The sequence below is a fragment of the Cotesia typhae genome, unplaced genomic scaffold (assembly GCF_013202065.1).
Source record: "Cotesia typhae breed Kobodo isofemale line unplaced genomic scaffold, CoteBio_Ctyphae contig_4, whole genome shotgun sequence".
NCBI lineage: Eukaryota > Metazoa > Arthropoda > Insecta > Hymenoptera > Braconidae > Cotesia > Cotesia typhae.
The window spans coordinates 4,546,862-4,829,325 of NW_027423748.1; the positions used below are offsets into that span (position 1 = coordinate 4,546,862).

Consider the following 282,464-nt stretch of genomic DNA (forward strand, 5'->3'; position numbering starts at 1 on the left):
TAAAAAAAAAATGATTATTTACAAATCTTTAAATGGCCATATGTTCAAATGCAAATCATTTTACTCAAAATCAGTTTAAATTTTTCGACCCAGATATTCTGACCATTACCACAGAAATATCAACATGTGTAATACATCCATAAACTTTTGAGACAATGCTATTTTTAGGCATAACTTGACAAAATAAAAGATATATATTAAAACAAAATTACCCTTAAATTTTGACATGAAACTGACTGCAATAGCTAGATTGATAAATAAATCTACCAAAAAGGTGAAGCGTCAAATTTGGTTTGCTGGCCAATTGAATACCCCTAATCGAACAGTTTTCAACACTTCGAAAAATTGTGGAGACAAAATGTTTCTTTCAAATTTCCTCGAAAAATTAAAAATGCAAAATCTCCGTTATAATAAAAAGAATTAGGAAAACAGTTGACCGTAAAGACCATCCCTGCAACTTCCCGATAATTATATACCTAATCGCTTAACATGTCACTTATTTTCTTTTTGAGCTCTTCGAGCTCAAAATCTGATAGAAGTTTCAGAGAACACTATTTTTTGAATTTGTAAATTGAAATAACTTTTGAATGGATGAACCGATTTTCTCGCGGTTTACAGTTTTCGAAGCAGTTTTTTGATTCATTTGAAGAATCTTACAGCACAAACTGGTCAGACTAAAAATTTCATAGAAATTTGGAAAAAAAAACATTTTTTTCAATTTTTTTCGACTATGATATCTCACGAACGAATTAACCGATTTTGACCTCACCGGCGGCGATCGACTTGGTTTTTTTTATGTTAAGAGCTGATTAGTTTTTCCTAGCGAAAGTTAAAAATTCTTTATGAATTCTTCTTAAAAAATACTCTAGAAACATTTTAGAAAACAAAAAATTTTTTTCAATTTTTTCAAAGAAAAAAAAATTTTTTTTTTCTCTCAATTCGCGGACAATGACATTAAACTATATTGTATAATATTCACGAAATTTTTTTGTTTTAGTTCCCGCTTTACCTCGCTATCGAATTTTTTGTTCCATAATAATTGATCCCCGAAATTTGATACCATGATAATTGATCCCCGTAATTTTATCCCACTGTCAACTGACACCAGCGTCAAATGATCCCACCGATAACTTACCCCAACCATGTTGTGCCCTTTTATCATGGATTTTGTGTATGTTTATTCGATATTAGACCATATTTTTGCAGGGATTAGTTGACGGTGGGATAAAATTACAGGGATCAATTATCGTGTCACCGAATTTTGCCCTCATCCCCTTCTTTTCTAACGTTAACTTTGCATTTTTCCAATGTAAAATTTATAAATTTTTTAATGCTAATTTTATATTTTTTTTTAATTTAACAATCTTTCCACTTGTTAGCTTATATTATCTATAATATAAAACTTACATTTTTAAAAAGGTAAATTTGGCATTTATGATTTGAGAGGATTGAAACTGTAAAACTGTACATTTAAAAATTTTAACAGTATATTTTTTCGTATATATAATATACACAATCAAACATTTCAGTAACTGAAAAAATTACTCATGCAACTTAAACTGTGCGTTAAACCTTAAATGAATTATATTTATTACGTAATTTTACGTATTCAATCTTCTTTTTTATTTTGTTTTAAAATATAGAAAACGATATCTCTCAAATAAATCAACCGATTTTGATCCAATTGGCAGTATTTGACACAGTTGCTCGTATTCAAACGCAAAAAACAGATTTCAAAAATCAGTTACTTTAAAAGAGCAAGATTTTAAAAATTTTTGAGTAATGGTATCTTTTAAACATACAGAACATAAAAATATATTGTCAGAATCGGGCTGCATGAAAAATTATTATTTTCTTAGCGGAAAGTCAGCCATTAATTATTCAACTGTCTTATAATATGAATTGCTTTAATTAATCTCTCAATAATAATAAATGATAACATAAACTGAAGAACTAATAGCTAGTAGATGGTGAGAAATTTTCACTCGGAATAAAAAAGAATAGACAAGTTGTATAATTAACAAGTACATGAAAGAGTAAACAAACCGGTGTGTATAGCCATGAAAACAGTGAACGTGACTGTTAACGGGTATTTCGCAGTAACCCTGATGAGGCCAAGGAATGACCTATTTTCCTAGGGGTGCATTTTATGACGTATAACTCCATTCACGACCCTGTCGCATGACCTAAATTCGTCGAGCAATGAATAAGAACCAAGAAATACCATAGTTCATTGATGTATATATATTATTAGCTATAAAAGAAAGGATTGATTTTTCTTTATATCCTTCCACCATTACATTTAATCTGTTTTATATTGCTAATCTTCAGTATTTTAATTTTCAAATAAAAAACTCCAATTCTTCAACCCTTTCATGAAAAAGTCAAGAATGTGGACACAACATGAGACCGATTACAAATAATTTATCCACGATTATATGAATCCTCCTTCTTCTTCTTCTTCTCCGTCTTCTTCAGAAAAAGTGGCTTAAAATTTTAATAAAAGCTACAAATTACTATGAATTTTTTTAAAGACATTTACGATCAACTTAGTGATTAAAATAATCTTCAAACGTTATAAATCGTAAATAAAATATGGTAAACCAAAACTACAAAATCTTCTAAAATACAATTGAACTTTGAATTCAAAAAGAGCTAGTTCTTCGAAAAAAGGATAGAAAGATAATAATAATCAATAAATTATTAACCAACATTTTTTTTTTAATTTTATCTTTAAAATTTTTTTTTAATTTCTATATCAAGAAAAAAATTTTTACCTGTTTTAAAAATTGATTAAGACATTATTGTTTACTTCCATGCATAAAAATTTCTTCTAAAGGTAAAAATTTATAATTTCAGAAATTTTTCATTCAATACTTTTTAATACATCAAATCAATCAATCAGTTTTTACAAATTATTAGAGAATTTGGATTGAATAATTTTCTAGAAGACCAAAATTTTTTATGTAACATTTGTGTAAATTTAAGACATTTTTAATACTGCTAAAAAAATTTTTTTCTTACTGGGAGAAGTATTGAGTATTCAAAATTTTTAATTTTTTTATTCTCTTCCAATTAATTTACGTATGGACCAAAAGAAAAAAAATTCCAAGCAATTGTTTTCAAGCGCTTAGTTTTAACTTCTCATAGGTGCAGTGTCACACTCCAGCACACTTCAAATATGACAAAATTTTTTATTACTCAATGATCGGTTGTAAAATTAAAAAAAAATTAAACTTTTCGTAACAATTGTATACCATCGATACAAATTATATGAATAAATGAGCTATTGTAAATAATTGAAAAAAAAAAAGATGCATGTAGCATTTTTCGATGTTTAAATGAATGAAAAATATCAAAAAAATTTATAAGTTGCTTGATACAAATTTTTGAACAAATTTTATTTCAATCAAGTTGATTTAATAAAAAATTAAAAAAATCTTAGCCCCTCTACGATGGCCCAGTTCTTCCGATTTCTCGTGCACGCGTATGACGTCACTTTCGTCATTGATGTAGCCAACGAGTAACCTGCCCCAGTTCTCGAGACTCTACTATTATACATATATACACACAACGGGCTGAGCTACTGCAACCCCTTTAAAATCCCTTGAAGCTTTGTCCTTCAATCTAAAAACTATACACGAATACAGTTTATCAGTATCGTCATGTACTATTTATGTATTTAATTGTTATAAATAATTAGATTTCATAAATCAAGTGTTTCATATGCAGACAATACTTTTTTTATTTTCCAATTCATAAAAAGTCACAATATGTTTTTAGTCAGAAAATAAAAAAATTATTAAATTGTGAGTTTTCCTCTTAAAACTGATTTGTACTTTTCAGATAGTCATTGTAAAATTTATAAAATATAAAAATTCGAATTAAAAATACAAGTAGGATAAGGAGAGATTGCGTTGCATCGCCTCATTCACCCTTGCAACCAAGTTCGTTGCACTGACACGATGACGCGTCGATTACGTCATGACTCTGTGGATACTCTGTACTACGCACGCTCGGATCTCCTGTGATATGTGGGTTTGCGACCTCAAACTAGGACAATCCCTACTATACTTGCATACTTACCTAGCTCAGGGACAACATCTGGCGATAAGGGTGGCTAAAACGATGCGCCAAAAGCCGAAAGTGCATTCACCTTGTCTGTGACCTAATCAATTTCAGCATTCTATTTTTATGCTCTCCTGCAATATTTTTGTCCTATTTTATTTTTAATTTTCTATTCATTTATTTGTTCAGTTATCAACTTACTATTTCTATTATTTTTTTTGGAATAATGTAAATCTTATTGAAAATTATATTTTCACTAAAAAAAATTAAAATTTTTAAAATTAGCTGTGTATAAATATTTATTTTTTAAATAAAAAATCTGTCCTAAAAAAATTTTAATTGGAATGGTTGATCAAAAAAATTTTTTTTTTAAAAACGAGTATTCAATTTGTGTAGATAATTTATTACAGTTTCTAAAATCATCATTTAATTTATTGTGCGATAATTACATTGAGAGCAAAAATTTCTTTTGAAAAACATGGACATTCTTGTGACAAAAAATTAATCTGTCAGAAATTTTTAATTTTATTTCTTAGCTGAAGAAATTACTATTTTTCTTACAATAACTTTTTTCTTGGAAAAAAGTTTTCTAGATTTGAAAAAAAAACAATTTAGATAGACAACTTGAGAATTTACATTCAAAATAGATTTTTCCTAAATCTAGAAAACTTTTTTTTAACAAGAAAGATACTACGAGAACAATTTTGATGTTTATTTGAGTCAAAAAATAAAATTGTTAAAAAAATCCAACAATTTAATTTCTTTTCACAAAAATGTTCATTTTTTCATAAAAAATTTTTTCTCTCAGTCTAGTTACTGAAATATTAATCTTTGAGTATTTTATGGTGCAACTAATATTTTTTCACAGGAAATCTTTAAAATTTTTCCACCCCGAGATTTATTTCGTCTTTAATTGATAAATTCGATTTCAAGTAAATTAAGTAAATTATACAGTGAATTGATGTTAGTAATTTTAAATTTTTAACAAATTTTTTTTTTTTTTTTTTTTTTTATTCAAAAATTTAGACCCTGAAGCCGAATTTCGTTTTAATTTATGTAAAGCACAGCTGTAATGTAATTTAAATTACTTTTAAATTTTTCGATCGACATTTGACAATTGATAATTAATCTATTAATCTTAATTGATCGTTAAATTCTCTTTTAGTCGTGCTATTTTTACGTTAATACTGCACTGTTATAATCTTTATAGGTTGAGTATAGTGTATTGCGGCGATTTCTTGGATTACGTGACCGTTAAAAGGTCAGAACAATCGTCATAGAAAAAAAGTTTATCTACTTTTTCACCTTTACTTATTCTTTTAAATTCAAGTTTGACTGAAATTAGACTTAGCAAGTTATTTAAGTTTTTAAATAAAAAATTTTATAACTGATCTTCAGAATTGATTGATATTAATTATTGAATAAAGAATAACCTAGTATTTTCATAATAACTTGTAAGCCACTTGACCGATTGATCTTAAAATTTAATCAGCTCTAGATCTCGATGAGCTTTTTTAAATGCAGCAAAATTGTATAAATCGGTCAATATATTTGGGGGGCGATCAAAAATGTAGTTGATCCTAGTTATATTAAGGTAATTAGAAAATTATCAAATATACGACTAAACATGTTCGTTTTGACTGGCTAAAATATTATTTTAGTCCCGAAAATTGTTTGTTTGTATTTATAAATAATTTAATCAAATAATGTTGAAAATTCTTTAATAGTAGTTTTTACTTATTTATGATTTTACAGTTATTCAAAAATATTCTTTTAGAATAGAAGACGAAATATCCCATAAATTTTTGATCAATCAAAAATTGAAAATAGACTTAATTGATCAATTTTGATCAATCAAAATTTTTAATTTTCAAGCTATAACTCCTACAGACTCCAAATTTTATAGGAATTTTCTGTAAATGATGAAAAAATAATTTATGAACGAATTTTACGATATTCTACCCTAAAGAGGATTGCGGGGGCGTTAATAATGAAAAATTCCCGTTTTTAAACTATAGCTTCTATCGACTCCAAATTTGGTAGGAACCCTCTGTAAGAGACGTAGAAAAAGTCTATGGGCAAATTTTATGATTGCTTATCTCACAGGGGTTTGCGAAGGTGAATGTTAATATTAAAAATTTTTAATTTCCAAGCTATAACTCCTATAGACTCCAAATTCTCATTTCAAATTTTTTTCTTCGTGTCAAATATTAGCTGGAATAATTACATGGATAAAAGGTATATGCTAATTCGATCAAAAAATCTTGGTAAAATAATTAATATTTAAACTAACTATTGAGAAAAGTGCATAGCTACCAGTACAAAAAACCCAACGCAATTAACCAGTAAATTCTTATACTCTTCATTTAAATTATTAATTAGCACTGATGGAAAATTCCTACTGATAGAAACTTATCTGCAATGGAAGTGGCCAAAAACCGCAATCATGTTGCTATGTCAAAATAGTTGAATATATTATCCATCTAACTATAATTATCACAAACGACAGAAAATTATTGCAAGCCTCATGAGCGAAACGTTGAGGTAGTGATCTACCCTCGACATGTCAAAAAAATCAGTGTCCTCGAAACTGAACTTGATTTTTTTTTACCTATATCGCACTTATAGGATAATATGAGTGCACTTATATCAAGTCTAATAATCTGTCAGGCACATAAAATATATTTCAATAACAATTATTTGGTTTAACATAGTAAATAATAACATTAAAAATAATCTTTTCTGGACGTCCGTGTGTCTGTGGTTATGGATCCGTATGCGTGGCAGGGAAATTAGTCGGAAAAATTATCGTACCGGAATAAATTTTTTTTATCATCTAAAGTAACACACCGCGGACTTTCTCAATTAATATGAGCGTTCAATTCACTGTCGTTTAATTATTATTTATAAAAAATTAAATTACGACTCTTGCAATGTCAAATGATATGAAGATTGTTTATAAATAAAAATCATCTTGATAAATTGTTTGCATCAATTATGTTACATTATAATAACGTTTATTGTAAAATATCAAATTCTATCACAACTCATAATTATCTTTTATATTTTTTAATATTAAAAACGTTAATTGATTTAGTGAATAGAATTATTATCATGTATTTCAGCTATAGGGTTATAAAAAGTGTCAAAAGAAAATTGCTATTTTTGCTTTTTATTTTAAATAAATATTTGTTAACAGTTAACAAACATTCATTAATATTTAATAAATAATTTATTAACTGTTAATAAATATTTATTAAATCCTATGAAGTTAAAAAATCATTTATTAACAGTTAATAAAGCTTATTAAATGTAAACAAATCCTTCTATCAGTGTGGCGCCATTAAACCATAGCAGCGTTTTCTGTTTTTTATTATTTTGTGTTTTGTATTTTATTTTAATTAATTTTATTGTGGAAAATGAGATTATGAGGCGTGCACTTTTAGATTTTCCAAACTTTTTTTCGTCTTTTCAATCAATTGTTCAGAATTTTTCAATTCAAAATATAGAAACAAATGAATAATGATTCGCATTTTCTTTCATAAATAATTTTAGCTCTGATTATAGTATATTACACATCTAGGGCAGTAAAATAAGAAATGTCTCAGATCACATGTGATCTGAGGCTTTCTTATATTTACTGCCCGTTGTGTGTATAATATTTTTCTCCTCGACAGAGGCGGAAAGCGTCATTTTCTTTTAGCCAAGCAGGAGGAAAATTGACGATTTCAAACCGGAGATGAGAAAAACTATTTTCAAATTTATGTTACAATAATTTTAACTCCATAAGCTTTTAATAAATTTATTTGAATTGACTTATGTCTCAAAATAAATTATTTGACGTCAGATTTATTATTGACTTAGTCAGTTTTAATACTCGTTTTCAAGACAGTAAATTCAATACTCCTACAAACACGTGCTTTGGTACAAAGTTTTGCTGTGCGGTAACAGTCGTGGCACGTGAAACGGTCTTATTGCTTCTTCCTCAAACGATTCGAACAAAGCTTCCGGTACGCAACTTAGTATTTGGGCGTGAACCAAGATGCAATGAATAAAATTAATCGATTAACAGAACGTGAAATAATTTCGAGTAAATCAACTTGACATATTTTATAATCAAATAAGTTTTCAAAATACACAGAGAAAAAATTATTGTTAAAATGATTATCCAACGTATTCTTAAATGTCGTTTCCTTAAAATAACAACCCAAATTTCTGATTTAAGAATTCAGTTGTTTCACGAAAGAATAAAGAGAAAATTGAAAATATATGTAGTTTCGTTAATTTAAAACACGCAACTGTTTCGTTAACGTAAGGATCTGTATAGTTGAGTCAACTAAATATTATGCCTAAAATAATAATTCTGATAATACTTTTTTCTCCGTGTACCCTACAAAGCCTAAATTATTTTAGAAACAGTTTACAAAAGTTAAGAAAGAATTTTTAAAAAAACTTTTTTATTTTGGAATCAATTAATTTTTTTTTTTTAATTTGGGTATTTTTAATTGTATTAATTTAAGTAGTATATTATATAATTATATAAAATATGTTCCGTTAAAACTATTAAACTATACATCCGATGGAATTGAAATTTCGCATCTATATAGTGAATAGATTGTCACGACTATTGATTGCAATGAATTTCGAGTTAAATGCTATAAGTTTTTTCTAGATAAAGATGATTAATCATTGCAAATACTACATATTTAAATTCTCATTATTTCTATTTTTGGTTATATTAGCTAAAGTCATTAAATGATAACTTAAATTATAAATGATATAACTTAGATAGACTTTGCTTGGAGACAACGTTACGTTACTTTTGTTATTTTTCTTAATTTTCTTAATTTTCTTTTTATACTGTTTTATTATCATTTCCATTACTGTTGGATTACTATTAATATTATTACTATGTATTCATTTATAAGTAAGGCCCTTAGGGAGCTAAGGCTTCAGGGTCTAAAAATTTGATAAATAAATAAATAAAATAAATTGATTTAATGGATAAGCTAACTTTTTTTATCAGTGTTAAATCTCTGAAGTGTCTCGCGGGGGCGTTTATGTTTAGAAAAAATCATAAAGAACTAAATTTTGAATTTTAACTCTTCTAGGCATGAAAATTAGAGAAAAATTTTTTGGGCTTTGTTGAGAGCAAACAAGAGTGTATTAAATGGAGTTTAAATCCCAAAATTGTTTACGGGGGGCGCTAATGAAAAAAAAAAAAAAAATGAAAATTTTAAACAAAAACTCCCATAAACTTAAAATTTAACAACAATTTCATAATTTTAAACAAAAACTACCTGATAGTTTGAAATAAAATTTTCAAAGCTCATTGAAATTATAAAAAGCTACTCCTTAATCGAAGGATTTTTTTTTTTTTAACAATAAACTATTGCTTTCTTTCCACAAAATTCATAAGTAAAATATTAGATGCATTTTCTTAATTCTAAAATACAAAAAAGCTTCAATCAAAAACTATATTAATTATAGTATATTAAACTGATGATTTCTTCTTTTTTGACTGATTTTGAACTTGCTACTTATCGTTGAATAAATAACACTGCTCAAATGATGATCTAGTTGGGCCTGTATATGTAGTAGGATAATTATAAATTAAAGCTGAACTTTCTTCTTCCTTTGATTCAAAGGTATGAAAATTTTTGCGAGCTATGAATTAAAAATTAAAAAATTTAATAATTAAAAAATAAGAAAAAATCAATTATCTATTTTTATACCTTCGTCGACGAAGAAATTGGCAAAGTATTGACCAACTCTGATGGCATTTTTACTGTGAGGTATTCCCTTTAATCGAGTTGCCCACTCAAAGCTATTTTTCTCTGGATGAAATTGCGTAGCGTAAAATGGCATATTAAAATGCTCCATTGTCGAAATATACCTCAATCCACTATCGTCATAGTTCACGGTCAATACGTGGTAAGTATTTGACAGGTTGACCTCTTTGAGTTTCTAGTATAAAACATAAACAATCTCAATTAATTTCCATTTTAATTATGATTAAGAACGATAATTGATATTTATTTGTGTGTGTATTTAATTGAACTCACTTTCTTTGTCACACAAAGTTTATGAAAATTTGCCGTTACTGGTTCATTTTTTAAAATATTAATAATACCTTTAGGTGCATGCTTGAATAATTTACTTTCATTAAAATCTAAAAATTAAATAATTTATAGAAGTTTATTATTTAAGAAAATATATGTGGTAAATGACAATTCAATGACATTACTGTTTGTGAAGTTTAAGGGTAAAGCTACATTATTTCCTCCTGTACATTCAACACGAACATCAACGTCACCTGCGGCAACATACGTCATTGCTTCAAAGCCTAAACAAGTTCCCCAGAGTGGAATATAATCACCTTGTTCATTCATACGAGTTGCAATTCTGCTTAGTTTATAAATAATTATATCATATCCAATTAGTTATTATCAGATCTAATCGACATTTTTCAAATTCCAAATATTTATTACCTATAAATTTTCCCTACAGTGTCGAAAAAGCCATTTCTCGTAGTAAAATTTGTCGATCCTCCAGGAAAAATAACTCTAACAAATTTTTATAAATTATAACAAATTGCATTGACGCATAAAATTATTAATGAAAATGATTAATAAAATTCTTACCCATTTATTTTGTTCATAATATCTTCATAGTATGACCGACTTCTTCCAAGTCTGCAAAAAATTAAATGATAAAATTATTTAAGAAACAAACTAATTATCAGCTCAAAGAAACATCTTTTTGTTATTAGGGATTTACTTTGTGCTTCGCGTTACTCGAATCCAAAGAAATCATAATTTAAAATCTTTTTTTTTCGGTTTATTTAATAACACAATATTTGGAAAATTATTATTTAAAGAAAAAATTACTGAACTATTGAAAAAATATATAGTATTAAAAAAAGTTCTATAATTTTATAGAAAGTTAGAACATAATACAATAAGTTGAATGTAATATTATCATTTTTGAAATTGTTTAGAATCGCGGCTCCACTTATTGAACATTAAAAACCCATCATTAAATTTGTTTTGAACTATAACATATTTTTCCTCTTAAAATTTATCAAAAATAGAACAATTTGGAAAAAAATTTTTTTAAATTGAGAAATTGATATTTTCAAATTTTTTTTTTTTTTGATTGTAACAAATAATTCATAAATGACGAAATAAAAGAATCAATTTTCTCAATCAAACTCATTTCATTATTTCCGAACTTTTTACCATTCAATTAATTTATAATAATAATAATAATAATAATAATAATTATTATTATTATTATTATTATTATTATTATTATCATTATTATTATTATGTACGATATTATTTAGAAAAAAGTTATTGATTATTTATCAACTAAAAAAATAGTAATGATCATCAATATATTTCTCACACCAGTAATATCATTTTCAATTATTAATATCATTTTTAAGTAATTAAAAACGTAATTTATCTAGAATTTTTTTATTGCCATTAATTAACTGAAATCATAGTCATAAATTAAATTATTAGTAATAAACAGTCATCCCCGCTTTACCCATTAATAACTTCACGGAAAAAAGAAAACTCGAAAAATTACATTATAAATAGTAATAAGTGTCGCGTCGTATTAAAAACTAGAAAAATTACAGTTCGAAATAACATTTTTCTAAATTCAAACTTTGAATGTTAATTTTCTTCAGAGCTTTCAATGTAAATATTAGATTCTACAATGTAATTCTTAAAAAATCTGTAATAATTACAATCTGATGAAACTGTAATTTTTCTCGTTTTCTTCACGGAACGCCACGTTACATTATATACTGTAATTTTTCTTTTTTCCGTGTTCATATTAAATATTATTAACTGGTTAACACTCTCAACAAGCTTCATGTCATCCATACTTGTATCACTTCGTGAAGACAAGTACTTAAGATTTTTTTTTTTGTTTAGTATTCACAAATTATATTTTATATTATATCGAAATGTAATAATTTATAAGAATTACACAACAAAAAAGAAGAAGGAAAAAATTACATTATAAATAGTAAAAAGTGTCGCTTAAAATTTTAAACTAGAAAAATTGCAATTCAAAATAACATTTTTTAAATTCAAACTTTAAATGTTAATTTTTACAGTTTCAAATTTAATATTAACATATTACAATGTAATTCTTACTGAGTTTGTAAAAATTACAATCTGAAACTGTAATTTTTCCAGTTTTTTGTGTGAAGAAATATTTTTTTTTTTTTTTGTCGTGTGAGTATTATGTAATTAGCTATTACCTAATATTTATAAATCACCATCTTGTTAAATTTCTGTATTAAAACAAGTGACCTTGTTACTGGCTTTAACAGCTGTTGGATTTATTCAAATAAAATAAATAAATAATTATATTTACCTTATTGGCACAACACGAGCTCCAGCACTCTCAACATACTTAACATAGGATGCTGCGATGTAACTACTGTACGCATTGTTATAAGTAGTTCGTAAATGATGACTTGCTTCTTGTGTCACTATGCCTATAATTATTAATTTTTATTATTAATCATTACAGACTCGAACGAAAAAAAATTACTACTAATTAATTTAATTTACCTATTATTGGACGGTCGTTGTACCCAAGAGGTGATCGAGCTGTAATGAGATATTGAATTTGGGTGAAATAAATAACTATGATTTGGATCACTGATGTTCGCAACATTATTTACGAATAAAATATTGTAACTCAAATCAATAATTGTGGAGTAAATGAAAATTGTATTTTCACGAAGTTAAAGTCAAAAGCGGATGTTTCTACTTAGAGATTTATCAAGTACTTATAGTCCCCCTCTATTACAATCAATCGTAAATAAGTACAGTCATCATTTCAGAAGTCACTAGATAATGATAAGGCCATAAAAAGTTTTTCACTCGTAACAGAATATTGCGACATGAAATAGGCAATGCTATAGATGAAATAATTTACTGCTTCTTAACTAAATTATCGATATATGTCATTTATGAAAAACAAAAAAATTCAATTTCTTGAAACTGACTATTTAGGATCATCTAGGTATCTTGTCGTTGGGGAGTAATGAGGTTTAATTTAATTAAAGGGGTCTTCTAGTCTAGAGGCCCGAATTTTGAGCGTCTTTTGGCAGTCGATAAAAAAACAGTATTTGATATTTTTACAATCCATTTTTTTATCATTTGTTTATTTATATTCAGAGAGTACACAAAATTAATTTTAAAAAAAATTTTTTTTTTTCGAGCTATGCGTCCTTGAAGTAGAGAGAGAAAAAAAAGCCGGGTCCTCGTCGCCATGATTTCTGCCCTTGTGGTCATTTGAAAAATAAAACCATGATAGATTCTTGATGAGTAAAAATGTCGCTATTTCATGAACTAAAAAAACTGAGAAAAAATTTTTTTTTCTTAAAATGACAGCAACTAAAAAAAAAAAATTAATTTTTTCACTAACTTTTTAACTTTGTCGAATTTTTTAAAACTATTAAAAATTTCAAATTTTAATTTTTTGTTGATTCATGAAATAGCGACATTTGTACTAATCAAGAATCCATCATTGTTTTATTTTTCAGATGACCAGAAGAGCCGAAATCATGGCGACGAGAACACGATCTTTCCCCCCCCCCCTACTTCAAGGACGCATAACTCGATAAAGAAAAATTTTTTTTTAATTAATTAATTTTGTGTACTCTCTGAATATAAATAAACAAAGGATGAAAAAATGGATAATAAAAATATCAAATGCTGTTTTTTTATTGACTGCCAAAAAATGCTCGAAATTCGGGCCCCTTAAACCAAACAAAAGCGTCTACTATAAATATTACATCCTTTGATAAAACTTGAAGACAATATTCACTTTCATCAACCAATAGAAATATATGTCAAATAAACGCTCTATATCAAACATTTTTTGGAGTTGAAAATTCGATCAAATTTTATGCATATTGTGCATAAAGTGTGCACATTAAAATTTTTAAATGCGAACACGAAGAAAAAATGATTTATACTGGTCAATTATCGATTGCTAGAAAGGAATTAATGTAAATAATAATGATGAAGTAAAAATAATTAATACATAGTGTTTATTATTTAATTACTCAAATTTGAAGTTCTTAAAGAAACGAAAAAATTCATAAGAATTTTAAAAAATTACCAATTAATTTAGAAATAAGTAATGATTATTGCGTGAACATATTTCTGAAAATTTTTTTTGTATTATCGAAAATTTTGAAAAAACTTTTTGCGATATTTTCAAATAAATTTTTTTTTACACTTTAGTCGCCGAACTATTTTTTAACATCGTTATTACCTGTATTATGTAGCTTGTGATTTCGACGTGTAGATAAAAGTTTTATGACCACGAGTAAAATACACTTACTAAGGCAATAGATGTTATTTAATATTTACAATTCAAAGTTATAATTATAATTTTAAAGATTAGTAAAAATTATTCGAATATTTCAACTATGAATGTGAAATAAATTTGTATTTTTTAATAAAATAAAAATGCTTTTGTATTTTTGACAATAAAAAGTATTGATTATCTTTTTAAATTCATAATTGTAAAAAAAATACTGTGAAAAATAATTTGCATTTGTAATGAATTTGTGATAATAAAAAATTATTGAATCCGGTAAGCATCGCAAAATTTAAATGGATATATTTATAAATAAATAATTTTTTCGAAATTATAAAAAAATGTATAATAATTTATTTTCAAAATATATTCTAGTATTGATTCACTTTGTAGTTTAAAAAGAAAACAAATTATTCTCATCATAATTTTTGAAAAAATTTTAGAAAACTTTTTTTCAATATCATAATTAAAAAATTGAACAAACTTACTTCAATACTTTATTTTTTATAATGAATATAATTTATCAATTAAATAAATAATTAACATAAATTTTCATGAAATATAAGTTAGCCGACATCTAAAAATTTTTAGAATTTTTTTTATTGAAAAATTGTTTAAAAAAAAATAAAAGAAAAAATTTCACATGTAGAAAAGTTTAAAAATTACTCGTGCAATTTTTTAAAAATATTTTTCTGTTGTAATTTAATTATTAAAAAAAAATCAAAAAATTAAAAACGTCGGCTAACTTTAGTATTTTTAAATATAACATTGAAGTTGACAGATATTACAAATTTTTTTTTTAATTTTATAGCAATTAAATTATTTAAAAAAAAAATTTAATTAAAAAGTTTGACATGTGAAAATTAACAAAAATTACGAGTGAAAATTTGTAGAAGCATTTTTTTATTGTAATTCATTTGTTAAAAAAAATTTTTAAAATTGACAGCTGGCCGCTAACTTCAGTCTTAATTTAAAATTTTCTATTTCAATTGTCATTTAATATTACCAGTTGTTGGAGACAAGTTTTCTTCTGATATATCTTGATTTGTAAATGACATGTTGAGAATAAAACTCAACGTTAAGTGCATAAATTGAAATCGTTAGACGTCATAACATGAAACAATTGCTTATTTAAAAAATATTCCATCAAGTGGAAGGGATAGTTCAATCGATAGATCGACTTCAGAGTCGATCATGGCGACCGCCATCTTGGCTTTTTCAGCGCGCGCATACAATGTGTGCCGGCAGCCCGGCAAGACTATAGATATATATACTACGCTCGATAGTACCGGCGCAAGTGATTTAATTATTCTTGGAAAAGAGCTCTACTCGCATCAACGTTTTTGTGATAAATCATTTTCCTTCTCAACTTCTCAGTGAAGCGCAAAACGCCGAGAGGTTGCAATTTAAATTGTAAAGACCACTGGATTTAAAAGAAATTAAAATGGTACGTATTTAATATTTTGTAATTATTTAAAACTTAAAATTTTTTAATTTTTTAAAAATGTGACTAAAGTGAGGTTAGAGTTGTAGCACGTGGCGCGAACTCTCATATTAAAAATAAATAATACCCGTTATTGTTGCAAATATAAAATGAATGTTAATTTATTTTGCGTATTGTTTTAATTATTAATAAAATTTTTTAATTTTTTTAATTAGGCAAACGAAGTTAACCCAAAAGCATACCCACTGGCTGAGGCCACATTGACTGCAAAAATTTTGAATCTGGTTCAACAAGCAATGAATTACAAACAGTTGAGAAAAGGAGCTAACGAAGCAACCAAAACGCTTAATCGAGGATTGTCTGAATTTATCGTGATGGCAGCAGATGCTGAACCACTAGAAATTTTACTCCATTTACCGTTGCTTTGCGAAGACAAAAATGTTCCTTATGTTTTTGTAAGGAGTAAGGAATCATTGGGCCGAGCTTGTGGTGTATCTCGTCCTGTTGTTGCGTGTTCAGTAACTGTTAATGAAGGATCTCAACTTAAACCACAAATCCAAGCCATTCAGCAAGAAATTGAACGTCTTTTGGTTTAAATTATGGTACCTGATATTATTTATCTATTTTTTCATTCACATAAAAAACTTTCTTTTTTGTAAAATTATCCATATTAATAAAATTTATAATTAAAGTAAAAATAAAAAACTTATTTTAGGTAAAAAAACAAAAAAAAATTAAACGTGTGTCATTAACCATTATCTATTAATTATGTAGTATAAATAAATATTGTGTTAGCAAACAGAACATAAATAATCAAAAAAAAAAAAAATTACAACACAAAATTGAGGTTCTATACAAACGCTATCTTTTTTAATTTATAAATATTACTACTCAGTATATATTTTAATTTTTACATAAATTAAATTATTTTATTCTAAGCCTTTTTTATAACTCGTTAAATAAAAAATTTTTTCCACATAACAATGTACTAAAACAATTTTTATGCAAACTTGCAAATTATTGAATTTAATTTTATCATTATAGTTTTTGATGAAAATTTTATGAAATGTAGAAAATTTAAATGTTAAAATTTTTAATAAAATACTTAGCTTATCTTGATTTACAAATAATAATGTCGTTTATAAACATTATTTAACTTTAAGGGGGTATTCTCGTTTAAAAATTCAAAAAAATCGATTTTTTTGCATATTTTCATAGTATAACCTTGTAAGAATAGGTCTAAACGAGACTGTCCCTTAACAGAGATGAATCCAATCAGTAAACTCTAAAAATGTAATAATCAACTTTAATATATTTTGAACAAAATGCACAATTAACTGGATATTAATAGAAAGCTTGCAGTTAAATTTTTTACTCCAATCTGAATTAAAACTTATACCAAAATTGCATTTTTTAACATTTAAAATTTGGCGAGTAGTTTTCTTTCCAAATGGACAAGAAACTAAATAAGTTTTTAACAATACTCCTTTATAATATGAATTACAATGATAAAAAATTTTTTACAATAAGATATTAAAGAGTAGTATTATTCATAAATATTAAAAAAAAGAGATTTTTATAGTACCGGTCCTGCAAAATTTAGCAGTATTAAAACACTGAATCAGTTAATCAAAGCAAGGTAACGCTACATCTCTCCAATTACCAGCCCATCGAAGATTTTGAAAATTTTCCAATTCCTGACGAAACTTTTTATTTTTGTCTATTTGCTGCTGATTATTTGGAAAATTGAAGAACCATGTTTTTAATTGACTTGACAATTCTTGATCATTTGAAAATACTAAACTGTTCTTTTCATGCCTTACCAACTCATCAAGACTGTAACAATCAAAATCAATATTTACGATTAATTAAATTTATCAAAATGATTATTATTATCTTTAAACTTACCAATTAAAATTTAACGCGCAAACGGGTAACCCACATCCAAACATATCGACAACTTTCATTGGTAAATCTAATCCACTCGTTGATGTGTGGAGACATATTCCTAAATCTGCACTTGCTAAAAAATTTTTTTAATATTTAAATTATTAATTTTATGAATGTCAATATAATAATAATAATAATAATAATAATAATAATAATAATAATAATTCACGAATGAAATGACAATAACTATAAAAAAATTGTTTTCAACCACAAAACCTGATAATAGTACTCGAAATATAACTTTAAAATTTATTTCTAAAAACATACCTAATAATTTAGGATAATCTTCGTTTGATAACCAAGGTGTGATAATTTTAACATGTTTCCATTGTTTAAACTTTATAATAGCTGTCCAGAAATCCTTCAAAGGACCTTTACCAGTGATTGCACAAATTAAGTTTGGTAGCATAGAATTTTCATTGCAGCAGGCCAATTCATACTCTAATAATAAATGTAAGTAAAAAATATGAAAAAAATAAATTTTTGTAAGATTATATTTCAATAAAATTGAAATAAAGAATTAAATAATACCTTTTAAAGCAGTAAATAACACAGAAAAATCTTCATCTTCAGTCCAACTTGTACTAGATACAATTAATGCTGGTCGCTGTTTTCTCAGTTGAATTTCTCCATTAGCTAAACATTCTGTTAATACAGACGAGCCTTCTTCACCATTTCTAAACTCTTCATAAGTTTTACTTAATCTAGTTAACAAGTAATGTTTTTCAGACAAATCGATTGGTTTAAATGCCAACGGTGGCCTGTCATACAGTACTGTAGCTCTGAAACAATTTTAGTCATATGATTCAAATTTAGTTATCTTGGACATAAAGTAAAGGCATTGATATTACATCGTATATAAATAAAAAATAACAGTAACTAATAATGCCTTTACTTTAAAGGAAAAAAAAAAATCACAAAATAATACTCTATACTCCATCTGGAATTTAAATCATTTTTCATAGCATTGGTAACACAAAAACTTTTATCAGCTCGTTTACCAAAAAACGATTCAATAAACATTGTTATTTTTACAAGTGGATGCTCTCTTCCAATTGTTAAAGCCATTATCGAGTAAGCATAATTATGCCAATCTATTATAAACTGTACTTGAAAAATACGGCAATAACACCAGCAGATTGGAATTGTTGGAATAGCAGGAGGATTTTGTGCCATTAAATAACTTGATTGAATTTTGATAAATAATATCCTCGCCAAATGAACTGATTGCCATAATGTTTTTATAATATATGATAATAATCTCGGAATTTCTGAAATAAAAATTCAAATCAATATTATTTAGATACAATGAATTAATTGATTATTTCAACATTGAAAAAACAAGTATCGAAGATTTTCAAAATAATAATAAACAAAATGACACTGAAGTTAGCAGACGTCTAAAAATTTTTGATTTTTTTTATGAATTAAATTACAACTCAAAAGATATTTATAAAAAATTACACTTATAGTTTTTCAAATTTTTTACAGGTGAATTTTTTTTTTTTAATTATTTAATTGAAATTTTTTCAATAAAAAATTTCTAAAAATTTTGAAATGTCGGCTAACTTCATTTTTATTAAACAAATTATATAAAAAAGACAAAAATTTTTAAAATATGTTTAGAAGCGTTTTGATCAATTTTATTGCATATTCAATTATTCATTAATTTATATGACATTCAAGTTAGCTGTCACTTGACAATTTTTTAATTTTATCTAACAAAAAGATTTATTCCAAAAAATTCATTAAAAAAAATTGCATTGTTTATTTTTTTTAATTTCTAGATGTCAATTTTTTTTTGTCATAATTTATTTGTTATGAAATTTTTAAAATTATTAAATATGTGCTACATTAATTTTCATTAATTATTACTAAGAAAGTAAATTTATGAAAAATCAACGTACGATTATTCCATTCTGGTACATCTGTTAAATAATGAATATTAACTTTGGGACTATTTTTTAATTCTTCTAAAGGTTCAGAACCAGAATATCCTACAATATCAACAAAATACCCTTCATTCATAAATGATAATGCATGGTATTGCATTCGTGGACTACGTCCAATATCACCCAATACAACAATACACATTCGTTTTTTATCACAAGTCTTTATTCGACTCCATATTGTCCATAATAACCAAGAAATAAATATTATCAATATGCTACTATATATTAACAAAATCATATTTTATATAATTTACCGGTGAATATTTTTTTATATTAATATGCATAAGTCAATCACTAAAATAACACTTGTTTACAATATCCGACTATTATTTTCAATGTACGATTTGTAATCTAACATAAAAAAAATGTATATGTGTAACCTTTTCTATACGTGTTAAAAATTAATTTACGCGGGAAAATAAATAATTCAAATAAATCTGTCGTATTATATTTTATCAGATGAATAAAATCAATTACCATTTCGGAAATAAATATTGAAGTAAATTGTTTTATACTTACAGGAAATTATTTTAAAAAACAATTTATTTTAATTATTTATTGTCAAATGAAAAAATAAACTAAACATATGTTGATTGAAATGGTGGCACTTAAATCGCTCTACTCGGTTTACTTCGGCTATAATCGAAAATGATCGGCTGTGTGTATGTGTTCTCTTCCGTCATTTAATTTCGCGCCAAAATTATGTCCGTTAGGTTAGATTCAGTCAGGTTATATTATTACATACGTGACCATTAGTTTACTCTTTACTAAATTTATTTTTATAAACTTTTACATCACAAAATAAATAAAAGTTATGTGAATAAATACTTTAAGAGTTGTGTAATAGATTAAAAAAGAAAATGATGAAAGATTTAACTCATTATTTTACAGATAATGTAAAATCTATTGAGGACTCAGTTATTGCAAAATCTGATGAGGTTATTAGTGTTGAAAAAATAGCAAACGGTAATGAGCACATTGTTAAAATGAACATCAATGGTAAAAAACGTGAACGAGTTAAAATAAAAATATCGCAATCTAACAATCGAGGTAAAATTTGTAATATTGTTAATATTAATAAAAACAATAAAAACGATCTTATTGATAAAACTCCGAGCCCACACACAAAAATTTTTGATAAAAAAATGATTTCGTGTGATGATACTCCTAAGCGTTCAAACTCTAGCTACAATATTAATAATAATTGTGAGACTAATGATAAAAAAGTTGATTTAGATACTACAGATGAGTGTATATTTGATGTCGATGTTGAAAAAAAGTTCAACAATAAAATAAATAAAATAGAAAACCGTCAGCATAATTCAACAACAGATGAACAAGTTAATGGAAAGGAAGGACCAAATGCATTTCATCTTTTAATGACTCGCAATAAACCTGGGAAAATTGTATGTACGAAAAAATCAACGGACGAAGCAGAAGAGGACCAGATTGAAATTAAAAATAGTCAGGAATTGAAAAATAAATTGAAGCAAAACAAAGAAAAACTAATAACTCTAGCAGATAAAAAAGGATATACCAAAAGAAAATTATGTGAAAAAGAAGAGGAGGAAATAATTGAAAAACAAGTAGAAAATCGTGTTAAAATGTTCAAGGGAAATAGTAGTAACAGTCTTGATGGTAGTAATATCATTACTCCGAAACCAACTCCTCGTGGTTTGTATAATTATTTTAGTACTATAACACCTGAACAACGAGAACGAGCCAAGTCTAAAATGGTTGTTGAGGCTGAAGTACACGGTGGTCAAATATCATCTTCAAGTAAGCAATCTTCAAAGTCTAAATCTAATACTAATAATAAAAAAAATAAGTCAAGAGTTAGAAAAATTTTAGCAACAATTGATGATATTCAAGTTCTTAATTCAGACTCTTCTTCACCAAGTGTTAGTCCTACGACTGAAGAATCAAAATCATCAAATGAATCATCTCCATCACATCCAAAAAAACGTAAATGGTCAATGCGAATTAATCTTCAATCACCGGAAATCCAAAATGAAACAGGTAAATTATCTAATTTATAATTATCATTATTTCATAATTAATTCTCTGTAAGGATATCTTAAATCTGTACAAAATTGTCCGGCCAAATTATTTTTGATTTTATTAGAAAAAAAATTAACAAGGGCTACAAAACTATCAGCTTAATGATAATAAATACACAGCCGATTAAATTTTTGTTTTTTCAATATTTGTGTATCTTTTGCCATATAATATGACAGGGGACTGTTTGCCAGGGGACTATTTTTTTTTATCAAATTAAGAAAAATCAAGCAAACTATTTCAATGCATTCAACTTTTCAAGTTCTCAATGAATATTTACATTAATTAAAATAATATTAAGACTTATGGATCCAATTTTATAAATAAATTATAAATAAAAATAGTTACCAGGGGACTGAGTTTCTTGTGGCCCAGACACATGTTTCCAGCACAAACAGTGTTTTTACACTAAATAAAATGGCGATAAAGCGCTAACAGCCCTATGGTTATTAACTTAAGGCTAGTTAGATCCTTATAAACTTTACAAAAGGTAAAATAACACGCTGGATTTTTTTTGGCTTTGAACTTCTGGCAGGGGACTGTTCTTAAAACGCCTGGGACAAACTTTGGTTTAATGAATTTAATAAAACTAATTAATTTTCGGTACTTTTTATTGAAGAATATTGTTAGTTAACTAATTAAGATTATAAACATTATGGACCAAATGATATATTATAGACGAATAATTAAAAATTGAATTTTAAAATTTCAATTTCGGGAATAAGACAGCCCAGGGGACTGTTATTTCGGTGGTTTACGAATTTATTCCAACAAAAAAACCAGCAAAAAAACCAAAATTTATTTCATTTTAGTTTTCAATGCTCCGTATAGAAATGTTTTTTTACTTTCGTAATAAATTTTTTTTAGTGACAAAATAATTTTTCTAATAAAAACATGCCTGGGACAGCAAAAAACATCCTTACAGAGAATCACTTATATGTTGAATTTTATGATGATTTTTAAAAGCGAGAGTCTCCTAAATTTTTTATAAAATTTGGTCGATGGCGATGAATAATCACACTTTGATCTCTGAATTTTTCAAAATTTTCATACTTGTAATTATTTTCTTTTATTTGTAATTATAATTCTGAAATTATATTTTTTTTGTCTTAGGAGAAGATTCTGGAAGTGAAATTAAAAACCAATCCCGAGATAGACATATCAAGCAAAAAAAAAATAAATTTAAAGATAAAAAGAAAAATAAATCAGATAAAGGAGAATCAACAGAAGACTCTCATGAAGAAGATGAAATTAAAAACGTTGAAGATAAAAATACCTGCACAAATAATCAAATTTTAATAGATAATGATACATTACCAGATGAAAAATCGGGCCTTGATGATTCTGAGATAGAAATCATTGAGACAAAAATACTAAAAAGACCCTCTAATGAAAAACTAGCTCCATTGTTTGTCAAACGATCAAAGCTTGACCCTGATGTTATTGCAGCTCGTCGTTCATTTCTACATTCAAGATCACCAGAAAATGAAAAAAAAAAATCTGAACGAAAAGTCATTGTATCAGGAATACCAATGTTACCATTTCCATCCGCCTCTCATATAACTCAACTTAATATCGAAGATGGAATACATGATGCACTTTGTTCTTTGAAATATCAAGTAAAAGAAGCTACAAATTATACTCCAACATTTGATCTCAGTAATTTCTCATCGATCATCAATCTAAGTGACTCAGTTCAAGATCAAAAATTCATTAAAGATGAAACAAAGTCAGATGCTGAAGAAATTTTGAAAGAAATTGAAGAAAGGTGCTCTGATGCCCGGGAAATGTGGACTAAAATTAACTTAGTATCAAATAAACAAAAAAATGAAGCAATTCCAAAAAAGCGAGGACGTAAATCTAAATCTGCGGATAAAGAATCACCCGCAAAGAAAAAAGAAGATAATGTTGAAGTTTATACATGGACCGAAAAATACAAGCCTATATGTGCTAAAGAAATTGTTGGCAATGAAGAAGCTGCTGTTAAATTACGAGATTGGTTAAGTTCGTGGCAATCACCAACTGAAAAAGATGATTATAGTAGCAGCGAAGAATTTTATTCGTCAGATAATAGTCATTCTGGTGGTTTAAATTGTAGTCAAGTTGCTGTTCTTTTAGGCCCTCACGGCAGTGGTAAAACTGCCAGTGTTTACGCAATCGCCAAGGAGTTGGGTTACAATGTTTTAGAAGTTAATGCTTCTAGTAAACGTCCAGGACGAAAAATTTTAAAAGATTTAGAAGAAGCAACTAAATCACATCATGTTAAAAAGTCTGATGGAAAAATATTATTCCAAGCTTCTGCAAATAATGATAAGAAAACTATGCAAAATTCTCTTATTTTATTTGAAGATGTTGATATTATATTCGATGAAGATGATGGTTTTATATCAGCTACTTATCAACTTGCCGCCAATACTAAAAGACCAATTGTTATGACATGTAGAGATCCATGTTCGCATTTAAGTCGAATGGCTCCGGAACAGCTACGAATTTGTTATCAAACAACTTATGGTTCACGAGTTTCAGCATTATTAGAATTAATAACGTTAGCTGAGTCTGGAACTCGTTTGCCTCAATCCTGTTTAAATGTAAGTATAATTTATCTAATCTAATAATGTTATTTATAATATTTAAGTAACTTAATCTTGGGAATTTGAGGAGTGTTTATGCTGTTTTACTCTATTACATCTATTAACTTGGTAAAAACTCCTCAGGATGCTAACCATAAGAGTAACTATTGTTATTTTCATTTATTTTTGTTTTATCTGTCAAATATTTGTATTACTAAATAATATTAACTAAAAATTATTTTTTTGATTTTTAGTTTTAGTCTAGACACTGTATAAAAATAATAATAATAAAAAAATTATCAAAGTTATAGAATTTATTGAGTAACTGCATGCGCCGCCGAGTCAAGCGAGTTACTCAATAAATACAATAATTACAACGGGACATTATTGTTTTAATAAAAACTTTGAATATTCTTCTTTACGATCATGTAAATAAAACCTAGTATTACGTAATTTATTTATATTTAATTAATCATCAAAGCTTGTGAAAATCAATTTTTAATTTTCAAAAATTCCTAACTTAGAAACTATCAACTTTAAGAAAATTTTATAAGAGTAACTTTCGTCTTCTAATTGCCCAAAATATAAAAAAAAAAAAAAGTAACCAACCCCCAAAAAATTATTTCTTAAACAAATGGTTATAAACAATTGATGGCCCGAGATTTCGAAAAAATAACTGCGATATTCGGTTTCAGCGTGTCAAAAAGCATGAAAATAATTTCATTTTGTACACCGACCTCAAAAGTTTACGAAATAAAAAGGTAATACAGCGTCTAGATTATTTGTCTGATGAAGCTGAAATAAATCAGCGATTCTTATAATTTAACATCTTTATTTATTGTCCAAATTCCCAAGATTAAGTTATTTAAATATTTTAAATATGAACGAGAACTGAAATATTAATTATTTATAATAAATAATTACACCAGTAATACTTATTTTTATTTTTTTTTTTAATTTTTCAGAAACTTATCGCGATTGGTGATTTACGGAAAGCATTACTACAGTTGCAATATATATTAGCATCAGGAATACCACAATCGTCGCTGCTACCAAGTGATTTCCATAAAACTTTATGGCAGGATATGCGTAATTGCTTGTACAAACCAGTAGCTAAATTGGATAAAAAACAAACAAAGAAAAAAAATTTACAAAATGTCAAAGGATTAAATTTAGATATTATGGATAATTTAGCTGATGACTTAGATGCAATATCTTTAGTATCATCTCTAGTTGATATTGATGATCACATTTTAAATATAACTGAGTTTAAATATGAACCTAGTTTATCTCTTGAAGAAACAATGGATTCGTATTCAAGCAATGATGTTCGTAGTATGGAAATCAGCAAATGGTTAAGACATCGAGTTATGAATAAGTATACTACAGACACGAGTGAAATTGATACTAAACTAGTACGGCAGCTATCATTAAAAAAAGAATTAAATACAGGGATTAATACAGCATTATCTCAAATTTCAATTAATAACTTGGATTCGCGGAGTGTTTCAATTGATTATTTACCAGCTATCCGTACTATATGTCGATCAGAAGAAATTAAGTCATCAAATAACACAAAAGGAGATTTTTCATTATTTACAAAATTTTCGATTACCATATGGTCCAATTAAACCTAATATTTTACAAGCGGCTTGTAAAGTAATGCAAGAAAAAAATGAAAAGCCACTACAAAGGTAGTGTATAATTTTACTTGATTTTTGTAATAATTTAATTCTTTTTTATGTTTAATAAATGTGTATATTCTTACGTATTATGATAATATAATTTTAATATGTTTGATAAAAGTGAACAAACATGTATTTAAATTAAATAACTTCGATTTACTATATTTATTTAAATTGTGTTTTTATTTTTTTCAATTGCTTGTATAATTACAGAAATATTATTGTAAGTATAGAAAAATTTAAAAAAAAAATTAATTGTTAAAAACAATTATATATTAAACGATGTTGAATTAAAAATGATTTAATATTGTATAATTGGATTATTAGATTTTAATGTGATGTAATTTCCTGTTTAATTCTTCAAACTTCAAGATTTTACGGATAAAGAAATCTCCATAGCGATGAGCAACTTTAGTATCCGCAATGTGTATCATATCATGATCAATGTAGAAGTCGAGCTAAAAAAAAAATAATAAGTATTAAAAATAATTTACGTAATATAATAAATCATAATAATTAATATTATTATTATTATTATAAATATTTCTCACCTCCGAGCCAGATTGGAATTTGCCATCTAATCCTGATGCACCTTTAGTCCAAACAATATTCTTCATTTTATGCTTGAAGCACAACAAATGAATAGTTAAAGCAGCAACTTCTTTGTCCAGATCCCAGTTTTCGTCAGTGCTTGAGCTATTTGATCTGTACATAAATGTTGCTAATTTACTCAACGGCAAAGTTGTGTATAACTTCAAGTATGATCGGATAGTGGGTAACATTTTTTGTTGAATAACTTCATCCATAAAAACTTGAGTTTGATGTTTAATAGCATCCTTGGTATAATCTTCTCTTGTGCTGTCAGGACTTGGTGGGATTGAAGAAAAGAATTTAGGACAAGCAAACAGGAAGCAAGATTCAAATTCAACAATGTCTCCATACTGCATTTTGTACATCTTTTCATGGTAATTACGTTCACGAAGTGCTTGTTGTAATCCCTCATCAATACATTGAGGATGAAGAACCAAACATATGGCTAATAGATGATACATTTGCTCTGTTTGCTTATTAATTTGGTCATTTTGATAACTTCTTGCTGTAAATAATTGCTTGGTGCGTTGAATGTAGAGCAAAATTCCAGAAAAAGTTCTTATAGCATCAGCATATCTTCTCATCATCATGTAAGCAAAGCCGACGTAGTAGGCTGTTGTAATCTGGCATCCAGGAACATGAGAATAAGCGCTCTTCTTGTAAATCTCAACATTCTCCAGGACTTTAATGGCTTGGTAGTAATCTCCTAGCAAAGAATGAACTCTCAATAAACCAATGAGAGCAAAATATCCAAGCATTTTGTACAACGAATGCTTTCCAAATGGTCCGGCAACGGAATCAGGATCTCCACCGCTTGCGTAAATTTCCAGTTGGCTTTTGATCTTTGATTTATCAACCAAGTAATGCAAGACATTCAAAACACAGAAAATATCCCATACCTTGTTATGGTTATTTAAGTTTTCAATTTCCTCGGGTGTTTTATTAGTCAAGTTAGCTCGGTAATGCGAAAATGATTGGAACTGATAAACGAATTCATCAATAAGTTCCCAAAGCCACTGGTCAGGTAACTCCAATTGGACCGGCTCATCTGGATTAAAAATGTAATTAAATAAATCGCAGTAGTTACAAAATGAACCGAACCGTTGCTCCAAAGTCGGTCCTTGCATCCGTGCATAAATGTGACGGTAATAAAGCTCTTTGTATAAAATCAAAAATACCGTATCATTTTCGACAATATGAGCAATTTCGGACTCATCTGGCCACGATTGTTTTTCAAATAATTGTTCGCTTATTTTTGGAAATGTATTCTCGTAGAGATTTTGAATCTCAAATATCATTCCTTCGTTGATACAATTCCGGAAATAAATCAGAAATTTTCTAACGACTTCGGGAACTTGACGAAATCTTTCATAAGAATCCGTGTGGACGTCTGGTGGCCCATAATCATCATACGTATCATACTATAAATTTATTAAATATTATTTTCAACAAAAAAATAACCAAATTTTCATGCAATTAATATTTGTATAGTCATTTATATTTACCTGGTCACTGTATTCGTCATGCATTGTTAATTTTTTCTATAATATTATTTTTTATTAAATGATTGATGTCCGGTATTACGACCACACGACTTTAGGCATTGACGAATAAAGTAAGGTTACTTTCGACTAAATGGCGTCAGAATTTCTTTAGAATAACTAGTTGGCGCCAGTGTAGAATTTATAAATTTTTTTGGGTTGCGGTCAACCAGTCAGATCGATGACACTGAAGTTGGCAGACATTAAAAATTATTTAAAAATTTTATAATAATGCAATTATTATAAAAAAATTAAATTAAAAAATTCCACATGTGAAAATTAATAAAAATTACAAGTGAAAATTTTTAGAAGCATTTTTTTATTGTAATTAATTTGTTAAAAAAATTTTTTAAATTGACAGCTGACCGCTAATTTCAGTATTATTCATTTTGGCGTAAAAATTTTCGTTGTTATGTTTTTTTAATTTATTGAGACTTTGTGACTTTGAAAGAATCTATTAATACAGCTTTAGTTTTTCCTCTACTCAACATTAAATTTTTCGGAATTTAAAAATTTGTAAAATTAATTATTTTAAATTACATTTAATATTAACTTTCCAAGTTCTAGTAATTTATTTATTTGAAATGTTGTCAGTCTAACTATTTTTTTACTCCAACCAAGATTCTATTCAGCAAAACAAGTCACTTCGGGTATTATCGGGTATTTTTAATAGAACAACCGAAGTGACACTTCTCGTCTTACTCTTACTTTAGCCCGAGCTCAGATAAATGTGGATATATCAGACGAGCATAAAAATAATTTCGAGACATCGATTGTATACGTCAATCATATGATCCTTTAGGGCGTAACAGTAAAGATAGCAAAAGTATTTTTTTAACAAAAATAATTATTTTTTACAATTTAATTATCAACTTAATTTAACAATCGCGATAAAATGAAAGTCTGTGGTCCAAAATACGCCCTGTGTGGTCTTATAATATCAACTTGGGGAATTATACAACTGGTAAAATTTTTATAGCTAACCTAAACAAAAATTTTATTTATTTTACTAAATTGAAATAAAATTGAATTTAATAATAATATTTTTAGCTGCTGATGGGAGTATTTTTCTATGTGAGAAGTGTAGCTCTGATTGAAGATTTACCTCTTGCATCTGAACATTACTCAAATCCTAAAGATTTCTATGAAGATGTGAACAGAGGATTCATTCACAATGCTTACAATTGTTGGATTGCTGCTTGTCTTTATTTGTTAACATTGTTTTTCTCTGCCCATCAATTTTACATGAATTCAAGAACATCATTAAGTGTTTAAATGTAAAACCTAAGTTAGATTAATTATAGCCGCTGCTCTGTGTAACTTGAATTATAATTGGTTGGAAATAGCTGAGGTAAAATATGTTTTACGATTTTGTTAATTGTGTACCGTTGAGAAAATTTATAGCAGTAACAAAAATTTTATTATAATATCATTTTAATATATATAAATAATAATTTCTTCTCAAATTAGTCTTCAAATCAAATCTGCTCATCCAATATTGTATTTTTGTGTGAAATAAGTTAATAATATTTATTCATATTACATACTAATTATTTGCAATTAATATATTTCGTTATTTGTTTGAAAACTACTTTTATTGTTGTAAAACGTAAATTGTTCATTATTTTCGAAGCATTCCATGTATATTATATATATATATATATATATATATATATATATATATATATATATATATATATATATATATATCTGTAATTTAGAACATTATCTGGTATCAATTCAAAATTATCCATTAACAATAACATTGTATTATTACTATTATTAAAATATATAATATCGTTCTTTATGGAAATGTATAAATAAAATATAACAAACAAAAGTTAGGAAAATGTAAGTAGAAAACTAAAATAAACAAAATATAAATTATGTGTATTAACATTATTAAAGATAATAATCGAAATGTTATAATAAATAAAACATCAAAAATTTGAACATAAATAATACTTTTCATGCCCGAAAAAATTAAGTGCTAATAATTTTTATTGAATTTACTTGCAAATGTCTCATATAGTAAACTAATGAAAAATAATTACAGTAATTTTTTCATTTGTCTTGGACTTACTTTAAAATTCCCGCAGTAAATCATGTGATGAGTTAGTAGTGGCGCTGGGTTGCAGTCAACTATTCAGACTGACAACATTCCAAATTAATAAATTACTAAAACTTGAAAACTTAATATAAAATGTAATTTAACATAATTAATTAAATTAATTTTACAAATTTTAAAATCCCGAAAAAGCTAGTATAATCTCGATTATTCGGAGTGATATCTGGATTATACTCATTGTAATCTGGATTATACTAGCTACTATCTGAAATTTTTTTTCACTCAGTACAATCTGATGACACTAAAGTTAGCTGTCACTTGACAATTTTTTAATTTTTTTTTAACAAATGAATTTGTTCCAAAAAATTATTTTTAAAAATTGCATTTGCAGTTTTTAAAAATTTCTCGATGTCAATTTTTTTTATAAATTTTTTTTTTTGCCATAATTTATTTGTTACAAAAATTCTTAAAATTATCTGCTAAATTAATTTGCATTATAATCTGGGATGATATCCAGTGTCATCTTATTCTTTCCGTGTACGTCGGAACGAAACTTTTTCGAAATTGAATTAATTTTAACTTTTGATTAATATAAGATTTATGAATGACATTTAATTTAGCTGTCACTTGACAATTTTTTAATTTTCTTTCTTTCTTTAAGAAAAAAATTAGTTCTAAAAAATTATTTTTAAAAAATTGTATTTTTTAATTTATCAAAATTCCTACAAGTCCATTGTTTTAATAATTTTTATATTAAAGAAAATTTAAAAAATTGTCAAGTGACAGCTAAATTTAATATCATAATTTATGATTATCTATATTCAAACACTCTGTGTTTTATAATTTACAAAATTGTTTTTCAGCTGATATTCTATTTAAGCTAATTTATTTTATAAACTTTGAATGTAACGGAATTTTTAATTTTCTAGAGTTTTGACAATTCGAAATGTTGTCGATCTGACTGGTAGCGCTAAAACGCTAACGAGGATCGCAATGCTCTCTACAATTTATGTCGGAACTTATCCTTATTTCAAAATTACTTTTATTTGGTATTTTATTTGAAAAAGATAACTAAAATATTATTTCCTCATAAAATATTTTTTACAAAAGCGAAATTAATAAAAGAATTTTTTTTTAAGCCAATAAGAGAGTGAAAATCCAGCACAGCTTTTACATAGAAGCTTAAAATGATTAGAGAATTATAAAAAAATATTGTTTTCCTTTTTTAAGTTTGGTCCATGTATGTACATATTTCCAGTAAAACCCCGTCCTTATAAAGAATAAAAATCAAAACGTGGTCAAATAAAAAATTGTAGTCTACATATAATAATAGGAGCGGTTTTTATTCGAGGTATTGTATTTTGATAAAAATTTTAATGCTGATTACTTTTGAAGTTCGTATTATATTTATTATTTATGAAGATTCTTTATGCTTTTGTCTACATTTCTAAAGATAATTTATGCACATTGTAACATTGATATTTTTTATTCAATAAAATATGTTTTGAAAATAGATTAGAAATAATGTATTTATACACAGGTTTCAAAGTTTTAAAATTTTTTATTGAATTTTTATTCTAAATATTCTTAAAAGTAGATTTTACAAAGTAAATATTTTTATGTAATTTAATTATGGTTTTTTGTTTTTTCTTTAATTATAGCCGGTACAAAGGATGATGTAATATCAACCAACATGACAAGTGAACTAACAGAAAATATTTTGCTCCATGTGGAGAAAAATGGAGAAACGAATTCATTGGATTTAATGAATGTTTTTAATGAAGATCATCAAAAAATTATTGGAGCTATCAAAAGTCTCCAAACTCTTGATAATGTAAGTTGAATTATTATTATTATTATTATTATTATTATTATTTTTTATCGACCGGCACAATATATTTAATTAATGATTAATCAAATTATCTCTTATAATTTGTATTTTGATTGAATTAGATAATTGAAGTTGAGCAGATTAGTCACAAAAAATGGGAACCAACTGCCGAAGGTGAACATGTTATTCAACATGGCAGTCACGAAGCCGCTGTATTTTTGCCGTGCCTGAAAATGGAATATTACAGGCAGAAATTATGAATTCTGTACCATATGCTAAAGTCGGATTATCAAAAGCTCTTGTGGCTGGTTGGATAAAGCTTGATAAAAGCTCTGGAAAACCAATGGTTATTCGGAATGTATCTACTATTGAAGATACAACGCAGAAAAATCTAAAAAATTTTGATAATCTTACAGATAATATCAAAGCCGATTATAAAAAACGAAAGCTACTTCAAGAAATGTTAGTATTCATAATTATTAAAAAAAAATAAAATCATTGAATAAAAATTTCATAATTATTTATTACAGCATTGTTAAAAGCGTGATCGTTAAAAAAGGACCAAATTTTGCGACAAAAATTGAAAAATTAGAAACAGAATTAACGAGTGATTTATTGATAAATGGAGCGTGGAAGGAGCAAAAATTTAAAAAGTATAATTTTGATGCACTAGGATCTTCAACTGACACTGGTCATTTACATCCTTTACTTAAAGTCCGGGCAGAATTTAGAAATATATTTTTAGAAATGGGGTAAGATATAAAACTCCTTAATTGTAATGACCAAATTATTAATTTCATAACAAATAATTTATAAGTCCTTTAATCATAAGTATAATTAATTCATAAAATCATAACATAAATTTATCATTTATGGGATTATAAATTAGATTCGAGGAAATGCCGACGAATAATTTCGTTGAAAGTTCATTTTGGAATTTTGATGCATTATTCCAACCTCAACAACATCCAGCTCGTGACGCTCATGATACATTCTTCATTTCAGGTATTTTTTACTATTGCAAATTGTCCTTCATTTTTAATTATTTAATAAAATCTTTATTATAGATCCAAAGTATTCAACGAAATTTCCGCAAGATTATTTGGCAAAGGTCAAGCAAGTACACAGTAAAGGAGGATATGGTTCTGAAGGTTATCGTTACGATTGGAAGATAGAAGAAGCACAAAAAAATCTTTTACGAACTCACACAACTGCTGTGAGCGCTCGAATGTTATATCAATTAATGCAAAAGGTATAATTTTAAAGACAAATTTATTTAATAATTTTTTTATCAAAAAAAAAGAAGTTTTACTCATTGCTCTATATTCTAGGGTGAATTTAAACCAGTCAAATATTTCAGTATTGATCGCGTATTTCGTAATGAAACATTAGATGCAACTCATCTTGCAGAGTTTCATCAAATAGAAGGTGTAGTTGCTGACTACAATTTAACTTTGGGTGACCTAATAGGTACTCTGTATGAATTCTTCAAAAAACTTGGAATCGACAAACTTGAATTTAAACCTGCGTACAATCCATACACTGAACCAAGTATGGAAATTTTTTGCTTTCACGAAGGATTAGGAAAATGGATTGAAATTGGAAACAGTGGTGTATTTAGACCTGAAATGATTTTACCAATGGGATTACCAGAGAAAGTTAATGCTCTTGCGTGGGGTTTATCATTAGAACGGTAAGTATAATATATTCTCGTAAACGAGTATTTTATTAATAAATTATATTAATTAATATCACTGATTTACTTTTACTATTAGACCTACAATGATTAAATATGGGCTCAACAATATACGAGACTTGGTAGGACCAAAAGTGGATTTACAAATGGTTTACAACAATCCCATTTGTCGTTTAGAAAAGTAAATATTCATTAATTATTTTGAGGTATTTATGATTTGCATTTATGATTTTTTTTTCATTATTCAAAATCTCGAATTATGTATACGTTTTTTTTTTTTTTTTAATCATTATTCATTATGTTACTTTTTACAGTTAATGTATTCATTATAAAATAATTTGTTTTAACAGAGTAAACAACAAAAAATCTTCAAATGTAAATGGATCACTTAAAAATTCTATTGAGACAAGTTCATCTGGAAATTATCAACACCTTCAAGGCCAGAGTTATATCATATATTGTGATCCAAAGTATCCAATTTACTGGCTTGAGTCACTTTTAAGTCTAGCGGAAAATTGTTTTACGTCGTCGGTGTCAACTCACCTTCATTCGTCAGTTTTGAATCCATCTGAAGATCTTAAAAATTTCTGTAATAAATTCCGGAAGACTGATAAGACTGACATATCAATTATTTTTGTATGGAAATCTGTAGGAGTTGATCCATTGTTAGAGGCATCAGAAATGCGTAAAATTTTTGGTGAAATTAATATTGCTCGTTTTTTAAATCGCTTAATCGAATCTGTTGATAAATCACTACTGAAATATGAAAACAATGGTACTAAATATGCTAATCAAATTGATGTTGTTCTTGAAAAAATGCACCTATCAATGCATAAAAACAACAAATATATATTGAATGATTTACGCAGTAAATCTAAAACTCGTTATATCCTAGGAGATTTATCAATTATTGACATAATACTGGAAGCTCAACGGTAAAATCAATAAACTAATAATTTTTTATAAGTAAATATAAATAAGCTTCCAGCATTATGTAATAATTTATAAAAAATAAAAGAACATTTTCAAAATTATAAAAAATTTTGGCTTTATTTTTAGAAAAAGCAGATAATTTAAATTATTTTGATTGATGCATTGTTTTTGTAAGTACTCTCAAATAGTTCTGTCAACAATTACCAAAAAAATAAAAAGTTTTCAGTAATTAACTTAATGATATTAAATTTAGCTGTCACTTCACAATTGTTTTAATTTTTCTTAACAAATAAATAATAGCAAAAAAAATTATTAAAAAAATAGACTTGTAGGAATTTTGATAAATAAAAATGCAATTTTTTAAAAATAATTTTTAGAACAAATTTTTTTATTAAAGAAAATTAAAAATTGTCAAGTGACAGCTAATTTTAATGTCATATTAATTTAACATCTATTTTTCGACAAGAAATTTGTTAAAATTCTTATTTATAAAATTAAAGTTTCTTTGTATGGAATGTTTGAAACTATAAATAAAATAAAAATTTCAACAATATTAATGTATATATATACATAAACATGTTTTGTGCATTTTTATGCTCTACTTGTGCAATGTCACAATTTTTAAGGCAACAGTACAAATATATATTGAAGATATAGTTTTTGTTCATCATGCAATTATGTGTGTAAGTATGAAGATAAAACAATTAAAGCTCAGTAAGTACACAGTGTAAGTGTATAATATAGGTTTCTTTGTAAAAATTAAATATCGAGTATAATATCTGAACGTGATTGCATACACATGTATGTAAAATGTAAAGTTGAGCTCGTTATTCATGTGTGTGTGTGTACATCCTACATGCTTGAATAAAAATATATACACATATATTGACAAGAGAGAGAAAGAACGAAAACGAGAACAGTGCACTCTGGTCGCTTTCGTCACAAATAATTTATATATAGTGTGAGTGTAGCTTTTGGTTGTTAGAATTAATTGAACAATAGTATGCATAAATAAATAACTTAAAAATTAAGTTTAAAATAATCGTTGAACATTTAGTAAATGTTGAATAGATAAATTTTATTCGATAATGATTATTTGGTGAAATCATAAATAAAAACAATAAAAAAAAAAGAATATCGTTGCAGTGATGTGTGGCACTACTAAAATGGCGACGGTCGGCGGTCATACTGGCGATGAATGGTAAAAAGGAAGTGCTGGACTAAGATAGTGTTTTGATTCGTGAAATAGGTAGTCAACGCACAACGAACGTCGTGCAAGTACAGTAATAGTCACGCATCCGTTTGATAAATATAAATTTTTTATTTACTCTCTTATTAAAAAATATATAAATAATAACCGTTCCAGGTGGGCTTTTTAGTAAAGAAAAGTCGAGAAGGACAAGTTAAAACGTGAATAAGATAACGGCTGTAGAGCAGCACCGCCCGGTGGTGGTGAAAATTCCATCTTTCGTGCTGTGGCGGCCGCGATGCCCGTATTGTGCAGCGACTATAATATTTTTGTTGATAAATTCATTGGGACCATTGCTAAAAGAAAATATTATTTCGATACAAACATAATTAGCCGTAACATTTACGTCGAGGTCGACGTCACGAATAACGCTCGTGACCCTCGACTGGGGAGTTATTAGGTAAGCAATAAATATCACAGGACGTTTTTTTAATAATTGTATTCTTTTTGCGCATCAGCAACCTTTTTTTCATACATATCTAATTTTTAAATATTTATCATTTTTATTCGTGTTGATTTTCTCATATTCAAGATTTCCTTCTAAAAGGATTGATATAGATATATATACATATATATATATATATATATATATATATATATATATATATATATATATATATATATATATATATATATATAAAGGCATTAATATATATTTAAACATATATATACTTACATATACATATATATATATAGCGTACATACCTATTCTTTACTTTTTTTTTTATCTCGTGTTCCTTGTTCACTAGTTTACCGTTAATTATTACTATAACGTTTACAAAATCTCTGAAAAATAATAATACTATTGTATTTACGATATTGGTATTACCAGTAGTTGAAAAAAGTAAATGCGATGCTCACACAAACCTTTTATCATCATAAATTATATTTTTTATGATACTCCAAATAAGAGGTTATAGTTGGTTTCTTTGGCCCAATGACTGTGCAATTTAATCCCGTCCGAATATATTTCGAGTTCATGCCTTTGGATTAAAAAAAATATTAATTAGATAAGATTAATTATTAATGCGTATGATGCAATATTTATTAAAATTGATAATTATTGATAAGCAAATATTCCAGTAAGGTACAACTGTTCTTTTTCTCAATTAATGAAATGATACAATTTTTAATTTTAATTAATTCCTAATTTTTTTTATCAATATGAGTATTAATTAGATCACAATAAAAAATATTAATTAAAAACTTTATGATTAATTTTTTTTTTCATTTTTAGATTACTTCTGAAGTATAATTAAATCTTCAAAATGAAAATCGACAGAACCAGATTGAAAAAGTGCACTTCTGAAGTGGTAAGTTAAATTATACAGCAACTACTACAATAAATTTTTCGTTAATTGTATATATAATTAATTACCATTTAAATTATTTATTTTATTTACAGCCTGCTGAGTGCCAAGCACTAATCAGTAAGCTAAGATCATGTTCTCACAGTGAATTACTGGAAGAATTAAAACAAATAGATGCTTGGACTTTTGGAAAATGTGAATTATTTCACTGGATTGATGTACTCGATCTCAGTGACAGTATACTAGAAGCAGCTGTTGCAAGAAGTCCTGATAACCCATGGGAATTAGCATGTGATCTTCCACAGAATAGAGAAGTAAATTTAATTTAATTTTATTTTATATGAGTACATTATTGTATTAACTATAACTATGATAAATAAAATCAATTATATTAACATAACATTGTAAATATTTGTGTTTTCAGGCAAAAGAACTGCTTCTCTGGGTTCTTCATTTCACCACTCTATTGATAGAGCATTCATTTTCTCGACATCTTTACAACAGTATGGAACATCTTGTGACTTTGTTATCGAGTCGTGACATGCAAGTCGTGCTTGGTGTTCTGAGTCTTTTGTATATGTTCAGTAAACGAAGTAACTTTATCACTCGCTTGAATAGTGACAAACGACAGGCTTTACTCAGTCGTTTAAATCATTTAGCTGAGAGTTGGGGTGGCAAAGAAAACGGCTTCGGTCTTGCAGATTGTTGTAAAGAACATCCAGATAAACCTTTTCCACAAAGTGCTACGACTTTACACTTTGAATATTACGCAGAAAATCCAACAACTAATGAAGCAACTAGTAATTCAACTGCAAGTTCAAATACTAAAAAAGTTGGACAAACTAATTTAGTAACATATATACATATTGAAAATGTGGATAAACTTGGCAAGACACCAGCACAAATTATGAACGACTTGTTAAAATTTTACAACGTACCACAAGAGAGACAAATGGCTCTTTTGACACATATTAGATTGGCTCATAGCTTTTCTGATTATCGTAGACGTTTACAATGTGTTCAAGCTCGACTGCAAGCTCTTTCTGTACTTGTTTACAGTAATGCCTTGCAAGAAAATGCACATAGTCTACTTCATGCTGGATTATTAGAGGAATTGGTTGAACTATTGGAACTTCCGCATCCTCATCTTGTTGATATTCGTGCAGCTGCATTACGCACACTCACAAGTATCATTCATCTTGACCGAAATCCTCACTTTCCTAAAAAACCAGGCTCTCGTCTTAATATGATAATAGATGTTACTGGTGCCAGTTCTTACCATGGATTTTTACCGGTGTTGGTTCGCACATGTATAACAACACTTACATCGCCGCAACCAGATGGTCAGCCTTTTCCTTTAGCATTGGCTACTGCATTGTTCAGTTTCTTGTATCATCTTGCTAGTTATGAAGCCGGTGGAGAGGCTCTTGTTAGCTGTGGAATGATGGAAAGTCTTCTCAAAGTGATAAACTGGCCTGGAAGTGAATTAGAGCATATTACGGTAAATATTTATTAATGTTATTATTACTATTATTATCATCATTATTATTTTATTTATATTTTAATCACGTTAAATTCAAATAAAACTTTTTTATAATATTAATATTAAAATTAATTTTTTATTTTTAGTTTGTAACAAGAGCTGTACGAGTGATTGATCTCATCACAAATATTGATATGCAAGGATTTCAAGCACATGGCGGTTTATCTAGTTTTATAAATAGATTAGATATGGAAGTTAATATTTGTAGAAAGGTACAGCCTTTCGAAATCGATCCAAGTATGTACAATCAAGACGTATCAGTACCTACTCGTGAAAAATCAAACGACAATTCAGATGAAGCTGGTCCATCACGCACTTCAAATGAGGTATTCGATGAACGCGAAGAAACGTGTAACCCTATGGAATTTTCCGAAGATGAAAACACTAATTCTAAAACCGAAACTAAAATAGAACAAAATTCAAGCAGCAACAGCTCGCCGGTACGGTCTGGCAAAACATGTTTACCTCAACGAGCTGCACTATTAAAATCAATGTTTAACTTTTTGAAAAAAGCTATTCAAGATCCGGCGTTTTCAGACAGCATTAGGCATGTAATGGAAGGCGAATTACCGTCTTCGTTGAAACATATTATAAGTAATTCAGAATATTATGGACCATCATTGTTTTTACTAGCAATTGATGTAGTTACAGTTTATGTTTTTCAAGAACCATCATTATTATCTTCATTACAAGATAACGGTTTAACGGATGTAGTACTTCACGCTTTGCTCATTAAAGATGTTCCGGCCACTAGAGAAGTTTTAGGTTCTTTACCGAATGTGTTCAGCGCTCTGTGTCTAAACCAACGTGGACTTGAATCATTTATAAAACGTCGACCTTTCGAAAGAATTTTTAAAGTATTAATATCACCGAATTACTTATCGGCTATGCGACGACGTCGTAGTGCTGATCCTCTAGGAGATACCGCATCTAATCTCGGTAATGCTATGGATGAGCTTATGCGTCATCAGCCAAGCTTGAAAACAGATGCTACTGCAGCGATAATAAAATTACTTGAAGAATTATGCGTACTCGGTTGCGATCCACGGTACATATGCTGGCGAGCAGCTAGTAAAGCTGATAATTCACCATCGAGTTCTAGTTCTAATACTCGACAATCATCTGGTCAATCAGTTGGTGTTGGTGTCGGTGATAATGGAGCTGGAAGTGGTGGAGCCGGAGGAAGTAGTAGTGATGAAGAAGAGGAAGACGAAGAAGAGGCAAGCACAAGTTCACATCCACAACGTGAAGAACAACCATCACCATCACCAGTACAGCCTGGACCTCCACCACAACAACCTCGAGAAAAAACACCAATTGCCCTTGTTGATTACATTCACAATGTAATGAAATTTGTCGACGCAATATTAAGTAATAATTCAACCGATGATCATTGTCGTGAATTTGTTTCACAAAAAGGCTTAGTTCCATTGCTGTCTATTCTTGGATTACCCAATTTGCCAGTTGATTATCCTGTAGCACAACCCGCACAGTCTGTCGCGTCAGTCTGTAAGAGTATTCTTAATCTCGCTCATGAACCACTTGTATTAAAAACTGGTCTATTACAATTGAATGAAGTACTAAGTCTTTTAAAACCACTTCACAGTCATATGGAATCACCTGGAGGCTCAGTTCTTCTTCATGAACTTGCATCTGCACCTAATTTAGAAACAGCATTCACAAGTGATACTGCAACACCACTACTTCATGCTATGAATGCTGCTCATAGTTATGTTGTAATGTTCGTTCATGTTTGTCGAACTAGTCAAAGTGAAATAAGAAATCTCTCTATGAATCATTGGGGCTCAGAACTAGGTTTAGCAGTTCTTCAGGGCTTATCAGAATTATACATGTCACTTGTTTGGGAAAGTACGCTTTTACTTGCACTTTGTAGTGATGATAGCATTCCAGCTGGATGTGATTTTGGTAAAGAAGACATGGATAAACTCATTCCAGCTGAATTAAAAACAGATGGAGATACATCTATTTGGCCCAGTGCTTCTGCTGCATCAGACATGGGTAGTAATGGTATGACAACTGCTATGGAAGCTTTGAGCACTGATCCTCCACCAGTGTCAATGGAAATCGATGATAGTAAACCAAGTACCAGTACTGGAAGAGCATCACCCAGTCCACATCAACTTAAATACATTAAACCACTTTTAGGTGCATCCTCAAGACTTGGTCGTGCTCTGGCAGAATTATTTGGTTTATTAGTTAAACTTTGTATGGGTTCACCCATTCGACAACGTCGTGGACAACAATTACCGATGATGCCAACTATACCTAATTCTGCAGCACGCGGTGTTGCCTGTGCTCTTAATATTCTTCTAACTCGTGGATTGTCTTGGGACAAACTTCCACCGTCACCGCTTCCTAAATTTAAATTGACTTTCCTTATCTGCTCTTTAGGATTCACCTCACCTATGTTATTTGATGAAAAACGACATCCTTATCATTTGATGTTACAGAAATTTGTTCAATTAGGTGGACAAAATGCATTTTTCTCAACATTTCGTTGGGCTTTGTCAGGTGGTGAGCAGTTCTCTTTATCTGAGGGCTTAGAACACCCTGACTTACCTGATGGAACTGGTGAATTTCTTGATGCTTGGTTGATGCTTCTAGAAAAAATGGTCAACCCTAAAGCTATATTAGATTCACCTCACGTTGGATTAGCTAAGTGTACTGGTTTCAATAATACTTATCGATCTCAAGATCCAATAATTAAATATTTACAAGATATACACAAAAAGGCATTTGAAGCAGTAATGCTCATGTGGGGTAAGAAACCTCTAAAGAATTACGGCGCACGGATGACTGAATCCATATTATCTATTCTGCGACATATTCTTCGTGGAGAAAAATTAATTAAAGAACGTACTGAGGAAGAAACAACAAGTGAAGACACATCAAGTACTAGTGGAACAGCTGCAGCAGTACCTAGAGCAGGAAGTAATAATGCTACTACAGAACGTCGAGATGATCCTGAAGCAGATGTTAATGCTGAACATCTTCGACAATTAATGGACATGGGTTTCAGTCGTGCTCATTGTGTGGAAGCTTTGCTTCATACACTGTCTGTTGAACAAGCAACTGATTATCTTTTGAGTAATCCAGCAACTCAACGTCGACCTGATGTTTCTATTGGCGATGTTAGTGGTCAAGGACCTATTATGGATTTAGATTTTACAGACGATCAAGTTATGTATGCTATTGCAATGTCCTTAGGTAATTCAGATCCTCGAAAATCTACTGAAGAACCACGAGATTTACCTATCACACAAACTATTGATGAATTTACTGGTACAGCTTTGGAACAATGTCTCAATTTGCTCGATTTAATGCCCGATACTGTGTACAGAATTTGTGATCTTTTGGTAACAATCACCAAAAGAAACGGTGAAGAATGGCGTGATACTATGTTACGTCATTTGATACGTGATATAGGTGAACTTGTTGATTATCTTATTGATGTTGCAGAATCAGCGGAAGAGAATGCTGGTGTACGGTTAGTTGAATGTGAACAAGCGACTAAAGTTGCTGGACGGATATATTTATACACACTGTTCTTCGAAGGAACTTTCCAAGAGATGAGAGTTCCTTGTGCACAGATAGTCGAAGAAAGCGGAATTCTCAATAAACTTGTTGATCTTTTAGTAACAAGTGAAGGACCATTAACATTGCATAAAGTTAAACTTACAAAAGAATCCAAAGATGGTCAAATGCCTGTTATTAAAACACCTAAATGGCTTGCACCTCTTCTTTTACTTATTGATAGACTGGAAAAAGTCGCTGTATTAACTCAGCGTAAACAGCTTATGCACAAAGTAACAAATAAAGTGTGGAAGTGGTTTGATTTGAGCAGTGGAAAATGGACAGCTTATTCGCCATTAAATAATCGTTTAATTAATGATGCTTATTGGGCTGGTGAACCAAGTGTACGGATAAATTGTTCACGCCGTAGATATTTAATAACATTTTCATGTATGACACAAGTTAATGAAGACAGTGACAATAGACGACCTATCACAATGGACTTCAAATTTCAAAATACTAGCAGTGATGACGCTAGCTCAGGATCTGATTCCAATATGGATACTGAAGAAACACCATCTGAAGAAAAACGTAATAATACAGTTGTTCAAGGTTTAAATCCAAGCGCTGCGCCAACTATTGTTAGTACCTGTGTTAAACTATTGGCAATTCCGGTTGATCGTGACACTTTACATGCTTTAATGAAAGTATGTTTACGATTAACACGAGATTATAACAATGCTCAAGTATTTGCTAAAGAAGGTGGAGTAAAATTACTTTTGGAAATGACTCAGGCAAGTAGCTTTATTGGTTGTATTAGTTTGAGCACTCTTTTGATTCGGCACACCCTAGAAGAACCACAAACACTTCGTCTCGCAATGGAAAAAGTTGTTCGTAGTCGAACTCAAACAAATATTCCACCGGCTTATAAAGAAATTCTATTTATGACACGACAAATAAGTAGTGCCGTTTGTAGAAATCCTGAGGTTTATCGTGAGGTGTGTGATGATATTTTAAGAGTGGACATAAGTGTTTTGAAAAAAGATGATACTGATAATCGTCTTGTTGTAAAAGCTTTACCTTCAAATCATTCATCAGCGACGCCAATGGTCGAAGAAATTTCTATCAGCGTTGTTCATGATCTACTTAATGCTTTGATAAAACCAGTTCCTGTATTTCCGGATGACAACACCGCTACACCAACTGGAACTCCGGAAAAAAAATCAACAAATCTCACAACAATAGGAGCAACAGCACACGGTGTATCAACCACAAGTTCACGACGAACTGATGGTACAAGAAACAATGTATCTACTGTAAATGGACCATTAGATGATGATGATCTAATAGTACCTCTAAAAATGTATACCGATTATATGAGTAATGGAAAAGTTGAACCTGAAGAAGCCAAAAAACCTTTACTTTCAAAATCTGCTATTTTAAAGATGTTGGCAGAATCGATACGTTCTTATGGTGCTGTTGCTAATTTAATAGCTGAACATACGTATAGAGCAAACCAAAGTGAAATGGTTCCGGAGGAAACAACAGCACTAGGTTTTCTTTTGGATAAACTTTTACCAATATTGCCAGAAAATTCAGGCGATCGTCAGTGCAGTAGCATGGCACGTATGCTTATTGCTGCTATTGCTTCTTGTAATCATTCACCTGATGCCCAAACGACTTTAGTTACTGAAGTTAAAGCAGCTCTACTACGAACTTTAACGTTACCAGAAAGCTCGGAAAAACATGCTCAATTACAGTTAATCATTGGATTAATTTCAACAATGATTGATAGTTGTCCTCCTACGTCACATACTCCATTACGAATCCCGTCAAAAGTTCATCAGTATAATAATGTCAATTATATTGTTAGAATAATGTTGAAAAAAGGAATAATTACAGACTTAGCTAAAATTCCTCACAGTCTTGATTTGTCAAGTCCAAATATGGCTGGTACTATTAACGCCGCATTAAAACCTCTTGAAACATTATCAAGAATTATAAATCAACCAATGCCTGGAACAGTTAACAACAAATTTCCGAAACCGAAAAATCGTACTGTTCAAGATGAACCAATTGGTGATCAAACTGGTACAACGACATCAGAAGCAACTCACGCTGTTGGTGAGGAAATTAATGAAGATGCTGAAAATACCGAGCATGATATTTCTTTAAATGCTGAAAGTCTTGAACCTACTTCTGAAAGTCAAGTTCATGAAGAGGGTGACGAAGCTGCGTTGGAAGATATTATGGATCAACTTTTAGAGAGGTATGATGCAATAAATATTATTAATTATTTAATAAAATATAATATTATTAAAACAAGAACTTCAGTGTTTATAATCCAATAGTGTTTTATTTTCCAGAGACGGCTCCGCCGTTACTGAAGAACCAACATCACGTTCTCACCGACCAATGGATATTGATGATGAAAGTCTTGCAATGCGTGACACTGATGGTGACTTTGATCCTACTCGTGACACAACCGTAAGAGTAACGTCTCGTTCAGTCTATATGACCGTTTACAACGTATTTCAAAAACCAAAAGAGGATATTAAAAAATATAGTTTACTTTTTTTATTTTTCAAAAAATAAATTTCAAACTTATTAAGCATTGTATAATAAACTGTATGTCTTTATAGAATAATTTTATTTTTATTTTTAAGTTTGAAAATTTACATGATCTTTTGGCTTTAGCAATGCGAAATATTTATTTTATTAATTTTTATGAATACACTATTTTTAATTATTTGACTTATTTTGTTTTTGTTTTATAGGAAGACTTAATGAGTTCCGATTCAGACTCAGACAGTAATCAATCAGATGATAATGAAGATGATGTCCAGGATGATGACGATGATGAAGAGGAGGAGGAAGAGGATGATGGTGAAGAAAATGAAGAAGAAGATGAAGAAGAGGAGGAATCGTCGAATTATGGAGAAGAAGATCATATGGGCTACATCGAAGGAATTAGTGACGCTGTTCGTATGATGGCATCTGCAGAAAGAGACGTGAGCAATGTCGTAATGATTCCCCACAATTATGATAACCATGATAATAACGCAGCCTTACAAACATCAACAAGAACTAATCATTCTTGGAGTGCAAACTTTCCTTTACCCATTTCACTATTTGAAGATTTACCTTCTGTATCTGAAAGTAACGGCATTGGATCGCATCCATTATTATTGGGAAGTGGTGGAAGTTTAGACATAGCCAATTCAAGAGCTCAAAGAGCTTTACGTCAACGTAGATACCAATATCTTCAAATAGGCAATCCACGAAATTCAAATTCTCCAGTTATTTTACAACGATTACTGGTTCCAGCAGCTCAAACACTTCCTATGTCAGCCAGTCAAGTATTAGCATCAGGATTTCGTGATACACGTGTCGTTGTAATGGATAATACTCTTGGTATTTTCTCTAATCAAGAAGAAGAACAAATAGACTTTGTAGATCAATCGGGTTACTTGTTTGGACCTAGTTTAGCAGCAACATTAAATAACATTCCTACGGCTCTTCATTGGTGGATTGAAGAGAGCAAACTTTTGGATGGTGATTCACAACCAGATTGTTGTGTTGGGGTTGTTCATAAATTAATTCCAAAATTAGAAAAGCAACGTAATGCAGAATTAGCTGAGAGAAAAGACAAACGAAAAAAACAACAAAATACTGAAAAAGATACGGAAAAAGATAGTAAAGACGCTAAAGATTCTTCGAAAACACGCGAGGCTGGATCATCAGTAATTGTAACCTCTCAAGCTGAACAACAGCAACCATCCGGATCTGTTTTAATTAGGGCAAATTCGAGAAGGCTTGCTGATACTGTTGAAGCTGCAGTTGAAGCAGTGGGTGAAAACACTAACCGTGAAGACAATGTGATTGAAATCACTGGTGAAATGGAAGTAACTGTACAAGATGATGAAGAGCGAACTCCACCTCCACCACCCCCACCTCCAGAAGAACAAATACCTGATACAAGAAATCCTTTAACTATTCTCAATGCGCCACTCGAACTTGCAGAAAGTTTAATTGATTCTGTTTTTCAACCTAGCACAGAAGAAGCTACAAGATTACGAAGGTTGAACTCAAATCGTGATCAGGATGAAATTAATCTCAATCGTTCATACAATCTATTACCAGAATCAAGAGATCCCGATGCTTGGGTACAGAGATTATTGGGTATTGATCAGTCTCGACGTGAAAATAATGCCAATATTTCAATTCAAGATCCTTCATCGTCATCGTCTACCTCAGATAACATTATAACATTTACCGAACAATGTGAACCACAACCAACATTGGAACAACAACAACAACCAACTTTGGAACAACAACAACAACAACAACAATCTTCACAGTCACAGATAGCAACACAACAGACGCCTGTAAACCAAACAACATCCCCAGAAGCGCTACCACAATCAAGTGAATCACAAGAAACGCCTACTGAACAACAACCGACACAACAACCAGGACAATCTCAAGCTCAAGCACAGCAACAGTCGTCACAAGAACTTCAATTACCAGATGGAGTGGATCCTTCATTCCTTGCTGCATTGCCCGATGAAATGCGTGATGAAGTTATCGCTGAACAATTAAGACTCCAACGAATAAGACAACGCACGCAAGCAACCGTTGTTGAAGAAGTTACTGGTCCAATAGAAGTTAATCCAGAATTTTTAGCCGCATTACCACCAGCTATTCAAGAGGAAGTTCTTGCACAGCAACGATTAGAGCAACAGCGTCACGCTGCAGCTTCCGCAAATCCAGCAGATCCAGTAGACGCTGCCGCTTTCTTCCAAAATCTCCAACCATCATTACGGCAAGCTATTCTTACAGATATGGAAGAATCACAAATGTCTGTATTGCCTCCTGATCTTGCTGAAGAAGCCCAAAATCTACGTAGACAATGGGAAGCACGTAATCGACATTTAATGCAAGAACGTTTTCTTAATCATGTTAGTCAAGGTAGTACAGCACTGTCAAGTATTTTAAGAAATTCTGGGCGAGGTAGAGGTGGAGGAACGCGGTATGCTATCCACTCAGTAACTCAAAGAGCTCAATGGAACTCATGGAATCCACGTGGTGAAACTAGTATTGCTCATCAAAGTGCAGGTCTACGTTTACGTGGACGACAACTTCTTGATCATGAGTCAATGGCATGTTTACTTGTACTTTTATTTGTTGATGAACCAAAAATTAACACACTAAGACTTCATAGAGTTATTAGAAATCTTTGCTACCATACAAACACGCGAGAATGGGTAGTGAAAGCTCTTTTAAATATCATGGAACGTAGCAATGATGAAAATAAAGAAATAATGAGTGATTTTACTGGTAAATTTAAAAGAAAAACAACACATTCATCCATTGATTACTGTTCACCTAAATCAGACTCAAGAAATAATTTGCAATCATGGTTAAATATAAGTATCGATGCTGCTCTTGGTTGTCGTGCTAATGTATTTCATATTTTACGGCATACTGGAAAAAAATCGGAAAGAATAGGAAGTACGATAGCAATTCATCCTCAAGCAGCACCAACTGTTTGTAGGCATACCTTAGAACTTCTTATATCATTAGCTAAAAGTTTTCCTGGTTATTTTGTGCCAACAAAATTTAAAGAATCTGAAGATAAGAGTAAAGAAAAAGAATGTAGTGGTAAAGAAGAGACTGGAGCTAAACCAAAGTCCGCATCAAAATCCATAAAAAGTGATATTCCAGATTTTTGGGATATGCTCTTAAAACTAGATTGTTCTGTTTCGAAAAAAGGTAAATCTGTTGCCCGAGGACACTTGACATCTGGATTTGGTAGTGAGTCTGAACAAAGTTTAACATCATTTGAATCATCAGCTTTCGGACAATTGATATCAATGCTTCATTGGTCAGTTGTTAGACGCAGTAGTCAATTAACTGATAAATTACTTCGACTTCTTTCTTTAATATCAATTGGCCTCACTGAAGTTAATTCTTATCGACGTCAAGATGCTGCTAAAAATAAAAAAGTTGAACCAAGTAAAGAACAGAGTGTAGCTGCACCTGAAGGTCATCTTCGACTTGCGGTTCAAGTTTTAACAAGCAAAAGTTGTTCTGAAGAAGGTTTAGAAGACGCTACTGCTTTACTTCTTAATTTATCTCATTGTCCTGATCCTACACGACAATTGATATTAAAACTTTTACTAGAAGGAGCTATGGAATTAGCTAATATGGTATGTGATCATATTAGTGAATTAATGAAAGAACTTAAGGTATTGAATCTAGAAATACGTCGTAGAAATTCATTAGAAGATCAACCATCAACAAGTGCCAGTGTATCAGGTCGTGGTAATTTAACAGACCGATTTACTCAAGACAGTGTTGTTATTACTGCACCATCTAAAGTTAAAGCTGGTACTGATCTTCAATTACCATCAATGAGTGCTCTGGTCAGCAAGACTTCTAGTCAAGCATTCTTCTTACGAATACTTAAAGTTATTGTACAAATTAGAGAAGCCGTTTATTTGGCAAATAAAAAGAAAAATGAGACTGCACAACACACAGAGACTGCTATGGAAACTACAGTACCATCAACACAACAAGCACAAGAAACAACTGTTGAGGATAGTACATCTGAAAGTACTGCAATGGATATTGCACAGGCCGCTAACACAATAACAACTTTAGTAACAATGACACCAGCACCACCAGCAACAGCAGCAGCAGCAGCAGCAGCAGCAGCAGTAGCAGCAGTAGCAGCAGTAGCAGCAGTAGCAGCAGTAGCAGCAGTAGCAGCAGCATCAACAACAGCAACAGCTACAACAACGATGACGACAACTACTGCTACTACTACTGCCGCAGTAGCAGCAACAGTAGAAGTGGCACAGCCAGACAACCTTAAAGCGCCATCATCTTCACGAACAGATGAGGATAAATCAGCACTTCCATTATTGAGCGAAAGTCTGGTACTAGATAACTTATGGGAAACTTTGAGTGCCTGTCTACTTGAGTTGGAACACACTCCAGATCATCATGCCGTCCTTGTTCTTCAACCCGCGGTTGAAGCCTTCTTTTTAGTACATTCGTCATCAAGTACGTCTACACGAGATCGTAATAATGAGACAAATGCTGAACCTAGAGAAGCCATTGCGGATATAGCGCCTGTTTCACCAAGTTACAATGAAAACGAAGGTCAATCACAAAATGAGACTGCTAACACAATTGCTGCATGGGACATGACTCCTGCACCACCAAAATCATTACCGTCCGATCAACTTAAATTCCTTAAATTTGCTGAAACACACCGAACAGTTTTGAACCAAATTTTACGGCAAACAACAACTCACTTAGCGGATGGTCCGTTCTCTGTACTTGTTGATCACACGAGAGTTTTAGACTTTGATGTTAAACGAAGATATTTCCGAACGGAATTAGAACGCATGGATGAAGGTATCAGAAGAGAAGAACTTGCTGTCCATGTTCGAAGAAGTCATGTCTTTGAGGATTCATTTAGAGAGCTTCATCGTAGAAATGCTGATGAATGGAAAAATCGTTTTTACATTGTTTTTGAAGGTGAAGAAGGTCAAGACGCTGGTGGGTTACTCAGAGAATGGTATGTCATCATTTCAAGAGAAATATTCAATCCTATGTATGCACTATTTACGGTCAGTCCTGGTGATCGGGTTACATACATGATTAATTCATCGTCTCACTGTAATCCTAATCATTTGTGTTATTACAAATTCGTTGGCAGAGTTATTGGTAAGTTTAACATCCGTGACTAAAATATTACTCCCCTTTTCCTTTTCAAGAATATTCATTAATTTTTCTTTCTTTCTTTATAATAGCCAAAGCAATTTACGACAACAAATTGTTAGAGTGCTATTTCACTCGTAGCTTTTATAAGCATATTCTTGGTATCCTTGTAAAACATACTGATATGGAGAGCGAAGACTATAGTTTCTATAAGGGCCTGGTATATCTAACTGAAAACAATATTTCTGATCTTGGATACGAACTGACATTCTCTGCAGAGGTAATTATAGAAATGATGGTAATTATTTTTACAAGTGGGGTCAAGCCTATTTTTGGCCATATCTGGATGAAAAATTGACATTTTAAAATTTTTTTTATTCTGCTCGTTTTTACGGCGGATTTATGATAACAAATGTCGTAAAAGGAAAAAATGAAGATTTCGATAGCTTTTCTACTTTTAAAAGTTGGAAAAAAATTTCTATTTTATCTTTATTGATATATATATATTTTTAAAGCTCATAAAAAAATTAACAATTAAAAAAAAAAGTTAAATGTTACAATTTTCATAAAAAAATTTACAAATTTTTTTGAAAATTTGTTAAAGTTGTGATAATCAACTTTTTTTTTTTTAATATATTTTTCAAAAAAAAATATATCAATAAAATCAAATAGAAATTTTATTCAAAAAAAATCAAAATTAAAATGGTTAACCCCACTGTTAAATGTTTACCAAAATAATTTATCTTATTTCTATTTTTAAATAACAATTAATTATTAATCGATGAATTGATAACAATAGGTCAACGAATTCGGGGTCAATGATGTTAGAGATTTAGTACCTAATGGACGCAACATTGTTGTCACAGAAGATACAAAACTTGACTATATAAGATTAGTTTGTCAAATGAAAATGACTGGAGCTATTCGTAAACAGTATGTGTATTTTTTTTTTTTTCATATTAACTATTAAAATTTTATTGACAAAATGAAAAAAAAAAAAAAAAAAAAAAAAAAAAAAAAAACAATAATTAAACAATTTTTCTTTGCAGATTAAATTCATTCTTAGAAGGTTTCTATGACATCATTCCAAAGCGATTAATATCTATATTTAATGAACAAGAATTGGAGCTATTGATAAGCGGTCTACCGAACGTCGACATCGAAGATCTTCGAGCAAACACAGAGTATCATAAATACAGTGTTACTTCGCTTCAGGTAATTTATTAATTAAAATTAATAAAGAAAAATTTATGTATAGTAATATTGATTAACCAAGAAAATTTTTTTATTTTATAGATTCAATGGTTCTGGCGAGCTTTGCGTGGATTTGATCAGGCTGACCGAGCGAAATTCTTGCAGTTCGTTACAGGCACATCGAAAGTACCGCTTCAAGGTTTTGGTGCTCTTGAAGGTATGAACGGCGTACAGAAATTCCAAATTCATCGTGACGATCGTTCAACAGATAGATTACCTTCTGCGCATACGTGGTATGTTTTATTTAAAATAATTTTTATTTCTTTCATTGACTACAAGTGAGCAATTACAAATTAACATTATTCTGTTGATTATTACAGCTTCAATCAATTAGACTTACCTGTGTATGAGACCTACGATAAACTACGAAGCAACTTACTTAAAGCGATTCATGAATGTAGCGAAGGATTCGGATTTGCATAAACACATAAAATTGAGAAAAAAAAAATCTTTATAATTAATTTGCAAGTTCGATACATGTTTCCGGAAATATACGTAATAACAGTTCACTCGCTACGATTCCGATTAAACATAAATATTACAAGGAAATATATATACATAACAAAAAAAAAAAAAAAAATAACAAATATTCAAATATAAAATGATATGGTAAATACTTTAAATGATTGCTGCCGAAACTTGCATTAAATCGAACCATAGCATATATTAAACAAGCGTATGTATATACATGTGAATCGAAGGTGTAATTATTAAAATTCACCCTGCAACGCTTTCCAAAAGAAAAATATCAGAGTTTATTTTGTTGAATGAAAAAAATTGCACAGTTGCAGAGCTTAATATTAATACTTGAAAATAAGAATAAACAATAAAATATAATAAGTTTTTATTTGTAAACCTAAATAGTAGATGTCTTTTTATTATTATATAAATGATATGTTACGAATAATATCTAGAAGCAAAAAAATTGTAAGATATACTTGAATGAAGATGAAAGAAAATTCAAAAGATTAATTATCAGTGATATATATTGATATATTATAATTGATTTGATAGCTTTGGTAGTTTTTCTTTTGAATGATGACAAAAGATAGATTGCGAATTTTTAAAAATACAATAAAAACAAAGTAAACAAAAAAACAAATGAATGATTGAAAAAGAAAATATTAAAATGTCAGTTTAGTGAAAATGTAAGAATGTATGATTGTATGTGAATGTTAATAAAATCGTAAAGAGCCTAATGAAAAATAAATAACAAAATAAAACACAAAAAAATAAAAATAATTCGTTTACTAAAGATGAGTCCTCAATGTCCGACAAATGTATGGTTGTAAACTAATTAGTATTAATAACTCTAACTAATTTTTAAATAAATAGTAATACTTTTTAATTAATAATAATAATATCATTTTAATATTAATCATTTGAAATGTGATGTTATAAAAAAGAAATTGTAATTTTTTTTTTTTTTTTTTCAATTCTAACGAAATAAAGTTTACCGTTGAACTCGAATAATTAGTTAACATTAAAAGTTATAATATCGAGTAAATTTTTCAAAATTTAACAGTTACACATTAATCATTAAACTTAAATATTGAATATAAATAATAAAGAAAAAAAAATACCAAATTTGTAACAGAAAAATATACATATATATATTTCATATTTACACGTACATACACATCGTAATGAGAATATAGTTTTTTACAGCCGAATTCGTTGTAATAATCAACGATGTGGAAATGAGAGTGATCAACGATAGTTGACTACAGTAATCTTGATGAAAAATCCAAGTATATTGATAATCTATTGTTATTGATTGTAAAGACCCATCCATAAATGAAAGCAACAAGCATTAACGAAGCCTTCAATTAAATTATGGATCTCGCTAACACTAAACGGTGTACTTGTTATTTCAACAGACTTTCGGTAAACAGCAAATAATTCCTGAAATATTTAAAAACAAATATTTTTTTTATTTTAATAAAATATTTTTTTATTATTAATCATTTAATATAACGCGGCTCAAATTCCAAAAGGGCGTATATCAATTTATATATTTATATATCAATATATACATCCTTTTGGCTTTGCAGTGCCAAAAGGGCGTATAAATTTTTTTTTCCTACTAACCGCTTTATATTCTAAAAATAAAAAAATAAATTACCAAAGCCAAGAGGGCATATGTTTTAACTTATACGCCCTTTTAATTTTAGGACATTAAAAATTTAGTGACCTAAAGCCAAAAGGGTGCATAATTTTTTTTGCCAATTGCTTTGAATTGTGATTTATATGTTACTAATTTTGCTGCAGAATTGAAAATATATATTGATTATTAAATTACAAATAGGTATTTTTAAATGTTATCAAGGTAAAAGACCCAGTTATTGACACTTGCAATTTTATTTTAATTAAAAAAAAAAAAAAAATCACCTCTAATAAATTAATAACTATAATTTTTGAATTATAAATTTTAAGAAAATTCGTTTTTTGAGAACTTTTGATTTTTTTAATTAGAAAAAAATTGCAAGTGTCAAACAACTGGGCCAGTGTCAATGACTGGGTTTTTTACCTTATTACAATTTTAATACGAATTCTGTTTATAATTTTAATTGACAAAGAAAAAAAAAATAGTTGCGATATCGGGTTGCAGTCAACTTGTCAGATTGAGAACATTCCTAATTAATAAATTACTAGAACTTGGAAAGTTAATATAAAATATAATTTAAAATAATTAATTTTGCAAATTTTAAAATTTCGAAAAATATAATGTTGAATAGAAGAAAAAACTAAAGCTATATTAATAGAATCTTTCAAATTCACAAAGTCTCAATAAATTAAAAAACATAACGAAAATTTTTACGCTAAAATAAATGAACAGACGAACACTTATTTATTTACAAGATCTCGGTATTTTATAATTTACAAAATTGTTTTTCGGCTGATATTCTATTTAAGTTAATGTATTTTATAACTTTGAATGTAGCAGAATTTTTAATTTTCTAGAGTTTTGATAATTCGAAATGTTGTCGATCTGACTGGTTGACCGTAACCCACGATATCTAACATGGTTGCTGAGTCAGAGGAGCAAAATTCAGCAATATTAAATGATCTGAATTTATTTTTTAGAGTTAAATTTTATATTTCAGAGCAAAATTGAAAGTTTTTTTATACGCTCTTTTGGCTTTAAGCTAAACTTTTTTTAAAGCCAAAAGGGCGTATGTTTTGAGATATGCCCTTTTGGCATTAATAAATTTTGTTGAAAAATTTTTGTTGACAAATCTTTACGTTTTGAGCAGTTCTAAGTTGAATGGTGAAAAAAAATTTTTTATACGCCCTTTTGTCATAAAACCCTATCTTACTGCTGTTAATACGCTCTTTTGGCATGACACTGAAGTTGGCAGACATTAAAAATTATTTAAAAATTTTATAATAATTCAATTATTAAAAAAAAAATTAATTAAAAAGTTTCACATGTGAAAATTAATAAAAATTACCAGTGAAAATTTTTAAGGCATTTTTTTATTGTAATTGATTTGTTATTAAAATTTTTTAAATTAACAGCTGACGGCTAACTTCAGCATTATTCTTTTGACATTTGGGTAGCGATAAATATATTTTAACTTACGCCTCGAGATGTATGAAGATCAATAGTCAACATCATAAATACTTGAAGATAACTAGGATGTAATATAAGATGATGGCTAACATTTCCATCTGGAGTGCTGAATTGTTTATGATGTTCTTGATATTTATTTTGTAACACTTTAGCAAGCGCTTGATACCAACTGATAGGTTGATTAACAAGTGGACTCAATCGTGAATCAAGATGTGACAGTGGTTCAACTTTAGCGAGTGATCGAAGTTCAGTAAATTCAGCATAAGACATTGTAGATTTATTTTCTAGCAATTTATTCCACAGTAAATGAGTTCTACAATGCAGCATACCTTTATCAATCATATTTGTTATATGTTGACGAACTGCCTGTGCTTGAGAAATAATAAGTTGTTGCATTAACTGTTCATGAGATGAATAATATCCCAAATAATTAATTGACTCTCGTCGAATTTGTAGCAAATGAGGAGAACTCATTGACGACCTTGTTATTGTTTCTACACTTGTTAATGGAGAACTTGGTACTGGCGGTGGAGTAGGTGCGAACATTTGATTAATAATAGTATTATCACTTGTTTCTTTGTAATTATCATTATCTAGATTATCATCGTTAATTTTAACATTATTATTATTATTATTATTATTATTATTATTATTATTTTGTTTTATAAATTCAGTCGTACTTAAATTATTGTCCGTAAATTCATAGTCAACGTTTGATTCATCCCGAGAACTTCTGTTGGATGATGGAGTTGGAGTTGTTGAGGTTGATTCAACAGAACTTTCAACGTGTGAACCACTTGGTGTTTTAACAATACTATAAACCGTACGAAATTTACCTAATTTATTGTTTTCAACTTCTTTTTTTGGATACAATTCACGTTTACTTATTAATATTAGATAATATTTAAGTATTATTTCACTTTTTTCTAATTGAACTGGCAAATCTTGTTTTGATACTATTAGTATTACTGTAAAATCATCAGTATACTTAATATCCTGAACATCACAATAATTAACAGAAGGCGTATTTTGTATACGAACTAATACATATTCACTTTGTTGATTATCAAGTGAATCACTTGTCATTCCAAATACTTGCATACCATAAGTCTTTTCGTGTGATAATAAATATGAATAGAGTGTCGAAGCTGGTGTTGTTAAATTATTAACTGTTATTACATCACTGTACACAAGATTTCTTGCAAAATTGGGAGCTTTGCTGTAATACTTAATAAAATCATCTAAAAAATGAGTAAGATGATAACCCTGTATCAATGACCACTGTCCAATACCTGATATATACGAATGAATGCATCTTAAATGAAAATCATAGGTAAATGAATGTAAATGCATATTAATTTTAACTTTTTCACAGTTATCAACAAAACTCAATATAAATTGATTTACTAAACTAGCACCGGATTTATTTTGTAAGCGATTACATTCAATTACATGTAATTTCGCAGTAAAAAATGGCTCTTCTAAGCAAAGTTCAAACAGTAAAATTCCACCCAGCATAGATTTTTTTAAATAACATTTTTTTTTCAACTGATTAGACTCTTCAATTGAATTTTTATGGCTACTAGAAGAGTCTATTTCTACAAGATTAAAGCCCAGATCTTGTAAATATTGATTATACTCAAACATCATTGATCTACAAAGTTCTTGATGCCAAGCTGTTGCTTCATTATTACTCGATCCCATTTTTTGGTAACTATCTGACGATTGCCATTGAGAATTTATTGGCGACATTGATGACGGTGGAGTTAATGAATGATCTCTAGTTGCCGCAGATTGAAATCTCCATTGAGGTAAAAATAAAATAGGCGTATAACAATAATGTATTAGCCGTGATAAGCGCTTAAATGTATTTATATTAGTTGATGACATTGGTATATTTGGTGCAGCGCTTCTACTTTGCCACATTGTGTGTAATCGTGTAAGATCTTCTTTATTTTTACGCTCACGTTGATGTAAATCTTGAAGATCGTGAACTGCTATCACAACAGGGTCTACAGTATTTGGAGGATAATGGACATTTGGTCGCGCATCACGCATTACTTGACTCACTAAAGGATAATGAACATTTCTTCCCGTTGACAATCTATGACTTGATTTTGACCAGTCGGTATTTTCTGCATTGTAGATCGCTGAAAATTTAGTCATTGCTTCAATATCTGATATTTGACATTCATCACGCAAATGAAAAGATTCCATTGGTTGATGATGAAAAATTCCCAATTTCTGCATTACGACATTTGAAAGTAAAATTGATCGTGATGATAACCATGCACCCAAATTAGTTGCTTGCTTAATTAATTTTTCTGATCGTTCTTTCGACCAATTGTACATGTATAAAATAAATTCATTACCTTGTACTTTTGCTAATAGTAAACGTTGTCGAGGAATAAAATTTGTTTCTTGTATTAGTGGATTGAATTTTTGAAGCAATTTTGATCCTTTGGCATCAACAGATCAGGTTCAGGAATGTTATTGATTGAAGCTTTCCATTGATTAAAATTTCTAGCGACAATAACAGCTTTTGAATGTGATTTATTATCATCAACATTAAATTCATATGGTACATAAATTATTTCATCATCATCATCATCATCATCATCATCATCGTCATCATCAATACAAAATGAATAATTGTCAGAATGATCTTTAGATTCATCATCATTTTGTACATGTAATTTTTTGAATGATAAAAAAGTATCCGGCGATACTGTATCATTTATTAAAAACGGCTGACTTTGATCCAATACAAACGCTCGTGTAGATGTGTCAGGAGCATTGACACGGATTAAATTTTGTAATTCTTTTATTGTCGTAGATATAGGATGTCTATGTTGAATAGGTACAACGTGTTTTCGTACAGATGGTACACCTATGTCTAATGCAAATTGATACCAACACGGTATAGTTTTATGATAAATTTCATTAAGCATTCCTATTTCACCTAACTCATAAAATTACAATTTAATTTACCTTGATCTAAACTTTTTAAATTACTTGATAGTTGATAGTATTCATTCCAATCGTCTTTTGACTCTAGTGGATTCATTTTAACAGGTACAGTTAGTGGTACAGAAAAAATATATAATTCATTAATTAAATCCCAAATGGCATGTTTGATGGCAGCTCCAAGTTTTTCTTTCAATGTTTCAACATTTACTCGTCCCTGTTTCCAAATACGAAATTCAATAGGTACATCTGGAGTCGATGCAGAACGAGTTTTACCTTCGTAAACAGTTATAGAAATAGCATCTGAAAAATCAGATATTCTCATAGTGTCTGGAAAAATTTGATCACTTGTTAACACTATTTCTTTATCAATAGCCATTGCAATACAAGCAATACCGCGATTTCCGCTTGATTGACTTTGATTATTTAAAAAAATATCTATTTCAGGAACACGTTTTTTTGAGCCTTCAGGCTGAGAATAATCTTGCAAATGATAATGTGCACGTGGATCTGTATACTTGGGAATGTACAAAAATTGTAAAATATTTTGTCGTAAATAATACGCTAATGCGTCAATGTGTTTAATGTAATAAGGCTGTACAGAAAATTGTACATAGCTTTCTGGTGATCGATATGGTTTTTGAATAAAATGTACATCGGCTGGTGTTAATTTACACATTGGGTTTCTAGCTAACATTACAGACAATACTTCTAATACAGCATCGTCTAACCTGTTGTGCAAAACTTGAATTAAATCACGACGTATTTCTAATCCTGGATCTGAAATTCCATGGACCATAAGCACTATCGAGTCATCACATTTGTTCATATAGTCAGAATCTTTCTCTCCAAATGATCTGACACGTGGCCTTGTGTCATCATTTTTACCCGAATCCATTTGATGGGATCCACTCATTCGTGACTGAGATAAAGAAGCTATACTATTACTTCTTGACACCATTAATCTTTCATCACTTTCAGATAATTTATTTTGAAGAGATTTACCGTCACTCGTTTGCTCGTGAAGTCTTAAATAAAAAACATTTTTTTGTGAATTATTTTCACGATAAACAAACATATTTGTGCGATTATTTACAGAAAGACGATTCAATACAACTTGAAGGGCCTTAATACCACGTGATAATCCTGATCGTCCTGGTCCAGTTTTTAATCGTGGATGTAAACAAAAAGTTTCTTCCCACATTACTGAACATCTGAACATACCAGGTGTATTTACAAGTGAATCATGTTTTACTACTGATCCTGAATCGTTAAATAAATCCCCTCGTAACGAATGATCGTCATGTGAATCTGATTCTAATAAAATATCACAATTACGTGTGTCATGGAGGTTTTCCAATAATAAATATTGATTAACTTGACGACATATGGTTGCTATTTGTGAAACTACCTGTTTTTGTACTTGTCTATAACGATCGATTTCTAATGATGCCATTTCTAAAAAACGACAATGAAAATAAACATCAACATGATTACGACGTACTTGTAAAATTAACCAAAAATTTGGCAGTGATTCTCGGCGTTTGTCTAAATCAACAAGCCAATAACAATCATCCTCAGAATCACTACTGTCACCATCGTATCCATCATCTGTTCCGGGGCGTCCTTCTCCGATGCTAGATACTTCTGATTGACAACCAAGTAATTCACCAGAATCTTGTCTGCTTGTATAATAATTATTATCTTGCAGGCAATCTGAAGAATCTATATCTGGTTTAATTGTCGATGAATTTTCTTCATCATCTTTATTATTTGTATCAGAGTTATCGTTTATTTCAATGTTATTACTAATTAAATTATCGTCTTTAACAAAATATAAATATTCCTTCAATTGTTTAATTGTATACCGAGTAATTTTCATTTTAATAAGTTCTTCATAAAATTTTGGTGCATTATTTGCTGATGAAAATACAAAATGCAACGCCACTTTATCAAAATGACAACTGGGTCGTCCATTTGAGTCAGCGACATGCCGAACAACAAAATTTAATGTTTCTTCTGTTGGTGGATTTACATCAAGAAGTGCTGTAACTATTTCATCTTTTAATAACCACTCAATTTCATTGGTAAGAGTTGAAATTGCGTGATGTTGACAAGGTGGAAGATGAGATATTCTTTCTTTAACAGGCTCATTATCTAGTATGTTATCATTTTCTGGATAACTTTCACTGTCGGTACTAATACTACCAGTTGAAGATGAACTGCAGTAAGATGTTGATTTATCTTTAATATCATTTTCAAGACTAACTTCCAAAATATCTTTAGGTAAATATAAACAAATAATATCTAATGTTATTTTAATATTTTCAAAGTCAATATCACCAAAATCACTCAATAATTGTTCTAAGTCAGAAAAGAAGCAGGTTGGTAATGATTTAACAGGAATACTTAAAAAGTTTGACCCAGAGTGTATAGAAGGGTGTATAGTACAACTTAATTGTAAAAATAATGGCTGTTCTTTAATATTATTTTCATCTTCATGTAAATCACTGATAAGTGACTCAGTCGAATCATAAACTTGTAATTTTTTATTTTTAGTACTTGGCCAAGTAGCATTTAATGATATATTATTTTTACCAATATTATTATCTATTTGACAGTCTACAGTTTCTGAGTGAAATATAAAATTTAAATCATCATCACTGTCAGAACGATGAAATTCCATTGAGTCTATTCTTTCTGAGTGATGTGATGGTGAAAAATAATAAAATTCTGGATGAGCTGGAACTGGCTTGAAAGCACACGTTATTATTTTTTTAAATTTATCTCTTATTAAATTATGTAATTGCCCAAATTCCGCACACGTAGTACTATGACATTTTTCAATAGATTTCGCATCGTCAAATTTTGATGATAAATTATTGAGATGCTTACAAACAATCTTCAGATAATTTGTTATATTTATTTCAATAAGTGACTCTTCACACTGCTCAACTGCAGCTTCCATATCTTCATAAGAAAGTTTAAGTTGAAGAGCTAGAGATTTATATACTGCTACCACATAACAGTGACAGTGGGCTAAAGTTAATAGTTTACAATGTTCTAATAAACTACGCTGATCTATAAAAAATAAATTATAAAATAATATTAATTTTATAAAATTATGTTCAATAGAATTTTAATAACGAAAACATTACCATTTGATAAATTTTCTGAATCCTCACTCTTTGGCTCTGGAGAAGCTGAATCATTTGGTGGTTTGAGATTTATGAAATCCTCGTGTAATTGTTGACCGATAGTAAATGTATTATTTTGATAAATATCTTTTGACTTGGGTGTTTTTAATTTCCCTATTAGTACTTCAATCAACAAAGCTAAAGAACAATCATAAACATATATAGGAAATATTAACCCGGCTTTTACTCCGGTTGACGATATGCGTCTTCGTCTTTCGATTTTTGGTGTACTTTCAGCGGTGGTTGTACGACTAGATAAATTTGATTCAAAGTCAATCATGTGTAAATTCGAATAAATTTCTAATTTTTTAGGACTGCCAATTAAAGAAGACGTTATTTGATCATTACTCATTGATGAAGCTGGTTGTGATAATACATCTAACTTTTCTACCGATTTGTCACGCGAATGATTTCGTGATGTCGCGGTAGGAGATCCGAGATTTCTTACATCTTTTTCCGTTGCCGGTAAAATTGATATGATTATATGTGCTACATTTACACCTTTAATGAAACAACGCCATCGAATATTTTTAAACTGCTTATCATCTGAAAAATGTATTATTAATATTAATATAATAATTTGATACACAGTATGGAACTATTTTTATCATTTACTTGTAATTTTATATAAAAAATATTAATACCTGAACTAACAGAAAATGGAAGTGGTCGACCGTCTTCACGTGACCTACTAATAAGCATTTCTGTGAATTTTTGTGATTCCAAGGTACTTAATATAAGTTCTTTGTTATCAAGTTTTTTCATTTGATCCATTAAGCACTCAATTAAAATATTGTTGGTATCTTCATTAGTTCTATCAGGATTTTCATCAGCAAACATTGAAAATAATAATTCAGCTTGTTGGCATTTTGATAAAACATTAATCATATCAAAATTAAAAATTTTTGAATGAATTTTTTCATCAGGCTGATCGTCGGATAGAATTTTAGAATGTGTACAATTTGATACTGATATTTGTCGTGTAATTTTATGTGAATTAGCCAGGGCATACTGCGATAATTGATGTTGATATCCATTGGCTATTAAATTTTTGGTATCACGAGGTTCTACTTGTGTTAGCATAATCAAATGTTCTAATGTTAGTAATGCATTAAAACACTCTTCATCAACTTGAGCAATCTAAAATAGAAAGGGAATTTTTTTTTTTTTTTTTTTTTTTTTTTAACTTTTTTTTTTTATTTTATTAACAATAAAAGTAATCATTTTACAATAATTATGTTACGTTTGGTCATATAATCGGAATTAAATTAAAGCACATTTTATAAAATAAAAATAATAAAAAATTTAATAATAAAGAATGGTGTTTTTGAGGCGACCGGAATAAGTTGGAGGAGTTGAATCTCGCTTTTAAACCAAGCGTAGAGACCACTTCTCCACTTGAACCATGACGCCTCGATCAAAGATATAATTTTTTTAATTATTTATCAACGAAAAAATTTTAAAAACTTGGAAGAGAGAAGAACCATGAAGAAAAAATAATCGATGACAGGTTCCGAACGATTTTGAGTTGGAAGAAATAGATCTGGCAAGATCCCAAAATTCCTCACTGCCTAGATCCTCACTTCCAACTCGAGACCATACGGTAGTTGTACTCTCAAACTGCAGAAACGATTTTTATTCACGTCAATCAACCAATTCAATAAGTTCATTATTAAATAATGGTAGTAAAAAAATTTTTGGTCATTAATTGAAATCAATAAATAAACACTAAATAAAATATAGTTTTTTACACTTTATGGTAGTACACAGCACTAAACTAACAATTACTATTATTGAAAACACTATCAATTTTATAATAATAATTATTATGATTTATTTAAGAGATGTTTTTTGCATGTCTACTTCTTTAAAACTAAAATATTGTATAGCGGTAGAGAATAGAGAATACGTGATTACTCGTTAAAAAAAAGATAATCCAGGTACTAACAGGCCCAGAGTATACTGTGGGCCTCATATATACCCAGAGACAACTGATACGAAACCCCGTCCTAAGTTCTTCATCGATATCTGAGCCCCGCCCTGATAACGATAACGATATCAATTGATAGAAACCACCAATACACCCCTAATACGATTAAAAATTCTCCGTTTTTTTTAATTAAAGTCTAATAATTATTATTATTAAATTTATATAATGTTTCTTTGAAATATTATTTAAAAAATCTTTGAAAAACCCGAGATCTTTTTTAGTTTACGAATTTGTTCTACTTAGTAAGACTTGTCTCAAACAATCTGACTCATCGTCATCACCTCCACCTTAGGTATAACAAAAATGTCAAATAGAGGGAATGATAAGACAATAGAAATAGAAGTTTTATTTGAAGATATAAAAAAATTTTTATAAAGTTTACAACATAATAAAATTATTTTATTATATATTAGTTGTTTTATATGAAAATAGATTAAAAAAATTTGCTAGCAAAATTTTAAAGGAAATAAATGTTATAATAAAATTTATTATTAAATTAAATTTTGAAAATTATAAAAATTTTTTTATCCGTAAAAATAAAATACAAACTTTTTTTTATATCATTATCAATAGCTTTGTAAAGTGTCATTAATAAAGTAATGGATCATTAAATGTCGATTAGATAAAAATAAAACATTAAAACTATGTCCTGAGAAAATTAATGAACTACAACGATTTAAAATAATTAATTTTATTTCAATATTTAAAATAAAACGGTTTTATGGTTGATGTAAAATTTATTGACAATTAAAATCAACGTAGAAGAAGAAAAAGACTACGCAATCTTTCCATGATATCTTTGACCAATGTTTGCTGTGTGATAAAACTCTATGACAAAATAAACCACTTCAGAAAGTGCTGCCCAGGATAAATTTTTTATGTTACTGATACGAAATATTATCAAGAATTCTTAAAGATATCATAGTACCAAAGTGTTAATTTGTAAAGAAAAAAATTATTAAAAAATAATATATTAGTATACTAAGATACTTAAATTGACGCTAGATAATTATCACGTGCGTTCGATTTAATATCAACCATAAAGTCAGGAAGATCTAACCAAGAGAGTTGTTAAAACTACTGTAAAATCATCAACTCAATCTGATTTCAATTCAACCGCTAATTTATATGTTATCTATTGATGTCTGTGCAAGTATTGATCCTAGATATCTTATCAGATACAAGACGTTTTTGAGAATATGAGAATGTCTTATCAATTTCCGACTAGCAACATGACCAAACGTGACATAGCAACAAGTGTATATGTATTTTTTTCTTATATTTATCTTTATCTTTTAATTATATTGTTAACTTTCATTATGTACTAAAGACAATTTACGTTAAATAAAAACGCTTACCGCATTTGATAATTCATGATACAATAAAGAACTCATATATGAAGCAGTCGGATGACCAGGTAATTTCACTTGTCCGCATTGAGGCTCTATCCATATTTCAGTAACAATTTGATAATCTCCTGTACTTTCATTTTCTTCCGTAAATCCTTCTCCATCTCCTGTTCCTATTAAATAATACATTGATTATTAACGATAAAAATATTATACACATTTTTTATCATATTTGTTTTTTAACTCTTTGACTAATTTAATCAGATTTACTTTTTTAGCTAGATTATAAGTTTTATTTTTTTATCTTAAATGATAAATTTTATAAGAAAATGTAAAGCCTTGACGATTTATAATTCTCTTGTCATCATTATTTAAAAATTCTACTTAATGTACTCATACAATAATTTTTTTTTTTATTCTATAAGCAAATGAAATTTTTTTAATTTTTACTTTTTAGTCAAAGAAATTTTACTTATTAAGTTATAGACAATAAGAATAAAAATTTTTTTAAATAAAATAAAATTTAGTTAATTTTTTTTTAATTTTTATAAACTATACTATTTCAAATATAAAATAAATTATGTTGTAAAATTGATAAATCGACAATTTATCAATTATCAAACCAGACAGGCCTTAGATACTTATTTAATACCTATTGACTATTCACCTGTTACATGTTAGACAATCATTATTTATTTTCTTTCTAATATCTCGTAGTATGTATATGGATAAATTGACATGTTCAGAAAAAAAAAGTTTACAAACAACTATTTTTAAAAATAATTGCATGTAATAAATAATTAGAAATATAGATTTTTATTGTGACATAGTTAAAAAAAAAAACTTTAGTAAATTTAATGTAAATACCTGGATCTGTGTCTTCTTCTGATTCACTATTTCGTTCTAATGTTGGATTAGTGATTGTGTGAGGAGGAAAAATAATGTATTGGATTATACAAGGATAGAAATCATCTTTTAAACCTTGCATTTGTACTTCTAAAACCATATTGATGATTCCAGCGGTAGAATATGAAAAATTAAATCCCTCAGTTAATCTCATCCTAAAATAATGAACAAAGAATAAAAATTTTTCAAATTTTTTTGAGAAAAAAAACTTGATATAAAATAAAAATTAATTGAGCATGATAAAATAAATAAGCTAAATAACTTACTTAGTTATTGTCGAAAGTATCCTAGCTATCGCAGTAATATTTAATCTTGGCATATTTATTCCAGGGATAGTTTGTATAATTGGTTTTTTAACATTCCACAGCCATCGATTATGATGCAAATATCTAGATAATGTCGTAGTTAGAATTCCACCTGGAATTTGGGTAGCTTTAAGAGACATTGATTGTGCTCCATCAAAATTCACAGCAATAGTACTTAAATCTATTGGTAAACGTTCATATCTAATTAAAATTTTTTCTAAAGCTTTATGTATAATTGTACAACACGGAGAAGTTTCTCGTTGCTCCATTGGACGATTCGGTAATGTTAACTTGGACAATTTATCAACTAAATCTGTTACAACATTGTGACGTATTGCACCCTCTGTACCACCAGCAAAAGCAACATTCAATACAACACATAGAGCTTTACAATTAATTCTGATTACAGAAAACGAAACAGGTGGCTTTTCAATTTCTTTTTGTATAAATTTAACATACGTATGATTTTCTACTAGTACAAAGGTTGCCCAGTTTTTTAGCATTGCATAAAGTACTACAGCAGCTTGCCTGTATTGAACACATTGAAAGCGTCCACTTTGGTTCGCTTGATGAAGATATTTAGGCAAAGGTCGATCGTGAGCTAAAATAAGTGTAACACGTTGTGAATGCATCCAACGGGCCCATTGATTTGAATCTAAAGATGCAACAGGTTGCCAGATTTTTCCAAATTGATGATAAGCCGAGTCACTAAGTTGAATTGTTGTAGCTTGAGGATAAGCTGATAAATTGAATACCGGCATACCACTTTTTATTGTATCAGGTACATTATACCAAGTCCAACCTGGTTCAAGAAACCAACTAAAATGTTCAAGCATATTATTACTCTCTGTTAATGCTGATAAAGTTGCCCAAAATCTTGACACAACACTCTGACGATACGGTGATTTTAATGGTTTCTTCGATGTACACGTGATATCATGAAGAAATTCATACGTCGCTTCTACTGTTATTGTGTACTGTATTTTATTGTATGTAACTAATGATTGAGGTGGCCATGGACAACATACACAGTATTCCAGAAAAACATTTATTTTCCACGGAAGTATAAAATAAACTTCAAGACAACCATCTCTCATTAAAAATTTTTTTATTAGATATCCGTCTCGTAATCGACAGCACAAAAGGCTACTCAATGTGCATGTAACTTTATCCTCAATTAATTTTTTTCGCAACAATTGTATTTGTTGATTTCCATAAAATAGCCCATTTTTCGTAAACCAATAATTAGACCGATAAATATTGCTAGTTGATTCAGATCGATACAATTTCCAACATAAAAAGTTTTCATGATAAACATTAATTTGTGAATCAGAAATTGATGGTTCTGGCATAAATGTCATATGGCAACCCAAAGTCGCTGTTGCGATGAAACATAAGAGATCTGGGTATGCAACTAATCCATTAGCACAGTGTGGATGATATGCACTACCCAAGTGTATAAAACTACAAGCAACTGTTGACACTCGAAATTGCTGTACTATTGAATCTAATACGTGGATATCAGTAGTTGCAAGTATACCATCAGTTATAATAATTAGATCTAAAAAAAAAAAGTTAAATGTGTTTTCATTTATATTTTTTTAAAGATTGAAATATAAGTTATGTAATAACTAATAATTATCTCACGTGCACAACTATTCTCTGGCAATAGAGCTACGGCAAGTAATCCATAACGTAACATATTTATAAAAGTTGTTTCAGGAGAAAGTATTGATAAATTTCCTATAGAGTTACTAATATTAGAACAAACTCCAGAAGTCCGCTCTTCAAAAAGTGCGTTGACCATTCCATTATTGTCAGGACGGAAAATTTCTTGTTGTTGATAAATCATACCAGTAACATGAGCAATTCGTTCTTCTAATGAAATCAATTGTTTTTCTATAACTTTCATGAGATCCGCAATATTTGTTGTATTTACAAGCCATCCTTGGATTATTATTTTTTGAGCCGAATTTGTTAAAAATGGAGTATGAGCTATTACAGTTACATAAACTTCTGGTTGAAGAATTATTTTACTTCCTGGAATAGGAAACTGTTTTGCGCATTTATTAAACAACATTTTTTTAAAGAATAATTATTTTCAGATAAAAGTATAAGAATTATACAACTTACAGGTTTCGAAATGTTTTCTAAAAATTCTTTTGTTGCTGTACAAACTTCGTCTAATACTATTGCACCACGTTGAATATCCTATTGACAATAAGCAATTATATTTTCTTTAATAGTAAAATAAGATGAGGCTGAAGTTAGCAGACATTTGAAAATTTTTTGATTTTTCTTCAAAAATCAACTAGGCATAGAAAATATTTATAAAAATGTCATTTATAATTTTTCAGAAGTTCTTAAGATGATATTTTTAAATAACATTTTCTTGTTATAATTTGTTTGTTAAAAAAATTCTAAAAATTATCAAATGTCTTTCAACTTCAGTGTCATAAAATAAGTTAGTTATTTTTTTAATAAAAATATTTATATGTAAATCACTTACAATAGTACCAAGTGATGGACTAAGATCTAAACAAACAACCATTCGGTATTTATGAGCAAGAAATATGACAGAAGTTGATGAAATAACTCGATATTGGTACAAATGACTGTTATCATCATCCCACGATGTGGGACAATTCGAAGGAACAATAGATATTACTTCTAATTCTTGTATATCATCATTATCACAATCTGGTAATTTTATATTTATTATTTTATCCAAATGATCTAAAATCCATTGGGCCCGAACGTTTCGTGATATAGGAAAACCATTTTTCATTAACAAAAATACTTTATCAGCTTCGAGGACAATTTTTTCCTCAAAAAAAATTTTTATTCTAATAATCACAACATAATTATGATTAAAAATATTTACAATAAAAATATTTTGATAAATTTTATTATACCTCACTTTCAAAACTATCCATTGTAGATAATTATCATATTATAATCAATAGTTAATGATAAAAATTAATTAAAACAACATTTATATTTTATCAAAAATGTTATAAATATATTATATCTTTTTTTTTTTATTTAACACTGATAAAAACAGAAAATTCAAACAGGTACTGTACATTAATTTTGTAAAATAAATAACAAAACGACATTTGTTTATGCACAAGTGCGGTTAAAGGTTATTATTATTAATAACATATTTTTATCCACATGTACAAATTGTATTTACGTTTCAATATAAATAATAATAATAGAAAATAAAAACACACATGGTTGGTTATAATCACCATTTCTCGCAATAAAAAATAACATAAGCGCCTCTTGTGACCGTCTTTGACATTTTCAATCTAACCTGGATAACTCTTCAATGTTTATGTTTATATTTTTTTTTTCTTTCTTGAGAGTGTATTAAAATTACAAAAAAATATTCTTAACTATTTTTCTCGAATAAGATTTTAAAAAAGTGAGATGTTAATATAAAAAATTAAAAAAGTATTTTATTTTGAATTATAGATTTATTTATATTATTATTTAAACATCTTTGCATCCACATGGGTAACTAACTTTATATAAGCGTAAGTATTTTCATGTATATATGCATAAGTTTTTACGTGAGAAGGTAGGTAACAATGGCGATGATTTACAATGTATAGGTGTACGCACATATGTGAATTTATTTGTTTATATAGTGTCTTCAATTCGTGGATGTTTTGGTACACAATTACAGATGTGAGTTCATAACTGTGTATGTGTTATGTATTTAGCAACGGAAGGGCAGCACTTGTCGGGAAAAATCGATTAAATGCAAAAGTACTGGTGGATAAAACGTCGCCTAGTTCCAGTGCAGCCAGATCGTGCGATTTTTTTACCCCCTCTTTAGCGTCGCGCGCGCCAGGCACACAAGTAAGTGATGCCTGTCTGTGAGTCGGAAAACCGAGCGGCGCCGAGGGAGTCCGAGAAAGGTGAACGAATCGAGGGGAATAAGCCTCCTGCCACACGAAACAGAGGAATAACTCACACAACAGTAGCTCCCTGTTCGTGTGAAATTCTCAGAATCCGATTTCAGCCGAACATACAGCGGGAAAAAGAATACTTTAATTTTTATTAAAATAAATAAATAATGCTTTTTGTTAAAAATATGTAGGTTTAATTTTTTTCTATATAAAAAATAAATTTTTTTATCAATAAAAATTAAAATACAGAATTTTTTTCATAAAAAATCATTGTTACTTTTTACGCTGTTATTAATAATAATTTATTATTAAGTAATAATAATAATAATAATAATAATAATAATAATAATAACTGTTATTATTTTTATAAATAATAATAACAATGGTTATTTATAATAATTATTACTAATAATTTTGGTTATTGGGAATTCCCAAACGCAGTTTTATCTTAGTTTTCACATTTTACCGGCAAGACCTGCGGTGGCTGCGCGGCGTAAGTGTAAGCTTACGTCGGCAGAACTTTGAGATCGAGTCCTCGCCCAAACAAATTTTTTTTTTAATATTTTTTTATGTTGCTACAAACAATAATAATAATAATAAGAATAACTGTTATTATTTTTATGAATAATAATAACAATGGTTATTTACAATAATTATTACTAATAATTTTGGTTACTGGGAATTCCCAAACGCAGTTTTTATTTTAGTTTTCACTTTTCATCGGCAAGACCTGCGATGGCTGCACGGCGTAAGTGTAAGCTTACGTCAACAGAACTTTGAGATCGAGTCCTCGCCCAACCAAATTTTTTTTTTTAATATTTTTTTATGTTCGTAGAAACAATAATAATAATAATAATAATAATAATAATAATAATAATAATGATAATAACAATGGTTATTTATAATAATTATTGCTAATAATTTTGGTTACTGGGAATTCCCAAACGCAGTTTTTATCTTAGTTCTTACTTTTCATTGACAAGACGTGCGATGGCTGCGCGGCATAAGTGTTAGCTTACGTCGGCAGAACTTTTGAGATCGAGTCCTCGCCCAACCAAATTTTTTTTTTTTAATATTTTTTTTTATGTTGCTACAAACAATAATAATAATAATAATAATAACTGTTATTATTTTTATGAATAATAATAACAATGGTTTGTAGCAACATAAAAAAAATATTAAAAAAAAAAATTTGTTTGGGCGAGGACTCGATATCAAAAAGTTCTGCCGACGTAAGCTAACACTTATGCCGCGCAGCCATCGCATCTTGTCAATGAAAAGTAAGAACTAAGATAAAACTGCGTTTGGGAATTCCCAGTAACAAAATTATTAGCAATAATTATTATAAATAACCATTGTTATTATCATTATTATTATTATTATTATTATTATTATTATTATTATTATTGTTTCTACGAACATAAAAAAATATTAAAAAAAAAAATTTGGTTGGGCGAGGACTCGATCTCAAAAGTTCTGTTGACGAAAACTTACACTTACGCCGTGCAGCCATCGCAGGTCTTGCCGATGAAAAGTGAAAACTAAAATAAAAACTGCGTTTGGGAATTCCCAGTAACCAAAATTATTAGTAATAATTATTGTAAATAACCATTGTTATTATTATTCATAAAAATAATAACAGTTATTCTTATTATTATTATTATTGTTTGTAGCAACATAAAAAAATATTAAAAAAAAATTTGTTTGGGCGAGGACTCGATCTCAAAGTTCTGCCGACGTAAGCTTACACTTACGCCGCGCAGCCACCGCAGGTCTTGCCGGTAAAATGTGAAAACTAAGATAAAAACTGCGTTTGGAAATTCCCAATAACAAAATTATTAGTAATAATTATTATAAATAACCATTGTTATTATTATTTATAAAAATAATAACAGTTATTATTATTATTATTATTATTATTATTATTATTACTTAATAATAAATTATTATTAATAACAGCGTAAAAAAGTAACAATGATTTTTTATGAAAAAAATTCTGTATTTTAATTTTTATTGATAAAAAAATTTATTTTTATATAGAAAAAAATTAAACCTACATATTTTTAACAAAAAAGCATTATTTATTTATTTTAATAAAAATTAAAGTATTCTTTTTCCCGCTGTATGTTCGGCTGAAATCGGATTCTGAGAATTTCACACGAACAGGGAGCTACTGTTGTGTGAGTTATTCCTCTGTTTCGTGTGGCAGGAGGCTTATTCCCCTCGATTCGTTCACCTTTCTCGGACTCCCTCGGCGCCGCTCGGTTTTCCGACTCACAGACAGGCATCACTTACTTGTGTGCCTGGCGCGCGCGACGCTAAAGAGGGGGTATAAAAATCGCACGATCTGGCTGCACTGCCTAGTTCACGTTGTTTCATGATCACTAGAAGATCACGAGCAGAGCAGCATTAGGAGGCCAGCGGATGGCGACTTCTGTCGTCCGATTTTTCATTAATTTTTGTGAAAAATTTTTTTTTTCATAATTCAGTGTATATTTTATAATAAATATTAAAAATCGTTACAAGTTTTCAACACGAAAAGTTATTATTTTACGAATAAAAATGTAATGTTACTATAAAACTTATTATTTTATTGATAAATACTTGAAATTAAATGAATATTGTGAAATTTAACGAATTTTTTTTTTTTTTTTTTTTTCAGTGTACAATATTTATCAGTGTGGTGATTTAGATTGAACCTCAATCTTTTATGAGTCTGTGGATTTAACATCAATTTCTATGACATCCGGCAAGGAAACGATGGGGTAGCTTTAATTTTTTCTTTTATTGTCCATGATTTCATGTAGAATTTAAATCAAGTTATAAATAGTTTTAATTGTACAAAAATAAAAGTAAAACTATTTATTAACTATGATAGAGTAGTTTATTATTTTTTTTTTCCATTGATTATTTTCATTTGATAACACAATAATTTATTCAAGTGAAAAATTACTCTGCTGTACAATTTTCACACGTTCATTATGAGTCCAACCCTTTTTTTTACGCACACATTAGATACATATATATATATATATATATATACACGTCGATTAAATGAAAGTAACGTATATACAGTTTGTAATGATTGTACTATGTATTTATAGTAAAGAGATTGATTAATAATCGAGTAACAAGTTTAATTTTTTTTTCTATTAGAGTTATTATTCAAACATTTTTATACAATTAATACTATTTAAATTGATTTAATAATTAAAAAAAAATCATCCGTTATTTTTTTAACGGATTATAATGTATATTAATTTTTTTTTTTTTTTTTTTTTTTTTTTTTAGTGAACAACCAATTTTTACATGCAAAGCGCATGTATTCCACATAGACCCAAAAACCAAGAGGTCGTGGGTTTCAGCATCTACAGCTGCTGTGTCTGTATCCTTCTTTTATGATTCAACCAGAAGTTTATACAGAATTATTTCTGTCGAAGGGACAAAGGTAAAAATAAACCATTTGTATAAGTTATTGAATTTTTATGGCTCCAGATAACTTTTTTGATCTGATTTTTTCTTTATTGACAAAAATTTTGTAATTTATTTCAGGCGGTTATAAATAGCACAATTACTCCAAACATGACATTTACTAAAACTTCACAAAAATTTGGCCAATGGTCGGATGTGAGAGCCAATACTGTTTATGGTTTAGGTTTTTCATCAGAAGCTGAATTAGGAAAGGTTTGTAAATTAAGAATGCTATTAAATATTTAAAAGTCAATGCTCTTATTTTAGAAGCGTAATAACAACTTAAATTTGATTCGTAAAATAACAACAATAAAATCATAACTCATAATGCTGATCATTTGAAGCAAATTTAGAATGTTTATTTAATTTATAGTCGTTACTTTAAAATTTCTTTGAATTTCAGTTATTAATTTTATCGACGCTTAAAATAAAAATTAAAAGATATTATACGTATTTAAATATATATTTTTAAACGGCAGTATGTGAGAAAAGCATAAAATATTAAAAATAAGAATAACTAATAGGTCTTTTCTTTTTAATTCGGAACTTTAAATTTTACGAACGGTTGGATTTTTAATTTAATTTTATTTTTTCAATAATATGCAATTTAGTCTTTATGATTTTTTATTATTTCTTTAATTAATTTCACTTTAACATTTTTTATGTGTGATCATTTATATTAAAATATTTACTTACATTAATTCAGTAAATTATTTCCTATTTTTTTTGTTTAGTTCATTGAGAAATTTCATGAAGTCAAAGAAGCTACAAAAGTAGCTGGGGCCAAATTGCAATCAAATAGCTCTTCAGTAACCCCATCAACTAGTGCAAATGTCAGTCCAATCACTCAACGTTCTTGTATGCCTTCATCAGAACAAGATTTAATAGACCCTCCTAATTCCTCGATGATCAATTCAAATACATCGGCTTCAAACAATCCAAACCCAAACACAAGTATGATTTCTGCGCAAAATAGTGCATCTTCAGTCAGCAGTAGTCCTTTACCGGGAACTTGTCAATCTAAAGTTGATGAAGAGTTGAAAAATGCAGTTCATGCAAGGTCTCAACAAATAGCTTTGGCTCAACAACAGAGTATTGAAAGTCCACAGCATCAAGGAAAATCAGGGCAACTTAGTTCTAATCAAGTCAATCAGTCGTCTGAATTGCAATTAAAATATGAAAATGATAGACTTAAACTTGCTCTTGCTCAGAGTTCTGCTAATGCCAAGAAATGGGAGGTAATATATCTGTCTTTAATACAATGTCGTTTTATTTTTATAAATAACATATATTAATTTCTTATACTCAATTGTAGGTTGAATTAGCAATGCTCAAAACAAATAATACTAGGCTAACGAGTGCATTGCAAGAGTCCACAGCTAACGTTGACGAATGGAAGCGACAGTTACAAATGTATAAAGAGGAAAATGCTCGGATTAAAGCAAGGTACACCGATTTAGAAAATGGAAAAATATCTGAGGGTAACAGTGAAGCTCTGAAATTACGAGTTGAAGCATTGGAAAATGAATTAAGAACCCGAAATGATGAGCTAAAAGCTATTACTATGGCTGCAAAAAATAAAGATTTTATTGTAAGTAATAACAAAAATTTTATATGTCAAGCGAATAATATTCCATTAACATTTTTAAATACTTAACATTTCAGAGCTTGCAAAAAGAAAACAATGAACTTCGTCATACATTAAGCGTGGTTCACGAACAATTGGAGCTTGCGTTAAGTTCAAATAAAGTTCAAAAACAAAACTTGGAAACGTTGAACTCTCGTTTGGTTGGTTATATTCAAGACTTAGCTACTGTGCATCGAGAAATTACGAACACACTGCAAACTTAAGTACAATAATTTTTATTATCTACTTTTTGTAACGCAGGACGTAACGACCCGATGATTAACAAACTAACTCGGGTAATCTAATTTTTAAATTCAAAAAAAATTATTTAACAAAAAAAACAATCAATGAAAAGAAGGGCCATGTTCCAAAAAAAAATACATATCTTGTAGTATACTCCCTCCAACAATTTCAATTGTGCCACATTAAAATTTTTTTATTTAATGAATCTTATACTCATTAGATTTTTTATGATTATTTTAATCTTTAACTAGAAAAAAAAAAAGTCAACTGAGTAACTGTATTTTATTTTTATTTTTACTTTTTATTGATAAAAGTATAGATTCTTTTACAAGAACTCATTATTATCGTTGCCAAGCACAAATGCCATAATTGTATAAATGTATTTAGTGTAAAAGTATAATTGATCGTGTTTAATCGACAATATAGATATTATTTTTTAATAAGACTGAATTTTTTTTAGACTATTAGCTTATATTATTTAAACTCATTCGCTTCCAAAACTGAAAATGAAAGAGCTTAAAAAAAACTAAGTGTGGAGGAGTTATTATACATATCAATAAAATAATTGATATGTACTCGTTAAAAATGTGTCCGTTTTTTTGGAGCCCGTCCCTTTAATGATTAACAAAAAAATAATAAATTGATGGTGATGTACATCATACGCACCTCAATTGAATGCACAATTGCAATTAGTAAAAATTAGGTAAATAGCATTAAAAAAAAAAAAATAAAAAATAAATAAATTTTCAATTTGATGAAATTATTTATTTCAATATAATGATGACCTAGACATTTAGAATTGTTCTTTTATTTATTCTGATGAATCATTGATATATTATACATGATATATATTATACATGATATTATACTTGAATATATAAAAATTAATTTAGTTCATCTGAAAAAAAAAAAAAAAAAAAAAAAAAAAAAAAAAATGGCCGATCATTATTATTGAAATAAATATATTGATTGAAAATTAAAAATGTTGTTTAAATTATCAAAACATCGATAATATTTTACTTTAACGATGATTCATTTGTATTTTGTTGAATTTTATACTAATAACGGTATTAAGTAGCATTATTTTTAACAAAAAATGTGCATTTATCTATGTAGAAGATTTCACATAAATTTATGTAAACAAATTATTTATTGGGTGGCTAACAAAATAAATGTAAATTATCTTTGTTGAGGTTGAGTTTAAATCGGTCAATAAACTAATATGATCGCACAACTTTGGCCAATTTGCACACATTCAAATACTCGCAATAACAATCATTCTTTGAATCTGTTAAAAACGACGAGCTAATTTTTTGTCGAAGATATTTTTTATTTACGTGGAAATACAATAGACAAATTAGTTAAACTAATTTTTCAATCTGAAATATTTAAAAATTATTACCTCAATCAGTGCGTTACAATTAAGGTATATATCTCAATTAATGAATTAATCGCAATTTCTATTGTTCATATAAAATATTTCAAGTTCATATAGAATATTTCAAGTAAATGATTTTGTTAATATGTTAAGGATTTATAATATTTGAATTATGATTAATTTCAAAGACTAATTACTAGGATAACTAATTATTACTTTTTAAATAAATGAAAGTGTAAAATTTCTAAGCTTCTTATTAAATTAAACTTTTAATTTACGTTAACTTTAAAAGTTAACAAAATTTCACATACAAACTGGCAGAGTTAGTTATAATTAAAATTAATTATTTTTTAAAACTTGAATTAACGTGTTTAACGACAGTTAATGATCAAAGACTATTTAAATATTATTATTTTTTTTTTTTGGTATTGAATTTTATCAATTTAATTAAAAGTAGCTATATCAACAGTCTTATTTGATAGATCACTTTTCTATAAATGTATGATACAAAATAAGTTTAAATACTTATAACAGTGCCCTAATGTGTTGATTTATTATTAATTATTAAAGTTTAAACTTTTTATAAAAAATTATAAACTATAAATAAATAGAGTAGGATATTAAACTTTTCTAAGAATGTTAATTGAGATATTTATCTTGAGTAAATTTTGCACATAGGCTTGAATAATGATTTCTGTATTGCTATATTAGTTTACTGTTACTGTTAATATTTTATTGCGATCAACAATATATTAAATGTATGATCTCAAAAAATAGCAGAGATAAAGAACAAACTCGATAGATTAATTGTAATGATTTGGTTCTTTTTATAAAAACTTATGACGTAGTAGAATTTAAAAGCGAACTTTTTGTTTGTGTATATGTTTTATTGACTTAAAAATATATTGAAGTCGACAGAAGAATGTTAATATCAAATTAATAATTTTTACTTATATATATATATATATATATATATATATATATATATATATATATATATATATATATATATATATATATATATATATATATGTATTAAGGTAATCTTAAAGCTGAGAGTAGTTAAAAAATTTTATACTTTATTATTTACTTATAATAAAATTTTTTAAAATTGTATGTATATCAATAGCAATCCAGTTATTATAGAAGTCAAGTTTAAAAATATATATAACAAAAAAATAATATAAGCAACAGGATTACCTTAATCATATTTATATTATTAATAATTTCTTTCATTATTAATGATATTTTAATAATTCTCGTTTTATTAAGGAAAATACTTATTTAATGTAAAAGATTATTTAAAAAATTATTTCGTATGTGCAATCCATTGCATTTAATCATGAGTTAAATGAGATACGGGAAATCGACTCAATTTTTTTTTACTAATACTAATAAATAAGGTAAAAAATTTTACAGCTAAAATTACATAATTTATATTGTATTTTACATAATTATGATTTATAACAGTTGTTTTATAAATTAATATTAAGGTCGTTACATGACGTTTTTACATTAACAAAAACAACAATAAAATAAAAAAAAAATAATCATTATCGAGATACCAAATATCTTCCTTGGAAAGAAATAATAAGTCATGTATTTAAAATTTTATATAAATATTTTATGCGTTTTTAATCTTTAAACTAATAGATCATTTTTTAATAATAAAATACTTTGTATAATGCAACAATTAATCAATGTTATTATATACGACGGTAATTTGCTTTCAGATGAAATTGTGTTTTGTTGAATTATAATAATTTTAATTATAGCTAATATTATTATGTTTGTGTATTAGAAAAAAATATTGTTTTTATGCGTCTGCAGTGAAATAATTGTTTGTTTGTTTGAAATATATGATCGGTACCAACTGAACAAGCTTTAATAATAGAGCTTGTAAGGAATGACCGTTTTCTTATATTGAAATTGGAATATGAGTGATTCAATAATTATATTAATATATTAATTAATAATAAATCCATTCACGAAAATTGTGTGTTTCTAAAACGAAAAAATTGAATTAAATAAAAACAGCGCAGGACTCGTAGTGAACGAACAGAAGTTAATACGAAAAATAAAAATAAAAACAAAAGTTAAAGTGAAAACCGTAATTTTTAGAGTATAATTATATTGTACTCGATACGGTAAAAAAAATTAAATAAAGTTGGCAATACACTTGAAAATATGTTTTTTAAAAATTTTTATTTAAACTAAACTATTATTTAAGTTTAAAATTATTTCAAGAATATATTAAAAGTTAACAAACATTTTCTCGTTTTAAATTTATTATTAGTGTAAAAGTATTTTTCACAAATGAGTTACTTTGTAACACACTACATTTTAAGCTTTGAGATCATTAAAAAAAAAAAAAAAAAAAAAAAAAAAAAAATTTATAGAAAAGTTTTTGATAATAGCGAATATAAATTTCTGTTTTCTATATTTCACAGCCTTTTTAAACATTCTCTTAACATCAACAATTGTTATTGAAATACAAGAAGTTTAAAATTGGACAAAAATTTGTGAAAATTTGTTAGCAGTAAAGCCCTGTACCTTGATTTTCAACTAAAAATTTTTTAACATAATCATACTGTTTTTTGTTGAGTTGCTTACAAACAGGATCTTGCTCAAATTGATCAAGAGTGCCAGCTCCAGCTACATAGCCATTCAATCTCGTAGCTAATGGTGTATGAAGATCAGCAGCTGTTGCGATGCCAAGGGATTGAACGAGATAAGTGTGTAATTGCAAACGATGTTTTTGATGATAGCTACAAAAATATAATAATTATAGAATAATTTCAGTTTACATTATCGAAAAAAAAAAAAAAAATTGAAGTAAAAAAAAAATTTTACTCTTCAGCCGGATAAAATCTGTCGAAATTTCTTATCTGTGTTGTAAAATTTTTTCCCTGTTTGTTTTGTTCTTCAGAAAGGGACTTCTCTGCCTCTATTTTCTGTTCATCATCGTGGTAGAGAATTAACGATGCGTACTGAGCTTTTATTTTTTTGGTCAGTCCATATTCATGATTATTCCAAAATAAACTCAATAGTTGAGAAAAAGATGCTGTTTTCGGGTCATATTCAATCTCAACAACTTCCGTATGATCACCACTAGAAAATATTGAATTTTGTTTTCATAAATCAAGTCAACATCACAATGGAAAATTATGCAGTACAAGTGAAAATAGATATATATCATACATGTTTTTGTATGTCGGAGATGGCTTGGTGCCACCGGCATATCCAACACGTGTTCTTGTTACACCGGGAACCACTCCAAAAAGAGCGTCACATGCCCAAAAACAACCCATTCCAAACGTTGCCTTCTTTAGTGCTTCGGACTGACCCGGCATTTTATTCTTTTTACCCAATTTTAATCTAGAAAAATTGAAACATAAAAAACAAAGAATTATAACAAAAATATAACTTTAACTCTAAAATATTGGAAATAATTTTTTTGTTATAAAAAAATTGTCATACCTAGAATTGTTGAAAGTCCAGAATTTCAATTATTAGTGGAAGGTCAATGTCAAAATTAGAAAAGCTAATAGAAGTAGCTCAAATCGGTGATGTTGCTGATAGGTAAGATTAGCCGATTCAATACTTGGCTTGAACTGATGATGCAACACACTCACTTGGATATCTGCTAAATTGTCAGCTTTTATATTATGTCTGGTTGAAAGACTTGATGATATCCCCTCTACTCTCTACAATTCGCCGGATCACTCTATTCCGCTGTTCGGCTGTGTAGTAAGTTGAGGCTGGAAACATATATAATATGGTAGCATACCAAGGTCAAGAGAAAATTCCTAATACTTGATTGTCGATGAATTGAAATTCTCGTTGAAGATTTATAATACAGTAATTTATTACATAAATTATTATTAATTTTAATGTTTAGGCAAGTAAAAGAATATTGATGATATGAATAATTTTTTTTTTAATATATATTTCAGTACATTACAAGATTACATCATACTGTGAAAATCATCTGTCATAATTAATTATACTAACAATAAAACTAGTTTATAAATTACATCTATATGCTTGATATTTTTCTATTAGTTCAACTTTAAGACTAAACTACAATTTTAATTTAAGAAAAAAATTTTTTTAGGTGATAATTATTATAAACTTAGATTTTCGTACATTTAAAAAAAATTTTTCATCCGAAAAATACTGAAATTAAAAAAGTTTTTTTACTTTAAAGCTTTTGAAATTTTTGCAGTCAATTTATTTTTAAAGACTTTTGCGTTAAATAAGGAATTGAAAAAAAAAATAAAATACTTTAAATTTAATAAAATTTATCAAATATCTTTTATAAATTAAAAAAAAAAAAACTCAATTCAGCATAATGTAATTAAAAAATTAAAAACTTGAAATTTTTTTATGATTTATAGTTTTTATTGCAACGTTGTTTTTAGACATTCTTATCATCTATTTTTCGAGCAGACGTGAAAAAATATTTATTTTAGTGTATATAATTTTTGAATACAATAAATGTTCTAACGATAAGTTATGACATTGTAATCGATAAATTAAATTTTAAACTTCAAAGTATAAGGAGTTGATTGAATTTAAAATCTAATAGTGTTCTATATAGTTGACGCATAATAATGAATCGGCTTAATCGGATTTAGGTCAGTGTTACATTCGTTTACCAACAAATAATGAACCATTATGCAATTATTCATTACTTGAAATTAACAGTAATTATAAAATCATAATGTGTTCATGTACAATTAGAAAATTACTCACGTTATTTTTCTTTATTTTTGATTAATAAAAAAACTACGTTATGTTATTATCTTGAGATCAATGAATTTTGGAGTTTCAAAAAGTAGAATAAATCTTAGACTGCACGAAAGAAAAATAGTTTTTACGTTATTTTATTACCATCTATTAACAATAATATTTTACGCTGCAGTCGACAGATATTTGCATATTCTTAAATTATTATTTTAAGAGTGAGTAATGTAAGTATAAATTTATCAATCCAAAAAATACATTGAAGCGCATGCGTTTCAAGTGAAGATAAAACTGCAAGACGAATGTATATACCCACATATGATTTATACTATCTATCTAATTATTATTAAATTCATCATCATTAATATAAATCTCATAAAAAATGTTTATTCAGAGTATATATATATATATATATAAATAAATCAATAATGTTCTTGTAACTATTTCAATAAATTTAGATAACTTTAATACGGGTTGTTCATAATTTATTTTTTTTTGTACGATGAGGTAGATTTGATATGACATTGAAGTTAGCAGTCACTTGATTATTTTTTAATTTTATTTAACAAAATAATTTGTTCAAAAAAATTATTTTTTAAAAATTGCATTTGTAATTTCTTAAAATTTCTACATGTCAATTTTTTTCTAATTTTTTTGTCACAATTTATTTGTTACAAAAATTCTTAAAATTATCAAATACCTGCTAAATTAATTTTCATCGATTTGATAGAAAAATCTAAGCATTTAGAAATGTTCCTGTCGTTTTATAAGTATCTTTGATTATAATTATTTATAATAATTAATAATTATTAAACATTTTACTTATTATCTGTAGGATTACTTATGGATTATTATATAAATATAAATATACGAATTAAATATTTTAATAACAGTACAACTAATTATGCTAAAAGTGCAAACAATTTTATAATGCTGAAGTTAGCCGTTAGCTGTCAATTTTAAAAATTTTAATAACAAATCAATTACAATAAAAAAATGCTTCTAAAAATTATCACTTGTAATTTTTATTAATTTTCACATGTGGAATTTTTTAATTTAATTTTATATAGAAAAAGAAATTTTATAATGTCTAATGATTTTATTAAGAAATGGTTTTTTTTTAACCGAAAATTTTTTTATGATTTTTGAAGATTCACATTAAAATTTTTTCAATCTTTATGAAAATTTAAATTCTCTTTTTTTTTAATTAAATGTAAATTCGAAAACTTATAATTTTTTTTATGACACTGACGTTTACAGATCTGTTGACATTAGAAATTTTTCTATAAATTTATATTCAGAAAAAAAAATGTAAGTAAAAAAATTTCACCTGTGAAAATTCATAAAAATTATGAGTGAAAATTTTTAAAAGTATTTTTTTATTGTAATTAATTTGTTAATAAAATTTTAAAAATTTTTTTAAGTTTTTAATTTAACCAATTTAACTATTTTCTGGTTGAAAATTAATTTATGACATTAAAGTTAGCTGTCACTTCATAATTTTTTTAATTTTCTTTAACAAAAATAAACTATAGCAAAAAAAAGTTATTAAAAAAAATGGACTTGTAAAAAATTTTACTAAACTAAAAATGCAACTTTTTAAAAAATAATTTTTTAGAACAAATTTTTTTGTTAAAGAAAATTAAAAAATTATTAAGTGACTACTAACTTTAATGTCATATTTTCTGGAATTTAAATATATGAGTAGTTTGCTTTACAAATAAATATTTTTTATAAATATAATAAAAACATTATTTTTTATAAATAAAAATTTTAAATTCATACCATTAAAATTAATTTGTTTTTAAATAAACTAGACTTAACACGCTCGCTTCGCTCGCCTTCATTCTTTTAAAAATCCCGCCACTATCTCAGTCGACAAATCAACAACCGAATAAAATAGTCACAGAAGTGACGTAAAACGATACGACATCCGGCCATCAACTTTTTAGAAGAGGACTAGAATTCAAATTTGCGCGCGCAAGCGCGCGCCTGACTGTAGAGTTTGCATATCTTTTCATGCATATGATATATTCGACCAATCACGTTACGAATAGTTTGCTTACATGATATATTTTCATATTTTTCATCTAAATTATAAGAGTTGATTAATAGATAGATATTTCAACTGTATTTTTATCCACAAACTATAGAAATTTTTGGGGTGTCAACTACTATACAAATATATATTCAAAGTATACTACAATTAATTTAATTATAATTTATTTTCATGTCGTATTAATTTTTGCAGTACGTGTTGTTTACATCTACAAACATGAGTTTTTCAGTAATTAATTCAAATATAATTTTGTGCAGTGGTGATAACGTTATATCATACAACTACAAGACTAAGATTGAATTATCAATAGAACTTCCAAAATTAATAATCAGCGAGAATGTTAAACTTCACAACAATCTTGACATCGAAGCATGTCACGGTATAACCTCAATAACATTTTCACCTGATGGAGAATATTACTATGTTTGCACTAATCGTAAGCAACTGTGTCTTTTTAAACGTGCTGAAAATCTTCTTGTGTTTAACAAAACATTAATTAGAGCGGCTAGTAAAGTTCAATTTACTCCAAGCAATGATATAATAGTTGCTGATAAATCTGGTGATGCTTACCTGTACCGCAATTCAACTGTTGATGGTTCTAAAGATGGGACATTAATTCTTGGACATTTATCTATGCTACTAGATGTTTTAGTAACTAAAAATAATAAATTTATTGTTACGGCTGATCGAGATGAGAAAATTCGAGTATCTAAATTTCCCAATGCTTATAATATTCAATCATATTGCTTAGGACATACTAAATTTGTGAATAATATTGTCGAACTACCGCATGATCTTAATGTTTTAGTTTCTGCTGGCGGAGATGGAACTTTTAAATTTTGGGATTTCAAAAATGGAATTGAGATAAAATCTATCAGTTACAAAGATAAAATTAATGAAAATGATATTAATAAACTTAATGAAAATTTGCGTAACTTAGAATTGACTGAAGTTGTTGATGATTTACCAGTGAAATATTTAAAACTTACAAAAATTAATGATAATTCTTCAATTTTGATGTTAAGTTTTTATGGTAATGGTAATATTATTATTTACCATGTTAGTGGCACTCTCACTAGTGGATTAACTGTTGACTTTAAACAAAAACTTGACGAAAAAATGAACCACTGGAGTGCGTATTTCACCAAGAACAATTGTGGCTATTATTTGACGATGGATTTAAAGTATTTGATTTTAAAAATGAAATTTTTGTTGTAAATACTGAAATTACTGACAATCTTAGTAAGGTAAATGAGTCGTGGAGATTATTGAGAAATAACGTTAATAAATTAAATTTCTACCCTATTCTTTATAAGAGGAAATTTGATACGATTCAAGAATATCAAGAAAGAAAAAAAAGTCGAATGACAAGTGTAATTGAGTAAATAACTTTGTATGTTTGTTATTCTGTATATAATTGTTTAAATACAAGTAAATTGTGAAAAAACCACTATTTTTATTGAAATTATTATTATAATTAAACACATAGATATAAGAAAACTTAATAAACAAATTATACTGGTTTGTAGTCCAATTTAGACTCCAACTTCTTATTGTCAGAAACTTTTCTGACGGCTTTCATAAAGTCTTCTTGAATAACATATTCTCGTTCTAAACGAATTGCAAATAACCCTGCTTCTGTGCAGACATTACGCAGATCAGCTCCGTTGAATCCATCCGATAGTTTAACAACTGCTTCGTAATCTTTAATAAATCAATATTTAATAATATAATTGCACGATTCATGATGCGAAGCTTTAAAATGTGCTTTACGATCGAAAAATTTTTTTTAATTTTTTTTTACTATCTTATACTGGTCCACAATTTTTTAAAGTCTTAATAACGTAAAAGACCCAGTTATTGATACTTACAATTTTATTTTAATTATTTAAAAAAAAAAAACATTTACTCTAACAAATTAATAAATATAATTTTTGAATTATATATTTTGAAATAATTGCTTTTTTCAGAACATTTCATTTTTTTAAATAGAATAAAATTGCAAGTGTCAATAACTGGGTCTTTTACCTTACATGAGTTAAGAGAATTTACAAAATGAAAAATTCAATCTTATTACCTACGTGGAAAAATATATGTTCAAAAAAAATATCTAAACACATATGTTGGCATATATGCTTGGATCCATATGAGAATTTATGTTACATATATGCGCATAATTTATTAAAATATAAGAGACATATTTGTTTTTCGCAAACATATATTGTACATGCCACATAGATGATACGCATATATATCTTTCGATTCAGGTATTGGATAATAACAAAATATTTATAGATTCTCTGACTTGAATGACTTTTTTAAAATTTTCAGATTTCCAATTATTTTTCACAGCATTAAATTTAGTGAACATTACAAAAATAATTTTTTTTCATTGAAATTAGACTTGAATAGATAAGCCCTTTTATACTACATAATTTTCTAAATTTATTGAAATATTAATTATTAATTTGACTCGACAAATTATTATTTTTGATTACTTGTTTCATTGGTAATTTCTTCGTAACTTGTCAAAATTTAAACCATTCAGTATATTTAAAAGCTATTGAGAATCAATCATCTTGATATTATAATAACACCGGTAATTTTTAATCATATTAATGATAATTAAAATTCCTTACCGATTTCTCCATGCTTAGCGATTGGAAGTGAGTGAATTTTGAGAATTTCCAAACGTGCATGTTCATTAGGCAACGGAATTTCAATTTTCCTATCCAATCTTCCTGGTCGTAACAAAGCTGGATCAAGAGTATCTGGTCTGTTAGTCGCCATGATCATTTTAACTTGACCCAAAGAATCAAAACCGTCCATTTGATTCAATAATTCCATAAGGGTTCTTTGAATTTCACGATCCGCACTAGTACCCTCAGAAAATCGTCGACCACCTAAAAACAAATGATCGTATCAATACTATATAAATCCTAAGTTAATGATACTTGTAAAAAAATATAAATATTGAAAATAATTCACCAATAGCATCGATTTCATCCATAAATATAATACAAGGCTGATGATCGCGAGCATAATTAAACATTTCTCGAATCAGTCGAGCAGATTCTCCGATGTACTTATCAACTATAGCACTGGAGACAACTTTGAGGAAATTAGCATCAAGTTGACTAGCAACAGCTCGAGCCAACAATGTTTTTCCAGTTCCAGGGGGTCCATACAAAAGACATCCTTTCGGTGGAGTGATTCCTACTCGTTGGAAGAGTTCTGGATTCAATAGAGGCAGCTCTATAACCTCTCGCAACTCTCGAATCTGTTCACTTAATCCTCCGATAGCTGAATATGTAACATCGCCAGGATCTTCGTGAGACATATTGTAGACCAAAGGATCAACTTCGCGAGGCAAATACCGCATAATAGTCAAAGTAGTCATGTCAAGAGCTACTCTGGTTCCTGATTTTAATTTATTTTTATCCAGTTGACGTCTGCATCCAACTACATAACGCGGACCATTGGTCGCTTTTACAATAACTGAAATAAATACAAAACATAATAAAATTGATCAAATGATAATATACTGTTTTGTAATTTGATTCTTTTTAAATCTTACATTTTCTTCAGTCAGCTGCTTCAATACTTCTCCAACAATCTAAAAAAAAAAAAATGTTACTTTTTGTTATTTATTTTCATGAGGTTGAAATTAGCAGACACTTGACAATTTTGATTTATCTTGAAAAATAAATTAGGCATAGAAAATTATTTATAAAAATCTCATTTATAATTTTCTAAATTTCAGAGCTTCTAAAGATAGAATTTATTTATTTAATTAAACGCCACTCGGAAATTGTACAGAATCGTTACATATAATAGTGTAAAGTGATATAAAGAACCAATATTTACAGAAAAAAAAAAAAATAAAGTACTCGGAATCCACATAAACAAATTGAAAAAGAAAAAGGAAGAATTAAAAAAAAAATTTTCTTGCTATAATTTGTTTGTTAAAAAAATTCTAAAAATTATCAGATATCTCTCAATTTCAGTATCAATTATTTACAGGTAAAAAAAATTGAATTACTACTGACCTGGCCTACACTTTGGAGTGCTTTAAGATCATTTTCCGATTTGTCATATTGTTTGGTAAGGTCTTTGAGATGTTCTCGCACTGAAAAATAATAAATTATCAAATTTTGAATGCATTCAAGTACATTTACAGAAATTGTATTTGTATCAAACAATTGTTTATATGAAGTTACTTAAAAATTGACAGAATCATGATCCAAGTTGTGAGGTTAATGACCAAAAAATCACAAATTGAAGATAAAATATACACGGTAAATGAATCAATTTATACATAAAATATTATACATACTTTCTTTTAGCCGTGATTCAATTTCTTTGTGTTCCATAAGCTTTTTTCTGTAATCTTGCAGAGCTTTTTCCCGGACGGGATCCATTGCTGCTGCCATTTTCTGTTCTATTTTGCTGTATAATGATGATCCGTATAATCAAACCAGAGGGATCAGCTATAAAGATGGGCAACAACGAGATATATACTGACTTACTGACGGGTGACAAACTGACGGTGAGTGTCCAAATCTAGACTATAATAAATATTTTTTAAATTATGAATTAAATATTATTAGAAGTGGTTCTTTTGTATCTATATTAACAAAAAAAATTTGTTCAAATATTAAACCGAAAATTAAGCATTTACTAATTTTAGGTTTAATGAATATTTATTAAACAATTTATTGAATTATTTTATTTCATAGCGAAGATTGAGAGATGGCGTAAGAGTCTCAGATCTAAAAATGTTCTTCACTAGTGTAACAGGCAAATTCTTAATTGTTATTTAAATGAATTAGAAAATATCAAATCAAAAAATATATTCTTTATATCAAGTAAATGATAATAATAATAATTATTATTATTATATACAAATTTCATTTTGAAGTTAATCAAATAATTTTGGGTGAATTTTTAATTTTTGCTTTCTCCTTTCGCTTTTCAACTAACAATAAATTAATACGTTATATTTTATGATACTGAAGTTAGCGGTCAGCTGTCAATTTAAAAATTTTTTAACAAATCAATTACAATAAAAAAAAAAAACTTCTAAAAATTTTCACTAGTTATTTTTATTAATTTTCACACGTGGAACTTTTTAATTAATTTTTTAATAATAATTTAACTGCTATAAAATTCTAAAAAAATTTTTAATGTCTGTCAACTTCAGTGTTATTTAATACGTTATATTTTATAATATTGAAGTTAGTCGCCAGTTGTCAATTTTAAAAATTTTTATAACAAATCAATTACAATAAAAAAAATGCTTTTAAAAATGTTTACATGTAGTTTTTATTAATTAACATATGTAAAATTTTTTAATCACATTTTTTTATAATAATTTAATTGTCATAAATTCTAAGAATAATTTTTATGTCTGTCAACTTCAGTGTCATTGTATTTTACTCACAAAAAATCAATAATAATACCGTACGTATGTATTTTTTCTGTAATTTTGAAATCGTCTGATTTTATTTTGTGTACTGAAAATTAAAAAATGTTATAGCTATAAAAATATGAAACCAAAGATTATGATACTGAAAAAAACAATTTTTTTATGGTACCTCATTGAACAGACATCTAACAATTTTTTAAATTTTTACAACAATCACATTATAATGAAAAAAAATTAGTAAAAAAATTCAATTTGTAGAAGTTGTAAAAAATTATTAATGTGAATTATAAAATTTTTTTTTTTTTCTTATAATTGATTTATTAATGCAATTTAAAAATTTCTTAGATGTCTACTAATTTTAGTATCATAATTCTTTGATTATAATTCGGTTTATAAATTAAAGAAATAAAAAATTGTGTATACATGTGACTTTTTTAATAAAAAAGAAATAACATGAAAAGTATCCAATATTGAACGTTCTATGTATATTTTTGAAAGAAAATTAATTATTTTATCTCAACATAAAATATAAAAATGTCTTAATTTTTTTATTAATTATAAAAAATTTGTTAGCAACTCCTAAAATTTTAGTTCATAATAAAATTTTGTTAAAATAAATGTGAATCAGTAATATTATTATTTTTGTATTTTAATCATCATATTGTTAAGCTTAAAAATTAATAGTTATTTACTATATTTATTTTTTTTATTTTTATTTTCATTAAAAAAATATTTTTTTGTTCTCGTAACAAAAATTTTATATCATTAAAGTTACCCGACGTTCTAAATTTTTTTATTCTTTTTTAATAATTATATCAAAACAAAAAAATATTTTTAAAAAATTACAATTTTTAAAGTTTTTTTACACGTGCGATTTTTTTTTTTAATTTTTTGTAATAATTTTTTCAATAAAAAAAATTTTAAATATTTTTAAATATCGGCTAACTTTATTTTCATAAATTTTATTTGCACCGTTACTCAAGGTGCAATGTAAAAAAAATATATTGCCTCAACTCAGTTATTTATTTTTTTTCTCAGATTACTTAACTTTACCTAACTATGGGCACATAAAAACTTATAATTTTCAATCAACTTTCCTTTATAATTATAATTTTCTTTCCCACTGCTATTTATCGAAATAAAATCTTGATAATACTTCAGATGGCGTTTATCGTCGACATGGTTTGACTTGACAACCCAATATTTTTTTATATATTTTATCACAAAGAGAGCCTCAGTGAGCCTTGGTTGTTATATATGTGCCTACATATAAAGCTATATATTTATCAATTATATATCGATATTCTATATTTCATAAATATATTTCAATTTTCTCCAAAATAATGGTATATTGGATTTTAAAAAAACGTACATTTAAAAGGTATATTTTATTTTCATTCTGCACTTAAAGTACTGGCTAAACAACAATTTACAACAATAAATTGCTAAAAGTTCTTATTGAAATTTTTTTTTCATAATATAACTATTCAGTTGTATTGAATAATAAAGTTACGTATAATCATTAATAAGATGTTTTATTAAAAATTGTACTGATTATATCAAATCAAATCAAAATATTCATAAAATCTGTTTTTATAAACAAATTTAATGATCTATGATTTTTTGAACTTTTGTCTGTGATAGTAAATAAAAAAAAAAAAAACATTTTTTACAAGTTTTTAATGATATTAACAATAATTAATGGTATTAAGTTTTGAAATATTCAGTGCTTGGATTTATCTAGTCTTACAAGAATGAAATCATACAGGTACTTTAATTATAATGACACTGAAGTTGACAGATATAAAAATTTTTTTAGATATTTACAGCAATTAAATTATTAAAACAAAAATTAAATTAAAAAGTTTCACATGTAAAAATTAATAAAAATTACAAGTGAAAATTTTTATTGTAATTGATTTATTTCAAAAATTTTTTAAATTAACAGCTGACTGCTAACTTCAGTATTATTAATTATTAACATTTTAACAACAATAGAAAATAATTATTTTTTAATTCTAATATTAATAACAAAAAGAGCTTTGTACTATACTTTGAAACATAAATGTATATATTCTTAATATGTATTTAAATGCAAACAATAACTACTTATAAGAAGTACACTGTTTATGTTGTCATTATGACGTTTAATGTAGTGATTCACCGTAAATCATTAATGCTTATACATATACTAGTTTTATTCATACTTTTTTAATGCCACATGGAACTGCTTGCTTTACTTAATTGATTTTTTCATAGGTTGCACGTTGACAATAGCTCCTGTTGATGTTTTAATCCGCGGTTAGTACTTGGTTCTTCAAATATTTACGGATTAATCTATACAACGCTATTAAAAAAATAATACATAGTCATTTGTATTAACAAAAAAAAAAAAAAAAAAAAATAAATAAAAAAAGAAAAAAAAAATTAATATAAGGATTCTCTGCTGCTTTAATAAAACACATTTTTTTGGGTTGTAAATTATTACTAACAAAATGCAATGGATATACCTCTTAGCTGGTTTCGTGCCATTCGTCATCTTTGATATTTGGTATATGGGAATGTAAGTTGACTTATACTTGATTTTAAATTGCAAAATCATGTTATTCATCGTTTGTCATGATTATATTAAAAGCATTTTAAATATATATTTTTTTTTTCATCCTTATTGCGTCATCTACAAGCATACAGAAATATTAAAAAAATTTTTTTGTTGCATAATTAATTATGGCATTTAGCGTATTTTTATACTATCAAATTTTCTACTCTTTTTATTTGATAAATTTATTTTAGGCAGTATGTTTTTGATTAAAATTTTATAAATGTATTTATTTATTCATTCATTGGATTTTTGTATAATCACAATTTTGTAATCTCATATAAATAATTACAAAACAAAAAAAAATTTAATAGTATAATAATTTACTTTACATGTATAATAATAACTGATAAGTTACTTTGTATTTTCACAGAGCCGCACTATGGACTATAAAAATAATTATTGTTACTTACATAATTATATTTGGTATTTGTCCGTTTATATTTCATTACTCATACAGTTTCCAACGTAAAATACTTTTTTTAAATTTCGGTAAGTTATTATATTACATATTACATTATTTATAAACTGATAGTTTAATATTTATTATTTTTTAGTACACTGGCCACCTAGTCTAGACTTTGAAAGACCCGAGTCAATAGGATTGGAAGGTGTAAGAAATTTTTATTTACACACTGATGAGAATGTTAAAATCGGAGCATGGTAAAAATATAAAATTTTAATTGTTTTTATAATTTTAATAATATTAAAAAATTATAATTATTACTTATAATAGGCAAATGCTACCTAGATCTTTACTCAATGACTCTACAATACTCAATGACGAGTACTTTGAAGCAACTTTAGCAAATGCAAGTAAACCAGTATTTTTATATATGCATGGCAACAGCGGAAACAGAGGAAGTAGTCATAGAATCGAATTATACAAAGTATTCCAAGACCTAGATTATCATTTAATTGCCTTTGATTATCGAAGTAAGTGTTATTATTGACGATGAATATAAAATTTACATAATATGATCGTATAAATTTATTTTCCATTTTAGGCTACGGTGATAGTGACCCTGCTGAATTATCAGAAATTGGAGTTGTTACTGACAGTAAATACGTAGTACGTTGGGTAATGAATAAAGTTAACAACAGTGCGCCTGTTTTTGTGTGGGGTCATTCACTTGGAACTGGGTATAACATTAATAATTAAAATAATAATGAAATTAACCGCTAAATAATAACAAATATTTATTCTCGTTGTAGAGTGTCCTGTCATGCTTTAGATTTATTAGCTACCGAAAATATACATCCTGCAGGATTATTTTTAGAATCTCCTTTTAATAATATTGCTGATGAATTACGATGTCACCCTTTTGCTCAAATATTTAGACATTTACCATGGTTTGATTGGATCATTGTGCAGCCGTTTTATAGAAATAATCTAAGGTTTGAGTCTGATAAGCATAGTGCTAATATAAAATGTCCCATAATGATATTACATGCAGAAGACGATAGTGTTGTACCATTTAATCTAGGTGAAAAGGTAAAATAATTTATTTCAAAACTTTATTTATTAAAGGGGATAGCCATCGTGAGGATCAAAAAAATAGCTGATTTTTGGGAATTTTTTTGACTGGGATAATAAAAGAATTTTGGGATCGGGTTTTTTTTTTGTTTTATAAAGTATACATTGAAGATCATTCTCTTAAATTTCGATTAAAAAATATCATATTGTAACAAAGTTATCAGCATTTTTTGTGGAGCGCCAAAAAAATTTTCCCCACCACGGTGGGATCTCTAACTCAAAAACGGATTATTTAAAACAAAAAAACCAAACTACGTTGTAATCTGCATGCATATGGTTATCGTTCCACGTAGAGGATTTTGAAAATTTTCATTAAAAAAAAAAAAAAAAAATAGCGATATATTAAAAATTTTCGTTTTTTTTTCTCATTTTTTTTTATTCAAACAGCCCTAATGTTACGTTCTGAATTTCCATTTAGTTTATTTAAAGTTTACCAGGCGCTCTTTTAATACTCTATTATAAATTTTTAAAATAATTATTAGGGAATTAACCACTAAAATAAAATACTCAATTTGATATATTAAAAAGTTTTTATTTAAATTAATTTAAATAATCTCTAAAATCTGGAGCTCAACTTTAAAATTTGCTAGAACGTTACACTAAAAAATCTTAAAAATCAAAATTTTCAAAATTTCCCGCGTATAACTATAGCTAGTGAATAGACGAATACGGAAAAAAGAAAAAGTTGCGAATTGGTTCATATTTATACAAATTACAGATCCCACCAGTTCAAAAAAAGTAGTTACGAGAAAAACGCGTTTTCGTGGGAGTTCAATGGTCATTTGACACGCTGTTACAAAAATGACTATAACTCGAAAAATATTCAGAATTTTTAAATAAAAATCTAGATACATATCTTCGAAGGTACAAAATTGGATTTAATAAAAAAAATAAATTTTTTTTTTCGAAATTTTACAGTGGCTATCCCCTTTAATATAGATAAAGTTTTCGATAAAAATATTTAAATTCAAACGAAAATGGATTAACTTAATCACAATTTATTATTTAAGTTATATGAAGAAATTTTCAAGTCACATGGGAATGATACGGAACAAGTTCAAATGGTTAGAATAAATGCGTCATTAGAGCTTGGTCATAAATATATATGCCGATACAAACCATTACCGTCAATTATACAGTATGAATTAATAAAATTATGGTATTAATGCTCATAAAATTAAAAAACAATATTAATTAATAATTATTTATTTCAGGAACTTTGTATTACAATCTGAAAAAAATCAAGTTCAATGAAATGTTTTAATAAGTCTAGCATCGTATATGTGTGTCCATCAAATCCAAAGAATATGATGGTTTCGTCCATTTTATATTTTGAGTGATTTAAAGAGAATATAATTATTTTTCTCAGTAGAATTACTTAGGAAAAAATACAACTGAGATTAGAAAATTATATTTTTTTTAAGATAAATTAGAAATTGTTATTTATTTTTTACCTTAAATGGTTGATTAAAGTTTGGTCGGCAAAACAATTTAACTATTGCCTCTCTTGGTGTTAATTGATGACTTACTCCAATTGAGATCTACAATATGAAAAATAGATAAATTTAATCTATTTGAAAAATATTTTTCGAGCGGAGTCTTCTAGAAAGTATTCTAGAAATCTTATAGTATCCATTGTGTCAACATAGAATTATAACCCTTGTGAAATTATTTACATTTGTGTATAAATTAATTTATTATATTTAAAATTGTATTTATAATAAAGTGTGTCTTGAAGTTCTTAAAAATATGAAATGAATAAATTTTTTTTACAAATCCGCAGGATAATTTTCAATCAGCACCTTTACTGAATCTTTACTGAATCCTTCGATAAAAGATGTATATATCTTCTTTTAGTTGTTATGATTCAATGCAATACTGCAATAGTGCAGAAGCTTGATTTGTCTGAAAAACGATAATTCTATTTCTATAGTATTTTCGTAGAGTAAATCGTAACAAATGTTTGTGAGAACAGATTCAGTTTACATTTTTTAATTTATTTATTGCAATAATAATCATGCTAAATAGTAGCTTTATTCTCATTATTATATTTATATTCAATATAAATATTTTGATGTCATGAAAACGGCAAAATTTTATTTTTCTTATTACCTTTCAAATAAATTTTTAAATCAAATAAAATTAAGTTTTCAAAAAAGAACATGCGATTAAATATTGCGGAAATTTTATAATAGTTTACAAAAAAATATTTTCTAAATGTAATTAGTTAAATGAAATTCCTAAAAATGTATTTACTACGGCCCACCCTTAGTTTGTCCGTTGAAATACGGTAAAACGTTCAACACACGGAAATTTAAAAAAATTAAAAAAAAAAAAAAAAAAAAACAAAACTTTTAATTAAATATAAATGAAACTCGTATATAAATAATTTATAGTTAAGATTGATTTTTAACAACCTGTTACTTTATTTAGGCGTAATAAATTTGTCGATAAAAATTATATTTCTTGTAAGGCAAAATGTTTCTTGAATTCGTATTTATCAAGAGCGACTGTTATTTTCTAAATCCTAAAAAAGAATTCACTTTACAAAAATAAAAAAATTCAATTTTAAATCTTTTGTTATTAAAGTCCAATGTATTTTTCTCCACCAAGATGTTCTTCTTTAATCTAAAATCTTCTATTTCTGTTTTAGGTAATTTTAACACTTTTAATTATTTGTTATCCTGATTCAAGAGAAAATATCTTAGATCAAGAAGAGACCAATCAAGCAGACAAATTCTTGAGTTATAAAACTGTTCTTAGTTTAAGTAGATTATTTGATTCAAGAATTTTTCGGTAATTAAATAATTTCTCTGTTCTAGAGTTTTTTTTTAAATCATAATAATTTCATCGGTTAAGTTAATTCATCATCAATACGCTAATGAAGAATTTTTGGTGTTAAGAAACCAATATTATTCTTACATTACATGTTGACATTTTTTTCGTTTACGTATGATTAAATATTGATGATACAATCCGTGAAATTAATTAATTACATGTTTATTGTTTTTATTAAAAAAAAAAAAAAGAGTCTGGTAAATCCACGCCGTGTAAATACAAGGGTCTACTTGTAGAAGTGAACAAATCGGATTAGATTTTATTTATTTACTTAAATAACTAAAACAAATTTACTAAAATCAATTCAACATTGTATAAATGATTAGATCATCCATCAAGAATTTTCCCCACTTGTATTACATTACCTACACCATAATAATTTCTAACATTAGTTCATTGATTCTTGTTTTTCTTGTCTTCAGTCTTCAGTTTTCAGTCACCTGCGAACCATTGAGTAACAAACAACGTCTGATTGCCCTATTAATCAAAAAACCTATTTTTATGCTGCGTTGTTTTACAAAATAAACTTATAATAGTAAAATAAAAATAAATAAACAATCAACATGATTCCTACAAATAATAATTCCGAGCTCGAGGAAGTAAAATCTCTTATCAAAGCTTTGATCATCTCAAATAAGGGCGGGGTACCAATTAACAAAATCGATGGTAACTATTAATTTTCTGGTATATTGTCTTTAGCTAATAAATTTTTTTTTTGTCACAGATGAGTATCACTATCAAACGGGTGATTTTATCCCGTATCTTCGCTTAGGTTACTACTCTCTTCACGACATGTTTCGTAATTTTGACGGCATAAGAACAGAAAGAAACGAAGTTGGAGACGTCGTTTACCGGGTCGTCGATCTAGGACGCATGGCGCACATCGATGACCTTGTCAGGAAGCAAAAAGATTCAGTGATTCGACCTGATCGAAAACGAAAGGATCGTTTCACCCGAATTAATGACAACCAACCACCACCACCCAAACAAGCTAAAAAAATTCAATCAACGTTTTGTAATTTTATCTCTGGTAATTATTATTTATTATTTATTTTTTAATATTTTGGTTAATAAATTTATATTATTAATAGAATTCATGATTAAATTTTTCAAGTTTAAATATTTAAAGTTTTTATGATTAAATTTGGTATCATTAAAAAGGTCTTGTTGGTCTTGAGTTTTGCATTTTCATTTCACACCGCGTTCCAGATGCCATAAAGGCGTATACTGGCAAAAGGTCCCGGTGAAAAGCCATTAGAGCGTATAAAAAATTTTTTTTCGGGAATCGACGGAGTTTAGTCCGAAATGTGGAGAAATGCTAAAAAAAATTTTTATACACCCTTATAGCTTCCGGAACCTGCCTCGGATGCCATAAGAGTGTATAATAAAAATTCTGTTTTTTTTTTTTAAGTTTAAAAAAATTTTTAGTTTTAAGAAAATTTTTTCTTTACATTTCTGCACCTTTCATATAAAAATACGTCGGTTCCCAAAAAAAAATTTTTTTCCGGAAATTATAACATATTTTTGTATGAAACGTGTAGAAAAGCAAAAAAAAATTTTCTTCAAACTAAAAATTTTTTTGGACTTGGAAAAAAAACAGAATTTTTATTATACGCCCTTGTGGTTCCTGGGTGCCATAAGGGCGTATAATTTTTATACGCCCTTATGGTATCTGTAATGTGATATCATTCTCATCAAGCTTCAGCTCATGATGATAAGTATTTAGGCTGCATTCGAAAATGCTCTATCTCTAGATACATAATTAAGAAATGACCTTGTATCTTGTCAACTATTGACATTTTTAAAGATATAAACTCATCCCGATGTTACACTCATCAAGACCTTTCATTTGAGTACCCACATCAATTTTTTATATATTTATACCTATTATATATATGTATATATGAAAAATATATCAAAATGCGTGTGGGTACTCAAATGAAAGCTCTTGATGCGTGTAACATCGGGATGAGTTTATATCTTTAAAAACGTCAATAGTTAAAAAAGTACGGTGCAATTTAACAAAAGTCATTATTTAATAAAGCAAAATTTAAATTATTTATAGTTCACAAGTCACGGCCGTCACATGGTGACTGCAAGGTTGCTAATAATAATTATTTATTTATTTTTACTTTTAATTTATCAGAGGGAGAGGATTCTGCGTATGAATCAACGGCGTACGACGATGATAACCAGACTCCCATAAGAATTCAAGATCCTCCTCAAGATTTAGTAAGTTTTTTTCATTTATTATCAATGATAATCAATTTTTCATTTATTATTTATTATTATAAACTTTCTGATTTTATAGTTACATGTTCACGAACCCTTGATGAACGGTCAACAGTTGATCGGGGATGACTTTTTTTTACAACTCGCAATTCGCAATTTGAGACGTCCAATCTGGAGAAAAGCTCGTAAGAATTACTCTTTTTTGATTTTATGTTTAGATTTTTGATAGTAAGAATAATTTTTGATTTGGTATGAAAATTTATTTAGCATGCACAGCTCTTCATTGTGGATTGTGTATTTCTGGATTGACGATTCGTGCGCTCACCAAAAAGATTCGCCATATCAAATCGATGTCTAATAAAATTATTATATTAATTGGAGCTGAAGACGTCTACAGGGTAATTATTTTTTTACTTAAGTTGTAACATATAAAGAAATTTATGATACATTTTAATGAATTACATAGATTGATAGAAATTTAAAATATCTTTAAAACTAGCAATCTTTATATTCTTCTTAATGAAAAATTTAATAAATTTTATTCAAATTAAAAAAATCGATTCAATATTTTCATAATACTTAGAAAATTGACATAAACATAATTAACTATTGACTTTAAAATAACTATTGTAATTAGTAGAAAAATTCTTGATGAAGTTAGCTGACATCTAAAAATTTTTAGAATTTTTTTTATTGAAAAAATTATAAAAAAATTAAAAAAAAAATTTCATTTGTAAAAAACTTGAAAAAAGTAATTTTAAAAAATATTTTTTGTTCGAATTTAATAAATGAAAAAAAATTAAAAAATTTGAAACGTCGGCTAAGTTTAGTATTATAAATTCTTGATATTACTTCAATAGTTCAATTAATTTAATAATTAATTTCAATAGAATCACAATAATTTTTTCTATGGAAAATATTGGTGAAATTATTAAACTGATGTCATTAAGTAGTTATTTTTGTTTTTCAATAACAGATAACATAATAATATATTGGCATTGAAATTCCTACTCGATTCTAACTAATGTGTACATAACTTTTTTTTTACGCATTTATTGTTTCTTAATACTCTTCCGGATTTAGGATTTGTCTTAATATGTATAAAAATCGTATAAAAATTTTTATTTAACAAAATATTTATAATTATTGTTTCTTCTTTTTAATTAGGGTCATTCATTTGATGAAATGAAGTGGGACTTTGACGATCTGATAAATTTGTTGCATTCGCGGTACGCTTTTTCACGTGATGCAATAAAGTTATGTACCATTCCACCACTGGCCAACCTGGGAGTCTATTCCAACGGCAATAAGTTAGAAGCGCTTCGTTGCTTCAATAACTACTTGAGATACTTCGCGTCTAGTAATAACTATGGTTTAGTGGATTTCTCCACCCACATGACCAACCCAAATTTGGACACAGAGTGGGACTTGTTCCAGCTGGATGCCAGAATGGTTTCTGGAAGCAATCATCCCTACGTTCTCTGGAACAAACGAGGTAGATGTCTCGCTGTGAATCTGCTGGCTCGCCCAGCTGAACCTAGTAGTAACGATAATGATAATTACAATAATTGTGATGAATACAATGATTGTGATAATTACAATAATTGGAATAATTTCAATAATTGTGATAATTACAATAATTATGATAATTACAATAATTCGAATTATTGTTATTAATTAAACAGATTTATTTTTTTATATTTATTAATTAGCATAACTTATTTTTTTATTTTCACTTCATTAAACTCGTTTCATATTTGTCGTCATAGTTTATTTATATATATATATATTTTTTACTCTAAATTTTTAGCTAGTCATAAAATTACGCTAACTAATAAATATTTATAATAAGTTTAATTGATACAAATTGCATAAAATTGTTTGTGCAAAAGGTATGGGTAATATTCTTACAAGTCAAATGTGATAAGTTATGATCGTTTATAATTTAAATGTTAATAATTATGTAAATCTATAAAATTGTAGTAATTGATTCAAATTAATTTCTCTTAATCACTTGTTTATAAAATGAGTAATCAATTTTTGGGTAATTTTTTACATTTTATTATCAAATAAAAATATAATAAAAATAATCGAGAGTAAGAATAATATTTATCAAAGTCCAAAAAATAATTATTTTTTGACTTTATAAATAATTCTTACGGATTTTTATTATTCATTTTTATTTGATAATTAAACATGTAAATAATTGTCAAAATAATTTTTTCATGACAAAATAACTACAATTTTATGGATCGCACTTATTTAATAATTGCCAATATCTCTCATTTTTTATAATTTTAGTTTAATTATTAGTTATTTATTTATAAGTTAATCGATCGATCGGTTAGGTATAAGTTTAATTATTTATTTATTTTTAAGAATAATTATGTATAAATACAATTATGTGTAATTAGAATAGAATCGCCGCGAGTACTCGCCAAAAAATAATGCAATGGCTTGTCTGTGAATAAATTTATAAATTGTTATTGGTGCGCAACAATACAATTTTATATTTATTTTAATACTAGACTAGTCTTTATATTGTTAAATGATGAAGAAATGTAAAAGTGTGTTATAAATTTATGTTAAAGAGCGAATGAGTATGAGAGATAAATAAAATAATTATAACAATCACAATTAATGAGCATTAGTAAGTGATTTAATTCATTTAGAATCACGGATAATATTTATATATTTCTTCGAAAAATCTGTTTATAATATTTTTTTTTAGCATAATTTCATACACTAGAAATTCAGCTGTGCTTGTTAATTCAGAAATCTTTATAAAATTTGATGAAAATGTAGAATTTACAATATCTTTGAAATTTCTTATTGAAAATAATAATTTAATATCTACTTCCAGATATCTAGAGTATTAAATTTAGTCTAAATTAAATTTAGCTGTCACTTCACAATTGTTTTAATTTTTTTAACAAATAAATTATAGCAAAAAAAAAAAAATTATTAAAAAAATGGACTTGTAAAAATTTTAATAAATTAAAAATAATTTTTTAGAACAAGTTTTTTTGTTAAAGAAAATTAATAAATTTTCAAGTGACAGCTAACTTTAATGTCATAGCAAAATTTTATTTATTTATAGTTCACAAATCACGGCAGTCATATAGTGAGTGCAAGGTTGCTAATTAATGTTTAATAATCATAAAGATAAAATTAAAAAACATTTAAAATATTTTAATAATTTTATTAATCAAAAAAATTTATTGAAAAATAAAAAAAAAATAAAATTTACAAAATTAATTTCTAAACTAAAAAATTGAATAATAATTTAATTGCATTTTTAAATTAACTGCATTTTTTTTACTATCCCAAGCGATACAAAAATTTTCTTTATAATATTTTGTTGAATTTAAGATGACAATTATTCATTTTTGATTTTTTGGTCAATAAAATCTTCCAAAAATTCAAATTTTTTTTTGTGATATTAGAATTTTTAATTATTGCAAAGAATTAATTATTTATATTTTTAATTTTCGTGGTGCATAAATTATTTTGTAGTGCTTACCTTTCAGAGGGAGTTTCGTGTGAGATCTTTGTAATTTATCTAATATACGGTAGAGTGAGCTTCCAGTTCAGGCCTTTTTTATGTTTTCAACAATAAAAAGAAAATCTCCATTGTATACATGTATGTACATGACAATAATAAAAGGAAAATATAGCGTATACATACCGGCTGTTTATAAACAGTATAATACATAATATAACATTTCAATTTATTTAAAAATACATATAAATACACATCACAAAGGTAAATTGTCTCAATTTGTTTTTTTTTAATCAACTTATTCAATTTGCAATTCTAACCTACAATACCGGGTCAATATAAAATATCTTTTGACAGGTTGAAATTAATTTTCATATTTTTACTAATTACTAAAAGTTTATATTGTTACTAATGAATATCATTTATAATTAGATGAGCAGAAAAGAAGCATTACAACAATTCATCCATCAAATTCATGGAAGGCCGGTCGTTGTTAAATTAAACAGCGGAGTAGATTACAGAGGTAATTAAAAATTTTTTTTTTACATTAAGAATGTATAATTCAAATTTTCAAGTGTTAATTGATTGCAGGAGTATTGGCTTGTCTTGACGGATACATGAATATTGCTCTCGAACAAACTGAAGAGTACGTTAATGGACAATTGAAAGATAAATATGGAGATGCATTCATCAGAGGAAATAATGTCCTTTATATCAGTACACAAAAACGTCGAACCTAATAATGTTGTCATAAAATACATTCTATTATAAAAGCAAATAATTAATCGGTTTTTCATAATAAAAGAAAAAAAAACTCAATTTTCTATAATCAATTCTTTTTAATCAAAGTTTAGTTATAAAATACATATACAAAAAATGAATAAAAAAAAGATATTACTTTCATCACTGTCAATAATGAAATTTTCAAGTTGAATGTGTTTGTTTTTTTTGCTGAGCAAACTGGTTAACTGCTTCATTAATTTCTCGTTCAAGTTCTTCGTCAGTTAATAACGACCTAGGAGCATTTGTATTATTTAAATTATTCTCGACTGTACTTGAAAACTGTTGATTTACATTAAACATTTCAGTATTCTGAATATCGGTATAATCCGACGGTTGAGTGTCAGAATTGAAAATAGAATTGATTTCTTCATCAGTAAGTGTTGGAGATTGTTCTTTATCGTTTGTAGCTGGTGTTTGTATCTTAGAATCACTTTCATTTGTTTGTGATAAATTTTTAGAAGGACGTGATACTTTTTCAGCAATTTCTGTTTCAGGAGATGCAATGGAAGCTTCTGAAGTTTTAGCTCTTTTAATTTGTTCATCTTGTAATTTAGCTCGTCTACGTTTGATGGCTTGCTGTCTGTTTCTCTCAATTCTCTTTTTAATTTCTTCTTCAGACTCTGTTGCATTATTAGATTTACTGATGTTAACTTGCTGACTGCTACTTGATATTTTTTGACTCTGCGAATTCAAAAGTGAATCAAAAATATCATTATTACGTTGAGTAGATTCAACAGTTGACGCTGCTTGTTTGGTCTTTTCAATTTGTTCAGCAATAAGTAAATCAAATTCATCCACTGGCTCTGGCGATTTCTCTCGTTCATCAACAGCATCATCTTCATCCCGTATAATAACTTCATCAAGCATCATGTCTCTGCGATACCTTGTAAGGAATGTTTGAAGTTCTTTTTTAGTTCCTAAAGCTTCAAGTTTCTCAATAAAATCATCAAATTGGTATTTTGGAAATAATCTATGACCCCAGTGCTCCAAACGTTTCATAACACGATTTAAATCATGTTTTTCATGCCCTTTACCGTGAAATTTAAATCCTTTAAAATACTCTTCAATAGTATGCACACCTTTAGGTCCTTTCAATCTTGCTGGATTTAACTTTGGCATAGGATTGCGAACAATACGTTTTTTCGAAGTCTTTGGATCAATTCTTCTACCAGCTTCATCGTTGTTTTCATTATCGTCTTGTTGATCATTGTTAATCGGTTCATTTTCATTGTTATCTGAATTTCGACCTTCATCTTCCGAAAGTGATCTTTGATCAACTCCATCATTTAAATCATCAATCATTTTTTTATATGTATAATTTGAATAACAATCGAATCAGTTAAGAGTTTTTAAATTGTATTTTATAAATGTTATCAATAATCGATTTTTATTTACCTAAAATTGAAAAATTTATCACTAGAGATCTACCAAATGTTTACGTGGACTGTAGAGCAAGTCTTCGCCAAATCTAAAAGATAAAAATTAAATAAGATGGGTATTAAAATATCACAACTGTAACTTTAAATATAGTTTATACTAAATTTATCAATGAGAATATCTTCAATCAAATTAATAATTTAAATACATTTGTATTGTATGAAAATTAAGTTAGCCGACATTTAAAAATTTTTAGAATTTATTTTATTGAAAAATTATTTTAAAAAAAATTAAAATAACAAGTTTCACATGTAGAAAATTTATGACATTAAAGTTAGCTGTCCCTTGACAATTTTTTAATTTTTTTCAACAAATGTATTTGCTCCAAAAAATTATTTTTAAAAAATTGCATTTGTAGTTTTTTAAAATTTCTAAAGGTAAATTCTTTTTTTGCCATAATTTATTTGTCACAAAAATTCTTAAAATTATCAACTATCTGCTAAGTTAATTTTCATAGAAAATTTTAAAAATTACATCTGTAATTTTTTAAAAATGTTTTTTTGTTATAATTAAATAAATGAAAAAATAATCAAAAAATTAAAAACGTCGGATAACTTTAGTATTGTATATATTGTATTCACATAATACAAGTTTTTTCTTTTTGCCATTTGGCCAGTGAAGGCTTTGGCATAAATAAATAAATATGAAAATTAAGTTAGCCGACATTTCAAAATTTTTAGAAATTTTTTATTGAAAAAATTTCAAGTAAACAATTTAAAAAAAAAAATGTCACATGTAAAAAACTTAAAAAACTACAAGTGCAATTTTTCAGAAACATCTTTTTAATTGTAATTTAATTAATAAAAAAAAAAAATCAAAAATTTTTAGACGTCTGCTATCTTCAGTGTCATAAATAAATTCATTCATATTTGAGTATTAACAAAAAAATTTATATAAATATTTGTAATTGATTATTACCGTAAGATAACCTCACTTAACCACTTGTATATATTTTCTTTATTAATTCAAATATTAAAATTCAGCTTCATCTGCATCCTCTTTATCAACAGATTCTTCAGAATCTAGAAATTTATTAAACTCATCGGTTTTACTCATACGTTCCAATACAGATTCTAACAATCGTTTATTCAATTTATCCGTCTGTGTTAATTCACGCCCTTGTTGTTGAAAACTGTCTCGTTGCTCTGGTTGATTTTGTCTATTTTGCAATCCATCATTCACTTTCTCAACACCATTATCATTACTTTTGTTAATTGGAGTTCCCGGCATATTTAAAATATTTTACAATATTTTTACTGTGATTTATTATAATATAATCAATTTAAACTTTAATTCTTCGATAAAAATATTTATATATATGTATATTTATTTTTTGTAACTGAAGACTGTTGCGCTTGCGCAGTATTAAAAAAAAATTGACAACATTAATTTTATTTAATATAATATTTAACCAGTTTAATTATTAAGAGTTCTTTAATAATTCATTCACTAAAAAATATTGAATTAATTAACTGCAAATATTAATAAATTTATCTTCATCTTTTCCATCTTATTAAAAATGTTTTATTAAGTTTTAAATTTATTGCCGGAAGTAAAGCAATCATGAGTTTAATTCAAATTTATTGTGAAACTAACGAATTTTTAATGACGCTGAAATAAGCAAACATCTGATAATTTATATAACTTTTTTTAAAAGACAAATTTTTGTAAAAAAAATTTAAGATAAATTTTCTGTTCAGAAATTAATAGAAATTATGAGTTGACATTTATTTGTTAAATAAAATAATAATGAAGTTAGCAGTCAGCTGTCAATTTAAAAAATTTTTTTAATAAATTAATTACAATAAAAAAATGCTTCTAAAAATTTTTACTTGTAATTTTTATTAATTTTCACATGTGAAACTTTTTTATTAAATTTTTTTTTAACAATTTAATTACTATAAAATTTAATATTTGTCAACTTCAGTGTTATTAAATAAAATTTAAAAAATTTTCAGAAGTTTGCTAATTTAACATCATAATTTTCCCTTCAGTTTTCAGTTTTTAAAATTCGTTCATCTTTATTTAACAGTAATTAATGAAATATTTTGACCTACATATTTATTTAATCATAATTGTCTCAATCCTTCAATAAAATTATATCAACTTTTTATGTGTTGCATTTTTATTGATGTTTCATGAAACATCTGAATATTTTTATAATTTATTTGATCAAAAATTTTTATTGAAAAAGATTAAAAGGAAAAATTTCACGTGTAGAAAATTTAAAAAATTATCGGTGCAATTTTTTAAAATCTTCTTAAAATAAAGATAAAAATATTTATGAAAATTAAAAAAAAAAACATTAAAAATATTTACGAAATTTTTCTTGAAGAATCCCGCAAATATGTTATATGTTTGTTTTGGTATATTCTTGTCTTATCTTTTTGCTATTATCTCTTTATCTATTAATGTATATTTTTAACATTTAGTGACATCTCTGCTTCGCTAAATCAAGAGCCAATTGATGAATTCTGAAAATTATTGTTATATTATGAAATATTTTATCTAAAAAAAATTATTACTAAAAATAAATCACCAAGAAAAAAAATTCACATGTAATGAATTTTTTTTTTAGTACTGATTTATTTGTTAAAAAAATGACTGAATATTTATAGAAATCAATATTTATTGATATTAGTTAATTACTGCAAGAATCATCGTTATAAAAATTTATCAATTTTCTGAAAATAAATCAATTCAGAAAACTTGTCAAGGCGCTTTTGTGCAATTTTAACAATTTTTTTGTTATACTTTTTTAAATTACTTAAAAATTTTCAAACATTAGTTGCTTGCCAATAAAGAAGATATGTATAGTGTGATGAATCAATTTTTTGAGTCGAATAGGATTTCAAATTTAAATAATAAAAATAATTTTTTTCTTCTATGAAATCATTTTTTAAAATAAAGATACAATGAATTATTCTGATTCACTAATTTAATACGTCAAAAATAATTTAATGAACTTTGTAACCGTATTATATTTCGGTCTTATTAAAATAAAGATAAAAGTATTTATAAAAATTAAATTAGCAAATATCTGAATATTTTTATATAGTTTATTTGATTAAAAATCTTTATTGAAAAAGAATTAAAATAATAAATTTCACATGTAGAAAATTTTTTAAATTATCCGTGAAATTTTTGAAATATTTTTTGAGTTCTAATTTAATTAATAAAAAAATTTTTACGAATATAGCATGGTGTCTAAAAACGTAATTTACAAACTTATGTACTACTATGTAGGTGTTAAACCAGAACAGAACTGCTAAATAATTTAAACAAAAATTACATGTGTGAGATATAAAAACCAAGCCAAATTTATTTTATTAGACTTAAAAAAAAAAAAAAAAAAAAAAAAAAAAAAAAAAATGAGGCTTCACGCCAATAAATGCTTATCAAAATTTGTGAGATGTATTTTATGTACAGTGTCAAAATACTTGTATGATAAATATTAAGAAAAAAGTGACATTTGTTCTATATAATAATTAAAACTCATATTATTAAAAATTAATAGATGAAAGATAGATTAAATTGCGAACTTTATTAATCATACAAACGTTATCAGAAAATGACGAGGGATTTCTTTAGTGGGCAAGAGGAAAATAAAAAAAAAACAAAGTACACAAATATAATAGAAGAGGATAGAAGAAGGATCACGCGATAAAAGTAGAGGGGGTACAACGAATCCAGCGACGTGTTTCTGTTTGGGGTAATGCACCGTGTGATAATTTAATGCACAAGTGAGCAAGCGCATAGAAAATTTTGTTAAGAGAGGGTAGTATGAAGACTTTCCTCATTTTTTTTTAACGAACATTAGTTTACATGTGGTACAACGTATAATGATGATACGCAATGCTGCGATGCAGCGCGTTGGGTAGTGACATGATCCCGGTATTTTATTAAAATAAAAATAAAGTTTAAAATAATTTAATGGGACGAAACTAGTCTTGTAACGAAAAACGTGGTGTATTTATACCGGCAATAGTATTTGTGTATATTTTTATATATATATATATATATACATTGCCATAACGTGAGTAGCGGTAGTATCGTAAATACCGTTAAATACTGTTGCTTTTTTATAAATGGTTGCAATTGAAATAGCGGCTAAAAATATTTATCATAAAATTCAAAATTATCTTTGGTAAGTGTCTAAAGTATTATCTACAAAAAAAAATGTTTATTGTGAATTATTTATTGTCACATATTTATATTTATGTAATACAGCTCAAGTGTGGACATTAGAACCATAAAAGAGTCGTTACAAATATAGTTGTGTGCTGGTACACAACTATACTTCCAAGTATATCATTTTAATTTTATGTGTTACTTATTACAGAATTGCTTATTACCATAAAAATTTATTGCTTATTTCAGATAAATTTTATGAGCAAAAAGGAGTTATATTGCTGTTAAAAAGTTTACCGCTAAAAAATGTAAGTGTGACGTTTATCAATTGATTAATTAAGTAGAAAACTTTTGATGGATAAATGTGTACCTTATATTTATTAATTTTTCTTTTAATGAAAACTAATAATGATTTTACGTCTTGTATATGTTGTGAACAAATGACCACGTGCGCACTTGATATGACATGCTTTATGACGCGGAATCATTGATAATTTTTCATCCAATACGATCGAAACGCGTGACCTTATTACTGATAAATGCCTACTATTTACGTAATTATGCATTTTTGCGGTTCAGCATTATTGTTATTTTTTTATTATCATTTATTCATTTTTATAATAGTTTAAAAATTACACGAGTTATTCAAAAATTTATGATGCTAAAATAATTGAACTTTTGAGAATTTACAGCGTTTTGTAAATAAATTAATAATATTAAAAGTAAAAAACATCTGGCAATTTTTAGGATTTTTTTTTTTTAACGAATAAATTAAAAAAATTTTTTTTGTCTTGAATTTTAAGTGTAGAAATTTTATAAAATTATGAATCTAATTTTTAGTACTAAAAAATTAATTGTATAAATTATAGAAGATGGTAATGACTTTTATAAATTTTACCAGAATTTATTTATCAAATAAACATATAATGACGCATCAATGACCGCATTAATAAGCTTGATTTTCAACTCAATTTTAATCATTCCAAGTGTCAAATACCGCGTCGCATAAGTAATTAAATGCATGAGAGTTTGAAAAGCTATTGTTATCAACGTAGTCATTATCAACAGGTTATACTTGTAGTTTTTAAATTTGTTTCTTATCTTTATGATAATTATCATGAAATCAGGTGGAATTTTTTATTATGTGATGAAAGATTTAATTGTTTAAATATTAGTTAAAATTTTTTTTATCAAATATTATTTACAAAGTTTACTAAAAAATGTCGATATAATTTAATTTATTCTATTTAAAATTATTATTATTTATTGATTATGATATCGATCGTAAAAATTTTTAATCCTACACTAAAGTTTTTAGTAAAGAATTAAAATGATTTTGTAAGACGAAATTATACGAAGAACTTTGCTCTTACTTATGACATTGAATTTTCTGATTTTTTATTAAAATAAGATTGATGTTACAAAAATTAATTACACGAGTACGGATGTTAACAAAAACGAGATATCCGAAAGTATTAATTAATTACTTATACTTTACGCATTAATTAAATTTTAAAAATATGAATGTGAGGTAATACCCGTGCAAACATATATTTTATAGTCAATGAGAACTTTTTCAAGGTATAGATTTATTTCAATGACACTAAAAAAATTTAAACCTGTTCACAGGGTCAGATATTGAAAATTAAAAATTATGTTTTTTAATTTAATCTCATGTTAATAATTCTTGTATTCAACATCTTTAACAATAAACCACTGGAGTCCATAAATCAAACATGAAAATTTAATTTTTTTAATTTGCAAAGCTAACAAAAGATTAAAAATGATTGAATCTTTGGTCACTTTGAGTATTGGTTACTATCGAGAAATAGGCAACCAAGGACAAACAAATGATGTTACCTATAATTTTATGATGCATGTAATATCATACATACTTTACTTTTAATGTTTTATTTTTAATATCATGCTGTTATTAAAAATCTATGCCGGTAATTTCGGTTAATGATACTTTATAAAATGTTATATAATGAATAGGAGTGGGGTGATTAGATATTTATTATATTGGACTGCAAAGTAATAATAAACTCTATTTAGATTCATTTTCAAGCAAACAGTTAACGAAAAAGGAGGTATGAAAACTTATCTTTTTTTGTTATTTTTTTGTACTATCTTAATAATATTTTCTCAATATCTATATTCATTAGAAATAGTTCTATCATAATTTAAGCGAAAATAAACATAAAAATAGATAATTAACTACTAACATAGAAACGCGCAAATAAAAAAAAATTATTTTATAATCTTGAATGTAAATTAATAATTTGATTGAATATAAACTGCAAATTATGTAATGTAAGAGTCGTGTTAAGCACAACTTGAATTTACCGCCCAAAAGTGAGGTGATATGCTCAGCTCTATTGATTTCTACCACTTGACTGCGTTACTTGAGGGAGTAAAATACGCGAAAGAATTATTTAAAACGGTGCAATGGTGATTTTAGTATATAAAGGTATTATAAATAAATTATTTATTGATTATTTTACTAAGTTAACAATAAATAATCTATTGACTGTAAAACTTTTGTAAGAAAAACAGTAAAGTTTGTTTGTGACATGACTTGGTGCACTCACGACTATACAGCAGTGTCTAGGAAGTCATAAAACTGTCTCTAATTTTTCGAATATTAAAAAAATTAACCATTAATCTTCCGTTTATGTTTAAGTACATATTGAAATAAAATCAATAAAAATAAATTGTATTTTACCGACCGAAATATTCTACAAAATAGATTATTTTTAGTATAAAAAGGGTATCTAAGGTCGTAAAATATTGGGCGTAGTTCATTTATTAGATTGTTGCCTTTTTTTACTTGGATGCAGTAATGAATAAAAAAATTTTTTTCTTACTTATTTAAAATATACAAAAATTTATTCATCATACTAGATTAAGAATTATTGATTATCTTTTTTTTTTTTTTTTTTGCTAATATTAATTTTTTCGTAGTACTTTTGCATTGAAAAATACCTATTTAGATATAAAAGTTACAAGATTATTCTATAAATTTAAAGTAATCTTGAAAATTAATATTAAAAATATTAACTCCAAAATTCAAAAATTTAAGTTAAGATAATGATATACAATACAATAAAAATTTAAATTTTATAATTTTTTTAGAAAATTAAAAACGAGATTTAAATATATATCATTTAAAGATCAAATATCAGTTAAGTTGCTAAAAAAAAGGAAACAATTTTTTTATTTTTAAATTGTTTTTAAGCCTCTGCTGAGAATATTCAAAATTTCAGTTTTTGTTTCCGGTTGGATTTTTAAAATGGTTACTTTTATATAAAACTAAATTTGGATTCTTTATAAATTTAACTTAAATCAATCAAGCATATTTTGATACCGGAATAATAATATAATATCTTTTCTAAATTTATAAAAAAGAGAAAATTAATTAACTAAAACAATTGACAAATTTTTTACTAAAAAATCTTAAAAGAAATATCAATTGATAAATATTAATGATTTATTTTAAATAAGTAATTTTTTTTATGAGTATCCTAAAAAAAAAAATATCAAAGCTAAAACACTTTTGACCTTTTATATATGATAAACAAGCTTTATTATTAATCATTCTAACTAAATTTTGCGCATAAATTATTTATAAAAAAAATCTTTATATTTCTATGTTTTGTTAAAAACAAAAAAAAAATTTTTCATGAGTTAAAGCTATAAATTTTATGAAAAATTAAAAATAAAAACAATTTATTGTAACTATAATAGTACAGCTGATAATGCGTCATTTATGATTAGATAAATATATGTTATATTGGTGCAATTGATAGTTGAAAGCAATTACTCAATAAAATGCATTATTTTCACGATGCTTTTTGATTAGTATCGCCTGACGTGATTTAGCTGTCCATATAAAACTACATATTTTTCTACTTAATTAATTAATTAAATTAATCTTTGAATGAATCGTGATTTTTGTAATTCTATCATCTGGCCACAACACTTTTATATATTGTTAAAAATTATTTTTATCCGATTACAAAATTGAACAATGTGGACTTTGTCTTTTCAATGATTATCATTCGAGAAAAAGCAAATAAAATATTATCATTATCAGTTAATTAATATTTATTTTGCGTGAATTTAATTTTTAATCTCCGGATATCATTGTATAATTTGATCATTTTTAGGCAATAACGTTTTTAAAAATTCGTTTAGTAATATTTATAATAATAATAATAACAATAAATATTATTTTATTTCAGATAATATGTCTGCAGTGCAGCCTCAGTTACCCAACGGATTCTTAAATGGATTCTCAAAGGATGATAAAGTTAGTATTGAAAATAAATAAATTTATTTTTATTTTATTCTGTTTAATTAATTATTAAAACTTTACATTACAGGCATCAGATGTTGATGGAGAATATATCGCTCCTTCCGACACCGGTCGCGATGGTAAGAAATGGATAATTAGTTTTTATTCTTACGTATACAATAATTGTTAAGTAATGTAGTATAGTCATATTTCATATTTATGTTTTTATATAATTGCTAAATATATTACAGATAATTCATCTATAAGTATAAATATAATCGCTAAAGCCTAAATTTATTTTTGTACTTGAATTATTTATTTAAATCAAAAATGATTGTCGACAATTTTCAATGAACAACGCATTTTAAAATTATAACTGTTCTATCTAAGCGTAAATTATTAACTTGTCAAGATTCTTCTGAACTTTGAAACTATAATTTTAACGGAAATTTCCACTTTGAGATGGTTCAAAGTCCGTTTTATATAAATTAAATCGATTATAGAATTATTTAATTATCTGTAAAAACAATAAATTTGGCATTTAGTAAAAATTTAAAGATTTAAAATAACTAAATAAATATTTGATTTATTTAGGACCAGATCAAATACTTGCTTCAGACGTGGATACAACATGGGAACCAAACGGACGAGTTAGAATAAAATATGACAGAGAAAATTTCAATTCACGAGAATTTATTTCAGTGCCTGGTTTGCTTATGAGAACAGCCAAAAAATATCCTGATCATGTCGCATTGGTATCAAGAGTTGGAGTTGATGGTAAAAGACGTACTTATACTTACAGGTATGATAACAAAAAAAGTTTACTATATTCTTTAATCATTGGCTTGAAGATAATAATTAGTAATGAGCGGCTCTTTTTTTTTTCTATAGAGAATACGAGGCGGAAGTGAGAATTGTTGCTAAAGCATTCATTAAGTTAGGCCTTCAACGGTATCACAGCGTTTGTATACTTGGGTTCAATAGTCCACAATGGTTTATTGCTGATATTGCAGCTATTTATTCCGGGTATTTAATTATTTATTTTTCTATAGGAACTATTGATGAAACATTATCGCAATTAATCCATCCTAAATGTACAATTTATATAATTTCAGAGGTTTCGCTGCAGGAATTTATACAACTAATTCTCCGGATGCTTGTCAATTTTGTGCTGAAAACAGTAGAGCTAATATAATAGTTGTAGAAGATAATAAACAATTGGAAAAGATACTGGAAATAAGGAAAGATTTGCCAAATTTGAAGGCTATTATACAGTATGAAGGAGTAGCAAAAGAAAAAGATGTATTGAGTGTAAGTAATGCTTGTATTATTCTGTTACAGAGATATGTGATTAAATATTGGATTCACTAAATTTTATTTTTTATCTTTAGTGGTACGATTTATTAGAAATTGGTCGAGCTGAATCAGATGATAAACTAGATTCTGTTCTTCGAACGATTGGTGCTAATGAGTGTTGTACTTTAGTTTACACGGTAAAAATTTTATTGACTATAATTATTCATGTAAATCATAAACGAGGATATTTATGATTTTTTTTTCCATAGTCTGGTACAGTAGGCTGTCCCAAAGCAGTGATGTTGAGTCATGACAATTTAACACACGATGCACGAGTAATTACAGAGCGTGTAAATTTTAAAGACACGACTGAAATTATTGTTAGTTTTTTACCACTGTCACATGTTGCAGCTCAGGTAAATAAATTATTACATCAATTCAAATTTATTATTAATCATGTATTAATAATAATCAATATAATAGAAAAATTTTTGATAGTTCTTTTACGTTTCAGAAACAACTTTCTGATAAAAAAACTGTTCAAAAATATCGTTAGTAAAATAAAAATTAAAAAATGATTTACAATTTTTTTTTTTTTTTTTTTTTTTTTTTTTTTAAAGGTGGTTGAAATATTTACTAGTATGACCGTAGCTGCAACTGTTTATTTTGCGGATAAAATGCTCTTAAAGGTAGTCTTGTTGAGACTTTAACTTATGCAAGACCTACAGCTTTTCTGGGTGTTCCACGTGTGTGGGAAAAAAATATATGAAAAAATGATGTTAGTAGCCCGTAACAACGGTCCAATAAAAACATGGATTGCTACTTGGGCTAAAACACAAGGATTATATTACAACATGAATAAAATGAATGGTGTTGATTATAAAACATGGGGTTACCTTTTGCTAAATGGTTTGTTTTTAATAAAATAAAAGCAACACTTGGATTAGATAGATGCAAAATATTTGTTACTGCTGCTGCTCCATTGAGTGATGATATAAAAATATTTTATGAGTCTAGATATGCCGATAATGGAAGCTTATGGTATGTCAGAGTGTGCTGGTGCTCATACTCTAAGTACCGAAAACAAGTATAGGTATGTCTTAAATTAATTATTAGTTTTCTATGTATTATAATATCAATTGTAAAAATTAAATTATTTATATTGTATTGATTTTATTACAGATTAGGAAGTGTGGGAGCAGTTTTAAAAGGTCTTAAAACAAAATTAGATCATCCAGACGATTGCGGTGAAGGTGAAATATGTATGGGTGGTCGACACGTTTTTATGGGCTATTTGAATGCACCGGAAAAGACTAAAGAAGCTAAAGATGACAATGGTTGGTTACACAGTGGAGACCTTGGAAGAATAGATGCTAAAGGGTTCTTGTATGTAACAGGTAATTATTATTAATTATAATTTTTATATATGGGTGATTCTCTGTAAGAATTTTTTCTACTGTCCTAGGCATGTTTTTATCAGAAAAATTGTTATTTTATAACTAAAAAAAATTTATTACGAAAGTAAAAAAACATTTCTATTTGGAGTATTGAAAACTAAAATCAAATAAATTTTGGTTTTTTTTGCTATAAATTCGTAAACCACCGAATTGAAACTTTAAAATTAAATTTTAAATTATTCGTCTATAATATATAATTTGATCCACAATGTTTATGAACTTAATTAGTTAATTAACCATCTTCTTCAATGAAAAGTACCGAAAATTAATTTGTTTCATTAAATTCATCAAACCAAAGTTTGTCCCAGGCGTTTTAAGAACAGTTCCCTGCCAGAAGTTCAAAGCCAAAAAAATCCAGCATGTTATTTTACCTTTTGTAAAGTTTATAAGGATCTAACTAGCCTTAAGTTAATAACCATAGGGCTGTTAGCGCTTTATCGCCATTTTATTTAGTGTTAAAAATACTGTTTGTGCTGGAAACATGTGTCTGGGCCACAAGAAATTCAGTTCCCTGGCAACTATTTTTATTTATAATTTATTTATAAAATTGGATCCATGTCTTAATATTATTCTAATTAATGTAAATATTCATTGAGAACTTGAAAAGTTGAATGCATTGAAATAGTTTGCTTGATTTTTCTCAATTTGATAAAAAAATAGTCCCCTGGCAAACAGTTCCCTGTCATGTTATATAGCAAAAGATACACAAATATCGAAAAAATAAAAATTTAATCGGCTGTGTATTTATTATCATTAAGCTGATAGTTTTGTAGTCCTTGATAATTTTTTTCTAATAAAATCAAAAATAATTTGGTCGGACAATTTTGTACAGATTTAAGTCGTCCTTACAGAGAATCACATATATTTTAGCTATAATTACATGTAATTTTTTTTTCTACAGGACGAATAAAAGAGCTTGTAATAACGGCTGGTGGTGAAAATATTCCACCAGTTCAGATAGAACAAGTGTTATTAAAAGAATTACCAGCGCTTAGTAATGCTATGCTCGTAGGTGATATGAAAAATATTTGACAATTTTAGTTACATTAAAGGTACATATCGTTTATGTTGTTTGTAGAGTACATATTTTGTTAGTAACCATCTATATTTAAATGATTAATGTTTAATATTAGACCGAGATGGACCCTGATACAGGCGAGCCTTTAGATGCTCTTTTACCTACTACGATCTCGTGGGCAAAGTCAATTGGAAGCAAAGCAAAAACATTATCTGAAGTTTTAAATACACGGGATCCACTTGTACGTAAATGTTATTTTTTTAATTTTATACTTTATTATAATAGTTTATAATTTGAAAAATTTATTTTACAGATTTACAAGGAAATTGATGATGCAATCAAAAGGACAAATGAACAAGCAACAAGTAATGCTCAAAAGTACAAAAATTCACTCTCCTGCTTCACGATTTTTCAATTCCGACAGGAGAATTAGGTCCTACTCTTAAATTGAGGCGAAATATTGTATCAAAAAAGTATGCCGATGTTATTGAAGAAATGTACAAGTAACAAAATTTCTGTTAGATCATCTTTAAGTGTCAAAAACAATTTTTAGTTAGGAAATTTTTTTATTTCCTCTTCAAACTATCTTTATCAACAAGTTTAAATATTTACAAACATCTTATACATTCAGATTATTACAAAAACTTGCAATTTTTTTTTTTTTGTTTGAAATATAAATTTTCTTGGAGTTCTGACAAAAATGTGTATTGCTCTAAGAACCAAATTTTATATAAAGTGATGCAATTGATACTTTGTTTTTGTTTTATTTAAAATTATAATTTATTAAAATTTAGAGATTAATAAGATTAATATTAAAGGCATAAAAGTTTCTTACTCTCTCTGTAATATACATAGTTAGAAATTTGTTATGTATATAATTATGCGTGGAAATGCTCTTGTACAATCTTAATAGTGTATAAAAGTTTAAAAAAAAAAAAAAGTATCGGTTGTATAATTTGTCGTATTACTAAAACAATTTTATGTAAATTTTGAAGATTTTTGAATTGATAAGTACTTAAATTAATTGTAAGAAAGTGCCTTCTGATATCTGGACAAACATTACGTTGTCTTTCGATAATACTGATGTCTAGGTTTGATTTTTTTTTCAACAAGTTACACAATTAAAAGAACTTTTTTCTTTCAGTTGAATTAAACGTTAACTTTTTTTTATCTTTAGTCTTCAATATTTTTAATTGATGAAAATATTGTGAATTAAATATTTATGTGAAAAAACAATATCAATCAGACTAAATTAAGAATATTTCAACATCACTATGAGGAATTTAAACGCTTAGAGAAATAAAACTGAATTGATTATAATTAAAATGCAAAATTTATCAATGTCGTATAGCAAAAATAATTATATTATATATTTATTCGGGATGCATCACAGTACACATTTTTAATTTGTTCGTACTTGAGTGTTACTAGCAAAAGTTCTTCTGAAAAACTTGAATTGGTTGTAGTTGGTATTCGAGTGTGACAATAACACGGTTTGGTTTTCATCTTTAGTATTGTTTTTAAGTGAAAGCTACGACTTTTATATTTACCGTCATCAGGAGGTTTAAAAATGTATATAATGTAATATTTATAATAAAAACAAATTTATTGAAAATAATTCATATTTTATATTTTACTTATTTATAAACACGTTCTGCATACGTAGCTTTTAATTACGTATTTGATATATATTGTTCAAGAAAATCACAGTGAGCTTTTATTTGTTCTTGATTTAATTCAAAAATAGTTACGGATTAATTTTTATGGTGGCCATTGCATAATTACAATTAAAAGATTTTAATTCGTTTGGCTATTATTTGGATTTTATAGTTACTTAAAAAAATTTTACAACTCAATGATGCAGCAATTTGATAAATACTGAAAACCAAAAAAAAAAAAAAATGAGTTACTCTTTATGGTAGTAATCGATGGTATTGAAATTACCAGATACTTGACAATTTGTTTTCTTCGAAAAATAAACTGGGCCGAAAAATTATTTAAAAAAATTGCATTTATAATTTTTAGAGCTTTTAACGATGGAGTTTTTTAAATAAATATTTCAGGATGTTATAGACCAAAATAATTTCATATTTTTTATTATATTTATTTTAACATGCGACGTTAAAATTTCGTCAGTTTTATTCTGACATTATTAGGCACCTATGTGTTTACAAACAGATAAAATGAAATTAACAATTTTTCTTGTTAAATTAAAATACTCAATACATATATCAAAAGTTAACAAATACCTTGAAATCTTAAAGTATAAAATGTTAAAATTAATGTAATAAAAAACATAACATTATTTTGGTCTACAACATCCTGATTTAAATTAATTATATAAGAATCTAGACCTGATTAGAATAATAATAAATATTTCTTAATATAATTTATTTGTTAAAAAATTATCAGATGTCTCTCAATTTCAGTATCATAAATATATTAGGTAGCGCAAAAACCGACTAATTGTTTTTTTGAGTCTCGAGTAAAAAAATGTTAGTTTTTGATGTTTTAACAGTCCTCTGCAAAAGACAGCTCAAAAAAATTTTTCAAGAGGTCACTCCGAATTTTTTTAAGTTTCAAAATCGAATTTTTTTTTCTTGTTACGGTATAATTTTATAGACGAATAAAAAAATAAGTTTCTGAAAGTTTCAATTCAAAGTTTAAATTTTGAAAGGTCGCTCATGATTTTTTTTTTTTTTTCTTTAATTAATTATTATTTAGAGTCTAAGACCAGCTTGGGATTCGAACCGACGCCTAGCCAGTGAGTAATTGAAATATTGTTAAAATATTGTAGTTGATTAAATAAAATTATTAAATTAAAAATAAATTATGTTTTCTATATTGTGCTTGATTTTTAGTTCATCTCGAGGTGGACTTTTATCGATTATGGTATTATTAAATAAAAAAAAAAAAAATGTATGGAATTTTAATTTGAATATTAAAAGGTCGCTCGAAAAAATCTAAAGTAATGCACTAGTAAATAAAAAAATTATGAACGACCATTCAAAATTTAAATTTTAAATTGAAACTTATTTTTTTATCTATAAAATTATACCGTAACGAGAAAAAATAAAAAAAAATTCGATTTTTGAAATTTAAAAAAATTCGGAGCGATCTCTTAAAAATTTTTGTTGAGCTGTTCTTTGGAGAGGGCTCTTAAAACATCAAAAACTAACATTTTTTCACTCGAGACTCCAAAAAAAAAAAAAAAAAAAAAAAGTAGTCGGTTTTGTTGCGCCACCCTAATATATATAATTTACTTATGAAGAAAAAAATGTGATATTCGGCACAATACATTTTGTACTGTTGTAAGAATTGAAAAATCAGAATGTATAATTTTGTGATAAATTTTTATTAACTGATCTTTTTCATTAATTAAATTAACATATTAACAAATTTTTCGAAAGTATGTTTACAAATGAAACGATAAGTAAATCAGTGATAATTTTAAATTATTATAAATATGATAGCAAACTATTTTTAGTTAATAAATAATAATGATAAAATAAATAAGAAATGCGTTAATTTATTGAATATATTACGTTTACATTAGTGATTACAACACGTGAAAATACAATATTCAAAGTACTTTTATTAATCTCAGATCTTTAACACAAATCTGGATTCTTATGAAATAGTCTTACTGAGCACATCACAGCAGCTCAAAAAAATGCAAATCTACCGAGATGTTTAATTTATTTTTGCGTTTATAGTATACTTGTATATAATTAATTATTCAAGTATTGTGTATTTGTAACAAGTATGTTTAAATTATTTATTATTTATACAACTATACGAGGGTTTATTTGAAAAAATAAATTTTCTTTTAACTTCCAATTCTAATATCTATTTCAGCATTTTACTGATGCTAAAAAATATTCATATACTATTACTTTGAATAACTTTTTAAAAGTCTATAGTACATTTCAACCAACTATTAACGCAAAAAAAAAAAAAAAAAAAAATGGTAAATATAATTTGAGTTAAGATTTAATTTATACAATAAAATGTTTAACAAAGTATGAAATCATTTTGACTATAATTTTACTATTTGATAAGTGTAAAACCAATACTTTATATTTAATAATAAAATTTACATGAAATTGTTTTGAATTACCAATTATTTTTTATAATCAGGCATTTTTAAATATTATTTAATTTAAATGGCTGTTAATCAATGATTTTATAACCAGTATAGTCATAGCTAAAAAAAAAAAATTCTTACGAACTACTTGATGTGTTAAACTTCTGTTGTATAATCGATGTTTTACGTTGGGGTACGGTTTCTGGAGTTGGAATAGCATCACCAGTAGGCAAAACTCCAATTGGTTTAGGTTTTGCAGTTGACTTTTGTTTTGCCATTTGATAATCACCCGAATCAAAAAATTTTTGCTAAAATTATAAAAAAATAAACGATAAAAATAAAATAAATTAGAAAAGTAAATATGTATGAATAATGCAAATAAATATACGAACTCCTTTTGCTAATCTTTTTTGCAAAAAAGCTGAATGTCCACTGATCGGATGGCCAGCAGTAACAGGAAACTTAGCCTTCAATTTAACCTCTTCCAATTTTTCAATGTCATTTGATGAAAGCTATCGAAAAAAATATATAAATTAAAATAAATTCCACAACGTCACACACTAATGCTAATTGATAGCGTGTTAAGTAAACAATTGAAGCGTAGTGTTAATTAATTTAATATTAAATAATTATAACTGAATAATCGGATAGAATAAATAATATTATTGTAGAATGTTTATTAAAAAATACATATATTACCTCCATTGCTTGTGGAACTTCAATAGCTGTTTGTTCGTCATTCATTTTAGCACGTTTTGGAATACTATTGTTTTCAATAAGACTACGTTTTGGACAAGTTACCCTCGGCAGTCACCTCTCGAAACCTCCAAAATTGTCGCACATCGAAACTTCTATTTATTTGATGCGATACTAGCGTACTGTACAATTACTTGAAACACTTATTTGGATGAAACCAACTAAAATAATACCAAGTTAAGTTATTTTTTAATAATATTTTAATTACCGAAACTATTTAAATTTGTAAATTAAATTATAAATAATAATTTTCATGAAAATTAAAATATTAAAATAGTGTCAAATGTAGATAAACTCTACTGATAGAACGACAGCCATTCAAGCGTCATATGTTGCAATTGCTGCCAACTTCTCGCAAGTAAATTTAGCTATAACAGACTATTGAAATTACTTTTTGTGGTATAATTTATTTATTGTTCATATTTTACTGCTTTATAAGAAAGTTAAGTCATCATATTTATTTTAAATATTACAATATGATTAAATTATTTTTATTGAAGTAATAAAGATTTTTTTATACTCTTTGTAATTTTTAAAATAACAAGTGTTTGTTATTTTAATAACAACCAATTTAGACGACATTAAAGTTAGCAGTCATTATAGAATTTTGTAATTTTATTAAAAAAAAAAAAAAATTAATTCCAAAAATGTATTTTTAAAAATTGCATTTTTAATTTTTTAAAATTTCTAAAAGTCAATTTTTTTCCTAATTTTTTTGCCATAATTTAATTGTTAGAAAAATTCTAAAATTATCAAATATCTGCTAAATTTATTTTTATTAAACTTAGCTGTCACTTGACAATTTTAAAAATTTTTTAACAAAAAAATTTGTTTTAAAAAATTTCTTTTTTTAATTTATTAAAATTTTTACAAGTTCATTTTTTTAATAATTTTTTTGCCATAATTTATTTGTTAAAAAAATTCTAAAATTATTAAATACCTGCTAAATTTATTTTCATCTAAATTTAATGATAATACTGAAGTTAGCCGTCATTGTCAATTTTAAAAATTTTTAAAAATACTTCTAAAAATTTTCACTTTTAATTTTTATTAATTTTCACATATGAAATTTTTTAATTAAATATTTTTATAAAAATTGCATTATTATAAAATTTTAAAATAATCTCTAACATCTGCCAACTTCAGTATCATTTATTTTATTGGTAGCATTGATTTACTTTGAAATTTTTGTAGACATCTGTCACCTGAAAAGTCGTTATTATTTTTTTCGTCACCTTGTGAATTACTAATTGATTTTTTTTCATTTAAAACAATGGATTTCAGTAAAAAGGTAAGTGTTTTGTAAACTTGTCAATAATCAATCACATAAATAAATGTTTTTATTATTTATTTAGTCTATGATGAATTCAACGCCGATTTCCATCAGTGGCGATAATACAATTGGAGCCATGAGATATTTGTCAGCAACACAAATAAGTTCCAGACCAGAATTTCTCCAAGAGGATACAACCGACGATATTATTAATAAACTTAAACTTTTATTAAATGCTATCCATGAAGTATCAGCGGAAAATAAAGTCCTTGAGAGGGACACTAATAAGATTTTAAGTGCAATAGATTTGGAGCCACAATCATTGTCCCGAGAAGTAAATACAGGGTTGAATAAAATAACAGCGATTTTAAGGAAAGAAAATTTAACTGAAATTGACGAAAATAAATTATTAATAAACATGGAACGTAGAAAGTTAGATGAATTAAAAAAATCACGGGAGGATAGAGATTTGAAAAAAAAATATGAGGACTTGTGTAATAAATATGCCAATATTCAGGATAAATTTCATTATGTACAAGAAAATGTTAATTCTTTAAATGAATTTATTGTTGCAAAAAGTAAAGACAACGAAAATGATTATGCAAATATAGTTCATAAATCAACTAAATTGAATGATTACAACAAAGCATTAAGTGCCAAGGAACAGGAACTAGCACTAATGGACATACCTCATGATTATCAGAATAAAATATTAGAAAAACATAAAGAGTACATGCAGTCAGCTGGTGAATTAGCTACGATTAATAAATCATTAAGTCAGTACGGTGATTTACCGCCTGACATTTTACAAGCACGAGCTGTTGTCGAACAGTTAGAGAAAAAACGCCAAGAAACTAAACGACTACTTGAAGAGAAAATGCACCAATAATTGTTTTATAATTTACAATAGTTATTACTCCAAGACTAAAATATTTATTTTTCCAACTTGTTTATTATTATCATTAAAATTATTGAACATTTCAATTAAAAGAAACAATCTTGAATACGAAAGATGACTTATTTATTTATTTACTTATTTACAATATTAACATTAATTTTTTGACAATAAAATTTGTTACACTGAGTTATATGCTTTGTTAGAATTTACGCCTCTAGATTTTATAAATTAAATGTAAATGTATGGTAATTTTGCAACAAAATAATTAAAATATTTATCTTCTTATATGCAATGAAGATTAATGTTAAAAATTTACCGCATAATTGTAAATTTTTTTTGCCATAATTTATTCGTTACAAAGATTCTTAAAATTGTTAACTATCTGCTAAGTTAATTTTCATTAAATTTCTAATTTAATAAATTAAGAATTAATATTAAATTATAAGATTTAGAGGTATAAACAACAACAAAGTGTAATTTAATATAAAGTAAATTTTTTCAAGTGTTTTAAAATCCATATTTAGATTTGGCTTGCCTCCTCGCAAGTTTATTAGCAGCCCATTGGTTTTTTAGTTCAAGCTCCATAGCTTTAGCTTGATGAGCAAGGTATGTAATTTGATGTTTCTTTTTAGATTGACCACTGGGTCCAGAACCAAGTGATACTGGTCTTTGTACTGGCTCTTCAGTTAATGCTTTTATTAACCAATCCCGTTTGTCTGGTTTTATGTCTTCACCATTAATATCAATTATCTCGGTTTCATTAACGATTTGATGTTTCCGTTTAATTCCACGTTTCCCACAAAGATATTCAATAGCTTTATCATCAAACGCAACATTTCCTTCGCTGTCTAAACGGAATTCTTGCTCGGGTACTGGCAGTTTTGGACCAACTGCAGCTTTATTTTTCATTAATATCTCATCTCTCGGTAAATTCATTACTGTACTTGTTAATGTCCTTTGATCTTGATCGTTGATTTCAAGTTCCTCATCATCATTTGTAGTTTCAGCAGTACAATTTGAAACTTCCATTTTTTCTGGCATCGGTAATAGATGCGACGCTAAAGCTTGTTCCGAAATTGGTAAGTTTACAGGTTCAGATAATGAAAAAAAGTCAATACCGCTTTTGCTGCTGACTTTTGGATCCTCTTCATCTTCAGAGTCTGAAGCATATGTGATGGCATCGAGGGCCTTTGAAGTTTTAGTTTCTTCAACCTGTTTATTGATTTGGGTATGATTTTGAGCGCTCTTTTTCATTTGAGTTGGTTTTAACGCTAATGGTGTAACTGAACTTGGTTTTTTAGTCAAAACATGAGGAACCATATTTTTGGTACTAATTAATTCATTTTTCGGCGCAGGGAGTTTGGCTAATACTCCTGGCAATCCCTGTGGATCAAACAAATAATTAGTTATTTAATGAACTTCATATCAATATTAGGAATATTGAAATAAGACATTGAAAAGTTAAAGAAAAATATAAAAAAAAGAGAAAAAAATAAAACCGATTTTGTGTTAAGGGGGTCCTGGGTCTAGAAGCATGAATTCCAGGTAATTTTTGAAAGTGCCGTAAAAAAAAAAAAAAAAAAAAAAAAAAAGGAAATCAATATTTTTACCATCTATTTTTTTTTTATAAGTTATTTATTAATATTATACGAATACAGAAAAAAAAATAAAAAAAGTTGAAAATTCAAAAAATTAGCAGCTGATGAAGTAGGGGGATCTCAAAAAATTGGCTCCTGACTATACCCACGATTCCAATCCTCCTAACAATTGGAACCATGATTATCCCCAAATTTCAATTTTTACTACTTTTAAAAAATTCGAAGAAATCAAGAAAAGTGATTTTTTTTTAATTTTTAAGTCACTCGCCATTTTTTGAAAAAAATTTTTTTTTAACTTTCCCGTAGTTCCAACCATAGCGACATTACTGTAGATTAATAATCTTTTTTATTTTTTTGATTCAGATTGGTAGGAGGATTAAAAAAAACATGAATGCAAAGTGAGCACATAACTGACACCATAGCAACAATTTTTTAATTGTAATTTATAAATTAATCAGTTGAAATTAAAGATAAATTCATAATTAATTAATCAAAATATTGCGATTATCGAATGTCTGTTATTTTTACGTCATGATAGTGAAATCCAGAGACTTTTGACCATTTTTTGAAATTTTATGTAAAAAACAAACTTTCGCACGTAAAATTTTGTTTTTAAAACTTTTAAAAATTATCAAAAGCTTCATAATTTCAGTATTCTGGAAATTATTATTATTATTTAAGAAACACATTATTATACCTTTGATAGTTGAGGTTTTCGAACAACTTTGGTCGGTTTTTCAACATCGTCAAACTGAAAAAGAAAAAAAAAAATCAAAATTAGATAATCGATTTAAAACTGTATAATTTAATTGATTAATGACATTAAATTTAGCTTTCACTTCACAATTGTTTTAATTTTCTTTAACAAATAAATTACAGCAAAAAAAATTATTAAAAAAATAGACTTGTAGAAATTTTAATAAATTAAAAATGCAATTTTTTAAAAATCATTTTTTTGTTAAAGAAAATTAAAAAATTGCCAAGTGACAGCTAACTTCAATGTCATAATTAATTAAAGAAAATCTTGAAAAAAAATAACTTACATCAGATAAAGATGGAATTGATATTTTTACTGGCTCTCTGATTTTTTTAATCGGTTTTTCGATATTTATGTTTTTCATAGACAGAATAGGAATATCATCAAGTTCTTCTTCAATTTCTTCGCTAATAATCTCATTCTTAGGTTTTGGGAGTATGTTAAAAAATAAACTATCTGACGAGTTATCTACATCATTGCTCGAGTCTAACCTACAATTTTCTTGAATTTTTTGTCTTGGCTCGGGTGATTTTAATTCTATATTATTTTGGATTAATTTACTATTTTTTAAACTATCAGAACTAATTGTGCTTTCAACATTTTTTGTTGTGTTTTCCTTTGGACAATCGTCATTGTCACTTTCATCACTACTGTCATATGCCACCAAACCTGCTAAGCTCATAATGAAAATTTTATTTGAAAACAATTTGAAATCTATTTTTTATCACAATAATAACATAAATTATTTGTTAAAAAAAATTTCCAAACGAATTTACACGAATTTTAGAAACTTTATTGTTGAAGGTTAAACTTTATTTACGTTTGTACTCTTGTGTGGTCGTTACTCAAATAACCCCACAAAATAATGATGACACTGAAGTTGGCAGACATTAAAAATTATTTTAAATTTTATAATAATGCAATTTAAAAAAAAAAAAATTAATTAAAAAGTTTCACGAGCAAAAATTAATAAAAATTACAAGTGAAAATTTTTAGAAGCATTTTTTTATTGCAATTGATTTGTTATTAAAATCTTTAAAATTAACAGCTGACGGCTAACTTCAGCATTATAAATAATAAAATGATTTTTATCAAAATAAAGAGGGCGACAAGAGCTTGGTTTACTCCGTCGTTATTACAAATTCGAGGGTATTAACTTACAAGTAGTGACACCTGTTAGAAATTATTTTAATAAAACGAAAGTAATTATAAAAAAAAAAAAAAATTGAAATAGCTTACAGAAATTTCACTATGTAACAGCTGATAAAGAGAGTAATTAAATAGTACATGATATAACGTCGACAATTGAAAAGTACGTCAATAATTTATTTTTAACAATTGTTTAACAAATTTAAATTAATTAAATTTATTTTTTGAATTTTTATAAGTCAATTACAATAAAAAAATGCTTCTAAAAATTTCCACATAATTTTTTTTCTCATTTTCACATGTGGAATTTTTATGACATTAAAGTTAGCTGTCACTAGACAATTTTTTAATTTTTTTTAACAAAAAAATTCGTTTTAAAAAATTATTTTTAAAAAATTGCATTTTTGATTTATTAAAATTTCTACAAGTCCATTTTTTTGATAATTTTTTTTTGCTGCAACTTATTTGTTAAAAAAAATTAAAGCAATTGTGAAGTGACAGCTAAATTTAATGTCATGGAATACTTTTGTTAAATTTTTTTTTATAATAACTCAGGTTGACGAGATTAGAGATTTGGGAATTTATATGAATCATAACTAGCTATTACCCGCCCGCTTCGCTGCGATTTTTATAGAATTGTATTTTTAGATCTACAAATTTTATCGAATTAGCATATTTCTTGTATCCATGTAATTATTTCAGCTAATACTCATTGTAATTTATAATGTGCAATCATTATAATGTTTGCGTGGCTTTTTTTCAAAAATAAATAATAATTGACACGACGAAAAAAATTTGAAATGAGAATTCGGAGTCTATAGGAGCTATAGCTTGGAAATTAAAAATGTTTAATGTTAACATTTACCTTCGCAAACCCCTGTGAGATGAGCTATCGTAAAATTTGCCCATAGACTTTTTCTACATCTCTTACAGAAGATTCCTACCAAATTTGGAGTCGATAGGAGCTATAGTTTAAAAACGGGAATTTTTCATTATTAACGTCCCCGCAATCCTCTTTAGGGTAGAATATCGTAAAGTTCGTTCATAAATTATTTTTTCATCACTTACAGAAAATTCCAGCAAATTTGGAGTCTGTAGGAGTTATAGTTTGAAAATTAAAAATTTTGATTGTTAATACCCACCCCCGCAACCCTCTGTGAGGTGAGATATCGTAAAATTCGTTTATAGATTATTTCTACATCTCTTACAGAAGATTTTTACCAAATTTGGAGTCGATAAGAGCTATAGTTTAAAAATGGGAATTTTTCATTGTTAATACCCTCGCAACTCCCCTTGTGGGTGGAATTTTGTAAAATCCGTTATTAGCTGACCGTTACTCAGCAAAAGGAATATTCCTGCCAAATTTCAAGTCTCTAGGTGTTATAGTTCCAAAGATATCGTGATGAGTGACAATATCTATAGAAAGTCTCCTATAAGATGAAACTGAAGTTAACAGGCACTTGAAAATTTTTAGATTTTTAGAAAATTATTTATAAAAATGTCATTTATAATTTTTCAGAGCTTCTAAAGATGAAATTTTTAAATCAAATTTTCTTACTATAATTTGTTTGTTAAAAAAACGTTAAAAATGATCAGATGTCTCTCAATTTCAGTATCATACAATAAGCTCACATTTGAGATGCATTTGAATAATATATAGTGACCAGAGTTAACCTCATACTTAGTAACATACTGAGGTCAAGTAAAGACTTCGAGGATGATGAAACAGTAGTTTTATAATTTAACACCCCAGTGAGACCGATTCTAGAGGATGAGTGCGTGATATGGGACCCGATTTACAATTATCAGATTAAGAAGCTTGAATTTGTACAAAGAAAATTTATAAACCACATTAAATATCAAAATGGTAAAAAAAATGTCTTCATAGATTGTCGTCAAGCGTATGAATATATCGGAAATTCTTTTCTTGCTGATAGAAGAAAATATCTAACGCTCTGATAATACTGAAGTTAGCGGTCAGCTGTCAATTTTAAAATTTTTTTTAACAAATTAATTACAAAAAAAAAATGCTTCTAAAAATTTTCACTTGTAATTTTTATTAATTTTTACGTGTGAAACTTTTTAATTAAATTTTTTTTTAATAATTTAATTGCTATCAAATTTCAAAATAATTTTTAATATCTGTCAACTTCAGTGTTATGACGTTTTGTTGTGGAGCTAATATTCTTAACGGACATTTGGATCAAACAAAAAGTTTTGAACATCCTAGCAAGACATCGTGCAACCATAAATTTATAAATGAGCAAGGTTTCAAAAACACTAATTTTTTACAGTAGCTCTTATAACTTCCTACAGATTACCGAAATCGAATGAATCTTCATTTAGTCAAATACTGTGATCAAAGTCCAAGACAACTTATTCAGTTTGATAATTCAAAACTATTTTTTAATGAGTAAATTTGATCCAAAACTGTGAATTGTATGTATTTTCGACGATGCCTCTTTCGAATTTCTTGATCGGGTTCTACATGTAACTGTATATAATTTTCGTTCAGTAGCAATCATGTCATTACGATAATTTATATATAGACATACAATTTTTGAAGAATTAAAGTGTAATTTTTTTCACATGAAATTCGTAAAATGAACAAAAATGCCCAGTAGTTTATTCAGGATGTATAATTGTTTAATTTCTTTCATTATTAAATGAACGGTTTCAAACGTCGAGATCTGATGAAAACTCGATTTTTGCAAAACGGGGTAAAACCAATAACTTCCCGATTTTTGAAAATTTTCAATTTCCTTCGCGGGAAGTTTAAAAACGAATCCAAATATGTTAATTTATTTTCTCGATCTAATGATAAAAAAATAATCCTAATTAGTGAAAATTGACTGTAAGGGTTATCGAATAAAGTTTTTTTTTTTTTTTATTAACAGTACAGAAATAATTATTATCCAGAACATTATTAGAACAGTCAAAAAGCGTAAGTTTGATATCCGTTCTGATTACCGTCCGTCTGCAAAATCTCGCTCTTTTATGCAATTTAAGCGTTTATTAAAGTTTGCTCGCAAATGAAACGAAGTCCATATAACCTACCTAATTTAGCGAGTAGCATTTTCAAGTGGGGGCCACTCCACCAGAGGAGGTAGTAGGGTTCTATTGACAGCGGTTATTGCCTAACTGCGTACCTCTACCTAATATGCGCGCTCGGGGATCTGCATACAGGGCTAGGCCGCCCAAACGAAAACTGCGAACACGGTCGCTCGAATCTTTAATTCGCGGCGGTGAACGAGTAGATAGAGCTTCATGCTATGCCCCAGGCTCGACACAGTACTTTCATAATACCACGTTTAACGTTCGTTCTTTCATCGCAGCTATTCTCCATCCGATTTATATCTCTCTATCCATAAAACTTCTATTTTTTTTTCTTTTCACATCAAAATCTGTCTCTTATTAATTATTTCTCCATGCTGTGGCTTTGTGTTTACCAATGACCATAAAAAAATTTAACATTTCGTTTATGATAAAGTCAATGAAAATTATATTAAAAAATTTTAAATATATTTGGGTCATTCCATGTCAAATCGACAAATAGTTGGAATCGATCCCTTTCGATTTGGACAAATTTTGGTCAGAAGTTTTCTTTTATCATATAACGAAGTTCTGCCAAAGGAAAAAAAACAAAAAAATTTTTTTTCCAAAGATATGCAAATTCAAAATTTCGCAATTTTTTCAGATTTTCAATCTTTTTTTTTGTAATATCTTGAATGCTATTATAGATACAGGAATGGCCCTTTATTTGTTTGAAAGGGAACACTTAGGGCTATTGAGAAAAAAATGTTTTGGAAAAAAATTTTTAAAAATGCCAAATTTGTAAAATTTTGAATTTTTGAAAACCGTTAAAAATGACGTTTGCAATTAAAATTTTGGCTCAAGTTTTTTTGTTGAATGCCTTGTACTGATCTTAATAGATTCTGAAATTTTGAGAAGGGTATTTTTTTTTTTTTTTCAAAAATATGAATTTTTGAATTTCAAAAAAAAATTTTTTTTCGTTTTTTGCAATATTTAATTAATATAAAGTTATGCAGATACATAGTATTGTAATTTTGAGCATTATAAAAATTAAATACATGACGTGGAAATATTAAATAATAAATTATTTTTTAATTTTTTTTTTTTTTATTTTTTGGACATAATCTTAAAGTCAGTTTCTATATTTCAATTACAGTTGAGGAGTTGAATTTCAAAAGGGTATCTTTTCATTTTTGATTAATCGAGACAAAAAACTGTTTATCTTCAATTATAAATATTTTCATTGAACTTTTTTAATTTAGCTACAAAGTGCTGCTATCGGTTATGAAGCTACAATTCGATTTTTATTCCGAAATCTTCATAATTCTTGAAGTAATTAATATTAAAAAGCTCAAAAAACTGCTCTTTTATAATATGAAAAGATACCTTTTTGAAAATCAGCTCCCCAGTTTTTAACTATTTGTCGATTTGACATGGAATGGCCCATTAGTATTTTGCTATTAAACTTTTTCAATTAATAAATAAATTTCCTAAATTTTTCTTTGGTATGTTTAAAGTTTTATCATTTTAACATTATATCAACTTAAATTAATTAATGAGGAGACGTTTTTTAAAAAAAAAAAATTATTTTTAAAACACTAATACATTCTATAGAAAAATTAACTTAATTCAAAAGAAATAATCTTGAACTAAGATCATAGTTTAAAAAAGTTAGACCATTTTGAATCAAGTAAAAAAGTTCTTGAACTAAAAAATTGTAAATTTCATTTCCAAGCTTCAGTTAAAATTGGAGTTAATTATATGTATAGATATATTGTCTATATTTTATTAGATAACAAAATGATGAGTTTTTACTCAAAACGAATTTTTCCAAATTTCACACAAAAATAAATAAATATCAAAATTTACTCAGATTCTGGTTAGTTTTTACAGTTACAAATAGTATATCGAACTCCGGAGTGGGATAACATTAAATATTACGATATATAATGTGAACAAATATAAAAGCCAATATTTGAAGGCGTGAAAGGCGCAAAACAGAGTAGGGCGTGTAAAAGCTTTTACAATACTTGAAAATAGATTTTAATGCCGTTCTGGACTCTAAATTTCTCAAAAAAATATTGCTTAAAAAAAATTAAAATTTTTTTTTCCTGCACATGTTCTTTACATGATTAGAAATAAATTTGAACAAACCCAAAAATATCATTTTGAAAATTTTGAGATCAATTGACGGAGCTGGTTTTAATTGTATTAATACACTGAAAAAAAAAATTATCTTAAATCGAGAGAAAAATTCTTGAACCAAGAAAGAAATTTTGAAGAGGGTAATTGTCTTGAATCAAGACCAAAAATTCTTTAATCAAGTAAAATTTATTAGTCTAAGAATTTTTCTACTCAAATCAAGAAGATTAAATTCTTCAAAATTGTACACTTGATTCAAGAACATTTTTTTTCTGTGTATAATTGAATTTTATAAATAAAAAATTATAAATATTTATGACAGTTTTTCAAGATTATAATTGGTGTTAAGTTAAAAATTTTTTTTCCAAAAAACATAAATTTCATCTCAAGTCCAATAAAAGCTAGTTTTAAACAATGTATTGTTACTATAAAGAAAAAAAAAACTAAATAAATTAGCTAAATTTTTTTATTTAAATAAATGCTTATAGAGAGTAGCTATTGTGTAATATAATAACGGGTGCTTTTGAAACTTCATTTAATTGACGGAATATTAACTCGTCGAGCGAGATTAACTCCGAAGCATATACTTGATGGTGAAAACGATGACATCACTATTAAACTCCTGTCAACCCGCGGAAATTGATTAAACCATCAAATTAGCTAAACCAATATTAACACATCAAGGTTCAAGCTACCTGACTTGCAATCCTTTCTGCCCTATACTGTATGCTATTATATACTATATACTACACATATGTTTTCTCTCTCTCCTTCTCCCTCTCCCTTGCTACCTCATACACAGTTCTATTGGGCATTCAATGGTCTGATTATTCTCTAAATTGTCTGCACCAAGTTTGCTCGAAGAGCATGTAATTTTATCGTTTAACACCACGTCAATGTTCTATGAGCTTTGACCAAAATCAATTACGACTCAGCAATTGCTAATTTAATAATGATTAATTAATAAATACATTTAATTTTTTACTGATATTTTTCATTCAGCTTGGTTAATACATTTTAGTCAACTCTGGACTTTTTTTATGCTCATCATACCCGAAATAATTGAACAAAGTTAAACTCGGCGCGACAAGTAATCGTCGATGATTTACTTTGGCGTAGGAATCCCGGAGTGCCGGACATATAGACTAATGTCAAGGGAAGTGTGAACAATTTCGCGCATTGTACACGCAAGTTTAATATATATATAGGAGCGTTTGAGGGGAGAGGGGATAGGACCCCCATATGGATGACTACCGAGATAATTATTGGGAGGCCGTTTGAAACTAACTGTTTCCTTCATTAGTAGTCTCAGTTCGCTCGTTTCTCCCTTGAATTTTGCCCAGAATTGCCTGCTATTATCATAATTGCGCTATTACCGATAATATCTGCAACTCTCGGTCTACGATGCGCTTATAATCCATTTTGTATTTATAGTCCTAGTGCTTTTGGAGTGCGAAAAGCCGCTCAACAGCTTCCACACTCTCTTTCTCTCCTTTACTTTAATATAACACACTCAAATTTATTATGTATAGATATATACACATTTATTTAAATGTATATCTATATTAACTTTCATATATTAGTCAAGCTCAATCATTGTTGTTGTAACTTCTTCAGACACTATAACGATTACAATAATAGTTATTGCTCATATATTTAATGATAAATATTATATGTTGATAAAATAATAATAATTGTAAGTAAATTGATCAAGTATAATGTTAGCGGTGCGTTGTTTTCTTGTGTGGCATGGAATGGCCCATCAGTATTTTGCTATTAAACTTTTTCAATTAATAAATAAATTCTCTAAATTTTTCTTTGGTATATTTAAAATTTTATCATTATATCAACTTAAATTAATTAATGAAAAGACGTTTTTTAGAAAAAAAAATTATTTTTAAAACACTAATACATTCTATAGAAAAATTAACTTAATTCAAAAGAAATAATCTTGAATTAAGATCATAGTTTAAAAAAGTTAGACCATTTTGAATCAAGTAAAAAAGTTCTTAAACTAAAAAATTGTAAATTTCATTTGATTCAAGAACTTTTCTACTTGACTTAGTACAGAAACTTTCTTCAAAATGATTTTCTCGGTTGAAATTTTTTTATTATTTTTTATATTAACTTCCATATATTAGTCAAGCTCAATCACTATTGTTGTAACTTCTTCAGCCACTAACAATTACAATAATAGTTATTGCTCACATATTTAATGATAAATATTATATGTTGATAAAATAATGATAATAAATTTATCAAGCATAATGTTAGCGGTGTGTTGTTTTCTTGTGTGGTAATTAGACTTCCCAGTTGGAGACGATGATCTGGGTCTGACAGTTTTTAGAAGGGCACATAATATAATAGCGGTTTGCCAACCTCGAACCCACAAATCAATTTCTAACTCATTATTATTATCATCATACAAAGTATCTTATGCCTTGAGGTGTTTTTCGATAAATACTATACATATAGATCAAGTGACATTAATTGTATATAAAAATAATAATAATAATGCTAATGATAAATGATAATAAAACAAAAAGTAATTATTTAAGTACTTAAGTATTTGAAGTTTAAGAAAGTTCACACTTCTGTAACTAATTTTGTAAATATCAGAGACTGTAATTAACAATATTAATTTCGTTTCTAGTGAGAACTGTCGAGGGGAGTGTCATGAATGCAGATGTCAACCTATTATCATACCCGTCCCAACTGAATCAGTACAATAGCACGAGCGTTTCATCTCTCCCACTTGACTTTCACGCGCGTTTCTCCTCAGTATCCAATGACGACTAGACGATTCATTGCAAAATTAACAAAATGTTATTTGCTTCTAAATCCATCGTAAAGTATCATTATCAATGCATCTTCTTTCAATTCTTTATTGCATTTAGATTATTTAAAAAAACTTTTTTTTTTCTTGCCCAGAAAATCGAGGAAAATATACAAAGTTTTTATAATGAACAACGAACGTAAATTGTGTTATATACTTGATTCAAGAAAAAAAATTTTCTTGAATCAAGTATATAATTTTGAAGAACTTCATCTTCTTGATTTGAGTAGAAAAATCCTTTAAATAATAAATTTTTCACGATTTAAGGAAATTTTACCTTATTCAGGAATTTTTGGTCTTGATTCAAAACAATTATCCTCTTCAAAATTGTTTTTTTTTGGTTCAAGAATTTTTCTCTCGAATCAAGTTAATTTTTTTTTAATGTGTAACAGGGAAAACTGAACTTCCCATGGTCGTTATCGACCACTTTATTGACGCCACGATAAATGAGGGTTTTCCCTTACCGTTCGATTTTTGACAAGTAGTTCAGACTTGTCACCGGGCATGCAAATCGAAAGTCCCCACTGCTGTCCCCAAAAACGAAGCGGGGTTGACAATAGGAAAGTTCGAGAACTCGGAGTTGAGGGTTATAAAAGAGCCGACAAAAGAAACGTCGAGGCTTTTTTGAGCCAGCCCTTGGAACAAGTAACACCTTTTGAGCCAGGCTTTTGAGCCAGTGACGCTTTGAGACAGTAAGGCTTTTGGCAAAACAGTGAGTCAGTGTAGTGCTGTGTAGTAAATTCTGTCATTAAGATTTAGGACCATCAAGAAGGAAGTCAATGTACGATCCGGAATTGGGAACCCTTTACTTGGAGTCAGATAGTTCATTGAAGACGAGAGAGAGACCAACCAGCCGCTGATTTCGCCAGTTTCCACCAGGACATCACTCAACGTTTGGAGAGTTGTAAAAGTTAAGTCAGGTATTATTATTACAATTATTTCAGGCCAAGCTTGAATTTGAAAATTGAGAGGCCGAATTAACTGTAATAAAATTTTGTCAATTAATGATCGCTATTGTCTCCGATGTCACTTTTAATTTAGTAGATTCTTTTATAAGTCAATTATTCATCAACGTCATTTATTAGTTATTACAAGTCCTTTAGTTATGGGAAATTATTTAAGTAAAATTATCTTGGTAAAAATTGAAATAGTAGAAGCATTTGTGTAATTTAGATAATCAAGGTCATTTTGGAATATATGTAGTTTCAATATTTAATGAGGCTTGTTAAATTTGTAGAATTTGAAATTTGTAATTTTGTAAAATTAATTCTAGGCCGTTGGACTAAATTCAATTAATTTAGTAAATTTAGTGAATTAATTTATTGAGAAAACTGTTAATGAATTTAGTTGAGAAATTTTGGTAATGAAGTAAATTAGTGAATTTGGTATTTTGTATTAAAGAAATGTTAAGCGTAAAATTTCAGGAATTTAGAGAATTAGAAATTCGGATAAAGTGGGTATTAAGTTAGCGTCCGGTGGACGATTTTTGTATGGAATTTAGTGAGTATTTAGAAACGTTGTATAGACGCCCGAGTCGGGGGTACAACGGATTAAGTTAGGAAACCACTGCGTAGACGCCTGAGTCGGGGGCGCAGTCGGGAATAGGTTTTAATTGGTATTCCGTCAGGTTGACGAGGTAATAAATTGGTATTTTATGGTATTCCGTCAGGTTGACGAGGAAATTGAGATAGTAAGGTATTCCGTTGGAGTGACGAGGTTAAGAAAATTAGTTATTTAGTGATAAGAATAATTGGCAAGGGCCAGCGTAGGTAAGAGGTTCTCACAATTAAGTTAGTTTATAAGAAAATTGTTAAGTTTGTAAGTTGATTGAATAAACCATTTTAATTGTTATAAATAATGTTTCTCAGTTTTATTTACAGCCTTTCTCAGACTTCTCACGACCCTGTCTTTCCCCTCTCATGTTCCCCGGTTTCTAGGACACCGTGTCTAAAATCCCAATGGCGCCCTTTCTAAAGAGGAAAGGGGTAGCTAACTGGACCTGGGCTAAACCCCCTGGTTACAAATGCGCTCATTGATGGGATCAAAATAACTCTTTATTTAGCAAATAAAAAAAACTAAGATGAGCTTGTTTTATTTTTCGGGAACAGTAAACTATTAAAATTTCATTGCGATTTTTTTTAGACTAACTGTTAATTGGAATATTTATTCAGGACCAAAAATTATTACATTCAATTTAATATGGACTTTTTTCACTTATTCGCCTTGGACTTTGAACAAAAAGCTGAGTTACAAATTTTAATCACCTCTAACTTGAAAAATTCTTTGGATTTTCCAGATGGAGCGAAAAAAAATTTGTTTAATTTTAAATTTAAACTTAACTAACTTTATTTCATGTTTGTCTGGTCAGAAGGCATTTTATAATTAATTTTACACTAATTTTCTGATGACTAGAGATTTAAAATTTTGAATGTAGCTCAAAATTGCATGACACAGCAGGAAAATGTAGAAAAATAAAAATTCAAGTAAAAAGAAGAAGATATTGCAATATAAGCTTTGTAAGCGAATATTTTTTTTATATCATTATTTTATTTTTCAGATAATAATTATATAAACAGTTTGACATATTATTAGCAGGTAAATGTAATATTTTTCAATCATAATCAGATAAAAAGAAACTGAGATAAATCTGGAATGTGTTAATTCGCATGTGACGTAGGGCGCATGCAACAGATAATTGATGCATTAATAGTTCATTTTATTGCACCGCAATTGATGAACAATATTGATGTGAAACGACTGTCAATTTTGACTTCGGTCAAATGACGACCAATTGACGTCATATTTTTTTGAGCATTTTTTTTTTTTTTTAGTTTGATTAAAATATAAGTGAAACTTCGAAGAAACAAATTATATAATAATAATACTTTTTATGAATTTAAATTTATTAATAAATAATCATATATAAGTATTTCTAACCATGATGAGTATTTAAAACATTTCCAGGGAAATTTCTTTAAAAATCAAAAATTTTTAGAAAAAAAAAACCTGGCTTGTGCAACAAATTAGTTGTGAAATTGTCGTCAAAAATTTTTCGGTCATTTTTTGATTAATTTATTAATAATTTGTTGCGCCATAACCACCATTAAATTCAAATAATGACCAATGGTCATTTTTCAAGTTGGTAAATTGACTTTAAATGACGAGCAGTTGAAGAGCACGTTCTTTGCCTGGCAAAGAACTAGTCGGAATTTTCAAAAATTGAAAATGATCAACTTCTAAGACAACCTGTGTGATGATTTTATTGTTCATGCGGCTTATAGAAATGATTTTAAACTTCTATTTTAAAAACGTGCAGTTAAATGCAGTTAAATGAATTCAATTTTTTAAAGTTTCATTATTGCCTGCTGTTTTTTTTTTAAATGTTAAAAAAATAATGGACTTTCATTGGAGATTTATTAAATAAATGCTCATCACAGATTCATAAATTTGCTTTAATATATTGGTTAATCTTGATGAAGAAGAGAATAAAAAGAGAGAATGAGCAAGACGATATAAAATGAATTAGATATAACGGATGAAAAATGAAATGGTGGAAAGAGAAATTTAATAAAAGTACGAATATCGCCAATAACTCTTCGTTCATTCGCGAATAATTTCCACTTTATCGGAAAATAATTAAACTTTACGGCAGGGCCTCTTGACGGTTCTCAAATCGCTCAATTATCCTTTTCCCCTGGCTACAGTCGTCATTGTCTTGCTGATCTATCCAAGCACGTCATTGCTCTTTATCTTTTGTACCCTTCGTGTGCGTTTCACGTTCTATCTTTATTGTTTCCGTCTTTTCATCTTTTCAACCACTTTCTCCAAATCTCTCTCACACTCTCTTTTCATTTACCCTTGTCGTTATATCTTGCCAACGACGGATTTTCTATCCGTTTGTCCTATAATTGTTTCTCTATTCTTATTAGATTTTCCTACTCATTTTATAGTTATCTTAATTTTATATTATTTGTTCAATTTTAATATCTCACTGTCATTCAAATAAACTTCAATCTCATTTTAATTTAATCTTACTTTTTTCTGTATTTTTTATGAAACTTTATTAATTAAATTTTTAATTAATTTATGAAAATATACAAGATAATGACAATATTATCAAAAGTCATTCTAGCTTATTTTAGCAGGTGTGCATGTAAAAAAATTTTTTCGTACTATATTGCTAGAATAAGTCTATATAGATAACTAGCTGTTGCCTGCCCGCTCCGCTGGGCACTTTATAGAATTTTAGTTTTAGATCTAGACTTTAAATTCAATTGGAGTATTATTTTGACTTGCACAGGTTCTACATTCCATCGAATCGGAAGTAGAATTTACTGAAATCCATATTGAGATGATCGCTACATGACAAATAAAAGATCCTTACCAAATTTGCAGCTTTTTCAAGCTATATTTAAAAAATTAAGATTTTTTATTGTTAACACCCACCCCGCGATTTTATTGGAGGTGATTCGGTGTAAAATCCGTTCTTAGATCATTTTTGTATCATATGTAGACGACTTTTCTTAAATTTGGAGTCTATAGGAGCTATAGCTTGGAAATTAAAAATTTTCATTGTTAATACCTACACCCGCAACCCTCTGTGGGGCGAGATATCGTAAAATTCATTGATAGATTATTTCTACATCTCTTACAGAAGATTCCTACCAAATTTGAAGTCGATAGGAGCTATACTCTCTAAACATGAATTAGTGAAAATTCACTGAAATAAGTGAATATTCATTTTTTCTAAGTGCTAATCGAACCACTTGGAATTGGCAGTGGTTCGATTGGCACTTACAATTAGTGAATATTCACTTATTCCAGTGAATTTTCACAAATTCATGTTTAGAGAGTAGTTTGAAAACGGGAATTTTTCATTGTTGACGCCCCTGCAACCCCCCTTGTGGGTGGAATTTCGTAAAATCCGTTCTTAGCTGACCTCTACTCGGCGAAAGGAATATTCCTGCCAAATTTCAAGTCTCTGGGTCTTATAGTTCCAGTGATATCGTGATGAGTGACTATATCTATAGAAAGTCTCCTATATATATACATATAGATATATACCAATTGAAATGTGCAACATGGCATTTGAAAAGGCTTATTGAGACTCTGATCTGATTACATTTTGGAGTTATTTGATAGAACCATTTAAAAGATATTTAAATGCAAAAACGAAAAAAATTTTTTTTTAATTTGTTTAACATAATTATTAAATTCATTGATCAGTCAACTTAAAATCTCACAATAGACTTTTTGACTTTTTCAAAAGGTATTGCAGTTTAAAAAATTAGAAAAAATGTTGTTTTCAAACAGTTTTTAAATTTTTGAGCTCGGAAATAGTGGGAAGTTTTAGGGATGGCCTGCAGGTCAACCGCTTTTCAGATTTTTTTGATATTTTACCAGTGTTTGTTCGGTATCTTCCAACTAACTATAATAAAAAAACACAATCAATAATTAGATTATAATTATATTAACATTAGAACTTTGATCCTTATTATGAAGAATTTTTTACAATAGTATTTACTGTAACTACTCGGTAAATATAATAATTTATAAAAAATTTTACAGATAAAATAAATATTACTTCCTTTTTGGAAATCATCACTAAAAATGTATAAACAATGTCCGATGACTAATAACAAGAATCTTGCTGAATAATAATCTAAATTATCAAATTATTGTGCCAGTTATTTATAATTAAAAGTTGTGAAAGAATATTTACTGACACTCCATAATTTTTTTAAACAGTTTCTTTATTTTTGTTATTCTATGAAATTTATTAAAATTGTCAAAATTTCATATCATTAAAAAAATCAAAAGATCTCTCTATTAGAAGTTACTTAAATAAATTTCGATTATCTGAAGAGTAATTTGTCGAGCTAATATGCTTAGAAATGAATGTTATTTTTCGAGTAATTGAATTTGATTGTGGCTATTACTCAGGCTGAATTATATAGAAAAAAGATAAAAGTTAGATGTGAATGAGAGTGCGGAAGTACGTGACTAATGGAAGGAGGAAAAGAGAGAAAATAAGAAAAGGACGATCATGGGGTCATCATAGATATATATTGGTACTCTTTCTGTAAGGGAGCCCTGCATTGAACGGGGGAGTTAACGTAGGCGAATAAGGCAAGTGGATGTGAGCTGGAGGGGACTAAATTTAAGGGAGGAATCTCTACTAGCATGCGTGAATGCGCTTTCATAAAGAGTGCGGAAGGTGAATTGATATAAGTGAGCGGTTATTTCGCGATCATTTGGATTTCGACTGTGAATGGCACTCAAGTATATCTATATACAATATAATATTATATTATATACACTATTCAGATATTCAGACACGCATTATTGATTTGTCGCGTATGAAAGGTGCTTCTAGAGTTAGAATTAAAAATAAATATTTTATCTGAACAAATTTTACTGTATCATTGTACCGAAAAAGAACTACTTAACTCAAAAAAATATTCTTCTAAATTTGACTTTTACTTATTGTACGAGTATTGAATTAGATCTTCATTCAAAAAAATTCTCATTTGAATCAAGAAAATAAAAGTCTTGGATAAAGAGTAAAAAAGCTTTTCATTCAAGAATTTTATGAACTTAACGAAGCACTTCATTATTTTCGAATAAAGTAACCAATATTTCACCCAAGAATTTTTTTCTTTTTTAATTATGATGCGCACTATGATAAAAATTGACATTATTTAAGAAAAAAATCTGGAAAATGGTTTACCCTAAAGGCCATCCGTTAAACTTTCCATTAATTTCGTATCTAAGCGCTTAAAATTGCACTTTTATGACGTTCTTGAGCTCAAAAATATAATTTATGTGTTATTTTGAGCTCTTAGAGCTCAAAAGTTTGATAAAACACTACTTTTTGAATTTTCAAACTGCAATAACTTTTGAATGAATAACCCGATTTTCAAGCAGTTGGCGACATTCAATGCAGTTTTTTAAGTTTCACGAAGAATTTTTGAGTTTGGATTGATCGAACTAAAAATTTCGGAGTACTTTTGAAAAAACACTTTTTTCGGTTTTCTTTCGTTCACGATATCTCTCGAGCGAATTAACTGATTTTGACCGGATTAGCGGCAATCGATGTGGGTTTTCAAGTTTAAGAGCTGATTAGTTTTTTGAGATGATCGATAAAACCGTTTAAAAGTTATTCTAAAAAAAACCACTTAGAAAAAAAAAAATTTGTCACATTTTTTCACGGTTTTTTTGAGATTTCTCGAAATCTATTGGTCCGAATCATTCCAAATTGTATTCAAAATCTAAGTTTGGTCGAGCCCTTTAGATGAAATCGGTTAAACAGTTCGAAAGTTATAGGAGGTTTACACACAGACAAACATAGTGACACCCTCGTGGGAATAGTCAGGAAAGCTTCTTGTGACCTTCAAACGTCGAGATTTGATGAAAACTCGATTTTTGCAAAACGGTGTAAAACCAATAACTTCCCGATTTTTGAAAATTTTCAATTTTCTTAGCGGGAAGTTAAAAAACTGTTGAACGACAAAAACCATTTTGAAGAGTTTCATCGTTTTGAATTAATACGAAACATTCGTGAATCAAGTAAAATATATCTAAACCAAAAAAAATTTTACCGTTCAATAATTTGTCTACTTGAATAAAGATCATGAAGCTCTTGAATATAATTTTCTTGGTCCAAGAATTTTTTTCTTTAATCAAGTAAATTTTTTTTTTAGTGTATACTACACGGAAAAAAAATAAATGCTGCAACAGGATTTTCATAGTGCATCAATAGGACTGATCTGTTTTATCGTTACTTAATATCAAGTGTGATCAAAAATTCAATTATATAAAATTGAATAGATATTATTTTCAAGAGAATTGTCTTTTTTGATGAAGAATTTAATTGTATTGACAAAAAATTCTTCAATTAAAATAACGACGGTTCTTCTCAAAATAATTTTATTGAATCACGAACATTTGTTTTGAATCAAGTATTTTTTATGTGCGTATTCATATTTTATTTATTAATAAAAAATGATTATTTATAACTAGTTAAGGTGGTAGAAAAAAGAAAAAAAAAGCGTCGAGTAGTTCGAAGATAAGAATAAATAAACCGACCACAAACACAGTAATTACAATCTCTTTATTTGTTGTGTTTACTGTGTCTTTTTGTCGTTATCTCTGTCTAGTTTATAGCATTTTATAGCAGTTGGTAGTCAGGATACACTGTGGTCCTAGGCTGGTAGCGGCGCGTCGTTGTACAGAAGTTAATAAAATCCGAGCAGCCACATTGTTGTGCTGAGGGGGATAGTTTATTTAACTATACGTATAGCCGCCTCGTGCCATTTCTCTCTTTCTCATTTGATTCTTCCACTAAAGTAATCTATGTTACTCACTCATACACTCATTCATTGGTTACGTGTACTGGCTATCTTTAGTTCATTTATCCTATAAAAGTAACCGTCTCTTTGGAGTTTCCTGTTTTTATCTATCCGCGAACGTAGACACAACAATACAATGTCAATGCCTCAGGGGCCAATAAAACGAGATCTCGTCGACGCGATGCTACGCGTGGCTGGACCTGACTTTGTCAAAGAAATAAAAAAGAATCAAATTAAAGCTTGTTTTCCTTTTTCTTATTACAATATATATCATTTAATTCAAAAATGTTTTAGTAGCAATGATATCATTCATTTGTACACTGATTGAAAATTTATGTTGACTCAAGAGATATTTTCTTGATCTAAGAATTTATTTTGGAAGACAAATGATTATTTTGCTTAAAGAATTTCTTGTCTTGATTTAGATTTTCTTGGCTTAAGAGCTATATTATCTTCAATCGATACATTTAGTTTTTCAACCAAAATAACATTATCGTTTAAAAAACTTAAAATAATTCATCAATAGTACATTACAATCCAAGGCCAGAAAGTTGGGTTTCCTAGCGAATGGGATTACCAGGCTAGAAAATATGCGTAGCGCGCATGCGCTAGAGCAAGCTACAAAAGTTACTCTTTCTGGAGTAAAATGCGGCCCGAAACAGCGTACTTTCGGTTAGGAGAGCAAGAAAATGACCAGTACACTAAAAAAAAAAAATAACTTGATTCGAGAGAAGAATTCTTGAAACAAATAAAATTTTCTTAAGTCAAGAAAAATTTATTAGTTCAAGAATTTCCCTACTCAAATCAAGAAGATTAAGTTCTTCAAAATTGTATACTTTATTCAAGAACATTTTTTTTTCTTTGTATAAAAATTTTGATAATTTTACAAGTGTTTCAAAATTGCAAACATGTATGTAAACATATCAGTAAATATATAAATTAAAGGATAAAAAATTTTTTGTTATACTCGCTCCAAAAGTTCAACTTTTGAGCGCTGGGTGGTGTCCGTAGAGGGACTCTTTTCTAGAGACTATACCATATCGTCTTTTTTTTTTACGACCTAGGCCTCCTTTTTTTACGAACTTTTCGAGTTCACTCAGACGAAATTGCGAGAGATTGTAAAAAAAAAAGTCACATTCTAGTATCCCGACCAATGATTTTAGTAAATTTTGAACAGTTACTATTTAGTGGCGCTAATTATTTCTCTGCTGGCAGTTTATTACGAAGCGGACCTAATGTTAATAAAATAAATACCACGCCATAAATATTAATTAATTAAAAGATAAATAATATAGAATAAAGTTTGTTGCCCTTGTGAAACTTAAAATTAAATTTAAATATGTCATTATTTGCCTCGTATTCCTCATAAATTAAACTTATGCAGCGACAATAATAAAAAATATTGTATGTCATTCGGCCGTTTAGCGGCGATTTCGACAACGATTTTTTTTCGATGTTCGCTTTAATGTTTGTGAAGCGAAAGGTCGAAAACGAGCGTATATATCTATTATATGCCACAAACATAAAAAACTATTCATATACGTTTTAGGCGACAAAAATACATCAATTAGATAAATGTGAATTACAAATTTTTTGTATCTTCGCTTTTATGGTTTCATATAAGTTTGCGTAAATATGTTTTCATACATACATGATTTTTCTGTGGCACACGGCGAAAAAAACATAGAGATTTTTCCTATTTTTCCAATGTTAACATTGGAATTTTTCCAATGGTAATATGGGAATTTTTTCTTTATTACTATGATAGAAATATCCATGTGACATAAGAAAAATTCATTTATCACTAAATTTTATGTAACTTGATTTAATAATTACAAATTTACATAAAACTTTTTTCATTCAAGCAATGTCAGATAATTTAAAAGTAAAACAGTGATATACAGGCGGTTTGTGATGAAAAAATTCGAGGAAATTGTTTTCAAATTTTGCTTTACATTTCAAAAAAATTAAAAATCCAGCAGATTATGGACGGTGTGGCTTGATGTATATGGGGCATTCCACGCCAAATCGACCACTTTTGACCCTAACCCCTTTTGCTTTGGCTCAAAGTCTTTCCTCCTTTTCTACTCTATCAAAAACGTCTCTCATAATTTTTTCTAATTTTTTTATCCAATCAAAAAAAAGTTATGAATTATTCAACAAAACCGCTTTTTCATTTTTAAATTGCCATCAATTTTTTTAAAATTGATTTATCAGGAGGTTTTTTTTTTCAAAATTTTTTTTATTAAATGTTCATTTTGAGAAAAAATAGATAAAAATTATTCTTCATCGTTATTTTTTTAGATTTTCCGTCTATGATCTGCTGGATTTTTAATTTTTTTGAAATGGAAAGCAAAATTTGAAATAAATTTCCTTCAATTTTTTTTATCACAAACCGACTGTATATCACTGTTTTATTTTCAAACTATCTGACATTGCTTGAATGAGAAAAGTGTTATGTAAATTTGTAATTATTAAATTAAGTTACATAAAATTTAGTGATAAATGAATTCTTCCTATGTCACATGGATATTTCTATCATGTTAATAAAGAAAAAATTCCCATGTTACCATTGGAAAAATTGGAAAAATCCCAAAATGTTTTTTTTTGCCGTGCAGGCATGTCGATTTAGTTCTTGATCTGTATTCTCATGTGCTTAAATAAATTACTATGATGAGATAAAAAAAAATCGATAATATAATTACTTAATGTGTAAGATAAGGCTTAACAAAAGGATAAGATATTATTTGTCATCACTAAAATAAAGGGAATTTTCCGTTGCACCATCTTATAGACTGGCCAGTCCATTTGAGTTTTAGATAATTCCATAAAAACTTTAATGAATATTCTTGGTATCTACTTACATATATGAAAAGATTAGAGTATAGATGTTGAGTCATGTTATTTAGTTATGGAAGATAAGAAAACTATACACTGCCAGTCTAATATACTCTATGCAAATATAACGTAAACTTATTGCAGTCTGATGCCTTATTTCTATATATTCGGAATGTTATTAATTTTAACTTCGTGTTGCAATTTGAAGTAATACGCTTTCTCTCTCTCTCTCTCTCTCTCTCTCTCTCTCTCTCTCTCTCTCTCACTCTATTCCACCCTTATGTTATTAGTTATTATAATATGTCAGGAGTTTATGGAGTAGATCGACGCCGGTAGAAGATATCTTGATTAATTTGCAAACATATGCAGCAAGTTGCAATTTGTACAACATAAATTATCTATCGATTTGATTGACATTAGCTTTTCCTTCAGTTGCTTCGATTATATTCAATTTTCTTGTCTACAATATTTAATGCATGAACCATTATGTATTGAATAGTATATTACATACCTAGGCCAGTAAAATAAGAAAAGTCTCAGATCACATGTAATTGTTGGCCGAGGCGAAGCCGAGGTTGACAAACATGTGGTCTGAGGCTTTACTTTTTACTGGCCAAGGTGTGTATACTATTTTTCTGCTCAACGTAGCCGGAATGTGGCAACTTCGTTTAGCGCAGCGGCCAGAAAGTTGCCACTTTCCGGCCGGAGGGCAGAAAAAATTTTTCTGGTGAGTCCATTGTCTAATCTTTTAAGAAGGCGCTTGAGGATTAGACAATTATCTAATGAATACCCAGTGCTAGGTAATGTCAGGTAACATAATTTGAAAATTCTTTCAAAATTAAAAGTAATCCGTTTAAATCCATCTGTAAAGCATTATCTTTTTTAAAATGCTAAAGATTATCATTAGATCGTCTTCACTTCACTGAACAAATTTTACCTCTGTGTTTACACTTTAAATTTGGGAAAAAGAAACACATATGGCGCCATTGTCTATTGTTTCAATCCTATAAATTGTTTAGCGCACATGACAGAGTGGACTCGTTTGAAGCGTGATGACGTTTATGTTTTTCGGGGTATTACCTCTGTGATGAGGGTCGAGTTGAACGAACATGTAGGGCGGTTTATTTGCATCATAAAGCCCGTTATACAGTCAGATCATCTCGCTCCTCCCTATACCTATTCTCATGGGTGTGGTCGACATTCGCGCAAGAATTAATTATTTTCAATTTTATTTTTATTATTGATAATCACTGTTGGGTATGATTTTTTAAAGACAAGTCTGAACTTATGATAGGTGAATGAAAAATACAATAAAATTGAATTGGGGACCAAAATCAGAGTCATGATTGTCGAATAGAGAAGAATGAAATATAAAATAGAATTTAGAATCTTTTTTTTTATAAAACAATAAAAATTTAGTCTTATGTCTGGTGTAAATTAACTATATATATTAGTATAGGTCAGCTCGAATAATACGCTTCGTTTGTTCGGTAAGTAACACAGACTGTCGGACTCGTCTTAGGATTAGACTACTGGATTTAAGACTCTTAATGGGTATAAAGGCGTTATCTTAGAATAAGTACAGAATAATAGGTATAAACGAATTTAGTTTCTGGGTTTTTTTTTTTTGATTTTGTCGTCGAAAATAATGTCTGTGATCCTATTTCTCGCAATATCTCAGCAAGAGATAAAATTTAAATACCTTCGGTTTGAAATATACCTGTCGACTGAATAGAACAGAACTCTCCGTTCTAAACGAATACGACATTCCAACTGCATGTAAGCTCTATTGTTAAAGTATTATAGTTCAATTAGGTGGCGCTAACTTTTTAATGCTATGCTAATGACACGACTTGAACGATGATTTTTCTATTTTAAAAATATCCTGTCAATTTGCCTAAGTAGAAGAATAACTAAATTATGAAAAATGGGAAAAAAATATTTCTGATAGAATTTTTTTTTATAACATCTATAAAGTTGATGAAATAATTAAAATCAAAATTAATTGACTGTCAAGTTTTCAACAAAACTTTGGCTCAAATTCTAAGTATTAATGACATAAAAGCTGTTTTGATTATTATTAAAGAAATTTCATAAAATATTTTTGCCATTGAGTGTTTTTTACGATTTTTGAACGGGGTGTGGTACTCAAAAATTTCTATAAAAACGAAAGCATATACTAAGCAAATAAGCACAAATAATTTGACATATGCAAAAAATTAAATGATATTTTTTTAGTAATACTATATTCATAAAATTAATACCATATTTAGTTTTTTTTTCAAATAAAAGCTTGAAAGCCTTAAGAATATCAATTTTTTTTCGTTCTTTTAAGGACTTGTTTACTTACAAATTTCTGCACATTAATGTTGCTCAATCTCATATTTTCAATCATTTCCATGTTAATAAGACGATAAGTGGCGATAAGCCTGACTTCAAGATTAATAGAAAAAAAAGTTGAAATTAATTTATTATCTAATATTTCCACGTCGTGCATTTAACTTTTTAATGCTCAAAATTACAATACTATGTATCTGCATAACTTTACATTATTTAGAAGTTGCGAAAAACAAAAGAAATTTTTTTCAAAAATTCATATTTAAAAAAAAATCACAGTTCTAAAAATTTCAGGATCTTTCAAGATCAGTACGTCTCCTTTCGAACAAACGAAAGGCCATTCCTGTATCTATAATAGCGCTCGAGATGTAAAAAAAAAAATTGAAAAACTCGAAAAATTGCGAAATTTTGAATTTGCATATCTTTTGAAAAAATTTTTTTCATTTTTTCCCTTCGGCAGAAGTTCGTTGTATGATAAAAGAAAATTTCTGACTAAAATTTATCCAAATCGAAAGGGGTCGATTCCAACTATTGGTCGATTTGACATGGATTGACATGATTTTTTCACTAAAAAAAAAAAATTCTTGACTGGAGTGTAATTTTTGTTGGCTCAAGAAAATATCAAGGAAGATTGAAAATTTATTGAATGAAGTCAAAGTCTCTTGAGACAAGATAAATTTCTTGAGCCAAGAAAATTTCTTCTTGCTCCAAAATAACTTTTGTTTTCCTTAAAATTTTCTTGGCGCAAGAAATTTATTTTTTGTTTGCTCCTGTTGCAGCAACAATAAATTATTTTCCGTGTGTGATGATAAAATATATTTGTATTTACATTATTAAACAGTCAAATCTTTTACTCATGACCTTGAATTTTACAATCTTGTTATTCATGAATTAAGGACTGAAAACTTATTTTTCACTGAAATTCAATAAAAAAAAAAAATCTTCAATTAAAAAGATCATTTTTAAAAATTTAAATATCTTGAATCAAACAAAAAAGTTTTTTATCTAAAGATTATTCTCAATTTAAATTAAATTTCCTAAGTTAAAATAAATTTTACTTAGTTTAATTTTTTTAAATTAAGTTAATTTTTCTATCAAAAATTTAAAATATTTATTCAAGAGATACATTGCAATTTTCATAGCAAATTGTTAACAAAGTCAGGATGATTATTGAATTTAATTTTATGAAAGTGCTTCAAAGATTGTTATGGAACTTTAAAAGAAACTTCTTAAAATATCGATTCAATGATTGTGCTCTTAAAAATTATTGTATTTTTAATTTTTATCAGTAGTTATTTATTTTGTACTTTAAATTACTCAGCTTCAATTCAATTTTCCATCGTATAATTGTATATATTTCGTTTCTTTATGGACATAACTTAACTCAAAGAAAAATTATATTAAAGGATTAGTTTTATTTAAAATTTTACTAAATTAAGATACTTGGGATAATTTAAAGGTGGTGAATGCAAAAAGTCGAGTGAATATACCAGCGTAGTATAAGCGGATTTATTCTGGTGATTTTTATGGAATATAAAGAAATTACATGTAAAAAAAGGAAAGAAAAATAAAAATAAAAAAATATAATAAGAAGAGATAACTGACAGTGATAAAATAATACACGAATGAGTATAAGCAACTATAATGCCCGGAAAGAAGCGAATAAGAGGGGTTGATATAGGGAGAAAAAGACAGATTTACGTAGAAGAGTAAAATATTCCCCGCCCTGAGCATCATTCAACTCTCGACAAGTGAGAGAGCTTGCGTGCAAACGTCGTACAGCTATTGGGTTAGAAGCTAATATGGCGGTGTCAGCGTGAGTGAGGTGGGGCGAAAATACCTACTATTAAGGGCTGCACTTTCGTTTACCAAGGGTAGTCCGTGTTGCGCCGTTAAATCACGCATTCCTCCGACAGTTACCACTCCGAAACGTCGTGCTGTACGCGAGGATTGTTTTGTTCTATTTAATTGTTTACTATTACAATTAAAATTTTAAACACATTTAAAGTTCAACTGCAATATTGTATCGTTTAAATATATATTTTTTTATTAACGTGATAATTTACGGTGATATTTGTTGAAATAGTTATTGTTATTATTTATTGATCACGTGGTTTTTATAATTTATAACTTTGGTTATTATTTTGAGTGATCAATGATTGTTTGTTTGTTTGTTTTACCAATCGTTATAAATTGGGCAATATTTGCTTAATAAAAATTTATAAATAATGGCGCAAACTTGTAATCAAAAGAGGAATGTTTACAGCATTGATCAGATTTTGGGCCACGCTAAAGATGAAGGTATTTTATTATATTTATATTGTCATTTTTTTGGTTTAATTTGCAAAATTTTTTCAATTTAACTCAACAATTTTTTTGAAATAAATTTTATAATTTTTGATGATTGGTTTATTAGAAAAAAATTAACATTTAATTAGAAAATTCAAACTTTGTTGTTGTTAATATTAATATAGCTTCGCATTGCAATTATTGTCTCTAGAATATGTATTCACAAAAGTAGTGGAAAAAGAAAAAGAAAAAAATAGTTGAGATAAAAGATTCAAATTAGCGTTTAATTAATTTTATTTCTCTGAATGAAAAACAATGCAAATTAGTATTTATATTATTTTGTTTATTTTTTTTTCCATTAAATCGAATATGATCTCTCAAAAGCAGAGTGTAGCATTGGTACAACATTTTATAAAAATCAATGAAGTGAGTTTGGACATGAAGTGGGTACCCCATTGTGCTACGTCATAAAAACATTAAAATCTCTCTATTCATAGTGGATTAGCTTCTACATGCCCGCGTGTCTGTTGGCGCGCTTGCTCGTATGAGTGCGATTACCTGATGCTGAATACGCTCGGATGTGTACATTAGAAGAGGAATATGTAGTAATATATGTCTATATAAGCACATGGGTACTTTCCAAGCTCGTGTACGAGATAGTATGAGTACCTTCTTCGCAGACTCAGCGTTATGTTCTGCTCGTGATACCTCAATATTATATCAAAAGTATCCTGTATGGAATTAATGTGTTAAGATCTGTTTAATTGGGATTCCAGCAATTGATGATCAATTAAATTATTAACTTCATTCATTATCATACTCAAAATGTGAAAAACAATTTTTTTGGTGTAGCATAAAATTTTTCACTTTGTCAAAGATAATTTTTGGAAATTTTTTTTACTGAAAAAAAAAAAAAAAAAAAAAAAAATTAACTTGAATCAAAAGAAAAATTCTTGGATCAAGTAGAATTATTTACTTAAATCAATAAAAATTTCTTAGTTTAAAAATTTTTCTACTCAAATTGAGAAGATGAAGTTTTTCAAAATCATTTACTTTATTCACGCAAATTTTTTTTCTGTGTTTCAAATCTTAAATTGATTTGTAAATAGAAATTAGCACATCTGTAGAAATTTCGATTCTACACTGAAAAAAAAGTTTTCTGCTCGGCATTATCTACTGTATAGTAAAGAGTGAATCGTTACCGGTACAATCTGTACAACTACGATTAGCAGACTGGATAGTGACCGTCAGGATCCATTCGGGTGCCATTCACGATACTATTGCTCCGTTAGTATACAGTTTTCTTAACATCACTCTCCTTTAAATAGTAACGTGTAGATCGTGACAGTAGCAATATCGTATCGTGAGGAGTAGAAAACTTTTTTTTCAGTGTACTTTAGAATTTTAATAAAGACTTAATAATATTTTATAGATAAAATTTATCCTAAATATTTTAAAGTCTTTATTAATATTCTAAAGCAGGATCGAAATTTCTACAGGCGTGGTAATTTATATTTACAAATAAATTTCAAATTTGAATTGATCTAAAAACTAATTCATATTTGTGTCAAAATATAAATTTCAATCTTAAATTAATTTTGAATCAGAATTTTTTTTACACGGGATGCTAAAAAGAGTAACTGCAACTGTTTGCTTAGCTCTAAAGTTTAGAATTAAAACATCGTAAAACAATAATCACTAATCGACCAAATGATTGCATTTATACTGAAGCGAGATCGGGAAATGTTGGTACATGTGTACTAATATTGAGCTCGAGAGGTCTACAGCATCGGGTGAGAGATGATATGCATACATATCACATATCACAGATCACATGTGGGTGGGTGTGTGTACCTATATATACATATATCTCCAAGTGAGGTAGGGGAAAAAAATCAGTTGAGGGTTGTCAGTATTCAAGGGGACTATAAAAATAAAATATTTGAGGATTAAAAATTGGCAAATCCGTCGGTCAGACATCATCGATATATGGATCATATTGACGATCCATAAATCGGCAAGCTGGGTAACGATTGGGTATCAAGAAGCTTAAAAAAATGAAATAAAAAATAATGTATCGTTGAATTTATAGTTTTTCAATTCACGTATATCCTATATTCGTTTCAAACTATGTTATTAATATTTATTTTTAATTTTTTTTTTCATTTATATCCATATTTTTTTAATTTATCTTTCACATATGTTTAAAGTGACGCTTTGATTATTATTTTTGTTTCAGTAGTATGAAAATATGTTATCAAGCAAAATATTTAAATTAATATAATGTTAAGATATCTACTTGAGAATTAAATAATATAATGATGGCCATTTCAGATCATGCAAATCTACTGGAGTCTGTACGCAACGTGAGAGGATCTGAAGACTCGGATATTCCGGATTTCAAAGAATTACCAACTTTATCTGATTTGCCAGAAATGAATGATATGGATCGACCTAAAAAAATACGGAGATCGCGAACTACCTTCACCACTCATCAGCTTCATCAGTTGGAGAAGGCATTCGAGAAAACTCAGTACCCTGATGTTAATTATAGAGAAGCGCTTGCATCTAACTTGGAACTTTCAGAAGCACGGGTTCAGGTTAGTTTTTAATTAATTCCATAAAAAACTTCAAGTCCAAGAGTAGATACGGATGCTTGTTTATTTCATTGTTTGCTAAAGAAAAAAAAAATCAAGATTTTATTATATAAGAAGGTTTTCCTGTAAAGGAATATGTAGTAGAGAAAAGGGTGAAACAGAGAGAGAGAGAGAAAGTATAAAGATTTTAAAGCGCACACTTGGGTATCCCTCTTGCTACTCAAGCTCGTTGTCGTCCACTCAACTAATTACCAAGCTATTGTTCAAGTCTTGTCTAGTAATTTTCTTTTATGTTTCATATAACAATGACCAATTATCATGGTCGATTATAATGATGAAAATTAACTTGTAACTATTTAAAAGTGTTTAACTAATTGAATAATTTTCGTGAAAAAAAAAATAATAATTAGTTCAATTTAATGTTGTTCTGCTTTTTTTTTTTTTTTTTTTTTTTTTTTTTTTTTTTATACTAATAACAGTTACTCTCGAGACATTATTTTCTTCGTTATATTTTGTATCAACTTATTTTTGATATCAAATTAAACTGAATGTTTAAAAATTTCCAATTAAAGTAATTTAATGAGAATAAATTAAGAGATACGATTATCATAAATGTTCAATTCATATAAAAAATTTAGTCTTGTAGAATTACTTTAGTGTTAATTGATAACATTAAGGATTAATATTTCTTGTGAAAATTTTTTCCTAACTTCGATAGTAATATTAAATTCTTTTTTCACATTTTTTTAAGCTTGTGTGACATAATTTATGTGCCTTAAAAAAAAAAATAGTAATTAAATATTTTTGATACGTTATGCTCAAAGGTGACGTCACTTCAAGCCGTCAAAATCCCTACCCTTGCGCATATGTATCGAAAATAATTATTTTAGTGTACCACGCTAAATCAAATGGTTTTTTTAAATTTTTCCATGACATCTAAGCATATTATTTATAAGCAATACACTAACACAACCTGTAAACCAAACATTTGTTTAAGTCTAAGGATAGGAACAACTATTAAAATAAAAAAACTCATGTAATACCACCATGTAATTTAAATACATAAATAAAAGATATTTTTAAACTAAAAAAAAAAAAAAAATTTAGTGTACCATTAAGACAAAAAAAACTGTCAAATATATGTTACTTTTAATGTTATGAAAAAAAATTAGTGAAACGGTTGACCGTTCAGGATTTTCTTGCAATTTCCTTCTAATTTTAAATGAAATCCAAGAAAATTTCTCCTCGCTCTAAAATAACATCGGTCTTCCTTACAATTTTCTTGGTTCAAGAAATTTTTTTTTTCTGTGTAGTTTTAACATAAATTTTTCTATTTTATCAATTGATCAGTACACATCAATTAAATTTTGAATTCATAATCTTACTATCTTGAAATGATATTCTTAAATAATATTTTATTGTCATTTTCAAAAGTTACAATATTTCTTCCTGTTACATTAAATTGATTAACTAGAGATTCCATATAAGTTAAAAACATAAAATATACTATTCTGTACGATTATATAGTTTTCGTGGATTATCGTGGATAAAATTGGTTACTCAATTAACGTAAATATCTGACACCGAAATAACGCGCAAGTGAAATGATGAGAAGAGACTTGGATGATGCGAATAGTGAGCGAATAAGCTCGAGGGAACAGAAAGCGCAGAACATAGAAGAGAACGTCCGAGGGGTGAATGAGAGAGCGGAGGCTGTTGCGGGTCGCGACAACGGAATGCAGTGTGCGGAGGCGAGCGGAGGTTTCACGGGGGATGAAAAGAGATAGAGTATTCCGATTGGCCCATTGTGGTACAGCGAAGCGACAATGCCGGCAATTGGCCGTCGCTCGACAAAACCGCTAAATGATCCGCCAGGCGCAGTGGTGCCACGGCCACTTTATTTCAATCTATCTCCCCTGAAATATCCTGGTTACACTCGATTTTGAATCCGTAATAGCTAGCAAGCTGCTCTCACTATTTTTTTTCACATTAATGGACACGTTTCCCAGCCCTCCGCTCTTGTGTCGTTCAATTCAACCTCAGGCTTACACGATGATACGATAATGGGTGATCATCGTTCGATGACATTTTTCCACCAATCATTCCGTTCATCACAACATCACTATTTTCTTTATATATCATGATTAAACCTTTTTTTTTTATCTAATTTGCTTGTACCATTGAAAAGCCGACTTCAAGTAGTTTATTATCAAATTATTTTCATGAACGTTTCATGTTATTAATTTAATTAATATTCAATATGTCAATAAATATAATTTGATAATTTATATCAAGGACATTATAATTATCTACTCTTAAGTGATTAATAATTTAACTATGTGTGGCTATTTTTTCCCCTCGTGTCTTTTTCAAAAATAGAAATATAATAATTTGGTCGAAGAAAAAAAGCTTGAACCAGAAAGGTTATTTTTGAAAAATATTTATTTCATGAATTAAGCAAAAGTCTTAGTTTTAGTTTCAAGCATTTTTTTGAGGACAAAGATTTTTGTGCCCTCCGGCCGGAAAGTGGCAACTATCTGGTCGCTGCTCTAAACGAAGTTATCACTACATTCCGGCTATGTCGAGCAGAAAAATAGTATACAAACCTTGGCCAGTAAAAAGTAAAGTAATCAAATTCTTTAAAATGATTTTAGTTCAAGATTTTTTTCTCTTCAATCAAGCTTTTTTTCATTACTATCAGTTTTGTCGTTAATGACCTAATTGTCAAGAAGTGACTTTAAGTCAATAAAAATAAAATATTGATACAAAATCAAGCTTTCTTATAAAAAGCTGAAAAACGATTGCTTGAATTATTGTATCATCTTTAAAATACTTGAGTAAAACAGTTATTTTCGAAAAAAACGGATAATAAACAATGGTAAAACTATTGTGCGAAAACTGCTTGCTATATTCTATTTTCTTATTATTGCTACATTCTATACTACTAAAAAAATCAGTCGTGCTGTAACTGTTCGCGCTTTTAGATATTCAGTTAGTTAAACGTATCAGTAGTGCTAGAGCTGTGCAGCAATGACAGCGGAATTATTAAAAATATGCCACAGATACAGTGCGGTGGTGTTGAGGTCACCGAAAATTTATACATCATCATTGTAGTGGTAAATTTTTTTTTAGTTAAATAAAAAAATTTTTTTCGTTTGAATTGTGGAGAGATGATTTTATTTTCTTACTTTTTTTGAATTTCTGAAAAAATTTTTGCACTTTTTTCCACGAACATACACTGCAAAAAAAATTAACTTGAATTAAGAGTAAAATTCTTGAACCAAAAAAATAATTTTGAAGCTCATTGTCTTGAATCAAGTAAAATTTCTTAGCTTAAGAATTTTTCAACTCAAACCAAGATAATGAAATTCTTCAAAATTATTTACTTGATTCAAGTGAATTTTATATTATACCACAGCAAAGAAATTTTCTTAGTATACATCGCATTTAAATTGCTAAAAGGATTCTTCTTGAATTAATTAGCCCATTATATCTCTGTTGTAAAGATTTTTATTGATTGAATTTATGATCAAGTATAAAGAAAAGATAAATTGATATAACAATAGGAACGATTCTGTATGTAAAACTCAGTTGGGTGGTTGATAAAAAATCCAGCGTAACTCAAGCGTAAAGTTAAAGCATTTAGTACTGCGTCGAGGGGGTTGTGTAGCAAGTACGAGAAAGCTGGGGGTCCACAAAACTTGGGGAAAGTCACTGGGTAGAGGGGGATCGCACAACACAGTATGGTACTCTAACGTCCAGAGGAAATCAGGATAATTGTTAACAATTAGCTTAATCAGCCTGGAGAGCAAGCTTTTGTTAGTCAGTCGATATACGTACTCGTTTTTCGTCGAGGTTCTCATGCTCTTTTTTACCCTTTCTGTGGATTACATTTATTATTGTCAGGTATCATACGAGTTCATCCTTTGTTCTCTTTTTCAAATATCATATTATACCTCTATCACGCTCTCTCTACAAATATGCTCTAGAGGATGAATCTAATCCTTGATTTAATTGCTCGTATTATTGTCGATGGCAATAAAACAGACTTAATAGATTTTAATGAGTTGGTTAAATGCCAATTTGCTGTTAAATCTTTATTAATTTATGATTTAAATTAATGTTCGCAGGTATGGTTTCAAAATCGGCGAGCGAAATGGCGCAAAAAAGAAAAAACCATGGGACGTGACCCGACTTATATGCATGTTGGTCCAGGTAATACAAGTTATATTATTTTTATTTTTATTTTATATTACTGTTTTATAATACGGCTTTCCTGATTGAACTTAAAAATTTTTACATCAATTCACATTTTTCTTTATATATTTCTCCATAAGTAGTTCTAAATTTAAAGAAATGGTCTTGAAGATAATTAAATATCTTAGAGATCAATACGTAACTAAGTGATGATTGTCTAGTGTAGGAATCAAATCCACTCACTTTGATTCTACATCGGTTGCTAAGCTAACTTCATACTTCTCTACAAATAGAACAATTAATTTGATTTTAGATGATAATTTGATTTAAGATGAAGACTTGATTTCAATTAAGATAATCAATTTCAAGAATTGTTTTGAATCAAGAAAAAAAAACTTCTTTCATCGATGAAAATTAAATTGAAATAAGAAAAAATTACTCAGTTCAAAAACTTTTTTGCTTGAATCGATAAAAGTAAATTCTTTAAAATGATATTTTTGATTTTAGGTTTTTGTCTTAAGCTAAGTTTATTGTGTATAATTGATTTAACTTAGCGTACAGCAGTGGTTTTTCTCTTTTCTATAACGATACTGCCATTCTTAAACGTTGTATCGGACAAAATTTGACAAGTTGACTTTTTTTTTTTTTTTTTTGGAAAATAGAATCATAACAATACCATGCAAGTCATATAAAAAATATAGAGGTCAAATAGTTCAATGACTATTTTTAAATAAATATTTTCAGATAAAATTGTGAAAATTTTTATACTATCATAGTTATCAATAATCGAACTATTATAAATCTAGTACATAAATAGTGTTAGAACGAGTGTGTGTATTACTGCGGATTTTTTTTTGTTTTCATTACAAATAAACGGTGCATAAGCTTTTTAAATTGAAAAAATCATCATCACCACTTCTATCATCATCATCATCGGATGATAGCCTTTTTTTTTTTAGCGAGATGTAGTCATAATACGGAACAGTCATAGAAAGGGAATGATGCCTCACAATTCTGAAAATGCGTGACTAATTGCGTGAAAATTACCGACAAAGAATTTGTAGTATCGTGATAGCAAGAAATAATTAATTTTTTACATGATCTCGAAGTTTTTCGTCATTAAATTTTATCTGCAGTAATATACGTAAATGGCATTTTCTTAAAAAATCTAATTATCAGAAGAAATTATTAGTTTATTGCATAGTTGACTGTTTCTGAATTAAAAATAAGTCAAATTGGGTTTTAAAAATAAAAATTATTATTTGGAAAAAATTTTATCAAAAAGCTTCAAAGTAAGCTTTTTAGTGAAAAGCTTTTCCTACAGAAAAAACTGCAGTACTTATATTAATATCATTGATTTGTATACAGAAAAAAAATTCATTTGAACCAAGAAATAATTCACTAAACTCTCTAATTTGTTTTTGAGCAAGAAAAACTGTTCACAATTTTTTTGCATACTTATATTTTATCAGATAGATCCCTCTCACAAATTTACATTATTATTATGACTTATGACTATTATTATCATCATCCCCGATCACTATTAATATATTTATTACGATGTCACAATTAGGCAATATTACGATCAACACTCAGTAACACACCTGCTTGACGAGTGATTATTGTCATCAATAAGCGATTTACCTAAAGGGTGGTTATATACTCTGTCATTGTATCTATTTTCACGGCAAATATCGCTTTTACTGATCTTACATGCGTGTTAAATATTATTTCTTTGGTTATCTATATTCATTTATAAGAAAAAAAAAATAAATTTATTGATTTTTTATGCCAGCGTTGAGTTCAATTTTGATAAAATAACTTTCAGAATACAAATAAAAATCACCGACATTTTTATCGTATGTAAAAATAAAGATACTTTGATAAAGTTTACTACACAAGTTGATATTGAATAATATTCAATATTTTTCACGAATAAAAATAAATAACAATATACCGACACACAATAGAATCTTCGAAAGCAGTGCGCCGAATCTAGCATTCTATTCTTTTCGGTTAAAATGAATATAAATATTAAATGCGGAGGAAAAAAAAAATAAAAATAAAAAGATATCTTGTTTACCCCTTGATGTTAGTCGGTACTTACGTCTGTATTCATTCTATTGAGTAGCCGCATGAAGGGACGTTTTTTCCCTTATTTTTTAATCAAACCCCATCGATCGTGGTACAAATAATATAAAGGCAAGTTTAAGAGTCGATTTTGAAGAGTCAAGTCAAGTTGAACAAAACGAATTTGCTTAAATGTTTGGAAACCTTATTATATATACAGAATAATAAAATCCTCTGTTCTTTATTATTAAATCATCGGTAATTTGTTTATCAGTTACTTTAATTTAATTTTCTGTTTTAGATATGAACGATTTGCCTCTTGCTCCACCATTGATGCACAATCCATCTACTCCTCCAGGATTTCCATGGTACATGCCATCTGTATTTTCACCTTGGATTTCATCAGCAAATACTTCAAAAATATCAGCACCTCTTCAAGCTGCATTACTGTCGCAATACATGGGATTGTCATCCTTAAATTCCCTTCTTCCTGTTGGTTTCAACTCAACCGGTGTACTAGGCCATTCACATCTTCAGCACCAGTCCCAGCAGCAGCAGCAGCAGCAGCAGCAGCAGCAGCAACAGCAACGTGATCAGCTGAATTCACAGCTTCAACAAATTCATCCGATCCTTTTGGATACACAGAACATTCCGCAAAATTTAAGTTCCAAACATGATCGCGATGATGATTCAACATCATCCGAGGATGAAATAAGAAGACAGAGTGCTCAAGTACTCAGGGTTAAAGCCGAAGAAGTCATTAGAAAATCTGGAAACTAAAAATCAAGATACGGGAGTTATTTTTTGCTAAAAGTACTGGGAGTTCAATAAATAAACAATTATGAGAGTGAAAAATGTACCAAAGACTAAACAGCATTGATTGAGGACATAGATAACGATGATGATCATTGGTATAATAATTGAAAATAAAGTGAATTTATTATTAACTTATTTCATTTGAAAGTTAACAGAGTTATAGATTTTGTGATAAAACGTTATGTGTGAATAAACAACTGATAACAGTTACCATAATCCTGTTAGTGACGTTTATAGTGTTGCAATTTGTTTTTAGTCAAATCCGGTCTATCATGGTTCAAAGAATATAAAGGCAAGTTTACGAGTCAGTTTTCAGGAGTTTAGTCAAGTTGAACAAAATTAATTTGCTTAATGAATTAATTGTATGAAAATCTTATTACATAATAAATAGAATAATAATACCGTCTGTTCCTTGTTGAATCATCGGTAATTTTCTCATCAGTTATTTTAATATAATTTTCTTTGTTTCAGATATGAACGATTTGTCACTTGATTCTCCGGTGGTGCACAATTCATTAATTGCAGGATTTCCATGGTACATGTCAAAGGTCATCAGCAAATACTACGAAAATACCAGCACCTCTTCAAGCTGCACTACTGTCTCATTACATGGAACTGTCATACTTAAATTCCCTTTTTCTTGGTGATTTCAACTCAACCGGTGTACTAAGCCATTTACAGCTTCAGCACCAGCCCCAACAGCAATGTGATCAGCTGAATTTACAGCTTCAGCAAATTCCGCTGCTCTTGGATGTTCAGAACATCTTGCAAAATTTAAGTTCCAAACGTGATCGTAATGATAATTCAATATCATCCGAGGATGAAATAAGAAGGCAGAGTGTTCAAGTCTTCAAGGTTAAAGCCGAAGAAGTTATTAGAAAATCTGGAAACTAAAAATCAAGTTAAGAGATTTATTTTTGACTAAAAAATTCTGGGAGTTCAACAAATAAACAATTATGTGAATGAAAAGTGTACCAAAGACAAAATGGAGTTGATTAAGGGTGTAGATAACAATGATGATTATCGTTATAATAATAATTGATGATAAAGTGAATTATTAATTAATTTGATTTGAAAGTTAACAGAGTTATAGATTTTGTGATGAAACTTTATGTGTAAATAAACAACTGATAACAGTTACCAAAACTACTGTTAGTAATGTTTATAGAGTGTTGCAATCTGTTTTATTGAAAACCACATTCAATCACTAATACGCTGATTTATTTGTTGATACTCCCATCAACCATACTGTAGTATAATGTAGCAAGGTTATTTTACTTTCATTTGAATTAGTAGAAATAATAATTTTTTTTTATATAATGAACATTTTTCGCTGAAATCAGAAACTGACGATAATAATAAATAAATTTAAAATATATTGATTAAAAATGTTTGTACTATAAAATGTATTATATTCATTATAAATAATATCACTCATGTAAATATGTAGGTAATAAATTATTATATAACGTTTAAAATGAAATGAACTGGAACATTAAAATATAAAATGAAAACATAGTAAATAGAGGATAATTATTATTTTTTATTTGTTTACCTTTCATTGATCAAATAATTGTGATTAATCCAAGTAGTCGCTCTGAAAACACGAATTACATGTATAATGATTTAATTATACGCTTATACATTTATAACGCATTCAATATTTAATATTGAGATATAGCGTATAGCAATGATCATTTTATTAAATATTGTGCCGAACAATAAAATGTGTTTAAATAAAAAGTTCATCAAATCATTGATTTTATAAAATTAATTTAGATGTAATATATTTCCGTAAAATTTTAAATTCATGTTATCACGTGACTGGCTGGCTATTTTAGTGGTACCTGGGTAATTCGTTTTTTCAAATGTATATTTTATTTAATAGTATGAAAAGAGTTGAGTTTATAGTTTCATATGTGCCGTTTTCGTTTGAACGTAGCTTACGAATCGTGACACGCACAATAGCAATTACAATTTTACGAATTTATTTATATACTATCAATGCGATAACATCGGCTGATGTTTTGGTGATCATAAGTTGTTATTACGATTCCACTGGGGACGATGAGTCGTAGACAATTATCTTCACCACCTGCCTGCTTACGATCAATTCATTTGATTTATGATAGCAAAAAAAAAAAAAAAATAATGTAAAAATAAAAGAAAAATGTGATAAAAATGTATGATTAAATTATATGATTAGATTGATTTTTATAAAAATAATAAATAACCAGCTATAATTTAACAAAAAAATTTATTTAATTTACAAAGTATAACTAAGTACTTAGTTTGATTCCTTATTGAAAAAAAAGAAAGAAAAAAAATTAGTTAATTTATTATTATAATTTTTTCTGATAAAAAATAGTAATTTAAATAAACTAGTTCAATATTATTAAAAGAATGAAAATGGTAATATCTCCAAGTTGTTAACCACTGTTTGAAATCGCGGCGGCTACCAAGGACAATTAGATTAAAAGCAGCGCCTCTTGCGGCGGCTTGAGATCCATTAGCGTCTATTGTACCACCCTATTTGTATCCTGTCACCACCCTCGTTTAGTTTCAAGCGGTCCCTATCTTGAAGCTCAGGTCCTTATTCTCAATAGTAATATGCTCACTTCATACTTACGTTTTCTTTCTTTTTCTATCACTTATCTCTTGTCTTAGCTCATCTTTTTCTATAATATTCTTTACTTGAAGAAGTAAAGAATATTCTTCTTCTTCTTCTTCTTCTTCTTTCTCTTTTTTTATAATCTTATATTTTGTTCTCACTTGGTTCTATCCTTCACATTCAGCTAGGCTTGGTTTTTCCCTCACATCGTGGGAGGTGGAGGAAAGTCGTGCGGAGGTGTCGGTTTTAAAAGAATTCATGTAAAATGATCTGATGCGACGTTGAAACGAGCCTTAATGACAACCTTTTTTAACATATCACTGAATAAGACATCAATTAGTACATTATCCAGAAGTTTATGCATAATTGGTCTCATTGTACCTTCTAAATCTTTGCGTCATTATAACAATACATAATTATAACAATCATCGTTTATTTTTATCGAATCATAATAGACAGAAAAGATATGAATTTTTAAAAAAGAAAAATTACAATCTTCAAATTTTGTCACATCAGAGAAAATCAATTTAAATTTGAACCTTAAAAATTGATATGTTTAGAGATTTAAATTCAAAACTTTTCATTTTCTCTTTTAATAAAGTAGAAGGACCATTTTTGGCCACTTGATATTTTAGTGAGCTTGTAAAAAATTTAACTATTTAAGTAGAATTTTGATAGAATTTAGGAATTAGTTACATGTATACGAATTCAATTTATAAAGTCTTGAGCTAATAGAAGTATTTATACAATAATTTGAAAATAAAGTGGCCAAAAAAGGTACACTGGCCACCAATGGTACTTCTACCCTCTACCATTTATTTATTTATTAAATTTTGGCCCTAAAGCAAGTGCTTCTTAAAGATCATCATAATTAAATACATTTCATAATTACAAACAAAATCAATGTAACATTGCAATAATATAATATAATAGCATAAATTAAGTATCCATAATATTGTAGAAATATTAATTTTTAGGATAATATTTAGAAGTTGGAATTAATGGATAGGGCAATGTTTTTTAAAAGTACAAGATAAGCTTTATTAAGAATAAGGGATACACGTCTACTTACTAGCCTGGGTGGTGTTAGACTAACTTACAACTACCTCTTTTAAAATTACTTGGGCCTCTCGGTCCCTTCTCACCCCCATCTCGGACATTACTTCATACTCTCTCTCTCTCTCTCTCTCTCTCTCTCTTCCCCTTCATCACCGCTAAACTTTTTTGATGCTCTTGAATTGAATGAGTATTACGCAAACATAGTAAGAAAACATCCACCTTGCAGTAAAAATTTTGTTGATCTGCTGCCGATGGACTATTCAAGACAAGTCAATTGTTTATTCAAGTGGACCATGATTGACATTGTAGATGTTACTAAGGCATTGCATATTACTCTTTCAAAGTCTAAAGGAAAAAGTCCTGATGGATTGGATTTAAGATGGCTACGGGATCACCTTCCACAAATTTCACTGTTTATTACTGCATTATTTAATAGATCTCTTGATACTGGAATATTCCCTGACATTTGGAAAATTATTTTTATTATACCTTTGAATAAAACTTCACCACCTAGATCTCCGTCAGATACCCGACCTGTTGCAAATCTATCCCATCTGGCCAAAGTGTTTGAAAGAATCATTGCAAATCAAGTGATAACCTATCTGGAGGATAACGAGTTACTCGATCCTTTGCAATCCGGATTTAGGAAACATCACAGCACACAATCAGCTTTACTGAGGCTCACTGATGATATTAGGCAGGCGATGGATAAAAATAAACTTACCATAATAGTCTTATTTGATTTGAGTAAGGCTTTTGACTATGTTGACCCCAAGATCATACTGATTGCGTTATTTGAGCTTGGTTTTTCAATGGAAACAATTATCTGGTTTTTCTCCTACTTATCAAATTGCTCTCAGTCAATACTGAATAATCTTGGGACTCCAATTCAGCTCCTTAGAACTTCATCTGGTGTTCCTCAAGGTTCTGTGCTTGGTCCAATCCTGTTTTTAATTGTCATGAATTCTGTTGTCAGATGGTTAGTGTATTGTAACCATGGTCTGTTTGCTGATGACAAATATATTTATCTACACTTCTTTATGTATCAACTACAAGAGGCAGTCAGACAGGTCAACATTGATGCACAATCAGTTGCGGATTGGGCAAGGAAGCATGGCTTGGAGATAAACTTGTCCAAGACCAAAGCAATGATCTTGGGTTCAAATAGCAAGCTGAAACAACTGAGTAACTTTGATCTGCCACCTATTATTATAGATGGTGTCATAATTCCATATGTTGATACTACCAAGTGCTTGGGATTACACATCAGTAGGAACCTAAGTTGGAATCATCATGTCAAGCTAGTGGTTAGCAAAGTTAATTCAGCCTTGCATTCTCTCAAGGTTCGGAAGAACATTTTCTCAACTGACATCAGGAAATTGTTAGTATCATCCACCATCTTACCACTTCTTGATTACTGTTCCATCGTATTAGTAGATTCAACATCTGAAAATGACTTGAAACTTCAACGTGCAATAAATTGCTCAATTAGGTTCATTTTTAATCTTAGAAAGAAGATGAGCATATAACACCTTATCAACGAGAATTGGGATGGCTTACTGTGAAATATCGTAGAATGTACTTCATGAGTTGTTACTTCTTTAAGCTACTTCAAGTTGGTAAACCCAAGTACCTACGAGATGCTTTTGTTGAGGAGACCGAAGTCAGACGTTCAGATAGGTTAGCAGCCAAAAACACTCTCTTTTCACGTTTCCGCATTTTGCTACGACCTTCATGGAGCGGTCATTCCAAATGAGTGTAATACGATTGTGGGAAGAACTGCCTGAAGAGATTGTAAACTCATCTAGTCTTGAAGTGTTCAAAAATAAAATTTTTGACCATTTGTTGAATTTGGATTATTAATTTTGTTATTGTAAAGTGATAAGTTCTCTGATAATTACTGTTAGATTCTAAGTGTTAAATTCTCCAACTTTGTTCTTTTATCAGCTGTTATTAATTGAATAATTTATTGAGTATGTTAGTTGAATCAGATAAAATAAATATAAATTTTTATATTAGATCTTTATTATAGTTTATGTACTTATATAATTTTTCTATTATTATTGTATTTGTAATTCATATTGTATTTAAAATTGCCATTTGGCTTGTGCCTTGGCATTAATAAACTATCAATCAATCAATCAATCTCTCTCTCTCTCTCTCTCTCTCTCTCTCTCTCTCTCTCTCTCTCTCTCTCAGTTTTTCACTCTCTCACTCATACCTCACGTTACAACATTTCTTATTCTCTACAGTAACAGAAATTTACGAACATTTTGACATCTGAACAAATCGACAACAAGTCGAACAGTCTCTGTTACCCGCCTAATCCTTAAATTTACAACCATACATCCTTTGATTTTACAATCTATTTAAAACTAGTAAAAATAAGAAAACATCTTAAACTCTAATATTTTCCGTTACTACAATATAATATAATAAGTCATAATGAATATATTAATAATCATCATTGTAATTGACTTTTCACAATATTGCTGTGCACAGTTTCTAAAATCTCTATCAAAATGCCAGTTGAAATACGCTACTCTAAACTCATCAAACGTGCTCAACGCAACAAGATCATGCTATATATTTTTTTAGAAAATTGAATTTTTCAAAAAAAAAGAAAGAATTATAATTTTTTGAATAAATTCAGTCTTCTAAGAGTTGCCCGCCGTTAATTTTAACAAAAAGAAAAAATTATGAAACCATATACCAATTTGTTATTATGAATAGTATAATTGAGGAGTTAAGCTTCAAAGTGATATCTTTTCATTTTTGATTAATCGAGACAAAAAACTGGTTATCTCTAATTGTAAATATTTTCATTGAACTTTTTTAATTTAGCTATAAAGTGCTATCGGTTATGAAGCTACAATTCAATTCTCATTTAGAAATTTTTATCATTTTCGAAGTAATTAATTTATAAAAGTTTAAAAAACTGCTCTTTCAAAATATAAAAAAATATCCTTTTGAAAATTATCTTCTCAATTATTTAAAAATTTATAAATTTTGAAAGTTAAGATTAAAAGTTTACAGACACTTAAACGTACAGATTTTTATTTCAAAATCGATAAAATATTTTTATTTTTGCTGAAAATAAAAAATCTGACAAATTAGGATATGTCTAAGTTTTAATACACCTTATTTCTCATTTTAACTAGTGTGAGAACTTTATAACCTTCGATTAAGTTAATAGAAAAATAATAATAAATGAATAAGCAAACATAAATCTAAAGACTTTGGGAATATTATTACAAGTAATGGATGTGTGTAATTGGCCCGCAGAAAAATGTTTGAGAACATTAGACGTTCGCACGTTGTTAAGCTGAGTGTACAGTTATGCTTAAAAATTAGTGTCATTATGATGGTCCAAACTCAGCTCGCCTTCATACGCCGAGTGTACACACTTCATTAAGACCATTAGGATGCATTTGGGCATTAAGGGGTCGCTTCACTTGCCGTAATAGCGCGGGCCCCGCGTGAGCTATAAATTATAGCACGGTTAGTATGCTACCAAGAATAGTGTCTTTTCTCAACCCCTTGTGACGACTTTGTAATAATAATGTTCAGAGCGACGATATAGGCTTAGCCTTGGTAATAAATTCTATCCTGATCCTTTGGTAACTGATACATTGGTCGCACGATTAAGGGGATTCTAGACCGACCACTTTCAATGATCCACCCCTAAGTGATTAATACTCCTATCCCTTTTGTGAGTGCCTCATTATCGACAATTAGTTTTAGGATATAATAACCATTTTATTGTTGCCATTGTTAATTCAAAACAGATTTTTATATTGACAATTACCATAAGTTTAGGAAAAAAAATTTTGAAAAAACCAAAAATTCACGACTTACAATTTTGCTCTTTTGATTTTTAATCAAAAAATTATTCTGTTGCTAATTTATTGAGTAAAATAGAGAATATGAAATTTTTTAGTGTAGATTATTAATGTAATTTTTGAAACTCGAAAGAAAAAATTTACCGATGTACATCAGAGGATCGACTAAATTAAATTTTTTTTTTTTTTTTTTTTTTTTTTAAAGTCGCATAAATTACTACTATACAGTAAAAAATAATAGACTATTTTTTTAAAACGCGAGTAACTTATATTTAAAAAAATGTCATTGAAATATGACACATATCGATCGATGAGTCAAAGTTTTATGTAACTCTATTCAAAATTGCTAATTTATAAAAAATTTTTGACAAGAAATACAAACAATGAAAGATTAAAAAACCGGGTTTTTTTGGGGTCTCAAAATAAGCATCAACTTTTGAGTTCTGTAAATTCAATTACAACTTCAGGATCAATTACAAAAGTGTCGAAAGTTGATAGGGGCCGTAAATACTTGTCTCAAATTTTAAAAATTAAATAAATCAGAAAATTTGACAGTGGCAAATTTTTATAATTCGCACGTAATTTCAATATTTTACCCTTTAAAAATGCCAATTCGAAACAAATTCCTATCTCTATTTGATCAAAAGATAGCGAGTGACCATTGTTTATAAATTATGATAATAATTTATGAAAAAAACAAAAATTTTTTTTCATCATTGCGTTTAAGAAGGTTCAATTAATCACCAAAAAATTCAGCGTGAACAAAAAATTTGAATTTATGATTTTACAGAAGTCTAAATTTGATGTTTATTTTGAGACCCCAAAAAAACCCCGTTTTTTAATCTTTTATTGTTTATATTTCTTGTCAAAAATTTTTTATAAATTAGCAATTTTGGATAGAGTTACATAAAACTTTGACTCATCGATCGATATGTGTCATCTTTCAATGGCATTTTTTAAATATAAGTTACTCGCGTTTTAAAAAAATAGTCTATTATTTTTGACTATATAGTAAGGCCGTGAGCGACAATTGTAGGGGGTAAATTTTTTGAGGTTGAATTCGTTTTATTTTTTAGGCTTAGCTGAATAATAAACTTAAATATTGAAAACATTAATTGGTGTACGCCGGACTCGAACCCGGTCCAATGCTTTGGTAAGTAAAGGCCGGATCCGATAGACTACTGCACGCCTAAATTTAATTTTTTACTCTTGATTATAATCAAACACCGACATAGATAGCGATTTGAAATACCCAATCTTTAAAAAAAAAAAAAAAGTTGACTTGATGAATTTAATATAAAGATGTATTTTCAAATTACACAATTTTTTTATATGGCTTGGCGGGAAAAATTTGTTTGTTTGTTTTGACATATTTTTCGATTCTATTGGATTGAATAAATTAATAAAAATTACATAACTAATCTTGATTAAATTATCTGTACAATGGTACACAAACTATTTTGCTCCGTAAGTTAACAAGAGTACAACAATAAAAATAGTTATGGAGAAGAGGCTACTAGAATTTTTGATCATAGAGCACTCTCTAACACTATGGATTATGATTATGAGTTGTGCCAAACACGATGAATAAAACCAAAATATAACTATTGACTTTTATTGAGCTTATCATATCAAACTATTGCGAAGTATGTCTTTTTATTAATAAGTTTTTTATATAATTTTCTGAAAGGGTGTATTGAGATATAAGCAAAGTAGTATATTAAGCTCAATAAAAAGCTGGGTCTACATTTTAACGATGAAATTGAGCGATTTATTGCTGTAGTATAAGAATTCTCTAACAGTTAGATGATGTCCCGATGAAAAGATCAAAGCATCCGTTATTTCCAAAGTACATGCGAAAGGGGATCTTTTCCATGAGATTGATTTTACCAAATAAAGAGCATTTTATGCTTGATAAAAGGTGCGTCAAGGCATGCGTGTGCATAGAACACCGTCGGGGGTCGTAAACGGTGTATTTTACCTATACGTGTAGACATACATGATGTATATGTATAAATACATGCTATTAAATTTGGCTCTCTTCATGAACGAATTAAATGAGTGTTTAACTCTTGTCGATTCTTCAATAATAAACTAATAAAGATAATAAATTACTGACTTGTAAATTACACATGTTTTTATATGTGACTTTTGCGATTGATATTCAGTAATCTATACACGGAAAAAAGTAAACTGTAAAATTCATTGGGATTCTGGTTAATTTTTATAGTTTCAAACAGTAAAGCGTACATCGGGGTGGCAAAAATATGAATATTACAGAACTTGATGTAGAAAGTGTAAAAGCCACAATTCATTGTTTAATATCGAAAATAAGTGATTAGTAGTTGTCACTGTAGTAAACAACGACTCTTTCATCTTAAAAAATTATAGTTTCGAACAGTAAAAATTTCCGGTTCAATATATAGTCCATACCATGAGGAGAAGGAGAACTCAGATGAGAAGAAGGGGGTCTCACTCTGGAAGAATTTAACATTTGAAACAGTAAAAATTATACTCTTAATTAAAATGTATATTTTACCAGTCCAAGCAAGTCAATAATTATAGTTTCATTTTTAGCGTTGTGTTTAAAATTTACCATTTTACTTTAGAAATATTAACGTTACTTGGATTAGAAATTTAGTAACTATATTTTATACTTTTTACATATCATACGATCATTTTTTAGGTACAAAATGATAAATATCAAAGTCAAAATTCTACATTTTTATACTTCAACAGTTTAGACATTCACATAGCGAATATTACTGTTTGGAAGAGTATTTTCTTCCATGTAAAGTATAAATTGTAGCATTTAAAAAATGACTTTTAGAGTTGAAATTAAAAAAATAAGTGAATTGAAATAAATTTTTTTCAAATGAAAAAAATTCAAAATATTGCATAGGAAGTACTCAAAAATTAAAATTAAGGCTCAAATTTTGAGGGAATTTGTTTTTGTCATTTATAAAAATATTTCTGAGTGTCATCAAAAGACATATAGTCGCTTCAAATGAAACATTCTAATGTTAACTCTTTTGAAAAAAAATTAATAAATTTATATGATTCATTTCAACGAATGCTTGAGCCAAGATATTTTTGCGTTGATAATAATTTCTCTTTCTTTCTGAGCAGATTTTCATTGAAGAATTTTTTCATGTCATTTTATACTTTGTGTGAAAGTTGATAAAAGGGAAAGTTGACAATAGATTAAATTTTAGCTACCTAATAATTATAATCGTTGCTGAAATTATATAGACAAAAAATATAACTCGAGCAGTTAAATTTATGAAGGTATGTATTTTAATTTAAAATATTCAGTTAATCTCAACCAACAACAAGCGTCTCATCAGAATATTTTCACCTTTAATCTAGCTAAATCGACTGAAATCTCATAGGAATCCATTAAAAATATGCAAACGGTCAGAGTGCAAGTGAAGGATTCTTAACTTGTTGAAAGAGTCTGCTTGTCGACATGGTATATATAGTCTTATGGTAGCTTTATATTCTTGTGTATATCGCTGTTGAACGCGAAAATTCTATGAACAGGCACTCTGTATCCATTTAGTCCAATATACAGCAAAACGGCTCATTCCTGGCGTCGGTTTAATGGCAGTTTAAGGGGATTTCGGTGGGTAATTAGGGGCGGTAGGGAAAAAAGCTATGGAGTAAAGAATAAGAGACAGACGAAGAATGAAAAAAAGTGTTGTGGCGACAGTTTTCTTTCTCTTTTTCGCACGTTTCGTTTTGTGCTAAGCGTTACAAAGAGTCTCAGTTACACGATTATTCTCGTTATACGCTTGAATTCTGTCTCCATCGACGTTTTTTTTTCTTTTCTCAGGCGATTTCTCCCCTATATTATAACACATATTATGTCCTGTAGGTTTACTATACTAACTTATAACCGTGTAAATTGCACTAATGGGATATACATAAGTAGTATTTATTTTTTTTTTATTGTCAACTCCATAAAGAATTTTTCTTCCGGTTGCGGTGTCATTTATCCGATCGTTAAATTGAGATTATCAATTTAAGTTTTCAAAAACAAGACTGTTTGATTAAAAAAAAATATTTTTTTTTTTTCAAAATTTCGCTTTTTATTCAAATGTTCAATTTTTTTAATTCAAAAGTTAACTTTTGAATCAATAAGTTAAAAATTTTGAGTAAACAGCAGAAAGTTTTTTATTGAAGATTTTTACTCTTAAACAAAGCTTTACTGTTTTTAAACAAGATACACACATTGTTTTTCCAAAAATTCCTTTCTCGTAGGACAAGATAGGTGGTAATATTGGTTCAAGATATTACCGACTTGATTAAAAAATTCCATCAAAATTAAAAAATTTTTAATTTCTATTACTTTCATCTCATAAAAAAATTTTTGCTAAAAAATAATAAGTTGTGTTTGATAGTTTTTTTTTTTTTTTAAACACCTTTCGAAATGTGTTTCTTTACAAGATTCGAACTCAGTACCTTCAAGGCACATAAAATACAAATATTGGTTACTCCGTTAGTCTGCCTTGTCCAATAAAAAAAAAAAAAATTAAATACTTTTCGGAATAAGTTTGAGTACTAATTTTGTTTTTTTTTTTCTGCTACTTTGAATGAAGAAATTAGTTCTTGAGCTGAAAAAATAAAGTTCTTAAAAAAAAAACGAAATTACACCGAAAGAAAAGTTTCTTGACTGGAGAACAAAATTCTTGGCTGAAGAAAATTTTCAGGTGCTTAAAGGAAGACCGAAGTTGTGTTGGCTGGAGTAAAAATTTTTCTTGAAATTCTATTCTTGGTGGAAGTAATTTTTTTTTATTTCAAATTATCATAAATACTTGATACAACAAATTTTTATATTTGATCAAGATTTTTAGATACTTTAGGGAAGCAGCGCCACCTACTTCAGCTGAGAAAAAAATTTTCTCACCTTGAGAAAATTTTTCTCTCAAATATTTGATACCTATTTTATATTATTTTAGCATGCAATTATACATATTGAATGAAAAAAAAAATGATTCAATATTATTTGATCTTTCCATTTGACATGTTAATCACTAAAAATATTAATGAAAATTTACTTCTATCGAGATATTTAATTTTTTAGAGCAAGAGGCTGAATTTTCTCCAAACAAGAAGGTTTTCTTGACTTAAATAAATTTTCTTGGATCAAAATACATATTTCTTAAAGCAAGAGAATTAATTTTGTTGGAATAAGTGAAATTTCTTGTGTCAAAAAAAATTTTTTTTCGTTCAAGAAAACTAAAAATTAGGAAGAAAAATATTTTCTTAGCTCAAGTGAACCTTTTTTTCTGTGTATTTTTAGTTGAAGAAAATTGTCTTCCAACAATCAGTTTAATTGTATCCTACGAAGATTTTATACTGTTGATCAAAAATGTAAGTCTCTGAAGCCAAGATTACGAGATTCAAGAAAAAAAAAGCATTTGCAACAAGACAACTGGTTATCTTCAGAATAATTTTTATAAATCAAGAAGATTTTTCTTGAATCCAGACCACTATTCTATCATAGTATTAAAAAAACTAAATTAAGTTCAGTTAAATTTTGGTAAACCATAGAACCAAACATATAAGTGAGGTGCTTGCAATACAACGCTTGACCGACAATCGAATTCAAGAGGCTACACATAACAGTCTCTTAGCATATTAAGCACACTGTTGCAGTATAGAATCTACTAGAATATACTATATAGATCCGTTTGTCAGTAATACACAAGGAAAACCACTGAGATTTTTTCAAGTAGGTCTTTCGCGCTTACCCCTGGGCGTGCTCTTTCTTCTTATTTCATCATCTCTTGGTGTTCAATCAGACCTCCCGTTGAGACGGCAGATGCGAGCTCCCGGGATATTATGTATATATTGTCGCCGCCCAAAAAGAGAAAGAGAGATGGTACGAAATGTTTACCCACAGAAGTATCTTTTATTGTAAATGTGAAAGGGGACACGCAGTTAAGCTGTAATATAGTTTGTCAGCTTTTATATAAAATAAAACCATCACTTGATCGTTATATACTCGTGTAAGTCTGCAAGTAGTGTATGGCTTTTATATTTGACACAAAACTTTTATTTTATTTCATTTTGTTTATTTTTATTCGTTGTATGTATACTGAAATATGTCACTGATCCTTGACAAGCGATTAGTAACGTTATCGAGAATATGCATGTTGTCAAAATAAATACAATAAAAATGTATAAATCAAAACATAGATATGCTATCGCACATATAGTTATAAATAAAACTCAGTGACACACGCTTCGTTTTCCAATTCTCAATAATAAAAAAAGGAGCATTACGTTTGAAAGACTTAGCATGAACACGGTCCACGGCGGAACGGATACACGGAAAATTCATATTCTTCTCAACATTCTTTATTCTTTTATCTATAATAATAGCTTTTCTCAACATTATTCACTGTCCAATATAACCTACTATATATGCTGGCGTGTTATTGATTTCATCTTAATCAGATCTCAATATCTCAATTACGTTTTGAGCCGTGGGCCTCGGATCGTCTGGTTTGTTTGCTGTTGAGATTTCAAAACCGAGACCCATTGTCTGAGAGCCACCCCCTAAGCTTGGTAGCGGCTTAACTTTTCATTCTCCTGTAAATTGCAGGTTCTGTATCGCAACTTAACTGTAAGAGAGTATAAGGGGTATGGTAAAAAAGCATCCATACCGTTCGTATACAACTGTTGGTTATAAATGGGTGTAAATCGAATGAAACAATGGAACCTTTTCATTCTTCATTCTTACTACTTTTTATACTTTATTTATTATTTCTATTTCACTTTCTTTCGCTTTTATTTTATATAATATACAACGATAATCAGATCCTTGCACCTTTTTTTACTCTCTATATCTTTTATTTTATTTTATAGCTTATCTTTTTTCTTACAGTCAACTCGAAGGCTCTTCGACGGATCATTGCGGAGAGGATTATTAGCCTTCACTGAAATCTTAAATCGTTACCCGATTACATTCACTGTTACTCGTTTAATATTTTTAGTTTCATTTTCAGTCTTTTCTCGCGATTTCTTCCATTATCTTTTCAAATAAAGGCTTAAACTGAATAATAACAACAATAATAATAATATTAATAATAATAATAATAATAATAATATCTAGCATTAGTAGAAAATTAACGAGCAGTATTGTAAACCCAAATTGATTCTAGAATATAACGGATAATAAGAACGATACATGTAACATGACGCGCGTGTCGCTCGTGCTAATAATGAGCATTATGTTAAACGGTCAAACGCGGTCCATGCGATGGTTACATCAATGTTCAACTATTGAAAGCTCTTGGTACATTTATACATATATATTCAATGAATAAGAGATAGAGAGATCGAATGATGAGTGAAGAAAACTGAACAAGAGAATAAAGAAAGATATAAAACAACGAGTACAGACGGCACGCGTTCAGCCACGTGTCAACGCTCGTCTATGACGCTTCGTTTCATCGATTGCGACCCTTTATTTAATTAGCTCGACTTTGATATATTAACCTTAATTCACTTCAATTTTGTAACTGTATACATCCAATAGCTACAAAAATAATAGTTTTTGTATTCTAACAGAGGTTTTTGTAGAGTTATTGCGAACAATGTGATTGATAAAAACTGACTAATATTTTGTTAATGATATTAATATTACTTCTTAGTTATAACTTTTGACATAATACATAAATTTTTCTATTAGTATTTAAAAAATTGTATCGAGAACTTTGAAATCAGAATCAGACTTATTGTAAATACTCGCGCAACATTATTAATAGTATATTACACCCCTTGGGAAGGAAAATAAGAAAATCCTCAGATCACATGTAATCACATGTAAGGTGGCGCCTCGGCCAACAATTACATGTGATCTGAGGACTTTCTTTTTTTCCTTCCCAAGGGGTGTATACTATTTTTTTGTCCGACGAAGGCGGAAAGCGGCAACTTAGTTTAGCGCAGCGGGACGAAAGTTGCCACTTTCCGCCCGGAGGGCAAAAAAAGTTTAATCGCATTTGAAAGTATATAATTAGCTATAATGAAACAAAGATACAAATTTTACGGATTTATTTATTATTATAGAAGTGTAGATAAAATTTTCAAATTTTTTATTGATGCAGTTTGACGCAATTGACCACTGTGATATATGATAACTATTATCTGGGAAAGATTTACTTACATACAGATATTTTATTATTGAATGTATATATACATATATATTGAGCAAGTTGCTACGCAAAGTTCCATTCACGCATACACCAGGCTCGCAAACAGATTGCTAGGTTGAGTCGAATATATTGAAATAATCTCGGTAAATACGACAAGTTCGGTTATGAAATTTGCCGAAGGGCTTGTGACGAACGTTTGCAACCTTCTTCCTCTCTCTCTCTCTATCTCTCTCTTTCTCTTACCCTCCATCCTCTCATCCAATGCTTCTCACTATCGTTACTCCCCACCAATTCTTCTTGTCCTCCCCGCGGTAAATTTCGTCTCGCCCGGCGAGCTGCTTCAAGTGATATTTGCTGAAAATCGGTTCAATAGCAACTTGAGTACTAGAATCTGTTCATCTCTTATACATTTCACTATCAAACTGTTCTATAAACTATCTCTTACAGTAAGACTTCTCTAGTTACCGCAAACCAATGCGCACGTTTAACTTGTCTCACTTTATTTGTTGGACGATAGTTTTGTTTACTGATAACCACCCAATCTCAATACCAGATACTATGCTTTGATGTACCTATTTATCGTATATTTTCTTTAAAACAAAAATATAGAATGACATTTTTATATATTATTCTTCATAATTATTTGGTATTACTTTTTCTATTTTCTGAGTTGAAGTTAATCAAGATGACTATTAAAACCATATTTTAATAAAAATAGTTTAAATAACTGAAAATTGGGGTTCAATATAATAAATAGTTTTGGGTACAATTTAACTTTAATTAAATAGTGGTGATACTATTTATCTAGACTTTCTGAGTCCAAAGAACCAGACTCTTCTCTTAGTATACAGTGAGAAAAAATTTAATTTTATTCAAAAAATAAATCATGAATAAAGAGAATCATTTTGAAGTATATTTTTTGTCTTAAATTAAGCGAAAAAGTTTTTAAGTTCAGAATTTTTTTTTTTTTGGTTTGTGAGTATAACTTGATTTAAGAACTTTTCTGCTTGATTCAAGATAAAATGTTTTTCGAAATAATTACATTAGTTTAAGATTTTTTCTTTTTCAATCCAGTTAATTTTTTTATCAATGTAGAAAATATTAAGACATTGTTACTGTTGAAAAAAATATCTTCCATTCACTCATTTTTACGTTATAGTATGACCACTCATTTTTTTACTACAATATTGTGCGAAAATTATCTTAATTATGTTTAATTATTCATCAATTTAGTGGATAAAGTTTTTGGCAGTCATTCCTTTTTTTCATAAAAAGTTTTATCAAAATTATTTATGTACTCACAAACAAAAAATTAAAACGGAATAAATTTCGTAATTTATAAAAATAGATTTATTGTAATAGAAACTGAAAAAACATTAAGGACGTGGTATTTTAATTTAATACTGTTTAATTATAATTAGAAATGAGAAAAAATTAATACATTGGTAAATTTTTTCCTTATACGCTTGCGTTATAATTTCAGTTGATGCTCCATGGAAAAAAAAGCATTTAAATTACTATCTAACGAAAAAAAAATCATTAAAATTACTATCTAACGTATCCTCAAATGACGTTTCCTCAAAATAACAATCCGGTTTTCTAATTTAAGGATTTATTTGTTTCACTCAAGCATACAGAAAATAGCTTTTGCAAATATATGTAGTTTTGTCAAAACAGGCAACTGTTTTGTCAACGTGGGGATCTGTATAGTTGAGCCAATTAAATGTAACGTCTAAAATAATGATACGTATCCTCATTCTGACGATATTTTCCTCTCCGTGTCAGCTTAGCAGTGTTGCTGATGGGTGAAATCTTGATTACCCTTTCCTCGAAGTCTGATTACCCGTTTTTACCCAACACTGTTACCAATTCTATTTATATGAAAATAAATATGAAAATTTATTTATAATCTTATACTCAGTTACAGTATTGACAACATAAAATGAATAAGATTATTAATTATTAAATTCTTTATTTTATATGAAAATTTTATAATGTTTGTAGCAACATTATTCTAAATTTAACATTTAAAATTTTTATGAAATTCATAACGTAACATACATAAATATTTTAATTTTCAAACGTCTTTCCTATCCCAAATGTTAGTATTTAACATTTCTTCATTTGGTTCAAAGTTAACAATATCACTGTCTTTGGATAAAAAGTTTTTAGTAATTTAAATAGACTTTAATGTATCAGTTGATAAGTTATTTCTATGATCAGTTTTTACATTTTTTATATCACTAAAAATTCTCTCAACAATTACATTTGAAAATGGTAAAACTAGTAGAAAGTGTATAACTATTTTTAGATTCTTAAACAATAATTCACCATTAGCTTTTTTTATATTAAAGATTTGTCTCCAATAATCTTCTGAGTCTAAATTTATATCAATATTGAAATCAGTCAAATCAAACAACTCGTATCGCTTCCGTTCATTGTCTAACTCTTGCAATACAATATTTTTACAATATTCCATCTGGATTAAGCAGATTACCCGATTTTACCCAACCAAATCTAATTACCCGTTCGATATCGAATTACCCGAAAAATGGGTAATTACCCGGGCATTGGCAACACTGCAGCTTAGTTAGTGAAAAAAATTCCGTGAGATATTTGAAAGATAACAAAAAAAATAGCTATATATTTCCTTATTCTCCACTTCAATCTATAGACCCGAAAAAGAATTTTTTTTCCATTTCAAAATTCAATAAGTTTTATAAGTCTTGTATTTTTGGATCTTACAAATTTAATCTATTTTTATCCACTACTCTTCATAATTAGCTTGTATTCATTCTGCATTATTAATATATAATACGATAAATTTATATCTGCTTATAAATATGTGTTACCTGTCTATTTATATTAAACATAATAGCTTTAAGCTTGTTGAAGAGCTTTATCGTATGCATTATATTAAGAAACACTGTACAGCAAAGGATTGATTTATTTTTGATACCTTTGAAAACATAAACTAGTTTATCTGTTGTAGATATTACACATGTGCATATTATACGTATTCAAGTTACAACGGAGAATTGTAAAAGTGAATACGTTAAGGGTATGGATTTTAAAATGATGTGTAGGTACAAATGGAAAGTTATATAACAGAGTAGGACAATTAAACGCTAAACTACCCCTCAAGGGCATTCTGCACCCCTAATGCGTTCTTTATGGCGATTTAATGCTCCTAATATTGCATAGCGACCCTTGTTTATACCAGTTCAGCGCTTCCCATTTTCGTTTCGTTTGTTTATCTTCCTACATCGTTTTTACTTTACTCTTATTCTTTCGTTAAACCTCTCAAGTATTTTATTATATTTCAATATATATTTGTGCCAATCCACTAATACATATATAAATGGATGTATGTAGATTTTAATATAAAAAATCAAAATTTCATATGTGTTGACTGTTTACATGATACAGATACAATGGAAATTCATAAATAATTGAAAGTCATTGCAGTGTGTAATAATGACATTTTAGCCTGAGAACCCCTGGAAACGGAAAGGGGTGCATGGGAAAAGTTGGTGGTGTGTTTGCTCTGGAGATCTACCAGTCGAATAATGTAATGCCGACAGCTCTATTCAACCGTTTCTAATATATCTGTCACCGTATTGGGGGCGTTGTTTGGTCAAGCCTGAGGCTTGATACTTGATTAAATTACTAAGTTGTTAATTAACTTGGTTTTATTTAATTTATAGTTCCAAGCATATATTTATGTAGCAAAGCTTACCCGCGTAAACTTTATTATTTCTTCGCGCTTATTTTTCATTTTCAGCACTGTTGTAATTTAGAACGTTTTTATAGGTCCGCATTTTCAACCATTCACACTATCAGTTCTGGTGTATGAATTTTTGTTTTTAAAATGTTTAATATTGTTTATTGATTTCCTTGAATATTATCTGATATAATTTTGATGAAATTAATAATTAATTATTTCGAAACAATATTTACAGTAGAATAAGAAATTTAAGAAAGTAGGAAATGATTTTTTGGAAAAAGGAAGTATATATGTAAAATTTGGAAAATGTATGTAAAATACACACACAGAGTAAAAATTTTGCGTCATTGCGTCAAATATTTTTGTGTTAAATATTTAATACTTTTATGTGTAAATTTAACATTTATTGTGTTAAATTAACATAAAAAATTCTTAACACAAAATTTTTTGACGCATTGACGCCAAATTTTTTATTGTGCCCACACACAAACACACACATTAATACATAAAGACGTACAGGCACAATCGCAGAAATGGTCAGGAAAGCTTCCTAGGATCTCAAAACGTCGAGATCTGATGAAAACTCGATTTTCGAAAAACGGAGTAAAATCAATAACTTCGTGATTTTTCAAAACTTTCAATTTTTTTAGCGGGAAATTAAAAAGCTATTCGGCCACTCGACATTACTTTTCTAAAACATAAAGACTCATCAATACAGAGACCAACTGACGGCAGTACTTATAATCAAGTGCAATTTTTAGCTATTTAGGGGTCAAAAGAGGGGGCCAAAACAGGGTAATTGAGTAAATGCTTAATTTTCGGGGACCCAAATATATTTAAATCTTTTTTCATCTTCCCGCTTTGAAAATTAAAAAAAATTTAATTTTCAAAAGTAAGAGGTTATAGATTTTGTTACGATTTTGAGAATGCGAGTTTTCATCAGATCTCCACGTTTTGAGGTCCCAGGAAACTGTTTCGACTATTTCCGGCTAGACGTACGGCCGCGCGCCCGTGTGTATGTGTGTATATATCCATGTATGTATGGAAATAAAATTTTGTTGTACAATACTACGATATCTTTGGAATGAATCAACCGATCGAGATAAACGGTGGTTGAAAGTCTTGATTGAAACTTCGAGCTGATTAGATTTTGAAGTTAATCCTTCAAGCCGTTTCAAAGATTTTCAAAAAATAAAATTTCAAAAAAAATTTTTTTTTTCAAGTTTTTTATAAGAAACTTTTATAACATTCGACTAATCAACTCCAGCCTTCAGAGACACTTTTGTTAACTTAAGAAAGTGCGTTGAAGTTATTAAAAAATTATTTCTTTAATGAAAAATTATTAGTGCTTTTGTTTTCATAAATTTTTTACAAGTGCCATATAGAGTTCAATTTTATTTTTAACCATATAAATAATAAGTTGTAAAAAAATGAAATTTTTTCCCTACGGTTCTTAAAAGACATGAGGTTAAAAAGGCTGTTAGATTTGTCGTTGTTGATATTTTTAATGAAAAAACTTATTGGTAAGAGAGCAATTCTTTCAAATGAAATTATTGTTGAAAAAATTTTGTTACAAAAATTGCTTTTAATAAAACGTTAATAAAATAAGAAATGAATAAGTTGGATAAATTATAAAAGATGCATTTGATATCTTCAGTGAAAGTGCAATTGTTAAAGAAAAAAAAAAATGATGATGAAACGTTTATATTGTGGAAAGAAACAATTATTAATGTTACTTACAATACAAAAAATAAAGTTGTAAGTAAATTGTTAAATCGGGAAAGCGAGATAAATAATGTGGATTGATGTATATATATGTGTAAAAAAGACATTGCTTCAAAAGCGTGATGCATCTCTTCAACGGAAGGATCACATCGTCGTCCTCTTCTTATTCTTATTCTTTTCCCTTTCTTCTTTTTCTTTGGGTCTTTTTCTACGATCTCGACACTCTTGGCGCGTCGGTGAACTTCAAGCGTCTTTGCTGCGATTTTTCTCAAGAGGGTCTCATTTCTTTTTAAGCCGTTGACAATGCGGCAAATGAACCGAATTTGCGAAACTCTGAATTCTACTGATGGTCGAATGAGCTGCAGCCTTTCAACAACTGATGCAGTGGCACCACATGCTCGCCTTAGGCGTTAGAACTAACACTATTCAACGTGTCAAGAGAAGAAGATTCCACTAATCGTCTCTCTTATAATACCTATTTGTCCGTGGTGCTGATTTTACTGAAGCTGCTTCGCTAATGCAGATGCTTCTTGAAACAGAAAACTTCTCTACTACCAAGAGTTCATTAAGAATTTATACTCCAAAATTTTATTTTGCTTAAATTTCGTGAAAATATAATTTTAAAATTGCCATCGTACCCTAAACGTGATATCCGTCAAAAATATTCTGATGTGGTCATGTCAACCTTTATATCGATACATAAGTTTGAAGATGTCGTAAACCACATTTGATAGAAAATTTTACAGTATTCGGTAAAGACAATTGATTTTTAACATGTTAAATAAAATTCGACGGATGAAAATACTTATTTAAAATTAGTTATAAAAAACTGCGTCGAATGTTAAAAAAAAAAAATTGAACCACGCATTTAAAAGTTATAGTTGTTTACAAATTCATAAAATTTTTTTTCGGTATTTTTTTAAGATAAAATTTAAATTTCTTAACCAAATTATATTTGCCCATATATAGACTTTTTCGCTTTTAAAACTGTGTCGAAAACCGTTTAGAGAATCAAAATCGATCTACGAGTTTAAAAGTTACAGCTGTTTAACAATTTATAAACATTTTTTTGATATTCCGCACAAATACATTTTTATTTTTAGAGTTATATTTTCTAAATCAAAGATTGAAAATATAGATGGATACATTTTGAACTCGAAATCTTAAAGTGTCAATAAAATTATAAAAAATGTAAAAAATTATATTTGAACAAGAAGAATTTAAAAATTTACGAAAGATCGAAATTTTAAAATTTTAAATTGGTCAAAATTGCCAAAAATAATAGTTGGCCAAATTAAAAATTTAAAAAATGAATAAATTCATTTTGAGCTTGGAGAGCTCAAAATCTGTAGAACTGTGCTCTGAGCTTGAAAATTTTTGTTTTCAAATGTATTTTCCAAAAAAAAAAAAAATACTAAAAAATTTTCAAAGGTCAACTTTCAGCGAAGTTATAGATTTAAAAAAAATTTGATAAAATTGTTCCATCAATAACCTGCTGTTTTTTAATATGAAAAAGCATGGAGCTTCACTGCGAATGAACATATTGACATATTTCTTTTCTTTTAGTCTTTATTTCTCATTAATCTTTACGAAAAGGCAATATGGCAAAATTTGACGAACCGTTCTTTTTATTTCTTTTTCTTACGTTTTAGAATCTATGACAATATTTTTGAAAAAAACCACTTTTAATCATTATCAAAAGTATAAATGATTTATTATTTACCTTTTTTATAAAAAATTTCAGGGTGCCCATTTTGCCCCCCCCCCCTCCTACTTGAAAACAACGATTGTAAGTGGTCATCGAAAACTGTCGATATTAAAAAGTGACCTAAAATAACAAAAACAATGATTGTAAGACTAATGAATTTTTTTAATAAAATTTTTAATCTATTGCTGTAAGTAACATAATCTTGTTTGAAAACAATAAAGTGCTTTGGAAGATGGAAATTCTGCTATGGTGAATTTTTTTCTTACTCAAGAGCTTGAATTGATTGATTAGCCGATTTACTTGTTGAATTTAAAAAAATGAATATCTGTAAAGAAGATTGAAATTTTTTTAAATTATTATAGTGAGTTGCGAGAAGAGACCCTCGGTAATAAACTGATTTCTAATAAAATTTAATTAACACTTTTCAATAAACGTAGTTCATTAGCGAATCGAATATACCTGTTTTCAATTTTATATTTATTTATAATAACATTTATAAATTATGATAAATTAAGTAAAATTTGAACAGATTTAATAACGAAGAATTATATTTAATAATTTAGTCTATTTGTTGCGGGAAAATTAAATGAAGTTGTGTTTTGTGAGATCAAATACAACGAGTGGTAGAGATGAAGAGAGAATTGCTGGACAACGTTTGTCGGTTTAATGAGTTTCATAACGGGCCAATGAAATTTTCCTGACAAAACGAAAGTTCATTACGAGCTGCGAATGGGGCATCAAGGCAACCACAAAACGCTTGGCCATCTGTGAGTTTTATATGAAATAATCGTTTTATAAATGATGAAAAAGATTCAAAAATTATTTTATTCTCTCCCTCTTCCTTTTAGTGTTATATCACATTGTAGTCTATGTCTATGTCTATGCATATGAATACCATACGCCTTAGGGGACTCTGGTACAAAGCATTCCTGATCATTTTAACAATCAATATCAAAATATGATTTTTATTCGGTACACTGGAATACATTTTTTTGAATGTTAAATTGTATCTGCAAAAAATACAAGCCCGTAATGAAATATTATAATATGGTCTGATATTTCCATGTACAATTTTTTATATTTCTTGTGATGACTTAATATACTCATACCTAAAAATTTTCGACTCGTCTCCATACAAAAGAGTTAATTATTAGGTATTGAATCATAAAACAAAAATCATTTTCTTTACTTTTTTAAACAAGCTGATTTATTCTCGATTTTAGTTTAATCAACTAATTATTTTTTGTTTTAAATCATATGTTAATTGACGTATATATTTAATCAGTTTTCTCTTATTATTAATCAAAGTCTTGAACTGATGGTAGATTTAGCTTGATTTAAGAAAAAAAAATCTTGAACACAGAAGATCATTTTTAAGAGTTTGATAATCTTAAATCAAGTAAAAAATTTTTTAGATTAGGAATTATTCTTAATTTAATTAAATTTTACTTGATTCAAGATAAAAAATATTTTTCAAATTAATCTCTTGCTCTGAAATTTTTTTTTTTAATAAAGTTCATTTTTCATGCGGCACATAAAAAGTATTATTATCAAATAATTATAATAAATTATTTTCTTATTTCCATATAGGACCATATCTGAAATTTCTTTCACGGAAATCATAGCTGTAATAACTAATTATATTAAGTGAAGATGACTTATTACGAAATACATCACAATTGTATTGTTCAAAAAGAAATATCAAATGTGACGAAGTATGTCGAAAGTAGAGGAATACAATATGATGGCCGCGTGACGAGAACTAATGTTTTTTTTTTTTTTTTATTTTATGGAAACGAGAGTAAAAAATAGTATTTCTAAAAAAAATTGAGAACTAACGGGTCTGGACGGTCTGCCTGAATATTTTGTTTGTTTTTATCGTTAAATTAATCTATCGACAATTTGACGTTGGGTGAAAAATGCGTTGCCATTTTTGCACTCGCAGATTACGCGTACTCCCTTCATACTTCTCCTCTCCATAATATTTTTGATGTACTCTTTTATACACATATCTACATGCATATACGTATACCCTCTCACTCGTTGGACCCCGGCTAAAGCTATTAAAATTCATAACGCCGGACATACACTGACGGGTTAAAACGTAGAGTACGAGGGGCTCAAATGAAGTAACTGAATTTGCGGACTCGTGTGTGCCAACTCAAAAACAAGGGTCTCGGTCTTCGGCCCGCAGGCTGGATTTTGAATATGCATTGCTTCCTAGAGCATATATATATATATATATATATATATATATATATATATATATATATATATATATGAATATATATATACATATATGGGTGGACAGCATATGAGTGTACGGTCATATACAATGGATCATGAAGCGACGTCGTCAAAACTCGCGCCCTTTCAATTATACATGACTTATAAAACGACTAGAGTATAAGTTACTTATCATAAGTGACATCGTGTAATTCTCTCTGTTAAAACCTTTGCTTTGGTCTCCGTGTAATTTTAAGGCAAATAATTAAAAAATTTTAAGTGCTTTGCATATTTTGGTCATTCATGTATAAATTATGTGTGACCTTTTGTTATTTTAATCATCGCTATAAATGTATGATGTTGTTTTTTGTTAAAATAAAATATAATCTATCAAAAAGATATTGTAAATTTTATCGCTATATTTTATAATAATTTAACAATTACATATTTCATGGTACTGTACATAATTGTGTTGCTATTTGTCAGGGGAAATCCTTCGTTATTGATAAATTATTTTCATACATTAAATAATCAAATAATTGTGTGCGATGTAATGACCAAAGACGGATTTATTTATTGTTATCAATGAGCAAAAATAGCCGAACAAAAGGAATTATCCAAAGAGGTAAAAATAATTGATTTTTTATTTTTAATTTATTTTTTATACTAATTGATAACTGAATGCAAGCATTGATCATATTTTTTTAATTGACGGTAGATTTAATTATATTGAAATTACTAAAATTATATCGTGAAGATTTATAATTATTTTGTATCATAATAATTAATTTCATCTTGATTATTTTATAAAGAAAATTTTTAATGATTTAATGTTTGAAAAAAATTAATTTTTAACTTTTAGAGGTTGACGAAAATTGTTTTACCCTCTAAGCAAGCACCGAGGTAAATTTTTTGCCGACAGTATCCGTAGGGGTTGTATTGAGTTTCAGCGTCGCACGTTTTATGGCAGCACTTACTCTTAGTACTACCAACAAGTTTTCAGCGATATGCTCGGTAAAATATCGATGGATTTTTGACTCTCCATACATTTATTTCTTTCGTTGATAAATGTGTTTATTAATACTGTAATAATTTTATAAAAAATTCGTCAACGGAACAATGAATATTTATTCAACTCATTTCTATAAATTCATTTAATCATTTCTGTTGTCGAATTCAAACATTTTGTTGATGAAAAATTCGAAATTTTAGTAATTATTTCTGTGAATTAATTCAATCAGCAATTACAAAAATTTGTATTATAAATTTAATTATTCATCCGATTAATTTTGTTTGACTGTTTATTGAAAATAATGTTGTGAGTTCACTCGCTGATTATAGTATGGATCAGGGATTGTATATGAGTTGGTATTTAAATAAATAAAATATTTACTGTTAATATAAATTAAAGAATTCTTCAAGACTATTATCAGTATTGATTTATCATTTCATCATACGTATATTTGTGTATTTGTACGTATAGTAATTTAATACGGTTATAAGGGTAAGTACACAGAGTATATACGTGTTGAAACTTTCTAATTTACCACGCCACGATATCGTACCCGACAGCGCACTGTTATAATTACGGAGTAGCAATCAATTAGTCCACCAATCATGCGTTGATTAAGAGGTCGATTGAAACGTAATGGGGCTGTAGGTGGTCAGTGATAATTAACGTTCGCGGAAACCGAATGCGTACTGCATAAAATCAAATACAGGCCACTCCGGTTCAGGAAGTGAAACGTTCAATGTGTTGTCTCATTTTCGTAACTCTCCTACTCTCAATTATTGTTACCTATATTTACTACCCTATTTTCTATATAGTTATAGTAGACTTTTAACAAACCAATTAAAATTTACAGTACTCAATAAATTTCAGCGAATTTAATTCGTTGCAAAAATAATAATAATATTAATGATAATAGCAATAATAACAATAATATCGAGGTTTTTTTTTAAATTTCTTCTTTATAAATATAAACATAAATATAAATATAAACGCACTGAGTCATGAGACTTTCAAAATTAAAGCTTTTGAATTCTTTCAACATCTGGAGTTAGAAAATTCAACATGCAAATAAATTATTGATTTATAAACGATTATTTTCACTGATGCTAAAATTAATTTCATTACCAAACTAATTTTAAATTCATATTATCTGTAAACTTAATGTTTTATACAAATTGCTATTGTATTTATACAATTGTTTATAAACAATATTTCAAAATTTTCTTAGTTTTCAAAAATTTTTTTTTTTTTTTATTTGTTTGTTTAAAGTCTCATAAACTACTAAGGTCATGAGCGACTACGGTAGGGGGTAAACTTTTTGAGATTGGAACTCGTTTTATCTTTTAGGGCTCAGCAGAATAATAATACACTTAAATATTGAAAATATTCTCGTTGGTGCACGCCGGACTCGAACTCGGTCCAATGCATTTTGGAAAGCTAGGGCCCCATCCGATAGGCTACTGCGCACCAATTTTTTATTTTGTATTTCTTTTTCTCTTTTTCTCTGTATTTTACTTATATTCACACTATGTTTCTCCCTATTATACAAAGATGTAAAATTGTTTCATAATATTACTTACGTGTACCATTACCATTATGTAATTTCTATCATTTGCTAATCGGCTTTTAGCCTTGGCATTTAAATAAATAAATAAAATATATTTTCAATTGATTATATTTTTATTAATCTGTATTTTTGATGACTCAGTTATTGAGTTTAAATTCACCCTGAATTGATTGTGAAATTAAAAAAAAAATTGAGATAAAAAAAATAAACCATGAAAATTGTTGATTCAGTATGATCAATCTACATGATGTAAAATATAACTGATATAAAAACGCATGAATGGTCAACTTTTAACGGGTGTTTTATTTTTAATTATTCAAAAGAATGGCTTTGAAATGTAAATTATTCATTTGAGTACGCGGTGCGCTATGAAAAAGTATGCAATTAACGGCAAAAACACTGGCATGGCGTATTTGTTCGATACTCATATATGTATGTGTATATTTGTCTTTTTTTTTTTTTTTTTTTTTTTTACTGATCGATAGTACACATTGTGATACATACTACATTTTGGAACATTTTTTTAATTATCTTCGAACAATGGACATAATAATTGGAGTCGATAGAATTAACTCAATTGAGTTGGAGAATTTTCCGGGATATAGAAGATTTATTTTAATAGTCATCCACTTTAATTGATCTCGATGCAAATATTTTTTAACATTGTACCTATAGTTTAACGTATTTCAGTGATATTAAAAGAGATCAAAAGTTTTTAGAATTATTTACTTGTTGGAATTGAAGTATAGTAAAAATAATTTTCCTGTTTTAAATTACTTCTGTTGAGCGGGTGAAAGAAAAAAATCATGTTGTTATTTTAATGAAAATATTATTCGTTTGAAACTACGTCATGTTCTGACGTTAACCCCTCGAGAATCCTTTAATAAACGCTAAGTCAATATTATGTCCGCATATATGGACTAGTAAACTTGGTATCTTTGAACTTAATTGATAATGTTAAATTACCTTTGGGGTTGTTTCGTGGTATTAGATAAGTACTCTTCTAAACTTACTCGATTATATAACTTAATAAAAATAATTATTTAATAAGTATAAATTCGATATTTCATACGCTCACTGAAAAAAAAAATTAACTTTATTCAAGAGAAAAACTTTTAAACCAAAAAAATAATTTTGAAGACGTCCGGCTGGACGTCCGGCCGCGCCGTCTGTGTAAATAAAATTTTGTTGTATGATATTTTTAGAACGAATCAACTCATTTGAATGAGTAATGCACATCCCTGATTAAGAAATCTAATTTGAAATGATTTGAAATAATTTGAAACCATCGGATTTGAATACTATATAGATATACAATTAACATGGAAGTAATCATTTCAAATCATCTTTCTGAATCAGGGATAGTAAAAAATTTTGCCTGAATGTATCAAAAAATTTTTGTGTTAAATATTTAACACGTTTTTGTGTTAATTAAACACTTTTTCGTGTTAATTTAACACTTTTTCGTGTTCATTTGATACAATAAATGTTGAATTTACACATAAAACTGTTAAATATTCAATACAAAAATTTTTAACATAAAAGTTTTTGACGCAATGACGCAAAATTTTTACTGTGCAGCGTTCAATATTATTTAGTGAGATTTAGGCCTCATTAGATTTTGAAAAAAAAAAAAAATCATTGAGCGGTTCCAAAGATATTCAAAAAATCAAAACCAAGAATACATTTTTTTCTAAGATTTTTTGAGTAATATAAATTTTTCGACATTGACTAAAGATCTTCATAAGTACTTTTCCGGCTAGAAAAACTAGGTCTAATGTCATCAAAGAGATCAAAATCGAATGACGCGTTCACTAGTTAAAGCCATTAAAAAATTAAATAAAAAAAAAAACTTTTCTTTTAGATAAATTTCAAGTTATTTGACTAATCACAATTAAATTATGTGTTCAAAAGATATTGCTGTTTGAAAATTAAAAAAAAATGTTAATCTAAATCAATTTTTTTTCAGATTTTTGATCCCGAATAAAGTGGGAAATTTTAAGAATACTTTGCTCGGTTAACTGCTCTTCAGATTTTTTTTTTGTGTAATTGTTACGTCAAATTTTTATCACTGTTGTATATTGATTAAAAAAATGTTTGTTGAAAATTTAAGTTTTTCTGACTCGATAAGGGAAAGTTATTTACTATGTAATAGATAATGCTACACATTTTTTTAAATATTAATAATGTGAAATTGGAATTTTTTTCAAAGTAACGTTGTTTGCTTTTTATATACTAATTTTATTGAAGCAAAATTGATTCGAGATGAAAACGTATGTACTTTTTGCATTTTACGTTTTTTTTCCAAACATCAGAGAGATGTAATAAAAGTTAGACAAGGATAAACATTTTAGTCGTATATATGTCACTATTACTGATATTACTAGAGGGACATTGAAATCGATTCACTCAACCGATAGAACCTCCACCTCCTTGCTAAACAAATTTAATAAGCTTTGCCGTTTTCGTTCTGATTTTAATTTTTAAGTTATCGTCTGTCAAATTTAGCTTGATCAATAATTTTTATTCTATTACGTAATTACTTTTCAAAAGTTTTTAAAATCGCTTTAATGAAGGTGATTTAAAATTTTATTGAATCATAAATTTTTTGAAAATCTATTTTACCACGTAATTTTAGAAGTACTTGAGTATCAATTAGCTTCTAGGCTAACCTCACCGGTTAATAAATATTTGTATTTCGTTATTTTAACATAATAATATGACTATTTATTTTTTATTTTTTGATGTTGTGTGAACTTCTATGTTAATTACATTTATTTATGTATAAACTGAGTAGATGAAGCTTTCACTCGTGTGCTGGCACACTCGCTCCGTTCGTTTTACCAACTTACTCATAGCCGAAAGCCCTATTCAAGCAGTTACATAATATACTATCTAACTATTACATTGGATTGTAAATAACAATTTACATCAAATTCGTAAATTATTAATTGATCTATTTGATTATAATAGATTAGATTTGCGAATAAAATGTGAACAATTTAAAAGCTGTCATGTTAGTTAAACGGACGTTCAATAGATGGCAACTTCTATGACCTTTCGACATATTTTTTTGAATTTATTGTTGACAAATGTGTTGATTTAATGATTTAACACACTAGAATGTTAAATTCTATACACTAGCGTGTAATATTTTACACACAAATTTTAACACTCTACACAATGACGAAAATTTTTTTACTGTGCAGGATTCTTATAAAAATTTCCGTTACTATGTAATATAGTAATGGTTACCACTCTACATAGGAATAAGATTTATTTTTTTCTCCCCGTGTAGTTAAAAATTTTCAGTTACAAGTATAAATATTCTTATTCATGAAGCCAAGTTATACTTCCTTTGATTGAATAAAATTTTCTTAAATTACGAAAAAATTTGTACTTCTTAGAAGTTTAAAATTGGTTTTAAATTAACAAAGACATAAAATTTAATTTCATCAGCTTATTTTTAGATAAAAATTTGGCTTGTTAAAAAAGAAAATTTTTCAATTAAAAATCTAATAGAAAATTTTTAGAAAGACTGTATTAACTGTAAACTATTTAAAAATATACAATAACTTGATAGAAAACACTTGAGTGGAGGACTTTTAGAATAGGCAGACTTCAGCAGCATTCGCCCTATAAGAACTGTGATACATACATGTATATTTTAACATTAGTAAAAATGGTGATAGTAACATTTTATTTTCAATAACTGAAATTTACAGCAGTAAAATAAATGACACAGCGACTCTTATAGAAGAAAAGCAATTCACACATGTATATACATGACTGTAAATATCGAATCCGTTTTCACATTGGATAAACGATATCACTGTCAAGTACAGAAGCCCCCGGTTCTCGTTATATTGGTCTTAGAAGTTAGAGAATACGTATGGATTCGAATTTCCAGGCTCGTTCGCATGGTTAACTTGCCCAAACAGAAATTACCATTTTATTGGCTGAGTTCTAGCGTTTCTCTTAAACGTAACCCTCTGTCTTCTTTTTTTCTGGCTATAGTTCTCGGTGGTACTTTAGTATCTCACCCTCTTACACTTTACGACGACCCCTAAATGTATAGCGCCGATGAGAATACCTAATCGTTCCTGCGAATATTTAGAATCAATTGTTCAAGAGTTAACTCTATATATATATATATATATATATATATATATATATATATATATATATATATATATATATATATATATATATATATATCCTCTATACTCTATATAGATTAATGTTAGCCATTGGTCAATATGAATGTCACTGCATTAACTGTAAGTTATTTCCTTCAACCGTAAATTTTCGATTGGAATTTTTTAGTTGCTTACACGCAACTAACACTTTTTATTAAATTTACTTTCACGTAATAGATTGAATGTTGCCTTTAGATTATAATTATTGACTGGCTGGGCAAACTAATATTCTTTCTTCAATTCAACGATTTTCGTGACTGCAATTAAGCTAAAAGAAAGTTGAATAATTAAATGTCCGAGGTACGCCGAGCGAAATTAATTGAAACTTAATTAAAGTCACCCTTTGAAATGCTAATTCGTTAACAAACATACGCTGCCTCTGTCTATTCTATGGATATTCGATTTTCTTCGAGTTTAATAAGTATATATTCATCCAATTGATTTTTTTTCTCATTTTCATTTATTTTTCATTAATTTTAACAGATATCTCCATCTATTTTATCAATTTTATACACTTTTGCCCTTATTTAAATGAATAATGCGCATACATTTAAATTTTAAAAATAAACGATTAGAGACGGGTTGTATAAATTAAAACATATATAATTAAATATGTACATCAAATTTTATTTCATCTCGATAAATTATATACAGATAGAATTTTTTTTTTTTTTGGGAAAAACAGAAGAAACGTTGATTTAATGAATTTCACAAAAAAAAAAAAAAATGTGTTTATGACTCTTCGCCAACAATTGTCAGAATATATAATAATAATAATATATTCGGCTATTCATTGTGCGTCATCACCAAGTTATGTATGCTAAAACGGTGCTCAACCACTTTTAAGTGAGAGCAAATTACAAGCAAAACAATTTTAATTTACAATTATCAGATCACATACGCACTAAATTTCTATTTTCATACTCATCACATACTCATTAGCAACACAATTATTTTCACACTTTGCGGTCTTACAACTTATTAATACTGCATAATGTTTTATTATTTATATTATCAATTAATATTCACCATTATTTTTCAATTATTCTGCTTGGATTTATCATTATTTATATCTAGACCAAAATTTTTCTAGAGTTATTCGCTCAGACCGGGATTATATTAATTTAAACTAAAAAATTAATTTAACCGGTGCGATTATTTTCACTTTAACCTCACACACTCTCTACATACAAATTAATTTATTATTTCATAAATCTATATTATTAATATCAGTTATATCTAATTAATAATTATTGAATTTAAAACAGTTTGTGGCGTGTACTTGATCGATTAAACATTTTTTTTTTTATAAATCACTTAATGTCTTTTGCAATCTCACTTGTGTCTTTATCGGATTGACGCAAATTATAAAAAGTCATTTGTCGCTATTTATTTTATTGCACGTTTTTGCAACTCTCAATTCGAGATTAAGATTAAAGATTCTTTGTCCAGAGCGACGACGGCAGATAACTATATTTTGACACTTTCATATCAATATGCCTTGATTATTATAAAATAACATAACATATCATCTAAAGACATTATTTAGCTTTTTGTGGAGGTACATGGTCTTGTATTTTGTAGTCAGCAGGAGTGTAATTTCATCCTGCCATTTGTAAGCTCTTGGTGATACTCTCGACATGTTCTTTAGCCCTCATCCTCAGAGCTTGGATGCTAGATGTTCTTGGATCGTGACCTGGTGGACTTGGCGATGCTTGTGTATGCCCAACTGTGTTTATTCCGGGGATTCCCCCGTTTAACGTACCTAGGGACAATAGAAACGAACTAAAATTACTAAATTATCGAGCTTCATTTGTAAATGGTGCTCATTTGTTCAATCTTTACCTGGAATACCATTTCCAATTGCTGAAACATTTGGAGGAGATGGTAGCCGCCTTGGAGACGTTAAATAACTGGGGTAACCCGTGTGTGGTGCTGCTAGAAATCCAGGAAGTGTTGTCAGTAGTCCTGGAGGTGTCAGCCATGGATCTCCAGGTAAGCCTAACGCTGAACCTCCAACATTTCTGAAAAAATAAATTTCAAGTTATTGATATTAAAGAATTTTTTATTTTATCATTAGAAATTATCAATGGGAGCTTTTTTTATATTTTTCGATAGAATTTATAATTGTTTTATTCAATCGATAAAAAAAAAAGTCAGATTATTATTCTCATTATAAATCGAGGATTTGTTTTTTAGAAAACAAAAAACAAAAATAGCTAATTTTGAAAAATCCACAATTTTTCTCAAAAAAGTCAATAATTATTCCATCAATTATAGTAATAGATAATAAAATGTTTTTTTCTCTAGAGAGTATATTTAAAAAAAATTTCTTTTAAACAGCGAAATCTCCCGATAAGTCCATTTTTGAAAAAATTGTGGCTATCCGAAATAAAAAGCCATTTCTATGGAAAATTTATTACTTTTCGAGTGAAAAAAATTTGAAAATTTTCTGAGATTCGTTTTCAATGGAATAGAAAAAGATCGTAGATTTTCAGTTCAAGAGGTTACATAAAAATTTATGCCCTAATTCATAAAAAAATAATTTAAGACTACTTCAATGTAAGCCATTAAATTACTTTGAGTTTTTAAGAATCGTATTTTGAAAAATTTTTTCAATCTATGAAGATCTAATTAACTTTCTAATATACGTAAATCAGTTTGTAGGCCAAATTTGTTTGACATAAATCCAATTTGTGCTACGTATAACTTCAACTCAATTTAAGTAGGTTTATGTGATTATTGGGTCTACATAGATCAACTTTGATGTACGTAGATCTATTAAAGATAAATGGTAAAATAAATTTAATCCAAGTAGATATAAGTTAATTTAATGGAATCTTCTGAATGTTTATCGTCTAAATTATCTCTTAAAAATTGAATCATTACCTCATGCCAGATGGATGGTGATAATCCGTTATACCAAGCCTTGCAGCTTCCATTTTTTCTTGCCTCCGCCATTTAGCTCTTCTATTTTGAAACCATACCTAAAAAAAAATTTTTTTTTTTAATAATGATTTTGTTTTGTTTTTCTATTTGAAAATTGTACTTTAGCTTTTTCTACTAATAATTAAATAACGTATTTAGAAGATAATCATTAAGTCTCAAACTAATAACAGTATTGTAAACTTCCTCAACATCCCAATATAAAATTGAGATTAAATATATGTGAAGCTAATTTATTCGTAATGTGATCGGTCAAATATATCATAAACATGAAAATATATATAAATAACATTTGGACGCGCGCTTGCGCATGCACGTTAAGTCTACACAGAAAAAAAAATTGATTTGAATCAAATTAAAAAATCTTGAACCAAGAAAATAATTTTGAAAAGTTTAATTATCTTGAATCAAGACGAAAAATTCTTGAATCAAGTAAAATTTACTTAAACCAAGAAAAATCTCTTAGTTTGAGAATTTTTCTACTCAAATCAAGAAAATGAACTTCTTCAAAATTATTTACATGATTCAAATAAATTTTTTTTTCTGTGTAATTAATCTAAAAAGATGAATCATAGAGACAATGCAGATATTCACTATTATTCATTTATTTAGTTTTAATGCCAAGGTGTTGATCCGAATGGTAAATTTGATGTACATAGATAGTGTTCAAATAAGTACAATAAATTTTGAACTATTAATAAAATATATAAAACAGATTGCATTTAAAAACAAGAAAATACATCATATTATTATAGTATTTTCCAGCATACTAATTTTTAACTATTCATTACTTAATAAAAAATCAAATAATTTAATTTTGAAAGTCTCTAAACTAAGAACGTTTACAATTTCAAGAGGTAAGTATGATGGCTTGATTTATATAAATTATTATTAACTAATATACAAAAAAAAAAGTTTTCTGCTCGGCACCATCTACTGCATTGCAATGAGTATATTGTTACGGGTACAATCCGTACACTGAAAAAATAACTTCCCGATTTTTTGAAAATCATTGATTTTTATAGCGGGAAGTTAAAAAATTAACTTGAATCAAGAGTAAAATTCTTGAACCAAGAAAATAATTTTGAAGAAGCTCATTGTCTTAAATCAAGACAAAAAATTCTTAAATCAAATAAAATGTACTTAAACCAAGTGAAATTTCTTAGTTTAAGAATTTTTTAACTCAAACCAAGAAGATGAAATACTTCAAAATTATTTACTTGATTCAAGTAAATTTTTTTTTTCTGTGAATAACTACGAGTAACAGTCTGGATAGCAACCGTTACTATTGCTACCATTAGTATACAGTTTTCTTAACCTTACTCCTCTCTAATAGCAATATCGTATCGTGCGGAGCAGAAAACTTTTTATTCAGTGTACGCAATAATGCTAGAGATATAACATAAACTTTTTTTATTGTGCCGGGTGGTTTATACAAATAAAATCAATTGATAATTCGCTGAAATTATAATAATTAATAATTAACTAATTAAGCACAGTTTGTTATGAAATTCATTGTTCATTTGAGCGTACGTGTATCGAACAGCTAATGAAATCTTGATATTATTGCGGTAATAAAATTGTATTGGCTGTATAGTTATTCTTTATTATTATATAAATTTTCAGCGCATTATGTTACCAGCTTATAATTTCAAAATTATTTTTCGATGTCGAATTGATAAAATTGACATATAAAAAAGAACCGGTAGATCGGTAGATAACAGGCCATATATTATACAACATGAATTAGATACGGTAGCACTTTGAAATAAGATAATGTATGTTGATAAATGTTTGAGAGTTATACTTTAAAGTCATTAATAAACCTCGACATCTCTTTTCTATCCCTTAATTAATAGTTTAAAACCGGCTACTGCTTTTGATGTTCATATAACGAGAATGAAATTTGCTGAGTAATTGCCAGCAAAAATGTGCTATTAAGAGTTAGTTATAAGGTTTATACAGTAATTTAAATTTTCAGAAGGACTCTTGACAAAGTATAATGAAAAATGATATGAATATTTTATTATTTAAAGAATAAGTGAGAAAACCGGTAGGATAACGAGAGAGTTAGGGGCCGCGAGAAATAATATAAGATGGTATATATGTAATATAAGTGAAGAGTTCTATATTTCTTTCTGTAGAGTGTGGAGAACACTGATAAAGAGAGCCGATGGGCGAGAAAAGTATAAAGCTTGGGGCAAAACGTCTGGGCGGAGCGGGCTGGTCCACCCCTAAACTAGCTTGTAAGAAAGGCTAGGGGATCACGTCGGTCCACCCTTCCTTCGAGATCAGGAGGGTAACGAGCTCGAGGGTGAAATCGAAAGTGAGCGAGAGATCAAAAGAGGGTCTTGGACGTTTAACGGGAGGGGTTCTAGGTCGGCCATGTTGATTTCTTTATTGTAACATGGCTGCTCCTGGCAGGCTGTCGCGCGGCGTCAAACTCGAGATGCGCGTTTCTTAACAGGCTGAAATGTTGTCGCATTTCCCAAAAGTCAACGTCTCTAAAATTTATATTTCAAATTGATGACTTCAAATTCTTTGTGTAATTTTAATTTCAATTTTTTTTTTTATTCCACGCGATATAATGTAAAGCGCTAGAGAATGCTCTACGATCGAAAAATTGTTACACTTTTGTTTGTTTACAGAATCAAAATAGTTTGCATACTGTTGTATAGAGATAATTCAATTGAGATGAATTCTATAATTTTTAAAACTTGATTGAGTTGAATAGAAAACAAAAAAAACAATATCAAAATGAACCGACAAATTTTATGCGTCTAAATATAGCCTAATAAGTCCATAATATAAAGTATAATTTTTGATATTATACCCTTACATAATTTTTCAATCAAAACTAATATTATGAATCTCCGACGGAGGGCGTATGATCGGAAAGTTTTCTCCATACAACAGACTTGAATTTGAGCTGTTAAACTTCTCAAATGGAAATCATCTTTTTATTCTCTTAAAGAGCTTATCTATAATTGGTTTTTATTTTAATCGACTATTACACCAATTTTTGCTTATTATGACATTTTAAATGACGAACACATTTCTTGAAAAGATAAAAAATTGAAAAATTATCATCATATATTTTTTTTATTTTCTTATATACCCTGATATGATTATGTATGATCTGATATGGTTGTATATAAAAATTGGCTGTATATGATTGCATTAAAAAATTAAAAAATTATGTCACGAGTTGTTAAGCAATATAAAAAAGTGTGTAACTTAAAAGCACGATAACTTTTTTTCCAAAAAAATTCAATAAGCATTAAGCTGTATACTTTTGGATTTTCCAACCTTATTTTTAAATAGTTTATATCTATTCTCGTGTATTTTTATAATTTAAAACAATAAAAACTAAATAATTTTTGATGGTATATATGATGAAAATGAAATAATATTTTTAGATAACAACTTGGAGCAAATTGGATGCATACCTTGTTTATCATGAGAGCAAGAGTTTGAAAGAGAAATAAAAAAAAAATAATGATAGAGAAGAACAAAAATGAGATTATAAAAAAAAAAAAATAAAGAAGGAGGAGTTCCTGGAGACGACATTCCCGAGCTCATCAGGATGATATTCTATTTATGACGAGAGGCAATTTTCTTTCAGCGTTCAGCAAATGAGAAAAGACTACGGACAAGATGCCACGCTGAAATGATGAGAAAATAAGTAAATTTTACTTTATCCTCTTATCTTCTCGACGGTATACGGTATGACGGCGGCGGGCGTCGGAAGATCGCGATGGATAGAATGAGAAGTGACTGTCGTCTTTCTTTTAGATTATATATTTATTTATATTTATATACACAGGTATAGTTTACTTTAATATTCTCTCCTTGTTGACAAGGGGCTGATAGCCACGCGAGCATTCAAAATATAGATAGAATCTTTAAGAAAACGAGAGTTAAATCAAGCAGCCAGCGGAGGTTGTCGTTTTCATCTTCTCGCGGAAATATAAAGAACCGGACTAATGCAGCTTAACCTCTTTATGGGGTAAATCAGTTTAAATACGTACTTCCCTAAGTACAACTTTTTTTCTCTCAATGATATTCTCAGCCAAACTAATTTCAATATTAAGCTTTAATTTTTTTTTTTTTAATTTGTTTTACTTCGAAGTGGATTAAATATATGTATCATGAAACTGAAAGTTATATAGAAGAGCTAAATACATCGATATTTTTACAAATAAGATTGTTTTGTGAACAAGACTAGATTTTTTTGATTTAGAGGAAGGTAGCCTGAAGCGGGTAGGTGCTGTTTTATTGTGACATTGAGTGCGAATGTCAAAGTATGCATTTGTAGTGATCATGAGAACACTCCTGAGTATTTGAAAGTTCTGACTGGATGTTCAAGTTTTTACAGAAAGTAACAAAATACAAAATAAAGAAATTGCTAAATTTGTTAAAATTACGAATGGGATATGTCATCAGATGATTCGAATACTATTACACTTATGATAATATTGATGAAACCATATTATTTTGGTATCATTTAACCTTTGGTACCATTTGGTTCCCTTTGTAATTTTGATTTTACAATTGTTTAGCAAAAAAACGTGTACTGAGGTAAAGCGGGTAGAGCAAAGTGGGTACCTACTTGCGCTGCTCTGATCCAATTCTATATTTATCTTGTCATACAATATTATCAAGTAATACGTAAATATAAGAAAAAAACGGAAATACATTCTTGATTGAAAACTTGTTATCAATTTCAATAGAAAAATGCTTATTTTGCTTAAAATTAATGAAATCAAAATAAGATCATTATTTGAATGATTGCAATGCCTAAAAATCTTTTTTTTATATTAGCTAAATACACAATTTTATTATTAAAATTAGTTTTATCGTTAGATTCATCTATTTGTAGTGCTTATCCGCTTTGGGCTAAGGGGTAGGGCAAAGCAAGTTTTTAAACAGTTTTTATTTTTTATTAATAAAAAATTCTTAGACCAAAACTAAGACAATGTTTCTATCTAATATTGAAGTTCGATTACAACTATGTCGGCTAGAATAATATTTATTGTAAGTCCAAATTATTTATTCAGATACCCACTGATTAGGCCTTCCCTTTCCTCGTTATGTTTTCTTCCTCATTTCCTAATTTGTCGATAATCGATACATTTAGCTGTAAAATATGGCTTTCTTTACCGTGCAGCTGCAAAATAAAGACACTCTTGATCAAACATTTATATGTTACTTTTTTTAAATGATCTATATTAAGTTAAACGTATAAATTTAAACGTAAATTATAATTGATTAAAACCAAGTAATAAAAATTCGAATAAGTGAATTACCAGACACATCAGAATACCTCAAGTATAAACAAAGATTCAAAATCGAAGAAATATTTTCAAATCTGTCAGTTATTTTGAACATTTTGTTAGCCCCGGATTATTTTTAAGATATTTTTTTTTGAGATGGTATACTTTTATTGTACAAGATCCATCAAGTCATTGAAGATGCTTTGAAGTACGATATAAAGTCCTTGATGCATTCACTTCAAGAGTTATACGGTGTTTGATATCGCGCGAAAAATCAGTTTACTTTTATTTTGTTCCTTTTGGTTCGATCCCTAAGCTTTCTTTTCTCACGTTGTTTCCAGGACACCGATCACATTATGTTTATAGCTCGCGTGGCCTCATCGTATTTGGATTAACGACGGTAAAAGGTATTCGTAACAATTGCATGTAGAGACAAGCTTATTGTCCTGACCGCGATGTATTAACAGATTTTCTTCATTGTTAATAAATATGAGAATAAAATGAGAATAAATTGAAGAATACTTGTATCTTTGGATGATTAAGTCTTGATCGTGTGATTCTTATTTAAAGGAAAAATTAATCATTATGAATCCATTAAAAAGCTATCGATATTGGACTAGTGGTAAATGCTAAAATAAGCCTAAAGTGAGATTCCGTAAATGCATCAATTAGAGAGAGAGAACAAAAGAATGAATGGTATGCGCCTTGAAGAGAGAGTTGTTTGGAGAGGGTTGGAGTCTATTATTCACCACTCTTTTTATACACCCCATGTCAAACTGTCAACTAAATTCAATCTTCTCCAGTTGTTCTCATTTATTTTTACATTGTCACAAAATACATTTAATTTTATTCATATCATCCAATAATCAAGCATCTAATATTGAATATCAGTTGAACAATAATAATAATTATTGCATTTTTTTATTTAATTGAATAGTAAATAATTAATAGTCATTTTTTTATTTCGAATTAAAGAAAATTGTAATTTTTCATCTATTGTTGGGCAAACAGAAAATTTTTTTTCGTATAGCGAGTATTTTGCATTCAAAAGTTTACATTTTCTCGGTCTCTCTTTTCTGAACCCAACTACACAAAATGAACTTTTCTACATAAATCAAATAAAACTTTGAATTTTATATTTGACTGTTTCAATAAATTTACAGTATTACCTTAAGTAGAAAAGCTAATATAAATTTATTCTATAATTTTAAAGAAGTTTCTATCCATCTAAATTTTACACGCTAATTTTGTTAGAAATTTTCACGTCAATTTAAAAATTCTTATTACTAACTTTTGAAATTATTATCATCATGCATAGTAAAAGTAACAGTAATAATCCTGACGTATGTTACGGGGTATTATCCACAAATAAATCTCAAATTTTGATGCATTTATCTATTCTGTAAGCAATAATTCAAATTGATAGAGGGTAGATTTTATCTTCCCGCATAATGTTTCCCATTTAGATTGTTTGACGAATTTTCATTGTACGTACTGTCATCTTGAAAGCTTAACGGCTATAATATTGCCAATAGATCATATTGTACCTAACATCCTATACAAAATTTTACTTAACATCTATAATGTAGATATTAGTTTGGCCGTACAACCTCGAGATAATGTAGATGATTAACATTAATGCAACGAACAATTGAGAATCACTGGTACAAAACTATTGCAATATAAAGCTACCCCAGTCGTTGTGTGTAATCACCCTTAAACACTCCAACGCCCTGCCTTATAACCCAGTCCTGCATAACGTCTGCGATACAATACTAATGTACTACAAATAACATTTCAAAAAGGATACGTTTTTGCGCTTTTACAATGAGAATAAAATGTATAGTGCTGAAAAATAATAATAAAACTCTCAAGTGTGCCTTTAGTTTGATACAAGGGTGGATAATCTCACCCAAATGTTTACGAACGGGTATCTTTTGTTCTTTTTTTTTTTTTTTTTTCACTATCCTCAATATTCTTATTTACAGACAGACGCATTGACACATTGCACAATTATTTACGATTTATATGATCATAATTTTTTTTTTTTATTTAATTAATTAGTCAAAGAGAAGAGAAAAAATAAAATAATTGAAATGAGAGATCTCGGTGGCTTTCGCGGTTAATCTCACTAAATTAGCCGTATGGCCTGCGTATTTTGACACCGCGCTCGTGCATTCTCTATAAAGACTCAAATCTCAATGCACCCTTTGTTGAACGTGAAGACAATGTGTGCCCCAGTAATGGAAATAGAGGGTGCCCACTTAACAGTTGTCCTAGGTCATATCTTTTAAATTATAGTTTTTTGGTAGTATATAATGCCGGTTGTGGAATAATTCATTTATAAATAGATGTAGAAATACTTGTAATAATGAAAAATACATATGGTAGTGATAATTGAAATGGTTTGTCTATTAAATTTTAGTTGTGGTAAATTCAAAATTCATAACTCATATATTTGTCTACGGTACATTGATTTATTTAATTTAGCAGGATGACAAAGAGGCAAAAACTAGACGATGTATGTATATTGTGTATTCTGTCAGCGTGAAATTCGAGGATGTAATGTCGCTATAATAACTCGTAATAAATCCCAACGGAGTCATATTAGCGTCAGGAGCACGCGTGCGGGCACAAAGGGCGCCCGCCCTCGGCAAACACTGTGACTTTTGATGATTATTAACTTGGCAGTATAACATACAGCACAAATGTATATATACATATAAAGCGAGAAAGAAATAGAGAGGATACACCAGTAGTATACTGGTAAGCTGTAGACAGTAATCTGTTAGACCCGGAGGCTGTCTCATTCCTCTTTACTTGCTCTCCCGTCGATTTCCCGGCGGCCTGGGAACCAAATTAATAGTTGTGACCGTAGGATATCTTATAATTCGATGTTTGCCATCCGCAAGGTACTCTCTGCACTTGACAACGACCCAACGTCTAGTTCTGGCTTTCTATAACTTCTTATATTACTAATTATTGTCCTGCTAGTTATAATGTTACAACCAATATCAGAATAATGAACCAATATTAAGAAAGAACTATAAAAAAAAATTAGAAAATCCAAATCAACGTCTCAATAGGCATTCAATTTTTTATAAAAATATATCCTATTGCTACACTGAAAAAAATAGTTTTCTGCTTTGCATGAAGTTGCTATCTAGAGCATAGAAGATAATCAAAATTATTTTGATTATGTAAGCTAAAAAGAGTATAACAATGGAAATAATTAAAGAGAAGAAGCAAAGAAATTTTTTGATCTTAGAGTAGAGCACTCTTTAACACTTCACATTATACTTTGTGCAAAATTGATTAAATTCGTTTTCCATAAAAAAAAAAAAAAAAAAAAAAAAAAAAAAAGTTTACCACGCAATGGAAAATGAGAATCACTGTGACAATTTATTATTGACTGTGCATATGAAAGAGAGCATATGTATATAATATATTTTCGATTTAATATTTTTGATGGTGTACAGAGTAAATGTTCCTTGAGTGAGCTTTGTCGGCGTACGTTCATATAATCTAGGACGGCAATTAACAATTAGCTGGCGGTTCTTGTAATCAAATTACGAGGTCTATTGTCGGTGTCCCAGGTACAAACGTATTCAATTCCATTCGACCCTGGACTTGGTTTATTTTTTTCCATCTTTTTCTATTTTTTGTTCACTCCTCTTGCGCGTCTCTTTAGCATCCTCGTTTAAGATCAAATTTCTTGCCGCTGATCGCAATGCAAGACGAACCTGGCACTTTTAACTGAGAGTAATACATATATATATATATATATATATATATATATATATATATATATATATATATATATATATATCATACATTATACAGGGTTGTAAACGTTGATGCAAGCAAATTGCATTTCTAGGCCGATGCGATCTTGAGAAGGATCTCTTACAAAGGCAAGGATCTTTTACAAGGACCGCTCGTCCCTAGAGTTCCTGAATGAATGTCACTTTGTGAAAATATATCCGTTTCAAAGTTCGAGGTTTTTCGGGTCGTTGATACCCTTGTGTGTTATATAACATCTTTATTATCAACTGTATGCCGTATACCTGCAAACAGTTTTATATTAGCCTGCGTTGTCACCCTTGAAATTGCTTCTTACTTATGTATACTTCTGCTTTAATATAATAATCTTAGAGGATTAGTAACGCCGAAGGCATTAAGAGTTTTCTATCTACTGAATTCAGAATTTCAACTTTCAAGTTTTTAATTTTATGTAACTTATAATGCGAAGCGTTAGAGAGTGCTTTATGATTGTAAAATTTTATTTTACTTATCTATTTTTATTGTTATATAAATATCATCAGTCTTTCTTACATCTACAATACACCGATAAATTTTTTTCTTTGTGCGCATGCATTGTAAATCTAGCTGATGCTCAGTTTCTAGAGTAAGAAAAACAATCTTGAAATATTCAAAATGAACTTACGTAAATAATAATCGACTTTTCTTTCTTTAAATAAATCAGTAGCAAAATATATTTTTTATTGAGAATTAAACAAGCATTGAGTCGTGGACTTTTAGATTTTCGGAACCTCTTTAACATTTAATTAAAAACAAAACTGTCTGAAAACAATGAAGAGTGTGAAAACGTAAGAAAATAGCAACAGTTGAAAATTAGATAGAGGCTCTTTTACGACACGTGTACGAATGCCCTACAGTGTTTAACAGCTAATCTGCCAAATGAAGTGTTTTTGTGTTTGAGCACAACACTCTGTTTGAATGGAGAGTAAAACCGCCCTTGGTAAAGGGTTGCCGACATGATTGATGCTCGAGGGTCTACATAACAGCATCGAGACTGCAAGAGAGAAAGAGTGTAGAGTGTAGAGTGTAGGAGGGTGGAGGATAAGGAGTTTGAATAGTGGGCAACCCTTTTTAGCCAAGCGCTGAACGAAGTACTTAATTGAGCCACAGTTCTTCACTTGGATGGACAGCTAATCTTCCGGTACTCGTATATTTTCTTTTGGTTCCACTTCTTCTCCTTCTTTTTCTTATGTTTGATAGGTTGCCAACTGAAATGAGCTTACTTTCAATTTACGAGCCACTTGTTTGCTTATTTTTCAATCACCTGCTAGCTGCTAGCTGCTGGCGGCTGGTGGCTGGTTGCTGGTAGATCAACCAGACTAGGAAAAGTCAAGTATCGTTTGAATGTTTATTTAAAACAAGTAAGGTTTATAAAAGATTTAATTAAAATAATTGTAATTATAAATAGGGGATGTGGGTATGTAGAGTAATAGTGGATAATGAAAGGAAACATGATGTTAATGTTATACCTAAAACGTTAATTTAGTCTTAACGTCCACAGGATGTTGGTAGTCTGGAAAGTACCTACTAGGTGGTTTGAGTAACTCGACGAAAGGACGAGCGAACACTGCCCTGGTAATGGAGTTTCCAAATATTCGGGGAGCCCTCGCTCAATTTCGAACAATTTGCATTTAGGGTGAAGCGCAATTAATAGGTGCGGGGGAGTGTTGTCCTGCACCATTCCACACCTATTAACACTATATTCCACCAAGTTTAGCACATCGAGGGGGCAATATTGAGTTACGCGACAGTGATTATAATACTCGTTAGACGACACTGCAAAAGTTAAACCCTGTGTACGCTCGTGTGCTTCTATACTAAACTATATATATTTTCCAGTTATCGTCTTCTCTTAAAGATTATTAATGCGGGTTATAACCAGATTAGTTGTTAATTTAGCTAACTATTTTTAAACAACCAAAAATCATGTTTTTGCAAAATTATTACACTATTTTTTTAATTTGATTTTATTACGGCATATCTTATGGCACCATGAATCACGAAAGATGATTAATTATTTCAGCTTGGCTCGAAGGTAACGAATCGTTAATCGTTGATCTATGAAATTACCAACAAATTTAATGCCGTATAATTGACGATAAATTTAAGTTTACAAGTTAATTTGTGAATTTAAAAAAAAGTTTAAATTTAATTACGTCAGTTTGTTTAGTGGTATCATAGACATGGAAATACACTGCTAGTCGCCCTCCTAAACGGCTGTGTTAATGCGTTGTACCACGCTACTGTACGTTGTTACGTTGTTCGTTCTAATAGTAAAAGAAGGTAGTCTGAAGCGAAGTCAGAGTGGCATTGATTTGCAGTAATTATCAATTTTAACTCCTGCTATCGTTTAATCCATTTCAAACTTTCTTACTTTTCGATTTGATTTTAGATGTAAATTTAAAAATTTTTGGGACGTTTTTGGTGTTGTTCCAATTTTTTAAAATTAAATTTTTTTTTTGTCAAATATCCATGAAAATAATTTATATCAAAAATATAAGTTGAATTATTAAAAATAAATAAATGATAAAATATATATACAAGAATATATTTTAAATAATTAGCTTTTGGTTGATTTTCGTATGTATTTTATATATCTTCACAGTAAAAAATTTTGTGTCATTGCGTCAAAAAATTTTGTGTTAAATTAATATATTTTCTCTGACTCAATATATTTTTGATGTACATACATTTTTTTTAAGGGGGTTTACAGTCTTAAAAAGCCACTTTGACTATATTCCTTCCATGATGACTTTTTTTATTATAAATTAAAAATTTGAAAAACTATATATTTTTTATATAGTAAAAAATATATAAAAAATATAACAGAAACCGAATTCAGACTGGCTTAAATTGTCTATTTTGAAAAATAATGAATTAAATTTATTGAAGTAAAAATAAATACAGACGATAAATTAATTTACGAAATTTCGATTTATCTTCAGGGATTCAGTTCCATTTTCTGGATTGTAAGATTATAGTAATGAAAGATCATAAAATAAAATAAAAAAACCATAAAATATTATTGCCGATTAGCTCATTCTTCTTTCTTATTGAAACAATTTATTTCTTTTTTTCTGATAGATATATTTGAGCTCACAATTTTGTGGAGACAACCCCTGTTCGTAGTTTCGATATCTCCGCTTTCAGTTGTATTTTTTCTTGCTCACCCTTCGACCAGACAGGTGTCAGTCGTCTCACGGTCTTTGCTGTTTTCCTACTACTTACCCTCACGCCTTTTGCCCTTCGTCCTATGCTACAATACGCCACACTCGGGTAGATTCTAACGTCTCACCCCAAACTTTCGCGCCTCTTGCTATGTACGGCCATTATCTTATTTTACGCATGAAAACACTGTTCACCCACGCGTTCCAGCGGTAAGAAAAACATTTTTATGAATTTATATACATCGCTTGTAAAATATAAAAAAATTATTTTTTATTGTGGTACTTTAACCGTGTATATTTATATTTATATGTTCATAGAATTTTTTTTTTTTTTTTTTTTTTTTTTTTTTTATATAAACTTTATAGTAAAGATACTTTTAAAAGCAAGCGTAAAAGTACACTTGCAAAATTTATAAACTTATTCATTATTAAAATTTATAACATATTGCATGTAATTATTTTCCTTATCTCTCGTGGCATAGTAGTTGAAAAACATAATTGAGTATAATGTACAACAATTGCGTGGATCTAACCTTTCATAAAAAGCAATAAAATAATTAACAATTAGTTCAGCATCCAAATAACTCATAAATATTTTTTTATTTATTTATTTTTTTTTTTTTTGTAAGTAAACCAGAAAGAAAAATTACTTTCCGTGACATTTATTATGTTTCCCCACTTATGTAGTACATAAATGTATATACGACAATAATTCATTGCCCGAACGTTAATTTGATTTATACACGCTTTCCTCCCATCTCATATAGTCATAGCATATATTAACCGCATCAGGGTACAAACTTAGACGTGTCGAGTGCGCCTGTTCTCACCAATTTCGATTTCTCTAAGCTAAACGGATTTATCGTGTCGCTAGTATGTATTGGCATCATTATTACTGCTGAGGCATCAAGCTTATAGTTTACGGTTGGACGACAACGTCTCAAGTTCATCATCGATATAAAGCCAAGAGGATTAAATTGATTCCAGAAGTGATGGAGACTTATGCTCTTTCCCGGCATCCATTTTTTTGTTTTTTCCACTATTTGCAAGTGTATTTTTTATGGACAAAACAATTATTGAGTATTTGTCAATTTACTCTTACAAATGACATTTTAATTTATCAAAAATATCATATAATAATAAATTGAGTGTATATTAAACAATTGAGCTTAGTAGTCATGGTTACACCTATTTAAAAAAGTATACTTTTGGATGTGCGTGACCAATTTAACACTATGTGTGTGCGCAAATACATAAACATTTGAAAAACATGTGTATACACAGTCTTGCGTGGTCACTCACCTATGACACGCGAAGTTACACGCGACCTGCCACTGTATTTATATTATATATTGTATATCCCAATGATACCCCATTCATTTCTTTGCTTTCCATAATATATACCAATTAAAGGCTCACCTTAATTTTGTGTGTTGAGTAATGAGGTATAATCCAAATAATATTAATTATTTGTGGCAGACTTGATTTAATCAGCCTGTTGATATCTTGTATGTGAGAACAAATTTGAGAATCATTTTAAATTATTCAATACATATTATACTGTCACAAAATGTTGAATATATACGGATATGAATCATTTTATTTACTATTTTGGAATTTCCAAAAAAAATGAATTTTAGAATAATATTTGTTAGTACTTTTTTTGATTACTTTTTTTGATTACTATTTTCGTATACTTCATACTAAAATATCAAGTTTCAAAATGCTTGTTTATTTATATAGTTGAAATCATTTCAGATTAATGTGATCACTTGCCAGTTGAAATAAAATTATTTCGATTCTTTCAGAATCCACTAAATTTACTGTTACCCGTGTTATTAAGAAAATGTAGTAGTCGAGTAATTTCCATCCAAAAAAAAAATTTTCTTGATGAATTCTTAAGATAAGAAATATAAAATGCCATATTTTTGAAACTAGGCATAAATATTAACCCCTGACAGACAAGCTGGGTAAAACGTACCCACCTCAAAAATTTAACTACCGTATATTGAAATTTTACAGAATTTGCTCATGTTAAATGTTATTTTAAAATTATTAAATTATTTCAAAGTTATATCTAATCTTATTTGAGCTAATAATCTAATCGAATTATTTGAGCGTTAATTTAAAAACAAAAAAATTTCTTTGCATTTCCGCAACTTTTTTTACACGGCCGCGCCGATGCTAAAATACGACAACAGTTGCGCGGAACCCTGTTTTCAATATTAAATAAAAATTATTGTTTTTCAAGCTAGAGTTCCGGAAGTCGAGGCCTTTTTTTTAATTTTCTCCTCTTTAAGGATCTTTTTTCCAATTTTTGATATCACCAATAGTTATTGAGTTATTTACAAAAAACTGAGATTTTTTATTTTGTTCATGTTTTTTTGTTAATAAAAAATTAAAATTTTCATAAAAAAAATAAAAAAACAACAACATTATTTTCAGAATTTAATTCCGCATCGAATGAGTGATTGTTCATATTTTTATCACAATTTCCAAAATTTTTATTAGCAAATTTACACAGAGTTCTCACAAAAATTTTCGTTACTATGTAGCATGGTAATGGTTACCATTCTACATAGGAATAAGTTCTATTCTTTTCTCTCCGAGTATCCCTTGCTACACTTCGACATTGAGCATGTGCACACCTTAAATGCGATGCGTAGAATGCGCTTTGTTTTTATTTAATAATTTTTGTTTGAATATCAATTCTACATAAAAATGACTTCTTCATTGATAATAATTTAAATTAAACGTAATCATTGATGAACCCTTCGTTAAATTTAGAACTATTTTTCTGTATAAAAATTTGAGCGTAACGTTACCGTGCCAACTATCTGGTAAATAATATAAAATTTATTTTCTTGTTGGCAACGACTTTTTGTGATGTGTTTTCTGTTGATTTTATTTTATTTTTATTATATATACCATCATCGCACGATGTCTCGAGGTATATAGAGATCAGATAGGATTGCGTGATTCCTTAACGGTATGTCGCAAGTTAAGAAGAGTAAAACTTGAATGTTGCATTATTGTTTGACTATCGAGTCAATTTATATCATGACGAAAAATATTAAGTTACAAGATAACATTGTTTACTTTTTTAAAAAATATGGTTTTAGGCACGATAATATTATACTAGAGAATACAAAAAGTAAAAAAAAATATATATATGTATATATAATTCAGTGATCGAGTGTTGCAAGCAATCGGATGCATTCCAATTGTCAATTGTGCCATACTAAATCACGAAAAGAGACAAAATGGGGGAGAAATAGAAGAGCACAGAGAGAGAAAAGCTAAACGATTGGACGCCAAATTAGTTGGGATACCGCGAAAAATCAATCTCCCTTTTATATGTTTTTTTTTTCCTCTCATTTCTCATGGCTCTTTTCCAAGCGTTCACAAACCCGTCAGACCTGTCATTGCCAATTTCACATTGACCAAAATAAAATAGGTCCATTCTGAAAATAGTTTGTTCACAATCGAGGAAATACCTTTTAATTTCCGCATTCTCTGGACGATTCGATTTCAATATAGATTTTCACAACAGATAAAAATCAAAAACAAAATAAAAAATATAATTTAACTGATGGTCCATATATCTTTAAATTATAAAATTATTTACTTTTTTAATGAATTTTTAAAAATTAAATGTAATTTATTTTTACAATCAATAATTTAACATCTTGATAATTTTTAAACAACATAAAGTTATTTAGATTTATTTAATGTTGTATATAAACTAAACTATCATAAAATAGTGATTCCGTGCAAATAAAATGAGAAATAAAAAAAGAAAATACACGAACATGAACGGCGTATCGATTACGAAAGTCAAGCAACGAAATCGTCAAATTAGTTACACGGGATATCTGCTATCTTGTGATGTATATTCTCTCTAAAATAGAGTGAACGAAAAAGAGAGAAAGTAGATTAGTTTAACCAAACGAGAAAAAGGGAACTAAAGGTTAGAACAAGTGATCGCGTGACAGGAAGGGTAATACGTGGCCTCGACAATAGTCTCATAATATAATGGAACGGCGTCGAGCTAGTTCCAATACAATACCAGTAGGAAAGCTTATTTTATATTATAATACCATCTCTCGCTTATTACAATGACAGAGAAATGCCACTTAATGCTCATTCTTATTTTATGCAGAAATCATCATTATTACTTAATTATTATCATACTACTGTCCTGATATACTAACTTTATGGATTAAGTTATTAAGCCTCCGTGGATTCGTGATCATTGTTCATAATAATTTACTCTGATATAACACGATCCGTTATTGGTTGAGGCAAAATGTGATCAGACAAACTCCAAAACGAATTTACCGCGAGTACAATTGACAGTACAATAGGTAAGGTGCGATAGAAGGGGCGGTGCCTCTGGATAACTGATTCTACATATATATATATATATATATATATATATATATATATATATATATATATATATATATATATATATATATATATTAGGGTGATTCAAAAAAAAAGAATATTTTTTTTTCGTTTGGTACTCTGAAAAATAGGTTCCTAGACACCTCTAAGAAAGCCTCTCCAAGCATGAGTTCTTAATTGTAACGGGAAGGTCCTCCTTCTTACAGTTTTCTATTTTTTCTTATTATCAGATAGAAAAATTTATATCTCGCTTCCAACTACTTGAAAAAATATTTTGTTCCTCAGATTTTGTAGGAAATTGAATGCTCTACAAAAAGGTCTCTTACGATTTTTTCGTAAACCCAACCGTTTAAAAGATATTAACGGTTAAAGTTTGATTATTTTTGGGAAAATTTTTTATTTCTTATGAATTTTATAACTCAATGAAAAAAATCATTATGAATGATGAAACTCATAGTTTTGTAGGAAATTTACTGCTCTATAAAAATGGTCTCTTATGATTTTTCGATCAAGTTGAGCGTTTACGAGATATTCATCGTCAAACATCAATGCATATCAATTTTTCTAGTTTTTGATCAATAATTTGAAAAATTTCAATTTATTCTGTGAGTTTCAAGGAAATTTAGACAAATTTGAGTTTTTATTATAAAAGCAACTCCTATAGATGTTTTCTGTTCAAAAATTCATTTGAAAGTTTTTATTCTAATAATATTTTTTTAAATTTTATCTTTAATAATTTAAAATCTTAATCGCGTTGTCATTTATTATTATGAAATTTGTTCAGTGCATATTTTTAAATTGTTTTTCACAAAATATACATAAAATTTTCGTTCGAGGGGATTTTTGTTTTGAATTCCATTTCTTCTTCTGTTTGTCTTCTGAAACTAACGCCATCTATGTTTTTTACTCTCAACTATCTTCAGTATTTACCCATTTAAAACCGTATTTTCAGTGTTCCTAAAACTGATCATCTTGAATACGTAATAAAATAATTCATTTTAAATAAGTCTTATAATCATCACATAAATTTATTTATCATCAATTAACCTACAATGAATAAAGAAATACGTTTTATCGGAATACCTCTACAAAGAATTTCGGAACGTAAGTTACCAAAAGTGAAAGAGGTTATGCGTGTGTTTTTCTACCAACTAAAAATTTTAAAGTATTCAATCAAACAAAGTGCTAAAAATTCAGTTGACCAAGTTATTGAACTGTGGAGAAAAAATCAGATTCCAACTAGTGGAGCTCCTAATGCAGTCAAAAAATTTCTTCGCTATCACAGTCAATGGTTAAAATTACAAAAAAATTTCGATAAAAAGAATTCAGCGCAAAACCAAAAGGAAATGAAATTTCAGACTGATCTTGAACAATTATTCGACATTGTGAGCGAAAAATCCTTAAAAGTGCTTGATGATAATATTAGAAAGTTGTATTTGGATCAAAAATTCGGTACCCATAAAGAGATTCTTTCTAATAATGTACCTGTATCAAACTTAACCACAACTATGATGGGAATAGATGAGAGTAGTAAGTATCTGAGATATTTAATTATTATAAAGTCAGGTAGTAGTGTAACTTTTCATAGATGACTAGATGACATTTGACTAGACAATTTTTGGAGTCCTTTCTTAATTATTTGTCATCAAAATGAATAAATTCTATACATTTTCTTCGTTTAATTTATAAAACAGATCTTATTCCAGACTTAGATCAACCGTCTACCAGTCATGCGATTGTTCCAAGTGAAAAATCAGAGTCGTTCTCTACGTATACATTAAGTGGAGTTACAAATTTTGGATCTGATTCAGAGTATGAACCTCCAATTCCGACAAAACGAGCAAAACTTGATGTCTTAACTCCTGAAGTCATTTTTGGACTCGACCGAGCTAATGTCAGCAGTAGAAATGCGATGTTTATTATTGCTCCGGTTTTACTAGCAGTAGGTATTAAAATTGAAGATACAACGCTCAGTTATAGTTCAATTCAACGAGCTCGTATGCTTCAAAGAGAAGACATTGCTAAAGGACTTAATGACAACTTTAAGACACACGATAAATACGTTATGCATTGGGACGGAAAAATGCTGAATGACCTTGTTGGATCAAAATCTGTGGAACGGCTACCAGTTATTTTAACTGCATTTGGTACCGAACAATTACTTGGGGTTCCAAAAATGAATTCTGGGACGGCAGACAATCAAACATCAGCCATTTTATCGACATTGAGTGAATGGGGTATTACTAATTATGTTAAGGCGATGTGTTTTGACACGACGGCAGTTAATACAGGTAACTTATCAATGATAATTTAATCTAAAAAATATTTAATTATTAACGTTCTAGTTTAATTTTTATTGCTTACTGAATTTCACTTTTGAAATTATTGAGAATTATTTACTCATTTGGATTTTAAATATAATCTACAATTTGTTGAAAATATTAAATTTAACGATAGTTATCTATTTTCTTTATACAGGAATTCATAACGGTACATGTAAGGCAATTGAAAAGACTTTGGGAAGAGAGTTAATCTGGTTACCATGTCGTCACCACATTTTTGAGATCATATTGAGAAGTGCATTTGAAGTATATTGGCCTGTGTCATCTGGGCCAAACGTACCAATGTTCGGAAGATTTAAAAAATCATGGGATGAAATAAATAAAACTAATTATAAATCTGGAATTGAAGATACTGTTGTTGCTGATATCATTTTGGATAAAAAAATGAAATATCTAGTTTAATTGCACAATTCTTACAGGTATGATTTAACTGCGATTTTAAGAAAAAAATTTTCTTGTTTCTGACAAATTTTTAATTGTTTTTGATAGTTACTACAACCCCGAGATGACTATAAAGAATTGTTGGAATTGTCGTTGATTTTCCTTGGAGAAATGCCTCAAGAAGAAATTTTTTCAAACGTCCTGGTGCAATTCATCATGCTAGGTGGATGGCGAAGGCAATTTACAGTTTAAAAATGTTTCTATTCAGAAATGAATTTAAACTTTCTAATAAAGAATTGGACGGTCTTCGGCAAATTTGTATATTTATAGTTACACTGTATTTAAAAGCTTGGTTTTCATCAACTTCTGCAACAACTGCTGCTAATCATGACTTGCAGTTTTTGAAAAATTTATTCGAGTACAAAAATATCAATTCATTGATTTCTTCAGCAACTTGTGAAAAAATGATTTTGCATTTATGGTATTTAAGTGATGAACTTGCCATTTTATCATTATTTGACGATACCGTTTCATTGGAAGTAAAAAAATATTGTTGGAGCTGTTAATACTCGTAACGGTACAGATTCTAAAGCTAAAAATTTATAATTGATAAAAACGATTTGAATTCATTAACACAAAAAGTCTGAGTGACTTTGTTTCTAAAAAGTCTTTAAATCTCTTTAAAATCTTTGATTTACCATATGACTTCCTTGATAAAGATATTGAATCGTGGCCTACTAATGACAGTTACATTGAAAATAAAGAATACTTTAACCAATTGAAAGTTGTTAATGATTCAGCAGAACGAGCTGTTGCATTAGTTAGTGAGTATAATCAATGCTTGACAAAAATGAAGAGCAATTCCAATACTTATTGCAAATTATCAAAGAACATCGAAAAAACTACCCAAACTGCAATAGAGGAAATTATTTACAGTAAAAGTGTACCGTTATGTTGAAAATATTGAAAATTATATGGCAGTTGATAATTAAATAAATAAATTCTTCGATAAAAAAGTGAAACACATGTGAAACACACTAAATTGAATTATATATTTAAAAAAATGCACTAATTTTTTGTTTTAATGTAATCAAACATGTCCAAGACTAAAAAAACTAATTAAAAAAATAGTTCATAACATATTTCTATTCATAGAAACTCAAATTTGTCTAAATTTCCTTGAAACTCACAGAATAAATTGAAATTTTTCGAATTATTGATCAAAAACTAGAAAAATTGATATGCATTGATGTTTGACGATGAATATCTCGTAAACGCTCAACTTGATCGAAAAATCATAAGAGACCATTTTTATAGAGCAGTAAATTTCCTACAAAACTATGAGTTTCATCATTCATAATGATTTTTTTTCATTGAGTTATAAAATTCATAAGAAATAAAAAATTTTCCCAAAAATAATCAAACTTTAACCGTTAATATCTTTTAAACGGTTGGGTTTACGAAAAAATCGTAAGAGACCTTTTTTGTAGAGCATTCAATTTCCTACAAAATCTGAGGAACAAAATATTTTTTCAAGTAGTTGGAAGCGAGATATAAATTTTTCTATCTGATAATAAGAAAAAATAGAAAACTGTAAGAAGGAGGACCTTCCCGTTACAATTAAGAACTCATGCTTGGAGAGGCTTTCTTAGAGGTGTCTAGGAACCTATTTTTCAGAGTACCAAACGAAAAAAAAAATATTCTTTTTTTTTGAATCACCCTAATATATATATATATATATATTGAAATAGGATGAAACGCGCGCACAGAGCAGAGTGGATTCCATTTGAGCGAGCAAACACAAGTTATAGAAGAGGGTAGAGGGACACTATCACAACCGGGAACTCTGAATAAATTAGCGCGGTGATCGCGGCGATTTAATGGTCTTGATGACTATACTATAGCTGATAGTACGGCCAATCAGTGGGCTGAATTCAAGTGAGCATAAATAGCCATTTAACCTCGAGATATATATCTGTATCTTTAATAATCTATATTAGTTTCTGGTTATTGCATTCCCTGATTACTGTGTTATATGATATTGGTTGAATGTCACGTGCAATTGTTATGGAAGGATAATTGTTTCCTTTGGGAATTAGTAATTTAGTTGGGCGTTATTATGGGGATAAATCTGACAATGAGTGACATCACTGTGTTGTCAATTAAAAATGATAAAGCTCATGAGTTATTTTATGGCTTATTTTTGTATCTCAGTCCTCAGTCTCTTACTGTTCTCTTACCCTCTTTGATAATAAGCTTAAGGGATCAAGAGTACTCGCGCTTGCATTGCCGAACGGATAAAATAAACCTATAAAAAAGTCGCTCTCCACTTAGTGAAAATTGAAAAAAGTCTCATCATTGTCGCTGAGTATGCCACCGGCACACGACGACCAGAACCGAGTATACAGAGTATACCGAGTGGCAGGTAAAAAGAAAAGAGTAAGGTTAAAAAAAGTGAAGAGGAAAGGATGAACTCGACGGCTGCTTCTAAATGCAATTAAAAATTTTAATTACTATTCTTTTCCTCGTAACAGACGCACTACCTTATTCTGTTTTTTTATTTTGATATTATTTATTTTTTTTTTTTAATCTAATATTCTCTCACTCTTTTTCATTTAATCTTTCTCGCTTTACTTTGGAAAATTTTCTTTGTCTGCTACCGGTTCTTGTGGCTAGTCAATCTGGTTAATTAATTGAAATATTTTGTGGTGAATTTATTTATGAAATCCTAGTTTTCATCGCGAAAAGCGCTGTAAAGAAGCTTGGAATGTTTATTATAATATTAAAAGTAATAAGATAATACAATAAAACAAATTGTATTTTTTTTTTTTCTAGTCACTTATACGAAAATATGCTTGTCGCTTTTTGGAAGCCCTTTCTAAACATCAGTTAGATTCAACAAGTTTTAGGGACCGTTCAAGCTTAAACAATTTTCAAAATCGTAAAATATTGAATTTTTATATTTTCAATCCGTTTTCCCATTATTCTTCCAGCATTTTTACATCAACAATTGTATATATAGAAAAATGTATGGAAAAGTGAATTGATAAATTTAAGATGTTCGAATTTCTCCTTCACTGATAGCTCAAAAATTTTGATTTATCCCGACTAGAAATTACTTCGGGAATACCCAGAGTATATATCTGGATCCTATTGGGTTCCAAGGAGGCATTCCCAATAGGGAAATTTCTATGAGGGCCCATTCAGTTCCCAATTGGGAAATCCTTAGAAATAATTCATTAATTTTTAATTAGTTTTTCCCATTCAGGCCCTGCGTGGGACCTAATTGGGAATTCCCAAAACAACAGTAAAAAATTTTAACCAGTTTTTCCCAATTGGGATCTGCATTGGGCCTCAATGGGTAAACCCAATATAAAAAGTAAAAGTTTTGGTCAGTTATTCCCAATTGGGCTCTGCATTGGACCTCAATGGGAAAGCCCAAGACGAAAAGAAAAAGTTTTGTTCAGTTCCCGACTAGAAATTACTTTGGGATTACCCAGGGTATACATCTGGATCTGATTGGGTCCCGAAGAGGCATGCCCAATGGGGAAATCCCTACAAGAGCCTAATTAGCCCCAATTGGGCAATCCCAATGTAAAAATTATAATTTTTATTAAATTTTTCCCAATAGGGTCCTGTGTGGAACTTAAGAGGGATAACCCAACGAAAAATAAAAATAAAATTGCTAAGTTCTCCCAAGTGAGACCTGTATGGGACCGAAGATAATTTTCTCAATGTAATGTAAATATTGCATCGATGGGTTTTCCTAACTGGGCTCGTAGTAGAGCCCAATTAGGTTAACCCAAACTGTGAGTAGATACATGAAGAAATAATCTTTAAATTTAGGTAGTCGTTTATTTATATAAAAAATTAATCGCCCAAAGATGTGTGAGCTTATATTATTAGAATAAATTTGTCATAAATTAATTAGAAATAAAAATAAAAATTATTTGTTAAGAATAGAAAAGAATTAGAAAAAAATTCATCTAACATTGAAAAAAAAATTTTTTTTTGACACAAGAATTTTCACTTATTCCAACAAAATTAATTCCCTTGCTTCAAGAAATACATATCTAGATCCAAAAAAATTTATTTAAGTCAAGAAAATCTTGTTTTAAGAAAATTCTGCCTCTTGCTACAAAAAAATTTAGTTCTTGATAGAAGTAAATTTTCATTAATATTTTTATTGATTAACATGTCAAATGGGAAGATTTTTTTCTCAGCTGAATTAGGTGACGCTGTTTCCTAAGGTATCTAAAAATCTTGATCAACGATAAAAATTTTTTGTATCAAGTATTTATGATGATTTGAATTAATAAAAATTACTTCCACCAAGAATAGAATTTCGAGAAAAATTTTACTTCGAGCAACAAGCTTCGGTCTTCTTTCCGGTACCCAAAAATTTTCTTGAGCCAAGAATTTTGTTCTCCAGTCAAGAAATTTTTCTTTATCTGCTGATTAAATCCAAATACTGAGTTTTTAGACTGAAATACATTTTAATGTTGCTGAAACAAAATTCATACTCCAAATTGTTTTTCTCAGTATGAAAAGAAATTTTAATTGAAAAAAAATTTTCATTATCGGTATTTTTCATAATTAAATTTTTATCCATATAAAAAATTTTTTTAAATAATATGCATTTCAACAAAATTTTAATCTTGAAAATAAAAGTTCTTTATGTTAGCATAAAGAGGATCCCAAATCAAATCGGACAGTTTTAAGGAATTTTATTTTTAATTCTTTCAATTTTTTTGGATTTTTCAGTTGTTTTTTTTTTTATTTTAAAATTTTCTATTTAATTTATACAAAAATTGTATTTTCACGCCAGAAAAGTGAATAAATAAAAAAAACAATTTGTAAAAGCTTGAGCATAGCATGAATAAAGTGTCAGTTAACCGATTGGATTGATCAACATTCCTGCTTGGTCCAGCGGTAACGTGAACGACTAAGGACCCTAAGGACGCAAGTTCGAGCCCAACTCTCGACAAGGATTTTTCCGACCAATGATTCCGTTTCAATTCAAATTAAATAATTACTAATGAGTAATGTAACATGAGTATCTAATTGTATATTATTTTTAATCTTTTCGAAGATCATAATATTTTTTCTTTAAAAATTTGGATTAGGCTCTGATGGGGTTTCCCCATTGGGACCTGAGAGGAATTTCCCAACGAGGGCCACATAGGACTTTGCGTGACATCCCTATTTGGGGTCCCTATTAGGCAGCCCAATGAGGACCCAATAGATCTTACATTAACATTTCTAGTCGGGATAGCCTAGAATAACATTTATTTTACTAACGACGAAAAAGGAAATATTTATTTAGTAACGCTATACACTTCAAGTCAATTATATTAAGATACTTATATTCATGACTTCACAGAATAAAAAAATTCTAAAATATACTCAAATTCTTGTTAATTTTTTATGTTTTCAATAGTAATTCGGACACCGGGGTGACATTGTAACTTTTTCTACTTTTAATAGCTGCTATTACAATTTGCAATAGTATTTATTATCAATCAATTATTATTCATTATAGTTTATTATTTTCATATAGATTTGAAATTATTTAGTAACGAAATTATCAAAAATGTGATCCTCGACTTTTTATTGTCAAGATAATTTTAACCCGTCAGCACTCACATTATGAGCATTTTGCTAACGCTCGATTTAAGACAATGAAAACTTTTTATTTTTCAAATGGAAAGGGTAGATGAAATTTTTTCTATCTTCAAGTAATTTTATCTGTTTTCAAATTATGAACTTTTAAAAAGCTTTAATATTATATATAATTTATAAAAAAATAATTTTCTCATGCACGTCGGAAATTGTGAGCATTCTTCTTATTGCGGGATTATGGGTGTAACAAAAAAAAATTTACTTTCGGTAACTTTCGGGCCAGTTTGTAAGTGTATAGCTATTCGGCCGCATGCAGATTAAACGTGAGCAAATCTCTTATCACGAGAGTAAAGATTACCGAAAAGTTCACGTGAGTGTTGACGGGTTAAAATTTATCTTATTGGTACTTTTTGGAAATTTTTAAAAATTCATAGCTTTGGAGCTTTAAAAATTTTTCAGTGCATAGGAACACGGAAAAAAAATTGAAAAATTACATAATATAATGTAAAGGTACACTCAAAAAAAAAAAAATTAATTTGACTTGAAAGAAAAATTCTTGAATCAAGAAAATAATTATAATGAGGGTAATTGTCTTGAATCAAGTAAAATTTCCTTAAATCAAGAAAAATTTATTAGATAAAGAATTTTTATACTCAAATCAAGAAGATTAAGTTCTTCAAAATTATATACTTGATTCAAAAACATTTTTTTTCTGTGTGGCGCTTCGTAATGAAAACTGGAAAAATTACAATTTCAGATTGTAATAATATTTTTGATTTTTCAACTGTTGGCTAGCAGCTTAATCAGTTCAAAATAATGCTACAATTTTTCGACTCGGGATATAAAATGACAAATAATTTTTAAGAAAAAGAAAATTTTATTTTTGACAATTTCGAAGTTTTGAAAAATCCTGGATGACCCCTAGACATTTCTCAATCGAACTCATCATTAAAAGCCGTTATTTTGTGAATTGAAATGTAGTTTAATTGTAGACACAAAAAAAACATTTGGTTTTTTTGTGGCACCCTAATAAATAGTATTTTGTAATTTGCATAATCAATCAATGAGGGAAAAAAATAACGCAGCGATTGTGATAAAGTATGAGTTAATCTCATTCCGATCGATATATGCTTAAACACACGCGACTGCGTGGTTTTATCACTGTCATCAGATATAATTAATTAAATTTTCTTTGATTAACCGAGCTTGTTAAATTATCCTTCTGATCTATCCATTATACTGTACTACTATATTATTTATATACTTAATATATAACCTCATAATTACCGCACCGATCAAACTCACCTGAACTCTAACTTCTGGTAGGTTGACTTTCATCGCAAGTTCTTCTCGAGAATAAACATCCGGATAGTGTGATTTCTCAAAAGCTCGCTCAAGTTCGTGGAGCTGGTAAGTTGTGAAGGTCGTCCGATTACGACGATGTTTCTTTTTACTGTTGCTACCATTAGCGTCATCGTCACATCTTGGTCCCAGTTCTTCATCACTTCCACCTCCCGTCGAATTACAACTATTTTCTCCTGTCAATCAAAATTTTTGTTATAACAAAATAAACAATACAAGCTACAACATTGATTTGATATTTATATTAAATATACTGCGTTTAAATAATTTCGTAACAGGTATATCATTTTTTCGAGAGAGAAATTATGGTCTTAATTTCTTAAATTAGTAATAAAGCTTTTATATGTTATTTAGTGAATAGCTAATTTTTGTGAGTAATATAAATTATTGTGTTACAAGTACGTAATTTTATTTAACAACCATGTTGGTTTTTATAAATAATAATTTGAATAAAAACGTGCATTTATATTATATATTACCTTTTAATTAAGTCATTCGCAACATCTGTTTGTTTGTTTGCTTGTCTGTCCGGTTACGCGTTTAGTCGTTCTCTATTTTAAAAGGACGGATTTTGATTTAAATTGATGAGTATTTCATTGATTTTGTTAGTGTAAATGTTTTATAACTAAATTTAATAGCTAATAAAATTTTATCTTGTTTAAAAACATTTTTTAATAGATAAAATTTTTCAATTCAATGACAAAAATTCTCGATAATTAATTTGTTTGAATTCATATAAATAAAATGAAAACTATATATTTTTTATTTTTAGCCGATGAAAAATAATTTATGTTATTGGCATGGAATTTATCGCTTTAATCCGAAATTGCTTTATGAAAATTTTTTGGCTATTCATGTTGTAAAGTGCAATACTCATATTCGTTATTTTTTGTTAGTGTGTTGTTGTTGTTGCAAGTACCAGGTTAGATTGGAAGAAAAATAAGAAATCGTATGATATTTAATCATTTTTTCATTCAATCGTATTGGTTAATCGAAAGACAACCAGAACTAGCTGATCCATTAAAAGATCAAAAATGTAGAATAGAATTTTAAATTAAGAGAAGTATATTTATGTAATCTGGGTAATATGTAATCATCGATTAGTTTTAAACATTTGTCACGCAAGAGATCAAAAACAAACTTTGAGTCATTATAAAAAAAAAATGTTAAATCCTCTCTGGAATACTTTGGAATAAAAACTTCATTTACTTAAAAGGTTTTTATGTTATTTTAGATGAGGAAATTTGTTTTGAACTAGGAATAGAAATTTTTACAAGAAAAATTGTAATTGACTCAACTTCATATGAAATTGAGATTTTGAAGCAAATACATTTTTACAATGGATTTAGCATTAAATCATTCTAATTTTCACATCATCTATTTTTAACGTAAAATTTCGAGATATTGTCAGTTTCATTTAGAAAAATTTCATATAATCTGCAATTCACGTTTGAGCTCTTCGCTATGTACGAATTCAAAATGCTCCAAAAAATTGTCTATTCCGAATTGACTCCGTATTTGGTCGGAATGTTCGTGCATGATGTCAAGTTTAGTTAAGAATGGATTTTATCGAATTTCAACCAAAAGAGGAATTGCAACGGGCAATAGCTCATTAAATGATGCGTGAAAGTATAATATTATCTTGTCATCTTGTCAATGTATTCACGATGTGCTTAATATCGATAATTAGAAAATTCTAGATTTAGATCCAATGAAACCACGAGAAATATTTTATTTATGTTTAAACAAATTTATTAGCTATCAATGCATCTGATATACGCTGATACAAAAGTTTTATTATTCATGAAATGTTAAGCCATGATAAATAAATATGACAGATGTTTAAGGTTATGATCAACGATCAGCTTATAAAACAAGAGAGCACATGAATATACTTTAAATTAATTTATTTTTTCAAATAAATAAGACTAACAATAATTTTTAATTATAGATACTTGAGACTCGAAAAAATTATAATTCGTCATCTTAGTCCACTTTTGGCCTATGAGCATATGGAGTTTAATTTGTAGATCAAAAACAGTATAATATCCTATATTGAGTTTGAAAACAATATATAAGATCCAAGTACAGATTAACGAGACTGAAAACATCAAATTTTTTAGTCCCATTAGATTAGGAACAGCATAAAATATTAATTTCCAGCTGCTCAATTATTTTACTGACAGGTGGTTAAAACTTAAAACGGCTCAAAATTAATTTGGATAGTAGATCAAATACAGAAGAAATTTTTTTTTAAGTTCAAATGTAGAACAATTAGTTAAAATGCAGATTATTTTGCTCAAAATTAGTTTAAATTTTTCGACCCGGGTATTATACACAGTAGGGTGTGCCAAAATGTAATTTCCGTGAAGAAGCTTTTAAAATTGGAATTCTGAATTCCGCTTTTAACAGCAGCTGTGTTTAGGCATTTCCTGAAATACTTCGGGGTAAGAGGATTTATTCTACTTCCGGCCAAATTTTGAATTTTCAGCGAAAATGCCCAAACTAAGCTCCTATTCAAAAATTCTATGAAAATCAAATTTATCGTTTCACCTCAAAATATCTCAGGAAATGCCCAAACACATTCCTTGTTAAAAGCGGAACTCAAAATCCCAATTTTAGAAGATTCTTTACGGAAGTTACATTTTGGCACACCCTAATACACAGTACAAAATTTTGCGTGAATGCGTCAAAAAATTTTGTGTTAATAATTTTTATGTTAAATATTTAACACTTTTTTGTGTTAATTTAACACAATAAATGTTAAATTTACACATGGAAGTGTTAAATATTTAACACAAAATTTTTTAACGCAATGACGTAAAGTTTTTTACTGTGTATATAATATATATATATATATACCGATGTACATACGAAGGAACACCCTCGTAGAAAGAGTCATAATAGCTTCTTAGGATCTTACAACGTGTTAATCTGATGAGAACTCGATTTTCGAAAACCGGGGTGAAACCAATAATCTTCTGATTGTTTAAAAACCATTGATTTTCATAGTGGGAAGTTAAAAAAATTAAAAAGATTTTTATATAGTTGAACGGAATAGTTGAATGAAGAATTTGTTTACATCGATCGAAAATGATGATTTCTTATGCTAAGATGACGAGATTCCAAGATTCAAAGTTTAACTTTGAATTTATTAATAAAAATTATTTTGTAATCAAAAGTAGTAATACCTAATATACAACAGAGTTCCGTGTTTATATTCCAGTAAAATCAAATTAGGGGGACAGTTAATACATAATATATAATATATAATATATAATATATATGCATTGATGTTGAATGTGTATTATTAATGTAAGGACGATGAACAAAATTCATCTACATACAACAGAGAAAAGAATTTTTTCTAAACGGAATTTAATTTAAATAGCTTCGGTTCTCTTTTGTTCGCCTTTAAAATTTGTATAGCACAGTAATTTCGGTAGCTATAAATAATTAAAATCATAATTCTGACGGGTTATGAAAGACGAGTAAATATAATGTTTCACTAAAAAAAAGTTATTAACAAATTTTGGTAAATTGAATATTGTAAAAGATTAATTATCTTTACTGTAATATAATTGCAACTAGAGAGAAGATTTATGTATAGTGAGGACAAATTACCGGGATCTCGTTAACTGCACAATTAACCTTCTCTCATCGTGCATCGTATCGAATTGCGGGGTTATAAACAGCTACCGAGTAGAGGGTATATAGTATATAGCATCCTATGGTTCACTTCCCAAAGCCACGTTAGCTAACCAACAAGCTAATAATTTGACCTTCCATGGCGATGTTGATAGACGCTTGAGTGGCTGATAATTATCAACAAAATAGTCAATAATGTGACATAGTACTCCTAATATCAACAGTTACGACACACACCAATATGTATTATATATGTATATATGTATATTAATTGCTATAATATTTACATTACGTGCTATATTGATTGTAGTTTAATTAATCAATTTTCGATAATGTATTTCCTCATTAAATTATTCATTAGGTGTAAATGTCATTAAATAGAATATTTTATTGAATTCCTTCGGCTATTACATGTCTAATGTATTTAACAATTTGTGAAATAATTTAGATAACATCACTGAAATATTTACCTGTATATGTATGACTTGATTTTTTTTTTTTATTTTTCAAGGCTACATGTTATATTATAATGTATACAGTGAGCGTGAAGAAAGAGAAACGAAAGATTGTATCAACGGTAGTATGTGAAGGGGTCTTAGTTGAGCCCTCTAGCTACTTAAGAGATTGACACGTGGAGATAACGTAATGGACGAACACTTAGGACCAAAGTCTCCACTGAAATACTCTTGTCAAACCAAATCCATCGGGTCAATACACTGATTCTTGGTTTACTAATTTGAAACGCCTTTTAATTTATCGTCAATTTTCATTCGTCTTAATCGAGTTATACGTCAATAGAAGACACGCGTAACCTTTGAAAAAATTTATCTTACAGATGCTACTTTTTTATACTCATTTAACATTTATTTTTTCCTTGTCAGTCAAGAGAGATTACTCAGTTATTTTAAAATCAAATTCAATTAAAATAACAGTAAGAAGTACGCAATAAGTTTGTTTTTAAAATAATCCAATTTTTTGAGATTTTTTTGCTGAAAATATAACCAAATTTAATTAAGCCAGTACTGTAGGTCGTAGAATTACTTTTTAAAATTTATTAAAATTTGGTAGTAGTCAATTAGTCAATTATGATAAGATAATCATCTCACTAAATTTTTTATCTAATGTTTGACTCGTGTAGTATTGACAGTACTGTAAAAAGTAAAACACATTTGGATCAGTTTTGAAAATTTCATTATTTCATCCATACTAATTAATCAAAAGACGTTCTATTTGGAAATGTTTGACAAATTTCTAAGTATCAAATTCATACCACAAGATACATTATGCCTCAGTGAAGGTTTAAATGATAAAATACTATCAATATTTTTTTGGTGTAAAAAATAATAAGCTTTATTGCAGTTTCATTCTCTTCAAACTCTATTTAACTGAGCGAAATGTAATCTTATTGACAGCTAACTACTATGGCAATTGTTAAGTTCAATAGAACGTTGATTAATATTAAATAGAGATGTACAGACAAAAAAATTAACTTGAATCAAGTAAATAATTTTGAAGAACTTCGTTTTCTTGGTTTGAGTAGAAAAATTCTTAAACTAAGAAGTTTTTCTTGGCTTAAGTAAATTTTACTTGATTCAAGAATTTTCCGTCTTAATTCAAGACAATGAAACTCTTTAAAATTATTTTCTTGGTATTATAACTATAATACCAATTATATTAGAATTTTCAGTTTTACTTACACTGACTCAACATTTACGACTCTATAACTTCTATTCGGATTAATTTTTTAGAGACAAAGAACACAATATGCAAAATAATGTTTCGATAGTATTAACACCATAAATCCTTGAAATTAAAATACTAAATAACATAAGTAAAATTAAACTTAAGCCGAGCAAAACCGGCGACCAACAATTAGCTTTTATATAAATCAGAATGCTTATTTTACTTTAAAATTTAATCTTTTGTTAGTTATAAGTAACGCGTGTATCGGTTTGAGTGCAAATTATAATTAAATAAACCTATGTTGACAAAGTTATGACTACACTGTTCTTGATCGTTTAGTGGAAATTAAATAGTTGTTTAAGATTCAAGTTAGAAAAGTAAGAAGTTATTCTTCGAGTGAGTTCTAGAATAAACCGGCGGGCTGCGTTATGTCACTGGAGAACAAGTCAGAAAAAATATACTTTCAAGCGCTGCGAGGGTAATAAAATATTCACGAGTGAGGTTGTGACACAATACAGTCAGAGATGAACTCATACGAAATTGTCAACTTTTTAAACTTGTAGAATACAATAGTTCATAATAGATGTGCTTCTACATAAGACTACTAGTGTCTTACATCGGAAAAGTATTCATACGAACAAAAGAAAGAAAACGGTCTTATAACAAGATTTAACTGTCATATAAAAGGTTATGTTTATGGAGCTACTACAGTAGAACTTATATAAATTTGACTTCAAAAAAGAAATAAGAAAAACTATTCTCAACTTCTTCTTTACTCGTTTATTGTTGCATATTAAGAATAGACCGTACAAAAAAAATTTTAGTTCATGATGAATTTCCGGATGAATTTCATCGTGAATTTCAGATGAAGTTCATGCTGAACTTGGAACGAACTATACATAAAACTTATGATTTTTAACTAGTAAAACAAATTATTAGAGTCGATGGTCGTAAAATATCTTTTTCAATTCATATTGACTCAACAGTCTCAAAAATCGAAATTTGACAGCTATTATTGAATAAATTTGTAAGTCCAAATTTAAACGAAATGTAAATCATTATTTTGAAACTTATCATGAATTTCAGGGCGAATTCCAGCTGAATTTCATGATGAATTTGAAAGAAATCGAATGTAAAATTTAATTTTTTTAATCTTTAAAATAATATTCGTAATCAATTATATTAGAATTTTCAGTTTTACTTACACTGACTCAACATTTACGACTCTATAACTTCTATTCGGATTAATTTTTTAGAGACAAAGAACACAATATGCAAAATAATGTTTCGAATTTCATATTTGTTTCACAATCTGAAGTTCATCCGGAAATTCATCATGAATCAAAATTTTTTCTGTTCGGGAGCTTACAAAAATAGCTTCTTTTCTCTCTCTTTCTTAACTTCGAACTTCTACTTTTACTGTCTACATACATTTGTAGACTGTATCATAAGATCATGTGAACGCACTCAACAATTCTTAGCTATAAATTAACCAGTGAATTTTTTCTTTCTCTCTATAGAGTTGATAAGTAAAACACTCGTAAATTAAGTTAAATTTATTACAATTGATGATTGATTTAAATTTGCTACGAATTATTTGTGATCATTTGATTATATACGTTCAGACAAAATCAAAAATGCTAAGCTCTTAGATCTTCATTTATGACATAACTTGGATTGATCGTTAATTTTGACTTTGATCAAATTAAGAGCAATTAATGAACAAATACGACATTTTTTTTGGTCAGTCAATACTATTCATAAGTATTTTTTTTTATTTTGCAAAAAACTTGCGAGAAAAAAAAATTACATATAAATATGATTTTCAGAGAATTTTTAACAGGAGTTTTGTTTGGGTATTTCCGCTGAAATTTCAAAATTTGGCCGGAAGTATTCAAATAAAGCTCCTGTAAGTAATTCTATGAGAATCAAATGAATCCCTTACGCTCAAAATATGTCAGGAAATGCTTAAACAAAACTCTTGTTAAAAGCGGAACTTAAAATTCCAATTTTAAGAGGTCCATCACGGAAGTTACATTTTAGCACACCATAATATTCATGCACACTCTTGTTTTATGAACTGATCGTCATCTTTATTTGTCATAGCTTAACATTTCGTGGATGATAAAAGTTTTATATCTGTGAATATGAGTTGCAGTGATAACTAATAAATTTGTATTAACATACGTAAAATAGTTTACATCGTTTCAAAAACAAAACAGACTTCTACAAAAAATTTTCATTAAATTTTGAAAAATTTATTTCAATAAACCGTTGATCATTTTTAGAAATTGGTCTAAAGTATATAATAATCGATTATTATTATTATTATTATTATTATTATTATTATTATTATTATTATTATTATTAAACGTTAAGACTATTCATTAATTAGGGTTTAAATAGAGAGCAGTACTTTTAGTGTAATTTAGGAATAACATTTTTATCGATTTTAGGATTTTTAATGTAATTTTTATTCATTGAAAAATTCTTGACGATAATTTGAATATATTTATTTTTTAATATACACTTATGGTAGGATGATATTGAGTAACATGCGAAAGTGTTCCTCAACAACACACTTCTCACTTTCGAGTAAATTGATGTCTGTGAGTTAACCATATTAAACTCGACTCGCGGCTTATTAATTGACGGTTCATTAGCGATCGACTAACGGTAACTATCTACCATCGCTTTATCGCGTATAATTGCAGAGTTTCCCGCAGAAGGAAAACACCTATCGACATGTTTGTGTACTGAACCCAACTTCCTTTAAAGTAATATTAATCCATATATCTATATCAGTAAATCTGTAATTTTCCGTATAAAACATTTCCTTTGCGTTTCAACCGATCGTAAAATTTTTTTGCTGCATTTAAAACTAGTATCGGAAGGAATTAAAATCAAATATAAAAAAATAAAAAAAATTAAATTGAAGTGTACAAAAAGCATATGCCGTCAAACAGTGAGCGGAGCTTGCCGCCATCAAAGACCAAAGAGGATTATATAGAATTTAGTATTTTTTTTGTTTTTATATTTCTTTAGTTATTTTTTCTTTTTCTTTATTCACAATCTTGCTAAAAGCAACAGCCAATCTTCCTGGAAGGTAATCTTAATAAAAGTGTTTAACAAATTTGATTATTTATTTTTGTTTTCATCATCGAATATTACTTTAAACAGGTTTAATAAATTATTAGATATAATTAGAGTGTGGCTATATTGCTGATATCAGATACATTTGTGAAAAGGCTCTTAAGCTGTCATCAGCATTATTTATTTATTAAATTTTTTTTTCTTATCACTTTTTTAATATATTTTTTAGATTTTCAAAAATAAGACAATCACTTTTATCACAAAGAACACATTATTTATTTATAATATAATTTTCTTCTTTAAAAGTAGAATTATTTTCTTCAATATAAACATGTGTCCCTTACAAAAATTAAACTGTCATATACAAACAATCTTTCGTGGCATGTGTCTCGATTTCCTTACACGAAATTGAATATTACCTCTGAATTTTAAAGGATATCTTTTTCTATGAAATCCTGTACGTTTCTGTGTATGTATGTGATATTACAATTTTTCGTTTAGAAAAGTATATAATAGAAATCTCGAGTAAACTCCAGAAATCAAAACACCAACGTCATTTTCCAAATAAAAAACAAATTCATTTTTTTCAAACATTGTTAAGAAACTCTTAAAAAAATATTTTTATAGAAGACTCAAAAAAAAAAAAAAATTAATTTTTTGCGTTACCCCAATCCTTGTATTAATTCAAAGTGTCAAAATTAAATTCATTTTAATGAAAAACAAAAATTTATTTATTATTATATTCACTTAAAAAATCTTCAATTTCATAATCATGAAATTGATAATTATTTTTATTCGACTAAATGAATAATAAAGGCTAAAAAGAGTGAATATAAAATAAAGGGAAGAAATAACATAAAGGTACAAGCGACGTTCATTATAATAGTAATCAGCGCTACCGTGCCTCGTTATCGCTGTTAGTTAATAATTTAATTGTTTGGTGGCGTGCAAGCTTTATTGGGATATCTCTAGCGGCATCAGACTATACCGACGATGTGTCGAGTTTACTCTATATTCTAACTCACTTCAACTCATTCATATTGTTATATTATTCCATACATTCATACATACTGTGTAATATTTAGTCATACATGAGTAAATACTGTAGAGACCTGGAGAATATGATCGGATGAAATATATATCAAGCAAATGATCAGAACAAAGTGTATGAAACCAAATTAGATCCAAGTCATACATTAACGAACCACTTACTCTACTCATGACTGGCCGTGGACTGCGATATGCGCGATAATTGCGCCGATTGCCTGTCTGTGTGTCTGTATCAATGATTGCATACATACTACTACTCGGCAAATATATCATACTTCTATACCATATGCATATATATACACATATACGTTTGATTTGTTTGATGATGTAACTAGCATCCTCACCTGGGAGATTTGATCGAGACGATAATTCACTTAAATCGTTCACGAGATCGTCGAAATAACGAAGACAATTCAACGAATAGAACGGAAATCAATTTGTCGGCTTATCAAATACACGTTATTTCAATATGTGTGTGATGTCTTTTACTTACAGTAGTGTATATAATTATTAAACATGTATTTCATAAGTCATAAACTACTGACTCAAATTTAATAATCGGAAAAATATTTGCGTACATTTATAAGTTAGTTTCGGTTTCATGAAAATATATAGAAAGTATAGTAGAGTTAATAAATTGATCGATTTCATTGGCATGCCGTACCACCTTCACAACCATGCACGAGTAGAACCTACCGATTTGCTTCCGTTTTGCCACGTGTCCTAGCAACCAAGAGGAAGTTATTCTGTTACAGGTGCTTGAGTACTACTGCAGCATGTCTATATAGTATTTACTTTCGATGTATGCTTTATTATTCATTGCTAACATTTTTTTTTTAATTTTATTTTAAATTACGGTGGGAACTTTACAACAGCTGCACGGAAAAAAATTCTTTATTGAAGATAAATAATTTTAATTTAATCACATTTTCTGGTAAAAGTATAAAATTTTCTTGGATTTTGAATCTTGATTAAAGAAAATTTACTTAATCCAATTTATTTTTTACACTTGAGTCAAACTCCTTATTTGTTGTTTTTAAGGCGAATGAGCTTTATTGAATTAAGAAGAAAATTTTTTGGAAAAAAAATTTTTTTTTTCTTCTAAAAAGAAAATAAAGAAGATAATTTTTTTTTAGTATTTTTTCTGTACTGATAAAAAATTGAACTCGAATGAGTAAAAAAAATAATTTCAAAGAGTTTTTGGTTATTTTGAATTATGCGAAAGATTATTTTAAATGAAAATTCTTCTTCCTGAATAAAGTTAATTTTTTCATCAGTGAGTGTACAAATTTATGTAAACTTTTAATAAAATAGTGTCATTATAATTTTACCACTAAAATTTTTATATTTCAGAAAACTAAATCCAATTGAAACTTAAAAATAAAAACAGGTATGGTAAATCCAATTGCCAAGAAATTAAAAAGTTTAGATAATGGCTATTGATTGAATTACCAAAATAAAAGCTAAAATAATAGGTTTGACGTAAAACAATGGTAGATTTAAATATACGATAATAGTTTAATGAACAAACGTAATGAATTTAGAGTAAATGGGTTGAAAACGATCGGATTAATTTACTTGGAGAAGTTGATCGCGTTATAAGTCGTTGAACACAACGTTGCCTGTCTGGCAGCCAACCAGTTTACCCGGCTGTTATCCTCGTTTCATTCGCATTTGTTTTTTATTTTTTATTTCAATTTAATATTTTTTAATTTTAGTATTTTACCTTGGGTGCTTCCATCAGGATCGGTAGTCAGTAGTTGGGAGTCGGGAGTGTGACTTACACCCGAAAGACAAGCTATTCGCAATATAAACGGGTATGAAATTACACGTAATTGCTCAGTGACCCTGTGGTACTGTCACGCGATCGGAATTACCCCTAACAAAGAGTTTTATGAGCGTTCCCTGTACTTTTACCACTTATTACTTATGGTGCAACCCTACCTAATCTCGTGGAACTTGTATTTCTTACCATCATCTGCAATACAGACATTATCCCTTCCCAAAATTATCTTCACTTATTTTTATTTTAACTTTGTTTTCATAATAAAATAACATAAAACTAATTACTGATTCACTTTATATACATGTACATATTTTTTTTCTTGTTTATCTATATGTATACTTTTTAGTTAAATTCCTCGAATGCTTCTTGCTACCAATAATTCTCTACTATCCTAAAAGACTTATCGAGCTAAGTGACGGTGCGTGGTTTTAAGATTATACAGGTCAAGAAAACAAGGACAGCTGAGTGAAGATGATGATCCAGAGAGAGAAAAGACACAAGGGAGATATAGGGAGAAACGCGATCCATTAGTAGACACGTCAATTCAGCTCTTAAAGTGCGGTCTTGTCTCTTCATTCCTTTTTTTTTTATTTTTATTTTTATTCTCTCTTTTTTATCCTTATTAGTGAGTATACAGGCCTTTAGCTTCTTTTTTATTCTCGTGCGCGGTATCATAATTAATGATAATTCGATTAGTGAAACAAGATTCGATTCCTGGCTATTCCAACTTATTTTTTACCATAATTTTATTCTTTAACTCGTGTACTCGTTTATTAGCTTATTAATGTTTAAATTTTTTATTTTATTATTTCATTTTACTTCATTATAATTTTATATTAAAATACCCCGCTTGCGGAGATTATATTCATTGACAATTTGAATTTAAGTGGAAGGAATAATATTTAATTATAATGCAATGAATTAATAGACTTATTGCGTTTTTCAGAGTCTAATGAAATTTTAATGTTTTTATTAACAATCAAGGGATAACTGAAATTTATTTTATTACTATATAATCCATTGATTTATTAAACTAATAAAATTATAAATGCGAAAATTTGTATTTCGAAATTCACCGGGTTTTAATTGATAATTATCGTCAATAAAAATCAATGATGAGTCAATTATTCTTTATATTATTATTGCAATTCTTTAAAAATACAATATATAATGTGTTTATGTGTGTATATTGATTATAACATAACGTGACGACTTGGGCTATTAGAATGATGACTATAATATGCATTAATAATTGCTTTTACATGCACTATTTTATTTATTTAAGTGATTCAATTATCAGCGAATAAAAAATAAAAATTTCAAGACAAGAATAAATTTCCATATAATTTAAGTTACTTAAATATATAAAAACCATCAAATTACTGTTTATTTTTATGTTTGAATAAATAAATATTTTATTTATCAAATACTAGTTTTTCAATTAGTGAAAATTGAGTACGATAAAAAAAAAAAAAAAAGTTGTATATATATGAATATTATCATTATGATAATTGGTTTAAAATGAGTGTAGTAATGATAAAATGACGGTAATTATTTTTATGGTCTTGCACGTACCGACGATTCGTTTGTTGAAGGTATCGTTTTACCCGCAAGTATATTGTATACTGACAACAAATTAGCCGTGTGGTAACAGACGCGGGCATTACATTAGAGATCACAATTATACGATAGTAACGATTTTCCAATTATAAGTTGACATTAGCTATGTGTTAGAGTCTACATCGTGTTTCTATACATACATATATGTATATTGTATACACAATGTGTGTTTATGTATCCTACTATTTTACATTTTTTTTCACTGAATAATTTACTTTCAATTTAATATATTACTTTCAGTTGAAAATAATTATTACGTAAAAATGAAGAAGAAATATTAATAAATAATTGAAATAAACATAAAAAATTTAAAAGACAATTTTTTTATGTTATTTGAAAGATAAATTAGAATTAAAAAAATATTTTTATAAAATTACATTGATAGTTTTTAAAAATTTCCACATGTAGACGGCTGTTTATTTTAATATCATAAAAATTTTTAATCTTAATTGAAAATGAATTATTTACAAGTGGTTGTCCGATTGTTTCAGTCTCAATTCACCGCATAGAGCAATCTAGCCTCGCGGTTGGACTCCTAATTCTGATTATCGTCGTGATTAATTGCGTCGCGCGCCCCTTTTCAGAGATACTGTGGGTTGAAATCGTACGCGTGTTGGGTAGGAGAGGGTTAGATATTGCAGACGAACATTTTAGTCGCCGTCGGACGTTTATTTACTCCCCACATAACGTATGTATATGATCAAGTATTCGTGTGTATGTAATGTCATGCACTGGCTTAACCAAGCGCTTCGTAATTATATATTCTTATTATTCGTAAGACTTTTTTCATATATCTTTTATTCCTTAATACTAAAATTATATAACCCCTTAAAAATTAATTTCCTCATGCAATTATCACGAATTAATTAATTTATAGTAACACGATTAATGAATTATTCATAAATTATTAAAATTGTATTTATCAAAATTTCAAATCAATTTAATAGAACTTATTTGACTTTAAATATTAAAAGAGATTTTTTTTCTCTTTTTTCCGAAATTATAACCAAAATAAATCATTGTAATCGAGTACCAGTGCTTTCTTGTGTATCCCTCGATGTCAATGACATCTCTTCACTCTCTTGATGAGTCCGTTTTTGTCCGGCACGTTTTAAAATGTAATCGATACTATGCCTAGGAATGCTTGTTGCTGGCTTTGGTATAACCATATCTTGACTATTTTGCGACGAAGTCTCGATCAGTGGTTGCGACTCCATCGCATCAATCGAAAAACAACGTATTATTTTTTATAATCAAACTAAATTTTACACTTAGTAGTACATAAAATCACAAAATATTATATATATATTTTTTTTCTTATAAATTGTTTTCAATAAATTTCGATGAATTAAATAAAAACTTCAACTAAAATGCACATTGTTACAAAACAAGCATGAAATGACACACATCACATGAAAGTATCTGTCACTTATTTATAGAGTAATGTCTTGAAACTTTAAACAAATTATTCACACTATTAATATCAAATCAAGAAACAAACTTACACTTTTTTTCAGACATGACATTATCTTGTTGACTTTGATTTTTTTTGAATGTAAAAAGTGATAACTATTTTTTAAATAATCCATAAATAAAATATTTGTATTTAATTTACGAGCAGATAAATATGATTCGGGGATTAAAAGTTATTGAATGGTAATCGTGGTGATCCGTATGTTGTGTAGCGAGTGTGCACTACTAGCCGGTTGATAACTGAAGTTTCGAGGGGGAAACTAAGAGTATGCCAAGATCAAACCCGTACGAGCCGTGTGAATTAAAAAAGAGAGGGAAAAACAGAAAGGCAGAACTGGAATTGTTAGTTAGTAGGCGTATCCAAGCTTAACCAATAGTGGTGCTCGTGAGTTAACAGCCAGCCAATGGAATAATTTCGCGGCTAACATGGCGAGTCAGTGGTGCTCAATTTCACCCTCTTTAAGGGAGTGTCTGTTATCACTGTCTTTGTTAACTACCCCAAAGTTTATATATCTCGCTTGCACCAATTGATCCATGAGTCCCGCAGCTCTTTGTACTCAAGGGAGGGGTTAATTTTGTGGTGCGAGAGAGTGCGATTACATGGGCAAGTACGTGCGAATGAGCGCGACGGAGTCAAAGTTGTCCGGGTGTTTGGGCTTCTGTGATACCACATTAGTGTGTGCCAAGTGGAATAAAGCGAGTAGAATAGCGAATTTATTGAGATAAACAAGGAAATAGAGTATAGTAAAGGAGGAAGATGCACGCAACCCTGCGGCTAAAACTTTCCCGGTGTGAGTTGACGATTCTTGTGGCGGATTCTGGCATCCCCTGTAATTGCCAGAAATGAGGTGAAGCTTACCGCTTGTACACTGTTATACTCCCGTTGTTTCCTCAACAATAAACACTAAAATGTTTTCAGGCTTTTTATTATACTATGCTCTATGCTTTTGGTTACATTTTTACTTCTTCCAATTATCCTCTATATACTGTTTTTATTCTGATCCTATATTACACTCAATTCAATGAGGGCTGTTCACTCAAAATTACACTGTTATTTCAACGATAAATCATTTAAATTTATTATAATTTTCGTTTATGAATTGTTATGCATAAAAGAAATATTAAATTTAATTTAAATTTATAGATTCAAAAGATTTGGCTCTGTTTTGTGATTTTGGAGCTTTTTAATAACTTTAAAAGAAATAAATTTCATGGTATAAAAATTAAAATTTCTAGAGTGCTAGGAATCAGCCATTGTAACACTGTGAAAGATATTTTGGACTTGATGGAATGTACACAGAAAAAAAAAAATTAACTTGAATCAAGAGAAAAATTCTTGAACCAAGAAAATAATATTGAAGAGTTTCATTGTTTTGGATCATGACGAAAAATTCTTGAATCAAACAAAATTTACTTAAATCAAGAAAAATTTCTTAGTCTAAGAATTTTTTTGCTCAAATCAAGAAGATGAAGTTCTTCAAAATTATTTACTTGATTCAAGTTAATTTTTTTTTCTGTGTAAAGATTTTGGTGCACTACTAAAAAAATCTGGAAAACGGTTGATTTTGCCGGCCATCTCTGGAACTTCCTGCTATATATGAGTTCAAAACGCTTGAGAAATAATCTATTCCGAAGGTTTGAGCTCTTGAAACTTATACACATCTGCTTTACTTCTTCAAGCAGCAAAAAACCTTTGTTTGAAAATTTTATTTTTGAGATTACTCAAAATCTACCGATCCGTGTCCTTTCAAATATATAAATATATTAGGGTGTGCCAAAATGTAACTTTCGTGATGGATCTCGTAAAATTGGAATTTCAGTTCCGCTTTTAGCAGGAGTTGTGTTTGGGCATTTTCTGACATATTTTGAGCGTAAGGGATTTATTTGATTTTCAGAGAATTTTTATAACAGGAGCTCTTTTTGGGCATTTCCGCTAAAATTTCAAAATTTGGCCGGAAATATTCAAACAAACCTCCTGTAAGTCTATTTTAGCAATTAATCAACTAGCCACAAATTCCTGCATCACCAGCACCACTAGTGGAGCACGTTGAGCAATTTGGAGCGCTCCCACATTTCCGAAAGTAGATTCTGAATTTGTCCTCGAATCATTTTCGCATCACTAGACGTTTTGAAATTACAAATCTTAACAAACGTAAGAGTCAATTAAATCTGATGCATCTTTAAGAAGTTATGGAAGGTTACGAAAAGTTGATCAACTGGTCCCGCTTTCTTCTACTCTGCGGCATTGTGCGGTTTTTTAGGTTAAGGGCTGATTAGATTTTGCAATTCATCGGTACAATAGTTTAAAAGTTAAAAAAAAAAAATTAGGAAAAAGGTTGACCCTCAAGGTCATCCCTGCAACTTCCCGTTAATTCTATATCTAAGCACTTCAAATTGCACTTATGAAGTTTTTGAGCTCTTCGAGCTCGAAAATGTACTTTATGTATTATTTTTGAACTCTCTGAGCCCAAAGAGTTAGCTGTTCTACAGTCTGGTGGTACTTCAATAAAACACTATTTTTTGAATTTTCAAACCACAATAATTTCTGAATGCATCAACCGATTTTTACGTGGTTGGTAGCATTCAACGCAGTTTCTCAAATTCTATGACATATTTTTTAACCCAAATTGATCAGATGGGAAATTTAGTTAAATCAAGAAAAATTTCTTAGTTTGAGAATTTTTCTATTCTAATCAAGAAGATGATCTTTTTCAAAATTACTTACTTGATTCCAGTCAATTTATTGTGTTTCTGTGTATCATCGGATTGTAGTGGTTACAAACTCAGAGGGATAGCACGAGCTCTAATGCGAGTTTACAATCAAAATTAAATGGAAAAAATCATCTACACGAAAAAGGAGTGATAAAAATAACAGATCATACTATATTCAGCTTAGTGATATAGAAAGTGCCACAGAATTTTACAAGTGCATTTATGAAATGGTTGTGAACGAAGTGACGCTCTTATACCTTATATTTTTAATTATTTTGTCTGATCATTCAACTTGCGTCTCAAAAAGATAATTAAATTTGTTCTGACTAATAAGCTAAGTATTTAATTGTTTTCGTTAAATACCGGAAATCTGAAATAATTCCAACATAAGTACCATATCTTCCGTTTGCGTCCAAATTATGTCTCTGTTAGCTGTTAGACAGGTCTGGTCAGTATACTTTTAAGATAGGCTACGCATTCTTAGACAAGGAGAGTATCTAATTTAGCTTTTACATAGTTTTGTTCTAAGTGTACCAGTGAACTCATCAGTAAAGCATTTTCAAGCACTTATCTGCTAAATCAGAAACTCTAAAGACTATCCTCACTGTAATTGTATATTGTAAGATGTTTCTAGTTGATTGTCTTTTACTGAATCATTTTTTCCGTTCTTTTTCGGAAAAATGTACGTTAAATTTGTGTTGTAAAAAAATAAAATTATACCTGTTAATAAGTCTATGTCATTGAGGTTTTTGAATTGCGAAAACTGGTAGCTAATTTTACTATAAATATTGATTTTTTATGAGGGTGAATTCAGCAGACAGCTAATTTTTGAGAATTTTTAGATTAATTTTAACGTAATGGTTATAAAAAAAATCTAAAACATTGCATCGAAAAAACTTGTAAAAATTTCCATATGCATTTTTTTATACTATTTCTTTTGTAACAAATAAATTGTTTATAAATTATAAAAAAATTATAAGATGTCTGCTAAATTCACACTTATGATTTTTTATATGTAGTTAATTTTTTGTAACAATAATTACAGAATATTATTGACTAAAAACGAGTTTCATGACTGGAACGCTTATTCTGTAACGCTTATTATTGATTCCATTATCAACTTCCTGCAATTACAGTTAATAATTTCCAAAAATTAAAAAATTATCGACGGCACCTCGAATTTCAAAAACTGAGTATTTATCTCGATCTCTTTCATAACTTTTGAATGGCTTGACTGATCAAAACAAGGTTTGCGGCATAAAAAAGAAGTCAGTTTCCCGGAGGTTTCATAATAATATGAATCAATGTGACTCTGTACTATATCGATATATTGATACTGTCATTTAATTCTAATACGTCGTATCCCTCAAAATTTGACAAATTGATTTCTTTTGAAAAATGGAATCATAACAACACTATGCACGTCATATTAAAATGTTAAAAGTCAAATAATTTAATAACTATTTGTACACGGAAAAAAGTATACTGTAATAAATAACAGTCGATTTATAATAAGTAATGATCAACTGCTAAAAATTACCACTTCAAATAATAAAATCATGATTCTATTATTCATATTGTAATATTTACAATTTAAACCTTACAATTTACTTTTTACATAGAAGAAAATACTATTTCAAACAGTAATATCCGCCATGTAAATGTCTAAAATGTTAAAGTATAATAATTAAGAATTCAGACTTTAATATTTATCATTTCGTACCTAAAAAATGATGTTATGATATGTAAAAAGTATAGAATAAAGTAAGTAAATTTCTAATACAAGCAACGTCAATATTTACAAAGTAAAATGGTAAATTTTAAACGCAACGCTAAAAATCAAACTGTAATTATTGACTTGCTTAGACTGGTAAAATGTATATATTAAAAGTATAATTTTTACTGTTTGAAATATTAAATTCTCCTAGAGTGAGACCCCCTTCTCTTCATAATATGGACTATATATTGAAATGGCAATTTTTACTGTTTGAAACTGTAATTTTTGAAGATAAAAGAGTCGTTATTAACTATAGTGACAACTACTAATTACTTATTTTGGATATTAAATTATAAATTGTGGCCTTTATACTTTCTACATTAAGCTCTGTAATATTTACATTTTTGCCACCCCGATGTCCGCTTTACTGTTTGAAACTATAAAAACTAACCGGAATCCGAGTGAATATTACAGTTTACTTTTTTCCGTGTAAATAAATATTTTCATCTGTCAAATCCCATCCAATCAATGTTAAAAATAAATCGTTTTTACCGTTTGCTATAAAATTTTCTAAATGTGGGATACAACGTATTAGAATAGCAGGATCGATATTTTAAAATCCAATCAACTTTTAATTTTAGGGAACGACGTCGATTGCCGCTTGTTGCAATAAAATCAGTTAATTTATTCATGAGACACTATTGTAAAAAATTTTCGGGAAGTACTGAATTTAAACACTCCCTGATTTAGACCGATAAATTAGTTCTGGCTTTTCTTTGGGCATAATGATTATACTCTTTAAGCAGGTGCTTAACTGTCCGAGTGTGGTTACTACCACAGATCAAGGCTGGTTTTGTACTCTTTAAACGTGCGTGGGCTAGCTTAATGACCCATAATTTCGTCAAAACAACCTTGTCATTTCTGGAGATAACGTTGCGGTGACAGACTTATTTGCTGGAGAATCTGATATTTCTAATAAAATATTTGAAAATTTGTTACAAAACCTCACATTGATTATTGTATCACTTTTGAGTAATCTAGATCATATCAGTTATTTTTTCCTCTTTATGTTATATCTAAAAATGACTGCAGGAAGGAGGAAACCACTTCCGGTAGATTCAGCAAGTATACAAATATAGAATTGGCTTTATTGTTTGTTTTTTTTTTTTTTTTTTTTTTTTGTGTTTTCTCTTAGGTTATTTTATAGTTTTATTGAATAAATCTATAAATATATATATATGAATTGAAAACGAGTTGCAGAGTTTGCCCATTTATTTTTCTCTCTCACTCACTCGTATTTTTTGATATATTGCTCAAAACAATTTTTGTGTATTAGTGTTACCAGTTGGCATTTTAGCCCACGGGAAAGTAAACGCCCACAGGGTTGCCACAAAAGATATCCGCTAGTAACGAAACTGTGGCTACTCAAAATCGATCTGATGCCACATCCTAGTAAATTATACCTTTGCTGAATGAATTTTCCAATTCGTTTCTTCTTTCTCTTTTCCTCTTTCGCCGTTTCTTTCACAAAAATATAATATATATTCTCTTTGACGTCTGTCTCTATACTTCTAGTTATCCACAAAAACGCAGATTGAAAGTTTGCTACCGTTTCAAAAATTAGTAATCTCACTTATTCTGATCAATATCTATCTCTGAGATCGCCCTAAACGTTTATTTTATACTCATGCACTCACAATATATTATTTGGACCTCGTTTTTCTATTTTGACGTTTTTTTTTTTTTTTTATCTTAAACCTTGAATGAAATAGGCAAGATGATCGCTCTTAAAACCAGAGCATATTTTAGATAACGCCACGTAATACGTATACCTGAGTGTTGCGTCGAAGATAAAGAAGAAAAAAGGCGTTTACTGCTGTTAGACTCTACCTGCGTAGTATTTACTTCAAAGATTGCCGGATTTACAATTAGACAGTTAAAACTATAACTGCACTTGAGTTGAAGAACTGTAAGATAAAGATTTAAATTTGATGACCGTACCACTTTGTTAGACCTGTCTTGTTAAGTGAAAATATAAATAAGAATTGTAACGTTCCAAGTAAAGATCAAAGTTGTATAATTCTTTTTCATAAATATATTATATTTAACTAGCTGTTACCCGCCCGCTCTGCTGGGCACTTTATAGAATTATAATTTTAGATCTAGACTTGAAATTCAATTGGAGTATTATTTTGACTTGCACAGGTTCCCCATTCCATCGAATCGAAAGAAGAATTTATTGAAATCCGTATTGAAATGATCTCTACATGACAAATAAAAGATCCTTACCAAATTTGCAGCTTTTTGAAGCTATATTTTAAAAATTAAGATTTTTTATTGTTAACACTCACTTCCGCGATCTTTATTGGAGGTGATTCGATGTAAAATCCGTTCTTAGATCATTTTTGTATCACATGTAGACGACTCTTATTAAATTTGGAGTCTATAGGAGCTATAGCTTGGAAATTAAAAATTTTCATTGTTAATACCTACCCCCGCAACCCTCTGTGGGGTGAGATATCTTAAAATTCATTGATAGATTATTTCTACATCTCTTACAGAAGATTCCTACCAAATTTGAAGTCGATAGGAGCTATAGTTTAAAAACGGGAATTTTTTATTGTTAACGCCTCCGCAACCCCCCTTGAGGGTTGAATTTTGTAAAATCCGTTCTTAGCTGACCTCTACTCGGCGAAAGGAATATTTCTGCCAAATTTCAAGTCAATCAAATATAAGCGTTTGTACACTGTAAATCCAACTGTTTTAAAAGTGACTAAAAATGGGCATTTAAAATAGGAAATTAAAACACGTGGAAATGTTTTAAAAGTGACTAAAATGCTTCAATGTATTGTTAAAACACTTGGATTTACAGTATAAAATAAAAAATTTATCTTGATTTAAAAGAAAAAATGTTGAATCAAGAATACCATTTTGAAGGAAATAATTTTCTTGAGTTAAGAAAAAATTTCAAGAGAAAAAATTCTTAAGTCATGAAATTATTCTTAATTCAAGAATTTTTCTTATTGAATCAAGAAAATAATTTTCTTCAAAATGGTATTGTTGATTCACGATTTTTTGTATTAAATCAAGTTAAATTTTTTATCAGTGTATGGAAAAAGAGTTATTATAATATGATCCTCTTTTGGTCTTTCAAATAATACAATGTGTTTCAAACAGTAGCGATATATAAATATATTTATAAAGGTATTTTAGATATCTATACAAAGAAACATCTTAAAAGATGAATAAGCTACTGTTGTAAATGTATTGAACGTCTAATAATTTTAGCTCTATTTTCATTGATCCACAAAACAGATTTGCTGAGGTCCGACTCTTGTCGGGCTATTGTGAAGCCGAGTGGACACGATCGGCTCGGTCAACAATACTAAAAGATTGAGTATTTTCAATAACGAAAAGAGCAGTCCAATAATACACAAACGCTCGAAGAAATTCAAGACTGTTTGCAAATCCGAGAATAAAAAAAAAAAGAAGAGAATTAGTTTATCGTTGTCGTCGTCGGTGGTTTAAAGTAACGTATAAGGTTTACTAAAGATGAATTGTCGTACAAGGGGAGGATCGAGATATATCCCAGCTGGAGTGGTGCGATCAGTCTGAGCAGATAAGTCTAATTTAGTTTTGGAGGCTACGGCATTCAAGTTAAGAAATCCGCACTAATTTTCCATTGGCTCGTCTCGCTCCTTCTATTTATCTTTCTTTTTCTCCATCGCGCGTGTATTTGAGAGGTGCGAACACTCTGAGTAAATATATATGCTTGAGAAAAATTTATTTATACTTATATGAGTATTATTGTAAAGAAAAGAATCATCTATTGAGATTACCACCCGCTACTGTTTACCGGATTGCTTGGTTTACATTATGACCCATAATAAACCTAATGCTACAATGTTCACACCAGGTGGTTATGTTTTCTCCCTTTTATTAAGACCTTTTTCTAAATGTATTTCATTGTACTCTTTTACACTGGCCGGTGGATATTTTATGTGGCGAGTGCTTGACAAGTTTGGGAAAGTTCACAGCGGGCTATCGAAAATGATGAGAGACTAACCGCGCACGAGGATCCGGAATCGAAATTTTTTTTTAATCCGTAATGCGATTTTTCAAGATAGGATACATTGTATGAAAATAAACATTTTCGGCACGAGTAAATCTACACATTTTATCTTTTTATAATTATCTACAGTGAAGAATTATATTTTATTTTTAAAATAGCTTGTAAAAAAATTTTTTAGTACGGCCTAATATATATGGCAACATATCATCATATATATTTTATTTGATAAATTAATCACTGCTGATAATTAGACATAGCATATATTATGTTATGTATTCGTATGATTTATTTCAATATTTAAGTCAAAGTTTTTTTTAACTTCCCGCTACGAAAATTGAAAATTAAAAAAAATCGGGAAGTTATTGGTTTCTATCCGTTTTGCAAAAAATTGAATTCTCATCAGATCTCGACGTTCTGAGGTCCTAGGAAGCTTCCCTGACTGTTCTCGCGATGGTGTCTGTATACCTGTATATGTGTGTGTATTCGAAAGAGCTTGCCCAAACTTAGTTAGATTTTGAATACCATTTGGAATGAATCTCACCAGTAGATTTTAAGAAGTTTTAAGAAAACTACAAAACAATTTTTTTTCAAACGAGGGTTTTTTGGAATAACTTCTAAACAGCTATACCAATCGATTTCAAAAACTAATCAGCTTTTAACATCGAAAAACTACATCGATCACCGCCAGTCCGGTTGATTCATTCGTGAGTTATCGTTGTCGAAAGAAAACTGAAAAAATTGTTTTTTCGGAATTACTTCGAAATTCTTCGTTAGATCAATTTAAACTTAGTTTTATTCAACTTCTATCAGACTTTTGAGCTCGAAGACCTCAAAAACATCATAAGTGCAATTTTGAGTGCCTAGGTATGGAATTAGCGGGAAGTTGCAGGGATGGCCTTCAGAGTCAACAGTTTTCCTAATTTTTTTTAATTTCGATGAAAGCTGAAAAAGGTTCGAAACTGGGCCACGGTCAATAACTGGGTTCTTTACTTTAGTCTGTTTGAAGTTTTTACAACAATTTTTGGGCTTTAAAACACTATTTAAATTTTGTTCATTAATGCCAAGTCACAAACCAAATGGCAATTTCCGTTACATAGAATATACAGTTTTTGCAAGAAAACAATTTCTGTGAGTACATAATGTAGTATTGCATAAAAATTAATTGAAATACTTTGTATATAAACAAGATAAAATCAAATTAAACTTGGAAATTAATATAGAAAATAATAATTCTAAAATATGGAATTTTAATGTCACCAAATCAGATGATAACTTAGCATAATAATTCTGCGAATTCCACTTACTTTATCCTTATTTTAATCTTTAATCTTTAATAATTAAATTTAAATTTTTAATTTGTTAGACGTCATTTTAATTATCAAGATTTAATAAGTAATTGAAAACTTCTTTTTTGAAGACTTGCAATTTCTTTAAAACTTTCAATTTAAATCAGACACTATCAATGAAAACATCAATTTTTTGAATTAATTAAATATCAGCTTCGTCCAAGCCGATTTCAGTCTTCTCTAAGTAATTATTTTCTTCCTTCAAATCGATTTTCTCTGATATGTCGTACTTCAATTAATTGTAGTAATCAACTTTTTAATTGTAGTTTGAAATGTATATTTCATGGTATTAAATAACCGTCGAAACTTCTTATTCATTATAATGTTATTTTAATTTTGACATTTGTGTTATCTACTTTTTAAGTATTGTTCCTTTATGAATTTTCCTTGTCCATGTATAATTTATAGTATATACTCTGCATCCTTTGAACTACATGGTTTCACTTTATTTTGATGTTATTTCTCAGTAGACTATACTCGAGCTTAATTAACTGTGTAGACACTGCAGCTAACTTCTACTGTTTTCGAGTCTCCGTCAATTGGTGGTAATAGAAAGCTGCATAGTAGCGCTGATGTTAATATGTTATATAGATACATGTATCTGAATCAACGATGTATGTATAAACATGCATATATATATATTACACTACCATCAGTACTATGTAATTCCACGTGTCAATGAAAGTTAAAGAGTGTACTTGAGAGGGATGTGTGATGAGGAGTCAGGTGGTTTACATGGTAGAGCACTAGACATCTAATCGTAGAGATGCTGGTTCAAGTCTTGGCTTGGTTCTGATCTGTAAAACGTGTCAGTTATGCTTCAGATGAATCGTCCACACTGATTCATGCACATTTTGTTTACAATAGTAGTTTAACTCTCTTCTTTTTCCTTCTTTAGTGCCTTCGTTGACTCGAAAATTCCAAACACTAAAATATTTTTAAACCTTGAAAGCCTGTTCTCAACTTTTTCAAGAATTGCAGCATCACTGCTATAGCCTGTAGTAAATATCTGCTTTATAATCGAGCTAACGCATGTAGAGTTATTTTTTACTTCACCCTGTTGTGTCACAAAGTTGGTTGCAAGATTGAGATTATCTTCCTCAACCTTAGAGATTCTGTTCATGAGCGCTTCAGTAGACTTCTTGAATAGTTAATTCATTATGACAAATTTTCAAAGTCGTTCTAAATATTTATTTTGTTTTGTATATGTAAATGTGGTTATGAATTGAAAATTCTTAAAAAATAATGACTATTCCTTTAATTTGGCATAAATAAGCACACGATGTTTTGAATTATTTTTATTCAATACTTTCTTTTTTATAGACTTTTCTAAATTGCATTCCTTTATTAAATAATTTTTCTCTTCTATTACTAATATTCAATACTGCTATAAAAAATGTAAAAAGTTCAGTTAAAAACACAATTCGTATTTTCGTTGGTGTTTTACCGAGAAGATTTTTCAGCGTATTTTTTTAGTGAATCAATACTACTCTTGTCTGTGTTGATTGATTAAAAATACTCATTCCACTTTTATCGCAAACGACATGCAACTTTTGCTAATGAATAGAAGATACAATCAATCTTAAAAAGTTAGAAATAATAGGTTCTAAGGTTCTAAATTCATTATTTTAATATGCAAAACGAATTTCTGTATTTAAGATGAATGTGGTTTAAATATTTTATTTATTGGCTGTCAAACAAATTTATTAACTCAATGTTTAATATTCGAAATAAAATTAAATTACGATATTTCTTATTCTACGATTGCCAATTCTTATTTTTCGTGTATATAATATAATATTAACAGTATAAGGTTACATTGGGGTTCAATGCAAAGCTGACTGACTAGAGATTTAGGAGATTGTTAAGGGTGAAGTTTACCGTACGTAACTCGCTCTACCACAAAATTGTACTCATATAATTCTCAATTATTATAATATAATCTCAATAATATTAACTGACGTACACACAAAATCGTACAGTATAAAGATCCCAAAAATACTAGATGTAATAGTTAAGATAAAATATTTGAAAATAAGATTATTTGATAAATTCAAATAACTTTGTTGCAACGATTATCACAATAGTTCTACTATACATGCTATTCATTGTTATTTGTCGGAATAAAAAAGGGTTTAATGAATAATACTTGCTAATGTTAATTTAAGTTTACCGAACATTTTGTTTGAACTAAAGTATCGAACTTTAATTTTTTTTTACAAACGATCTTGGGCTGATAGAAAAGGCCATTCGGCATTTCTAAATGCTGAATTTTTTAAGTTCTTCGGTCAGTCACTTTCAACCTATAGTTATGAGGGTGAAAATTTTGTCACAAAAAGTGAATAATGTAAATTGAAGCTTGTTTATTTTATCGGCATTAACTTAAGTTTCATATAAATGCGAGTTTACTTTTGCCATTCAAAAGTTATTTGATGGAAATACCAGCATAACAGCGCATTTCTGTAAAAGTATATGTCAAGTTTCATTAAACTAACGCTATTATTCGAACTCACTCTAATATTGCAATATCTTTGGAAAATTCTTTATTTTCTGATTGATTCAAGACAATAAAATTCTTTAAAATAATTTTCTTGATTCAAAATTTTTCCTCTTAAGCCAAGTTAACTTTTTTGCCCGTGTAAGTTTCATTTAAATACAATTGAATCTTCTAAATATTAATTAGAGAAAGTCGAATTATTTATGTAATCTCAGGTATTGATCTAAGCGCTTAATAATTCAATTGAAGAAGTAGAAATAACTTAAATTTACTCCATAATGAGTATACATTATAACAGAAATCTTTTTCCCTGCACGCTCAAGCGGGTGAAAACAAGGGGAAGGGAGGAATTCTTTAGTTTAGTTAACTATTAAGAGACAGAGTTACTCTGTGTGCCACACAACGAAAAAATATTCAATAGTAGGAACAAGAGATGTAAACAATCGTTTTGAGTTCAAAATTCAATTCATTTTACGTGTGTGGCGGTTTAAATTTTTCAAAATTTTATTTCTTAAAGCATTCTCGATGTACGCTTTGTTACACTTTGGGATTATCCTTAAGTTTAACTGAGAGTACTTTTAGCTCTACATCTCCTCAGTGTTACAGCAGAAAAAGATACATTTTTCTATAAAATAAAAATAATTACGAGTAAAAAGTTATTTGATTTTATGCTATCTCTTAATATATTCTAAAGATGAATTTAAGCCAGAATATCGTATAATAAAAGAGTATTTTTTAGTATAAGTATATAAAATTAGTCAACTCAATTTTTAAGTGTTGACAAAGACCAAAATTGCGAGTTAAGGAGGAAAAGTAGACAACAATAGAAGTATATGCATTCCCGAGGGGACGATGACGCGGAACGCGGTGGCTGTCGTGTTATGTCGCCCCAGTGATTTCGCGCTGTACAAAAAGCACAAAATTAAATTTCGTCCCCTCGCGCTCTAGCAATATAACGAGAGAGACAAGCGTGGTACTATAGAGGCAAAAGGGAGTCGGAAAAGAGGGATGAAGAGGTAGGGGCTAGGGGCGAGAGGACACAAAGAAGAGGGGAGATGAAACAGCGGCAGAGAGGACGACTTTCGTCCTCCAATGGCGTTTAGCGGTACGTTAACTATCATTCGGTCTCGCCCCGGGGCCAATTCGCTAACCCAGTATTTACTGATGCCCAGGGCGCTGTTAAATAAACTGCGGGACCATGTCACGAGGGGTTAGCTCTTCGTGCAAGCTTAAAACTGTCTTTTCAGTCACCCTCCTTATCTATCACATTCCTCTCACTGTTTTCTTCGTTTACACTTTCTCCTCCACTGTTGGCGTCTACTATGCGGACAAATCCGAATTAAAAACGGCAAATTGGATGAGACCCGTTCAAAAGTCCAATCTCGAGGACTAAATTTGATTTTTATAATCGATTAAAAAAGTCTTTTTATCATAAATGTCATCGGTGCAGATGTGATGTTGCTTCTGATTCCTGCTGAGTACATATGCCTTCGCGCGATGGGCGGACTCGAGGACCTCTAAGTTCTATTTATCTCTGCTGGATACCTTTGTGTCCGATTTCCAATACCCTTTGGTCACCATGTGTTCCAACTATATGTCATCCCTCTGATTTTAAACTATTATGTTTTTCCTCGTTTTTCGTCAACAGCCTCCAAGGTTAATTCAAATTTATCTCATCCATCTTCTCATTTCATTTTATTTACCCTGATACGTTTTCATGCTGTGTGCACGTGCATTCCTGTAATTTAAATACCCTTTCGTCAATTATTAGATTATTATCTCTTAATTATTAATATCAGAATCATAAAAAACAGTGAGCAGTCTACGTTAAGTTATTAAAAAAAGACGTTTTTATCATTTTATAATCTTTCATCAGCTGTAATTTCAAAGCTAATTCATTATTTCCTTCAAAAGCTTTCAGAGCTTTATTCAAATTCTTATCACGTTAATTTATTCTAGACCTTTTTTTTACATAATTTATGATTAATTTACATTGTGTCAACTTACGCAACAGTACATTATATTATTTATGATAAAACTAATTAAATTTTATTATAAACTATTAATAAAAAAAAAATTTTTATCTTAATTTAAAAGATATAATTCTGATTCAAAAAACTTATTTTGAAAGCAACCGATTGTCTTGCTTCAAAAACTTTTTATTATTTAAATCTCATCTTAGCTTCAACTATCATCACCTACAAAACCTTCAATCGATAACTGTTGTAACTTGATTTAAGACGATATTGTATTCAGACGATACAAATAAAATTTTCATCCAAGACTATAAGAATAATTTCGCAGTTTTTACACTGATAGAATAGTTAGCTTGAGGAGAACAAATATTGAAGAAAATAATTTTGGAATTTTTGACTAAAATTAAGCAGATATTTAAGATGATTCAACTTTTTAAGTGATTTTCTCAGATCGTGACTTTTTTCTGAATCAAGCGAATGTTATATTGGTTTAAGAGCTTAGTATTTTTGATTTAAAACTATTTTCTGAATTAAAAAAAATTTTTTTAACTTCAATTAAAAGCTTCGTTGACAAATATAATTTTTAAATAAAAAACTTTCTGCTCTTCATCCAAGTATTTTAATTCCTCGTTTCGTAAGTGATCATCATGAATGAAATGAACAGAATGTCTTGAACTATCGCAAACACGCAAATGAGTGTGAAGTTGCGGAGAAAATATTTTTTTTTAATTGAGTATTTTTTTTCGATGAATTATAACTATTTCCATGCACATGACATAACGATACAATTTATCTGAAATAGCTGCATTTTTTTTATGGTTTTAATATTATTATGTGTTTACATTTGTCTGACGGGTTTTATAAAGTTTGCTCTTACAAATAAATGAAATTAGTTTATGTTCTATTATTATTTTTATAAATGTTTATTATTTTTTTGCATTGCCCGTGAGTATCTGCGAATGGTAGATATAAAAGTCAGTGAAAAGCCACTGGGGTTCGCTGTACATATATGTTAACATCAACATTTTTCCAGGTCATTTAGCCTTTTCATGCAGTCAAAAGCTTCTCTTCTACAACCTATTTTTTTCTGTTGTACATACGGATTTACACAACCACCTGGAATCGGCGTGCGCTCAAAAACTCATCTCTGCTCCGGTTGCTCAGTGAAAAAAAAAAAAAAAATAAATAAAAAGACGAAATCCGAAAATAAAATAACGAAAATCGTGTGGTGGCGCCGCGGTTTATAAATTTGATGTTCGTCGTCGTTGTGTGCTGGGATTCAGTCGAGTCTACAGCACCAGCCAGCCAGCCAGCCAGCCATGTTTGCGGGTTTATAAATTGGTTTCCGCGATGGGGATTTTTCTATTAAGGTAAAATTGGTTCTTTCAACCGCCACCAGGGCCACGACGTATCTCTCCTCTCCCTCGAAACTCTGATACTCTACAGGAGTTTTTTTACTCACGTTGTCTCTCTCACGAGCCCTAGGGGCTCTTTCTCGTCAGAATAACGGGGTGATTACCAAGAGGAGGTAGAGTACGAAGCAGAGGATCAGGAGGGTGAAAACCAACCCGCGAGAGAGAGATGCTAAGGGGTAAAAGTTAGGGGTTTGTACCAGCTCGAAAGTCGATATTTCCGTCACCGGTGTTATCGGTGTTTCCTACATTCTGTCCAGTGTCGCTACAAATCAATTTACCGATCAAAATGTCAAAGATAAGATTTCACTTTACGCCATATCTTCGATTTTTAGAAATAAATAAACCTTAATCCTGTTAACACTTGCGATTTTTTTATGCACCTTTTGTCTGGTTTCTTGATCTGTGAGTTGTTTTACTTTTCAAAAACAGTTGAACGTGTTTTGATGAAACTTTCCGGGAAAAATTGTTCTGTTGTGGTCTGATATATCGATAGATAATTTATTTTATGTCCTTATTTATATAAAAATTAAGCATATCAGTCCAAACACGGAAATATATCTAGCTTGATATGCCCTTATATTTTTCGAGTAAAGGTATTGTTGAAAATCTCCGATAGAGGGAGCATCATCGCTGAATCTGCTTCTTACAACAGTCTTTATTTTAAGGTGTTAAATCCTCAAATAAAAATAATATATTTGGATTTCCTCAGGAGCTTATTGACATTGGTATTTAGTTTAGAAGAAACTATTCATACGTAAAAATGTCCTTTTGGTTTAATCAATTACTAAACCAATTTTTTTTTAGTACGATACGTTACTTGACGTAAAAAAATTTTAGAAACAAAAAAAAGTTGTTATAACTTATTTTGTTGTTCTCACCAGATCAGATCATATATAGCCATGTCAGCAAATTTTTTTACAGAATATGAATTTAAAATTCTTGAGATATGTTTCTAACATTTCTTGTAATAAAACTTTGAATTTACCTTTAATGAGTTAATTAGAAACTGATGATATGAATTTTCGCTTTTGAAGTACATTTTAATCAGATCATTAGTTGTAGTACTTGTAGTTTTTGATGCATACGTTGTGCATACGTTGAAAGTAATTTGATTTACAAGACTTGGTAAGGTTATTAAAAAAATATTGGAATAGAGTAATAAAAGTATGTATACTTGATAGATTATTAAATTTGCCATCCCGCGGTGACTCTAAAAACACACAAGAGAAAATAACCGAAGAAGTAGGTGGAGGGTTATTTCGGTCATTTGGCTTGACTTCATAAGTCATTAGAATCAACCCTGTGCCCAAGTCGTTTGTTACAAAACACCCGGTATGCTGTAGCATAAACGGTATATTTAGGGGCGCCTAACTAAATTACATCAATCCCATTTCACATCGTTTTGACATGGCAATTGAGTTGAGCCCGAGCGCAACTGTTGTATTACAGGGTGAAGAGCATCAGTAGAGAGACGAAGACCGGATTCTACTACCATACCGCCCTCTGCTATTTGTAGAATCACGTAGGATAAGGTGAAACTGTATAGCACTGTTAAACAGAGAGAATAGAAAAAGAGAGGAGACTGAACAAGAGAGTGAGGTTAAAGTTTCTACAACATTCCTTCCCTCTCACTTTCTCCTTCATTCTTCTCTCTTCACGACCCTCGTCGACGCAAGTGCCTTAACTTTTCCTTCTTATCGAAAATAAGTCGTTAGCTGGTCTTTCATCTTTAAACGAGTTTTGCACCGGTGCGCCAAGACTTCTTTTTCTTTCAGTTGCCTCGGTTTAAGAGATTTTTCAATTTCACCACGGCAAGATGATTTAATTTCTTGACCTAAGAGAAAAAATTATCAGATACTTGGTTCATTATAATCTATGTACACCTTATAAAAATAAATTATTTTAATATAATCATAATTTTAAAGTCATTTTTAAAACTATTCTCAACTATTCATTGATCGACGAGCACATTTTTCTATGCTAACACAGAAATTATTATTTTGTTCACATGGTAATTTTTACTATGCCACCCATAAAAAATTGTAGGTAAAGTTACAATCGTCATATCATCATCCAGGACCAGAATTTCAATAACTTCACTTTAAAGATCTTACATTTTAAAATTTATGATGTTGCATCGTCAGAATTCATACATTGACTACTTTTATACGCATTTTTACATTGTAATTTTTAAAATGTAAAATTATAAAAGTAAAGATTTTCAAAGTCTGGTCCTGAATTACAATGTGGCAATTGTAATTTTACCTCAAATTTTTTTTCCGGGCAGTATCGAAAATATAATTAAGTGAAGCAGAACAAATTTAAATTTTACTACACGAGGATAATTTTGAAGTAGCGTCAGCGATCTTTGGATTGCAGCTTTTACAATTTATATGATGATAATTCTTACTAACATGAGATCGTAAAAATTATAATCTAGATGGTTACACTTACCCTCGAATGTAGTTAAATCGAGAATTCATGTCTTAATAATTATTATACATTAATAACAATGAAATAATTATTAAACTCATTAAATTAAGCATTAAAAATTGGGAATGGGGGAAGGGGTGTGTTTGAGTGTGTAACCCTCTTATGATTTTTTAACAGTTTGACCGATTGGAATGAACTAACCGGGTTTCAAAGAGCTCCACCAAACTTAGATTTCCTGGAAATTAGAACCAATTCAGAACAGTAGATTTTGTGAAATCTGTTTATAAATTAATTAATTTAAAAAAAAAAGTTAATTATAAAAAAACTGTTTTTCTATAATAACTTTTCAACGGCTTTGCCGATCGATTTCAAAAACTAATCAGCTATTAACATTGAAAAACCACGTTGATCATCACCGGTCAGGTCAAAAGAGGTTGATTTGTTCGTGGGATATTGTAGTCGAAAAAAATGTTTTTTTTTTTTTTTTTTTTTTTTTAGAATTTCTATGAAATTTTTAATCTCAGTGTGCGCTCCCCGCATACTATAATTCTTAAAAGAGCTTAAAAAAACTGCGTTGAATGCTGTAAACTGCGAGAACATTGATAGCTTAGAATGGCCTTCAGGGTCAACCGTTTTCCTAATTTTTTTATGATTTATTGATCTCGAAATACGTAATATATTAACAGAGTAAAAATTTCTATAATATAGGAACCCTTCGCATGCGAAAATGAAGAATATTCCTATTTTTTCTGTCTATCTATGAATTTACGTTCTATTTTATGAAAACAATAATACAATTGATAATTAATGGATAAACAAATGCATGAAAATATTTCATGATGGTATATTAATTAATTAAATGTGATAATTAACCACTTGTATCACATATATTTTGTAGCTATGAAGAGAAAATTAAAACCGAATAGCCGAGTATATTAACAAGCCACCAAGTTTAACCACCGCTTGTATTTTGCGGTTAAGGCAATCTAGACACAAAGGCTACGCGCGTGCATGCGTCCAGTTATATGACAATTGCATGCATGCAAATCTATATGTGTAGATTTATGTGGTTATTTATATTGTCAAAAAGTATGAATAGAAAAAGAACGAGCTCATATGAAAAAAAGAAAAAAAAATAAGACAACAATGTCTTCGTTGCTATGTGTATATTTTTAATGTAAAGTAATGGTTTTCTTTTGTCGCACGTTTTAACGAGTATAATATTTATTTGTCTGTGTGATTTACGTACTTGTGTATGTGATTAGGGGAATAATGCTACTTTCCGAATACAATAAACGTAAAACCGCCGCCAATCCGCTTAGATGTAACATCTTTACACAATTACCAATAATTGGGTTGTGTGAGCCTATGAAAACCTAATTAGTTGTATATCGATAATAATGCAAGCTGAGGCTGAGACAACCATAAACCAAGAATTCGAATGTTTTTTCTAATTTTATAAACTTTTTTTGATAAAATTTTTTAGAAAGTATGCAAATGTCAAGGATAAGATTTTAGATAGTAAAAATTAAAAATAGTAGGAAAATTTCCACAGCAGGGATAATTTATTGAAATTGATAAATGGTACAGAACGTTGTGTAAAGCGTACTAATTTGATTTGTCGAAATTGAGTAATAATTTAATGAAAGCATTTCTATCTTACTCTTCGTCCTCTTAAAGGACTGATGAGCGTCTTAACGAAGTTGCTGTGAATTATCAGCAATTATCGAACCTCCAATATAATTCCGTTAGCCTCATCGAAGTTGGAAAAGACATCGTCAAGGTAAATTAATTTTCTCACTAAAGCCGGATGTTTTTTCTTTTTAATCAGTTTTTTTTTTATGGATTACAAAGTTATCAATTATCACATCAGGTCATAAAAGTATAGAGTCACCTCAGATAAATATCTATTATTTTTATGGAACTAAACAGTAGGAACTCATTATTGACATGGAAAATTTTACATTGAACAGAGTATATTTTATTGCACATAATTAGCTACAACGCATGTGCTTCAGGACCCAGCTACTAAATTCTAGTTCCAACACATGCACCTTATCTGTTCTTAACTGAGTTATTGGTACTGAAGGAGTCCTGAAGTATTAAAGACGTTGAATTTTTATTAAGAACTGTTAATAAAAGATATCTTTCATCGTTAATTTGTAGACTAAAACTACATACACACACACAAACTTAGTGACAACTTCGCGGGGATAGATGAAAACTCGATTTTTGCAAAACGGGGTGAAGCCAATAACTTCCCGATTTTGAAAATCTTTGATTTTCTAAGCGGGAAATTAATAAATACATAAATAAATATAGAGTCGTAAAGTACTAATTTTTTTACCCCTGACCCGAAAATGCCAATTTTCGGGCCACATTTCGTTTCAGAAAGTAAGACTTTTGTGGCTTGTTTGAATTACAGAGCGCTCTGATAGACTACGTGATTTTGTCTGCCTCGGTAGTGTAATAGCTATACTCACAAGCACGCTGTATGCAATATTTATTCGCTTGTCAAACTTTTTTTGATTATAAAAGTGTTAATGATTATATAAGTTACTAACTATATATGTACGTTAATACATTCAAACTATTAAAAAAAATTCCATTGTGTTTGGCAATTAATAATTTATTTTTGTTTATTTATTTATTTATGTTTTTTATTCTCAATTTCTAGTTTCAGGATTTAATTATCGTGCAATTAATTGTATCTGATTTATGACATATTTTTATAAGCCCGCCTCGACCAGCAAAACCTCGGCTTCGGCTCAGCTCTGCAAAAGTTGGGCGCCCCCTACCCTGACCCCTGCTCGTGTTTTTGTATTTTCCAATGGGGATCAAGAAAAACAGTATAAACCCTTGGCCAAAAAGTTGGATGCTCTAACGCATGGAATATACTATTTATTGTAAAGCATCTCTAATGTTTCGCATTATAAGTCATGCAATAACTATTTTGGGAAATTAACTGAACATAATGTCACTTAATAGTTTTACACATTTATTAAATTATATGATTCTTTAAAAAAATGATAAGCAAAACTTTAAATTTGTTTTCACAAGTAGTGATGCAATTTCATATGGAACAATAATAAATTTGAAAATAGTATTTACTTTGTTTTGAGATGTTTTTCGAGTGTATATTTTCCTGCATACATGCCAGTGAGCAAAAAAATCGTTCAATTCTCTTATTCTTTCGGTTATTCATGGCAAATGCCAAGGCGACAATTCTATTGTGTGGTTCTTTCGCGGTCGGGCACTTTGAGATACAAGCATAAAAGTTATATTGTTTAGGATTTCTCATTCTTTTTCATTCACTGTCTTTTTTCTCTCTTTAGTGAACTGAAAAAAAAATTAGGAGGTAGAGGATTATATACAAATAAAGGTTGTATCCATACATACATTAGGGGTGTTTGCTTACTTGTTCTTTAGGTTCACTTACTCGCTTACGCACCCATGATGCCTCGAGAAGTATTTTGACACCCGGAATAATGGGGCAGCATGGGGCGGGCACCCAATTAGGCATCGCCGGGGTGTAAACGCGTCTCTTGTCACACCAACGGATAGATACTAAGTATTTTAAGAGAGTATACACACATTGAACAAACTAAAAAAGAACCGGAGGGACAATAGATTTAGATCATAGTTTCCAAAACACCAACCACGAATGTCATCAGGTTTGTCTACTTCTTGTTGTTCAATGGATCCATATCTTTCATGAGATAGTTTTTAATTTCCTTTTTCGTTTTTTGATTTTTTTTTGATAATATTTAACTCAGCCCATGAAAAAATTTACTAATATGGTCTTATATACCTAGAAGTAGAGATATTAAAAAATTTGATAGGTCCACATGTGGCTTAACATAAAAATTGGCTAAATCAGGCTACATCAGAATATATAAGTTTTAATATGACTTGATATACCCACATCAGGCATGATATGGTAATGTATACTCATGTATAATTTTTTGAGCTCAGGTAATGTTGAAAATATCCTCAGGAGGACGCCTGATCGCTGAATTGTCTCCGTACACGAGAGTTAATTTTATGCTGCTAAGTTCTTGAATAAAATAAATTGTTTTCCAGTTTACTTAATTAATACGGATAAATAATATACTTATAACGATGACCTTTTTTAATTAACAAATTGTCAAAAATTGATGAATATTAACCACCGCTTACATAATTGTATAAAGAAAAATTTTATTATGCTGCTTAACAATTTTTAAACAAGCTACTAGTCTCCATATAACGATTAACAACACTGAGTAATAAAGAAGAAAATGATAGCGTCATCATTACTTTTGCTATGCTATACTAGCATAAAGTATTACTCCCAGTATAAAACTTGATATTGCTATGGGAATTATACCAGTTTCCTTGCAATATAAGAATACGTATTCTTGCTGTAAGAAAATTCGCTCACACTTTTTACTCTTTGCGGAAAATTATTATTTTTTTTTTTTTTTAATGCATCTGACATTGAATTTTAATTTAATCAATTATTGAACCAATTTCTGCTAAATAATAATTGGCTTAGACATTTCTAGAAAAAAAAATCTGGAAATCGGTTGACCGCGCAGGCCAACCCTAGAACTTCCTGCTAAGTTTGAATTTGAAGCGCCTTAAAATGTATTTTTCGATAAATATTTGAGCTTTTCAAGCTCAAAGCACCGTTTTCCACATTTTGAGCTCTTCGAACTCAAAATGTATTTATTAAACAGCTGTAACTTTTGAATGCGTCGTTCAATTTTCTTTTTTAAAGAAGCATTTGACGTAGTTTTTAAAACACAAAAAGAAAACGTACAGATTTATATTAATTGGTTGAGAAATTCCGAAGAAATTTGAAAAGAAATACCAAAAAAAACAATTTTGTGAATTTTTGAATAACTATAACTTTTGAATACGTCGTTCGATTTTCATTTTCAAAAATTTATTCGACCCAGTTTTTTAAGCACTTTTGAAAATTATTAACTTTCAAAGCGGGAAGTCAATGAAAATTTTAAAATCGTAATAAATTGTTTACTTTTTCTCATATAAAGCCTAATATGGCTATCAGGTCTGACCAAAAAGTTTTTTTATGAGCAGACTTTGAAAATGAGAAACGACAAGCAATAAGGTGGAAGAAATTTTTAGAATTCATGATTCTTGAAGGTGACATCCGTTTGGTAACGGATGAGCGAAAGGAAATTTATGTGGCTTCGCGTTGTCTACAGCGTGCACACAATTAAGAGTAATGAAATTTCAGTATAATCGACGGGCAATGAATGAGTTTTCATCAGCGAAGCCTAAATAGCTGAGATTGAGAATGGAGTAAGTAACCTGGGTTGGTTATTGCAGTAAAGGGGAAGACAATCTCCCGTGAGGAGATAGCTCGCTTCGGATTTTTTTATCGCAATCCGATTCTCCGCAGCTCTAATCCCCGAGTGGATCTATTTCCTATGAAGGTGTTCTGTCGTCGCTTTTCTTTTATTAGGATAAGTTCTCGAATACGACGACGGGACCTTCCGTAGAAGCGAAAAGGAGACGAAGAAGGTGAAGAAGGCGGAGAAATGGAAGAGGACAACGACAATTGCTTTAAGCGGAGGTTGAATCAGGAGGGGTAATTTAAGGTTGGCTAATGTCGTTTCGCTTTTAATGAACTTCTCCGTTCGTTAAGTACGTTTCTCTATCTCCGTCCCTGAAAAAACAGAAAACTATCTATATCTCTAATTCATTAAGGGACACGACGCTTACTTATTATTATTTTCCCTTTCTTTTTTTAAACATTACGTAAATATGTTTTTACTGTGAGAGAAGCTGAATCTTTTCAAATTAAAATCATGTGAAATTGAATTCTAATTAAAAAAAAATTTGTTAATCAATGTCTAGCATAACCAATGATTTTTAATGAGAAAAGCATCTCATTTTGTCGAAAAAGATTGGATATAACTAGGATATCGAGATATATAATCTCAACACGAGAAGGATTTTTTAATAGCGTCAACGATCCGTGTTTTACAGTTTTTCATATTTCTATGATGGTAATTATTACAACACGTAAGTAAGTCAAATTAAGGATGAGCAACTTGACAATTTGTACAATTTGTCTAAAAAATATACTAAAAAAGAAATTAACTTGATTCAAAGAAAATTATTTGACAAAATAGCGCGTAGTTAAAAGAATTTTCGAAAACAAATTTCAGATTCGTATTTAAAATTACGCGCCAATTTGTCAAATAATTTCTTTTTTCATTCTAGTTCCGAAGATAACTATATTTATGCTAATTAAAAATCTGTCATTTTTTTTCATTTCAGATCAGAGGGAGAGGTCAATCGACACGCGCCAGTCAGGTCCATTTTTTTAAGAGGGGGACTTCAGCGCCATTTTTCTAATTAAAAAAAAATTTTTTTTCTGTTTTGATTTTCATTTTCGTGTAGTTGATAAGTAATGGAATAAGTGTAATAAAAATTTGAAAGCATTAGTCATTACCTTCGTATAGAAATAATATTTTTAAAATAGCTCAAGTTATAAGCCGCTAGACCACCGGGTCCTGTTAAGATCTTCAAAATAATTTTTTTAATTCAAATAGTTCCTTTTGAATTAAGTTAATTTCTTTTTTAACGTAATTAGAGTTAGACGGTTTAAGCTATCTTAAAATTTTAAGAGGAAAAAGTAAGATATACTGATTTAAGTTTTTACTTAAGATATCAGTTACCCTTTTGCGGTTATATGCTCAATGTTTTAGCAATCTCCATTTGCAGTTGGAATTTTCAATTTTCGTATTTGTTTACGAAAAAATCACAAATTTATTGATTTTTTTTTTTCATTCTATTGTAATGTAAACGATAGGAAGAATGTTGTTCCATTTTCAATACCGTAAACAAATTTGACAGTTTTATAATCACTTACATATTTTGAAGTTTGTAAAAAATATTTACTTACTTGTACAGCTACATATAAGAAATACATAATTTATTTTTTAAGAATAATATGTTAAATTTTAATTACATATTTTTATATACCATCCCAATTTTCATAGATATTGTTCCCTGATGTAATAAAAGAAAAAAAAATTTTTGAGTCGACAGTAGGTAAGTTAGATATTGTCTCATGTTTTTAATAGACTCCCGGAAAATCAATGTTGCACTAAAACCAATTGGTCTTCAGTAGTTAGTGTCAATTCGACGCCAAGCTTGCAGTAATAAGTTGTATAGTGAGTAATCCAGTTAGCACAATTGGAATCAAGTTGACGTAAATTTGCGGCCGGAATAGGATGTAAAATATTTGGAAACAGTAAGGTTGTATTGATAACTTGTTTACACCCAGTTAACGTCATCTTTTCGTAAGCTTCGCTTCAACTTGGAGTGAACTTTTTGGTCAATTTTGATAGTAAATTTACGTCAAATTGATGAGTAAGTTAAAGTCAAGTTCTTTTAAGCTATTGCAAATGCAAAAAGTTGATGCAAAGTTCACGCAAACTTAACGTAAACCATTGAACATCAACTATTTGATTGTCAACTCGCGCTAACTGGGAACGTTTGAAAAACAAGTTGATCGAAATCTACGGCCGGTAATGGGATACAAGTTGAAGGGAAACTTTTAACATAACACTTGATAAATTGTATCCACTAGTAGATCATTTACCAGTATTCTCGGTAACTATTTCTATAAGACATGGTTACTTATCGACACACCTTTCCCACAAAAATATCCTGTTACGTGAATGTTGGAACGCTTCACGTAATGATTATCCGTAACTGCTATTCTTTCCCGCTTCACAGCATTATTTTCGAATTTGAAAATAATGCTGTGAAGCGGGAAAGAATAGGAGTTATGGATAATCATTACGTGAAGCGTTCCAACATTCACGTAACAGGATATTTTTGTGGGAAAGGTTTATTTAAATATTTAATGAAATAGCTAATAGATGGCGCTAGAACATCAGTAAAGTTTAAAATAAAACCGCGAAATTAATTGAAAAGTTTCAACATTATTCCGGACCGAGCATTAAGGGTCCTTTTAGGTCATACTCCGGAATATAAAAAGCAAAAAAAAGTGCTGCTCAGATTCGTAGAATCTTTCGGAGGGAAAGTCTCGGAAAATATTATTATTTAACATACATACATATTATTTAACACATTTTCAGAATTTACAAAAACTGTATAACTTTATGTGCTTTTGTTTTTCACTATTAAAAAATCTCACACTTGTTTTTAGGATTCATATTGGACCCTAAAGGACAATTGAAATCACGTGCAAATTCCGGTATATTCGAAAGCGATCCAACGATCCGAGAGCTTGGCGGCGGATGTATATCATCATATTTGGTTTTCATTTCTTGGGGTAAGAGTGAAGTACACCAACTACTTGCGTAAGATAACCAAAACAATTGATTAGGAGTGTATGAAGACATTTCAGGTAGGCTTGGTTCAGGTCCATTTTTCTTTGCCCAATCTTGATAAGCTAGATAAGCTATTCTTACACCAATATTTTCCGCAAAGTTTTCATCTAGAGTTCTCGTGGCATTTACCTTGAAGCAAAAAAAAAATAATCAACTGACTCTTTTCATATGGATGATTCTCATTTCTAATAATTGAGTCAATTTTTGCGTTACTATTTGATCGAGTCCTTCAATAGTATAATTACTATATTGGTCAACAAAACACTGTGCTTTATCAAGATATTTTTTGTCTGTTTCATTAGTCCACCAATCATTTAGATCCCCGATTTTGTCATTCTTTCGACTTTTGTAACTCAATGAATGAGCTATCTCATGGCCAATAGTCGTCCCCATAGATCCATAATTTACGTAACTGGGACGGTTAATGTCGAAAAATAAGCCTTGAAGATCTGCAGCAGGTATCTCTGAAATATTCAAAACATCAATTAATATTAGTGACCCTAATGACAACCTCTTATAGAAGTGAAACTTATTTGCTGATAGAAATAAAAGTTTTAAGTCTTAAGAAAAACTAACATCAGAACAATTGATATGGTAACACTTACCGTGGCAACAGTTGTTATAGAAATGGTTACAATGATAGATGTTACTATCACGATTAATATAACAACAATTACCATAGTAACTAACGGGGATAAACATTGACTACTGCGTAATAAATTTTTTTTTTTAATTTAAGGTCATTTCCTTTACTTTCATACTCTCAATAATTGTCATTTGGTTAATAAAAAAATATTAATAATTTATTCCTCCATACACAGTCTGTGCAAGAAGTTCCACTTCTATAGCGCGTGTTCTACACGCACAAACTTTTGGCAATGAGTAAATAAACTAACCTAATGAATTCATCATTTGTAAGTAGTATGCACTAACATCAATTGTACGAGTGATGGTATAATTCATGTAAGTCCTATAGTACACATTATAAGGAAGTTTCACGATTTCCATTTCATCTTTCCACATGAATTTCACTAATCGTACAACAATTTCCAGAAAACTACCACCTTCAAGATCAGCAAGGTCAGCGTAGTATTCTTCTATTTTTTCATCATCCATCAACTCATCAGGACACGCGACGATACTTTTAATAGCTTCAACTTTCTCAATCGCATTTCTTCGAGTTTCGTCGTCAAACCACCCAACAGCATTCAAAAGAGTTATCAATTTGCTCTTTATTTCAGTTAACATATTTGTAACTACAGGTTTTACCCGCTCGTATAAATATTCCCGTACATATAAAGCGTCAATGCTAGTTGGTAACAATTCTTGTACTAAACGTGAGCACTGGTAATCTTCGGTAGGAAGAACTCTATTTTTTATCATTTGATTATAATGATATGACATTTTGAACGTTAATTTTTTTATGTACGGTACCATTTTTTCAGTCATTTTCCACAGACCATAATTAGCCTGAATTCGCTTGGGAGTGTTACTTAGGATTCTAATGAGATTTTCTACGTAAACGAAGCTATCCCTTAGTACGATTATTGTCGTGTTGTTGATTTCGAGATATGGTTGCGTTGTTGTATTGAAAAATTCTGTCCAATCAACGGAAGGCCAACGATCAATTATGTCAGCAACAAACATTGTATTAGGTATTGTTGTGTTGCTAATCGATGCATCAGATGTTGAGTTGTAGAAGGCATCGGATAGTTCAAATTCAAATCTCACAGAATCCCAGAGGTCTTTTCTCAAAAGTTGCTGATCAGCTCCAAATAATTCGAAAATATGAGCCATATAATTATAGTAAGCGTCCATTTTCATTCTAATTTGATCTGTTGATTTGTGGCGTGAAAATTCGAAGGATGGTGCTTCAAACTAAAAAAAAAAAATTTTTTTTATGTAATTAAGGACTCTCAATTTAGTAAATTAGAAAAAATGTCATGCATACAAGAAACGCGTGAGTGTTATTTTCATAATAAGTTATTCTGAAATTCAAGAATGCCTCATAAAAATTATTCATCCGATGTGACGAATTGACAATCTTCAGCCAGTGGAAATTACTTTCATCCCAATCCTCTCCTTTTAGTACTGGCCAATCACCTAATTCCATTAACTGTTGTCTTAAAAATTGTATATCGTCACTACTGTCATCTGGAAATTCCAAATAAAAATAATCAGCCTTTGTTCCAACATTGCCTCAAGCATAATTCATTATTGAAAAATCCCGAATTTGTCTTCAAATAGCTTTCATTAATAACTCATTATTACTGAGTCATTGATGACCTTTTATAAGCTTTATTAGCTGTTAAAAAATGGTTTTTTAATAAGAAATAATTTAATAAATATTTATTAAGTTGATAAATCATTCATTAAATCTTAATGAATGTTTATGAACAAAAATTGATAAATTCGTAATATTTAATGAGTAAGTTTATTGTTTCCAAATGAATGAATTAATCAATAATGAATAAATTCTTCTATTGGTGCACTTCTAATCAAGCTGCTGGTATCAGACTTCATTGTAAAATTAAGATAGGAGGTGTGGTACTTACGATCTTTTGCTTCCGGATTTATGCAAGATAAGTAGAGATTTTTAATTAATTTTTGCGGTTTGAATTCCGTCGATGTATTCAGTGTCGCCATTATCATTTTGTTGATTTTTTCTGGCATTTTGGCTTGTAATCGTTCATCTTCATTGTACGATCGTTCAATAAAATCCTCAAATGATTCAATAGGACGCCCAAAATTACCACAGGCGTATTTATAAAAATTATCACAAGGATCTGCACTTGAATTCATTCTTTCCAACAAATTCAAAGCTATAAATCATTAATGCTATAAATATTGTTTTTCATTTGTTGGTTAAGTGAGATAGCCACTGTGAAATTAAAAAAAAATATTTTTTTTTTTATTAAATCAAAGTTTATATATTCAAAAATATGTATCTAGAGTTTTATATGAAAATTCCCAATATTTTTCGAGTTATAGTCATTTTTGTGACAGTACGTTAAATGAACGCTCCGACAAAAACGCGTTTTTCTCGAAACTACTTTTTTCGAACTGGTATCATCTGTAATTTGCATAAATATGAACCGATTTGCAACTTTTTTTTTTCCGTATTCGTCTATTTGGTAGCTATAGTTGCACGGAGGGGATTTCTAAAATTTTGATTTATAAGATTTTTTGGGGTTGTTTGAATCCAAAAAAATAAGAAAAAAAAACACAAAAAACATTTTTAATATGTCACCATTTTTTTTAAATCCAAATTTTCAAACCCCCTACGTAGAACGATAACCACATGCGTGCAGATTACAACGCAGTTTGGTTTTTTTGTTTTAGATAATTCGTTTTTGAATTAGAGATAAGACCGTGGTGGGGGACATTTTTTCGGTGCTTCACAAAAATCCTTATAACTTTGTAACAATATGATATTTTTTAATAAAAATTTAGGAGAATGATCTTCAATGTATACTTTATAAAACAAAAAAACCTGATCCCCAAATTCCCGTGAAAAAATATTCTGATCAGACCTAATATAGCCTGATATGGAAATTGGTCATATCAGACTTGATATGGCCTGATCAGAGCTGATATGACCATATCAAGATGGAGACAAACCTGAAGCATAATTAAAATTTATCATTTCTGAATTTATTTTGTTGCTTAGAAAATATGAATGGTACTATTGCATAGTTGATAATAAACTTTGATAAACGGGATATCAAATTATATCAGGCCATCTCAAGGCATATCAGAATACATCAACAAATTATATACAGATATATTAAATTACATCAGCCCAGATTAAATTATACTAGGCCAGATCAAACTTGATCAAGCTATATCAGGCCCGATATAGCCAATTTTCATATCAGGTCATATCAGGATCTATCAAAAATTATACATGGACATATCAGATCATATCAGGCCTAATATGGTTACATAAAAGATTTGGGTATGACCATATCAGGACATATCAAGTCTGATCAGAATATTTTCTCACGAGTTCCTATATTATCCCAGTCAAAAAAATTCCCTAAATAACCTATTTTTTCGATCCTCATAGTGGCTATCCCCCGTAATTAATGTTACAATTGATAATAAAAATTTACATGATTTCAATCGAACTATTGAACATTCTTGGGTTGTACATTCTAAAGAACCTGCAATTATGTTTTATCAAATAAATTGATAAATTAGAATATCAATAACATTGGTAGAATTGACAAATTAAAATATGTAAGCATTACCTGGTTCAGGATAATTTACACGTAAATCTTTGGTACGTGCGACAGAAAATAATATCAGTATTGTAACTTTAAAAAAATAATCTCTATGTCTAGAAGTCATAGTTTCAATGGCGATTGAACACTGACTAATCAAAGTCGTCAGTATTACACTTTAAATCAAAGATACAACAATAGTAATTACTAGATAACTTTATAAAGCGATAATGAATTCTTAAAAAATACCGAAATTCTTTGTCATCATTGTCTTAATTACTAACAATCGTTAAACTTAAGGCATGCAATATAATTGTAGGTATTACCAAATTTAAAGTTACCATTAATTATTTTGTAGCTCTTGAAGCTACTGTACAATATTTTCTTATTTGAGAATGTAACATCTTGTATACTCATACATACAGACATACAGACACCGTCGCGGGAATAGTCAGGGAAGCTTCCTAGGACCTCGAAACGTCGAGATCCAATGAAAACTCGATTTTCGCAAAACTGGGTAAAACCAATAACTTCCCGAATTTAAAAAAAATTTTCAATATTTCTAAGCGGGAAGTTAAAAATTCTTTTTTAAAATTAAACAAAAAAATAGTAAATACCATAATGAGATTACCAGTTAGGAATTTAAATATTCAAAAGTTTAGGAAAATTAATATTTATTTTAAGTATTTAGCAAAAATTTATTAACTTTTTCTGGTATGATATATCCTAATATTTACTGTGTCAGGAAATTACAGTACAACCTGGTTATAAGTTACATCGGACGATCTACTCACTCTTACGGCAGTTATATCTATATATGAAATATTTTATGTAAGTAGAAAAGAAAAAGAATTATAACTTATAACCAGGTTGTACTGTGCTTAATAATCAAACTAAAGTATTGAATATGAATAATAGTATCTTTATTATCCTTCTATTTTAAGGTTAACAAAAAAATAACTGAAAAAAATTATCGAACGAAGGAAACCTGTAAATTTTCAGTGTGCTAAAAAAGCTTTTCACAATTATTGGGATCTTGACAATCGAAACCCGATTCTGCAAGACTAGAGCATTCCATTTTTACAATATCCATATTGTGTTCTTCTATACATTCATTGGAAGTCTTGTCGCAGCGTTTAGGAACTTTGTAGGATGCTGAAGTACAAGTGCAATTTCCACAAGGATATGCTATGACCAATACTGTCTGAACTATTGTTATAGATGTATTTGAAGTGGATACATACACCTTTAATTGACCAAGAACCGTTGATATAACAGTTAATAAAGTTGTATGATATTCTGTACTGAATCGCCATCTTCTGGGATTTCATTCAACTTTTAAGCTCGGAGTATCGAACGCTGAAAAAAATGGTATCACATATTTTAAATGATTACCATCAAAATTATTATTACCTTCAGATAATGAAAAGTTTTTTTCTGAAAATCGATTTATCATAAGCGTACACAAGGACTCTCTGTATAATTAAATAAAGGTATATCAATTAGAGGTTCGTATCAGTTAACTTAATGACACTTATCAACCTGTACTTTAGATGCTATTTCATTTGATTTTTATTTTTTTATGCTTAATAAAAGGAATATATTATGAGAGTAGTTATCCGCTTTAGTGAGATGGGGTATTAAATCAGTTTCAGTATTCATCAAATATCTTTATAGTTATCAATTCGTATTTATAGACAGTAAATGTAGAATAATGATGACTATAAAAGATACCATTTTGAAAATATATGATAAAAATATTTCATTTCATTTTCGTAACTGCTACTTTATTGTCTATTTAAATGAATAACAAAAAACAGTTTATTATAGTAATGAAAATAACAATATAAACAATGGAAGTGCTTGAAAATCAGTTATACGTCAAGTTGCTCTCAAAATCGCTTATAAGCTTTAAATAATAATAAGATCATCAAAATATAGTTTCTATAACCCGGAAATAGTATTAATTATTTAAGCTTTCCATACTTTAGTTATAGATTTATTGATTGTTGAACGATGAAAAATAAATCACCATTTTACCCTAAAGCGATAGAGAACTTTAGAATAATCAATAGACGTCAATTTATCTAAAAATTATTAAAAAAAATTACGATTAACTTTTCAACTTAACTCGTCACATTATGCATATCCGTCCATAGAATGTTTCCACAGCTGCTGTTTCGGCTAACTTCTTCACGATTAAAAGTACTGTTAACAATATAGTCAGGATCGAAATCAGGATCAGGGTTAAGAACAGCGAGAGCTTCAAGATTAAAGTTAAGTTCTGGTTTCTGATTAGGAGAGTAGTAATTAATTTATTCAACTTCACCATAGAAAAGTTTTTCATTTAATTTATAAAAATAATAAATTTTTCAATAATAACCAATAGTAATTATTGATTTAATAAACATTAAGTATTTAATAAAGTCGCAGATGATTAAAGACTTTCTCTGTCACCGTCAAAATCGGTTCGTCTAATTTATTAATTAATGTCCGTGTGAATAATTTTTAAACTACGATACAGGTAGAAAAAAATCTGTTCTGATAACCTACACTAATAAAAAAATTGACTTGACTCAAATGCCAAACTCTTGAACCAAGAATTCCATTTTGAAAAAAAAGTGTTTTGTTTTTCTCACACGACTTAAAAATTATTTGATGGATCATTTATGAAATAGGATATCCCTTTATCTTCAAAAACTGCATTGAATGCCGCAACTTATTTTTGCTGCTCCAATATAAATAAATATATCGCTAAAATTAAAATTTATTTTAATTTTAATAGATATTGTACAACCATTAAAAACCAATAATTGGTACATTAGAATGAATAAAAAATTTACGACACCTATTAAAATATTTGAAAAAATAAAGCCAAAATTTGAAAATTGATTAATTAGTAGACAGATGGAAGTCAAATCGAGTTTTTCTTTACCAAAACTATCTATTGTTACGTTAACTATTTTAAACTTTTTTTTTTATTGTAAAATAATGCTTTTACTAATAATATTATAAATAATTGTGTAAAAATATATAAATAAACTAGCGGACCTGACCTATACACAGGACGTTTAAATACACCCACATATGAGATTAAAAATGAGATGTTTTTGTAAATAATAAAAGGACTATTGTATTGTAGTCGTTATATTCAATAGTCACTGTAACTGTTTTTTAAAAATAAGAATATTTGTTGACAATATAATTTTTTAAGAAATTAAATTTCTGTTTAAAATGAATTATTAAATTTAGATGGAACAGATAATAAATAAAAGGTGCGTCGATAGATTAAAAAAATAGTGAAAACTATAATGCTCATATGATATATAACCATCATAGAGAAAACGAGTAAATAAAGTAAATTAGATAACTTACATTAATTAAGCTCTAAAATAAGCTAGAGAAGGGAACTAAACTCTCTCATTTAACAATAAGTATTTTAACTACTAATCAATTTATTTAAATCAAATTAATTCACTAAAATTTGAACAGATCGGTTATGTGATCTCCTTCGAAACCTGTTTTAATCGGTATTATCTGTTCGTTATGACGTATACTTATTAATAACCATTTTCTTTTTTATAAAATTGAAATTACTAATAAGGAAAATTAAGGTGAACAATAAATGGGATTTCGTAGAAATAAAATAAACAAATAAAGCAATGGATTTAAGGTTATACTGTCATTATTTTTTTTCCTCAAGGTATAAGATCTTGAGGGTGAATACGCGGATAGTATCCCAGTCAGTCGTGAAAGATATAGTGTGTATTAAAAGCCGTTTCAGAAGCTGCCTTACGACTCGTCCCGGATATAGCCGATCATACGAATGACCACATTTACGTTTTCTGGATTTGGAAAATAACCAAAAGCTCACTTTTTCATTTGAGATATATCTAACATTTTGAATGTATTATTAGTTGTATAAGCTATTAAAAATTGTTATTGTTAAAAAAAATATCAATGTAGGAGTTAACAACACAAGCAAAATATTCTTGAAAATAGAAAGTATTTAAAGTAAATAAGAAATGCACTTAGAATAGTAAAACAAATTTTTTCTCAAGTCTGATAAATTTTCTATAAATATCCTTTTCAATAATCTCTTGAAAATTTTCAAACAAATCGTTTTTTTTTTTTTTTTATTTTAAGCATCTTAAATAGAATAACCTGTTAAACGTTACAATGAGAGAAAAAAATACTACTATTAAAATAATTTTCTTAAAGCAAGATACATAATCTCAACAATGATTAAGGATATATTTTTTTCCGGTCTGTAAAGTTGGTTGAATTGATCAAATTAATTTTTACTGAATTCAAGTAGAGCTATTTATTTGCTCACTCATTATTATAAAGGCAGATATATAGTTAATCGGGAATTCCCGATAGGCATACATTGATATTCTTTTGTCAAAATATTAATAAACTTTTCAGCCAAAAAACTTTTTCTGGATAATAATTTTGCATTTTTATAATTCAGCATGTTTTTTTAATTCCTTAATAGCACATATTCGACTAGTTTAAAAATAATTTCGATTTGGAAATTGTTATTTCATGAATTTGTTATGACAATGAAGAATAAATGGAGAATTGAGAATCATATTTTTGAAAGTTAAATACTAAGTTGACTTCACATTAATTTATGAAGCTCGTATCATAATTTATCTCATTTCCAAGAATTGTACGGTACATAGAAAAAAGAGAATTCAAAAAATTACATTATAAATAGTAATAAGTGTCCCATCGTATTCAAAACTAGAAAAATTACAGTTCAAAATAATATTTTTCTAAATTCAAACTTTGAATGTTAATTTTCTTTAGAGCTTTCAATGTACATATTAGATTCTACAATGTAATTCTTAAAAAATCTGTAATAATTACAATCTGAAACTGTAATTTTTCCAGTTTTCATCACGGAACGCCACGTTACACAATACAACATAATTTTTCAATTTTTCTTTTCTCCGTGTAATGATAGGGCATAACATGATCATTGGAAGTACCCATGCAGTTAAATGAAAAACAATTTTATGTTGTCTTGAGATGCATTCAGAATAAAACATGCACTCGGAAATGAATAGACTAGAAATCAGAGATATATATTTAAGAGTAGATGACAACTGAATAAAAAAAAAGAAAATGTAAGAAGAATAAATAAAGCAAAGTAAAAAAATCTCCTCTTTAGATATATATAAGGTCGAAAGATATCTTTGAGTAGAGAATAGAAGTAAAGAGAAGTGTATTGGAAATCTTCTATCTCAGCTTTTGGTTCGGTGGATTCGCAGTACAGCTCAGGGGTTATATTCCCAGGAGGTTGGTGAGTTCGGTAGGTGGTGGAGAGAAACATTGAGGTGGGATGCGCTAGCCACGTATAAAGGGAGCTGGTCGGCTGGAGTGAACGGGTGCCAGCGGGGTAGTGCAGTTTCGTGTTGGCATTACTCTTGATTTCCGCGGTGACGTTGCTACCTCGCTACCCCATGTCTTGTATTTTCCCGTTTCTCTATGTTTCGTATCTATGTAGCTATGTATTTATGTATCTTTGTATTTGTATACGTGCAAATACCATGAAAATGTACGTGTACCACTAGTGCTCATGGACTATCTAGGAAATAGATCCTCACTGTGCTTTGCTTTCTGCTCTACTGGTATACTATACAGTGTACATATCTCAATGACAACTTTTAGCCCACATGTTCTTTCTCTCTTATTTCTCCTCTCTTTTTCTTTCATCCACTTTTTTTCCTTTTTCAGTCTTTTACCTCCATCTGAAACCCTTGTCGTTTATAGATACATACAAACATTAAGAAAATACATTCACAACTGTTATATTGGCTATAAAAAATGTTTATAGGATAAAATAAAAGAAATTTGATTTTCTCATAGAATTTTTATTTTTATTACTTTAACACTGCTAACACGAGAGCTTAAAGGTATTCGTGAAAAAATTTTCTGATACAGCCGATTTTTATATCTTGCCATAGAAGGCTATGTATGAGGATAAAAAAATCATTTCTTATAATATTTATTTTTTCGACAAATGTACGTCAATTAGGAAGTCGGATTAACGAAAAATTGGTGCGGTTGACTAAACTAAAATCAGCAAATATAACCGTATCAAGTCTGATGTCAGTGTATCGAATTATATTTTATTTTATTGTTATTTTATTTCAATAAACAAACCTAACAGCCTAGGTCATTAACAGGGTTAATAATAATACATTAGTTAGTATATGTACTAAAAATTTTATATATAAAAAAATTTTTTAATGTATAACAAGATGACTTACAGCTAGCATGGTGATTTCATAGATAAATTGCTAAATGTAAAAAACTAATGATGAGTTAGCAATTGTGACTCATGAAACTAATAGCAAATAACAAGAATAAAAAGAAAAATAAGAAAAAAAGTAAAATAATAATATAATAATAGTAATACTTCTTATAGCATTTATATAATTGCACACAAGCTTTATGAAGCTAAATCTCCTATATAATATATCCAGATATACCCTCTAATTTTATCCTGATATTCCACTTTTGATATATCTTAAAAGGTTCATATCAGACCATATGTGAGCATATCAGACCGATCTGAAAATTTTTTCACGGGTATGAAGTTCGAATAACTTTTTACATACATGTAATGAATATTTTGGAATTTCCTCCAATTATTACGTTAGTTTTTAAATAGGAATATATTAAAATTAGCTTATTGAAAAGATTACTTCTTTATGAATTGAAAATTTATCTATTTTTTTTATTTCAGACAAACCAATTAGCCAGAATCATGGAGATATTTTTCAGACACAGATACTTTTGGAGTGCTGTAACAATCATTGTGCTAGAGATTATGGCATAAAAAATTTACTTTTTTTTAAATATTGAACAGCGATATCTCCCAAACAAATCAATCGCTTTTGATGTGAGTTACGGCATTCATTGTGATTTTTTGAACATGAACAGACTCTTTCTTATTTGAAAAATGATTCGAATAGAAATTCCGAAGTTATGCGAAAAAAATAACATTTTTCGTTTAATTTTTCGACAACGATGTTTTTTGAACGAATTACTCGATTTTGATGCGGTTTGCGACAGTCAATGCTGTTATTAAAGCTTATGAGTTGATTAGGTTTTTTTAATCGATTGATTTTAAAATTCCTCAGAATTCACCAAGTTAAATTGATTTAAACTCACATGAAATCCAAGGACAATCAAATTCGCATGCTGTAAACCGCGTTTCGATTGGTCAAGCCATTCAAAATTTATGCGGAGCTTACATACATGCATAAATAAATACCTAGTGACATCGTCGAAGAAATAGTTAGAACGGCTTTCTATCTCAAATGCGAGGATCTGATGAGAACTCGATTTTCGAAATTCGGGGTGTAATCAATAACTTTCTAATTTTATTGTCGAATTTTCATAGTCGAAAGTCAAAAATTCAAGTTTCAATTTATTGCTTAGAAAATTGATTTCTTGAATTAAAGAAAAAAAATAACTAAATTTTTTGAAGCAAGATTAAGATGTTCAAGAAAATATTTTTCCTTAATAAAGGAATTAATTATTTCAGCCTACATAGGCAGACATACATCAGACGTAAAAATTAGTTAAACAATATGTTGTTTTACGAAATTAAAATTATTAAAATTTTTCGAATGTTGATTAATTGAATTACAAAAAAAAAAAAATCAACAAGATGCTTAAAACAGAAGTAGATCTTATTTTTTATATATCTGGAAAAATTAGAGAAAGCTGCCCTTCCATATCAATCGTAGCCAAATGGTACTGTTTTACATTTATTGCTTTAATGACTATTCTATTGTGAAATTACGGGAAATGTCTTACAATCGTAACGATCGGGGATGTCCAGGACAGAAGTTAATGAAAAATCTAATCGGAAGTTGGCGCCTCTTGCGTGAGTTAAAACACACATATTGGTGGCAAAGCAATATTGCTCGCGATTGCCCAGTAAATATCGGGCCGAGGTTATAGCTGGGCTCTGCGGCCCGTAAACCAAGACATTAAATTTTATAATATTGCTTCGTGTCTCGTGTTACCGCTCTCGCATGCCGCTTCGCGCTTTTATTGGCTATTTACAGAGGAAATGGCTTCTAAATTAACTGCAGACTGTCGGGATCACTTGCTATTTGGAGGTGAAATTTTTGATGCCCGTTATAAACAATACTCTGCTTAAAAATTATCATCATGTTTTTAAATAATAATTTTTATATTTCTTCGTTATTAAGTTCTATGTTATAAATTTTTCTTTTTTTGTTGGTATAATTTATTGAACTGATTTATAAAATTTCTAATTTTATGTGCATGTATATTTATATTTTTATTGATAAATAATGCAACAACATTTATTAAATCATGTGGGACAGTAACTGTATGGTGGCAAGTAAATTTTATATCTCAATTAGTTTTCGTACACGCGCCGACACGTGCCAGCTATTGCGCATCTCGCTCTACCCTAAGAACACCCTCTGCAGAAAATGTAATTCAAACGCAAATATATTAAGCATCGTGCATGTGTCGTGTTGTCGCATGAGACTTATGAATAAATACGCTTTTATTTTATCTTTTGATAAACATCTTTTTCACTGGTGTAATTGATAAGAATTGAAAGTGGCAGTTATGAAATTTTTTAAATTTTTGCTTTAAAAAAATTTTTTTGATCTGCAATTCGAGGATTTTTTCAACTTCAAAAACAAACTTTTTTTATCACCTGTTTTAAGTAGAAACTTAATTAGAAATTTTAATGCTTTTTTATTTTGTGAAAAAAAGAAAAGTCCCGATCATACTGAATTAGAAGAATTAAAACATCTTTTAATTGCATTTCTAGAGGTCAATGAATGTTAAATAATCTATTACTGACGCAAACTTTAATTGCAGATGTGCTGAAAAATATAATGCAGGGAGCAAAATAAAACACGGTTTAAGATTGTAAGTGATGTCAACTCTAGCTTTGAAATCATTTTATTTCATCATTTGCCACACAAAATACTACAATGAAAAAAGAAAATGCTTATTTATATTGTGGTATATATTAGAGTATTTATTAATAGTCGATTTTGATTTTAAAAAATATTGAAAACCGTCAGGATACCCCTTGAGAAAAACATTGTTAAAATATGGGCTTTTAATATTAATATTTAAGGATATCGTTTATTAGCAAATTTTCATTACCAATTAAAATGACACACGAGACCTATTTTTTTCTTAACTTTGGAGTTTAGTAACTCAGTAACAAATCGCTGTTCAATAATTATTAAGGAATTTTTCTGTAGGAAATTATACGTTCTATAAAAAAGGTTGAAATGAAGTTTTTTACAAGTCAAACTATTTCAGAAATATCACGCAGCAAAAAGTTCATTTCTAAAAATTAATAATTATCAACTTTTAAAAATTGTAGTGCTAAGTAAAAAGAAAATAAAAAACACCGACTGTTAACTGTCTAACTAATATAATAGCTTTTAAAATGTTTACATTCCATGTGCAAGTGCAAATAATCTATTACACAAATTAATCATATAAAATTGATACATTGCCTGTAAGTGATGTGATATAAATTATTATTTACAATGTAACGTTAGAATATATTATGTAACTGAGTGTATGGGGCTTTCGACTTCGAGTTTGTTAGCGCAACAAGCGGAATGAGTGTGCTGAAACACGAGCGCCGAAAACTTCATCTCTTTAATTGATACATAAATAACATAATCAACACAAAATTTCGCGAAATATTGTAATAAAAAATAAATGGTCATACTATCACATGAAGATGTATAAATGCAAATATTAATTAATGAAAGACGTTTCATTTTCTACAATAATAAATAATAACGAATACGTTTCGTTTCCACGTTATAATTTTACTATTCATTATTTGATCACGGTATTGTACCAAATATTGGCTCGGGTTGACTAGGATCACTTAAATACCCAATTATCAACGTAAGTAAATATCCAAAATCAATCACAAAATTTTTGAAATAAAAAAAAAATTTTTTTTTGAGATAACTTTATTTGGTTCAATAACTTTGTTGTCTGTTTTACGACAATCATTAACTTCAAAACTTTTCATTATGATAAATTTTTTATTTATTTGGATAATTAGTTTTATTACAAAATGAGTAACTAAGGCCTACAAGTTTAAATGAATCAAACTCTGATTTGTTAGAAAAAAAAAAAAATCGAGTTCCATAAGACTAGTAGCCAAGGGTTAGCTGTTTTTCGATGTATCACATATAAAGCTTACACAAAAATAAATTACAATGTCACATTTTATTTTTTGACGTATAAAAATACACAAAAAATTCCTCTTAGCATGAAATGGAATTAAAATGCACTGTACGTAGTTATAGGTAGGTTAATCTCAAGAAATATTTACAAGGTATTCATATAAGGGTGTTTTTAGAACGAACGTAGATAATCACCAGAAAACATATGTTTGCAAGTTAGTAACGTATACATAGCTTTTCTCGGGCGCATCGCAGTACAACATATTAACAGCTTAGTCTCTAAGCCTTTTATATTACATTTTTCCCTTTATGGGGTCTGCTAATCCAGCAAAGAGGGTGATATTTCATAGGGTATCCATATACACATATCAACACAACTAACTTACGAAAAATCCATTCAAGAAAAATTAAGAAAACGTCTCAGCAAATTTGATTTGACTTTTAACCTATATATCTGTGAAAAACATAGTAAATACATAGTATTTTTAGCGATTAATGTTTTGTACTGTTATTAATTATGTGTGCGTAGAGTAGTATGAAAGAAAGGGCGATAAAATTATTTGATTTGGTTCAATTTATAAGTTCACAAAGTCAATTATTTAATACGTGTATCCCGTTGGCATCACGCATGTCTTCTCCTGACTTTTGAAACGTTTTCACACCAACAGTAGACCCCAATTATTGAGAATGACCGAGCAATCAGATCGTAAATCAGTCGACCCGATATATTAGAATCTGTTCCACTATTAACTGGACATTACTTTGGCAGTCTCGTGTCTGCTATAAAGCCTCAAACTTTTTTCCTTTTCTTCCTGTAATGCATCGTCAGTGGATAGAAGGACGCACCCTCTCTCTATTGTTTGTTCACACCCATTAATACACACAAGACACGAGTATAAAACCAACATCATCCCTTCGTCTATAAGTATGCATATACATATACATATATGTGACTTTTAATGTTCAACAAACAAAAGAGTAAAGGCGTAAAAAGACTCAGTAGCTTATGCAGCAGAATGCCTTTTGAAATATCCTTATATCCTGAAAATACAAGAGGTTAGAATAGTGTAAAGAGAGGAAAAAAGATAACCGAAAGAGTAAAGCAAGTAGCTATAAATCTCTGCTTTGGTCTCAACTTTTGGTGTAAATCTTGCCACGTTTTAGCCGTAAGTCCACCTACTCATCCTTGGGGATCAAGAGGTGCAGACTGTGGTGTTAGATCAAGATGAGGACCATGTGCTAGTAACTATAACAGCTTGTACTTTTTTTCAACGATCTTTATTACTTCAAATCTACTTACTTAAAGTTTTAAATTGTACAAAGTAGAGCTGAAAAATTATAAAAAAAAATTTACTCAAGTACAACATATCTTTAAAGGTAGTTGTTCTATCAGATGCACTCATGAAAATAAACATATTGATTAAATTACGAGAAAATCTGTTGAGTTTATAGTTTCGCTTCTGTCAATTAAAACTGTTGAATTTCGATATTTATAAATTTCTAGGGCAAAAGGATAAAAATGAAAATTCTACATTTTAACAAATGTTTGCTTTACATTTAATAAAGTTTACTTGCATTTATGATTACAACTAACAAAACAATTTTTAAGATTTTTTTAAAAAACAAAATTAACATTAAGCTACGAATAATGCATTCCTGTGAAAGAGCTTGATTTATAGTTACAACATAGTTTCTAAGATTTTATTAATCAATGAGTAAAATCTTCAAAAATTTCCATAAGAAAATATTTTTGTAAACCAAAGTAGCTTTAGATGTAGTAATTTTTGAACCATAAATTTTTTTTGTCAGGTTAAGAAAATGTTCTCTGCTCACGAAAGTTTTTGCTTTAACTTAAATGATTTCTACCGTCAAAAACATATTCTTGAAACAAATATAATATTTCAACGAAGTTCCATATTATCTATGTATGATTCGTTCTTAACAGTTTTAGTTTTTCAAATCAAGTACTCTATACATAGAGAAAAATTCGCTCAAACCAGAAAAATTTTAAGGGAAATACAGAATTTGTTTTTTCAGCAATTCGAATGTAAAAAGATTCAAAAAATTATTCTATAGAATAGTAATTTACATTACAAGTCCGCAAAAGGACGGTTTTCCCAATAACGTCGATGTTGCAATATGAGCCTAAGGTTTGTGTGTGACGTCTGAGACGAAACCGAGACCGGTAAGCTACACTCGTTTTTGTAAACTCGTGTCACAAATTTCAAAGCGAGTTTGGTTCTCCGTTCTCCGGTAATTTGTAGATGAAGCATGTTAGAGAATAATTCCTTTGTGACTTTATACTGAGCCAGTTCAATCTGCGACGGAAAGGGGTAATATGTTCATCCTGTTTAAGATTGAAGATAAACCTGATGGCACTATTGACAATACGCTGCAATTTGTTATCAAGTCTCTTTGAGGAGTCTTAAAAGACAATAGAGCAGTAGTCGATGATCGGCAGGATAGTTGCAGTGACTAGAAGTTTACGACACGACTTGGAGAGAACATTCTTTTTATGTTTAAGGTTATTCACTCTGAATGGAATAAAAAAAAAAACAACAAAATAAGATTTACGATATTTAAGACACCGAAAACTACAAATTGTCTCAATTACACTTTTTCCTCTTCCCCTTCCCTAATGAAGATAGTCAGTTACAATAGCATTAATATATACCATATTTTATCCGCTATATAGTGTGTGTGTGTGTGTGAAACAACAACTTTTTATTCCCCAAAACGATGTTTTATTTTCGAATTGCAGATAAATTAATAATCAATATTTTTCGATAATGATTTTCATCGTAAAACATTTTTTTATCATATCAACTAATTTATTTTGTCTGGTTAAAGATAAACTAGGTTAGACTGTGTGGTAAATGAAAAAAAAAAAAAATATATCCTCTTCTAAAAAGTTGATGGCCGGATGTCGTATCGTTTTACGTCACTTCTGTGACTATTTTATTCGATTGTTGATTTGTCGATTGAGATAGTGGCGGGATTTTTAAAAGAATGAAGGCGAGCGAAGCGAGCGTGTTAAGTCTAGTATATATAAATAGTAGAAAAGCAATGTTCCCAAACCGTACACGAGTTGCTATTAGCTTATTGAATTAATTCACAAATCCAATACAAAAATACTAATTAAAAGTATTATCCAATGAAACAGTATCAACAGTCTAAAATAATCAGAGAATAATTCTCAACGATACAATTTACTTTTTTCTCAACTTCAATTTTACTGAGATCTATTATTCTTTTCCACGACCACTTTTTCGCTATCCTTTCACTCTTCTGTATTATATTTATTTTTGTATTCTTTATACCATCATTTTCATTTTCTCTCTATAATATGTTTTCAATTTTAGTTATTCAACGTATCTTCAGTTTTTTATTTGATTTTATGATATCAATTATCAATTTTTCTTTGAGTTAATTCATTTCCTTTTCTTTCTATTCATCCAAGTTGAAAAAATTAACTCATATGAATTGAACTGCTATAGTGAAAGAATTAATTTAAGCTCATCTTAGATCATTTTTTGACTTGGGCATTCATGCTTCTTGAATGCGTTAGTTCATTGCCTCCTGTATTTTTGTGAGGTACTTAAATAGTTCGGAGATTGTTTTTCTCGTAGAAATTTATTTAATCTAATGTCTTAGATCCTCAAATATTTTTTCACCGGATTTAAATTTAAATAATTATGAGAGACAATAAACAAAGAAAAATTAATTGAAAAAAAAAAGCTGGTAGAAAAAAGACAAAACGGACCAATGGAATATTCCTTTTGGGTCATGAAGATCTTCTTAGTTTTCTTTTCATGTCTCTGAAATTGAAAAACTTAAACTCTAGAGAAAATTGTCCCTCAACTACAACTTTGTACTAAAACTTAACTTTCGTTAGGCGTTCCCATTCGTTCTGAAAACTAATTAAACTTTGGACACCCATAGACTTGAAGATAAAATAAAATAAATCTTTCAATTTGACGCGTATATATTCCGTAACGAAAAAAAAAAATATAAAGCACAGTGTTATATATTTTCTAATAATTTATTTTAAAAATTTAATGATTTTTTAATATAAAAATAAAATGGGCATATGAAGTGAAATATACTTAATAAAATTGTTAACAACAGCAGGAATGTGAGATATGATAGGAACTCAATCCTCTTATAAATGAAGCACGCTACAAACAGCAAGTACTGCGAATGGATATATTATAGAGTTGTAAACGAGGCTTGAGTGTAGTTCCACGTTAAATTGAAACGCTTGAAGGTAACATCTAATGAAAGCGTACGTGCACAAGCTAATTTCGATGTACCCCCTTTTCCCCACTAGAATGTTATAATTTTAGTTAGAATGGTGCTTCAATAAACTGTACTCTACTTGTATATCAACATTAAAGTTTAACAACTTTTGACTATCACTTACAATTGTTGTATTTACCTTTCGAATTTCTACAAGTTATGACTGTTATACGATTCAACTACTTCGACAGATTTGTATTATCTTTCTAGAATATTCATCAAAATACCCTCATTAAATGTAAAGCAAAAATATGCAATTCGTGTACGCCTCACAACGCACTAGCGTTTGAAAAAGCTTGACTTTCGATCTGCTCTCTTGTAAAAATTTTACAGTATGAAAAAATTCTTATGCAAAATGATAAACATTAAAGTAGGAATTATTAATTATTATTATTATACTGTAATATTTTCGATATTAGCATCTCAAAAAACCTTAGAAAAATTTTTTATGATTTTGATTCTTTGAAATATTTCGATGAAGTCACTACAAGTTTTCATATCTAAGCCTCATTAAACTTTTCCAAAATCCTCTCGCATTTTCGAATCGACTCATTCGTTTTGAAGATACACGATAGAATTTTATTTACACACGCGCATACATAAACGCGCGCGCATACACGCACATGGGCTTTTCGCTGAAAATAGTCAGAATATTTTCTTAGAATCTTAATACATAGAAAAGGTCTCACGAAAACTTGATTTTTATAAATTGGAATGAAATCAATAACTTCTTACTGTTGAAAATGATTAATTTTCAAAGCAGAAAGTTAAAAAACTAAGTTTAAGTAATTACCGAAGTGTATCATGTTATAATAAACTCAAGTATTAAATACATTGATAATTAAAAGTGAAAAGTTAATAAATTGTTTCAACACAAGTGGTTTATACTGAAGAGTTTATATAGAAAACGCGTCAGAGTATGTGGTTGCTTTAAACACAAATTGCCGCAAATTGAAGAAAATTGAATGAAGCTCGAAGCTTAACGAAGGTATTAAATCTTTGTGAAACGACCTATCTCAACATTGAGTCTATATTCCATGACTAGAACTTGACAGACAATGTGAATTTTGAAATTTTATTTTTTATTTTTCAAAATGTTTGCTTTCTTTTTTGGCGTTGCTTGAATATTGTCGAAGGTATAATGTTATTCAAATGTATAATGATTTTTATAAAAATAGTAAAAAATCAAACTAAATGAAAAATAACTGGGAAGCAATGCAGAAGAGACGAGAGATAAATTGGCATATGAAGCAACTACTGCTGAAATAATGCATAGTCAAGGGTGAATGTATAGGTATATGTGGGGATAACAATTCGTATACTGTCGGGGTTGTTTTGTACGAGAGAGAGCATTCCAGCTTCAGGTATGTAATATCAGAAATTCCTACCTGTGTTGCTCGTTGTGATCCCATGAAGTTTCAGTTCTGCACACTCGTCTGCTATTGAAAACGGTATGCCTTTGCAATGTATTCCAAAAGCAACATATATATCGAATTTATATGCATCCATATTCTATTTAAAAAATAGAATATTCGCTGCTCCTCAAACATTGAAACAATCTGCGCATTTTAATCAAACATGCTACTTAATTATTTCAAATATAACATATGTAATTAATGAACATACCGGTGTATGCCGCTACCCAGTTTGAAGAAATAACTTTTGTATTTAATAAGGAGCAGCTTGAATCTTTAAATTTACTGTGACAATTATACATTTCTATAAATTGATTAGTAAATAGTGAGAGGACTAAAATTTTATAGTTTTCAGTTTTGTCCACAGGGAAGCTTTAAACAACAGAAGCGATGAAACATACGAGCTGCATTGGACACATTGTCAATTTGGTGTTCCTCGTCGCAGCTGTGGGTTTAAAATCGATCACATACAGACACTATTGCTATAATACTTTTTCGTTTTCTTATGTTCTTTCTGTTTTAATA

At 28.6% G+C, this 282,464-nt stretch overlaps 26 protein-coding genes and 3 long non-coding RNA genes across 36 annotated transcripts; 15 read left to right on the plus strand and 14 right to left on the minus strand.

The window, feature by feature from the left end:
• Positions 1-9,479: 9,479 nt before the first annotated feature.
• LOC141527619 (chitobiosyldiphosphodolichol beta-mannosyltransferase) lies at positions 9,480-20,092 on the minus strand. The gene is made up of 15 exons (XM_074243188.1): positions 19,732-20,092; positions 18,753-19,095; positions 18,356-18,606; positions 18,092-18,265; positions 17,783-17,897; positions 17,501-17,710; positions 15,437-15,525; positions 12,666-12,704; positions 12,466-12,589; positions 10,713-10,763; positions 10,560-10,634; positions 10,316-10,473; positions 10,134-10,240; positions 9,804-10,035; positions 9,480-9,735 (listed from the first exon to the last, which is right to left on the minus strand). The coding sequence occupies exons 1-15, from the start codon at positions 20,012-20,014 to the stop codon at positions 9,605-9,607; spliced, it is 2,382 nt and encodes a 793-aa protein (XP_074099289.1). The 5' UTR covers positions 20,015-20,092; the 3' UTR covers positions 9,480-9,604.
• Hoip (NHP2-like protein 1 hoip) lies at positions 15,605-16,579 on the plus strand. Its single transcript, XM_074242311.1, has 2 exons — positions 15,605-15,877; positions 16,090-16,579. The coding sequence occupies exons 1-2, from the start codon at positions 15,875-15,877 to the stop codon at positions 16,468-16,470; spliced, it is 384 nt and encodes a 127-aa protein (XP_074098412.1). The 5' UTR covers positions 15,605-15,874; the 3' UTR covers positions 16,471-16,579.
• A 405-nt stretch (positions 20,093-20,497) lies between the features above and the next one.
• On the plus strand, positions 20,498-26,263 carry Elg1 (enhanced level of genomic instability 1). The gene is given in 4 exon segments (XM_074242206.1): positions 20,498-21,795; positions 22,948-24,422; positions 25,370-25,989; positions 25,991-26,263. Coding segments are annotated over 4 exon segments (3,366 nt in total). The 5' UTR covers positions 20,498-20,636; the 3' UTR covers positions 26,103-26,263.
• On the minus strand, positions 26,245-28,320 carry Eif3l (eukaryotic translation initiation factor 3 subunit L). The gene is made up of 3 exons (XM_074242207.1): positions 28,186-28,320; positions 26,641-28,101; positions 26,245-26,547 (listed from the first exon to the last, which is right to left on the minus strand). The coding sequence occupies exons 1-3, from the start codon at positions 28,207-28,209 to the stop codon at positions 26,413-26,415; spliced, it is 1,620 nt and encodes a 539-aa protein (XP_074098308.1). The 5' UTR covers positions 28,210-28,320; the 3' UTR covers positions 26,245-26,412.
• Positions 28,321-28,973: 653 nt separating this feature from the next.
• On the plus strand, positions 28,974-29,771 carry Rnasek (Ribonuclease kappa). The gene is made up of 2 exons (XM_074242312.1): positions 28,974-29,185; positions 29,272-29,771. The coding sequence occupies exons 1-2, from the start codon at positions 29,117-29,119 to the stop codon at positions 29,494-29,496; spliced, it is 294 nt and encodes a 97-aa protein (XP_074098413.1). The 5' UTR covers positions 28,974-29,116; the 3' UTR covers positions 29,497-29,771.
• Positions 29,772-31,634: 1,863 nt separating this feature from the next.
• Alpha-phers (phenylalanine--tRNA ligase alpha subunit) lies at positions 31,635-34,974 on the plus strand. Its single transcript, XM_074242704.1, is given in 10 exon segments — positions 31,635-31,640; positions 31,951-32,123; positions 32,243-32,336; positions 32,339-32,582; positions 32,651-32,872; positions 33,010-33,125; positions 33,188-33,372; positions 33,452-33,813; positions 33,896-33,997; positions 34,167-34,974. Coding segments are annotated over 9 exon segments (2,055 nt in total). The 5' UTR covers positions 31,635-31,640; positions 31,951-31,982; the 3' UTR covers positions 34,756-34,974.
• A 1,183-nt stretch (positions 34,975-36,157) lies between these two features.
• LOC141527296 (uncharacterized) lies at positions 36,158-37,470 on the minus strand. Its single transcript, XR_012479176.1, has 4 exons — positions 37,377-37,470; positions 36,866-36,981; positions 36,704-36,784; positions 36,158-36,294 (listed from the first exon to the last, which is right to left on the minus strand). It is a non-coding gene; the product is annotated as an uncharacterized LOC141527296 (long non-coding RNA).
• Huwe1 (HECT, UBA and WWE domain containing E3 ubiquitin protein ligase 1) lies at positions 36,243-52,615 on the plus strand. Of its 4 annotated transcripts, none has more exons than XM_074242699.1 (12): positions 36,243-36,398; positions 37,236-37,311; positions 37,404-37,622; positions 37,733-38,809; positions 38,938-44,654; positions 44,737-44,878; positions 45,163-50,125; positions 50,212-50,399; positions 50,919-51,052; positions 51,169-51,334; positions 51,416-51,606; positions 51,694-52,615. In XM_074242699.1, exons 2-12 carry the CDS (start codon positions 37,267-37,269, stop codon positions 51,794-51,796), a joined length of 12,945 nt encoding a protein of 4,314 aa, XP_074098800.1. In that variant the 5' UTR covers positions 36,243-36,398; positions 37,236-37,266; the 3' UTR covers positions 51,797-52,615. The 4 variants fall into 4 exon arrangements, with proteins under 4 accessions (XP_074098800.1, XP_074098801.1, XP_074098802.1 ...); XM_074242700.1 differs by having other exon boundaries at positions 44,737-44,872; XM_074242701.1 differs by having other exon boundaries at positions 44,752-44,878.
• A 157-nt stretch (positions 52,616-52,772) lies between these two features.
• LOC141527293 (KICSTOR complex protein SZT2) lies at positions 52,773-68,684 on the minus strand. The gene is given in 13 exon segments (XM_074242703.1): positions 52,773-53,278; positions 54,960-57,406; positions 57,409-57,922; positions 57,925-60,998; positions 61,076-61,660; positions 61,759-62,254; positions 64,463-64,626; positions 65,321-65,514; positions 65,626-67,225; positions 67,312-67,717; positions 67,798-67,875; positions 68,174-68,491; positions 68,580-68,684. Coding segments are annotated over 13 exon segments (10,032 nt in total). The 5' UTR covers positions 68,601-68,684; the 3' UTR covers positions 52,773-53,143.
• Positions 68,685-71,650: 2,966 nt separating this feature from the next.
• Homer (homer protein) lies at positions 71,651-75,758 on the plus strand. Its single transcript, XM_074242200.1, has 7 exons — positions 71,651-72,148; positions 72,247-72,349; positions 72,876-73,032; positions 73,137-73,268; positions 73,790-74,293; positions 74,371-74,646; positions 74,721-75,758. The coding sequence occupies exons 2-7, from the start codon at positions 72,324-72,326 to the stop codon at positions 74,904-74,906; spliced, it is 1,281 nt and encodes a 426-aa protein (XP_074098301.1). The 5' UTR covers positions 71,651-72,148; positions 72,247-72,323; the 3' UTR covers positions 74,907-75,758.
• A 2,936-nt stretch (positions 75,759-78,694) lies between these two features.
• On the minus strand, positions 78,695-81,212 carry Msra (methionine sulfoxide reductase A). Its single transcript, XM_074242128.1, has 5 exons — positions 81,062-81,212; positions 79,784-80,064; positions 79,505-79,681; positions 79,157-79,414; positions 78,695-79,071 (listed from the first exon to the last, which is right to left on the minus strand). The coding sequence occupies exons 3-5, from the start codon at positions 79,654-79,656 to the stop codon at positions 78,837-78,839; spliced, it is 645 nt and encodes a 214-aa protein (XP_074098229.1). The 5' UTR covers positions 79,657-79,681; positions 79,784-80,064; positions 81,062-81,212; the 3' UTR covers positions 78,695-78,836.
• A 1,948-nt stretch (positions 81,213-83,160) lies between these two features.
• Wuho (tRNA (guanine-N(7)-)-methyltransferase non-catalytic subunit wuho) lies at positions 83,161-84,564 on the plus strand. Its single transcript, XM_074243237.1, is given in 2 exon segments — positions 83,161-84,228; positions 84,231-84,564. Coding segments are annotated over 2 exon segments (1,167 nt in total). The 5' UTR covers positions 83,161-83,327; the 3' UTR covers positions 84,497-84,564.
• On the minus strand, positions 84,489-87,583 carry Rpt4 (Regulatory particle triple-A ATPase 4). Its single transcript, XM_074243245.1, has 6 exons — positions 87,448-87,583; positions 87,161-87,240; positions 86,690-86,727; positions 86,100-86,611; positions 85,751-86,014; positions 84,489-84,815 (listed from the first exon to the last, which is right to left on the minus strand). Exons 1-6 carry the CDS (start codon positions 87,542-87,544, stop codon positions 84,625-84,627), a joined length of 1,182 nt encoding a protein of 393 aa, XP_074099346.1. The 5' UTR covers positions 87,545-87,583; the 3' UTR covers positions 84,489-84,624.
• A 1,834-nt stretch (positions 87,584-89,417) lies between these two features.
• Positions 89,418-94,440, plus strand: LOC141527662 (lysophosphatidylserine lipase ABHD12). Of its 3 annotated transcripts, XM_074243239.1 has the most exons (9): positions 89,418-89,920; positions 90,799-91,102; positions 91,512-91,630; positions 91,696-91,801; positions 91,875-92,074; positions 92,146-92,281; positions 92,354-92,633; positions 93,686-93,834; positions 93,890-94,440. In XM_074243239.1, the coding sequence occupies exons 2-9, from the start codon at positions 91,035-91,037 to the stop codon at positions 93,927-93,929; spliced, it is 1,098 nt and encodes a 365-aa protein (XP_074099340.1). In that variant the 5' UTR covers positions 89,418-89,920; positions 90,799-91,034; the 3' UTR covers positions 93,930-94,440. The 3 variants fall into 3 exon arrangements, with proteins under 3 accessions (XP_074099340.1, XP_074099343.1, XP_074099342.1); XM_074243242.1 differs by lacking the exon at positions 90,799-91,102; XM_074243241.1 differs by lacking the exon at positions 89,418-89,920 and having other exon boundaries at positions 90,904-91,102; positions 93,686-93,813.
• Positions 90,203-91,693, minus strand: LOC141527667 (uncharacterized). The gene is made up of 3 exons (XR_012479221.1): positions 91,552-91,693; positions 91,050-91,216; positions 90,203-90,886 (listed from the first exon to the last, which is right to left on the minus strand). It is a non-coding gene; the product is annotated as an uncharacterized LOC141527667 (long non-coding RNA).
• A 1,499-nt stretch (positions 94,441-95,939) lies between the features above and the next one.
• LOC141527659 (uncharacterized) lies at positions 95,940-100,382 on the plus strand. Its single transcript, XM_074243236.1, has 6 exons — positions 95,940-96,179; positions 96,238-96,543; positions 97,660-97,745; positions 97,825-97,930; positions 98,013-98,143; positions 98,913-100,382. Exons 1-6 carry the CDS (start codon positions 96,077-96,079, stop codon positions 99,420-99,422), a joined length of 1,242 nt encoding a protein of 413 aa, XP_074099337.1. The 5' UTR covers positions 95,940-96,076; the 3' UTR covers positions 99,423-100,382.
• A 969-nt stretch (positions 100,383-101,351) lies between these two features.
• Positions 101,352-102,066, plus strand: LOC141527664 (U6 snRNA-associated Sm-like protein LSm6). The gene is made up of 3 exons (XM_074243244.1): positions 101,352-101,511; positions 101,680-101,770; positions 101,839-102,066. Exons 2-3 carry the CDS (start codon positions 101,680-101,682, stop codon positions 101,985-101,987), a joined length of 240 nt encoding a protein of 79 aa, XP_074099345.1. The 5' UTR covers positions 101,352-101,511; the 3' UTR covers positions 101,988-102,066.
• On the minus strand, positions 102,067-103,484 carry LOC141527661 (uncharacterized). Its single transcript, XM_074243238.1, has one exon. The coding sequence runs from the start codon at positions 103,330-103,332 to the stop codon at positions 102,172-102,174; it is 1,161 nt and encodes a 386-aa protein (XP_074099339.1). The 5' UTR covers positions 103,333-103,484; the 3' UTR covers positions 102,067-102,171.
• LOC141527663 (uncharacterized) lies at positions 103,358-104,792 on the minus strand. Its single transcript, XM_074243243.1, has 2 exons — positions 104,386-104,792; positions 103,358-103,498 (listed from the first exon to the last, which is right to left on the minus strand). Exon 1 carries the CDS (start codon positions 104,695-104,697, stop codon positions 104,440-104,442), a length of 258 nt encoding a protein of 85 aa, XP_074099344.1. The 5' UTR covers positions 104,698-104,792; the 3' UTR covers positions 103,358-103,498; positions 104,386-104,439.
• A 5,239-nt stretch (positions 104,793-110,031) lies between these two features.
• Positions 110,032-117,284, plus strand: Bgm (acyl-CoA synthetase bubblegum family member 1). Its single transcript, XM_074243398.1, is given in 19 exon segments — positions 110,032-110,068; positions 111,843-111,910; positions 111,984-112,035; positions 112,490-112,697; positions 112,787-112,921; positions 113,011-113,206; positions 113,287-113,388; positions 113,461-113,607; positions 113,812-113,863; positions 113,866-113,948; positions 113,950-114,088; positions 114,091-114,190; positions 114,192-114,284; positions 114,374-114,588; positions 115,550-115,663; positions 115,666-115,700; positions 115,782-115,907; positions 115,980-116,040; positions 116,043-117,284. Coding segments are annotated over 19 exon segments (2,079 nt in total). The 5' UTR covers positions 110,032-110,046; the 3' UTR covers positions 116,174-117,284.
• A 1,891-nt stretch (positions 117,285-119,175) lies between these two features.
• Endos (endosulfine alpha) lies at positions 119,176-120,594 on the minus strand. The gene is made up of 3 exons (XM_074243402.1): positions 120,453-120,594; positions 120,146-120,265; positions 119,176-120,061 (listed from the first exon to the last, which is right to left on the minus strand). The coding sequence occupies exons 1-3, from the start codon at positions 120,495-120,497 to the stop codon at positions 119,891-119,893; spliced, it is 336 nt and encodes a 111-aa protein (XP_074099503.1). The 5' UTR covers positions 120,498-120,594; the 3' UTR covers positions 119,176-119,890.
• A 191-nt stretch (positions 120,595-120,785) lies between these two features.
• Positions 120,786-122,793, plus strand: LOC141527757 (uncharacterized). 2 transcript variants are annotated; one of them, XM_074243400.1, is made up of 3 exons: positions 120,786-120,867; positions 121,704-121,800; positions 121,865-122,793. In XM_074243400.1, the coding sequence occupies exons 1-3, from the start codon at positions 120,839-120,841 to the stop codon at positions 122,669-122,671; spliced, it is 933 nt and encodes a 310-aa protein (XP_074099501.1). In that variant the 5' UTR covers positions 120,786-120,838; the 3' UTR covers positions 122,672-122,793. The 2 variants fall into 2 exon arrangements, with proteins under 2 accessions (XP_074099501.1, XP_074099502.1); XM_074243401.1 differs by lacking the exon at positions 120,786-120,867 and adding an exon at positions 120,971-121,008.
• A 133-nt stretch (positions 122,794-122,926) lies between these two features.
• Positions 122,927-126,028, minus strand: LOC141527756 (proline-rich protein PRCC). The gene is made up of 3 exons (XM_074243399.1): positions 125,322-126,028; positions 124,976-125,029; positions 122,927-124,063 (listed from the first exon to the last, which is right to left on the minus strand). Exons 1-3 carry the CDS (start codon positions 125,715-125,717, stop codon positions 123,188-123,190), a joined length of 1,326 nt encoding a protein of 441 aa, XP_074099500.1. The 5' UTR covers positions 125,718-126,028; the 3' UTR covers positions 122,927-123,187.
• An 8,800-nt stretch (positions 126,029-134,828) lies between these two features.
• Positions 134,829-135,681, plus strand: LOC141527145 (uncharacterized). The gene is made up of 2 exons (XR_012479149.1): positions 134,829-134,887; positions 134,949-135,681. It is a non-coding gene; the product is annotated as an uncharacterized LOC141527145 (long non-coding RNA).
• A 14,268-nt stretch (positions 135,682-149,949) lies between these two features.
• On the plus strand, positions 149,950-161,027 carry Hbn (aristaless related homeobox homeobrain). Its single transcript, XM_074242889.1, has 6 exons — positions 149,950-150,022; positions 150,667-150,669; positions 152,384-152,610; positions 156,738-156,816; positions 159,176-159,982; positions 160,162-161,027. Exons 1-5 carry the CDS (start codon positions 149,950-149,952, stop codon positions 159,652-159,654), a joined length of 861 nt encoding a protein of 286 aa, XP_074098990.1. The 3' UTR covers positions 159,655-159,982; positions 160,162-161,027.
• Positions 161,028-192,160: 31,133 nt separating this feature from the next.
• LOC141527457 (retinal homeobox protein Rx1) lies at positions 192,161-234,984 on the minus strand. 2 transcript variants are annotated; one of them, XM_074242956.1, is made up of 5 exons: positions 234,773-234,984; positions 220,803-221,035; positions 194,421-194,518; positions 193,377-193,555; positions 192,161-193,296 (listed from the first exon to the last, which is right to left on the minus strand). In XM_074242956.1, exons 1-5 carry the CDS (start codon positions 234,954-234,956, stop codon positions 193,133-193,135), a joined length of 858 nt encoding a protein of 285 aa, XP_074099057.1. In that variant the 5' UTR covers positions 234,957-234,984; the 3' UTR covers positions 192,161-193,132. The 2 variants fall into 2 exon arrangements, with proteins under 2 accessions (XP_074099057.1, XP_074099058.1); XM_074242957.1 differs by having other exon boundaries at positions 193,171-193,316.
• LOC141527335 (uncharacterized) lies at positions 211,928-219,097 on the plus strand. Its single transcript, XM_074242757.1, has 4 exons — positions 211,928-212,682; positions 212,847-213,443; positions 213,631-213,848; positions 219,002-219,097. Exons 1-4 carry the CDS (start codon positions 212,205-212,207, stop codon positions 219,095-219,097), a joined length of 1,389 nt encoding a protein of 462 aa, XP_074098858.1. The 5' UTR covers positions 211,928-212,204.
• Positions 234,985-261,462: 26,478 nt separating the features above from the next.
• On the minus strand, positions 261,463-262,606 carry LOC141527480 (neprilysin-2-like). The gene is made up of 3 exons (XM_074242994.1): positions 262,367-262,606; positions 261,975-262,225; positions 261,463-261,890 (listed from the first exon to the last, which is right to left on the minus strand). The coding sequence occupies exons 1-3, from the start codon at positions 262,461-262,463 to the stop codon at positions 261,552-261,554; spliced, it is 687 nt and encodes a 228-aa protein (XP_074099095.1). The 5' UTR covers positions 262,464-262,606; the 3' UTR covers positions 261,463-261,551.
• Positions 262,607-262,652: 46 nt separating this feature from the next.
• On the minus strand, positions 262,653-266,165 carry LOC141527620 (neprilysin-2-like). Its single transcript, XM_074243190.1, has 5 exons — positions 266,015-266,165; positions 265,877-265,927; positions 264,317-264,583; positions 263,713-263,915; positions 262,653-263,639 (listed from the first exon to the last, which is right to left on the minus strand). The coding sequence occupies exons 1-5, from the start codon at positions 266,112-266,114 to the stop codon at positions 262,653-262,655; spliced, it is 1,608 nt and encodes a 535-aa protein (XP_074099291.1). The 5' UTR covers positions 266,115-266,165.
• Between the last annotated feature and the right edge of the window lie 16,299 nt (positions 266,166-282,464).

Bases quoted from the DNA above. Each gene is read 5' to 3' on its own strand.
- LOC141527619 (XM_074243188.1), bottom strand. From the start codon at position 20,014: ATGATTTTGTTAATATATAGTAGCATATTGATAATATTTATTTCTTGG. The intron at 18,266-18,355 runs GTATTATTTAAT...ATTTATTATTAG, and splicing joins GTTATTTACTGCTTTAAAAG to AGTATGAATTGGCCTGCTGC. The intron at 17,898-18,091 runs GTATGTTTTTAG...AAAATTTTTTAG, and splicing joins AGATTATCCTAAATTATTAG to CAAGTGCAGATTTAGGAATA.
- Eif3l (XM_074242207.1), bottom strand. From the start codon at position 28,209: ATGCATGACGAATACAGTGACCAG. The intron at 28,102-28,185 runs GTAAATATAAAT...ATAAATTTATAG, and splicing joins ATGACGAATACAGTGACCAG to TATGATACGTATGATGATTA. The intron at 26,548-26,640 runs GTGAGAAATATT...TTTTTTTTTTAG, and splicing joins AATTCCAATCTGGCTCGGAG to CTCGACTTCTACATTGATCA.
- Rnasek (XM_074242312.1), top strand. From the start codon at position 29,117: ATGAAAGTCTGTGGTCCAAAATACGCCCTGTGTGGTCTTATAATATCA. The intron at 29,186-29,271 runs GTAAAATTTTTA...TAATATTTTTAG, and splicing joins CTTGGGGAATTATACAACTG to CTGCTGATGGGAGTATTTTT.
- Huwe1 (XM_074242699.1), top strand. From the start codon at position 37,267: ATGAAAATCGACAGAACCAGATTGAAAAAGTGCACTTCTGAAGTG. The intron at 50,126-50,211 runs GTAAGTTTAACA...TCTTTATAATAG, and splicing joins ATTCGTTGGCAGAGTTATTG to CCAAAGCAATTTACGACAAC. The intron at 50,400-50,918 runs GTAATTATAGAA...TGATAACAATAG, and splicing joins AACTGACATTCTCTGCAGAG to GTCAACGAATTCGGGGTCAA.
- Homer (XM_074242200.1), top strand. From the start codon at position 72,324: ATGACATCCGGCAAGGAAACGATGGG. The intron at 72,350-72,875 runs GTAGCTTTAATT...TTTTTTTTTTAG, and splicing joins TCCGGCAAGGAAACGATGGG to TGAACAACCAATTTTTACAT. The intron at 73,269-73,789 runs GTTTGTAAATTA...TTTTTTGTTTAG, and splicing joins CAGAAGCTGAATTAGGAAAG to TTCATTGAGAAATTTCATGA.
- Msra (XM_074242128.1), bottom strand. From the start codon at position 79,656: ATGCCGGGTCAGTCCGAAGCACTAAAGAAGGCAACGTTTGGAATGGGT. The intron at 79,415-79,504 runs GTATGATATATA...AATATTTTCTAG, and splicing joins TCTCCGACATACAAAAACAT to TGGTGATCATACGGAAGTTG. The intron at 79,072-79,156 runs GTAAAATTTTTT...ATATTTTTGTAG, and splicing joins AGATTTTATCCGGCTGAAGA to CTATCATCAAAAACATCGTT.
- Rpt4 (XM_074243245.1), bottom strand. From the start codon at position 87,544: ATGGCAGCAGCAATGGATCCCGTCCGGGAAAAAGCTCTGCAAGATTAC. The intron at 87,241-87,447 runs GTATGTATAATA...ATTATTTTTCAG, and splicing joins TGAATCACGGCTAAAAGAAA to TGCGAGAACATCTCAAAGAC. The intron at 86,015-86,099 runs GTGAATTATTTT...ATTTGTTTTTAG, and splicing joins GGATGAAATCGATGCTATTG to GTGGTCGACGATTTTCTGAG.
- LOC141527662 (XM_074243239.1), top strand. From the start codon at position 91,035: ATGCAATGGATATACCTCTTAGCTGGTTTCGTGCCATTCGTCATCTTT. The intron at 91,103-91,511 runs GTAAGTTGACTT...GTATTTTCACAG, and splicing joins GATATTTGGTATATGGGAAT to AGCCGCACTATGGACTATAA. The intron at 93,835-93,889 runs GTATTAATGCTC...TATTTATTTCAG, and splicing joins TATGAATTAATAAAATTATG to GAACTTTGTATTACAATCTG.
- LOC141527659 (XM_074243236.1), top strand. From the start codon at position 96,077: ATGATTCCTACAAATAATAATTCCGAGCTCGAGGAAGTAAAATCTCTT. The intron at 97,746-97,824 runs GTAAGTTTTTTT...CTGATTTTATAG, and splicing joins AAGATCCTCCTCAAGATTTA to TTACATGTTCACGAACCCTT. The intron at 97,931-98,012 runs GTAAGAATTACT...AAATTTATTTAG, and splicing joins TCCAATCTGGAGAAAAGCTC to CATGCACAGCTCTTCATTGT.
- LOC141527664 (XM_074243244.1), top strand. From the start codon at position 101,680: ATGAGCAGAAAAGAAGCATTACAACAATTCATCCATCAAATTCATGGA. The intron at 101,771-101,838 runs GTAATTAAAAAT...AATTGATTGCAG, and splicing joins CAGCGGAGTAGATTACAGAG to GAGTATTGGCTTGTCTTGAC.
- LOC141527661 (XM_074243238.1), bottom strand. From the start codon at position 103,332: ATGATTGATGATTTAAATGATGGAGTTGATCAAAGATCACTTTCGGAA.
- LOC141527663 (XM_074243243.1), bottom strand. From the start codon at position 104,697: ATGCCGGGAACTCCAATTAACAAAAGTAATGATAATGGTGTTGAGAAA.
- Endos (XM_074243402.1), bottom strand. From the start codon at position 120,497: ATGAATGACGAACAAACAGCTATTGAAGTTCCACAAGCAATGGAG. The intron at 120,266-120,452 runs GTAATATATGTA...TTTTTTCGATAG, and splicing joins AAGTTCCACAAGCAATGGAG to CTTTCATCAAATGACATTGA. The intron at 120,062-120,145 runs GTTCGTATATTT...TTATAATTTTAG, and splicing joins AAAAAAGATTAGCAAAAGGA to CAAAAATTTTTTGATTCGGG.
- LOC141527757 (XM_074243400.1), top strand. From the start codon at position 120,839: ATGTTGCAATTGCTGCCAACTTCTCGCAA. The intron at 120,868-121,703 runs GTAAATTTAGCT...AAATTTTTGTAG, and splicing joins TTGCTGCCAACTTCTCGCAA to ACATCTGTCACCTGAAAAGT. The intron at 121,801-121,864 runs GTAAGTGTTTTG...TTATTTATTTAG, and splicing joins CAATGGATTTCAGTAAAAAG to TCTATGATGAATTCAACGCC.
- LOC141527756 (XM_074243399.1), bottom strand. From the start codon at position 125,717: ATGAGCTTAGCAGGTTTGGTGGCATATGACAGTAGTGATGAAAGTGAC. The intron at 125,030-125,321 runs GTAAGTTATTTT...TTTCTTTTTCAG, and splicing joins CAATTCCATCTTTATCTGAT to TTTGACGATGTTGAAAAACC. The intron at 124,064-124,975 runs GTATAATAATGT...TTTGATCCACAG, and splicing joins GAAAACCTCAACTATCAAAG to GGATTGCCAGGAGTATTAGC.
- Hbn (XM_074242889.1), top strand. From the start codon at position 149,950: ATGGCGCAAACTTGTAATCAAAAGAGGAATGTTTACAGCATTGATCAG. The intron at 152,611-156,737 runs GTTAGTTTTTAA...TAATGTTCGCAG, and splicing joins TTTCAGAAGCACGGGTTCAG to GTATGGTTTCAAAATCGGCG. The intron at 156,817-159,175 runs GTCCAGGTAATA...TTTCTGTTTTAG, and splicing joins CCCGACTTATATGCATGTTG to ATATGAACGATTTGCCTCTT.
- LOC141527335 (XM_074242757.1), top strand. From the start codon at position 212,205: ATGAATAAAGAAATACGTTTTATCGGAATACCTCTACAAAGAATTTCG. The intron at 213,444-213,630 runs GTAACTTATCAA...TTCTTTATACAG, and splicing joins CACGACGGCAGTTAATACAG to GAATTCATAACGGTACATGT. The intron at 213,849-219,001 runs GTTGTTGCTGAT...AATTTGGATTAG, and splicing joins AATCTGGAATTGAAGATACT to GCTCTGATGGGGTTTCCCCA.
- LOC141527457 (XM_074242956.1), bottom strand. From the start codon at position 234,956: ATGGAGTCGCAACCACTGATCGAGACTTCGTCGCAAAATAGTCAAGAT. The intron at 221,036-234,772 runs GTACTCGATTAC...TTTGATTGACAG, and splicing joins GGATACACAAGAAAGCACTG to GAGAAAATAGTTGTAATTCG. The intron at 193,297-193,376 runs GTAAAGATTGAA...TATTGTCCCTAG, and splicing joins AATTGGAAATGGTATTCCAG to GTACGTTAAACGGGGGAATC.
- LOC141527480 (XM_074242994.1), bottom strand. From the start codon at position 262,463: ATGTTTATCCCCGTTAGTTACTATGGTAATTGTTGTTATATTAATCGT. The intron at 262,226-262,366 runs GTAAGTGTTACC...TGAATATTTCAG, and splicing joins CTATAACAACTGTTGCCACG to AGATACCTGCTGCAGATCTT. The intron at 261,891-261,974 runs GTAACGCAAAAA...TTTTGCTTCAAG, and splicing joins TTGAAGGACTCGATCAAATA to GTAAATGCCACGAGAACTCT.
- LOC141527620 (XM_074243190.1), bottom strand. From the start codon at position 266,114: ATGACTTCTAGACATAGAGATTATTTTTTTAAAGTTACAATACTGATA. The intron at 263,916-264,316 runs GTAAGTACCACA...TGGAATTTCCAG, and splicing joins AAATCCGGAAGCAAAAGATC to ATGACAGTAGTGACGATATA. The intron at 263,640-263,712 runs GTATGCATGACA...TTTTTTTTTTAG, and splicing joins ATAACACTCACGCGTTTCTT to TTTGAAGCACCATCCTTCGA.